The 287,435-nt window shown below is 53.9% G+C and overlaps 1 protein-coding gene and 2 long non-coding RNA genes across 7 annotated transcripts; 2 read left to right on the top strand and 1 right to left on the bottom strand.

Moving 5' to 3' along the window:
* The first annotated feature begins 70,776 nt into the window (after nucleotides 1-70,776).
* Nucleotides 70,777-74,053, top strand: LOC123609862. Its single transcript, XR_006718009.1, has 2 exons — nucleotides 70,777-71,176; nucleotides 73,818-74,053. It is a non-coding gene; the product is annotated as an uncharacterized LOC123609862 (long non-coding RNA).
* A 15,369-nt stretch (nucleotides 74,054-89,422) lies between these two features.
* On the bottom strand, nucleotides 89,423-263,082 carry SMOC2 (SPARC related modular calcium binding 2). 5 transcript variants are annotated; one of them, XM_045500327.1, is made up of 13 exons: nucleotides 262,827-263,082; nucleotides 215,728-215,899; nucleotides 204,115-204,221; nucleotides 201,846-201,945; nucleotides 187,180-187,227; nucleotides 184,176-184,226; nucleotides 182,915-182,989; nucleotides 142,643-142,829; nucleotides 133,432-133,514; nucleotides 103,646-103,742; nucleotides 99,945-100,192; nucleotides 93,854-93,891; nucleotides 89,423-90,931 (listed from the first exon to the last, which is right to left on the bottom strand). In XM_045500327.1, the coding sequence occupies exons 1-13, from the start codon at nucleotides 262,908-262,910 to the stop codon at nucleotides 90,914-90,916; spliced, it is 1,308 nt and encodes a 435-aa protein (XP_045356283.1). In that variant the 5' UTR covers nucleotides 262,911-263,082; the 3' UTR covers nucleotides 89,423-90,913. The 5 variants fall into 5 exon arrangements, with proteins under 5 accessions (XP_045356283.1, XP_045356280.1, XP_045356282.1 ...); XM_045500324.1 differs by having other exon boundaries at nucleotides 99,918-100,192; nucleotides 184,176-184,259; nucleotides 262,827-263,078; XM_045500326.1 differs by having other exon boundaries at nucleotides 99,918-100,192; nucleotides 262,827-263,061.
* Nucleotides 167,410-170,822, top strand: LOC123609311. The gene is made up of 2 exons (XR_006717737.1): nucleotides 167,410-170,288; nucleotides 170,525-170,822. It is a non-coding gene; the product is annotated as an uncharacterized LOC123609311 (long non-coding RNA).
* Nucleotides 263,083-287,435: the final 24,353 nt, after the last annotated feature.

Here is a 287,435-nt window from a genome sequence, read left to right as displayed (position 1 = left end):
CATTTCTGCCTGGTTGGCTGCCCCTGTCCTTTACATTTCAGATCAAATGTCACCTGTATGGAGAGAATGTCTTTGTGGCACCCCAGTGTCCCCACTGTCCCCTACTGCCCATGTCTTATACCTATTTTCCTCCTGAGGGACCTGGGCTGGGCTCTGTGTAAGTAATATTCTCGTGCGTGGTTTCTAGCACGCCCAGCACTGAGTCGAATGGGAATTCTATCCAGCCTGTGTTATTCCCACAGTATATTTTCCATAAACTTGGCCTGAGCTTTAAACCTCTGCGGGACATTATAATAATTATTTTCATGTTCTTGCCTACAGGACCCCGACAAAGCCCAGACATGCGTTTGGAAACCTGGCGTCCAGGGGATCCTGCATGATGGGATACCACACACGCTCCAGCTTGTGGTATCAGACCTGATGTGGGAAGCAGAGTCAGGCCATGGTCGGGGGGGGGGGGGGGTTCATCCAGGTGGGGGTGTGGGGCCAGGCAGGAGGACAGAGTCAGGCCGTGGGGTGGGGGGGGGGTATTCATGCAGGTGAGCTGCAGGGCCAGGCGGGAGGACAGTCAGGCCCTGGGGGTGGTTCATCCAGATGGGGTGCAGGGCCAGGTGGGAGGACAGAGTCAGGCCGTGGGGGGGGTTCATCCAGGTGGGGGTGCGGGGTCAGGCAGGAGGACAGAGTCAGGTCGTGGGGGTTGTTCATGCAGGTGAGCTGCAGGGCCAGGCAGGAGGACAGAGTCAGGCCCTGGGGGTGGTTCATCCAGATGGGGTGCGGGGCCAGGCGGGAGGACAGAGTCAGGCCGTGGGGGGGTTCATCCAGGTGGGGGTGCGGGGTCAAGCAGGAGGACAGAGTCAGGCCGTGGGGGTTGTTCATGCAGGTGAGCTGCAGGGCCAGGCAGGAGGACAGTCAGGCTGTGGGGGGGTGGTCATCCAGGTGGGGGTGTGGGGCCAGGCAGGAGGACAGAGTCAGGCCCTGGGGGTGGTTCATGCAGGTAGGGGTGTGGGGCCAGGCGGGAGGACAGAGTCAGGCCCTGGGGGTGGTTCATGCAGGTGAGCTGCCAGGCCAGGTGGGAGGACAGACTCAGGCAGGTGCAGGGAGGCCTCCCTGAATGTCAGCACCTGGAGCAGGTTGGCACCGGACCCAGAATCGGCACACAAAGCAGGCGTGAGGAAAGACGGGCAGGACGGTGCACCCCTTGACGCTTCATCCCAGGCCAGGTCTCTATGTTCCCGTCTGAGCCAGTTGCCGGGGCGGGGGGTCTCATTACTTCTCTTTGTTTGTGCTCTGACAGAAATACTTCATGGGGGGAAATCACGTTTTCCTTCCTCTCAGCTGAATCATACTTGCCAAACACCCAGCTTCTCGGGGCCTTTCAAGCAGTCACGGAGGGTCCGTGGCCTTCAGGATGGGCCGGAGTGGCTGCCACGGGATCCTGAGTGACCATCACAGTACTGACTTCAGAAATCACCCCAGGCCGTTATGGGCCAGTATAATCATTACCCACCCAGAAAAAGTCTTCCAGAAACCCAACTTGAGTTCAGAAATATTTCAATTAACATTGTTTATGGATCATTTTTATATTCTCCAAGATGAAGAAATAGTAATTAAAATTTTTTTAATATTTATTTATTTTTGAGAGAGGGAGAGACAGAGCACGAGCAGGAGAGGGGCAGAGAGGGAGACATGGAATCCGAAGCAGGCTCCAGGCTCTGAGCCCACAGCACAGAGCCCAACGCGGGGCTCGAACTCACGAGCCGTGAGGTCATGACCCAAGTCGAAGTCAAACGCTCAACCGACTGAGCCACCCAGGTGCCCCAAGAAACAGCAATCTTGAATATAGGACAAGATTTGTGTTGATGTCGATTTCGATTTTGGCATCGTTCTATCGGATGCCTTAGTCTTCATGACTCGCCCTGTCGTTCCCCACGCACAGAGCAGGTGGGTCAGATTTGTGTTTGCAGACATCACATAATTTTAAATGCGGCCAGATGCCCCGTCACCCCCTGGAGAGATGGGATGCTGTGGTGCACGCCCTTTCAGCAGGCATTCAGCTCCCAGTCCGAGGTACAACAGAGGCCGCCCACTGACACTTTCACGATCACTACGGTTTGCTCAGCCCACGTTCTGACAGCCAGTCTGCAAACTGAAGATCATACTGTGCCCATATTTACGAAATAAAGCGCTAAGTTCCTTAAAACGACACCAGAATATGCTTGTGTTGGCCAAGTGCGAGAATGAAAGAGGGTGAGCGTTCTACTTCTGGAATGGCAGCATAAGTGGCTCCATGAGAAGCAGCCATAACTGGTGAAAATTATTTTAAAAACAACTATTTAAAGTCTCTGGAAATGTCCCCCAAAGCCCACAGCAAATGCAAAAACACTTACTTAAGGAGCCTGCAAGATCCCAGTAGAAACAGTGAGATTCCACGGGACTTCAGCCACGTCTGGCTCCCGTCTGTCAGTGTGTTGGAAATGCCAGGATGGGTGAGTGTGGCCAGGAGATGGGGCCCCTCTTTGCGGCCCCCAGACACAGGCTGCAGACCCCAGGGAGAAGCGGGCTACGTACCTCAACACACAGAAGAAGGGGCCAGAGAAGGAATAGAGGAAGAAGTCAGCTGGAAGCCTTCTAATATTTGATGAAAAATACTAACTTAAACACCTAAGAAGCTTAGAAAGTCCAAGTAGAACAAACGCGGAGATACCTCCACCCGGGCACATGGTGGTGAGACAGCTGAACACCAAAACAAAATCAGAAAGAGAAGGATGACTCACTACGTGCGAGGGACGCCAACTAAGGTGAACTGACTTCTCCCCAGAAACTATGGGGTCCAGAAGCCAGTCAGATGACATATTCAAAGTGCTGACAGAAGGAAAAAACGTCAACTGAAAATCTTATATCCAGCAAATTTATCTGTGAAACCGAAGGGGAAATAAAGACATTCCTTTGTGGATAAACAAAAACCAAGGATTGTTCCTAGCCAACCCACCTAACAAGTGCTTCTAATCTGAATGCAGGTACCTGTGACAGTCATTTAATACACAGACATGCGCACGCGCACACGTGTGCACCAGCAAAGGGAATTATGTAAATATAAAATATAATATAAATGCCTATTTCTTCGTTCTCAGTCTCTTATCCGATTTAAATTTCAATTTTATGAAACAATATATAATAACAGCCTTGTTGCTGCTACAGCATATAGGAATGTGATACATTGACGTGGGCACAAGGAGGTGGCAGAGGATAAATAAACAAATAACAAAGTTAACGCGACCAATCCTGGAAATACATACTTGCTCTGTTCTCTCAAATTCCGTAAGTGGTATGAAATTACACAAAGTAACAATTGTAACAATGTATCATCGGGCTTATAACTTACAAATGTGATATATGTGGCAATAACAGACAAGGGAGAGGAAAAGAAAATAGAGCTAGACACGAATAACATTTTCATTTCTCATTGGCTCTAAGTTAGTAGAGATTTTAAGTGGGTTCTGAGAAGTTAAAATGTATGTCGTCGACTCCAGAGCCCCCGCTAAGAACATAGTCAAGAAAATGCAGTGAAAAACCGTTAAAGGCCTTAAAATGTTACAAGAGAAAAGTTTCACCTAATGCGAGCAAAAGTAGTAAAGGAATTGAATAACAACCACAGAAAACCAGGGAGGGAAAACAGAGGGAAAATGGCAGAGATACATCCAAGTCGATCAATAATAACATTAAGCGTGATTGCACCGAACAACCCAATCCAAAGCAAGGATTGTGGGCCTGGATACGGAGAACAAGATCTGACTATACGCTGTCTGCAGGAGGCACACTTTGATTTCAAAGACACAAAAAGGTTGAATTACAAGAACATAAAAAAGATAGGTCATTCAAAAGCGACCTTAACAGAGGAGGGTGGCTTACTAACAGTGGAGAAAACGACTTCAAAGCCAACAAACAAAAAGTTGCTGGCGGTAAGAAGGACCCGTTGTAAGGGTACAAGTCTGTTCCACCAGCAGGTTGCGACGACAGTGGACATCCACACCCGCCGACCCGCTCAGGATGTCCATGCTGACCTCCACCGCTGGGAAACGCTGTAGCTGACACAGCACGGGGACTTTGCAAGAGTGACTTACTTAGGGATCTGAGGACAGAGGACTCCGTGTTATCTAGGTGAGTCCAACGCAGTCACGAGGGTCTTCAGAAGTAAGAGGCAGGACATTCAGAGGCAGGGAGAGAGGGATTGGAGGCAGCATGGCATTTGTCAAGGCACGGATAGAGCTAGAGCGTCCTCTGATGAGTGGAATGAGTCAGTCGAGAAAGACACGTGTCACAGGGTTTCACTTGTATGTGGGATTTAAGGCACAAAACAGATGGACACACGGCAAGTGGGGGGAAGGGGGAGACAAACCATAAGAGACTCTTAATGGCAGAGAACAAAGCGAGGGCTGACGGAGGGAGGCGGGTGACGAGTTGAACAGGTGACGGGCCTTGAGGAGGGCACTGGCAAGGAACACGGGTGTCGCACGTAAGCGATGAATCGTGAATTCTACTCCTGAAACCAATACTACACTACGTTAACTAACTCGGATTTAAGGAAAAACTTGAAACAAAAAAAAATTAAAAAAACAAGAAAAAGTCAGGTGTGAAAGTAATATGTAGACGAATATTTTCTAAAATAAAGAACCCACATCTACCACGTTAATTTTAAGGGTCTGAATGAGTTTTGCAGTCGAGCAGTAAACAAGAAAAGGAAGGGGGCACGTGTCTGTGGGTGCCATGAGGCAAGGGGCAAAGTGGCTTCTGGAAACCGGAAAATTCTACAAAACTGATTGTCTTCCACAGTCGGCAGAAAACGCGGCCTTGCCTCCGACTTCACTTTAGGGCTTTTGATCTCAGTAACTGTAAGATAGTAAATTTTTGTTGTTTTAAAACACTGCGGTAATTTGTTACAGCAACACCTGAGAACGAGTACAGATCCTGAAACCAGAAGTGAGGAACCACTGTAAGAAATACTGGAAAAAGGTGAAGCTGGGAAGTGGAATTGGAAATTTTAACGGAATATCATAGTAAAAGCCTGGATTGCCTGGAGTAGGCTGTTTGTAGAAGGGTGAAGTGAGAGGTCCTGCTGGTGAGGGAGCGGAAGTGAGAAGGGAGGTGGGAGAAGCCGTGTTGTCCTACGGTCATTAGCGCACCATGGTGGAGATATGACAGTTACACCGTGTCTCACGAGGAAATGAGGAGCATATTTGGGAACCTGGAAGAAAGGAAGACCTTGTAGCATGGGGCAGAAATCTGACCGAACTGTGTCCCGCGGTCCCACGGGAGGTGGGCTTGCGGGTGACAGACTTGGGTATTTGCCTGAGGATATTTCCAAGAAAGTTGCGAAAGTTGGGTACATCCTGGTTTTCTCTTTCTGCTTATAGGACAATGGGAAGGGGGGCGGGGACACAGATTTCTGTCGTGCAGAAAAGAGTCAGGAGGACTCAACAGGCACAGCTGGAAAGCCTCAATGCTTCACTTTCAGTATGGACAGAACCACAGGACAGAACGTGAAGGAGTGAAGACAAACCCCGAGTCACAGCATGAACCAACTAGATCTGACTGATGTCTGCACGACGCCGGACCCACCCACAGCACACGCACGTGGTTCCAAGTGCACGTGGGACACTCTCCATGGCAGACCATCCACTGGCCCAGACAACAGGTGTGATGTTGGGATTAACAAGACATATTGGTTTGGTCTTTGTCCCCAGTTTCTGGCACAGAGCTTCTGAAGTCCTTGTAATTTCCTGAGTGAGGAGAGGGACCCGGGCATATTTTCCTAGATGATATTTGAGTTTTATCCCCGGCTCTTGAATAGCCCCTAAGCAAAAATGGTGAAAGCAGCTTTATAAAAGCCCCTTTCAATCACATCTGAGTTTATGTTAACAAGGTGACTTTTGGAAAAACCCTTAAAGATAGAGCTGGTGACCAGGGGAGCAATCACGTGATTACAGGGATGAAACTTTCGGTCCCACCTCCTGACATCTGGAGAAGGAAAAGGGGCTGGATGCTGAGCTGATCACCAACGACCAATGATTTCATCAATCAAGCCTGTGTGATGGGCCATCCATAAAAATCCCAACACAAGGGGCTTCTGAGAACTCACAAGTCCGGGAGCACACGGAGGGGCAGGGAGGTGGCATGCCCAGCATGAAAGGTCCATCCATGCCCTCACCACACACCTTGCTCTGTGTACCTCCTGTTCTGGCTACTTACCTATATTTTTAGTCAAATCCTTTCTACTCACCTGGTAAATGCAAGTAAGTAATTCCCTGAGTTCTGTGAGCTGTTCTAGAAAATTGTCACACCCAAAGAGGGCTTGTGGACCCTCAGTTTATAGGCAGTGAATCAGACCTGGAAGTTTAGGTGTCTTAAATCAGGTCAGGTTAGGGACAGAGCCCCTAACCAGTGAGGTCTGTCAACCTCAGGCAGCTATTGTCAGAACTGACTTAAATGGTAGGACAGCCAGTTGGTGTCCCCCCAGAATTGGGGAATTGCTTAGTGTAAGAAAACCTAATCTTGTGTCTGAAGCATTGGTATGAGTAGAGAGAAACAAAATTTTCCTTTTAACAAGACCTTGATAAGTTTAAAAGGAATTGAAACCATACAAAGTATGGTCTCCAACAAAAATGGAATTATACTATAAATTAAACACAAAAGAAAATTGGGAAATTCACAAATATGTGGAAATTAAATAACACACTCCTAACCAAGCCATGGATAAAATAAAAAAATCACAAAGGAAAGCTCAAAATATATCAAAATAACTGAAAATGAAGATACAACAATAATAAAACTTATCAGACTCCACACAGGCAGCACAGAAAGGGAAATTTTTAGTCTCTATTAGAAAAGAAGGGAGATCTCAAGTCAGAAACCTAGTTTTCCCCCATAAGACACTGAACAAAGTAGAGCAAACTAAACTGGAAATATGCAGAAAAGGAAAATAAAGAAAATCACAAAGGGGCGCCTGGGTGGCTCAGTCGGTTAAGTGTCCGAGTTCGGGTCAGGTCATGATATCATGGCTCGTGGGTTCAAGCCCCATGTTGGGCTCTGTGCTGACAGCTCAGAGCCTGGAGCCTGCTTCAGATTCTGTGTCTCCCCCTCTCTCTGCCCCTCCCTTGCTCATGCCACCTCTCTCTCTCTCAAAAACAAACGTTTTTTTTTTTTTAATTTTTAAGAAAAGAAAATCATAAAAATTAGGATGGAAATAAATTGAATAGAGATAGAAAAACAATAGAGAAAAATCAACGAAACCAAGTTTGTTCTTTGAAGAAATAGAGGAAATAGATAAACCTGTACCTAGACTGACCAAGAAAACAATGACTTAAATGGCTAAAATCATGAACAAAAGAGGAAACTGATCCAGGGAGCCCGTAAGAATAAAAAGAGTAACAAGACAGTATCTCTGAACATGTGACACAAATGATACAATTTAGATGAAATGCCAAACACCTACAAAGATACAAACTACAGAAACTTACCCAAGAAGAAATAGAAAATCGGCACAATCCTATAACAAGCAGAGAGACTAAATCAGTAACAATGATTTTAAAAATTACCCACAAGAAAAGCTCAGGTCCAAATGGCTTTGCTTTTGAATTCTATCAAACATTTAAGCAAGAATTTGGGGCACCTGAGTGGCTCGGCTGATTGAACATCTGGCTCTTGATCTCAGCTCAGGTCATGATCTCATGGTTCGTGGGTTTGAGCCCCATGTCAGGCTCTGTGCTGAGAGCCTGGAGCCTGCTTGGGATTCTCTCTCTCTCTCCCTCCTTCACTTGCATGCTCTCTCTCTCTCTCAACATAAATAAACATTAAAAAAACACAAAAAAACACTTTCAACAGGAATTAATACCAATTCTTCACAAACTTTTTCAAAAAATTAAAGAGGAGAAACACTTCTCAACTTAAAACCAACATTATCCTGATACCAAAGCCAGACAAAGACATCACAGCAAAAGAAGACCGTGAAGACTTATGAATATAGATGCCAACACGGTGGCTGGACAACACATCAGGAAATGTATATAAAGAATTACATACATATACATATACAATTGTATACATATACCCATATCAACAGCGTAGGATTCGTTCCAGGCATGCAAACTTAGTCCAAGATCCGAAAAACAATTAATGCACTACATTATGCCAATAGAATAAGAAACAAAACCCACATGATCATTTCAATAGATGCAGAAAAAGGGTTTGATAAAATCCAATACTCTCATAACTAAAAAAAAAAAAGAAAAAGGAAAAGAAAAACAGACTGAAAAGTCTGGGGATAGACACACCGTGGCCTCACAAGGGACACCGGGGCTAAGAGCACATGTGATTGTGAAAGTCTGGTGCTTCCCCCCAAGACCAGGGATGAGACACAGATGCCTGTGCCCACCCTGTGCCAGCACAGTCCGGGGCACCGTGCAGGTGTTACTATCCGTGGCTGTGCAGGCGTCGGGGAGCAGAGGACAGAGACAGTAGCTAAACACTGCGGGGCCTCTTTCTGGTGATAGAATGCTCCAGAACTGATGGTGGTGGTGATGGGTACGCAACTCTGAGAATGTTCCGGAAACTGTTACATCGTCCGCTTTAAATGGGCGAACTGCGTGTGTGAATTCTATCTCAGGAAGGCTGTAAAAGGTCCCTTTGACCCTCCTGTTGGATGCTCACTGGCTGAGGTTAGCTCACCTACTAACTGTTCCCGCACACGGATGCAGTCAGGGCACTGGGGGGAGCAGAGGGGGCGGGACCGGTAACCGACTCTCGATGTGGCACGTTTCTCTCCTTTCCTCGCCGCTTTGGCCGGACGACTGAGGTCTCGTCCCACGTAGGTTACTGCGCCGGTGCTGTCCTGGTGCGGTGTCTTGCCCGTGGTGGCTGATCAATAATGCTTGTCAGACGGAGGGGAGGGCTGAAGCAGGACGGAGCATACAATGTCCCCGTCTCCCACCCTGCCGATCCTGGCCTCGATCTCATACCGCACCATGCGGTCGCCCCCCCTGCTTTCCGTCTCTACTCACCTGCGCTGATCCACCTTGCCTGTGATTTCTTCCGTGTCCGCCATCGAGGGGTCTCTGCACCCGAGCACCTCTGTCATCAGGGCGTTCATTCCGCGGGCCACCGGGTGGACGCTGACCCAGGTAAAGCAGCTGTGGTCAGGCAGGAAGTGCGCTGACGGATGGATCAGAAACGCCTAGGCGAGTGTCTTAGTCCCCTGGCGGTCCTGAGACAGAGACCTTGCTGCAGCCGGCAGAAAGCGTGTTGAGACATCCGGGATGAAGTGGTGTAGACTCTGGCAGTGGCACCACACTCCACTTGGAAACACCAGCGTCCCCGTGGACTCGTGTACGTCCCCGTGGGCTCATATACTCCAGCAGCAAAGCAGACCCCACGTCTGGAAGAAGCTGCCTGTGAACGTTCTGAAAGCGCGGATCGGCTCCTGTGCCCACTCTTTCCTGCACGGCGGGGCCCTGCCACCGAGCAGACTGGACGCAGACGAGTGTCACGGCCCGGCCTCTTGGTATTCATTTTTTTTTTTAATTTTTTTTTAACACTCGTTTATTTTTGAGACAGAGAGAGACAGAGAATGAATGGGGGAGGGGCAGGGAGAGAGGGAGACACAGAATCTGAAACAGGCTCCAGGCTCCAAGCTGTCAGCACAGAGTCCTACTCGGGGCTTGAACCCTCGGAACCGTGAGATCATGACCTGAGCCGAAGTTGGACGCTTAACCGACTGAGCCACCCAGGCACCCCTCCTGGTATTCATATCTTAACCAGAAACAGAAACCACTAAAAATCTTGCAAAAAGAGTCTCAGTATTTCTAATTTTCCACATTTTTCAGGCCTAAGAAGTTTAGAGATTTGGATCAGATCCAATATTTGGAATGCTTGCCTGGGCCAAATACTTTTTGATGTTCATCCAAAATTTAATATGAAAAGGACGTACAAGCTAGTATTATGATATCTGAGGTCAAATATCAATGTTTTGAAAGCATAGATATTCATATAAATCGTGTCTTTAGTAATGCTCTATATTTGATTTATAATAATACGGTTCACCCTTGCACAATGTGAGAGTTAGGGGAGCTGACACTCTGCATGGTCAAAAATCTGAGTTTAACGTTTGACTCCCCCAGAACCTAAGTCCTGACGGTTTACTGCCGACCAGAGGCCTACGTGGTAACGTAAACCATTAACATACGTCATGTGTTACAGATATTACACCTGCACTCCTGCAGAAAAGTAATTTCAGGAGAAGAAAATGGTAGTAAGAAGGTCGTTGGGACTGGAAATCACCCTTACAGCATTTCCTGTGTTTATTGAAAACATCCACACGTAAATGGACCTGTACAGTTCAGACCCGCATTGTTTGAGGGCCAGGTGTATCCCCTCTAATTTAGATATGGTTAATCTACCTACTTGTGTTTGTTTTTTTTTTTTTTTTTACATTTGTTTATTTTTGATAGAGAGAGACAGAGCACAAGCGGGGAAGGGGCAGAGAGAGAGGGAGACACAGAATCCGAAGCACAGAGCCCGGCGCGGGGCTCGAACCCACGAACCGTGAGATCATGACCTGAGCCGAAGTCGGATGCTTAACAGACTAAGCCGTGCAGGTACCCCCAAGTTTATTTAAATTTAAAGAGAGAGAGAGAGACAGAGCATGAGTGGGGAAGGGGCAGAGAGAGAGAGAGAAGGAGACACAGAATCTGAAGCAAGCTGCAGGCTCCGAGCTGTCTGCACAGAGCCCGACGCAGGGCTCAAAACCACAAACTGCGAGATCATGACCTGAGCTGAAGTCAGACACTCACCGACTGAGCCACCCAGGCGCCCCTCTATCTACTTGTTAAGAACTATTTTGGAGTGTCACATCATATGTATTTTGTTTTCACATTTGTTCTAACAGTAGACCTGGATTTAAAAGTAATGGCTGTAAATTATGATCTGTGTTTAGAATAATGCAACTTTAAGAACCAATTAGAAGAACAGATAGTATGAAATCTTTCTTCACTGTTTTCTCTACACGTGAATACTGAATTTCAGTTTTGCCTTCTTCCCAGGGGTGTGGAGCAAAGCACTTTCCAGAATAAAACACAGGGATTTCCTGCCATCTGCTCATGAGGGATCATCAGCTCTATTCTCTTTGAGGGTCTTCAGGGCTCAGCGAGGTGAAGGATACAGGTGCTTCCTGCACCCCCGTGTGCCGGTGAGCGCTCTACCCAGATTCCCAGGAAGTGATACGGAGCTCGGTCTCTGTGTCCAACTCCCAGGAGCCGCTGACGATGCCGAGGCCTTCACGGCACTTCAAATAGCCAAGATTCTAGATAAAAGGGTGTTTCCTGCCTTGGGCTTGGTCTTAATTCTGCAAAAGGACATCCCCTGAGGTTGTCAGCCTGAGTCTTGCCGTCTTCATGGAAAGGGGTTTTAGGGCTTTGTCTCATGGAAAAACACACCCACACGCAGCAAAGCTTGCTCAGATCACAGACCTGCTTCCCACTGCTGGCCAGGCACCTGGAGCTTTCCAGATTATCTAGTCTTTCAGGAGCTTGTGCTCCTAGAAAACTCAAAATTACTGCCACAAAGAGTGGTTTCTAAGGTGATTCTCTTCAAGCCGACATGACTGTGTTTCGCGATTCACTCCCCAGAGGTGGGGAAGGAGAGCTCCGTGTTGGCAGGTTGACAGTGGCCGAGAAGGACACACAGAAGCATCAGAACAACAGAGAGCCAAGAGCAGCCTCTTGGCTCGTGACGCGCAGTCTCAGTGTTATAGGTTTCCGGTGTTCTCATGGTCCCGTCTACCTTCGCCGTCTAAGCTGACAACGTTTCTAGCACATCTCTAGTTTTGAGTGCTGTTAAACCACTACTCAGGTTCTATAGACGCTCCTATTTGTCTGACCAAACTGAGCTGCCCACGTATCACATATCACCACACCCAACACACTGTCGGATTCCACATCATCGACAGACACCCTGAACTGCGGAATTTGTTTCCTGCATGAAGTCAGCTGGTGATATCGGGAGCGTGATCGAAATTCTTTTCAGAATAGGATAAACGTATAAATACACTCACAAAGTCAGAGGTCGGTAGCTTTCAGGATAAAATGCTTTTTTCTACCCACAGTTTAAAGATTTCGTCCCTTTCGGAAACCCAATGGCTGCTATAGTCTTTTAGGACATAATCTGTTTTTGCCCATAGAATATCCTTCCTTTCCTTATTTTACATTAAGAGTATGATGAGAAGGCAGCACACACACATTCTCCCGGCTTTTGCCACGTAAATAAAAATGGTTATAATTATAAAAATGTGGTCAAACCAGTGCAAAGAGTGACATGGAAGCCGGTGTTACTGATGGAGCCTCTGGTTCCACCCCAGAATCCCACCCAATGAAGAACCTTTAACCCGCACAGCCCGTGCAGTGGGAGACATCAACGTTAACCTTAATGCAGCCGGGTGTCAAAAGGTCCTGGTCCCCAAGTACAGGAAGGGTGACGAAGAGGAGAAATTTTCCAAACTGAACACCCACTCTGTCACCGGGGAATCCACCCGAGCCAGCCGTCATCTGAAGCACCTCACGGGTAGGAGGTAAAGTATCTGAAGAAAGAGAAAAGAGCTTCTGAATGCAAGAAAGACTGATGGAATCTTCCCCGAGACCTGTCCCACCAGCTCCGGCTCCAGCATTTCTGGGAGTCTGCGTGCGTGAAGCAGGTGGCCGCTGTGAGCACGAGGGATGTGTGCGTGGAGAAGGGGTCAAGGAGGCGCGGCCCACTCTGGTGACCTCGCTCTGCTGAGGGTAAGGGAAGGAAAGAACAGCTAGTCATTGTGTCCATGAGCCCTGACACGGGGTGGCCCGGCGTGAGCTTTGTTCTCCTGGTTTGGGTGGTCAATCTGATGCTCGCTCGAAATTCTAGGACCTGAAACGGCCCCGGCAGCTGCTAATGACTCGGTGGCCGTGACAAGAGCCTTGGGGAATGAGGGGCTTCCAGTCGCAAGACCCACGTCCTCCGTGTCCCAGGAGCAGCGTTACCACGTTAGAAGATGCCGGAGTGGCTGGGGCTGCCTGTGTCCCGCGGTCAGCTGGCCAGAGGCTGGCTTGATGCGAGAATTCTCCGAGGGCCTTCCAGGCTGTGCCTCGGCCTCTGCCTGGGGCAGGGAGTTTGTGGAATTGGACCAAATCTGGAATTTCAAAGCTTCGGTGTCCCACACATGCACACAGGTAATTTCTAAGAGTCCCTAAAGTCCTACCATCTGTCATCTTTTTAAAACTTTATTTCACTGTCGGGGTTCCCGGGTGGCTCAGTCGGTTAAGCATCTGACTTCGGATCAGATCATGATCTCGAGGTCCATGAGTTCGAGCCCTGCATCAGGCTCTGGCTGACAGCTCAGAGCCTGGAGTCTCCTTCGGATTTTGTGTCTCCCTCTCTCTGTCCCTCCCCCGCTCGCACTCTGTCTCTCTCTCTCTCTCTATCAAAAACAAATATTTAAAACAATTAAAATTTATTTCACTGTCTTTCTAGATTGTGCACAATTCAACCGCTGCCTTTGTCCTTTTAAAAAGCGTTTAGGGCCCTCTTTTCCTTTGCCTCCTGAAAGGGCGTCTTCTCTTCCTGTTTGTGTGTGGTCACTTATGCTGTTTTGACAGTCTCTACTTTGTGTTTTGTGCTTTATCCAGGCTGCACATGACACGTTCTCCCACAACCCAGCAGCGGGTGGGTTTTCCTGGGAGAACAAGACAAGAGCTCCAGCTGCCCCATTAGAAAGACCCACTCTGCAATGAGCCAAACCCAGCTTCTCCTCAGCCAAGCCCACTGTCCACAGACGGAGAAAACCTGAGCCACGCGTCCTATTTGAACTGCGGTAAGAGTCCAGAAGGAGCGTGTCTGGACTTGGAAACAGCCTTTTCTGGTCCACTACTCAGCACACTTCAAATCCTGTGGTGGCTGCCGTGTCCCTGAGGCCTCAGGGACAAGCTCACTTACCCTAAGGTCCCCCCTGACGGTCTGTTTGAACTGGTTTGAACCGGACTCTTACTCTTTGTGTCTGTCCAGATAGGAAACGTACCTTAAAAAAGGGACCGATGAGTTTCGTGTGTTAGGAATTAACAAGAGCTTCCTGGCCACTGCTTCTCAAGGGGCTCCTCAGGCCTCTGAACCCCGGTGAGGCTGTGGATGGCTCGGCCCAGGGTCTGCGGGTTGGTCAGAAGGCAGCCGTGGGCATCTCCTGCGAGCAGTGTTTGTATCTGGAGAGGTTTATATTTAAGGGGCTATTCCGTAAATAAAAGCATTTCGAAGGGCAAAGACAGAACGTGGTTGGTGCATTCAATCTGTCCTGCGGAGAAGTTGCGAGTAGGGTTTTGTCGTGCCCGAGCGGCCAGCGGCTACTTTTGCTCGGAAATCGCGCGGCAAAACTCGAGGCCGGCGTCCCTCGAACGCAGACCAGTGAACCTGCTCAGGTCGGGGGTCCTGGGTCTGGTCCAGTCTTTTGCAGGTAGACGAAGTCAGGCGAACCCCATCTCGTCAGGCACCTGACAAGGAAGAACGAGGCCACAACCTCACCTCGGCGGAGACGGCAGGGAGGGAGCGCCTCAGCCGGTTTCCTCCGCGTGGGTTTGGTTTCCTCTGTTCTCTTGCACGTTAAGCTCCGACTCCTCCCAAACTTGTTTTCTCGAATGGACTGACTTTCTGTGTGTACAATAACAGCTTCCCAGCATGCTGGACGAGAGGGGCTTCTGGGGAGGCGTTACTGCCTCAACCAGGTGAGCCCAGCCCGTCGTGTCTCCTGACACGTCCGTCGGGCGTGAATGGTCTGTGCTGGGAGCCCACGCACCTCCACCTGCGCGACCCGGCTCGCACAGGACACGCGGTCTGTGTGCTTCCGAGGCCCCCGTGCTTGGCAGTCGCCGCTGTTTTGTTTGGACTGTTTCACATCTAAGAAGCCGTTCCAGACTTGGGGGGCCCCGCCCCCAGCAACGGTGGGAAAAGAAGGATCCGAGTCTGATTTCCATCTTGGAAGCCACAGAATCTTCAGTAGATTCAAATCCAAAAGGAAAAAAAAAAACGAAACAGAGCCTTTCTCCTTCAGACCGGTACATCGCGTATCCAGGTTTAGGAAAAGGTGTGGAAATCCTGTGTGAAAATGTTGTGTGTGAACGTATTTTGTTTGCTCGAGGACTCCTTCCCGGGGTAGTTTCTTCAAACTAAGCATCAGGTAACATCAAATAATTTTTAGGGTGTAAACACAGAAGGCATGAAAAGCGTTCGGGAGCGAAATAGACATCTTGGTGGAGGTGAAGAGCCGTGAAACCGCACAGACACCCAGGAGGACACGGCAGCCTGAGTCACGTCCGCACCACAAGCTCAGAGACGTCTCTCTCCAGCCCTGACCCGACCTTGGGCGCCCGTGGCTGCTGGGTACGCGATGTGCCCTCAAAACTCACAACCCAAGCATCGGCCTGTCTCTAGGGCCAAACGTGTGAACACATTCAGGGCAGAGCCGGCTGACACGGATGCATGCGCAGCTGGTCATCAGGATCAGGGAGCCTTGGCCTGCTCTTTTCAGGACCTGTCTGAGATGGAGCCCAAAGCCGGGGGCCCGGGGGCTGTGACGGAGCCGCCCCGGGAGTCCCAGCACCACTGGCCTGGTCTTTCGGTGAACGAGCTGCTTAACCGTGGACGCGCTTGAATTCCCTGCAGGCCCACCCCAGGGGGAGATGGTCCCGTGTCCCTTTCGTCCCCGAGGAACCAGGACACTTCCCTCCAGCGGAGAGATATTTCCACATAAAATCGCTGGCAGAGGCCGCTGGCCTGGCATTACTACCTCTCGTTACCGCTGCCCGTTCCCGGACGCGGCTTCTGCCCCAAGCTGACATGGCGAGGCCTCACGGGGCAGGCGAGAACTCAATCCGACCACTTAAAGGTTTTGACCTTTAAGTGTCCGAGGAAAATGCACAAAAGGTTGACAAAAACCGCAAGTCACTTTTTTCCTGCCGGGCTGCCCATGGCCTAAAGGGATTTCCATGTCACCAGTGACGGGCCCTACAGACTCAACAGTTGCAGAGGGCAGGAAAGGAGGACAGATTTTCGCCTCCTCTCATTGCTAATCACTCCCCTAAAATGTGCCTCTCCGGCTGCCACATTTCTTCTGAATTCTGATGATCGAGAGCAAAGACCTCTGTCTTGAAAACGTTTTCTCAGCTAACGCATCACACGAAATCGCGCACAAACTTTGAACCACCTTAAAAGGAGGTCCAAGTAAGAAATGTGCCCCCTTCCTATTCCTGTAACAGGGAACCTTGCCAAAGCAACGCTCTTTGCATTCAGTCTGCTCTGTGTGTTTAGTTGAAGCACCGCGCTTTGCACGGCTTGTTACGTGTAGCGTCTCCCACGTGTGTCTGGCGTGTAAGTCGTCCTCTAGTCAAGTCACACCCACCCGGGTCGGGGCCATTGTCCTCCGAGACTGAGAAGTGTCCCCCACTGTTAGCTCCGGCCGGGCAGAACCTCCCCAGAGGCCTCTCCACCGCCGTGCAGACTCCCGACCCCCTCGTGCATCCCCGCCCGCACCGCCGGCCCGGTGGACTTCACCGTCCCTACACAGGCCACCACACCTGCCGTGACTCCATCGTGCAGTGAGCCAGTCGGCAAAGCGTGGTCTTGAAATCGCTGTTAACACTGTCTCCCCTCATCTATGGGCCTAACTTCCTCTAGGAGCATTTATGTTTTAATAGAGGACATTCATCTTTCTTTTTCTGATTATGAAATAAATACATAGCCAAATTTGAACAGTGAAGAGAAGTACGAAAATTTAAATTACGTTTCACCTCAGTCCCTGAGGCGCCCCTGTTCGCACACCTGCGTGTGTCATACATACAGTGGGATCGTATGCGCATGCCTTGTGAGCAGACCACAGACCACCGTCCCCTTCCTCTGTCGGTTCAAGGTAATATTGGAAAGAGCTCCCGGACAGGGCCCCGGGTGGGTCAGCCGGTCCTCGCCCCATCACCCGCCTCCGTCCAGTGACAGGGAGGCTGGGGTCAGGAAGAGGAACCTGCCAGAAGTGAAGCCTGGGCCCGTCCCTCCCACGGCAAGCCCGGGAGGTGGCAGGGCGAGTGGGTAAGGAAGGACAGGAAAGGAGCCCATAGGGACCTCCGGGACAAGGAAGCAGCTGACCGCCCTCCTCCGTCAGGCTGGAGAATGCCATCAGGTCAACTCGGGGCATCTGCCGGCCAGAAAGGCCAGGATGCAGTTTTGATGGACTGTCCTCCGTCCCAGAAGTTTCCCCAGGGCCCTGGTTCTAAGGGCAGCTCAGCGAAGACGCTTTCTGGCCTCCAGTCTGGGACTTGAAGGGCTGTGGGAGCAGGGCTGGGACCGGAGGGCGGCTGAGTGTGCAGCGGGGCCGGGAGCATCTGCCAGAACGACTGAGACCCCGGAACCGTGTCCGTACTAATCCTGGCGGTCAGTGTTCTCGTGTGTCCCGCTGCCCCCCGAGGAAAGCCTTGGGGCCCAACAGAGCAGCCTTAGAACATAAAGAAACCGCATGGGGGGCGCCTGGGTGGCGCAGTCGGTTAAGCGTCCGACTTCAGCCAGGTCACGATCTCGCGGTCCGGGAGTTCGAGCCCCGCGTCAGGCTCTGGGCTGATGGCTCAGAGCCTGGAGCCTGTTTCCGATTCTGTGTCTCCCTCTCTCTCTGCCCCTACCCCGTTCATGCTCTGTCTCTCTCTGTCCCAAAAATAAATAAACATTGAAAAAAAAATTAAAAAAAAAAAAAGGAAACCGCATGATCCCTAAACATCTGGATGCAATATGAGTAAAGAATAGATAGAGTTTAATTATAGGTATTTTTATAGACACAGGTCCAGGGAGTCTATGTAATTTGATTTTCCACTTTTTAAATTAATATAACGCTTTCTTGTATACTTGAAGTGTTAAGAATATAAAATACACAGTAATCTATCATGTAAATGCACTGCCATTTAGTTAGCCAGTCCCCAGGTGGTTGTTACAAAAGGCGACCATAAACCTTTTGGCCGCTCTTAGATTTGTGGGCCAAAAAATATTCACATTTTAAAGTTCCTTGAGACATAGAACCTTCCAGAAAGATACATAAATTTATATTTCTACCAGTGATGTATAACATTGCCCATGTTACCATATCCTTGTAAATTCCTGGAATACTGGAATATATACATACTTGTGTATTGTGTATGAATATAAATTTAGATAGATGATAGATAGATAGATAGATAGATAGATAGATAGATAGATGATAGATAGATGGTGGATAGTTACTCTTGCTTTCTTCCGACTAGTGCAAGCATGGTATATCTTTTCCTTGCGTTACTTCTATCTTATCTGAGTCTTCATATTCAGAGAGTTACCCATGGGCAGTACATATTGGGTTTTTCCTTTTTATCCAACCTTATCATCTCTGTCCTTTTACTGGGGGTGCCGAGACCACTAATTTATATTTAATGTGATTACTGGTATGGTCAGGTCTGAGTCAATTATTTTGCCATTTATTTTTTATTTGTTCTATCGGATCTTTGCTCTCACTTCTGTCTCTTTATACCTTCTTCTGGAATGTTTCTAACATTCATTTCCATCTCCTTTTTTGACACATTAAGTACAGCCTTTTGTTTTTGTGAGTTTAATGGTTGTTTTAGGATCTACATGTACATCTTGAACTTCCCACCGTCTACCTTAGGTGATGGCCGCTTCAGGCGTGGTGTGAGGACTTCACGGTAGCAAAGGTAAGCTTCCATTTTTCTTCCCCTTTATTTTATTTTATTGCTACCATACGGTTTATTTCCACACATATTTAAAACCCCACAATGCAACTGCACTTTTGTTTCATGACCCGATCGTCTGTTTACATAATAAGGGAAACCTGACTCTTCCCCAATGTGGTCGCCAAGTCCGCTGTGCCTCCTTCTTTTGCTCGTTCACGTTTTCTACTGCCTGAAGGATGAACTTCCATGTTTCTCGTACTGCAGGCCAAGCTCTTCCCCTGGCTAATTCTTGGCTTTTTGTAGGTATAAAAAGTCAATATTTCGCCCCCATTTTGTAAAGACATTTTGCTTGATGCAGACTTCGGGCTGGCGATAACTTCCTCAGCACCTTAAAATAGCTGCTTCCTGTGTTCCAGCTGCTTTGCTTCATCTTTAAACACTGAGACAGAATTCATCATTTTGAAGTGAGCGACTCAGTGTTTTCAGTGTCTTCATAGCGCTGTAGAGACATCGCCACTATCTAGTTCCAGCATCCTTTCATCGCCTTCCAAAAGAAGCCTGTTCGCGGTCCCTCCCCATTCACCTGGTCCTCCTCCCGGACAAACACTCATCTACTCTCTCAGTCTATAGATTCCCCCATTCTGGACTGTTCATATAAATGGAATCATACAATATGTAGCATTTTGTGACTCCCTCTTTTACTTGGCATAACTTTTCCAAAGTGTTCCCACGTTGTAGTGTGTAACTTCACTTTGCTACTTTTCATGGTTGAAAAAGTACATATGCCATGTACGGATATAGCATGTGTGCTTGTCCATTCATCAGGTGATGGATGTTTTGTCTACTACGACTAACACTGCCGTGCACATTCCTACACACGTTTCTGTGGAACATACTTCTTCTATGTTCTTGGGAATGTACCTAGTAGTGGGATTGCTGAGTCATATGGTAGCTCTGTCTGATTTTTGAAGACTTGGGAGTTTAAACAGAGACCCCCCCCCCCACTTTACATTTCCATCCGCAGTGTAGGAATTCCAACTTCTCCACATCCTCTCCAAAACTTTAATTTCCTTTCTTTTCGTAATCATAACCATCCCAGTGGGCAAAGTAGCATCTCATGGTAGTTTTGATTTGCATTCCCCTTTATATTGAATCTTTTTTCATGAATGTTTGTTTTCATTGGCCCCTTTATTTTTATTGTTGAGTTGGAAGAATATATATATTATATATGTATATATATATATATTATATATACATATATATTGTATATATGTATATATACATATATATGTATATATAATATATATATGCCCCAAATGCATATATATGCAAGTATGCAAATATATGCCCCAAATGCAATTGTCTCCTTAATTTCACATTGTTCTTGATGCTAGTATGTACAAATACATATTTATCTTGCATCTTAACCTTGCTGACCTCATGTATTAGGTGCACGTATAATGTGTGTGTAGCATTTACCACATACGAGTTTACGTCATCTACAAATACAGATAGTTTTACTTTCTGTCTTCCAATCTGGATGCCTTTTTTTTTTTCTTGCCTAATTGTCCTGGCTACAATCTCTAGTACATATTGAATTGAAGTGGGAATTATCTTTGATTGTTTTTGATCTTAGAGGGAAAACACACAGTTTTCCATTATCAAGGGTGATGTAAGCTATGGGTTTGTGTAGATGCCCTTTATCAGGTTGAGAAAATTTCTTTCTACTCAGTTTGCTGAGTGTTTTTATCATGAAAAGGTATAACATTTCATTAAGTACTTTTCTGCATGTGTTGAGATAATTATGTGACTTTATTCCTTCATTCTATTAATATGGCATATTATATTAATTTATTTTCATATTTTAAGCCAACCTTGAATTCCTGGGATAAATCCCACTTAGTCATGGCGTTTAACTCTTTTTGAGTAATGCTGGGTTTGGTTTTCTAGTATTTTGTTGAGGGTTTCATAAGCACAAGTTACTGGCCAATAGATTTCTTTTCTTGTGGTATCTTTGTCTCATTTGGGATTTGGGTAATGCTGATCTCATAGAATGAGACCTCTTCTATTTTTTGGTAGTTTATAAAAGATTTTGATGTTTGTTTTTCTAAATAATTTTGTAGATCTCACTGCTAGAGCCATTTAATCCTGGCTTTTCTTTGGGGGAAGTTGTGGGGTTTTCTAACTATTAAATCAATCTCTTTGCTTGTTATAGATCTACTCAAATTTTCTATTTCTTCTTGAGTGACTGTTGATAATTTGTGTTTGCTCTCGTCTTTATTATTTCCTTCTTGTTGCATGCTTTGAGCTTAGTTTGCTCTTTTTCTAGTGTTTTAAAGTGAAATTTTAGATTACTTACTTGGGATCTTTCTTTTTTTAGTGGAAATTGTTTAGCTTCTTGGATATGTAGGTTAGTGCTTTTAATCAAATTTGGGAGATTTTCAGCTATTACTTTTTTCAAATACTGTTTCTGATGAGAAATCTGTTGCAACCCTTACCTTCATTCTTCTGTATGTATTCATTGGCTGCTCTTATGACTTTCTCTTTTTTTCACTGATGTTGAGAAATTGGATTATGATGTGCATTTGTGGAGTTTTCTTCACTTTTTTGTGTGTTTGGGATTTATTTTGAGCTTCTTGGATCTGTGGTGTATAGTTTTTATTGCAATGGGAAAATTTTCAAACATTATTTACTTAAATATTTTTCTGTCCCAATGCATCTTCTCTTTTAGTGACTTCAGTTACACTTATGGTCCTGCACCTGAAGTTGTCCTGCAGTTTACTTATGCTCTTCCCATTTTTATGTTTATTTTTTTTTTCTCTCTCTATTGTTTCTTTTGGGTAGTTTCTATTTCTAAATCTTCAAGTTCAACTTCAAGTTCACTTCAAGTCTCTTTTTATTTCAATGCCTAATCTGACATTAATTTGGTCTAGTGCCTTTTTCACTTCAGATGTTGTGTTTACCAATTCTTAAAGTTTCAGTCCATTTATGGCTTAAAAAACCCTCCTTGATGAGATAAAAAGCATCTATAAAAATCCTACACTCTAACATTATTTTTTTTTCTTTTTTTTTTTTTCAACTTTTTTTTTTTTAATTTATTTTTGGGACAGAGAGAGACAGAGCATGAACGGGGGAGGGGCAGAGAGAGAGGGAGACACAGAATCGGAAACAGGCTCCAGGCTCTGAGCCATCAGCCCAGAGCCCGACGTGGGGCTCGAACTCACGGACCGCGAGATCGTGACCTGGCTGAAGTCGGACGCTTAACCGACTGCGCCACCCAGGCGCCCCTCTAACATTATTTATTATTGTTGTTCAGAAATAATTTATATACAGCAAAATGGGTTCTTTGGTGTATCATTCTGTGTTTTGGCAAATGGCAAACGCTCCCTGTGGTATTACCATCACCGCAATCAAGAATTTAACAGTTCCAGCACCCCCTCCAGCACCAAGTTATTCTTATCCAGTAAACGTAATCATACAAATGTGTTATTTATAAATAATAAATGTGAAGACTTATATAACATTGAAGATTTATAAATGTAACGTGCCATAGTAACTGATTAAAGGAGTAAGATATATATGAGTGTGTGTATCTTAACAAATTTCAACATTCATACATAATTTAAAAAATCTCAGCAAACACAAAGTTGAAATATAGGAAAACAATCTTAATCTGAGGTAGAGAATCATCAGAAACCTACAGCTGTCATTACATATCTTTTGTAATTAATACACCATCCCTTGTAATTATGAAACGTTGAGGTTTCCCCTTAAGATCAGGAAGACAATGATATCCTTTCTTGTCATTTTTATTCAACATTATTCTGGAAACTTTCTATTGAAATAAGGCAGCGGAAAAAAGCACAAAGATAAGAAGAAGAAAAAATTTGTTTATTTGAAGTAGCTGTTTTTGTAGAAAAAAAAAATCAACAAAACAGCTACAAGAATAAAATATCCACCAAGTAGCAAGATAAAATTTTGTTTTTGTATATTACCAGTGAAACTATTGAAACATGAAATAAATTAATTCCATATACAATAGCATAAAATATGAATAAATAAGTATAAGGTTTATAAAACTATGCTAATTCTTTATGTGGAGAATTTAAAAATATTAGTGAAGGAAAGGAGAAGAGAACTAAATACATGGTCAGTTATGCCACGACCACAGATTTTAAGACTCAATTTTGGTAAGATCTCAAGTGACTACATATTGATCCATAGACTTAACGCAGCTTCAGTCAAATCCTACTGGAGTCTTTTACAGAAATTATCGACCTGATTCTCAGATTTATTTAGAAATTCAAAGGAGATAAAATAGGCAAGGCAAACTTCAAAAGGAAAAAGTTGAGGGACCACACCATGTGACCTCGGGACCTGCCACACAGCTGCTACATCTGAGACAATGACCACTGCAGTAGGTCACAGGAGAAAAGAACCTTTTCAACGATTGTGTTCCACCATCTGGATAAACATGGAAAAAATTTAATTGCAACTTCTTTCTAGAACCCTACAAACATGAATTCAAGATGTCATAAAAGCTAAAACCAAGAAGTTTCTGGAAGAAAACATTGAAATACCGTTTCATCATTCAAACTGGGAAGGTTTGTTAGAGTAAACACAAAAAGCAGTACACATAAAAGGAAAAGCTGACAGATTGGTCTCCATCAAAACAAAGAAATAAACACTTCTGTGCATTAAATGATACATTTAAGAAAATGAGAAGGCAAGCCACACACTGGGAGAAATGATTCACAAGGCATATAGCTGACAAAGGTCTTGTATTTAGCACATATAATAAGCTTCCGCAAATAAATAACAAAAAGAAAAAAACTCTATCATAATGGGCTATAGCCTTGGACGCTTCATGAAATAAGATCTAAAAATTGCTGATAAATTGCCGGGAAAACCGGCAGAAATCTTACTCTTATGTTTGGACCCAAGTGAAATAAAGATAGCCGTCCATAGAAGAACTTACATAAAGTATTTTTTATAGTAGCCCGAACCGGCAACAACACAAACTTCAGAGGAATGCGGGAGCAGTTGTGTTACGTTGACACAATGCAACATGACTCAGCAATAATAAGAACGAACTGCTGGGGCGCCTGGGTGGCGCAGTCGGTTAAACGTCCGACTTCAGCCAGGTCACGATCTCGCGGTCCGTGAGTTCGAGCCCCGCGTCGGGCTCTGGGCTGATGGCTCAGAGCCTGGAGCCTGTTTCCGATTCTGTGTCTCCCTCTCTCTCTGCCCCCCCCCCCCCCCCCGTTCATGCTCTGTCTCTCTCTGTCCCAAAAATAAATAAACGTTGAAAAAAAAATTAAAAAAAAAAAAAAAAAAAAAAGAACGAACTGCTTCATCAACAACCTGTCTGAACCTCTCAAACGATGGAGTAGAAGAAAGCGAACACGAAAGAATCCTTGCCGGCCGCTTCCATGTGAATGCACTCGACGAGCAAGAAAATCTAGTCTACAGCGAGGGAAGACAGAGGGGTGACCAGGGAGGATGAGGGTTGACTTAAACCTGGGAACAGGGATTTTCGGGGGGCACCGGCAGGTTCTAGATCTTCCCTGGGGTGATGGTTACACAGGCATATTGGTTTCTCAAGTCGTCACAACCTTTGTGCCTCATTGTACACACACGTTATCTCCAAATGTGAACTGGGGAAAGACACCTAAGATTGGCAGGACATTCTTGCTTACATTGCAGAAGCAGTGTCTTCAACGACCTGAGGGAAGATGTAATAGAAGAACACTAGGCGAAGAAATATGTCCTATTAGAAAAGGGAGAAACGTGTCCAAGATTTTTCAGGGTAATTTGGGAAACTTATTTTGTAGGAAAAAATAATACTGCAGTGATTCATGGCTTCATTTTTAGAAATTCAGACATTACCACCATGTTGAAACATTACAAGAAGAATGACGTTTCTGTAGAGACAAAAAGCCCATTTCATGCAGGAACAGCCTGGGGTTTGGCTTTTGACTGTCTTGTTGAAATGAAGTGCGTGTCACATTTTACGAGCAAACCCTTAAGTGTAACGTTTTCCGTCACTATGTCATGTAATATTATTACCCTATATAATCATAGCAGCCACTTTATACACTCCACAATGGGGTTTATGGTGTCTGCCGTCTGATATCTGAGCCTTCCTAGTTTCTGAGTCTTTTCTACCTAAAACAAGAGTCCCACCAACTGCATGGGATAATTTAATCTTGCTGTGCATTTATTGTTAAATCGTGCCCACACTGCACAGCATTTTGTTATGACTTCTTTCCATCCAGCTCTATGCTGGCTCAGCCCCTCCAGATTCTGGCGCCCAACGTTAAGCCTTGGCCCAAAGGATGGGGTTTGACTTGCTGTTTTGTCCCCTCTCTGTTTTTATCTTATTTTTCCTTCCCTTCCCCCACGTTCATCTGTTGTGTCTCTTCAATTCCGCATACGAGCAGAACAGCCTGTAGAGACAGGTAGGTAAGAGAGGTTTGGGTTTTGGTTTTGGTTTTTGTCTTCCCATTTCCTAGTGATGGGCCTCGGTCCTTCAGTGGATACGTTCAGTCCTCAGCCCCAACCGTGACCTGACCTATCACCCGCATCCTCCCGTTTGGGTTGTCTTTGATACTAACCCCTGACTTAACTGGGCCTCGGCTGTTTCCTTCCGGAGGGTGGACAGGGGTCCTGTCATTTCCTCACTTTACTCCCACACGTGGATTACGACCAACTGAAACTTCCACCTCTGGTTTCTCCCAGGTGTGATTTCCCCAGCTTTCTCGTAAGCCCGGAAAACCGAATCCCAGAGTCTGAGGCATACCTGCATGGCACCCACGTCACCCAAGTCCCCACAGGTGGCCAGAGGAGACGGTAGGAGAGGGCGGAGCAGGGAGAGGGGGCTGGTCTCCCAGCCACTGTCCCAACTATTCTCAGGCTCACGTGCGCACCGTGAGCCCAGAAAGACGAGGATTTGGGAAAGACAAATGCGACTACCTCCTCCATTTCACTGTCTGCCCGTGTGTGAGTCTTGCGTTTGACTTTTAAGTATCACTCGAACTTTCTTGGAAGACAAGAGAAGAAGGAAACAAGAATGGCTGCTCTGCAAACCTTCACAACAGAAGATCCTGAAGAATTCTTCAAACTCGTGAGGTGCCGTGTGGCTAGCTGCGGTTTCGTTTGTTTGCATATTAGACCCCACCCGGCGGCATCACTCTGCGATCATTGACACAATACTTATTTTCCCAGTAAAGGAAGATTTATTAAGATATCTATGTGTTCCTAGGTCGCTTCGAAGGTCCAGCTATTAACAAAGAAGCTTTCAAGAAAACAATAAGACAAGGAAAAATTAGGGTTACCTAAAGGTACATTTTGGCTAATAAGTGGGCCTCATTTAACCAAGGTCATTATTAGTATGTGATGCAGGAGATCTATCTCTTCATTTTATGCATTAGCAACTAACATGTAATGAAACTCTGTAGTGCGGCCACGCCGTTTGAGGCTCTGTGGGGTCACAGTTGTGTGGCTCCTTGCAGTCTGTCCCCAGAGCCATATAGTGTTATTATGCAAGACCTACCTGCGTTTCTATGGAGGACAAAGCCCCGGCTGCATCGCCATTGCTGTGGAGCAGAGTCCTTGCCCCTGCTCCAGAGTTTCTGGAAGATTCTGCCATGAAAATTAGAACTGCTTGCACATTCTTTCAAGTCTTGTATGGTGGATATTAAATAACGTGAATGCATGCTTTTATTCACATGTGTGTATGCTGCTGTCTCCAAAAGCTCACCCCTCAATTTCCCTTCAGAGCATTTCCCACCTGCCACAGTGCCCCCCACATCACTGCAATAAACCTCCCGAGGCCCCCAGACGCCGCCATTGTTTCCACCGAATCGGTCAGGGCTCTGCCCTCATCTCGCGCGACAGTTCTGCAGGATTTGACGCAGCTGATTCAGTCCCTTTGTTTCCGGCCTCCCCGGTTCTCTCCCTCCCCCTCAGTCTCCGTCATCCCTTCTTCCTGACGTGCCCTGTGTGTCTTAGCACCTGACAATGGGGCAGTTCGGGTTCGGCCTGGACACTGCTCTCCCTGCCCTTCGTCTGCACACATCCACCCCGCCTGGGCTTTGGAGCCCGCAGGGGGCCGCTGTCTTCCGGCTTGTCTGTGGGGATGGTACCCACCCCCCCCGCCGGTCCCCAGTCTTCCCTGCACCAATACACGATGCCACCGTCCTCCCCATAACACCAGCCAAAACAGAGTTTAGTTGTTCGTTCCCCTGTCTTCTCGATCACCACGTGCCTCCTAATCTCTTCTCTGGGTTCTGTTGGCTCACCTTCCAAACGACACACCATGCTTGACCCTTTCTCACGCCTCTGCTGTCCCGCCAAGCCACCCTCGTCTCTGCACTGGCCCTACTGGGACACCACCTGGCGTCCCTGCTGCTGTGACCTCCCGCAGGCAGCTCCTGGACAGCAGCCTCGTGGTGTCAGGAAAGCATAAACCAGCTGACTCTTTCTCTCGTTTACTTTTTAATTTATCTTTAGTCTATTTATTTAAATCCAGCTTCGTTAACATGCATGCAATACTGGGTTCAGGAGTGGCTCCCAGTGATTCACCTCTTACACACGACACCCAGTGCGCATCCCAGCAAGTGTCCTCCTTAATGCCCAACCCCCATCCAGCCCATCCCCACCCACCTCCACTCCAGCCACCTTCAGTCTGCTCTCTGTATTTAAGTAAGAGTCTCTTACGTTTTGTGCCCTCTCTGTATTTATCTTATTTTTCCTTCCCTTCCCTTGTGTTCATCTGTTGCGTTTCTTCACTTCCACATATGAATGCAATCATATGGTATGTTTTGCTCTGACTTGTTTCACTTAGCATAATACACTCTTAATGGGGAAAAGCTGAGGGCTTTCCCCCTGAGACCAGGAACACGACAGGGATGTCCACTCTCACCACCGTTGTTCAACATAGTGTTGGGGTCCTAGCCTCAGCAATCAGACAACAAAAAGAAATAAAAGGCATACAGATTGGCAAAGAAGAAGGCAAACTTTCACTCTTCACAGACGACATCATACTCTCGTGGAAAACCCGAAAGACCCCACCCCAAAACTGCTAGAACTGGTACGTAAATTCAGCAAAGTCGCAGGATGCAGAATCAAGGTACAGAAACGTGTTGCGTTTCTATACACCAATAATGAAGCAGCAGAAAGAGGAATCATGGAATCAATCCCATTTGCAATTGCCCCAAACCGTAAGATACCTGGGAAGAAACGTAACCAAAGAGGTAAAAGATCTATACGCTGAAACCACAGAAAGAAGTTGAGGAAGGCACAAAGAAATGGAAAACGTTCCACGCTCGTAGATTGGAAGAACACATATTGTGAAAAGGTCGATACCACCCAAAGCAATCTACATATCCAACGCAATCCCTATCAGAATAACACCAGCATTCTTCACAGAGCTAGAACAAACAATCTTAAAATGCGCACGGAGCCAGAAAAGACCCCAAAGAACCCAAACAATCTTGAAAATGAAAACCGAAGCTGGAGGCGTCACAATTCCCGACTTCCAGCTGTATTACCGAGCTGTAATCATCAAGACAGTATGGTGGTGGCAGAAAAACAGACACATAGATCAATGGAACAGAATCGAGAACCCAGAAATGGGCCCACAAATATATGGCCAACCGATCTTAGACAAAACAGGAAATATATGCAATGTGAAAAAAGACAGTCTCTTCAGCAAACGGTGTTGGGAAAACTGGACGGTGACATGCAGAAAAATGAACTGGATGGTTTACTTTTTTTTAAGTTTATTTTGAGAGAGAGACAGAGATCTAGTGGGGGAGGGGCAGAGAGAGGGAGACACAGAATCGGAAGCAGGCTCCAGGCTCTGAGCTGTCAGCACAGAGCCCGACGCGGGGCTCGAACCCACGGACCGTGAGATGGTGACCTGAGCCAAAGTCGGACACTCAACCATTCTGTTAAACACAATGAAACTAAGCAGAGCAGAAGGAGGACCAGGCTTCCAGCACAAAGGGGATAGGACATCACTGTCCCCTTCACCATAGTCGTGTCGGTGCTTGGACTGCCCCTTAAAACGGCCGGTGGCCTCGTGTGTCAGAGCCCAACACCGGCCTAGAGATGTCTGTAGTACAGAGTTCAGCTGCAGATCAGGACCCGTCCGGGTCCCCCAACCTCCCCCTGGGATCAGCCCAGCAGGCAGCTGATGTGCAGACAAGGGAATTTTGCAAGAAGACCAGGGAGTGAATCCAGCATCCTTCACCTCAGCCCGACTGCTAAAAATGAGAAGAGCAGGAGGTTCCCGAAGGAAAGCCAGGAACAATGGCCGCGTCTGGGGGCCGGGGTGGGGCCGACTGCCTAGAAGTCTCCACGGGAGCTGCCACGAGCTAGCCCAGACCTTCTTCCGCATTGTCCAGTATGGTGGCCACTTGTCACATATGGCTATTTAACTGCAGGAAACTTCAATGCAAGAGAAGATTCAGGCCCTGCATCGCACCAGACATTTCGCTCAATATGTCTCGTGGAGAACATCTCCATCACCCCAGAACGGCCTGTGGACAGGCCACAGAATCAGAAGCAACGCTTTTCCAGGATGCGTGGCTAACCTCTGGCCAAGGCGGGCAGACTCGGGACTGACTGTTGGGATTTCTGGGGGGGCCACTCGGGGTTTCCTGCTTCTCCCAACAGGAGTCTCTTTGAGAACCCCCAGTCCCTCTCTGGTTGAGCCCACACACAGCAGACAAGCACCTGCTAAATGCTCGCTGTGGGGACGGCCACAGAGAGCCAAATGTGGCTGATTCCCAAGAGCTACAACCTCAGGTTTGTGTTACAAAACAGGAAACTTATTTTCTTTTAAATCTGAGTTTGATTTCCAGATGAGTCACAATACCTCCTGTGGCAGATTTCGCCTCCTCACGTCCAAGTAAAAACTGGCTAGTCGTCGAAGCGTGAGTCATTTCCATTGGAACTTCGCTGATTCAGAGGCTGGCTCCTGTTTTCTTCCCAGGGTGGCGTCTAAGTGCCAAAGGGGCTTGCGCATCTCCTGTGTGTCTTCGGCGGAGGAGATGTCTGGTCTGCTGCTCTCCTGGACAACCGTTGGGGCTGCTCAGAGGACGTCACGCCGTCTGGCCTGTGGTCATCAACCTCCACTTCGGCCAAAGCTGCAGAATGTCCGTGGCGGCCCTGCCGGCCCGGACGTCGGGTCCCCTAGGTCACAGGATGCCGTGGCTGTCCAGAGATCATCTCTCTCTCCCCCACAGCCCACCCCTTTCTGAGGGCTCTGGATCCCTGCAGCAGAATTCAACTGCTTGAGTCCAACACGCAAGGTTCTTGCAAATGAAAATTGTTCCCACACCACCTGCATGAGCCTGTGTCAGGGCCAACACATCACGTCCTGCCTCCACCTGATGCTTCCCGAGACCCAGCAGGCCAGGGACCAGCTGGGAGGACAGGCGTGGGTGGGTGGCGGGCCCGGGAAGGGGAGGGGGTCGGTGTGGGGCCATGACAGGCCCCATCCCGTGAGCCCGATGCCGTCTTTTTTGCTGACCTCCCTGGAAGCATATCCATAAGATAGTTCTATTCTTACAATCACATAGAATGCTTCTGGCCTATGGAAGAACCTGTGAGTTTTGTAACTCTCTTCCCCAGGAGGGGCTCTGATGGCCTCTATCCCTTCCTGGAAATTCTAACAGCTGGGTGATCTTCTCTGCTTTGCTTTGGGTACTTCCCCAATTTAGACAGAATAAATATTTCAAATGGGATTCGAGACACAAGGTAATTATGGTTTGAAGAGATTTAACAAAGAAAATTATTATGAACACCTCCATATGGGTTTCGAGTTCATACATAACATTATTTTACATTCTACGTATTCTCTATGATTTTACCCATAGTTCTCTCGACTGAGAATCAGATAAGTATTGGGTGTGAGGACAAAAAAATAAAGATTCATATATATCTGTAACTACAAAGATAAAAATATGATTTATTTCATAAAAAAACTCATCAAAATCACAATGTCTATCAAGATATATCAGGCTAGTTCTTTTGCCATATACTCTTACAGGGTTTGGAAGAGTAGGATGCTAACATATAAAAAAAATCGATCATTTGATTTAACGTGGACTCAGTCGACTTCTCAGAATTTTAAAACTTGACTAGCGCAAGTAAGATGTGTGAAATGTACCTACCCAGAGTTAGAGAACCAAGCACAGAGTCACCCGTGCTGGTCCCGCACTCCCCCGTGTCCCGGGAGTGGCAGTGGGAGGGGGGAGTTGTACATGTATTGGTTCTGGGCTATGGGGAAAGGGGACAACAAGTGACGGCAGTGACCTTTAATAACTAACTGGCATAAATCTCACAGTTTCCAAAAGTAACATGACAATGCATAAACATGTCAAAACCAGGCTTTTCGTGTTTATTTTCAGCGGAGGGATGCGAAACACTGGGCAGGGACCACATCATCCTTTCTCCTCCATAGAAGAGAGAAGCCAAGCCACACTGAAGATCAGACTCAACAGTAATGCTCGCCTTTCTCAAAATAAAATCCTTAATTTTTCCTATTAAGTGGTAATCTCTCAGCCCTTATTCAGATGCTCTCATGACTAAGAATTAAAAAGGAAAAAACATAATGATAAAAACACTTAAAATACCATTAAAATAGCATAACGCTCTCACTCTCCATAGCTATGAACAAATATTTTTCAGGCTGATGTAATTAGGACATTCATGAATTGCATTCTGGTGACAAAAATAGTTTTCTTTCTGTTCTCAGTCCATATTTAGCAGATCACAAATTACCTGTTCTTTCTTCTTCAGGTGAGAGTAGACGTTGGTTATAACTTGCTTCATTTCTTTTGGATTCACGTGTGTTAGAAGTCAAACTATGTTGGCAAGGATGCGGGGAAACGGGAACCCTCTTTCACTGTTGGTGGGAATGCCCGCTGGTGCAGCCGCTCTGGAAAACGGTGTGGAGGCTCCTCAAAAAACTAAAAAGAAAACTACCCTACGACCCAGCTATTGCACTACTAGATATTTATCCAAGGGATACAAAAATGCTGATTTGTGGGGGCACATGCACCCCAATGTTTATAGCAGCGCTATCGACAATAGCCTAAGTGTGGAGAGAGCCCAAATGCCCATTGACTGACAAATGGATAAAGAAGAAGAGGTTTGTATACACGCGATGGATTATTACTCAGCGATCGAAAAGAAGGAAATCCTGCCATCTGCGACAACATGGATGAAACTAGAGGGTATTAGGCTGAGTGAAATAAGTCCATCAGAGAAAGACAAGTATCATATGATTTCACTCATATGTGGGATTTGAGAAACACAACAGATGCACACAGGGGAAGGGAAGGAAAAATAAGATGTAAACAGAGAGGGAGGCAAACCATAAGAGACTCTCAAATACACAGAACAGACTGAGGGTTGATGAGGGTAGAGGGGCTAAATGGGTGACAAGCATGAAGGAGGGCACTTTTCAGGATGACACCGGGTGTCCTATGTAGGAGATAAATCACTGGGTTCTACTCTTGAAGCCAAGACCACACTGTATGTTAAACTTGAATTAAAAAACAGAGTCAAACCACGCCTTAAATATGTATATATATATATATACACACACACACATATATATACACATATATATAATAAAAATAAATACAATTAGTAAAATAAGATAAAATAAAATAAAATAAAATAAATAAAATAAAATAAAATAAGGCGTGCCTGAGCAGCTCAGCTGGTTAAGCGACTGACTCTTGATCTCAGCTCAGGTCTTGATCTCAGCGTCCTGGTTCAAGCCCCGAGTTGGGCGTGAAGCCAACTCACCGTTCTCAGATGCGAGCCGGGGTCGCGAGTGGACCTGCCCCAGACAGGCCCGCAGCCGCACCTGCAGCTCAGCGCAGCGACTCTCATGGCAGCTGCTATAAATACAGACACAATTAAACTCCATTTTACCCACGCGTCAACAACAGGAGGTTCACATCCAATTTCGCTTTGAATTCCTCTGCTCATTTTATCTTTATAGGGCTTTTCTCTATTGTGAACGGTTTGAGGAATTTGGAAACCGGAATTTCAAAGGCATAAAGGAGACGCGCTAACAAAGTGCCTCCGATGAAGAGGGATGTGCGTTTCCTGCAGTCAGTGGCTCTCTTCTGCTCATGCAGGGGATTTGTACAGATTCACCTGCGGGACGGTGCTTCTAAATCACTTGGAATTTTACCACCGCTACTTGTGGTTCCTAAGACACGAGGTTGTTTGTAGGTCGGACACCCTGTGCGACAGGAGATTGGGGTGGGGACCACTCAGACCCTGCTCGTGACATACAGATTCCAGGTCACCACCCATCAGGTATGAATTTCATCCCCGGATGCTAACAGAATTCAGTTGAGAAAGGCCATTTTCATCAAGGAAGCTGGAGGAAGAAAGAGTTGATGTTCTAATGCCTTTAACATAAGCTTCCAAGGTCCGCCGGCTTTCGGGAGCACAGGAGGCAATTTCTTCAGCCGCCCCTGCTGACACTGAATCACTCACCTTACAGTGTTTCCATCTGTTGGTCACCGCAGATGATGAGCCAGAGGGGATAAAAAAAGAAGCAGCCGGCTCGTTTATTTGCCTCAAAATCAAACCAAATATTTGTTTGAGGTTCCAAATATTTAGATAACTTGCCCGCTAATTTTTATTTTACTTCATGTTTTGCACATCCTTTCCCAGAGCCACAGTGCCCTCGCTCCACTTTGTTGGTTTAAATGTCTTCTGCAAAGGGAAACTCACAGATGGACTTTTTAAAATGAGGACACTGTTGGTCATTTGTGCCGAGTGAAAACACTTTATTTTTCTCACCTTTTCAAATATTTTCCTTAAGCCTCGTTTTTAGCATTATAAGTGGGATGTGTGTATCCTTTTTTTTTTTTTTTTTCTTAGTTTATCCCGTTGTGGCTCACTGAATTTTTGAATCTGTAAGACGTTGTCTTGCACCATATTTGGGGAGGTTTTACGAGGCCATGGTTTGGCTTCCAGCGTATGTAAATAATCCATTAATTCAAATAATTATTCTCTGAGCATCAGACCCTCTCCCCTCATCCAGGCACACCAGGGATGCGTGTGTTACATTTTGGATACGGTCCCATACGGTCCTGTGGCTCTGCCATTGTTTCTATTGCTTTCCTCTCTGTGATGCACGTTGGATAATCGTTACTGATGTGACTTCAAATTCACCGACTTTCCATCATCTGTATTCCACTCGAAAGCCCATCCAGAAAACTGTCCTATTTTATCCACTTAATTTTCAGTTCCAAAGTTTCTGTTTGATTCTTTTTTTCATAATTTCATACTGAGAACTTCACTTTCTATTCATTTCAAGAGAAACTACCCTGATCTCAAGAGCATAGTTGTGGTAAGCAGTTGTCTTAAAGTCCTAGATAATTTCAACATGTGGGTCATCTTGGGATCAGGCTCTGTTGATTGTCTTTTCCCGTGAGTATTGGTTACCATTTTCTGGTTCTTTCCATGTCAAATAATTTTGGGTTGCATTCTCGACAATTTTTCATATTATATTATAAAATTCTGGGTCCTGTTGAAATCCTCTGGAAAATGTTAAATTTTGTGGGTTTTGTTTTAACAGGCAGTTGGACCTGTTAGGCCAAGACTGTGTCACTTTTTTGGGCAGAGTTCTGGTTTCACTGTCTGACCACCTAGCTGTGCTGCGTGGAAATGTCCCCCACACTGGCCTCTCCAGGGTTTGTCCAGGAGGTGGACCGAGGTCTATGTCACCGTCCGGTGCTCAAAGTTCAGCGCTTTCCTGCGGTGTTAGAGTCTTTCCTGCACACGCGCGGTTCAGAGGCAAATCTAGGATTCGTGTCGGTTGAGACGTGGACTTGGGATGTTCTCCAGTCAAGCTGGGTCCTCTGACATTGCTGTCAGCTCTGAAGGCCTTGGGGTGTTCCCTTGGGAGGAGGGGGCCTGTGCATGACCACTTGGTGCAGCAGAGACAAGAGAGGGAATAATAAGTAGAGGGGTTTTCCCCCCATCTTCGACCGCTGGCCCTCTTACTCAATTCATCACCTCTGGCCAGAAAGACAAGAGTCTCATGGGGATTTGGGTTCTCGCTTTGTCACTGTTAGAGGGAGCCTGGGGCTTGAGCTGCCACAAGAACAGGGCCAGGAGAGAAAACAGCCACCACACAGAAGAAAAGGGAAAACAGGAAAATAAATGAAGATTTCCTCCTAGACTCTCAGCCTCCCGGTCTCTGGAGGACCCCGCTTCTGGTCCTCAGACAGGCAGACGGTAAAAATCTCAAGAGTTTGCTCTCAGTGTCTGCGTGTGGGCTCCCTACTAGGCGGCCTTCATGTCTGTCAAAGCTGAGACGTAAAAAAAGAAGCGACCAGTACGGCTCCTTAAATTGTGACCTCCCTCCACAATTTGACTGCTGTCATGAACTCTCAGAGTCTCCGGGTGGTTGCTTTTTGGATTTGTTAAAAAAACCAAAATTCAGCTGAGTAAAATTTGTACCTCTTGCTGTCTTTATTCGACAACTCATGAATTAGGCGGCACCTCATCTAGCAAGCAGACAGGAGCCCTGAAGAACAAAACACAACGAGCACTTTCACAGGCGGAAGGAGACAGGAATGGGACATTTGTGGCAAAGGGCGGATTGAATCAGGCCAAGTCACCCTCCTACGGGGACAGAAGGGGTCTGTCAGGCACATGACCTCACTGGTGCTGACAAGGCAATGCCAGGGTCTGAAACTGCAGTTAGGTTGAGTGTTAGTTAAGTCTTGGTTCGCTGACGTGGGACTTAACACAAGCCACTCCAACTGGGGCCTGTTGTTCCTTTTTTAACAGTTTTAATTAGTGGGGCTTTTTGTTGGTGTTTTGTTTTGTTGATAACTGGTAGGAGAAGCAGGCTGCAGTGTGCTTGCTCCCTGGGCAACACCAGAAGTACTTTTTTCTCACAGTCTAAACTTCTCATACTGTATCTATATATTGATTATGAACTACAGTTAGACTGTGGGAAGATGAAACAAAGAGAAAGAAAGAAAGAAAGAAAGAAAGAAAGAAAGAAAGAAAGAAGAAAGGAAGGAAGGAAAGAAGAAAGAAATGAAAGAAAGGAAGAAAGAAAGAAAGAAAAGAAAGAAGGAAGGAAGGAAGGAAGAAAAGAAGAAAGAAATGAAAGAAAGGAAGAAAGAAAGAAGAAAGAAAGAAAGAAAGAAAGAAAGAAAGAAAAGAAGAAAGAAAAGAAGGAAGGAATAAAGAAAGAAAGAAAGAAGGAAGAAAAGAAGAAAGAAATGAAAGAAAGGAAGAAAGAAAGAAAGAAAGAAAGAAAGAAAGAAAGAAAAGAAGGAAGGAAGAAAGGAAGGAAGAAAGGAAGGAAGGAAGGAAGGAAGGAAGAAAGAAAGAAATGGGTTTTTTACATCACCAGAAGAAAAGAAAGAAAGAAAGAAAGAAAGAAAAGAAAGAGAGGAAGAAAGAAAGAAAAAAAGGAAGAAAGGAAAAGAAAGAAAGAAAAAAAGAAAGAAAGAAAGAAAGAAGAGAGAAGAGAAGGAAGGAAGGAAAGAAGGAAGAAAGAAAGGAAGGAAGGAAGGAAAGAAGGAAGAAAGGAAGGAAGGAAGGAAGAAAAGAAGGAAGAAAGAAGGAAGAAAGAAAGAAAGAAGAAAGAAAGAGAAGGAGGGAAGGAGGGAGGAAGGGGAGAGAAGGAGGAAGGGAAGAAAAGCTTGTGGCATTTTGGGGAGAAAAGAAGACGTGACAGGGTGTTCTCTCTCCTGCATGTGGTATAAAAAGGCACAGAGTACCTTCACTCCGGATTAGGAAGTAAAACCAAGCAAAATTTGAGTTTCTTCCTTTCCCGTAAGACGGAGATCAAAAGAAGGGCCGCCCGTGCCTATGAGCTCGGTTCCGTGGCGTGTGGTCCGCACGTGTGGCCCCGTACGGCAAGCCTGCACCCCGGCAGAGGAGACCCGGGGACCCGGGGCACAGCATCCCCCAGAACCTCCGTTTGCTCCTCCGTGGGAGGAGCTGATAACCTCGAGCCTCCCGCGTGGCTGTGAGAATCCGTGAGACACCCTGGACCGCCACACGGGGTATAACGAGGTGCTTTCGTAACACGTACGAATAGACGGCATACGTTACCATACGTGTGCAACCGTGTCACCAAGGACACAATACCGCTTTGTTAAAGAACCCTCTGCCTGGGCGGGGCCACCGAGTCGGCCCAGGGTGGCCCTGAACAGAGTTTCCCCTTGTGACAACTCCACACTGACCTGAGGTCAATACCACAAAGGGCTGCGGAGCTTGTCACCTGAGCCACCAGCAGGGGTCCTCGGCACGTGTGCCTTGTCTCTCTCCTCGGCCAAGGAAGTTTGCTGTCTCTTATTTCCGTGTATGTTGGAAAGGAAGTTACCCGGGGGGTGCTTACAGAGTAGCGGGTTTCTTAAGTGACCAGTCAGACTTTGCCTCCCTCTGTTTCCCCTCTCCAAGTGCAGGCCGCCCACCCAGGGACAGGGTAGATTTAATTTTCACCACTATCCCTCTCCTGAGGCGCTTACTGAACGTAACAGGGTCGTGTTTCGCTCGGTCCGCCACGTCTGTTCCACACGGCCACGTCCGCATGACAGAAATGACATCGGTCCTTTCTGTGAAAGGAAATTAAAACTGTTTGTAGAACAAATTGTCAGGTTTCCTTATAATTGCCTCCGTAACAAGGTGAACTGGAGTACGGCGAAAAAGTTAAGAGTTTATTTGGCAAAAATCGATTCGCATGGGGCAGCACCAAACCAGAAGGGGAGAGTGGGGTTCCACGGACAGGAGCAGGGGACACTGTGACAGAGAATGGCAGAAAACCAAGCAGGAAGTTAGGGATCGGCTGCGGCTCGAAGTCCAGCTGGCTGTTTGCGATGCAGTGTCCTTATGTGTCCGTCTGCTCACGTGGGTCGCCAGGGCGTCAGAGCCACCTCAGGCCAATGTCCTCCTTGTTTGATTATTTGAAGCCATCACTCTTTTTATTTGCCTGCCTTCTGCTTTTACAAGGCCACGGTCTTGGTCTGTACGAGGGACGATGGCCGTGCCGTGAATGCTCTTTATATGGATGTCGCTCAGAAACTCACAGGGAAGAGTCACCTGTGGGCCCACAGCATTGACTGTTTGGCAGATAACCTTTTACCCAATAAAATGTGCCATCAGCAATGACTCTACGATTATGAAGTAAAACAGACGATTTTGGAATCTATCACTTAGATTAATTACCATCTTTATGAGAGGCAATGTCTCCGTGTGGTTCACTTAACTTATCACCACAGACCCCAGGTGGGTATACCTTTCCTGGTTTTGATTTTATGTGATGAGTTCTGTTTTTACAAAAGATGTGCTTAAAAAAAAAAAAACTCCTGGCACTGATATTTACTAGCTCATTCACGTTCTTTGCATAATAGAACAGAATATCTGCCCTGCATAAACTTCGTCTCTGAGGGGGAAAAGTGCTGTTTTGTTTCCCTTGATCTTTTGCAGGTAAGTTTAAAATATTCTCAATCTCAGAAGATGAAGAGTGTGAAATAAACCCAGGTGAAACACGTTCAATTCTGTAACCAGAATGCACGTTCAATCCTTCCTTTCTTTTTTTTTTTTTTTTTTTTTTTTTTTAATTTTTTTTTTTTTCAACGTTTATTTATTTTTGGGACAGAGAGAGACAGAGCATGAACGGGGGAGGGGCAGAGAGAGAGGGAGACACAGAATCAGAAACAGGCTCCAGGCTCTGAGCCATCAGCACAGAGCCCGACGCGGGGCTCGAACTCACGGACCGCGAGATCGTGACCTGGCTGAAGTCGGACGCTTAACCGACTGCGCCACCCAGGCGCCCCCTCAATCCTTCCTTTCAATGGGCTGTTCCGATTTGTTGTTAAATAATTGTTTATATTATTTTACTGATTACCATTCTGTGAGTCCTCTTGAGATTGGTATGAATCTTAAATAAGGAAGTAAATAAATATCCATTCCATTTAATTAATAGTGTTCTAAGCAGCCCATGTAAAGAGTATGAAACTTGAATTTGACCCCGAGTTATAGCTAATAATGTCTATACTGTTATGAAGCGGCCACTCAAAAATCTGAGAGGAAAAGCATATCATTGGATTCAGAGCAGAATAAGAGGCCAGAGGAAAGGGGCGCCTGGGTGGCTCAGTCGCTTAAGCAGCCAACTCTTGATTTTGGCTCAGGTCGTGATCTCACAGTTCGTGAGTTTGAGCCCCACGTTGGGCTCTGTGCTCACAGCGTGAACTTGCTTGGGATTCTCTGTCTCCCTGTCTCTCTGCCCCTCCCTGCTTCGCTCTCTCTCGCTCTGAAAATGAATAAATCAACTGAAAAAAAAAAAAAAAAAGGAAGAAGAAGAAGCTGGAGGTAACTATCAAGGGCCTCAAAACTGACAGAAGATGAGAAAATGGCAATGCTCTTGAGATCATATAAAAATATGTTTAACGTCTATTAAAATTACACTAGCATGTGAACATTTCTCAAAAGTAAAACTATTATATTTTATAACAGAGGAGAAGCATTAACTAGCTGAGCATTCAAAAACATAAAATTATAGAGGCGCCTGGGTGGCTCGGTTGGTTAAATGTCCGACTCGTGACCTCAGCTCAGGTCTTGATCTCTGGGTCATGAGTTCAAGCCCCTGCACTGGGCTCCATGCTGGGCATGAAGCCTGCTTAAAAATTCTAATTCTAATTTGATTTACTAACATGGGGGTGTATTTACTGCTCAGAAAGCTTCCCAGTCCAAAGGTTGTCTTGGGAACAGAGAGCGGACTCACGGCGGTGAGTGCCTCCAGGCGGCTGGCAGGAGGGCCTCGAGAGTGGAGGACACGGGAGCTGGCGTTTTCTGGAGACCTGCCACGTGCCGATCACGTGGACATACATTTCTACAGTTAATGTTCAAACCCAGTCTCTGAGGCAAAACGAAACATCGAGACATTCAGTAGCAAGCCCTATTTCTTGTTAGTTCATAAAGGGACCAAGGACCAAGATTCACAACCAAGATCCCAAATTCAAATTCACTGACTTGAACGCATGCATAATACTTTCATTGTCCTGTGGCAAAGTAAAGCAAAGAAATGCTGAATTTACTCAGTGTAAAAAAATTATCGTTGCTGCCTAGAACCTACCTTTTCTCCTTCTTGGGTTATTTTTCCCCTTCAAATGAAATAATGATGATAGTAGAGTACATTTCTTTATCATGTTTAATCAGGAAATAAACAAGAAAATGAAATGGGCACGATGTGTTGGCCTCCACACGGGTCAACGGATTCCGAGTCCATGAAATGTCATCTCTAAGAAATCACTTCGTCTACCACTCCCTGTACTCGTGATATAAGCCATTTCTCAGATCTATCTCAGGAGACAATATGCTTTTTTAGTTACCAGAATGCGAATGTCATAATTATTATTTCCACTGTGTTCCATGAGTTAAAAAAGACCATACATACCTACTTTTATACGATGAGTCAGAGATTTTAAAAAATGCCACCCCAAACCTACACTCTTGGAATATGAAATAATCCTCAAAAGCCTCCAGAGAAAGAGCTCAGAAACATGGCATTGGCTTAAAACCACAATCATATTTTGCAGAAAAATATTTTTAGCTACAAAAATAATTACCACTTTCTTCTACTTTCTTGGTAGGACTATAAAAACGTCAGGCAACCAGTGAAATTCCTAGTCGGGAGATCAGGATATTAAATCCATTTTTTACCATTTTTAACAAGATAACAGATTCGTTGGAAAACAGATCTTTTTCCCTAAAAGGCAATTTTGATAAGTTTTTGAATCAGAACAGTCTTCGCTTGGTAATCTTGACCTTTCCCCAGATTCCTTTAAAGTGTAAGGAAATCGTGGTGTTTTTTGGCAGTGAGGGAGCCCCTTCTGTTCCGTCAGTGGCAGGAGCAGTGGCGGCCTGGCCCCGCGTCGCAGGTGCGGTGGCCTGGGGCAGCTGGCACCACGATTCCCGGGGAGCCCTGCAGTGGCCATGGATCTGTCTGCCACCCCAGCAGAACACCTAGTAAGGGCACAGAGAAAAATCTGGGGAGTCTCCGGTGAGAGAGAATTCTAGAATGATTTACACGAGTCCTTTTTCACTTCAGAACGGAGTCCAGGCCCGTCACCTGCCGGTCCGCACGGCCCGGAAGTTGCCCCGGAGGGGGTCAGAGGGTCGGGGGCCCTGAGGGACGCAGGGAGGAGTCTGGGGGATTCTGCTCCACTCGGGGGTTTGCTTCTGGTGGTTGTTGCTTGTCAAAAATGGACTCTCCCACCTCTCGCAAAGCCTCTGAGGTTTCCAAGGATGCACTCATGCATCGTTTGGGTTTAAAAATGGAAAAATGAATTTAAATGTTCGTTTTTTTCCAAAACTTACTCACGTCCATTAAGCCACATCAATTTTGCTTTTGGTCTGTGGAATGTAGGTTGAACTGGAAAATCTGTGTGGTTAAGGCACATATGATGTTATTGGGATCACAAACAAACGGCCCATCAGGAACGCCTCGGGGCCGTAAATGTTCGACAGGCTCGGCCCGGAGGTTCCCTCTCCGGTCCTCACCGCCTTCCGTTCAGAGCCCAGCCTCACCCACATGTTACGATTTCCTCCCCCCACCCCCAAGTTTGCCCGTGTGGGTCACGCAGCTAGACAGACGCCTTCTGTCTCGGGGGCATCGCTCCATCGGTTTCCTGCACACGGTGTCCCCGGCCTGCGCACAACCGCGAGCCCCGCATCCGATGGCAGCGCGGCCAGCGTGGCTGCGTCCGGGGGCCACGGGCCTGGGCACACACCCTGGTAGAGGGGAGGCCGCCAGGGCCCGCTGTGTGTGGACATGCTCTGCGAGGGGAGAGGGAGGCTGGCACTGGGGCCGAAGGGAGGGGAAGCAGGTGGGGGGGGGGGAGGAGGAGGAAGAGCCCGCGGAGCCTGGAAGATGCCGGATGCTTGGCTTCTGGAAGCCACTACCTCCCCACACCTCGAAAACCTGCACATCCCAGTCACAACCCTCGCGAGGCCTGGCAGGGGGGTTTATTACTGGATGCAGAGCAGGGGAGGGGCCGAGCTCTGCGTGGAGACCGGCCTGACCCGGGGGGACTGGACAGAGGAGACAGAGATGGGGAAGGAGACCGGTGGGGGGTGCTCCGGGCCATCTCTGTGAAACTGGTTGTTGGCGCTAAATTCCCTCCCGTTCTTGGGGCGCCTGGGTGGCGCAGTCGGTTAAGCGTCCGACTTCGGCCAGGTCACGATCTCGCGGTCCGTGAGTTCGAGCCCCGCGTCCGGCTCTGGGCTGATGGCTCAGAGCCTGGAGCCTGTTTCCGATTCTGTGTCTCCCTCTCTCTCTGCCCCTCCCCCGTTCATGCTCTGTCTCTCTCTGTCCCAAAAATAAATAAACGTTGAAAAAAAAATTTTTTTAAATTCCCTCCCATTCTGGATGGCTGGGGAGGGGTTTGGGGATGCTGGTGACCCCGTGACGGGCAGGAGGGGACCTGCAGTCCTGGTGTGTGTCCACACAAGCCGGGCCGCGAAGAGCTCTGCCTGGCTCTCGCTGCTTGCGGTGGGACCGGCCCTCGAGGGGAGGCCCTCAGGCCACACCTCACCTTGCCCTTGGGCTCTGACGCACTGGTGGTGGGAGGGCTGGGCGCGGCAAGAGCCTGGGCGCGTCCTGGGGAGTCGTGTCCCCAGAAGGCTGGAGGGCTAGCCCCCAGGGACTGTGAACGGGATCTTATCTGGAAATAGAGTCTTTGCAGTTGTGGGCCAGGTAAGATGGGGTCATATGGACCCTAACCCAACATGACCCGTGTCCGTCTAGGGAGAGGAGATTGGGACCCGGGCACCGGGCACCGGGCAGGACCGAGGCCTAGCTGCTGACTGCAGCCCCCAGGGGCAGGAGGAAGCCTCCCTAGGGGCTTGGACGGAAGGGGACATGACCCGAGACAGGTTGACTCCCGACTGCTGGCCTCCCGAACGTAAGAGAACAGATTTTGGTTGTTCCGGACCACCAGGCTGGGGGTCTTTGCTTCCTCAGCCCCAGGACCCCCAACAGATGTAAACACCACACAGATCGGAAAGGGGTGTGGAGTGATTCTCCACCCGAGCCCGGCTTGGGGCTTGAACCCACAAACCATGAGATCATGACCTGAGCTGAAATCAAGTCGGATGCCTAATCGACTGAGCCACCGCGGCATCCCTCACTTTTTGTTTTAAATGTGCATTACAAAATGAGGTGTTTTATTTTCTCACTCGCTTGAATAGAATGTTCTGAGAGCATCCAGATGGTAAAAAGAAATTCTTCTTATAAAACCACTGTGCGTATCATGTCAGGGAATATTCAACCGAGGGATTCTTTTGAGCAGACACCCAGACATGTTTAGGGGACGGGTAGCGTGACTTTCTTTCACCCATGGGCTAACACTTCGGTAGGGCCGACCTCCTGTCCCCCGCCACACCCTCTGCCCGGCGGAGAGAGAGTTTCTTAACGGACACCCTGCGGCCTCAAGGGCACACATGAACCTGATTATTAGGGAACTGTTTCCCCGGCAGTGGTGAGATAAAGTCTACACAAGTGTTTTCCATTATTTAGCATTGATTTTAAGTTGTAAAATGTAGATTTCTCTCTTCAGCTTGTACACTTGGTTGACGATCACGGGGATGTGATGTGGGCAGCTTGTCCGGTCTCCCGTTCTGACGGTCGTCGGCCGGCAGAGCGTTCACTTACCTCCTCCTTAAACGTGTAAAAGAGTCGCCGTGAAATCTGCCTCGTGCGACGCAACAAACGGGAAAAACGGATGCCGCCAGTTTGCGACCTTCCTTAAGCACCTCAAACCCTCCAACGTAAGAGAGGAGTCCGGGTGTCCACAGCACAGACGCGGAGGGGACCCGAGCCGGTCGTTCAGGTGGGGCGGAGACCGCCGGGGGGATTTGTTTTGGAGAGAGAGCGAGCGAGCAAGGCGGGGAGGACAGAGAGAGGGAGAGAGGGGACCCAAATCGGCTGTCTGCCGAGACGCACGCGAGGAGAGCCCGGCTGGAGCCGGGGTGCACGCCTTCCCCTCCCCGGCACCAAGTGCCGGCACCCGGGCCCCACGTCTTCTCCGGGCGCCTTTAATGTCTTCGGGGAACAGAGATCTGTTAGCTAGCTCTTCATGCTTTTATATGCACGTGGCCTTTCGGGATAATCTCAAATTTCCCTGCGGATTTGGCCGCTCCCAGAGCCACGTCAGCGCGTCCTCGGTGGTGTAGTTCGGCCCTTCCGAGTCTGGCCGGCGCTGTGACCCGAGGCCCCGCAGGGCCCCAGGAGGCGCCCGCTCCCACCGAGCTCCGGCCCCCAGTCTGCTGTGTGTGTTTTAGCCTCCCCGACATTTCTGCCTTCTCGGCACATCCTTCTGACAGTTTTCCAAGCGACGCAGTCAACGCACATTGTCCTAGAAGCCGTGTTCATAAAGGGGCGTCGGGGGACAGCAGGCACGGGGCAGAATTCAAAATTAGCTCCTAATCTTTCAGGCAGAGTCTGAAAACATAAGGTACCTGAGAACCTGCAGGGTCTGCTGAGTGGCGGGCCGTCCAGGCTGCCCGGAGACCATGATGAAGGAGGGACAGAGCCGTGAGCTTCTCTGGCCTCCCGGTCCTGCCACACGTGGTCGGTGCCACCGAGGACCGTCCCCAGGCTGTGACCATGACGACACGGGCTCCTGGGGGAGACCTGTACCTCCCAGGTGCCGACAGACACGTGCGGCCCAGGAGGCCCCCCACCAGCCAGCAGCAGACTTGGCGGTGACCACAGGTGACCGTAAGTTTTAAGTGACATTCATAATTACAGCGTTCGGGAGCAGACAGAGCTGAGGTATAAATAACTGTGTTCAGGGGAGAGCGGTCAGCTCGTGCTGTGGTTCGGCCCATCTGTCTTCCTGGACGTGCGGCCACCGTCACCCTGCTCTCTTCCCACAGCTCCTTCCAGAGCCTCCCGGAAGAACGTAATGCCCGCTTTACTGGAGACACAGAGAGGCAGAGACAGAGAGACACAGAGGGAGGGACAGAGACAGTGGGACAGAGAAAGAGAGGTGGACAGAGAGACAGAGACGGAGAGACACAGAGAGGGATGGAGACAGAAGGACAGAGAGAGACAGAGATAGAGACAGAAAGACAGAGACAGAGAGCAAGACAGATAGATGGATGGAGAGAGACAGAGAGACAGAAAAAGAGAGACATGGAGACACAGAGAGGGACAGATAGAGAGACAGAGGGAGAGACAGAGAGTCAGAGAGAGAGACAGAGGGAGAAACGGAGAGTCAGAGAGAGAGACAGAGACAGAGGGACAGAGAAAGAGATAGATGGACAGAGAGACAGAGATAATAGAGATAGAGAAACAGAGACAGAGAGGGAGACTGATAGATGGATGGAGAGAGACAGAGAGACAGAAAGAGAGACACATGGAGACACAGAGGGACAGATAGACAAAGAGAGAGAGAGACAGAGGGAGAGACAGAGAGTCAGAGAGAGAGAGACAGAGACAGAGGGACAGAGAAAGAGATAGATGGACAGAGAGAGACAGAGAGACACAGAGAGGGACAGAGACAGAGGGACAGAGAGAGACAGAGATAATAGAGACAGAGAGAGAGGGAGACTGATGGATGGAGAGAGACAGAAAGACAGAAAAAGAGAGACGTGGAAACACAGAGAGAGACGGAGAGACAGAGACAGAAAGACAGAAACACCCAGAGACACAGAGAGGCACAGAGAGACACAGAGAGGCACAGAGAGGCACAGAGAGGCACAGAGAGACACAGAGAGGCACAGAGAGACACAGAGAGGCACAGAGAGGCACAGAGAGACACAGAGAGACACAGAGAGGCACAGAGAGACACAGAGAGGCACAGAGAGGCACAGAGAGACACAGAGAGGCACAGAGAGGCACAGAGAGACACAGAGAGGCACAGAGAGGCACAGAGAGACACAGAGAGGCACAGAGAGACACAGAGAGGCACAGAGAGGCACAGAGAGACACAGAGAGGCACAGAGAGGCACAGAGAGACACAGAGAGGCACAGAGAGGCACAGAGAGACACAGAGAGGCACAGAGAGACACAGAGAGGCACAGAGAGGCACAGAGAGACACAGAGAGGCACAGAGAGACACAGAGAGACACAGAGAGGCACAGAGAGGCACAGAGAGACACAGAGAGGCACAGAGAGGCACAGAGAGACACAGAGAGGCACAGAGAGACACAGAGAGGCACAGAGAGGCACAGAGAGACACAGAGAGGCACAGAGAGGCACAGAGAGACACAGAGAGGCACAGAGAGGCACAGAGAGACACAGAGAGGCACAGGAGGCACAGAGAGGCACAGAGAGGCACAGAGAGACACAGAGAGGCACAGAGAGACACAGAGAGACACAGAGAGGCACAGAGAGACACAGAGAGACACAGAGAGGCACAGAGAGGCACAGAGAGACACAGAGAGGCACAGAGAGACACAGAGAGGCACAGAGAGGCACAGAGAGACACAGAGAGGCACAGAGAGACACAGAGAGGCACAGAGAGACACAGAGAGGCACAGAGAGGCACAGAGAGGCACAGAGAGACACAGAGAGGCACAGAGAGGCACAGAGAGGCACAGAGAGGCACAGAGAGGCACAGAGAGGCACAGAGAGACACAGAGAGGCACAGAGAGACACAGAGAGGCACAGAGAGGCACAGAGAGACACAGAGAGGCACAGAGAGACACAGAGAGGCACAGAGAGGCACAGAGAGGCACAGAGAGACACAGAGAGGCACAGAGAGACACAGAGAGACACAGAGAGGCACAGAGAGACACAGAGAGGCACAGAGAGGCACAGAGAGACACAGAGAGGCACAGAGAGGCACAGAGAGGCACACTCAGAGAGGGGCAGAAGGAGGAAGTCACAGGGACGGGCTCAACCGCCGCCTCGTGGACGCACGTCGGCCACCACGGGGTTCAAGCCTGTGTAGAGTGGCCACGTTTCTTGTGGAATCCCGCTGACTGTTCTGGAACGTGGCTGCTCCCCTGTCTCCGCCGGGCAGGCGAACGTGGTCCCCGTCCCCTCCCACTTCATCCCTCCCTGTGAAAGGACCACCTCGTGCGCCCTTCCTCACGCAGCACCTTCCCTGCCCGCGCTGTGGCCGTCACCTCCGCAGCAGCCTGCCCCCAGGCGTCCGCGGACCCTCCTCCCCCCGTGCTCCAAACCACACCGCCAGACCCCAGGGTCAATCCCTGTTGCAGCGTGGCCGTGGGCTCCCGAGCCCGACCCGCGGCCCAGCGTGACAGGTCTGTGTTAAATGAGGAAATACAACCTCTGGGTGTATTTAGCGCTATCTCTGTCACTATTTACCGCTATCCTGGGAAAAGTCAGCCTTGTTTGAGAGGATCCTGGAGTGGAAAGACTGTTCTCGTCCCAGGCCTTCGTCTCTCTGTGTCTCTCTGTTAGGAGCCAGCCCTCCCGACCGCCCCAAGGTCACCCCGAGCGCCACTTGGGGTCAGGGTCTTGCTTGGTGAGGAAGGAGGGGCCGGGCACGGAGTCTCCTGCTTGTGTTTCTTTCTCCGCTGAGCCCAGAAAGCCCGACTGGGGACAGCGATGCTGTCCAGGAGGCAGACACGGTCCCAGCGCACCGCGAAGGGAGACGAGGCGGGAATCGGGCGCCTCGTTCACCACGCACGCGGCCCCTCGGCGGCCCCCCAGCCTCCCGCCAGGACCCCAGGTGCGCGGCCCAACGACAGTCACCGGCCACAGCCGCCTTTATTGACTCTAAACAAAAGGAGAAATAGTAAGGGGGAGGAGAACACGGCAACCCACATGGATGCGTTTGCTTTTTCCATTTCAATCATATCGGGTTGAGAAAGGCCAATTACGGAAAAGAGCAGGGAAATGAGCTTTTCTTGTAACTGTTCCCACGATTCGCTGAATCGCTTCCACCCCACACGCAGGAACCGGCGCTCCCCACGGAGGCACAGAAGCTGCTGGAACCCGGGTGGTCTGGGCCCTGGCCCCGTGGCCCCCAGCATTCTGGGGGTGGCTGCATGTGTGGCTGGCCAGGACAATTTGGGGTTTATGGAGTGCGGTTTAATCCACAAAAGAAAATTCCTTTAATCAGGCAACAGGAATGCTGTGCTCTGTGCACCCAGGACCCGCTCCGGCGAGCCTGGCTTGTCTGTGGGGGGCTGGGGACCCCTCCCCGAGCCCCGGCCGCAGACACGGGTCCGCCGCGGCCGCCATCCCTCCGTGCGCCCGCTGCGCTGCCCGGAGGAGCCGCACCTGTGCGGGGTCCCCCGCCCCCACGCAGCCCGTCACGGGCCACTCCGGGCCGTGCCTCCCTCCCTCCGCGGGCGCACGGATGCAAACGGGGGTGCGCTGTCGTCCTCGCCTGGCTGGGGGCGTCGTGGGGAGGCGGGAGAGTGGGTGTCCGAACCGCATTCGCGGTTCCATCCTCACAGGGAAGCGTGACGGTCAAGGCCTGACCCGCAGGAAGCGCCTCGTGTGTGCGCACCCGACGCGGGTTCCTCTCTCTGCTCCCAGGAGCTTTACCGAGGTTGCCGCTGCCGAGTTTGCAATACTCAGGGTGGCTGGAAGGGGGTGGCCTGGCGGTCGGCGTTGCCGTGTCGCGGGCACAGGGCACCTGCTTTGCTTTTGTCCCCGGCGAGACTGCCCTGGTGTGTCCTGAGAGGACCCGACCTGGTGGCCTCGGGACGGAGGGCTGCCCGGGAGAGAGTGAGAGGGAACCCCTGGTGTCACGAGGTGGGGAACACACAGTCCCGGAATTCTTCACGTTGTTCCTAGGATGAAAATCGCGTCCGCAAAACTCTCTGATGGCTGGAATGCAGGCATTGACCCACTTTTCGGGAAGAGCGGGCCACGATATCGTAAAACGGATGACAATGACAAAACAATGGAGACAAGGGAAAGCGACGTCAGACTTCGAAATCGCCTGGTGAGCTGGGGCGCCGCCTGGGTAGGTACAGGGGAGGAGGTGGGCGAGGTCCGGTCCCTTGGGCTGCCGTGCACCTTTAAAGAGATACTCGCACCTCCCAATGCGAGGGTGCGGAGGTGTTTGAACAGCTGACCGCCCGCCGCGCCCCGCACGGGACAGACTCCTCGTGCTCAAAGCTGCTTCCGTGTTGTTTACCCTCAAAGACGGGGTTGGGAGAAGATACTGGAAATACGCACGAGTTTGGTTAAGAGGCAGAAACACCCCGACCTCTCAGACCCTTTTCTTTCCTCCCTCTGTCTTGGTGATTAACTTTATCTCTGGGGCCGCCGGGACAGAGGAGGGCAGGACGCAGGCTGGGCTCGCGCCCACCTCAGTGCTCACGCAGCCGCCGCAGGGCACGCACGTTCCCTCCCGGGGACTGTTGTGTCCGCGCTCCGGACCAGCTCACTGGCTAGAGCACTGCGGGTCACGGCAGGTGACTAGTACAGGGGGCACGATGGTCCTTCCGACTCCTGCTTCCCGAGGCCCCAAGGCGCTCCCGGCCTTGGTCAATCCGTGTGGGGTGTCCCCGACCAAGAGCGTGTAAACGTGGGCTGCTTGCTGTGGCCCTTGTTCCTTCACTGCCTGAGGTCCTGTTGACAGGATGGAGGCTGGGCACAGGGGACGCGTTGTTTTCAGCCTGTGTGTCTGTCCCGGACCTTTGAGGGCCTGTCACACACCGAGCGGTCTGTGAGGGGGGTTGACTGGGGCAGGTTCTCAAAGGTGTGCGGGGCTGCGTGGTGGGGCCGTGTCCCCGAGGGAGACACAGCCTGGAGCCACGTCGTGGGGTGAGGCGGTACGGGACCCTCCGACCTCAGAGCGTCCTCGCTGAGCCAGGCCAAGGTCAGAGAGCAAGGGTGGTCCTGGGTGGGAGCCGCTGGGGCCAGCGGGGAGAGAGCCGGAGCCTGGACGGGAGACAGAGCCCCTGGGACACCTCCTGAGCCCACCGGGCCCTGTGCTGTCCTTACTTTTCAATTTCAGCCAGAGATGAGGGGCGGGAAGTTCTGTTAGCACTTGGTGAGTGCTGTCCTTCGAGGCTTGCGGCTTCCCCCGTCTTTGCCCAACTAAAGCGGGAAAATGCTTTAGCTTTGGGCGTGTTACAGACCTGGGCTATAGCATTCGTACAGGTCACGGCCCTGGAGAATTCTTAAATATTGTTACTTCGTGTTGGTGCTAATCTAAAGCAAATTATTTTTACCAGGTATAAACCCAAGACTTTTTTCTACCGTGAAAGTTTGCCGTTAGAAATATTATCATGGGACTGAAATCCTGTGATAATCTGTCTTGCTCTGACTGACTCGGTTCGCTCAGCACGGTTCCCTCCAGTTCCATCCACGTTGTTGCAGACGGCAGGATTTCATCCTGTTTTGTGGCTGAGTAACATCCCGTCGTATACACGCCACATCTTCTTTGTCCGTCTGTCAGTCAGTGGACCTTTGGGCTCTTTCCATACTTTGGCCATTGTCGATAGTGCTGCTATAAACATGGGGGTGCATGTGTCCCTTGGAAACAGCACACCCGTACCCCGTGGATAAATGCCTAGTAGTGCCATTGCTGGGTCGGAGGGTAGCTCTATTTTTAGTTTCTTGAGGAACCTCCATACTGTTCTCCAGAGCGGCTGCACCAGCTTGCATTCCCACCAACAGTGCACGAGGGTTCCCGTTTCTCCGCATCCTCGCCAGCATCTAGTCTCCTGATTTGTTCATTTTAGCCACTCTGACCGGCGTGAGGTGGCATCTCCCTGTGGTTTGACCTGTATTTATTTCCCTGGCGAGGAGCGACGTCCAGCATCCTTCCATGTGTCGCTTGGCCATCTGGACGTCTCGTCTGTTTCCTGACTTTTGAAAGTGCTGTCTGTTGTATTGTCACAACCCCGTCCTCCTCGTCGCTACTCGGTACCCCGCTGTTTCGGGACGGCGGGGTCAGGGGTGACGGCTGCCCACCGAGGGCCACCCAGCCACCGCCACGTGTGCTCGCTTCTTCCCCTGTGTGGCGTGCACCCCTCGGCGAGTGGATGTGTCACTCCACGTGTGTGACCGCCTCCCCAGGTGTGCCTCCAGGATCTTCCTCGGTGCAGGTCTGTATCTATGTCCCAATGTCCCCTTCCTACGAGGACCCACCTCTGCGAAGACCCCTCCTCCCACAAGGTCGCATTCTGAGGGTCTGGGGCTGAGGGCTCCCACTCCCCCAGGTGAAGGGGGCGGGGCACAGCAGCAGGTTGTGCTTTCCCGACGAAGACGCTGAGCTTCAGAGCGTCCAGGTAATTGCCACAGTTGACGCAGCGGACAAACTCGGAGATCACGCCGGGGTCGTCATCGGGACAGGACGTACTGCCTCTGGAGGCCGCGGGCTGCGCGGGTTTTCCTGTGCGCAAACACGGCCAGGCTCCGCACCCAGTTACCTGGGTGCCCGCGCTCCCCTCTCGCCCCCACCCGTGGGAGGTCAGGGCCACGGTCGCCCACCGAGGCTGGTGGAAGGTATTCCACGCTCCAAGCCAGAAGGGAATCTCCGAGCACAGGTGTCTGCGGTGCAGGGAGGGCCTTTGTGGCCGCTGCGAGGAGACCCTGCAGCGGTGCCGACAAGAGGCGCCGTGTCCCCTGGGGCCACAGCCCAGGGCTGGAGCCACCTGTGCCCGCCCTCCTGAGGGTGCCCGGATGCCCACGAGCCGCAGACACCCACAGCGTCGGGAACCCGGGGGGGGAGGAGGTTCCTGGCGGGGAACCCGGGGGGGGAGGAGGCTGGGGAAGCCCCCACCCGCACCCCCAGGTGCCCGGCTGCCGGGCTGCTGCCAACAAGGGGGGTGAGGAGGAGAAAGAGGAGAGCAGACGCCAGGATCGCTGTTTTCCTGTCTTCAGGAGCCGGTCACACAGCAAAGAGCCAGCCGGCAAGGTGCCTCGCTGAAACCCTACTGTCCCCCCAGGAGGCACAGGTCACAAACCCGGGGTCGGACCCCCCCCACACAGTGGCTGGGTCACATTTTGCTTTTCGCTGACATTGAACCGGCACAGGAGGATCAAGGGAGTCTGAATTTCGGACGCGGAAGCTGGAGGAGCCTCCCTCGCTGGGGAAGCCCTCGGGGCCGCGAGGCCAGCTGTGCGGACGAGGCGTGTGCACCTGCGGGCGTCGGGGCCCCAGCAGCTCAGGGACGCGGTCACAGCTGCTTTCCAGGAGCGCCCAGCGCCCTGGCGTCACGGGACACACGTTCTCCTCTCCCTCCTGAAGTTAACGGGCGGCTGCCCCCCTCTTCGATGGGTCCCCACGGAACGGACGGACCAGGTGAGCCAGTCGCTCTGAGACGGCCAGCATGTGGTCACGCGTTAAATCGTCCGTCGGCCTGGAACAAGGCATGTGGCTCCCCGTCACGGGACCGCAGACACGGGCGGGCAGGGGTGAGGCGTTCTGGCCCCAAACAGGCAGGCCTGCTGATCTGTACGACGCCCGGCGCCGTGATCACGGCACGCGGCTCACTGCCATTCTCCTCCTCGGAAGAGAAACGTGATGACCCCATTTGATCTGCTGACCAACCCCAGCCGTGACTTTTCCCCGGGGGTGAAACAGCTTCCCTCACCCTGTGTGTGGGGGCCGGGGGGGGGGTGCAGAGGCTCCGTGTCTCCACCGATCGGAGCCGGACTCGATCAGAACAGACCCCAGGCGATTGCAGGCATGTGGGCTTTCCCGTGGTGGTTACAGACAGACCTTCCCATCCCTGCTCTGGCTGCTGCTTTGGGCCGCCGGCCGAGGGGCTTCCTCACGGCCCCCGGCATCCGCAGGGGCCGTCGCCCCTGGGACCCGGCTCGGGTGTGGTGCTGCCCGCCCACCTCGGGACGTCCTGCCGGGCTCCTTTCTCCCCTGACCTGAGCCCCCGAGGGCAGGCTGCACAGAGGTCTGGTGTCTGGAAGGAATAATCAAAAACGGTTGGATATTTTCTTTTCTGAAGGTTCTCAAGGACGTTTCCTTCTCGGAGAACCACCGTATCTCCCACACCACGCCTGTCGGCAGTTTCACGGTTTGCGAAACAGACGTTGGGGGGTGTGTCCCTCCAGGAAGGCTCTGGGCTGGGGGTCACCATTACCATCGGCGTGAGTCAGGATGCTCTAAATCCTGTCCAGCGTGCTCTCTCCCAGGGACCGGGGGGCCATGAACCATGTGGTTAAAACGACAGAAATTTGTTCTCGCACGGGTCTGGAGGCCAGGAGCCTGAGACCGTGGTGTCTGAAACCCAGTGTATCCCCTCCTTGCCTTTCCAGCTCCCGGAGGCTCCGGCGATCGGTTCCGTTCCTGGGCTCGTGAAGCGTCCCGTCACCTCTGCTCGGTCCGCACACAGCTTCTCCCTCTGTGCCAGTCCACGTCCAGACTTCCCGCTTGTAGGGACCACAGTGCTGTTGGACGAGGCCCACCCCAACAGCCTCACATTAACTAGAGCTCATCTGCAAAGACCCTATTTCCAAATAGGCCCCGGGTGGGAGGCCTTTCAGAAGACACGGTCCCACGCACAGCGATGCCTTGACCGTCTTGCCTTGGGTGACGATTTCTGGCAAGCAGGCTTACGTCTTTCCCATGGTGTCCCATCCCTGCTTCCTCAGAGGCTCCACAAATCACAACAAAGCAAAGAGAAACGCCCCAGAAGGAAGTCCATATTTTTCTATAACTTTTTACCTTAATAAACTAAAGAATCACACAAAGCAGCTAAAATGTCCATTTTAGCAACAATTCCTAGGAGGTGTCATTGTGAGCCCAGACTTTTGCATAAGAACCTAACATTTGTCAAGTGTGACCCCATGAAATGCAAGGGTTCAAGGGAGTCTCCATCAATCAGGTAAAGGTAGGTGAAACTTCGCCACGGCATTCTTTGTACTTTTATGAAAGAATAAATTATTCCCAGGGAGTCAGGGTGGCTCAGTCGGTTAAGCGTCCGACTTCGGCTCAGGTCATGATCTCGCGGTCTGTGAGTTCAAGGCCCGCGTCGGGCTCTGTGCTGACAGCTCAGAGCCTGAAGCCTGCTTCCGATTCTGTGTCTCCCTCTTTCTCTCTCTCTCTCTCTCTGCCCCTCCCCTGCTTGCACTCTGTTTCTCTCTCTCTCAAAAATAAATAAACGTTGGGACGCCTGGGTGGCGCAGTCGGTTAAGCGTCCGACTTCAGCCAGGTCACAATCTCACCGTCGGTGAGTTCGAGCCCCGCGTCGGGCTCTGGGCTGATGGCTCAGAGCCTGGAGCCTGTTTCCGATTCTGTGTCTCCCTCTCTCTCTGCCCCTCCCCCGTTCATGCTCTGTCTCTCTCTGTTCCAAAAATAAATAAACGTTGAAAAAAAAAATTTTTTTTAAATAAATAAATAAATAAACGTTAAAAAATTTTTAAAAGAATAAATGATTCCCAGTTGAACCAGGGGAAAGGGCCCCCTGCACGGCTTCGGAGGCCCTTGGGCCCTGGGCGCTCGCACAGGGTGCTCGTTCTGGGAGCCGTCGGGAGCCAGAACTGTGCCGACGGTTCCCCGTCTGCTGTGTCTGTTAGAAAGTAACCGGCGTTTGTTTTGAAATACGCTTCCTGCCGTTTTGTTCTCTATAAATACGATTCCTATTTGCCATAGAGAATTAGGAAAACGTAGGCAGATATACGGAAGAAATTTCAGTCACTTATATTTTTGCCACCCAGAGAGAACCGCTGTTACCATTGGGATGCAGTCTTTCAGGCTGTTTGTGCATGTGTTTATGCAACTGAGATTATCCTGCATCCACGCTTTCAGACTCTGGTTTGCTCCAGGCAGTCTCACACCGTGCGCCGTGTAGACCCTCCGGGGGCTGTCCCGTGCCGAAGCGGCCTCCCCCCTCGCGGCTCTCACACCGCCATCCGTAGCCCTGACTACGCCCCGACTGCCCGCCAGCCGCCGTCTGGCTACCTGCACGTGGACAGCGTGTTTCCCCAGCAAGCGCTGACCCCCCTCCCAACCCCCCTCTCCCAGGCCGCCAGGATTGCTCTGGAGGCACGGAGTGCCGTTCGGGGCGTGGAACTTACACTGCACCCCCCGCCCCCAAGCTGCGTAAGCGGGGTCACAGAGGAGCCCCCCCGGCCTCCATGTCCCAATGCTGAGTCGGGATGACGGTGTCCCCTGGGCTGTCCTGAGGACGCACTGAGTCAGTCTGCCGATGGCTCTCGGGACGGGGCCTGGTATACGGCAAGTGCCACCTAAGCGGCACCATCACCTACCCCTCACAGCAAAAGACTGATGGTCCACGACGAGATTTCTGGCAGCCCCACGGCCACACGGAGCTCAGCAGCAGAACCCCTCCGACCTCTCCACCCCCACTCGTCCTGGAACGGCCACCACGCGCTCAGCAGGCAGAGCGAATGCGTCCCCTGCTCCTCCCCTGGGCTGAGCACGTCCCCAAGCAGCCTCCCAGCAGCTTCGTCCACACGCGGTGACTGGTGAGCTCCAGCTGCAGGAACCTGAATTCGGTGGGGGCCCCTTGCTCTCCTGCCCCTGTTCCCCCCGCTTCCCCACCACCCCCTCCACAGGGGCTGGGCACCTGCTGTCCCCTCTGCTGGTGCAGCTTCCCCGATCTGCACACGGCTCGTGTCTTCCTAGAATTCGGGTGTCAGCCCGAAAGTCACCTCCTCACAGAGGCCCTTCCTGACCCCCCTGACATATCCGCCCCCCAGACCCCTTGTCCTCGGCCCCACTGTCCCCTTATTTCCCGTTACAGCACTGACATTCCCGACGCTGATTCACTGGCGAGTCTGGTCCATCGTTTCCTCTGTGATGTCAACTCTTCGAGCTCGGAGATTTCCGGGGCTCCAGCGCCGAGAGGAGGGCTTGGTCCCCGGTGGGTGGGAGACGCTTGTCTGGGCGCGGGGGGGAGGGGGGATGGTTGCGGATTAGTAAACAGGAAGAGCAGGAGCAAGTCTGGAAGCTGGGGTTTCTAGCCGCCGCCACGTACCCACTGTCCCCACGTGCTCTGAAGGCCACACCCGCCGCTGTCCTGCTCTCGGCAGCTCAGGCCACTCCGTCCGTGTATTTGAACTTGTGTGCGCTAGTCCGAAAACTCAAGTGCTGTTATTAGGGAAGAACTTTTATAATCAGAACGGACTCCTTCAATCTTGGTTTTGAGAAGCGGTTCATGCTGTTTGAAAATTTACGTGATTACAAGCGTGGGCTTTATTCCATAGGCATTAAAACTCTTCGCAGACCCTCTGCTTCGGTGAGAAGCCAGAACGGCCCTGAAAGCCCGCGGCCTGGTGTCGCTCAGGGAATCTGGGCCCAGAAAGCGCGGATCTGCACAGTCTGGGAAGGAAGTGCTATCCACGCCCACAGGCGTCCAGGTGATGTGTCGTCACGAGTTCCCCCAGGGACGGACGCCCCTCAGCCTTCCCGCCCATTGAAACCCTTAATGACAGAAGAGTGCCAGCTCCTGTCCCCTCACCTCTGCGGGCATGACACATCCCTCCCATTAGCGTGAATAATGAACGGTTCGGGGGTCTGGAGAGAAATGGATCGATGCTTGCAAAGGTCCGTGGCCGCAACACGTCTGTGGGCACCAGGTCAGGTGCTCGTTGGGTCGGCTGGTGAGCCTCCGACAGGCGGCCTGTTCAGACCCGTGACTGGTGCGGGGAGGAGACGTGGGGTCAGGACGATGGCCCTTACCCGTCATCCCGCGACACAGAAACACTCACACTCCGCTCCCTTCGGGCTGGTCATACGTCGCCGTAAAAAGCGCTGTGGATACAAGTACACAGCCCCGTTATTTAAAACTATGAACTGATAAATCTCAGTCATTTTGAATTTCAGACTTGTTATTAGGACTTTGTAAGAGGAAAGTAGTCTTCTGAAATTTTGGGTCCCAGACTTGGGGTCAGATGGCAGGGTCCCTTTCTTCAAGAGAAACGTGGCCCTGATGCTATTCTACCAAAATATATTTGTCATTTGAATATTTCTGCTTTGGCCATTATTATTTAGAAGCATCTGCAAACACCTCTAAATCAACAGCGTTGTGGGGCGCCTGGGTGGCTCTGTCGGTTAAGCGTCCGACTTCGGCTCAGGTCACGATCTCACGGTCCGTGAGTTCGAGCCCCGTGTCGGGCTCTGTGCTGATGGCTCATAGCCTGGAGCCCATTTCAGATTCTGTGTCTCCCTCTCTCTCTGCCCCTCCCCCGTTCATGTTCTGTCTCTCTCTGTCTCCAAGATAAATAAACGTTAAATCAACAGCGTTGTAAAAAGAAACCTCACAGTGAAAAACTACAGTCCTCGGTGTGACGAGTAGGACTCCACGTGGCCCCACAGCTTTCCACGTGTCCGCTCCCTCCGAGCGGAGCCGCCGGGAGACACATGCCTTTGCAGCCTGCCTTCCTCACCAAATTTACTTCGGAAAAGGGATGTTATGGCGAAGATGTCGGAAAAGCGTTGGGGCTGATGATTTTTACGGTTGTGTTTCATTCCGAGATTTGATCGCTTTGCAGTTGGTTTGTTGGGTATTCAGTACCAAGGGTTTATCATTTTCCAGCCACAAATGTCCACTCTGCCCTTTGTCAGGAAGCAGCTGGGGGGGGGGGGGCAGCCACACTGGCGCTCAGTCTCTGCAGCAAGGAGGGCTCAGCGGGACGGACGCCCGTGGTGGCAGGTGCCCCACGGACACACCGGGAGGACGGCGATGGAGTGTCCAGGCGCCCAGAATAATCCTCCAGGGGTGAAATACACGTTTCCCGTCAGAGAAGCAACAGATAGGCGTGTAGTGCTTCAGATGGCCTTTGAGGTGGAAAGGCGTACTTTCCGTTAATTAAAGTGAAAGGCATACTTTTTAATGAAATGAGCTGAGAAATGCAAGTCGCGGGGACACGAGGATTGAGAAGGCGGCCGCGGTCCCCGCGCACCGGGCTCTCCCACTGCTGGGATGCACGGTCGGCCAGAAGCTTCTCTCCCTGCCGCACGTTAGCTGCAGAAGAGGTGGGACACACGCACAGCTCCTGGGACCTGCATGTTCCGTTGTGCACAAGGAGCACAAAGTTCTCGTTGTGAGAGCGCGGGGTCTGAGAAGGAGGGACCCGAGCTCGGCGCGGGCAGCCAGCAGCAGCAGCGAAGCTGAGAATCAGCACCTCTGAGGGTAATGCTGATTTATTTCCTGAATGCCAAAGGATCCCGTGGACGTGGGTCAAAGCTTGTATTCAGATCTGACCTCTGGGGCGTCTGGAATATTCAGAAGGACACTGCTGTTTTGTGCTAGCCCTCTTTTCCAAGTTTATTTTTATTCAAAATTTAAAATTATTAAAAACAATCTAATTGCTAGATTTAATGTCTCATCTGAGCAAGTTTACTCAATTTCAGAGCAACCTTTTCCAGCTTTCCCCAACGGTTTAGCCTTAAAGCACATTTGGCGCCTCTGGAGAGACATGAATTTTTCCTAGACAAGGTTTTTATGGTTTCATTTTGTAACATTTAACTACATGTTTGATGAAGAAACCACAAAACCCCATGAACCTATATGCAATAATGTCGGATGAAATCCGCTGATTTTGTTCAAGGTTCAGAATTGCCATATGACTTCAGTCAAAACCACGCAAATTAAGACAAAAGCGAAACTGGAGGCCAAATGAACGGTTTGGAGACCACACCAGCCAGTGTGTGGGGGTCGTCCCGCCGTGTCCCGCAGCCGGGGACTGACACGCCACTGTCGCCGATGCCCCTTCTGGAGAGGCGAGCATCCCTGGCTGCCGTGGGGCCCACCGCAGGGTCCCAGGCTGCATTTGGAGATTACGGAAAATTATCTTTAATAAATATTCCGAGAAGTAGGAAAACGCAGCAGCGGAATTTCCAGATGCAGCCAGGGCGCCCGCCGCACCGAAGCTGTTCTCCAGGAGGCTCGGCCCCACGCTCGGCTGGCCCAGCTCCCGCGGGCGGGAGGGCAGACGACAGGAGACACGAGCCCCCGGCCTCGTTCCCAAGATATTTGCGTGTGTGCTTTCCAAATGCAACAGTTTCATTGAAACTCTCACCTCCGATTATTAAAACCGAGTCTGCCCTTTGCTGTGTGCAAATGGAACTTGGACCACAGTCTGGTCTGCAAACATTTCAGCCAGAAAGATTTTCTGTGCACATAGCCTTCCAACACCCAGCTCGGGGCTGTTATGAAAACCGTGATCATCGGGACACACAAGAGCCCGTAAACACCTGGAAATGGCCGCACACCTTTTAGGTCTGTTATCCCAGAGTGAGACAGTGGATTTGGACTCAGATCACCCGGGTCAGTACGCGAGTAGAAGTCTACACTCGGCAATACTCAGGACAGAAGCAGGGATGTGGCCCAATCACGGGAGGAGAAGCTGAGCTAATCTTTTGTTTAGATTACGAATTTCCACCCTCCGTTCGGCTTCTCTTTCAGGCTCCCCACCCCCCTGCGCCCCTGAGCCCCCGGGAAGAGTCCCAGAGATCCCGCGCTCCGGCAGGACCTAAGCTCGAGCTTTCCCCGGTGAGTGTGGGCCTGTCAGCTCCACACTCTCTCCCTGAGCACAGAAGCGAGTCCTTGGCGCCCAGGAAGTCCCGTTCTCAGGGCTCTCTGGAGAACCTCCTGCGGGTCCTTCCATCCCATTCCATCCCATGTCTTCAGGAAGTCCATCCGCGAGTGAGGGAGGGGGAGAAAGCAGGAGCTTTTCCTTGACACTGAGTAGCAAAGAAGTCACACGGTGTGCCGTTCTCCTTGGCAGGTGGGAGAGTAGACCATCGCTTCAGCTTTCGGGGGAGCTGGGGGCCCCGTGAACTTGCATCACATGCTGGCCCGGCTTCCAGCGCACAATCAGGACGTCGCTGTCAAAGTAACCGCAAAATGTAACTCGTGTGTGCACGGCAGCGACCAGAAGGCAGCCTGCAAAGCTAGTCTGCTTTGGGGGGATGAGGAGGCCGGAGCTCAGGGAGCCCCAGAAAGGCACACACAAAGAAAAGCCCCTCACGGAGACCCAGCCCGATGGCCGTGAGTGGCACTCTGCAGGGTAAAGGTGTCACGGTGGGTGCGCACGGACACGTGCCGTGTGACGGGTCAGCCTCCCGCGAGGAGGCTGCTGATGGGCCGGCCTGGTGACAGGACCTGAGAAAGCAGGGCGTTTCCGCGTGACTTCACGGGCACCACCCAGAACGCCCTTCTCCTCCCATCACCCACGTCTGCTCCGGGTTCTGGACCCTCCGTCACGTATTTTCAGACATCCCCTCGAGCATCTGTGTGTCATTTGACAACACTGACAAGTCCTTCTGGAATAACGACTCCCGTCGTTTATGTTTGTTAATACGCTTAACTATTCCGGCACTCTTCTGGGTTCTGCCAGCTGTTTAACTGATTAAATTTGGAATATTAGATTTTAAATTTTATTTATCGACAGCCGAATGTTCACAGCAGCCTACGGAGAAGGCTCGGTTTCTGCTGAAGCTGCTGCAGTTTGCCAGCCCACGTTCCCCGGCCAAACATTCTCCTTTGCCTCACTATCACCCAGACCATTCCAGCATTGGTCCCTGAGTCAAAGCGGTGACAAACAAAAAGGAAATTTCCAGAAGAGTGCATAGCATAACGTCTTTTTATTTAAATTACTTCCTTATTTTGCTAAAATTATCATGCCACCATAAGGATTTTAAATGATACAGGGACATATCCTCCCCCAAATTCATCACCAAGAGCTAAGCAGAGAACACACATTAGTGTCCAACGTGACTTCATCCAAACCAGAAATCTGTCCTGGAAACGGGCAGGGCCTACGAAATGGCTCATGTCCCTTGGACGTGTTCTGCAGTGATTTAAGGGCGGGCTTAGAAGAAACGACATTTCACACAGGAAGGGACAATGTCTGAATGTCTTCTCGTACCCGTCCGCTTTACTTCACCTTAAGTCGTTTTCGAGGGACCAGATGGGGGACCAGACAGGACCGCGTCCAGTGAGGAAGCAGACATCAGCCCCCTGGAGGGGGGAGGCCTTAGGGCTCAGCCGCCCTGTCAGAGGTGTAGGCCCGTTTCCACCGCAGCGGCTAAGCAGATTTTGCTTCTGAACTCTTCCCCCTGAGGGTGTGAAGGGGTTAAAGTCTATACCCTGGCTCCGGGAAGGCAGGGTGGAGGGGTTCTCTGCACCCGGGGAAGGACAGAGCGAGCAGGCACACTCCGTGGCACATCTCAGCCCTCCGCCTCCTGCGCTGGGGAGATGATTCGTGCCCGTGCGAGGCCACTGGGAGCTCAGCCGCGTCGTGACTAAGGATCACCGACTCCTCCAAAGGAAGCGAACAGACACCCTCGTGAGGGCGAGCACCCACACGTAAACGGCGTCACCAGCTCAGGTCTGCGCTCGGGGTGTCGCTGCAATGACAAATACAGAACTCCCGTTATATTTATGAAGTTCCACGTGCACACGCAACGAAGCAGATGTAAAAGTTACGCAGATCTAATAAAAGGCCTCGACGAAACACTGCTTGGCGGCTCAGAAAAGTAAAGCAGCAGCTTCTAATAGAAACGCTGTTTTCATAATAATCTGTCAGAAAATTCTCGCCTGCAGCAAACAGCAGAACACAGGAATGTAAGTTCAAAAAGCCTCATAAATCACTTTAGACATGCTCGCTTGGGCCGTGTCTGCGGAGAGTTATTCCAGATTTGGGCTCGAAGGTCCAGGAGGGGGGGTCAGATGAGGCGAGGAGATGGCAGGGCCCCCTCGGAGGGGGACGCCCGGAGAGCGGTCCGGCCAGATCCCGCCAGGGGTGGGTGGGCGGTCCCGGCGCTCAGGGCCACGGCGGGTTGCGTGCTTCCTAACAAGCCAGCTCGGTGCCACGACGAGGACAGCGTGGGTCCCCGGCCTGCCCGCCGCCCACGGAGGCGTGAGGTTCCAAGCACACGAACACCGAGAACCTTCTCAACCGTCCCGCCTGGACGTCTTCACCCTGCACGAACCGGGCAGAATGAAAGGGTGACACGAGTCATTCAAGGGGCCTGGAAGCACATTCTGGAAGGCCTAGGACCAGTTTGTTCAATTTCTCTTTGCCAGGCGTGCCACTCTGCGTCCCCAAGTAGCGTCCTGCTGGGTCACAGGGGGTGAGGTCTCCACTGGCCTTGGCCGCTGGCGGCCAAAGCAACTGAGAATTCGCAAAACAGCAAGACGCCGCATCAGCTCTCAGCTCGCCGCTTGCCGCTGGAGTTCATCTCTGCTGAGGCCCCAGGACACGGGAGGCGAACAGACACCGTCCACCCCGTAATGGAAGGCACACAGAACGTGTCAAGAGGCCCACGGCACCGCAGAGCTGCCAGAGTCCGGGCTGTTCGTCACGGAGGAGAGTCTTCCCAGAACAGTAATCTAAAAATGTCACCAGCTCCCGCGCCGTTCCCGGCACCGGGCTCTGCACGTGCCTCTGCGTGTGACACGGCAGCTCGCGCTTCTCAGGCGTGACAAGGCAGGGGTGTGATCCCACCGGAACGTGAGGCACGCAGAGCAGAGCCAGATGGCTATGCTTGCCATCGTAGGGGACGCCCTTCCTCGTCACAGAGCCAGGCAGCCGACACGCGTGAGCACACCCACGGAGGCCGACGGAGCCCCCCGTCGCGTGAGCCACGTTCTCCTCGGCAGACGTCGCCACGTCGTGGTGGGTGTCCAGCTTTCCGTCGGGATACACGACTCCCGCGGCAGGTTCCGCGGGGCTCTTCCCTGCCGACCGAACCCTGGGGCACTTGGCCATTTTTAAAGGCAATGCTGCCTTTAAAGAAAGTTTTTTAATGTTTTTTTTATTTTTGAGGGAGAGAGAGACAGAGTGTGAGTGGGGGAGGGGCAGAGAGAGAGGGAGACACAGAATCCGAAGCAGCTCCAGGCCCCGAGCTGCCAGCACAGAGCCCGACGCGGGGCTCGAACCCACAAACCGTGAGATCATGACCTGAGCCAAAGTCGTCCGCCCACCCGACTGAGCCACCCAGGTGCCCCAATGCTGCTTTTCTTTTAAATTGCTGCATGGAACAGGGGTTCCCACATGCTCTCGTTTCTGTTACAGGCATCTTCAAACGATCGCTCAACTTCCCACCTGATTTTCTTCTCTCCGTAGCACAAGTTTTCTCACGTGTATCCTGTTGACTTCAATGGAAATTCCTTTTTTTCTTTTCTTTTTTTTTTTTTTTACTTTTTCCTTTGTCCCCCATGTTGGCTGGGTAGTACTGTTATTTGTTTCATGTGCCCTTGCCTACTTCCTGGGAGTTCTCACTCTCCGTTGCTTCCTTGCCTGAAGTCTGTGACAGCCTCTGGTTCTCTTTCAGTTGAGCCCTAGAACCTGAACCCATTCCCTCCGATCTTGATTCTCAGGAAGAAGAAGTAAACAAATCTCACACCACACCCGAGCCTGCCTCTTCAAGCGAGATAAACAACATTCACACCAAAGTGTACTTTCGCAGCAAACGGCAATTGTAGCAGGAGATCTGAAGAAGGCCTGGAAAAGCCCTCGCTCCCATCTCAACCCTGGGCCGCACAGCGTCCCGTGTCCAGTCCTGAGGGATGGGGGGTGACGGAACGAGGTTGCCCCTGCCCTGCAAACACCTGAGCGACTCCCTGCTGTCCACACCGCACATTACAAACGAGTGTGGACAGAAAGCCAGCATCGATCATAAACCACCAGCCGCCCGACAGCCCGCTCCAAACTTCAGCCTGGGCTGGCGACTTCAGATGGACAAGAAGCTCTATTTACATGTTAGAGCAGAGGCCAAAGCCTGAAAAGTAGGCACCAACCAGTACCCATGCTAATTTTCTACCTCCCCTCTTCATCAAAACCCCTTGGTCCTAACGTAATAAGGAGAGTTTTATTTTTTTAATTTTCTCTCTTTAGAAGAAGTCTCATGTAGGATTCTCTCAATGGTTAGCTATGGTTCCTGCTGACCGATGCTTACTTTGGGTAGGTGACGAATAGTTTAATCAATGCAAAATATATTTCAGAAAGAAAAAGTCGTTCAAAAACCCAATAAAAGATCACAAAGCCAGGTAGAGTCAGGGTCACGCCCGCTTAGGTTATCAGTGCCACCCCCTTCCAGGTCTCAGATATGTGTGTGTGCACACACACACCTACAGATGTCGGTGGTCTCTCTGGGTAGATTTCGATATTCTTGTAAGTAGAGCAGTAAACGTTCACTATTTCTTAGTAGCTCACAACTTGGAGAGTTTCTGATACTTTTGCAAGTCAGTGAAGCTCGTTCATTCAGCATTGACTTAACAACAGTTAGCCATACCTGGTGCTCCCAGTGAGTGTCTTTAGCAGTTCTGGTAAAGAAGTTTGATCATTCTCCAGGCACCTGGGGGGCTCAGTCGGTTAAGCATCCAACTTCAGCTCAGGTCATGATCTCACCACTTATGAGTTCGAGCCCTGCATCGGGCTCTGTGCTGATGGCTCGGAGCCTGCAGCCTGCTTCGGATTCTGTGTGTGTGTCTCTCTCTCTGCCCTCCCCTGCTCACACTCTGTCTCTTTCTCTCAAAAAATAAAAAACATTAAAAAATTTTAAAAAAAGGAAGTACGATCATTCTCAATAAGAAATACCTTGACTTTCGAAGGCACCCTCTCCGCCTTCACTCCCCAGACTCCTCCTGTAGAAGCAAGTAAGGCCGTCATCAGCAGCAGCCAAGATTTAACACAAGAGTAAGTGACTCGACATGGATTTTAGTGAAGGCTCAGGAGCTGCTGTCTGTTTGCACATGAAGAGAACATCCCGCGATCCAAGCAATCAATCCACCAGGCTGTTAAAAAAATATGACAGCTTTACTGCTTCTCAAAATAGGTTTTAAAAGGTGACACAAGTCACACATGGTGGACCAGACCTTGCCCTGCTGTACACGAGAAGGCTGGGTGAAAACACCACCGGCAACCTGCACTGTTTTCATTGGGTCAACAGCAGCACAATTATCGTCAGGGACAGAACCAGTCAGGGAACAGTCAACACTCAGGTTCCAACAAATCGTGCAAGGATCAGACCTGGGCATTCGTGTGTCTTCTTGGGCCACGGGTTCATCTTCTTCACTGAACCAACGATAAGCCCCTTGATGAGTCACTGTAAACAAGTAATTACATCGAGTAACAGAATTAATCGGCAGTGTAAACCAGCTACGTTATCGAGGTTTATTAATTCCTACAAATATTCCTTCGGAAATCTCTTTTATGCTTGGAAACTTATTTATGGAATTGTATCTTTAAAACAGAGAATCTACAACACACAGTGTTTACCAGTAAGTGAAACATACTATTTTCAGGAAGACCAACTATGCTCAATTCCCCATAATCTGATGGTGCAAATCAGCTACGCATCCTCTAAGGAAACTCGCCAAGATCAAGAAATGAATTTAGAACAGGAGCTGAGACTTCGGGCAAATGGGTCTGCTGAGCTCCAAAATTATGCCTTTGGAATTTGAAGGAAAAGGATTCCTTTTTGGTTGCCAGAGAAACGGTGAAAAAAAGAAAGATAATTTTCATGTCCCAAAATAAAACGAAACGTGTTTTGACTGGGAATTTAGGAGCCTATTGATTCACAGAGCATAGAAAACCTATGGAAAGATGCCTGTTAACATAAAATAGAGAAGGAATGTATAAAACCATGGAGCAGAGCTGGGAAAATTTACACTTCAGGTTCCATTAAGATCAATCAGGTCTCATCGGCAACCTGAATGATTCCCTCTGCCTTTTTGAGGGAATAGTATGTTTCCAGATCACCTCCGGACCAAACACGCCCCTGCTTCCGATGGACTGAGCCCCGTCTGCTCCGAGTGTGAGGACAGAAGCCACAGGAAGTCTCCGGTAGGACTTGTCTTGTCCAGCCGGGAAAATCTCAGATGCAGAGCAGATCGTCCCCTAGCTACCCGCGACCCTCTGCTTGCTGGTCAAGGGGAAAGCTGTCCCTAGCGGCACTGACTCTCTTCCTTCTTCGAGAAGCTGCCTGGACTACGTTTCCTTGTGCAAGTCGCTGTGTTGAGTGGCTTCCCAACCCTGAAGCCTGTGCCTTTTCTAGCCAGGTCGCACCTGGTACCCCAGCATCTCAGGCCGTTGTGGTTGACACTCCTCTCGATGCCACCTGCCTCTTCCTCGTCCTGTGCTCACGTCTGGGGTACCCGGCGCCTCGCTTCCTTCTCGTGGCTGCTGCAGTCTGACCTTCCTGTGCCGCGACGTTCAGTGGCCTTTCGCTGAAAACAGACTGCCTGGGCTGCGCCCCCTTTAGTCCGACATCCGTCCTGGGGAATGTGCCCGTGGCGAGAGTGGACAGATATGCACATGTAGAGACACTTACACCATGTGGAAACAAATCACCCCGTCCTCCTTCTCACCACACGTATCGATAAAATACACCCACAGCGGAAGAAAATGTGTCGTTTGAGCCAAAACATGAAGCAGACATTTTCATTCAGTCACACGAGTTGAAGTACGAGTTATAACTGAAGGTGTGTATTCAAAACACACCAAGTGTGAGCGCAGGGTTAAACCAAACTGATCTTCCCGGCCCAAGCCTGTGGCGGGTTAGGCACCATCAGGGGCCACACGGGCTCTGGAAGGACCCGTCCAGGCCAGGCGTGCACCACACACGCCTGAGGACCACACACCGGTGCTCACGATGCTCACCTGACCCGACCCTGGACACAAGTTTGGATGCGGGTCCACCTTTTGCCGCACAGCAGAACCCTATCACGGTGTTCGCTGATTTAAAGGAAAAGACTTGTTCCTTTGAAACAGAGCTTCAAAGCATCTTAATATTGGAGAATTGAAATGGCAGATATTAGGCCCTTCGTAGGTGGGTCACGTGCTCACACGACCCTGACGAGAAAAGATGCCTCCGGAACATTCCAGAATAATGACCACAGGACAGGGCAGGACCCCGTGCGCCTCTAGGAAGTTTGTAGGTTGGTTGGACCACTGATTTTGTTGTTGCTGTGGCTGTTGTTTGGGGAAGCCGAGCAGGAAGTGGAGAACGTTAATTAAGCACCGACTGCATGCATAATTTCAGGCAAAGGCCCCAACAACGCTATGGAGCAGGGGTTTGTATCCCCATTTTAGCAAGGGCGCTGAGCAGTGGGAGAGAAGCAGTGGACGTAGCGACCACAGGTGGGCCGGACTTGGGGTCGGGGGAGGTGAGCCCTCCGTCATCCCACTCTGCCCCTGCCTCACCTTGCCGCCTGCTGACTGCTGACCGGGCTCGTGGACGAGAAGGATTTTGGAATACGGTAGGAAGTGCCGAGGGAAAGCAGGGAGTTGGAATCCTCAGAACGTGCGAACAGTAGGTCTGTTTTCCATCGATTGTAGCACATTGATGAGCCAGACGTGCGGTGCAGCCACGCCAGGACGTTTCAACACTGAGAATGGTTCCCGGAGCGCCTGGGGGCTCAGTCAGTTGAGCGTCCGACTTCAGCTCAAGGCGTGATCTCGCGGTTCGTGAGCTCGAGCCCCACGTCGGGCTCTGTGCTGATGGCTCGGAGCCTCGGGCCTGCTTCAATTCTGTGTCTCCTCTCTCTCTGCCCCTGCCCCACTGGTGCTCTCTCTCTCTCTCTGTCTCTCTCTCTCGCTCTCAAAAATAAACATTAAAAAAATTTTGATGTGAATTTTTAAAATACCGAATTTTTTTTAATAGCAACGAAAAAGGATAAGCAGCACCCTGCCCCCTCTGCGTGCGTCCCGGCCATCTCCCGCACCAGCTCCTGGTGTCGTCTTTGGGACCGGACGCTGCCACTCTGACTCCGTGCCTCCCCGAGCTCCCCCGGGGGAGCCGGCCGCCAGGCCAGGGCGAGGCCCAGCCCGCGCTGCTCTCCAGGCCTTCGGGCTCCAGCATGCGGTTCCCATTTGGAGCCGAGAAGCAGCCGTGTTCTCGTGCTAGCTCCAGATGAAAGCTGTCTCCTGAAAGCCAAGGGCTCCAGCGCGAGGTGGCGTCCTCAGGGCCTCCGGCAGCCAAGAGCCACACAGAAGGTGCATTCATCCGAGCTCGGACAGGATGTCCAAGGAGGCCATCTGCTCCCAGCAGCTTGTGCCGCCTGGACCGCGCTGTCACCCAGGGCCTCCGGAGTCAGACAAATAAACACTGAGCGAAAGTCAAGTGCTTTCAAATTCTTGGGAAGTCGTCAAGCCCTCATCAGGTCTAACATGCCCCAGGCTGCCTCCGTGGAAACCCTGGACCAGCGCTCTCCTGGCGGGCACACCCCAACCGCCGTGGAAAATCACACCTAGCGGGTATAGGAATGACCCTACACCCTCCAACGTTAAGGGGTGGCCGGGACTTAGAATGAACTGGCCATCAACTCAATATTTTGCGCCTTTGCTGCTCTTATGAGCCAACTACCTTTGGGGAACGGAAGAGAAGTGTAGGCTTCTTCAAGACATTTGCTTTGTTTTGTTCGTATCAGCCCGTCTGCTGAGCAAGCACGGGGTCAACCGTGATCCGATCCGGCCGCTCTGGTCCCTCTTCTGGAGGGGGAGGGAGACCCTGAGGCGCTAGAGAAATGCCCCGAGAGCCCCGCCAGCGAGCACACTGGGGGGCTTGCCGAGACCCCGTGACCCGCGCCCATGCGGCACGAGATGGCTCAGTCACCACCCAGGCTGGCGGCCCCTCCTCGTCGTGAGCTCGTCTCCAAGGTCCTAGAACCGTCTTCCTTTCTGAAACCTCGCCGACCACACTCTGGAGAGACCCCACGCCAACGTTCACCTGAGAGAGAAGAAAGCGTCTCACACGCGATCTTTGCACAGGCACGCGAGTCTGTAATTACGGCATTTGGGGCACAGAGTACATGCGGGAGGCATAGTCGTATTTTTCAGAGTGACGCCAGATCAGTAGTGTGTCTTGTTGGAGGTAAAGCCGTTAGTGGCGGAAATGAGGCGGACGACTTTCTCCATACTTTCTCTTCCTCCGCAGAATTTTCTGTGGATGGAATTCAGGCAGCTACACAGCGTCAGTGAAAACATGTACGGAAGAACAATGCAGTTCAACGAATAATGCTTGCAGCCCAGGGAGTAAACTCATTTTATGAATAATAAAGAGTTTGGCAAAAAAAGTAATCAAGTGTTTATTCAACTTCGTATTAGTAAGTGGAATCGCCGTGGTAGCTCTTGATACGCGGGTAATGAAGTCCATTTTAAATTCTATCCCAAATGCTGCCAATATCACCACTGGTAATTGGTCTTTTTAGTTCCCTTTTACTCTGCAACATTAAACTCCGTGTCTTTCCCCTTTCCCCATATGCGTGTGCACGCGTGTGTACGGCCTGTGAGGGATGCCGTCAGGTGGAGGAGAGGGCCTGGGACAGGGACCGCAGGACCGCAGAGGGAATCGGAAACACCAGAGCCCCTCGCTCCGGAGGTAAGAATTCAGCCAGCTGATGCCGCTGAGCGGAGCCAGGCGCACACGGAACCCGGAAATGCCATCTGGAGGGAAAGAAGACATTCCCCTGGCCATCAGTTCAGAGCCCTGGTCTCCAGGATGACACCTGCCACAGGCCCCTCGCAGGACAATGGGGGTCTCCCGGGAAGGTTCTTGTCGACAGGTAAGTTCCTAACAAGACGCGCAAATCCAACGTGCTGACGTAGAGCACATTTCAGCCCCGATTCTCATTAACTGTGTCCACGTTTGACACGGACGAGCACCCAGAAGGATGGGATCTCCGGGACTTGTGCCCCTGATCGTTTGAAGGGTCAGCATAGAAGAAATTTAGGAAGTCTGCTAACTGCATCTAACTAGCACTATTTCATTCATACCCAATCCATCAATAACTTCCCCTTCTGTTCATTATTTCAAAGTTTCTAGACGTCTGCTCGCTAATTCTATGAATTTACGTGGGGCACAGAAGGTCTCAAGAAATGAAGAAAAAGCAAAATAAAGAAGGAAATGCTTGCATACATTAAAGGCCTTTTGAGACCTGTGAGCTAACGACTAATAAATGAGTTAATAAGTGTTATTGTCTATTCAATCACTTATGTTTTGAAGTAATTTGAAAATACATATCTTTAAAATAAAATTAGGGGCGCCTGGGTGGCTCAGTCGGTTAAGCATCCGACTTTGACTCGGGTCATGATCTCGCGGTCCATGAGTTCGAGCCCCGCATCAGGCTCTGTGCTGACAGCTCAGAGCCTGGAGCCTGTTTCTGATTCTGTGTCTCCCTCTCTCTCTGACCCTCCCCCGTTCATGCTGTCTCTCCCTGTCTCAAAAATAAATAAACGTTAAAAAAAAATTAAAAAAAAATTAAATTAAATTAAATTAAAAAATAAAATATCTTCGGGCGCCTGGGTGGCTCAGTCGGTTAAGCATCTGACTCCAGCTCAAGTCACGATCCCACAGTTTGTGAGTTCGAGCCTCATGTCCGGCTCTGTGCTGACAGCTCAGAGCCCAGAGCCTGCTTCGGATTCTGTGTCTCCCTCTCTCTCTGCCCGTCCCCTGCTAGAGTTCTGTTTCTCTCTCTCTCTCAAAAATAAACATTTAAAAATACGTAATATTAATTATTATTTAATGGTGCAGATAGTTGACATTTTTTCCTTCTCTCCTGCCTTCATGAAAGAGTTTAAAAGAACATTTCTAAACCCAGAGGAGAAAAAGAGTCCATGTTACTTTCAAATCACTATCTACCTTTTTTTTCTTCCGGTTGCAAAGGTGTGTTCATTCTTCTAAAAATTAAAAAAAAAAAAAAATCCCCTTTTCTGCCCTCAAATCGACTTCTGGGTTCCAGAAATTGTTTTTATTAAAAAAAACCGAAGCAAACCCCAACCCTGCATTACCCGGGGTGAAGTGATAAATGCAACCCGTGGAAGGAAGGTCATGTGCCGTGTGCCCCACGGGCAGACGGGGAGGTTACAGGGGGTCTAGGCCCCGGGCTGTGACTTTCAGAGAACCCGCCGGACACACATCCGTTATGCAGTCATTTTAAAGCGTGAACAAATATACTCCAGGACACGGCCTCAGTCACCATGGACCTCACTCCCCCACCAGCCAGGCCCCTCCTCTGAGCCGGGGGTCCAGCGAGGCCTGGGGGCGGGGCCTGGGGGCGGGGCCTGGGGGCGGGGCCTGGGGGCGGGGCCTGGGGGCGGGGCGGGGCCTGGGGGCGGGGCCTGCCCTCCTGCCTGCTGTGCTTTGCTGGGCTTGGCGGTTCCCCTGTGTCGTGTCCGTCCGCATCTGTCCACCTCGGTCGCTGGAAATAGCTTGCAGCCCGTTTTCCTGGCCGCGTTGTTCCCCCAGCTTCACCTTGAGCTTCTGCTGCTCTTAAATCTGTGTTCTATTTGCGCCCTTTTGTGACTTGTTCATCCCTATCCCGGTATTCTGTCTTGTAAGCGGGGGAGCAGTTTTGTACGGGGTGGCCACCGACTGCGGAAAAACACATCCCTGCCTTTGACAGGAGGAAGCCCCATCAACAGGCCCTCGATCTCGTGAGCGGCGCTGGCTTGTCGGGAACGGTGAAGAAGCTGCCATGTTGTTTTCTGGCCACGGGCACCTCTGTTCGCTGCTTCTGAGAGCCTTCAGGTGACTTTTCTTTTTTTCTTTAAAAAAAACCATTTTTTTGAATGTTTATTGATTTTTGAGACAGAGAGAGAGACAGAGCACGAGTGGGGGAAGGGCAGAGAGACACACACAGCATCCGAAGCAGGCCCCAGGCCCCGAGCTGTCAGCACAGAGCCCGACGCGGGGCCCAAACTCACAAACCGCGATATCGTGACCTGAGCCGAAGTCAGACACCCAACCGACTGAGCCACCCAGGCGCCCCTCAGGTGACTTTTCTAACCGGAGATGCGGAAAGTCGCGTAAAAGCAGTGACCATGCACCAGCCACGTTTTCATGGCCTGAGTTAGGTCACGTCGGCTCAGGGACACGCGGGAGGAGCTCCCCAAACACGGCTTTATTTGCACGGCCTGAACGCAGCTGAGGAAGAATTCACTATTTTTCTGCCTAAATGTCATCACCAAGCTTTAAATAGGTTGGATTCAGTGAGTCCTTGAACACATTTGGTTAATCAGTGATTCCCTGCCCCTTGGTCTTTAAATGCAAGTGGGTTTTAAAGGAAATTATGACTCATATGTTTCTAATTCTCTTATTCTTGCTGAAACTTATCTAACGTTGCTTTGTAATAGTTATCTGATGTCTGAAAGTTTTTGAACTTTTAACTGTTTTCCCAAAGTCAGGACCTTATGTTCAGAAAAACAATTAGCTCAAAACCCTACATTTTTCAACTCTGAACTCATGAGGTTTGCAATGACTTTTATACGTGAGCAAATGTTATTCTCTACAAATAGCTGAGGATTAAATCATCGAATTCCCGTTTTCCATGTGGCACCGTAGGTGGGGAACAAGGAGACCGGCCTTCAGCTTTGCATGGAGGCTGTGCATCCGCGTGAGCAGCGCCCCCTCTGGCTGGGGACGGTGACGGGCAAGGTCCAGGCGCTGGGACGGGGGTCGGGGGCCTGCCCTCTACAGGATTCGGTCCCCACAGATGTCCACGTGTGTTTGAGGAGAGGCACTGTTTCTCCCAAAGTGAGAGGCGGGGGTAGAGACAAGGGAGGGGGCTCCCCTCTCTGTCTTCACTGGGAGGGGTCCTCTGTCCTCCCTGGGGGGTGCTCCTCTCTCTGTCCTCCCTGGGGGGGGCTCCTCTCTCTGTCCTCACTAGGAGGGGTCCTCTGTCCTCCCTGGGGGGTGCTCCTCTCTCTGTCCTCACTGGGGGGGCTCCTCTCTCTGTCCTCACTGGGGGGGGGCTCCTCTCTCTGTCCTCACTGGGAGGGGGCTCCTCTCTCTGTCCTCACTAGGAGGGTTCCTCTGTCCTCACTGGGGGAGATCCTCTGTCCTCACCACGGGGGGCGCCTCTCTCTGTCCTCACTGTGGGGGGCGCCTCTCTCTGTCCTCACTGGGAGGGGGCTCCTCTCTCTGTCCTCACTGGGGGGGGGGGCTCCTCTCTCTGTCCTCACTGGGAGGGGGCTTCTCTCTCTGTCCTCACTTGGGCGGCTCCCCTCTGTGTCCTCGCTGGGAGGGGTCCTCTGTCCTCACTGGGGGGGGCTCCTCTCTCTGTCCTCGCTGGGAGGGGTCCTCTGTCCTCACTGGGGGAGATCCTCTGTCCTCACTGCGGGGGGGCGCCTCTCTCTGTCCTCACTGGGGGGGGGCTCCTCTGTCCTCCCTGGGGGGGCTCCTCTCTCTGTCCTCACTGGGAGGGGTCCTCTGTCCTCACTGGGGGGGGCTCCTCTCTCTGTCCTCACTGGGGGAGATCCTCTGTCCTCACTGTGGGGGGGCGCCTCTCTCTGTCCTCACTGGGGGGGGTCCTCTGTCCTCCCTGGGGGGGCTCCTCTCTCTGTCCTCACTGGGAGGGGTCCTCTGTCCTCACTGGGGGGGGGGCTCCTCTCTCTGTCCTCACTGGGGGAGATCCTCTGTCCTCACTGTGGGGGGCGCCTCTCTCTGTCCTCACTCGGGGGGGGGGGGGCTCCTCTCTCTGTCCTCACTTGGGCGGGCTCCCCTCTGTGTCCTCGCTGGGAGGGGTCCTCTGTCCTCACTGGGGGAGATCCTCTGTCCTCACCGCGGGGGGGCACCTCTCTCTGTCCTCACTGGGGGAGATCCTCTGTCCTCACTGTGGGGGGGCGCCTCTCTCTGTCCTCACTGGGGGGGGTCCTCTGTCCTCCCTGGGGGGGCTCCTCTCTCTGTCCTCACTGGGAGGGGTCCTCTGTCCTCACTGGGGGGGTCTCCTCTCTCTGTCCTCACTGGGAGAGATCCTCTGTCCTCACCGCGGGGGGGCTCCTCTCTCTGTCCTCACTGGGAGGGGTCCTCTGTCCTCACTGGGGGGCTCCTCTCTCTGTCCTCACTGGGAAGGGTCCTCTGTCCTCCCTGGGGGGGCTCCTCTCTCTGTCCTCCCTGGGGGGGACAGGTCACCCTTCTCCTCCCAAGTGCAAGGGAGAGAAACGCACAGAAATTGAAAGTACTTGAAAGGCTTCCTTCTCAGTCACCCTGAAATTAGAACTCCCTCAGGTTAACTGGGCTCAGAAGCAGAAATTAATGTAATAAATCACTTGGATGAAGGTGCCTCACACAGACAAAAGTGCTTTTTCTCTTCCTCTTTATCTCTTTCGCAAAAAGGAGATTCTTACTCCAAATAAAGAACCTGGTGAGTTTATGTCTCTGATCCCCACAGGCAGGGAGGGGCGGTCCCATTAGAGGTCCGTGTTGCCCTCCACTGCAAACTGTGTCCTTGTTGAGACACACATCGGAGCCGCCGGGGAGCTCCAGAAGCATCTGCGGACACGGGGCACCCAGGGGACCCCAGGCTGCTGTCCCCACATTAACCTGGACGCCCCGAGGCAGAGGATGTTAAGAAAGAAGACGGGGGGTTGAGTCCCGGAGGCCCCAACTTTCAACTCCAAGACCTTGGACAGAGAGATCAACCTCACAAGCCGTGTGTGTCCCCATTTGAAAACCGCAAATAATACTTAGCCTGCTTCCCCGTTGAATTTGGTAACAGTGTCTGGAAAAGGAAGTAATGGACCCCAGCGCTCTGCACGTGCCAAGCCATGGGTTGTTTTTGTCGTCTGCACGTGGCCTTCCCGCCTCTTCCCTGCCCTCGCCCACCTGTCCGCCAGGCGTCCCGCCGGCCTGGAGGTGGGAGTTTGTCTCAGGTCGCCTGGGGTCCCCTCGTGCCCCGATCAGAGCTGTCCGTGAAGCAGACGGCACGGTGTCTGTGCTCGACAGACGCTCCTCCGGTGATCTCTGCACGGTCACTGTGCTGGCTCTTGCCCTGAAAGAATGTGGAACGGCCGCGGGGTGGCCCCTGAGTCGGCGCAGCTGTGGCCCGAGACCCTGCGGGCGAGAGGTCCCCTGCCCGCCGCCGTGGCCGAGCCAGCTGCCACTCGCCCTGCCGGGTCCACAGAGCGGGCACTTCCCCGGAGGCTTCCCTCGACTCCGCGACGGAGGACAGCTGGGTGCCCCTCCCCTAGCAGGACACGGGACGCACTCCGCACTTCACTGGGAAGCTGCGACCACACAGGACCCGGGTCAGGGAGGTCGACCAGAAGTTTCCAGCCAGACGGCATCCCGCCCAGCCACGGTCTCTGAGAAGTAACCCAAACTTCAATAAAACAGTGGAATTTGGTTGAACTTCCAAGTGACCATTAAAATTCTTCTAACATGACCAGCACAGGGAGGCCGGGTCTCACTTGGCACGGGAGGGACCAGGGCAGAGGCAGCAGGGAGGTTTCTCCTCATGCAACACGACACCTGTTGTGGGCTGGATCGAGTCGCCGGTGTTCATAAAGTATTTGGGAGGGTTTGCTTCCCTTCTCCCAAGGCCCCACCCCAGACACAGCTTCGGGACACCATTCCCTGATTTTATTTTTTTATTATTTTTTAATATGAAATGTATTGTCATATTGGTTTGCACACGACACCCAGTGCTCATCCCAACAAGTGCCCTTCTCCCTGCCCATCACCCACCCTCCCCCCCATCAACCCTCAGTTTATTCTGTTTTTAAGAGTCTCTCGTGGTTTGCCTCCCTGCCTCTCAACCTTTTTTTTTTTCTTTCCCTTCCCCATGGTCTTCTGTTAAGTGACTCAGGATCCACATAAGAGTGAAACCATATGGTATCTGTCTTTCTCTGTATGACTTATTCCGCTTAGCGTCACACTCTCCAGTTCCATCCACGTGGCTACAAAAGGCCAGATTTCATTCTTTCTCATTGCCACGTAGTACTCCATTGTGTATATAAACCACAATTTCTTTATCCGTTCATCAGTTGATGGTCATTTAGGCTCTTTCCATAATTCAGCTATTGTTGAAAGTGTTGCTACAAACATTGGGGTACAAGTGCCCCTCTGCATCAGCACTCCTGTATCCCTTGGGTAAATTCCTAGCAGTGCTATTGCTGGGCCATAGGGTAGATCTATTTTTAATTTTTTGAGGAGCCTCCACACTGTTTTCCAGGAGAAGAAGAGAAATAAGAAAGATCAGAGCAGAAATAAACAATATGGAATCTAGAAACACGGTAGAGCAGAACAATGAAACCAAGAGTTGGTTTTTTGAAAAAATAAACACAGTTGATAAACCTCTAGCCAGGCTTCTCAAAAAGAAAAGGGAGATGACCCAAATAGATAAAATCGTGAATGAACATGGCATTATTACAACCAATCCCCCAGAAATACAAGCAATTGTCAGGGAATGCTATGAAAAATCATATGCCAACAAACTGGACAACCTGGAAGAAATGGACAAATTCCTAAGCACCCACACACTTCCAAAACTCTAACAGGAAGAAATAGAAAACTTGACCAGACCCATAACCAGTGAAGAAATTGAATCAGTTATCAAAAATCTCCCAACACGTAAGAGTCCAGGACCAGATGGCTTCCCAGGGGAATTCTACCAGACATTTAAAGCAGAGACAATACCTATCCTTCTCAACTGTTCCAAAAAATAGAAAGGGAAGGAAACGTTCCAGACTCATTCTATGAAGCCGGCATTACTTTGATTCCCAAACCAGAGACCCAGCAAAAAAAAGAGAACTACAGGCCAACATCCCTGATGAATATGGATGCAAAAATTCTCAACAAGATACGAGCAAATCGAACTTAACAGCATATAAAAAGAATTATTCACCATGATCAAGTGGGGTTCATTCCTGGACTGCAGGGCAGGTGCACTATTCATTCCCTGCTTTTAAAGAACCTCTGCAGAGGCACCGAGTGAATGATGGGAAGGTCGGAGCGAGTGGGTGAGGGGCCTCTGTGTCACTGGCCCTCGTGAGCGCTCGCTAAGCTGTCCTGTGCTGGGGGCGCGACGGCACACTGGGCGGTAGGTCTGTCCGTGTTTTGGAACCACACGATGGTCCCAACTAAAACAATCATCTGGAACATGCTGGCCGTGGGTCTGCGTGTTTCCCCCCGTGAAGCTCCCATGGCGGTCCCGGGACGCATTCGGGACAGACGGGGCACATCAGGGTCATGAGCCTTATCTTCCTGAGCTTCTGTGTTCTGCTGGAAGGACACGGTTGGGGCACCATTCCTCCCGTGTGGACACCGTGCCCACAGCGGCCGTGTGTGATTCTGCGACCTGTTAAACTGCTGTTGCCCTCAGAGCAATTCCTCTGGGGCGCTGGGGGGCTCAGTCGTTAACCAGCCAGCTTCAGCTCACGTCATGATCTCATGGCTCCTGAGTTCGAGCCCCACATCGGGCTCGGTGCTGACAGCATGGAGGCTGCTTGGGATTCTCTCTCTCTCCTCTCTCTGCTCCTCCCCTGCTTGCACTCTCTCTCTCCTCTCTCAAAATAAAATAAACGAAAAAAAAAGGGGGGAATTTCTTTTAGCAGCCTTAAACGGAGTCTGGAGGAAAAACCCACCGCCGCCCGCCCAGTTCAGACCCGTTTCCTTCAGGAGCACGTTCCCTTCCTATTTTGCTCCTTTACGTCTTTGCTTCATGGTTGCCGAGACGCCCCACCCCCGACCCCAGTGTGGACTACGAGCTCATCAGAGCCAGAGAAGGCAGTGGAGTGAAAATGCTGGAAGCAATCAGCCCGGAGTGGTCCAGACACTCACCCCTGGGCTCTGAGTGTCCTGTGCATCGGCCGACAGGCACCGACCCCACATTTCAGTGGAGAAGGCCGCGGGCACTCTCCAGCTCCGAGGGCCACACCTGATTATTCAGAGCCATCTCGGGTCTGACAGGTCAGCAGATGGCCGGCTTGAGTGGCACAACCAGGACCGGGTGCCCGGAGCCCCCAGGACACGGGGAGCCCATCTCAAGACCACATCCATGCGGTGTTGGGGGACACAGCCACGTGCCAGCCCCTTCCGGCAGCCCCTGCCAGGGCTCCCGTGCCACAGCCTCCAGGACGACTCCCGTATCAGAGGCCCAAAACATTGTGTAAGTGTCAAAGCCTGAAAGTGGTCTTCTTCAGACCCCCGGGCGTATGGGTTTCGAGAATGGATCTGCAGGCTGTGGGCAGTGCCACTCGGGCATGCCACGAGGCATTTCTGGGGCTCGGTTCCCTCATGGGATCCACACAAATTCGTTGTCTTCTGCAGCTCTGTGATCCCCGTGGTCCAATCACGAGCATTGATAACCAGCATGGTGGGTGTGTTTAACCGGGAGAAGCTGAATGAGTTAAATATAGAAAACAAGACAATTCCAGTCTTTCTGCTTCTTTATGGAGCCTTTACGTATGATGTCAGTGATGTTGATGGGACGTTTATTTTTTAGATAAAGTTGCATCTGCATCAGTAGACTGTGATAAGTGGATGGTCCTCCGTAAGGTGGATGGGCCTCATCCAATCAGGTGAAGGCTGTAGGAGACAAGCCTGAGCTGCCTGGAGGAGGAGGGAAGTGTGCCAGCCTCTCAGCATCCCCCGGGTCTGCACCTGTATGATGTGCACACACCCCCTCTGGGTTCTGTGTCCCCGGGTGTCCCTCTGACTAACACAACGAGCAGGAACCGGGTGAAAGCCTTCCCTAAAGGGACGATTGCTGGGGCTCTCGCCCCGGAGGTGGCCTTGCCATCATGCTGACTGCCGTCCGCAGGTCTGGGAGGTGCTGGTGTCCGAGCCCATTCGGCTCAGCTGCCCGGGGACAGAGGCATGCCCGTAACTAGACAGCCCCCGCTCTGTTCATCTCTGCCACCTGCTCTGAGCGTCCTGATGTGTCCTGATGCCACAGCAGAGGCCCTAAGTGATGCTGCTGGAGGGATCAACGCAGGCGGCACATCCCGGCCGCCCTCATCCCACGCCCTCATCCGAAGGAGGAATGAGGACACAGGTGCACGTGGTCGGCCCGAGGAGCGGCCCCAGTGACCCAGTGACAACATGGGGAACGTAGCACAGGCAAGGGAAGGAGGCCTCGGAGAATCCTGTGAAACGCTTCTCAGAATCAGCCCACTTTGTGTTGAGGAAACTGGGTGTGTGTTCACCCCACCCCCGTCCTTCATGGCTTTGGGGTCACCCCGGCCCCCAAGCCCTGCCTCTAGTCGGGGACCCTCCCCTGGCAGAGCGCAGAGGACCACACTTGCCGTGTGGAGCTGTGTGTGTCTGCGGGAACCAGACCAGCTTGGCAGCCTCAGCGGGGGGCCGGGGGGTCCCGGGCCCCTGGCATCCTTCCGCGGCCACTGCCCCACGGCTCCGTGAGAGCCCATCCCCACCGCTGTGTCGACAGAGACTCCCTTCTTTGAAACACAGAATAACGTCACATGAAAACATAGGAGCCCCAGGCAGCGGCACAGGGACGGGACCAGAGGTTTGGGGCCAGACATGGACTTTCCCTGCCGTGTACGTGAAGGTCAAGTGGTGGGAGACCCTGGCCAGTGGGCAGCCGTTCTGCACCCTTGAAGGGGTGTGAGACCCAGAAGCACCAGCCGACAGCGTCCGGGGAGGACACCCATCCCCCTCCTACACACACACGGACCCTCCGGGTTGTCCTGTCCCCACAGTTCTCAACACACGCTTGCGATGGACACGTAATCATGACACAGTGTGCTCAGGCACGCACATCGCAAGCCTGGCTTAAAGATGTGGCCGACCCGGGACATTCCACATGGGCGATGCCAGCACAACAGAAGAATGACAAGATTGTAATAAACCCTTCCCATCGCTGACTCCTTTCATCTTCGTAAAAGAAGCTAATTGTAACCTTGACTCTGGCCGTCTGATGGAGTCCCACGGCCCGAGTGTGCAGCGTCCTAGAAGGAAGCCGGTGGAAATCTGCAAGTTTTGGCTTAGCTCCGCTTACCGTCAGCCTGGCCGGTGCTGCCCGATGCTTTTACGGTCCTGTGCGGTCCCTCCCGCTGCAATGTTGTGACAAGAATCTCAAGGCGGTAGGGAGGCCGCTGTTATTTCACCTCTCGGTCTTCAGCAGGACGTGAGGCTTCAGGAGAGCATTTAAACATAAAAACAGACCCAGGAAAAATCCGCATGAACGCTCATGTGATAATTCAGGCCGTATGCCTCACGTTGTACACGCATGATTGATGTTAACCGAAAACAAAGTCACACTGAAAACAATTACAGCTGTCAATGAACACTCGCTCCACATTTGCATGTTTTAGAGAATTCCAGGGCCGAGAAATATGGAACCCATTGTCTTTTAACCATGTTCTCTTGTGGTCCGTAACACTGGGCAGCCTTTGGTACAACCGTCCAGAGTATCGCGCTTTGGAGTGCCTTGTGCGGTCAGCCGCGCTCACTGGTTGTGTCTAGTTAGAGATCGGACTGAAACCCACCAGAATGAGGCTGAGGGAGCCTTCTTAGAGCAATAAGAATGGGAGAGGCTGAGCCTGATCGCTGTGTCCAGAGGGAGCGCAGGAACACAGTTAGACATCCACAATGACGTGGCCTCCTGACGGCCTTCCCGTTTTATCAGGGACAGATGGAGCCACGGAATTCAGCCGGGCAGTGCTGGACGTCGCCGTGCTAAATGCGGGGCTAAGCCCACTAAGCTGAGAGCTTCTCCAATGGTGGAGCTCGAGCTGTGCTTGGAGGCTGAGTGGCCGTGGGGCCCGGGCACCGAGGACACCAGAGAGGGCGTGCACAGGGGCCTCGTGGCTCGTGGATGCACTGCGGGGAGAGGCGCTCCTGTGTCCTCGCGTACTGGGAGGACGTTCTCCCTGGGAAACACGTTACCAGTCTCTGCTTCTCCATCCAAACTTCTCCCACATGGTGGGGCCTCGTGGGTGTAAACACTTGAGGGAGACAGAAACAGGCCGACCGGTAGTATTCCTCAAGTTCAGGACGAGAGTGAAGACGGAGAAGTACCAGGAGTTCGGCAGGAAGCACGTGTCGTGTTATTACAAAATGTGAACGACTGACCCGTTCAAACGTGGTCCAGAGACCGGAACCACCGGCAGGGACCCATCGGGTTCCAGCGCCCTGACAAGGAGCCGGACGGATGAGGCGATGCTGAGTTAGCGACCCATGCAGCGAAGATCCTTTCTTTCAGAATAGTTTCCTATGGAAACACTAGCTTAACTGTTCCTACTGTCATCATAAGACATGTGCTTGAGCGGAACAGAATCAGATGAGTCACCCGGGCCGTCATGCTCCCGGAGCGCAGAGAGCGCGGGCAGGGGGCACAGCCGGGGGACCTTCGCCAGCCTGCTTGGGCTGCGGCTGGACCACCTGCGAGGCGCGGGGTCCCCCGAGACGCAGCGGTGCACGTCCTCAGCGGGTGGCAGGGTGAGGTGAAGCGCCCGGAGACGGGGAGCATCCCGCAGGGATGTGCAGGGACAGCTCCTGCGAACTGCAGAGAGGAGGCAGTGCGGCCCGGGCACCCCGGGGCCCCTGGGCAGGAAGGTCCTCAGAGAAGTCAGGCGTGAGGATGTGTTCACACACGACCCCTGCATTTGCGGGAAGTCAAACACCAGAGGGCGGGATGGGGGACCGAACAGCTAAAAGGTGACAACTCTCGAAAGAGAAATAGAATTGGTGAGAATCCGTTGCCTCTTTTCCCAGTCACTTCCCCTACCTCTCTGTGTTTCCCCAGACTTCTCCCCTGCTCCCCTCCCCCTGCCGGCTGCCTCCTCCCCATCTTTGCGCCTTTTCCTTCCCTGCCTGATTTCTTGGGAAGCTGAGATTTTCACGGATGCAGGCCGGGCGCCACCGCCCGGGGTCTGTCCCTCTCCGTGCAGGGCCAGGAGCTGTGAGCCCGGGGGCCCGGGAAGCTGGCACGTTTCCTCCGCACGGCCTTGCAGCTAGCGTGGCCTCGGGCCCCCGGCGGGGTGCTGGGGAGCCAGTTACCCCTGCCCTGCGCACAGCTAGGAGAGGGTCCCCAGAGACGGGCTCTTCCCTGATGGCAAGGCTTTCCCCCGACGCAGCTGGTGCCACATACACGTCACGGACTTTTCCGCCGGACAGACTGGATCGGAATTCAAGTTCTGCCCCTCGGCCGAGCGTGTGAGCCATGGAAACACACACGGATGTGCTTGGCGATCTCGTGCTTGTGACACACGTCCGTGTAAGCGTTTCAGTGAGTGATCTGAGAGTATCTGAAGAACGGTCAGGGCCGGCGGGCGTCAACATTCACAGCTGTTTTTCGTTTCGTAGTTACGAGGTGCCGTTTATCTTTCCAAGCGCTGTCTGTATCATGTCCCATCGAGGCCCCCCGGGGGGTGGGGGGACACTGATCTGGGCGCAGTTTACAGACGCAGAAAGTTCAGACTCTTAGAGCAAACGGGCTCCAGAAAGGGACGGGGCTTCTCGGGAGCTGAAGGTGCCTGTGGGGTTGGTGTCGGCAGAGACAACGTGATTCGGGGAAAACCATTTACACGGATCACGTCTTGCTCACGGAGGCTCTGAGCCTCGGTGCTGAGAGTTTCCAGCGGAGCAAGGCCGTCACGGGCGGGGGGGGGGGGACTTCAGCTGCCAGAAGGGTTCAGTCAAGTCCGCCAATGGCACCTCTGTGACACAAGTGACTTATGCAGAAACTTCGGCTTTTAAGAAATACTTATTTGTATGTTTTAGCTACTACACATCCAAAAATCTCAGCAGCCCCCCCACACACACACAATTGAACACTTGCCATTTCCTTCACCATCAATGTGTTTGCTAAATAAATAAGTAAACAAATAAGATGTACTCTGTCAGCCAAACCTTCAAAGGATCTATTGTTAGAGGAAATAAAATTTTTAAAAATGTTATGGAATTAAGTTTTGTTTAAAGTCTTAATATTTAAATTTACAAAGAGAACTTCATGTCTGTTGTGGTTCAGATTTTCTCATTCTGCTGAAACCTGCTGTTAATTTGGAAATGTATATTGGTTTCTCCTTTAAATTTTCATTAAATGTTACCTAGCCCACATGTGCATCGCATGGGAACTAGGAGCTGGGCTTTAATATAAATGGCATGTCCATACACAGGCAAGTTAGAGTCAGACGCACAAGTGGAGGGGAGGGAAGTTTCCAGGAATGCCTGCGGGGCTCCCTCCACACATTCAACCCCGCGTTGTCCGTGCTCGAGCCTCTTTACTTGTCTGTCCCCTCTCCAGCATTCCCGCCTGTCCCTACTGTCCATCGGTACCACCAAGCGCGTCACCTCCTCCGTCAGCTGTCGTCACTTGTCTACAGTGTTTACCCAAGGTCTCACCCGACCCTCCCAAGTTTACTTCTAACTCCTCACTTCCTAATGAGCTTACTCCAAATGGTCCATATGGAGAAGTTATGGACCGAACTGTGTCCCCTCAAAATCCATACGTGGAAGCCCTAAGTGCTTAACGCAAGTGACAGAGGACGCCAGGCGCAGAGGAGAAAGGAAACTGAGAGTCACCAGTGTCAGTGGAGGGAAGGGACCTTGCATGCACAGAGGGCATCATCCACTAAAGGAAAAGGAAGAGGCACGTCCTCTCCGCTGATGTGGAGAGACTCCCCTCTCCTGAACCACGGGAACGGAGGGGATGGACCGGGTCCCACATATTTGTGTGACGGGGATAGGGGGGACTCTGCCTGCGGTCCTGAGGTGACAGGGTGAGAAGCTGAAGGGGTGCAGGGTGGAGGTGGGGAGCCAGGGGAGGAGCAGGGACAGTGAGGGAGTGGCGGGGGATGTGGAGAAAGATGTGGCATCATCTTGGAGTGAATGGGAGACAGAGTCGAGACAGAGCAGCCCAGGATTTTCTTAAATTTCTTTTTTTTTTTTTTTCAACGTTTATTTATTTTTGGGACAGAGAGAGACAGAGCATGAACGGGGGAGGGGCAGAGAGAGAGGGAGACACAGAATCGGAAACAGGCTCCAGGCTCTGAGCCATCAGCCCAGAGCCCGACGCGGGGCTCGAACTCACGGACCGCGAGATTGTGACCTGAGCAGCCCAGGATTTTCAAACGGTGACAGGAGTCGGCATAATTTTGTATTTTCCCTGCAGCAATGCTCCACTGCGTGGGCGTGAAAGCAGAGGTCCTGTCACTAGGTTGACTCAGTGCTGGAGTTTTCCCCACGAAGGTCCCAGAGAATGCGGTCAAAGAGTTGAGGACTTTTGCAAAAGGGCAATTCTAAGGACAAGCCATGGACGGTCACCCGTGCAGGGCGGGAAGTTAAGGTAGCAAGTGGCTGATGACTGGAATGGATCTGGGGTGGGGGGTAGGTTCCGGGGACTGAAGGGGCATTTCCAGGAAATGTGGGCATGTAAATGCATGCATGTAGGCGCGGCGGGAGCGCTGTCCGGATGGCGTCTCCACGGTGTCTCGGGGGGGACGGGTACCGTGGGGGAGGGAGGGCTCACTGCAGAAACAACCAGGGATCTGGCGTTGGGTGGAGACACAAACTGTGAGCCAGGCGCTAAATAGTCAAGGGAAGTGCGCGGGAGCCCAGGAGGACACGGGCACCATGCTGTGGGAGACAGCGTGGGACCAGCCAGGAGACCCTCAGGAGTGTCCCTGCAAGGAGGAAGGCCTGGGGTGCCGGAGGCTGCACGAAGCCGGGAAAACCTTGACCTTCCCGCTGGGACCTGGTTATCGGCAATCCCATGAGACAGACGTTAATGTTCTCATGTTCCAGGGGGGCCCTGAAGGCCGGACTAAAGATTCTGCCCAGGGTCACGGACTAATAGAGCATCCGGCAGGGTCACACTTGCCCTCCCCAAATCACCGTCGCCCTGCAGGAAAGACCGCACACATCTTCCACTACCTTCTCTCTGAAAACGGCGTCGACGGTTCATTAGCACTCCGTGAACGTGAACGGAGCCCTGGGCTGCGCACGTGCTGTGCTAGGTACTAGGAGAGCACCGGTGTCCTCAGTCCCGCCTCGGGAATGTTGGCGGGGAGCCCTTGGATTGGCGCTGGAAGAGGTGTCCAGAGGTCGTATGATTGGTGCCCACCTCCCGGTCAGCCCCTGTGAGTCTGTCTCAGAAGAGAAAACCTGCTTTAATTGATTGAATGCGTGCAGTTTATAATCAAATAAGAATACTTTGGGCTCGCTGCCAGAGCATATCAATCTATGGGGCTTTTCAGCACCCTAAAGGTAGCCATCTGGTACGGTTAAACGCTCCTCCTTTCCAAGTTTTATTTACATGAATGGTTTTGCTTTTAACACTCAATGTGCATTTCATCAGCAAGATGGGACACAGCCCTGTGCCCCATTCTCCGAAGAAGCAGGCTCTGCAAAACATAGGCGTGTTTAGCATTTAATCGCAAGATAAGTTCTCCTCCGGTTTTTTCAAGCGTTTGAAAGACCGAAGAGCGTGAAACATAGCGTGCCCGCTGCAAATTCATCAGATGACGTTTCTGTGTCACAGTAAACGTACAAAAAATAGGAAGATCAGAAGAAAAAGTTTCTGATAACTAAGAGACATGCCCGAAGAGAGTGGAAATAAACTTGAGAGGGAAATACGTGGATTGAATCACGGAGGAGGTACCGATTTGATGCGAAATACAGACAATTCTTCGGGAAAGCGAAGTGTTTCTGAATTGGTGAGCAAACCGTGAGCGAATTTCATGACACGAGTGGTGTTTGCTGCAAATACGATCTACGGTGTTGGATGTATGTCCTTTAGACACACACTTGGTATGTGGATTCTCAGACTTCAAGGAAGAAATCACGGACGGGTGGATTCATGCCATAACTTACACGTAAGGAATTCTCAGCGGCCCCCACGGATGTCCAGTGAATGACAGTGAGCCCCACCAACACGTTGCAAGCACTCGGGAAAACAAACACAGAAACAGCAAGTTCTGGAAATGCGAAAAGGGTGAGATTGTTCAAATTTGGCCAAAGAATAATTATAGCGACCGACACTGTGGAGAGCGACGTGAGGCCAGAATGGTATTACCGGACGGGAGTCTGCGACAGTGTGACAGCGCGGTGTGGGCTGACCCACGCGTGGGGCTGTGACTGCAGCGGGAAGCCCCCGTCCCCCTCGCGCTGGACTTCGACATCAGCTGGTCACTTCCTGGCCAGCGTTTTCAATCCTCTGTTTTTATTTTCCTTTCTCAGGAACACGTCTTGAGACTTGTAATTAATGACAGGCTATCATTTATTTCTTTTTTTAAAAGTCGACTTATTTATTTTGAGAGACAGGGAGAGAGAGAGAGCACATGCACACACGTGAGTGCGGGGGGTGGGGGCGGTGCAGAAAGCGAGGGAGAGAGAGAATCCCAAGCAGGCTCCGTGCTGTCAGCGCAGAGCCAGATGTGGGGCTTGAACCCTGGAACCCTGGGATCGTGACCTGAGCCAAAGTCAAAAGACGGACACTCAGCCAACTGAGCCACCCGGGTGTTCCAAGGATGCAACTCATTTCTAAATATTTCATTCAATAGACATTTTTTCCAGGCAAATATAGTTGGAAAACTCTAGAGAGCCAGGGATGCAGTCGAGGACGTGATCTCACATTTATTCCCTACAGCGTTCATGGAGCAAAGGGACCGTCTTTGTCCACCCAGACAGCAGCTTTTGAGCGCCTGTCCGTGTGACTTCCCCGTGCCTCGGGGAAGGGGATGTCTGAGTGACAGGCTCTGCCTCGAGGACCTGGCAGAAGGGAAGTTCAGGAAGGGCTCCCTCACCAGGCTGCGGAGTTTCTGGTATGTGAGCGGGGGCCCCAGAAGGAACCGCCTTCCAGTGCCAGTCTGAATGTCAGAACCGGAACGTTCTGCGTCTACTTCGTTCCTCTTTCCCAGCTGGAGAAGGAGCTTCCCGCGAGGCGCAGAGGGCGCGGAGTCCGGCGTCAGAGCGTCCGGAAGCTGCCGGCTGCGGAGACCGCTTAGGTCAAGGTCAGAGGGAAGTCAGTCCGCTGTTGAGATGCCACCCCGGCTCACACCGGCCCGGCCCCAGGGATAGCGGGACTAACAGGTCAGAAAGGCCGTTTCCTTTTAAATTCTCGTTCGAGTGTAACGGACACGCAGTGGCACATTAGTTCCAGGCGTACAATACAGGGGCTCCCGAATTCCGTACATTCCTCAGCATTCGTCGCCGTACGTGTCCCCCGCGTCCCTGAGCTATTTCTTTCGACATCAGAAATAAATGGACTGCCAGACCCAATCCCAACTCCATCTTAAAACACATTGAAATTATTTATTTTATCTCGCTTTTAGAAATATGTGTCTTTTATCGTAACAGGAGCCAGTTAATAAAATTACCAACCAAATTAGAAAGACCATTTTCGTTGATGAAAAAGTAACAGACTCGCCCTGTTTTAAGCCATAAAACTCAGTCCTTCTGTTCTAATGCTCAGAGAACCATGAATATGAACCTTGAAACTAAAGCATTCGGAGTCTCACCCCGAGGCACACTTACAAGATCTCAGAAGCAATAAAAAGGCATGTCTCTTAACTACCGTAGCCACAGTTCATTGAAAAGGCCATGTAAGCACAGGTTGGTAGGGAATATAAAAAATTCCAATTTTTTCAGCAAAGAAACAACACATCGACTCAGCATAATTTCAGCTGGAAGGTAAGGAAACAAAATATTTGTTCTGAAGGTAAAAAAATTAATAACAAGATGTGTAAAACCCCGCTGCTGGGAAACACCCACGAGTGGAATTAAGTTGTCCACCTGACCAGTACTTAACCTCCAGGCTTCCAGAGAAAGTGGGCACAAAAGAAGGTATTTGCGTCACATTACGTATATAAGCTGGGACGAAAATCGTCGCGAGTGTTCCAGGAACTGTCGGGGGGCGGCTGTGGCAAACACCTGCCAGCCGCCTGCCAGGAACGCCTTCCCCTCGGCCTTGCCGGCCCAGCTCCCGTTTTGTCCCTGGCGGCAAACGTGGTGATAAAATCCGAAGCCAGGGACGCAAGGGAGGGACACCGGGGGCAAGAAGCCCGCTGGATGGGCTCCGGGAAGCGGAGCAAACGTGCCACGCTCAGCGGCCACAGGCCTGCTGCCGGCGCCCTCCGCCCTCCGCCGTGTCGGCTGGCACACAGGGAGATGCTGGGGGCCTCCAGGAAAGCCTCGCTCCCAGACCCCAAGGGGTCTGGCTGCGTCGGCCAGGCCTGCCTGCGGCCTGCCTGCTCGTACGGCAGGAAAACGGCCCTTACGTCACCGCGACCTGGCTTCCTAGCCTCTGTTTCTTACCAGTGAAGTCAATTCCCAACGAGAAGATTCCCACGTTTCCACCTCTAGGGAGTTTCCTTCTGTAGGAACCACCTGCCATCTGTACCCTGGTGTGTGCTGTTGGGCTTTGGATCTGGGTGACCTCTCGCTGGGAGCCGTGCCTTTCCCCGCCCCGCGACTCGTTCCGACCCTGCAATGGGCTCCGGCAGCAGACACGGGCCGACGGGTCACAAACTAAGGCTGGAACGGGTTCACGCTGCCAGGCCCGCTCCGTCTCACACACAGCCTTGCGAGGACACGCCCCTGACGTGGTCCCCACGCCGAGGGGACGGGGCAGACCTGCAACCCAGTGTGAGAGGCCCAGAGGCAGGTCGGGCCCGGCCCAGACTAGACTGCCCTGCCCCAGCCAGCACAAGAGTATGAAAAAGGACGCACAAGGGCTGTTTTAAGCCACGGCGTTCCGGGGCTGCTTGGTCCCAGCATTTTAGTAAAAGATGGCGAACGTCACTTTTTAAGTGAGGAAATACCAACAATGGCTAAGTAGCTAGTCAAAAATGCTTTTGATAATTTTGGTCTACGTAGTGTTTCAGAAGAAAACCACCATCGCCACCATCACCACAAGACCCTGACCTTAGAGCCACGTACATTCTCACCTTCGGGGGGAGCTCCGCGGTTTGCACGAGGTCTCCGTCCGCTTGGCGGATCGTGATTCTATCAGTCGTTTCACTGATTCAAAAAAAGCTTTCACCTCGATAGCTGAGAAAAAGTTCCAGGTGGGACACTCATGGGCATGATTTCCGAGTTGGTCAGCACACTTCTGAAAAGTCTCAAACTCGGGAGTTTTTGACAAGGATGCGGGAGACCGTTTTCAAACACGAGCAGGGTTGGGGAGGGAGGCAGCTGTCACTAAAAACAGCTGCCCGAGGTATGTAAAGGAAGGAGAGCTCTGTCTTAGATTTGGAGTCTCCGTGCCTGGCGATGAGAACCATCCGCTTCAGGCCACGCACACCGGCTCACTCCCTTCCGGCCCCACCTCGACTCTCCTCTTGCCGCTGGCCTTTATTCGAGCCTTTCCGGCTCCCGGCTCCCGGGATGGCCTCAGCCCCTCCTCCCTGCTCCAGAAGCCCGCCCAGGCCCCACCCCCATCTACCCCAGCTTCCGGATGGCTGGCTGTGCTTCTCCTAGCTCCATTTCTGCACAATTGACTTGCCACTATTAGTTTTCATTCTTTTCTGAGTAGAGAAAAAAGCGTGCAAGACGGGATCTACCAGAAGGGAGGAGAGGACTGTGGGAGAAGCATGACTGCGTCAGAAGCCCCTGCAACGGTCCCCGTGAAATCCGAGGGCCTGGCCTGGGACGCAACAGGGGACTGCAGAGGAAAGGAGAGTTGTGGGACTTGACCAATCGCTTCGATCAACGTCAGCTCCTTCCTTGTTCCTCCCGTGGTCTGCCCTGGCCGCGCGGCATGCGGGCTCCTCAGCGCTCAGTCAGCACTGAGTGCGAGTGACTGCCTCACACGACAGGGTCAAACCCCACATCCTTTGTGCCAGGCCCTGCACACTTCACACAAGCCACACCCGGAGGCACGCACGGCCACCGGCCCCGGCTTACGGAGGAGACCGAAGCACAGAAAGTTGGAGCCACGCGTCCCGAGTCACACAGCCAGAGGGGCAGGGCCGGGGTCGCTCACTCGGGCCAAGAACCGTTGCCTCTGCCTCTTGACCGCAGGCAGCTCTGGGACTAAGCAGTGCTAAAGGGCTGTGCTTTGCTGGTAAGAAGACACCACAAGCAGAGTTTTGAAAGCATGTTTTATTTGAATCTACGAAAAATGATTAAATCCAAAGTTCAGAAATATAAAAGATTATCCAATAAATTTAGGATCCTAACTGTTTCTTAAACAACGTGACAGACACCGAAGCTGGTTTTGTGGCTCCAAAGTCTCGGTTTTTACTTTCATACAGTTTAAATAAGTAACAAGCCTCATAAAATATCTTCATGCACATGCATAGAGATCGTCTTACACGACGTGCGTTGGGGGGACTTGGGGCCACGAAGATTATTTTTCCAACCGAAAGCTGGAGCCAAAACAGGATCACAACCCGGCTCCCACAGCTGTCGGCCCGTCCTCCAAACGGCTCGGTCGAGCCAGCGGACGCGTGCGGTGTCGGGGCCCAGCTCTGGGTGCCCGCGGTCGCACCGCAGGCCGGCCCCGCTGCTCACAGCGTGGGCCTTCAGCTCCTGACCTGCTCTCACAAGGGCCACTCGGGTGGATCCCCTATGGGCACGTCCTTGTGCCCTTGAGGCCACAGAGAAGGACGAGGCGGGAGCAGGGGACCGGCCGAGACCAGCATCCCGGCTACGGCGGACGCCGGCTGAGCCGTCTCTATGGGGGGTGCTCCCGAGTCGTTCAGGTGACCGGTCACCTCCCAGGACGCCCAGAGCCGGCCGGGGCACGGTGGGCAGCGGCCACGTGCCAGGACAGAAGCGGGGCACTCAGCGCTGGCCGGGGCGCGGGACTAAACCCGCTTCTCTGGACGCCGGGCCTCTCCCGGCCGCCTCGGGACGGCAGGGGCGATCCCTAGTATTTTACCGCGTGGTTACTCTGAGCCCAAGGCAACGCGCAAACCGAAGCTCGAGAAGGAAAAGCAGCCCCCAAAGCCAGGCTGGAAGCAGCCTTTCCTACGGGCACTGCCCAGACTCAGTGCATCGCCGCGGTGCCCGCTTGGCCCATCGGGAGGACGCCACCTCTGGAGGGCACAACAAAACAAACCAACACAAAGTCCCAAGAAGCAAATAAACCCATGCGCTCGTTAAGGGCATGATAAGGACGGCAGAGGACTGCAAACTTCTGCGGAAGCTGCCGACGCAGATTCGAAGACGCCGCAGGCACAGCGGACCTCAGAGGACGCCAGCGTGGCCTGTGGGGGGCGGCTGCCCAGGGCGGGGAGGGGTGGGGGAGGACAGGGGGTCGGGGCCGCGGCTAAGGGCTCTACTACGTCAGCACGTGCAGGATAAAGAAATTGAGCCTAAAGCCACTCAAAATACATCTGGACCAAGTGCAGATTTCCAAGGCCAAAAGAGGGCACATACATTGTATGTGATTAGTTTTCTGAAGCCAGCCCTTCCACTTCACAGATTAAAGCCGTCTGTTTAAATATCTCATTTCTACAAAGTGAATTTACATTTAAAGTACAAAGTGCAAATACTATGTGTTTTTGGTTTTTTTTAATTGCGTTTTGGTGAGGGAGTCTCCCACGTGTCCAGGAACCGCCTTGGATGTGTGAGCCGCTACCCTTGCTTTCTTGGCTGAAAAAAAAAGACAGAAATGGAGACATTGTTAGGAAGTTTCCATCCCTCGTCTGTGAGGAGTAAAGCCTGCCTCCTAGGGCTGGCGTTAATCTACCTGTCGGCAACAGGGGAAAAGCAGTATTTTTTTTTTTTTTTAGGGGTTAGGCTCAGTTTATTTATTTACTTTTAGTTTAGTTTAGTTTAGTCTTCTTCCTAGAACTAATCGTTATTTATTAATAATAGGTTTTAGTATTCTGTTTATTTATTTACTTTTAGTTTAGTTTAGTTTTCTTCCTAGCACTGATCGTTATTTATTAATAACAGGTTTTGGTATTCTGTTTTATTGTATTGCACTGCGTTGTATTTTTATTTTTTTTTATTTATTTATTTTTTCAACGTTTATTTATTTTTGGGACAGAGAGAGACAGAGCATGAACGGGGGAAGGGCAGAGAGAGGGAGACACAGAATCGGAAACAGGCTCCAGGCTCTGAGCCATCAGCCCAGAGCCCGACGCGGGGCTCGAACTCACGGACCGCGAGATCGTGACCTGGCTGAAGTCGGACGCTTAACCGACTGCGTCACCCAGGCGCCCCTGCATTGTATTTTTAAATGCATGCAACAGAAACCATGCAAAGTGGTTCCATCACTTTGGGCATAAGGATTAACACAGACACGATGCCAACGTTAACTTCCGACCCTCCTCTCCCTTTCGGTGATCAGGACTATCAGGAGAAACATACTGGCTGAGAAAAATTAGCATTTGCTTTAAGTATTTTAAGTAGATTCAATATATTCAATGTTCTGCAGCCTCCCGTCATTTGATTTATTATACAAGATAACTATTTTTAGTTTTTTATTTAACGTTTATTTACTTTTTGAGAAAGAGAGAGAGCGCGCACGCGCGAGTGGCAGAGGGGGCAGAGAGAGGGAGGAGACACAGACTCGGAAGCAGGCTCCAGGCTCCGAGCTGTCAGCCCAGAGCCCGACGCGGGGCTCGAACTCACGAACCGTGAGATCATGACCCGAGCCGAAGTCGGACACTTAACCTACTGAGCCACCTGGGCGCCCCAATACTTTTAAGAATCTAATTCATGCTTCAAATTTGATAAAGGCATCACTGATTTTTGAAATTTCCTTTTCATCCTTTCCATGTACTAACTTACCTCTCGAGAAGAAATGCAACTTGAAAAGTCCGTCTCCTAAACTACTGCCATTCTGCACCCCGACTGCCAGTTAAAAGCCATTTGGAACGAAAAGGAGAAGCGAGATACAGTCTTCGAGATTTGTTTTCCCAAGTGCATCAATTCCTACCAGTGTAAATCGATCCATGCTCCTGTTTGGTTATCTAAAATAATCCACGTAAACACTGAGGAGGCTTCCTGGCTGCCTCTCCTCCCCTGATAAACATACTAGTAGGTGGTCAGAACAAAGAAGAGTGTCTCTCCCGCGTCTGAGCTAATGGGAAGTTTTGTTTTAATTAGTTGTGGGTGAAGATAAACCATCAGTATTTTCACAGTTACGGAAACGCGTCACAACTGTCAGAGCAGACGAGGCTGGCCCATGTCCACATCGGCGTGGGGGCACTGCTCTGATCGTGTCTGAATCCTGCCGGGAAATGCAGAAGAGACCAGGAAAGACGCCTCGCTCTTGGATAACTACGGGCCCCTGAATCCTCCTAGCTACCCTTTGTTTAACGCTTCTTGTCTGCGGTTACTCGGACGGTGAAAGATCTTGGCGCTCAGAAATATTTTATTCCTCAAAGAAAGATCTACAGCCCTCCGTTATTTCATCACGTGCAAGCCACAGCTGGTTTATGCAAGGGACTTAATCCCAGAATCACGGTTTACAGTAACAGCCCTTGTAACCAGGGCATGGAAGTCAGTATAGCCATCCCGACACCATAGAAACGGCAGGAGCGGCTGTTCCGGCTTCTTTTTCTGGGAAATAGCTGAAGAGGGAGGCTCGCGTCTTGAACCGAGTTCACCGCGCGCGTGGCCATCGTCACCGCTGGGTAATGACAACACCCCGCGGGCGTTTCGGCTGGGGTGACTGCTTTCAGACCAGCCCGGCTCTAAAGCGGAGGTGACTTGTGGTAGGATTTAAAAAGTTAAAGCCGTAAACATTCGCTAAACAAAGGAAACCGTATCACACATCTTTCCTAACAAAATGGTTTTCAATTACAACTAAGGTGTGCCTTCGACGGCTCCGCTTAAAACCCACACCAGATGCAGGACATGACTTGAGAAATGTCCACTGACGTCCAACTGGTGATTTTACGAATGGGCCAGCGGTCCTAAGGAGGGAGGCTTTTTGTCGTGGCTTTGAGGGAGGGAGAAACGTACCCACTCACGTTTGCCCTCTGGGAAATATTCTAGACTTCGATGGGTGTGGGATGCTGGGGAGAGTCCACACAATTACCTACTTTACCCGCACGTGTGAAGATAACAGGGTTCAGAGACACAGAAACATGTGTCTAAACACACACTGGGGGAGGCTGAAAATCCCTTTTGGAGCAGAAGAGTTGTCTCGTGAAGATCCCCAGATGAAAAGAGAGTGTTCACCTGAATGCCCAGAGGGTCTCCTGTCCCTGTGATCTCCTTAACAAATTGTTAAGACAGAAGTTGCAAATCCCAGACAATTATTTTTTTAAAAAATTCCCACAAAACAATAGGACTCCATTTTTTTCTAAAAATAACAAAATGAAATTTCAAAGAGTAAAAAAAAAAAAAAAATTAGGACAAATCTTTAAGTTGATGATTGAACGAGTTGATGATTCTGATGGAATTTTGCAAGGTTCTTTTGGCCACACTGGGGTATGTATATGAAACGTGGCTTCTCCTGTTTTGGGAAGGTACTTTACTTTCCAAATCTCCAGAACCCCGCGTTTTCATTGCCTGTAATTAAACAAGTTATCAACGCTAAAATAGAACAATACTTACCTGTCTATTAGAAGTGCTTTCAGCATTAACTCTGGGGGCTAACAAGGAAAGAAAAAAAAAAAAAAGACACTATTAAAAACCAAATACTCTTCATTCAGTGAAAATTTCAATATCACTTTTCAGGAAGGGAACAAAATCACTTTAGGACAGTGTCGTCAACTGACACACTTTTCACGTGAGAAAATACGTCTAGAGGGAGACAGCACAGATTATAAGCAGTGGCTTCGAAAAGTGACGACGTACAATTTTCTAACAATAAACGCTCCAGTCCACCTGGAGAAGAAGGTTTCATTTTACCAAAACTTCCAAAGCAACATCTACTAACCCGAGACCTTTCTGACCCGTGTTTCTTAAACTCTCCCCGGGGAAAGGAGGCCCCAGGCAGGGTGCAACACGGTTCCCTGACACGTTTTGGTTTTATATTCAACTCATAAGAAACTAGCATATTTGGCTCAAAACAATTTTTCCAAATCCTCGAGGGAAATGGAAGGTGGAGGGAGACACATATAAGACGCACAGTGTTTGTCCTGTGGCCTCGCCACATGGCCCATGGTGGGAGAGCAGGCGGGAGGCTCAGACCTGGCCCCCAAGGTCACGTCCCCAATCCTGCGGGCACTCTTGGGTCCAGTTCCCGGGCACCTGCCTTCCTCCCCTGCTTCCAAGATGGCCCTCCACCTTCCTGGATTCCCTCCTCCCTCCCTCCCCTGCCCCTGGACAGCACAGCGCTGTCCCCAGCAACAGGGAGCACGGCAGCCCTACCTCACTAAACCCAGGGGACTACACAGAGAGGGGACTGGTGCCCAGGTGCCCAACAGGCACAGCGTTCAGGAACCACTGGCAACCAGTTTACGTCACTGGTGACAAGTGATGCGGAGGGCTCCAGGTGACCCGGCGGACGGCGGTTTGTGGTCAGGCAGTACGCCTAGAAGGGACGCGGCTAGCATGGCAATTTGGTGGAAAGAGCTAATTTGGTCAAAAATGAATATTTCTTCATTGCTGAGTGTGCAACAGCCATTTTGGAGACTTGCGAGGGAATGAGGCAACGTTTTGTGAATGTTTTTCCTGAAACCTTCAGGAAGATTTCCTTTCTTGTTTTTATCGTTTATCGACAGTTTCAGTTATTTTTTTTTTCTGTTTTCTTTTGGTAATAGTGACAATCTAGATCACAGCTTCTGCTAATACGTTTCAGTTGAAATAATTCAAAGGTAAACTGTTGTGTAATTTCCTAAACTAAGTGTGATCAGGAAGGAGATGTGTCACGACCCCATCCTGTAGTGAAACGTCACAGCTGGCACGCGTGTGCGTGCGCACACATACAGACATTCCGGGGGAATGTACGGGTCTCATTACGTCTGAAGAAAAAAGCCAGGTTATCTGTTTTTTATTTAATTTCTGATATTTGTTAGGATAAGATATGCATTGTTCAGTTGTGAGCAGAGATGAAGGAAACAAAAGATAGAGGTAACAGTTGGCCTATTCAGAACGTCCAAACTAACCCTCTCCCGAATATGCAGGTTTTTCTGGCTTTTCAAAACCTACTTCAAATCACACGTGGCAAGAAGAAGGAGCTGATAATAAAGCTGAAAATGAAAATCACAGTAGGAAAAAAGAGAAATTCTTCAAGGAAGATAAGGGTTGTAGAATCAAATATGAATCTAAATCCCCAATGCTCACTTTTGACCAAACGGCCACTTTGACCACATTTTAGCTTATTTCGAGGGGATTCATCAGCCCTCTTCTTGGTGGCTAACACGGCCCTCAACTCAGGACATCGGCTCACCTGCAGCCACCTGAGGAACGGAACACTCCAGCTTCTACGGTGACAGGGCTTTCTATTAAGGATGAGGGTGTCAATTAGCCCCACCCCTGATCACCCCAGGGCAGGTCCTGACAGCTAGCCCCCCACCCTGTCACCCCAGGGTAGGTCCTAACAACTAGCTCCCCACCCTGTCACCCCAGGGCAGGTCCTGACAGCTAGCCCCCCCACCCTGTCACCCCAGGGCACGTTCTGACAGCTAGCTCCCCACCCTGTCACCCCAGGGCACGTCCTGACAGCTAGCCCCCCACCCTGTCACCCCAGGGTACGTCCTGACAACTAGCCCCCCCACCCGGTCACCCCAGGGCAGGTCCTGGACAACCTGGGGCAGTCCTGACACCCCAGAGCCCCCTGCAATCACTCAAACCAGTCCGTCCTGAGCCTGCTGACCTGCCTCACGTGCCCCTCCCCATGGAAACCTCAGGGAAGTTGTCCCCCGTTCCCTCTGCCCCGACTGACCGTGGTCCCCATGTGGCCCTGCATGTCGTGCTGTGCCCCTTCTCTGGGGACCGCGTGTCACAGACTGTCTTCCCCATGGCAGCGGTCTCCTGCCCTGTTGGCCCTAATACACCTCAAATCCTCTACCAATACACTATGTTTTGAAACCACAGGATATTTAATCGATTAAGGCACTCAAACCCAACTCCAAAGGCCAGCACCAGTGTTCACAGGGAGGTGGGATTTTGAGACAATTGCTGGTCATCACCAACCAGGCGTGTGACCCCGGAGCGCCAGCTTCCTCAGCTCCCTGACCCCTCCAGGTGAGGGTCTCTGGGGGGGAGGACGACGGCGGTCCCTCCTCGGAGCAAAGCAAGGGCCAGCGTTTGCAGGAAGACCACCTTCCCATCCTGTCTCTTCCACAGACGGCAGCCTTGGCTGAACCACTCGGTGGAATCCTCTAGAAGCCGCGGTTTCTCACGGGTTTGCCCAGACGAGGCTACCGTTCCTGCCAGGCCGCCCTCCTCTGGCCGAGTCAGGCTGAGACTGCCGGACGCTCAGATGCCCCAGAGCCCTGAGGCACGACGGCAGCTCTCCAGGGCTCCATCCCGACACCCCGAGGGCTGCGCTCAACATCACTCCCACCGAGACGCCCGCCGAGCTCCTCAGCCAGAGCCCGGTGCCGTGTCCCCGGTCCACCGGCCACGCTTTGCACGCGCCGCCATTCCTGTGGCTCCCCTGGCTGGGTGCTTTCGCTCCTTTCCTGTCAACCGGAACTTCCGAGGCTCAGCTTCTCTGTCCGCCCCTTAGTTGACGGCAGACGCTCGGCCATTTGCTGAGTGAACGAACGCGCGAACGAAGGGCGTCACCCCCAGAGAAAGCGGCTCCAGAAGGCGACGGGGACAACCTCACCGTGAGGTCGCGGCCCCCTGGCTGGCTGCAGGTGATGCTTTCGCCTTCCCGGAGCCGGAGCTCACGCCGCTTCGGAAGCCGGGCAAAGAGCGCAGAGACGCGGGGCCCGGCGGGGACCACCTGGAGCCAGACCGCGCCGGGTCGCGGCTGGACACGAAGCGCGCACGCCCCAGGCGCAGCGCCTCCGCAGACGGCCGGTCACGCCGTGCACTGAGCCGCGCGGGTCGGGGAGCGCGCGGGCTTCTCCACAGGAAGGCAGAGTTGTGCGGTCGGGAGGGTCACCGCCTGACCGGAGGAGACCCCGCTCCGTCTCAGAGTCTGGGCGCTCTCACCGCGCTCATCCCCCCTTCACGGGGGTGCCCGGAATCTGTGGCCCGCACGGCGCGCCTTGACAGACCCTCAGCTCCAGATCCGGGGCACGTATCAGGCCACCAGACAGATGTCAAGGGGAGGGCTCCCTGCGAACAGTGGGCCGGTCTGTGTGATCCGGACACGGGCGACGCAGAAGATCCTAGAAAGAGCAGGCTGCACACGCGGCTGACCCCGCACTTAGGTCACTCGTGGTAGCCACAGGACCTGGACACGAGTTCCAAAGGGAGGCGGCACCACGCCCATCCGGCCACGGCACACAGGTCACGGGGTGGGTGCCCTGGTCTCTCCCTGCGGGAGCACCACGGAGCGGAGGCCGACGGCGCCCTGGTGCCACAGCCGCGGGGTCGGGTGGCCCCTGCTGCCCACTGGCTCCCCTGAGGACCCCCGAAGGCCTCCGAGTGGCCCCGGCTCTGGCATTTCTGGCTAGAACCGCACAAGGTCCCTAGTTTCCGGGGGCCCTCGGGGAACCGAAGTCGAAGACAAGGTGAGAGACGTGGCAAGGGCGGCTGTCCCGGTCCAGGAAGTCACAAGCAGCGGCGGAGAAGCACCAGAAAGGACCCCGAGGCCGCAAACAAAGGAGCGGGGGTGGGGGCTGTGCTGGTGCAAAGGCCTGGAGGCGGCAGTTTTGGTTTTCACACCAGTGCCGTCCGGAGGTTGCGGGCCGGCCTGCGGTGGGCCAGGGGGCCCGACAGAAAGCGCAGCCCGGGCAGGGGCAGCCGTGAGGGTCTAACACTCGGTGCTGGGGCCGCTGCGCAGGGAGGACGGGGTGGAAGCCGGTGCCGGCTGCGGAGCCCCGGGAAGGCCCCCGACTCCGGCGGCGGTGACGGTGACAGTCGGGACGCTGTGGCCCGCACGCCACCAGCCGGCACAGCCGGGAGAAGAACAGCGCCTGAGCTGGTTGTGACGGGTCATGAGTCCTGTGGGCTCTCGTGCAGCTGGCTCGGGGTCACTGCTGGCCTGGCATGGGTCGCGACCGGGGTGGCGGGGTCACTGTCCCGCTCGCGTGGAGGCTGCACTCCTCCCACTGTGCCCTCAGGCACACGGGACACAAAAGCACGGACCCGGCCTGGAGCCTGGTAGCTGAGTAGTGTTGGGGGACCCTCGTGACAAGGGCTAAGGACACAGGGACAATAAGACAGAAGGGAACCGCTGCTTCTGGAAACCCGCACGTGGCCAGCTGCTCGGGGCTCCGTGTTCCACAGCCGGGCTGCAGACACAGGATGGCCGAGCCCGGCACGATGAACCCACGCTCGTCTACTCCCTGCCTTGACTTCTTTCTTTCCTTTTTTTGTTAAACTTTTAGATTTTTTTTAATGTTTATTTTTGGTAGAGAGACAGAGAGAGAGCAAGCATGAGTGGGGGAGGGGCAGAGAGAGAGGGAGACACAGAATCGAAGCAGGCCCCAGGCTCCGAGCCATCAGCACAGAGCCCGACGCGGGGCTCGAACCCACGGACTGTGAGATCATGACCCGAGCCGAAGTCGGACGCTCAACCGACTGAGCCTCCCAGGCGCCCCTTTCTTCCTTGTTTCCACATAAATCCAAGTTAATATAGAGTGGAATAATGGTTTCAGGGGCAGAACCCAGTGGTTCATCGCTTACGCACGACACCCAGTGCGCATCCCAGCAAGCGCCCTCCTTCATGCCCGTCACCCATCTAGCCCATCCCCCCACCCACCTCCCCTCCAGCAACCCTCAGTCTGCTCTCTGCTTTTAAGAGTCTCTTACGGTTTGCCTCCCTCTCTGTTTTTATCTTATCTTCCTTCCTTTCCCTTATGTTCGTCTGTTGCGTTTTTTTTAATTCCACACAGGACTGAAATCATATGCTATCTGTCTTTCTTTGACTGACTTACTTCACTCAGCATGATATTCTCTAGCTCCATCCAACTTGGTTTCCTGCTCAGAGGTGTTACTGAAATTGGTGACCCTCCCCGGCACCCACACTGTACAAACGAGGCCATCAAGTCCCACTCGCCCGTGCAGCCAGCAGGCAGGAGGTCCATGCATCCTGTCCGCCGAGGGTGCTGGGATCTACCCACCGCGGGGAACCCTCTTTCTCCACAACAGCTGGTTGGTCAGGCCAGCCTCTGATGAAAACATACACTCGACTGGCAAAACAGCTAAAATAACGTGTCCAGCCATCACAATACTGGGTCTGCATAACAGGAACTACCGAACTGCTTACAAGCCGGCCTGAACGTCCGGTGGGGGTCGAGATGCGGTCCCCGGATTTGCACCTCAAACACAGGACGACAGGACACGTTTGGAAAGCCGGCCACCGCGGTCGGAACAATAAAACACTTGGCTTCACACAACACCCAGCTCCTCCCCTTCCAACCGGCTTCCCTCAGACGCTTGTGGACGATTTGCTGTCATTTCTACGGACAAATGAGCTACACGTAAGAGGCACACGGTGTTTTTCTTTCACCCTCAGACCAAAGGACAATCTACCCTCGTAAGCAGTCGCGGGAGCGGGCGTCGGGACCCGATGCGTTGCAAAGCACAGAACAACGAGAAAGGCTCTTACTGGGGCGCTTCTTGGCACTGGCTTTACCTTCTTCTTTCGTCACCCCCAGGCAGCCCATCAGCTCCGGCACCGAGATGGACTTGTCATTATTCACGTCGCAGTATTCGACAAACTTCTTCACGCATTTTTTGGGTTTTGATTTTTTCCGAAGGAACCTCTTGAAGGGCTTGATCTCCTTTTTGCCAATGTCCCCACTGGAGTTCTTATCAAGTAGTTTGAAATACCAGTGGACCACTCTCTCCTCTAGCGTGTGGCTGGGGTCGGGTTCAGAAAGCCTGCAAGAACACACAAGGGCGTCAGGATCCGCGGCCACACCGCCGTCGCCGCCCTGCCCCTGCCCGTCTACGGAAGGCACGCCGTGCGCACCAGCCCCCCCAGAGGGGCGCCCTGCCCGTCACTCCCACGGTGCCGGCGCCTAAGCCAGCAAAGATTCACCGTTCCATATAACGAGGTTTAAAAACAATTTAGAGAAAGGGATTTAAAAAATATTTCAAGTTGGTTTCAAAACGGCAAACGACACAATGAATTTATGCGTGTGAATTACACAGTTGGTGTCGGCCAAGCGCTTGAAGACAGAAGCCCCGGGTCCCAGGTTCGGTGCTCCGTGCGGTTGGCGGGTCGGCTCGCACATCCATGGCCCTACAGACACTGGGACCCCGAGGCTCCCGACTCCTTTAAATGTGACGCACAGGCATACATAGCACTTTATACCACAGGGACGCTGCCGGATGCAAATAAAAATACATCTTGAAGTGGTAACCAGACATTTACCCTTGGATTTAAAGAAAAGCTTGGTATTTTAAGATCTAGGAGACGAGATACTCAGGAGGGAGGCCAGCACTCTAAGGAAGTCACCACGGGAAGATTCTCCCTCAGAAAAAGCTCTTCGAAAAAAGAAATAAGGGGCGCCTGGGTGGCGCAGTCGGTTAAGCGTCCGACTTCAGCCAGGTCACGATCTCGCGGTCCGGGAGTTCGAGCCCCGCGTCGGGCTCTGGGCTGATGGCTCAGAGCCTGGAGCCTGTTTCCGATTCTGTGTCTCCCTCTCTCTCTGCCCCTCCCCCGTTCATGCTCTGTCTCTCTGTCTCTCTCTCTCTCAAAAATAAATATTTGATGGGGCGCCTGGGTGGCGCAGTCGGTTAAGCGTCCGACTTCAGCCAGGTCACGATCTCGCGGTCCATGAGTTCGAGCCCCGCGTCCGGCTCTGGGTTGATGGCTCAGAGCCTGGAGCCTGCTTCCGATTCTGTGTCTCCCTCTCTCTCTGCCTCTCCCCCGTTCATGCTTTGTCTCTCTCTGTCCCAAAAATAAATAAAAAACGTTGAAAAAAAAATTTAAAAAAAAAGAAAAAAGAAATAAATTACTGCTAATTCCCAGGGGGACGCAGGGCTTGCCATGAGACGTCCAGGCAGCGCTGGGAGGTCCCCTGGCACCTGCGGTTAGTTGTGGGGAGCACACGGCGTCAGGACGCTCCCAGGGGGGCGCGGGGAGCACCCCCGGAACCCCGACCCCCTGCGCGGCACCAGACCACCCGCGTCCAGAGTTTCACAAGTCACCGTGAGCAGTGTCAGTGTGAAAAGTGCCACCGAATCGTACACTTGAGATGGTAAATCTTACGTATTGGGGTTTTTCTGCAACAGACGCACAGTGTTTTGAAAACGTGAAACCAAACATCTTAATTCAAACTATGAAAATCTACTCGATGGCTCTGAAATGCGACTCCAAGCCATAAAGCCGTCGGAACTGGGCCCCGCTTTCCGTTCCTCTCCCGCCTCCCACCCGCCACGGCCTGGTGCAGCCACTGGAAATCCCAGGTTCTGGCTCGACCCACTGTGATATGTGAGCTCCGTGAGCCCCACGGGGTTCCCCCTCCGTCCCCGTGAGCCCTGTGGGGTCCCCCCTCCATCACCATGAGCCCCGCAGGTCCCCTCTCTGTCCCTGTGGGCCCCGCAGGGTCCCCCCTCCATCACCATGAGCCCCGCAGGGTCCCCTCTCTGTCCCCGTGAGCCCCTCAGGGTCCCCTCTCCGTCACCATGAGCCCCGCAGGTCCCCTCTCTGGCCCCGTGGGCCCAGCAGGGTCCCCACTCTGTCACCATGAGCCCCACAGGGTCCCCTCTCCGTCCCCATGGGCCCCGCAGGGTCCCCCCTCCGTCACCATGAGCCCCGCAGGGTCCCCTCTCTGTCCCCATGGGCCCCGCAGGGTCCCCTCTCCGTCACCATGAGCCCTGCAGGGTCCCCTCTCCGTCACCATGAGCCCTGCAGGGTCCCCTCTCCGTCACCATGAGCCCTGCAGGGTCCCCTCTCCGTCACCATGAGCCCCACAGGTCCCCTCTCTGTCCCCTTGGGCCCCGCAGGGTCCCCCCTCCATCACCATGAGCCCCGCAGGGTCCCCTCTCTGTCCCCGTGAGCCCCTCAGGGTCCCCTCTCCGTCACCATGAGCCCCGCAGGTCCCCTCTCTGGCCCCGTGGGCCCAGCAGGGTCCCCACTCTGTCACCATGAGCCCCACAGGGTCCCCTCTCCGTCCCCATGGGCCCCGCAGGGTCCCCCCTCTGTCACCATGAGCCCCGCAGGGTCCCCTCTCTGTCCCCATGGGCCCTGCAGGGTCCCCCCTTCGTCACCATGAGCCCCACAGGGTCCCCTCTCTGTCCCCATGGGCCCCGCAGGGTCCCCCCTCCGTCACCATGAGCCCCGCAGGGTCCCCTCTCTGTCCCCATGGGCCCCGCAGGGTCCCCTCTCCGTCACCATGAGCCCTGCAGGGTCCCCTCTCCGTCACCATGAGCCCTGCAGGGTCCCCTCTCCGTCACCATGAGCCCCACAGGGTCCCCTCTCTGTCCCCGTGAGTCCCGCAGGGTCCCCTCTCCGTCACCGTGAGCCCCACAGGTCCCCTCTCTGTCCCCTTGGGCCCCGCAGGGTCCCCCCTCCATCACCATGAGCCCCGCAGGGTCCCCTCTCTGTCCCCGTGAGCCCCTCAGGGTCCCCTCTCCGTCACCATGAGCCCCGCAGGTCCCCTCTCTGGCCCCGTGGGCCCAGCAGGGTCCCCACTCTGTCACCATGAGCCCCACAGGGTCCCCTCTCCGTCCCCATGGGCCCCGCAGGGTCCCCCCTCTGTCACCATGAGCCCCGCAGGGTCCCCTCTCTGTCCCCATGGGCCCTGCAGGGTCCCCCCTTCGTCACCATGAGCCCCACAGGGTCCCCTCTCTGTCCCCATGGGCCCCGCAGGGTCCCCCCTCCGTCACCATGAGCCCCGCAGGGTCCCCTCTCTGTCCCCATGGGCCCCGCAGGGTCCCCTCTCCGTCACCATGAGCCCTGCAGGGTCCCCTCTCCGTCACCATGAGCCCTGCAGGGTCCCCTCTCCGTCACCATGAGCCCCACAGGGTCCCCTCTCTGTCCCCGTGAGTCCCGCAGGGTCCCCTCTCCGTCACCGTGAGCCCCACAGGTCCCCTCTCTGTCCCCTTGGGCCCCGCAGGGTCCCCCCTCCATCACCATGAGCCCCGCAGGGTCCCCTCTCTGTCCCCATGGGCCCCGCAGGGTCCCCCCTTCGTCACCATGAGCCCCACAGGGTCCCCTGTCTGTCCCCGTGGGCCCCACAGGGTCCCCACTCCGTCACCATGAGCCCCGCAGGGTCCTCCTATGCTGACCATGCCTCCGATGCCTCACGGCTGCACCAGCTTCTAGCCGGCGATCACCAAGGCTCCTCGGACCCTCACTGACCCTCCTCGGACCCTGCCACGTACCTGCCGGAGGAGGGGTCGGACACGGCGTGCACCATGTCCGTGGACAGCGCGTCCAGAATGCTCGTCAGAAACTCATTCTTTTTGGCACCCGGACAACCTAAAAAAAGAAAGTCAGCATCTTTTTTTTTTGCTCGTATTTCACAGAACCCACAGAATAGAAGAGATCTTTCCCTGTGATGAAAAGAAATGTTTATGTCTTGGAAATCAGTATGTCGGGGTACCTTAGTATCAGTGAGCTCATGTGAACACATGGCAACACATATATTCACGTGGGGTCCTGATTTTCGTGAATGATGGCATCTGACACTTACCAAGTCGCCACACGGGACTCAGAGATCGCAGGCACTGATATCCACAGTGGCAGCCCCGGGCGGCACCCCTACCGGCCAACACTACGTACGAATTCCTGGTGCCTGCGGGCATCGGGAAACGCGCGAGGTCCCTGCTGGAGACGGATGTGGCCGGACGCCTGTCCCGGTGGGCCTGGGGGACCCCACAGGCGCAGAGTGGCTGGCTTACGGGCAGCTCGGCTTCCCTCAATCTATTACCCCGCAAGACACCGCCTAGCGGCAGCCCCCTTCTCCACCCTCAGGCCACTTGCAGCTCCCCGGTCCCCGCACCTGCCAAACTCCGACCCATCCTGTTCCGGGACAAGGACAAGAGCCGGGCCAGGTGCGTCCTTTCCGGGCTCTGGAGAGGTCAGAAGACTCGGCCTGGGTCGGACGGTGGTTCAGTGAGACGGCCGGTGAGTCATTCAAAGACCAACATGTTATGCGGTTAAACACACTCTGGTTTTCCTTTTGACACTTGAGTTGTGGTTATTATTATGCAAGTATGTGTTGACTGCCTACAGCAGGCATCCATTCAGGCCTGTCTGTGCTTCGTTAAGTACACGTATCGGAGAAAAGATGTGAGTCCTCACCGGGGGGAGGGGAGGTTAACAGTGAAAAAAAGCGGTGTTATTCCCCTTTGACAGAACCAAAAAACTAGATCCCACTCCATAGGGAAAACACACACCATTGAGAGAATGTTCCTTCTCAAGAAAACATCATGATCTGCTTAGCTCTTCCCTCTGGGGGCTGCCGGTGAGTCGCACGTGGTTTGGAAACCCAGGGAGCCTCCCACAGCCCCCGCACTCCGGCTGGGAGGACAGGGGCCTCGATGGGGGCGGTTAGGAAGGGAGAGAGACAGAGCATGACTGGGGGAGGAAGAGAGAGAGAGGAAGACACAGAATCCGAAGCGGGCTCCAGGCCCTGAGCTGTCAGCACAGAGCCCGACGCGGGGCTCGAACCCATGAACCGCGAGATCATGACCTGAGCCGAGGTCGGACGCTCAACCGACCCAGCCACCCAGGCGCCCCTTTGGAAACTTCATTTTAAATAAAGAAAATAAGAAATGCATTCGTCTCACAAAGACAAAGCCACCAGATCTGCAAGACTGTCCTCAGGCACACTGGGTCCCACGCCGTGCACACGCGCTCTGGGTGAGGTTAGCTGGACCTCACACAAACACACACACACACACACACACACACACACACACACACGGTCCGCCTGCAGATAGGAGGTCCTGCTCACGCTGCTGCCCTTCCTCCACAGACACTGTTGAGCCCCCGTGAAGGCGCTGGGCCTGGTGGCCGCAATCACCTACACGGAGTGAGCGTCCCGAGTCCCCGCCTGAGCCGACAGGACCCCAGACTCTGGGAGCACGCGGCCACCACTCCGAGGGTAACAGCTAATGAGACAGGAATGGGGGCGCCACTCCCCATCAGTGGGGAAGTGGGTTTCACCGCGACGAGGGCTCGGGAGCACGGTCCCACGATCCCCGCGAGTCGGGGCACGGGCAGGACCACAGGTCACCTAGACTGAGGGGTGGAGGTGAGGAGGCCCCAGAGAAAGCAGCCGGCCTGGGTTTGTGGTATCTGCGCGGCGTCTATCGCGGTGTTCGGGGGCTGCTTCTGAGAGGACTCCCCCCGGGAGCAGAGCGGAGACCCCCCCCCCCGTCCTAGTCACCCTGGGATGAGGGTTGCCACTGGGTGATGGGGGCTGCTGCTCAAAGCCAGTTCTGAGACAAAGCAAATGAAAATGCAAAATGAGAAGAAATCAGAAAAAATTCAGAACCCACTGAGCAGATTTTCCTTGCGTGGAAGTGACAGAGGCACAAGAATGGAAATGTCACCATGAAGGGGACCAGATCTTGGAAATACACGAAAGCAGCAACAGGCCTGACACAGAAGCAAGGCGCCCCCAGACCTCGGGGGCTTCTGCTGGGAAGACGGGTGGTCTCTCCGGGGACAGGGCGCCGTGACCCGGACAGACACGCACACTCCTCGGGGACAGAGCCACTGGTCGGAAGCAGACAGGCCGGGGTGGCAGTGAGGGCCGAGACCTTCTCGGGGCCTGCAGACTGCTTGCGGGGCCAGGGCGGCGGGGAGCCCTGGGGGGCCACGTGCTGACAGGACGGCCACTCCTGGCCGGGCCCTTGCTCCTTGGCTCGCCTCCTGCTCACCCTGCACGGTGGCCCCTGGGGCGGCTAGACGGCTGCCCTAGATCTTGTGTTGTTTAAACCACAGCCTGCAGGCTCCGCGACGTGACAGAAAGTCACACGGGGACAGCTGTCCGCACGAGTGAGCTCTCCCGCGGAGCGCAGGGGCGGCCCCGCAGGGAGCAGGCAGGGCGAGCGTCCTGCTGTCCACAGGCACACAGCTAACAGCCACTTAGAGAAACATCGCAGGGAGAGGAAACCAGACTGCCCTTTTCAAAGCTGGAAGAGAATGCAGCAATTTGTTTATGAATCTGTGGCCAAACAAAGCCTACAGCTTAGCCTGACGATGCTGTTGATCCTGTGTCCATCTGCGGAATCCAAGTAAAATCCTCGGGGCTCAGTGCGATTTCCGTGAAGACACTTGAGCACTAATCCTGGTTTGGGGCCACGGGGCCGTGCCCCGGTCTCCAGTGCAGCCACGGACGGGCCCAGCCAGCCGCCCCGTCTGCCGCATGCACTGGGGGTCTCGGAGCCTGGTTTACATGGGGACACTTGAAAAACCATTTCATTTGCTGACTCTTAAGGTGAACACATTCTTCGCTTTCTATGAAATGTCCTTCTTTTAAAAAATGGGAGCTTTTCGTATAGATAGTGCTGCTATAAACATGGGGGTGTGTGTGTCCCTTCGAAACAGCACACCTGTATCCCTTGGATACGTGCCTAGTTGTGCCATGGCTGGCTCGTAGGGTAGCTCTATTTTTAGTTTTTTGAGGAACCTCCACACTGTTTTCCAGAGCGGCTGCACCCGTGTGCATTCCCACCAACAGTGCACGAGGGTTCCCGTTTCTCCACATCCTCGTCAGCACCTGCTGTTTCCTGAGTTGTTCATGTTAGCCATTCTGACAAGCACCCCCGTGTTTATAGCAGCACTATCGACAATAGCCAAAGTATGGAAAGAGCCCAAAGGTCCATGGATGGATGAACGGATAAAGAAAATGTGTGTGTATGTATATATATATATATATACACACATATATACATATATACATATATACATACACACACACACACACACAATGGAGTATTACTCGACAATCAAAATAATGAAATCTTGCCATTTGCAACTCCGTGGATGGAACTGGAGGGTATTCTGCTAAGTGAAATTAGTCAGAGAAAGACAAAAATCATTTGACTTCACTCATATCAGGACTTTAAGACACAGAACAGATGAACACAAGGGACGGGAAGCAAAAATAATATAAACACAGGGAGGGGGACAAAACAGAAGAGACTCCTAAAAACGGAGAACAAACTGAGGGTTGCTGGAGGGGTTGTGGGAGGGGGGATGGGCTACATGGGAGAGGGGCACTAAGGAATCTATCCTGGAATCATTGTTGCACTAGATGCTAACTAATTTGGATGTAAATTAAAAAAAATAAAATTTAAATAAATAAATAAACACATAAATAAAAATAAATAAAAAATAGCTTTTCGTATAGAAATTAGAATTTCTTCTTTTCCCTTTTTCTTTCAAATACAAACATGCATCTTCAGGATGCTGCCTCAGTCACATGCAAAAACCGCCCTGTGCATTAAGTAGCATTCACGTCCGTCCTGCCACCTGGCTCGCTCGGGACTGCCACCAAAAGGAAGCAGGATGATGGAGGTTTCCTCGGACATCATCAAGAGAAAGCATCATATGATGACATCCATATTTTTGGACCCGTGTCAGCCAACACTGACACCCGGGTGTGGGCTGGGCACTGACCAACAGGTGACTGCATGGGCTTCTGGGCCAGGGAAGTGGAAGGGGCCAGGCTTACTGACAGGTCCTGCGTTTTTAAGTGGCCTTGCGGGGTGGGAAGTGTCAGGGGTACCGACACGAATCGGCTTTCGAGCATCTAACAGTGACTGGCAGGAAGTTTTGGCTGCCTGCTTTTATGTTTATTATTTCACATGTGTAGGAAACTGATGTAGGCGGCCATTTATAAAAACAAGAAACAGGGGCGCCTGGGTGGCTCAGTCGGTTGAGGGTCCGACTTCGGCTCAGGTCATGTTCTTGCAGTGGGTACGTTCAAGCCCCGCGTCGGGCTCTGTGCTGACAGCTCGGAGCCTGGAGCCTGTTTCAGATTCTGTGTCTCCCTCTCTCTCTGCCCCTTCTCTGCTCATGCTCTGTCTCTCTCTGTCTCAAAAATAAATAAAAACATTAAAATAAATAAAAAATAAAATAAATAAAAAATAAAAACAAGAAATAAAGTTGCTTTGATATCGTTTAAAACACAGACTCTGGCAAAGCAAAGAAGGAAACGTTGCACACGCTGATGGTCGTACAGAGCAGAGACGCTCGGAAAACTGTGGCCCTGGGCTGCTGTGAGGGAAGGAGGGCAGCAGGACAGGGGAGGACCCCCCCAAGGCTTGCAGGGTCCCGGGGGCCACTGGAAGAAGCTTGGACTTTACCTGCGGGGAAACCAGCCTTCGGGGGGTTTATAGGATGACACAATCCGACTTATGGTCTTCAAGTGTCCCAGGTGCACTGTGGTGGCCCAGGGCGCCGGGCTTTGCCTGTGGTCCAGGGAGGAGCTCAGGGGGCATCAGGGAGGACGTGGTACTCTGGGGGGCCCGGCCTGGGTTAAATGGGCCTCAGTCTACACAGCAAGTATGCAGAGAACGTCCTTTGCAGGACATGGGCTTAGGTTCAGTCCTGAAAGCGCATCTGTCCTACAGAGGGACTCAAGGCTCTGTCCTGCGGCCACAGCAGGAAGTGAGGGTACAACCCGGCCCTGGGTCTGAGCACTGTGCCGAGACAAGGCGTGAGGCACAAGTCCCCTGCCACCGAGAAGCACCTCCTCATTAAGACTTTGGCGAGGCCCAGGCCTACTCACCATTGTTCAGTCCACACTGGAGGCCACGAGCAAGGGCCTACCCACAAACACAGCCTTTGGGGGAGAGCACGAAGCTTTCCAATCTTTTAAATTTTTTTAATTTATAATTTTTTTTACACTTACTTATTTTTTGAGAGACAGAGAGAGACAGAGAACAAGTTGGAGAGGGGCAGAGAGAGCGGGAGACACGGAATCAAAAGCAGGCTCCGGGCTCTGAGCTGTCAGCACAGAGCCCAACGTGGGGCTTGAGCTCACGAATTGCAAGATCATGACTTAAGCTGAAGTCGGATGACCAACCGACTGAGCCACCCAGGCACCCCAAGTTTATTTAAATTTAAAGAGAGAGAGAGAGAGAGAGACAGAGTGTGAGTAGGGGAGGAGCAGAGAGAGAGGGAGACACAGAATCCAAAACAGGCTCCAGGCTCCGGGCTGTCAGCACGAACCCGACGCGGGGCTTGAACTCACAAACCATGAGATTGTGACCTGAGCCGAAGTCAGATGCTTAACGGACTGGCCACCCAGGCACCCACGAAGCTTTCCAATCTTAAGATGAAAACAAAATCTCGACTCTTACGTACTGACTCTAGTTTTCCTATCTTCTCTGTACTTACTTTATATATTTATTTTCATATTTCCGTATTTCCAACATTTTCTCATTATTCTAAACAAAGAGTTTCACAGGCTGGCAACTGTGCTCTGATTAGTTACCATGACGTGTGCTGGAAATCGGCACTGGGCCAGCGCCGGTGGGACTCGAGGATCAGAGTCTCTGAGCCCAAGCAGGGCAGAGGCAGAGAGAGAAGGAGACAGCAGATCCTAAGTAGGCTCCCGGCTCTGAGCTGTCAGCACAGAGCCCGACACGGGGCTCGAATCCACGAACCGTGAGATCGTGACCCGAGCCGAAGTCAGAGGCTTAGCCCACTGAGCCCCGCAGCGCCCCTAGAGAAAACTTTCTTAAACCACTAGCTCATTTACTTCTACTTCCAATAGTTTGCTCCTCGTTATTGCCTCTTTCATAGCCTGTGTGAGGCTGTGAAGAAAGCACCCAAGCCTTAAGCACGAGACAGACTGCCCGTATGTGTAAAAACTGTGGGCCTGTGCAAGTCCATCCTTGACTGTCACAAAAACTAAGCTTCCAATCTATGAAGTGCTTGTAAATCGCATTTTATGGCACCAATGACCCTGATGTGATTGCAAAGAGCCATCACTAAACTCCTCACCGGAAAAGAGCGGGGAAGTGTTTCCTGGCACCGTAAGGTTGGGTGACGACAACTTCTGCCACCTTCCTCATCGCTAGCCGCACGTGGCAGCCGTGTGGAGCGGGTGCCGTGAGGGGCGCCGGCGCAGGCAGGAGGGGGGCCGCCGCGGGGCAGGCTCGTGGCAGGTGCAACCACCCGACTCGGCCCTTCTCGCGGCTTCCTGGCGCGGGACGCAGTCCTGTCAGATCGCAGCGGCAGGGTCAGGGGCTTCCTGCCTCGGAAACGAGCAGCACAGATGTGCCCAGGTGGCAGCCTTCGCCCTCTGTCCCGAGCCCTTCTGACATGTTGTGAGCGCGTAATCCCTGCATCCCGCTCCGCTTGAAACACCCACGCTGCTCTCCCGACCTTGAGCTACTGTCTGGAACGGCCTGGAGTTTGGAAGCCTCTCCAAAACACAGCCACTGAATCTGTGCTTGGCCAAGAACAGCTAACCCGGACAGCAGGACACACGGCCGGCGGAGGTCCCCCCCGTCCCGTTGTGCCCGTCGTGCACACAGACACAAATGTCCGCTTCGTGCCTTGAAGGATCGGGCACGGGCGCCGCGCTTCGTGCACGTTACGTCTCCCAGCGAGACACTCTACGTCGCTGAATACTCGTCCTGCCCTTTACGTTCTGCATCACCTGGACCACGGACCACAGAGGGAGCCTTGTAAAACTGCAGAGGTCTCTGACCAGCCCCGTGGCACCTGAGGGACGTGGCTCTCACCACTGACATCGAGGGGGCTCAGCGAGCTGTCGCTCAGGGCCGGAGGGGCAGCCCCCACTCTCCGGGGGCCAGGCTGTCTGCTCTGCGGCCGCAGGCATTCACCCTGCACTTGGTGGCAACGGGCCTTCACCGCAAGTCACTGAAGCAGGGCCCGTGCTGCCAGGGGACGTCCGAGACGCGGGAAGCCACGGCTCCCCGCAGTCAAATATCGCAGAGCCCGTTCCGTAAAACCACAATAAAGTCATGCTGAAATCATGCTCGTAAACCGACTAAAAGCCACACGCATTCTTTAAAGAGGCGAGGGAAACCAGAAGTGAGGCCGACCGCGTGCCTGGAACTCAAGCAGAGGCTCCAGACGGCCCAGCCCCGGCCGGCCCGGCTCTGACACGCTGTGCAGGACGCTCTCCAAAGCACCCGGGGCGCCCACACCCCTGCCCGGCGCTGCCCCAGAAGCCGAGCCCTCGGGGAAGCGGCCCCAGCGGCCAGAGCGTCGACGCTGGGTCAGCAGCTGCCCTCTCTTCCGGAACGGGGTATCCCCCGACAGACAGCCGAGGGGTGGGCAAGGGTGGGAGCGTGCCGAGACCCCTGCCCGCCCCTAGGTCCCCGACACCCTCGGGAGAACGTCCTCGTAGCCGCGGCCGTCGGCGAGCCGACATCATCACAGCGCACTCGGGCCGCGGGTCTCCACTCCGTGCGCGGAGCCCGGGGCTGAGCCGACTTACCGACACGGCATCAGCCCGTCCCACGAGAACCGCGGCCACCTACCCCCTGTGCCAATGAGCACGGTGTACCACACTGCTGGGCGGGGGCAGCGCCGGGCTCCTGAGTCCCGGGCCCGACCTCAGAGCCCACGGCTGTGACCACGGAAAAGGCGCCCCCACGGGGCCGACACGACGGGGCCTCTGCTCTGGGGACGGGCTCCACGCCTCGGCCGTTGCCGCTTCCCCGCACCGTCCCTGCCCTCCCTGCGCCTCCCGCACGGAGCCCGGCTTCCCGCTCACCTCCACGGCAAGTGCCGTGCACCGTGTCCCGTGTTGTGACAGCCTCGGCACTTTCTCCCGTCCGGCTGATTCTGGAATTCCTGTTGAATGGATCCCATCCGGTTGTTCACTTTCATTAACGGAGGTCGAGTCCATGCAGACGAGGACCACGTGTCTACGTTCTCGCAGCCCAGTCTCCACCTCAGAGCGGCTGTGCGCTGGCCGCTCAGCCGGGGACCTCCTTCTCTGGCTTCACTTTCCTGCCATTTCTGAGATGTAGGCTTTGTCCCCAGGAACGAAGACATGGGGGGACCAAACCCTCTGGCGCATGTCTAACGTGGTTTCTGAAGTTTTCAAATGTCAACAGATTCCGTACACGTTCTCTCCTCCACGTCCACGTGACGGACAGAACACAGCAAGGGCCCCAAAGTCCATTTCCCATGTCACCTTCTCCCTCTTATTCCCCCAGGAGAGCCGACACACAAGGAAAAACTATCCAAAGGAGACAAATGGCATCACTGTGATTTATGTTCTCTGAAGAGCCCCGACGGGATCAGCCTGGTTGCTCACGAGAATGCTCAGAAGACCGTGCGAACGCCTCACGGTTCGGAGCGGCCTCCGTTCCAAGGGGAAGATGACACTCAACGCTTGGCCCCCCCAGGATTCACCTGGAGCCACCTTTTCTCACTTTGAACAAAGACAAGATGACCTCTCCTCAGGCGACAGAGGTCAGCGACTTGCAGCTCTGGGGTCAAGGTGTTAAGTCAAAGGACTAGGGTCAAGGTCAAGTGAGTTCTGCAGGGGCCACGAGACCTGCCTTCAGCTCTCTCATTTTCAAAAACACCCTTGCAAGGGCACGAACGGAGAAGGACACTCATGCTGAGTGAAACTTGGAAACAGCACGAAAGTGCGGGTGGGTTGTAACAGGCTACATAGGAGACTTTGAAAAACCAAGACTCAAAATCATCATGGGGTCCGGACACTGAGCCAACCCCAAGCGAGGTGGGAGGCTCGCGGTGCCTCTGTGCAGGTACGGGCTGGACGGCACCGGATACAGCCAGGGATCACGGACTCTAAACGCTGAGCTAAAGACCCACGGCTACCCAATCTTATCCACCAGCTGGCATGGAAAAGCCTTCAGTCTGGCAGGGCACAGAGGAAGGGGACAAGACACGAGATGTCACTTCTATACTTGGCTTTTGGTTTTGTACTTAAGTTTTTTTTTTTTTCTTTTTAGAAAGAGAGTGAGAGTGTGTGCACGAGCTGGGGAGGGACAGAGAGAGAGGGAGAGAATCCCATGCAGGCTCCACACCGTCAGCACAGAGCCCGATGCGGGGCTCCGTCCCATGACTCCGGGATCGTGACCTGAGCCAAAACCGAGAGTCAGACGCTCAATCGACTGAGCCACCCAGGCGCCCCTGGTTTGGGACTTTTAAAAACAGTATTTCACAAATAAATTGACAAGGAGAGAAAAGTTACTGATGTCTGGCACTTACACTGTGAAAAATCTGTTCTGGTTTGTATGGCTAAAAGTTTGCAGAAACTGACCTAATTAAGGAGCTACTGGCTGTCGGAATGAACTATTAATACGGGATACTACTTCTCGTATGCCTGAGTTAAGTCATTAACTATTAACCAACTCACCCAACCATTAATCAGCTAGGTGGCACAAAGTCTCCTGTCATTTCAAGAACTCATACGAAGGTGTTTGAAGATTCTGGAGCGTCTGTTTTAGTTCATATTTAGGAAACGTCAAGTCTGGAGATGCTAAGAGGGGCACGGTGTTCGTGAATGATTTTTATGATTCACATTGATCTCCTAAGACTGTGTTTGTGAGCCAAGGTCTATTTTGGTAGCTGGAGAGAGGCTCTGTCCTTCTCCTGGTCTGCCGTCCCACCGACCCTGCCAGCAGTTATGAGCCTGGCTCGCGAGGCTGTGGCTCCAGCATAGGGTTTCTGGTAAATGGCAGAATCTTTGAAGAAAAGATTACACACACGCTTCTCCCTTGGAGCCACAATCAACGACTGTAACTGGAAATCCTATCTTCCTTAGAAAACAGCCTAACAGTACGACGGGATAGGAAAACAAAAACAAAGAAACCACATCACTTTCTGTCTTCCTTGAATATAAGCTCTTCCCAAACACACGCCTTAGGTGTATTAATTGTGAACCCGTAATTTATATTTGTGCCTGGCTGCTCCCGGAGCTCACCCCCACCCCTGAGCAGGGTCCATTCTCTGCCTACTCAGTCCTGCCTCTTTTCAGTAAAGTAGCTCAGAGGCGCCTGGGTGGCTCAGTAGGTTAAGCATCCAACTCCTGATCTTGGCTCAGGTCAAGATCTCATGAGAGATCTCCTGGGATCCAGCCCCGCGTCAGGCTCTGTGCTGACAGCGCGGAGCCTCCTTAGGATTCTCTCTCCCTCTTTCTCCACCTCTCTCTCAAAATAAATAAATGAACTTTAAAAGAAAGTAGCTCAAAGCTCACCTTCTTCAGGAACACTTACTGCCTAGTTCAGCAAGCATGAACTGCCTTCTCCTCTGTATTCCCAATGCCTGTAGCAGCCATATGCCCACTGGGACCGCACCCACCGGGACCATGCCCACCGAGACCACGCCCGCCGGGACCACGCCCACTGGGAACCAGACCCTTCGTGCAGCTCATCCCCGGGGCTTCACGAGTGGGTTTTGCTGTGACAGCTTTGTGTTGAGTTTAGGAAATCAAGCCATGTGTGTTTGGATTCTTTCTACTGTACAACCTGTGACAAGGCGGGGCTCTTGAAGGAAACACCTGAGCTGGAGACGAGAAAGACGCTCCCCCAACAAGTCGTTTATCCAGATGCCTGATCCGGAGGTCCTGCCTGAGCAGTGAGGTTTCAGGGCAGACCAACCACAGGCGTGGCCTGGTCTCACATGCTTCCCAAAAGTTGACCACACCAAGTCACCTGCCACTTTCAAGCGAATGACTGAGCTTTGACGAGCCGCGTGGGTTAGCGTCATGACCACTGGAAACACCTACACTTCAGCAGGGCTTTAAAAACGGCCATATGGACGAGGTGAGCCCAGCATCCTCCTATGGAAAGAGCCTAAATGTCCCTCAACCAATGAATGGATAAAAAAAATTGTGGCTTATATGCACAATGGAATACTACTTAGCAATGAGAAAGAATGAAATATGGCCTTTTGTAGCCACGTGGATGGAACCGGAGAGTGTTATGTTAAGTGAAATAAGCCATACAGAGAAAGACAGATACCATATGTTTTCACTCTTACGTGGATCCTGAGAAACTTAACAGAAGACCATGGGGGAGGGGAAGGGGAAAAAAAAGTTAGAGAGGGAGGGAGCCAAACCATAAGAGACTCTTAAAAACTGAGAATAAACTGAGGGTTGATGGGGGGGTGGGAGAGAGGGGAGGGTGGGTGATGGGAATTGAGGAAGGCACCTCTTAGGAGGAGCACTGGGTGTTGTATGGAAACCAATTTGACAATAAATTTCATATTAAAAAAAAAAAACAACTATATGGAACCATGGAATGATGACAGGCATTAAACGTGGCACGTTAAATACACGGGAACGGCTCCTCCCTGCACCCACCAGCCTGTCCAGCTGCCCACCGAGCAGAGCGTCTGTTTAATAAAAGGTCTGAGCAATCATTTCCACCTCCTGAAGACTCTCGGGGTCCCCAGGGCTGCCGCACAGACAGTGACATGCCCTGCAGGGTCCCTCTTGCGGAAACTCGGTCTGAATGACTTGTGTATCGTAAACTCAGATGGAGCGGAATTTCCCAGATGACAAATAGCAATTTAGTTAACGCCTGGGAAACGCGCACTCAGGGAGCCCGTTGACACCCGTGACGACCCCGGGCCCAGAACCCAGAGCCTTCTGGCGAGCAGAGGCCCTGAGAGCCCTGTGTCAGAAGGGACCTGAGGGCTTCTCCAGGCCCCCCTCCCCCCTTGGCTTTTACACGGGAAAATGAAGAGCAGACAGAGGGAGCATGTCAGAGAACAGGGTGCAGCCCACCTGACATCCGGGGCATGCAGCACCAGGCACGTAGGACGGGGGCACCTGCTCTCAGCAGGTGCAGACACCACCGCCCCCCGAGGCTGAGGGCAGTGCCCTCGTGACCCACACACACCTCGCTGATGGGCCTGCTTCCCACCCGCACCCCAGCCGCCCCGGGTCGGGAAGCTGGCGCTGCCCCTCCGAGCGGTCTCTGCGGGACGAGCGCCCTGGATGAATGCCCTCCCCACCGGGCACTCCGCGTGTGCACGAGGGCGGCTCCAGGGAGCCGCGTGCAGAGCTCGGAAGGCAGTTACGAAGGGCAGGACGAGGCCAGGGTGACCCCGCTGAGGACCCGACCTGTGGCTTAGGGAGCTGACCACGAACCCTCTGGAAACCCTACCAACTTCACAAGCACAGGTGAGGGGGTGAGGACTGACGGACGGGAATGCGGGACAGCATCATTCATTACTGGACCGCACCTCTAGTGTCATGTTTTCAGACGGAGGCCGTTTCTCTAAATCACACACTCTGCTCCTCTCTTAATACTGAAAGCAGCTTCATGTTTATTATCTCCTACAGATTTTCCGGAGACTGGGCCCGTAGGCGGCCACACGGAGAAACAAATCGTTTCATTTTGGAATGAAATGCTTTCACTCGATGTTTCAAGGCGTATTTTTTTCCGGGTTATGTTAATTTAAGGCAGAAATATCGCCTACAATCCAATATTTTTATTTGAGAGGTAGCCACAGATGGCTAACGGTTCTCCCTGGAGGGTAACTGGATTGTATCGCTCTGTTTCCAAGAACTGTTGCAGGCGCTTTGTTTCCTCAGTAGATGGTGACAGAGCTTGAACGGGCCGTGTGCACACTCACCTCACGGCCACGCGGGACGCCCCTCGGGTGGCACTTAATCACAGCCACACGTCCACCACGGTGGCGCCCGCTGGACACCCACGGCTGCCCTCCCCTCGGGCCAGGACCACGGCCCGAGAGCCAGAGCCTCCCGCGAGGCCTCACGGCGACACAGCAACCCATCGGCCTGGGAAATCCTCACCCGACTCCTTGCTTAGACGTGACACCACTGCACAACGAGCAGAATCGCCCGATCCTATGCTTTGCATTAAGAAACACGTTTCCCTCGTCAACATCATGCCCACGACTGTAGTACCACCAAGCACGTTGGGCGAAAGCTGTCTTTCTTATGACTCCAGGGCCATGTCAGTCTGCACCCTTTGCATCTCTCCTCTTGTAAAATGTAATAAAATCAGGAGATGAAGGCTACAGATTTCACAGGACAGCACAGATGAGAAGTGGTTTGGGATTTGTGTGTTTACGTAAGCACGGATTTACTACCGAACGCCCCAGGATGCTAGAGCTTGCCAGACTACACGCACCGCATCGCGGTAAGATTCAAGTGTAAGTGAATGAGAAACAAGTCAACACAGAGACAAAGAATCGTGGTAAAGAAGGATGGCAGAAAGCAGACTTAGGCCGATACAAGAAGGCACATTTGGGCGGATGGAGCCACGCGTTTGAAGGAAGGTCCCCCCGAAAGGAAACACAGCATAAACCAGACCGACCATAGGGAGATATAAGGCCACTCGCGGAGTCTGAAACGAGAGAAATGCTTCCTGTGCCTCACGAAAGGGCCCCGTGGTGACGACGGCCGGATACTCGCCGAAGTCCTGACGAAGAACACGGCTTCCAAGGACTACTTTTACGAGACACGCCCGCTGCGGGCCGCAGCAGGGCCGGAAGCTGAGAAGCTCTTCTTACGGCAGGCAGGAAAATCAGGTGGTCTGCACAGACAATCACCTCACTGCTCACCCGAAGTCCCCGCGCGAGAAGATCAAAATCGTGTGGATTTCTTCCGTGCACGTTTTCTGTTTTCTCAGGGTCTGAGAAACTGAGCTCCTCCAGATGCTGGGGGCCTGGATTCCACCTCCTCTCCGAAGTTGGTTAAATGAGGAACTGTTTGCTTTGAGAATCACATCAGTTAGGAGTCTGGCCATAACACACGCTGGCTAGAAGAACGTTCTTTACCTACAGAAGTCGCAAGTCAAGATTCTCCTCACAAAGCAGTCTGGGGCCACTCAAGACCACGGACCTCGGTGATCAAGGTCCCGAGTTTCCGGAGCCATATGCCCAGCCTGCAAGAGGCTGGGAGCTGGCATAGCCACTCCTGTGAGTCCCAGTACAGGTGCTGATTCTGGGGACCCCCTCAGACAGGTAGGTCGTGAAACACGTTCAGGTAACACGATGAGTGTGGTTGTCATCTAAGTTTGCTGACTATACACAAGCAAGTGGTAATGCTTGCTGTCAGAATGACTAACCTACAGCCCTTCTTTGTGGGCGGTAATTAGAGAGTAGGGACCATTGCCTTTTATGGCCCCGAACGGTGCAGACTGCCGTAGAATGCCGTAGCCAGCAAAGACGGAACCCAAGTGGCCACAGGCACGTTTGTGGAAATGTTATGGCCAAGTCCTATTAACTGTGTCTATTCTCATTCTTTAATAGAATGTACATAAAAATGCAGCTGTGTCCCAGACGTCCCTGAACCACGTCGGGTAATCCGAGCCGTGCCTGCAGAAACCTCTCACACATGGCCAATTATTTCTAAAGAGGGGAAAAGCAGCGGCTACGTAAGAGCTCAGAGGTTCTGAGTCCTTCGCTGGAGCCCGAGCCGCAGCGGCCTCACACCCGGGGCACACACGGCAAGCCCAGCACCAGCCCCTGAGCACGGCCGGTTGCCGACGTGGCCGGGCCGCGGCGGGGCCGTGCGGGCTGTGCCAGGCGGACGACGCTGGCCTCCCCGATGCTGGAGGGGAGTCTTCCCTCTGGAACTTGGACTTCTTCTCCTAACCAGCGTCAGGGACGCAGCTCTTTAATGCAACACATACACACACCTCGTCTCTGGTAGGCCGGTCGGAGCGATTTCTCCAATTACCAAAGTCAAAGCCTCGATTTTTAGCGTTCTCAGCGAGGCAGCTCTTAACAACGCCTGCAGGACATGAAAGCCAGATCATGTCTTCACTCCAGCGCCCAAGAAGGTGTGTGACAAGCTGTTAAAAGTGTAAACAAAGAATTCACTTCCTCCTGCAAGGGCTCCTTGCCTTCCGTGCTGACAAAACCCAGGGCTCGTGTGTCTGCACTCTCTGGGCCCACAAGCTGGCTCCTCTGACAGAATGACGAGGAGCCCCGGGCACCCTGCCCTTCGGAAACGCTAGGGGAGCTTGGCGGGTGGGCCACACCCATCTGCCTCAGGGCCGGGGACCACGGGGGACCCAGATCTCAGCCCACCTTTGCTGTGTCCACCCTCTCACACTCACAAAGGAAAAGGAAGCTTTCCGGGAGGTGGTACACGAAACCAGGTGGCAAACTTACGGCCAGCCAATCGCTTCCTGTGTTTGAGCCTGCGCTCCGCATCGTCATTCAGCAAAGAAGAAAGAACGTGAAAATTATAGCCACAGAAGCCAATGCCATCATGAAAGGAAACTAAGAGCCTGATAACACGGACAAAAGCCGGACTTTCAGTCCAAGAGGCACCCCACACTGGCTGTGGGACCTCGTGCAGGCCACGCGACCGCTCTGGACCTTAAGGTCCTCACCTCAGAGCAGTGCCCGGACGGGCTGCTGTCCAGGCCAGCGTCCTCTCTAGCACCCTGTAATCTCCGTTGGCTGGAAACCTGAACAGGCAGAAGGGAAGCTGGGTCTCTGGGCCCATCACTTGCCACGACCAGCCTTCCAAGAACGTGTGCGTCACGAGCCAGAGCTAGGGCGGGATCCCAGCTCACTTGGGGATGCTTAGCATCCTCAGTGGCTGCGAGGCCCGGGTATCTCGCTACCTCTAGAAGCAAACCCTACGCAAGGGTCCCGGGGAAGAGAGGTGGGAGAACACGCAGAGACACCTGTGTTAACTTTGGTAAGCGGAGCCTCATTCCAACGGGGCACAGATGGTGTTGGCCGTGGTGGCGGTGACCGTAGTCGGGGGGGCGATGGTGGCGTGTGTGTGTTCCACGGCACGGAGCGATAATTACATTACCATTTATTTTGGTTCCTTTAGTCATAAACCACAGAAGGCGTTCAACAGGACCCACCTTACAACCAGTGTCATGTTATAAAGAATTCTGTTCTAGTAAAATCCCCGTGAGCGTGCGTGCCTGTGTGTGCACGCACGCACACGTGGATCCCTGACTGGCTGCCGCACGAGCCCGGAGAGGCAGCTCGCTGCACCACCGTGGTGAGGCCTGAACTATACCGACTCGGGACGTTTCAGGTCAACATACGCATCCGCAGCGCAAAGCGACCTGTCCTCATGGACGGCTCTAAAGACTGGCCGAGCGGACACACGCAAAGCTTCTGCACTCACACCTTCCGCGTCCCCAGTCGATGCTCACCAGCACGAACGCCAGCGTGGTTCTTGGTGCTATCGTGCTTTTTAGTCTTGGGCACCTCTGACTCACCATCCACAGCCCTGTCAGTGATGTCTTTTAATAAAAAATTCATTGTACAAAACCCGTCCAGGAGACCGTCCAAATTCCTTAATGGGACCGGATTTGAATCCTGCCAAACCTGAGGCTTGTTTTCTCCTTTTAGAGTATCACATGGCAACCTCAGTTTGCTTCACAAGTCCAGCTTCTCTGGCTTCACATATTTAAGGAATTTCTATAGGAATGCCTCAGACGGCACCACCAGCAGATAATGAAAGGGATCACTGGGTCTACATTCCTTTATGTAAAACTTGAGCTAAGTCACTGACCAGATACAGGAGCTATGAAAATTAAACCCTTGTCTGTCGAGAGGGCTCCTGAAAAGATCACTCTTCCCCGTGTTCATGAGGCCGGCTGTCGGGACGGTCATTCATTCTTGCACTCACCCTGAGCGGTTCCTGCTTTCTGGAACTGTCCTGTGCTCAGAGGTGAGGGAAGCACTCTCACGAGTCCTGGCATAACAGCCCTCCCTGACTTCTCTCTCTCTCTTTTTAAATTTACTTATTTTGACAGAGAGCGGGAAAGAGAGCACACATGAGCAGGGGAGGGGCAGACAGAGAGAGAGAGAGAGAGAGAGAGAGAGAGAGAATCCCAAGCAGGCTCCATGCTGTCAGTGAAGAGCCCAACAAGGAGCTCGATCCCACGAACTGTGAGATCAGACCTGAGCCGAAATCAAGAGTCAGACACTTAACTGAGCCACCCAGGTGCCTCTCAGCTGCTCCTTTGTGAAGGAAACCGTGTAGACGTGTTGACATCAGAAACAATGCCATAAAGTAGAAAGGACTTTGAATTAATGGTGGGAAAAGAAGGGCTGTGCGACTCTTTGTCGGCTCCCTTGACACAAGGCAATCGCTTCACTTCTGTTGAGTTTAGATGTGAAATGGTCAATCGGAAATCATGCAGAAGTAGACTCTAGGACTGGTGCATTCTGGGAAGATAGTATGTGCCACAAGAGTTGGTTCATCTCACAACAAAGAGTGATGTCAACAAATGACATGTTGTGACAGGAAGCAAAAGGGAGGGTCACGAGGAATTGAGACGTGCATAGGTGTCCATTTGTCTTTCTGACGCCTGCTGGATTCCCTCCTTTGCTTCAAAAATAATTGCTTCATTACAGAAATCACAAAGACATGACTCCTATTCCTTTGCATTTGAATAAACAAATTCACCCCATATAAACAAAAAGTGGTGTGTACGGTGTTAAATAAACTATTGACTTCGACTGGACTTTTCAGAGCATATTAAATGATGCTACCAAAAGTGCTATTTCATAGCAGATGATGCATGTTTCTCAGGAGATTAAAAAAAAAAAAAATCAGACATTTAGAACTTCTTGAATTTAAGGACTCTACATCAACCGGTCAGATCCCAAGAAGTCGGGCTCTGAACACACAGATGCCTCAGATTCCCCTCTGGAAACAGGACATTACGCACTTCCAACAAGGTACCTAATTTAATACGCAAAAGCACAGAGAAAAGATGGAATGAGAGCACAAAGCTCTAAAGTAGTCTGCAGGAAATCACTCGCGAAAAATCTATCCCAGGCACGTCCGAAAGTTACCTGAAAACCAAGGAACGGCCCGTTTATCCTTTTCTGTCAGAGGCAGAAACCACTGACTTTTCTGAAAAACTGTTCTTGATCTGACAAGTCAGGAGAGAGCGAAGAATAAAATTAAATCATCCTGTCAGGCAGAATATTCTAGAAGTTTCCATGGCCTGCTGTTCTTCATTATAAAGCAGGTTCTGAACGTTTCCTCCCCTCGTTGGCCATCTGGGAGCGTCCCAGCAGCCTGACAAGGAGCTTATGAATCTGGGCGCTGCGCTCTCGCTTTGTCCACTGAAATTCCTAAAGAATTAAGTTATCGGGAAGAACCGAAGTCCATTTCTGTCAGCTCGCTGTGCTGTTTCCATGAGTCGGGCCTGCGTGCTCGAAGTAAAGCCCAGTGTTCTGGCCAATGTCCAGCTGTGATCATTGGATTTCTCCTGTGTGCACTCCCTTGGGAATTTCGGGGGGGAGCAGTGACGTTTCACCGCGACTCCCCAGCACCACGCGGTGGCCGGGGAGTCCTCACTCCAGCAGCGCCACCGGGGGCGTGGGAGAAATGCTCCTGACACTGGCACAAACCCTGGAGAAGAGCTTTTCTAAAACGCTTATTGGCTTTTGAGAGAGGGCACGCGTGAGCGGGGGGCGGGACAGAGAGAGAGGGAGAGGGTCCGAATCGGGCTCTCCGCGCAGAACCCGGTTCGGGGCTCGGACTCACGAACCGTGAGATTATGACCTGAGCCGAAGCTGGACGCTTAACCGATGGAGTCACGCAGGCGCCCCTGGAGAAGAGCTTTTAATGATACCGTGACATTTTCAGACATAAAGGTGGGATTTTATCCTGCGTCAACCTCCACTTCCTTAGCTTTTCTTTTTATCGCGTTGCTCTCTTGTTTAAGAGCATCCTTGCCGGGGTCATAAACTGCAACCTTCACTCCCCCCCCCCCCCCCCCCCCCCCCCCACCGAGGACAAAAGCGGGTCTTAAATGCCTGGGCGTCCCCCAGCCTTCGGCACCGGGCCATCGGCACGAGAGCCACGCACAGATATTGGCTCACGAACTGGCCAAGAAAGGACTTCTCAGGGGTAACGAGAGGGCACAACAGTTTCAGCGTTCTGACCCATTCTGGGTTCAGAAACAAGAGGCCCAGGAGGGGAAGTGAGACAGACGAGAAAGACTCAGGAAAGGGCTGGGAGCAAGGGCGGGAGGTCCCAGCAGCCCTCGGCCCCGGGCCTGCCTGCAGCCCCTCGGGACACGAGGCTGGCAGGTGCAGAGGTCGGGGCGTCTCGGAGGGGGCGCAGGGGCCGGTGCCGGGGGCTGGCATTTACCACAGAAGGCCTAGGGACACAGAACACGCAGGACTGCAATAGAGAGCCCTCCCTCTGCGGCAGATGCCAAATTCCACAAGGGAAGAACATGAGTCCAGACGCTGGCCGGGAGGCGCACGGACCCCTCGGACCCTTCGCTCCGGGGCGCCACGCCTGTGCCGTTTACCGCAGCAAATTGTTTAAATGAGTCTGCATTACAGCAGCACTTCCATCGGACTCTGGCAGGACGTCACCAAACCTGGCTCAGCTCTGAGGGAAGCCGAAGTTAAGGAAAGCGCGTTGCAGGCCAGTTAAAAGCAAATTTGTTATTTTCGAGCATACACCATACTTGGAAGGTGTTCCGAGCGGTTATTTTGGACAAAACTGCTTATCACGGAATAACAGTTGTTTAATGACGACTTTAACTTACTGAACGGTGCTTGAGAACAGTCTGTCCTCTTGAGTTCTCTAAACTGTCTCTGAAGCATCGCTTTACCCCCCCAGTCGGTCTGGCACGTGCTTCTCCACCGTCAGTGCGGCTCTAACCCCCACTCCCTCTCTCCCCCGCAGAACCGTGACTTCCAAAGCAACGGAGGCCAAGCCAAGGAGGAGCTAGCACACTAACGCCACGGACAACACTCCCCACTGTCCCGGAGTCTGTTTAATCGGCCCTTTCGATGAAAACCGAGACTTCGCGAATGACTCCGGGTGCCTGACGCCCGAGCTGCCCGTGTTGGCCTGAGCCGTGCCCTGAGAGCTCCCGCGGCCTCAGGCGAGGTGCTCACCAACACCGGGTTCTCCGCTGTTTCCGCCAATGCCTGGATATTGACGAAGATACTTACCGTGCTGTTACACCGGGAAACAAGAGACCGGCTTGGAAGCTGTGAATTTTAGAAATCAAAAACTTCAAAAAAAAAAAAAAAAAAGGAGGCGACCTTTTTAACCACGGGTCACTGTGATTCCAGTTCAGGAACCCTGTTTACCAGCATCGGGGGGGGGGGGGTCACGTGACGCTTCGGGGTTCCTACCGCCTTCTCGGCCACGCACGACCCTCGTGTGCCCACGGTGACAGCCCCACGTCCGGGGTGCAGAGCGCGGACTGTCCCCAGTCCCCTCCGCTGCCCGGTGCGCGTGCCCCGGCCCCAGCCTGCGTTCCCGCGTCCACGTCCCACTGGCTCGTCCACTGCTACCACTCGCGGCCCGGCTCCGGCTCCTCGTGACCGGAGGCCAGACGAACCGACGTGTTCTCACACATCACACCCGGCTAACCCAAAAACTGTGGGGCCTCGTATTCAAAACGCACGAGGAAGCTCACGATGGTGCCGGCAGATGGTTACCCGGGCCGCCCCCAGGAAGCCGGCCCTGCTGCTGATAAAACCCCTGCCCAGATACTTACCTCTGAGGCAGACAGGGTAGTGAAACCTGTCCGCTCTCTTGGACAAGAAATAGACGGGGGCTTAACGGTACCCAGATCTCAGATCATCGTATCTCTGCTGGACCGCATTCACCGGGCAGCCAGGACGGGGTGGCTGCATCACTTGTAGACTTTGAGACACAGGCGCCTTCTTTTCTGGAGCCAACGACCGAATCCTGGGGTACAGGGTTCTCGGGAAGGTGAGGTGTTGGCTTCGATGGGCCTCACCTCCGTGACACGCATGCGGCTTTGAATCCGTCTGGAAGCAGGGGACCCTACAACCAGTGGCAACACAGGGCAGGCCTGTGCTTTCCTAGACCCCACAGCTGCAGGTGCCGACGAGGGAGGGGGCCACCTGGGGACCTGGCCAGGGAAGAGCTGAGATCAGCTGGTGACAGGTGACAGGATCCGAGGCTGAAGATGGGGACGTGTCCAAGTAGCTGTGAGGCTCCGGGCAAGAGTGAACATCGCTTCTAACCAATTAGTCACAAATATCCATCTGAGAGGATACGAAAGAAATGGGCTCTCCACTTTCCTGCATTTTTAGTAGCTCTTTTTAAAAATGTTTTATTTATTTTTGAGAGAGAGGGTGAGCTGGGGAGGGGCAGAGAGAGAGGGAGACACAGAATCCGAAGCAGGCTCCGGGCTCCGAGCTGCCAGCACAGAGCCCGACGCGGGGCTCAAACTCACGAACCGTGAGATCATGACTTGAGTGGAAGTCAGACGCTTAACCGACCAAGCCACCCAGGCACGCCTGCATTTTTAAACTACATTTTCATCCAAATATTATCGCAAACTAGATTTCTCAACTCTCTTTTAGGCACAAGAAGCTCCTCTTTATATTCGGTGACTCAGGCAAGGAACCGCCTTAACACTCTCAGTTGGTTCAGTACCGAAGCATTAACACGCGGAAACAGCGTCCGACTTTCTTGTAAGTAACTGAAAGTTTCCAGTCGACCTTTAGGATTCCTTCCTCTGCGTGTTAAGACCAAAAAACAACAAAACAAAACAAAACAAAACAAAAAAACCTTTGCTTCTTTAACTTGGCCTTAATTTGTTCTTACTTTACTGTGAATGAGTAATTCCCACAATTTTCCAGCAAACCTCCTCCAGTTTATCTTCATTCTCTTAAAAATGGAGAAAAATATCAACTGAACTAAATACATATTCTAATAAAAATCTCACCAGGAACGAGGCGCCTGGTGGCTCAGTTGGGGGAGAGTCTGACTTTGGTTCACGATCTCGCGGCTCGTGAGTTCGGGCCCCGCGTCGGGCTCTGTGCTGACGGCTCAGACCCTGGAGCCTGCTTCGGATTCTGTGTCTCCCTCTCTCTCTGCCCCTCACCCACTCGCATTCTGTCTCTGTCTCTCTCAAAAATAAATAAACATTAAAAAAATAAAAAATACAAAATAAAAAATGTCACCAGGAACCCCGCCAAGTGCAGCACAGTTACGACTTTTCAGTCCTGGTTCTGTGTATGTCTTCTGCACCTCCAGGACCCCACCAGCTTGTCTCCTGGGAAACGGGGTGCAGGCACCCCACTTTCTCAAGTTTGCCACACACCGCCTCGCCTTTAGGAAAGGCCTACCTTAGAAGCCGTGTTCACTGACCAAAGGCGGTCTGAAGACGGTGGGATGAAAACAAGGCAAAAAGTCCCCATAGCCCCGCGTCGGTCCGCAGCGAGCCGGCACACGGGCGGCGGGCACCGTGCACCCCCTTCCCCGGAACCATATCAGCATCGCCACCTCCAGCCCCCAGAGCCCAGGACCGTGTCTGGGCACATCGGGGCATCGTCTCCGTGTATGTTGTGCGTCTGTTAGCAAGATGTGTCCCGAGGTCCCAGAAAGGTAGGTTTTGGGCTCTGGGAACGCTCAAGAACTCTTCTGTATAAATTTACAGTAATGGCCTCTTCACTTTACCCATTTTGACTTACGGAAGGTTTCACCAGAACGCTCTGCTCTCACGGAGCACCGGTCCTGCGCTGGATATAAGTCCCACTTACCGTGCGTTCCTTGTGTCCTACGGGGCTCCCAGGGCCTTGCGTTGAGTCCCTGAAACCCCTCCCCGAGGAGGAGCTGGCGTCTCAGGATGTCCCCGCAGATGCCGTGTCTTGACTATCAGACGTTCTCAACCAGGGGACCCCAATGCCCTTGGCCCCCCTTGTCCTGGGATTGCTGTCTCCCCAAGTCTTTAGGACGGGAAATACATGTGTGATTTTAACTGGGTTTTTACTCCGCATCTTTCCCCAGTAAACCTGGACTTAATGGCCCATCTCTCTGTCACGCATCCTACAAGATGCAATTTGCGTCTAAAGGCTCGGTAATCTTACTCACTCGCAAGTTTACGTCGGTATTTAAACCGTCAAGATCATTAGTCAAAACGTAAAATAAAGTAGCTCAGGTCTTTCTCCCAAGCACTGCTACTCAGTCTCCTGTCACATCCAGAAACCCAGACCCAAACTCCGACCCTGAGTTCACAAGCACCAACGGTTACCGTGAAGCCATCAGAGAGCTCGGCACCGGACGCACTGTGTCCTCGAAATCCTCTCCCCACTCAGCGCACCTGCTCTCACCTCCACCCCCTCTACCCTGGCCCCCGTTAGCAAGCAGCTGGCAGGAAGCCTCTCGGCACCGCGGCTGACTGGGGACGGTGCTGGGAAGACTGAGCCGCCGAGGGCACAGAGCACACGTGTCGCGGCCCCGAGCTGGCCGCGTCTGCAGGGACACAGGGCCGCCCATCTCAAATGAACGCTTTGTTCTGAGCCCAGCTGCGGTTTAGCAGACTCGTGGCTATGAATTGGGTATGTGATCTGACACGAAAGTCAGAGATGTTGACGTTTCCAATGGGTGAGATATTGACATCTGGTATTCTCTTCGAAAGGGCCTTGAAGGCCACACACAGAGCCCCCTTTGGAAGAAAGGTAAATTCTGGAGTTTTCCAGGTGCTGCATTTAGGGTCCAGTTACCCTTTTGTTCAGTGGGAGTTCACAGTGCCGGGTTCACGTCGGACCCAATGGTTCCGTGCTCGCCACGGAAGGTCACCGACGCTACCGTCTTACGACCTACCCCTGTGCTGTGCCCAGTGACTTACCGCTTTTGCAACTGTTTCCACCCTCTTAATCCTGTCGTCTGCTTCGCCCATCCCCCCACCCACGTCCGCTCTGGCCACCACCAGATTGTTCTCTGTGCTCAAGAGGCTGGGTGTTTGTTTGTCTCTTCTTTTCTTTGTTTCACATCTTAAATTCCACATATGAGTGAAATCATATGGTAATCGTCATTCTCTGTCTGACTTACTTCACTTAATATCATAAATATATAAAGAACTTCTATGAATCAACACCAGAAAAACAAATAATCTGATTAAAAACAGGCAAAGAACCTGAACAGACATTTTTCCAAAGAAGGCAAACGGCCGACAGACGCATGAAAAGAATCTCGAGTGCTGGTGAGGACGAGGAGAAAAGGGACCCGCATGCACTGTTGGTGGGAACGCAGACTGGGGCAGCCCTGTGGGAAACAGTACAGAGGCTCCTCAGAGAGGTACAAACAGAGCCACCGTGCGACCCGGCAGCCACACCAGTAGGTGTTTACCCAAAGAAAATGAAAACACTGAAACGCTAATTTGAAAAGATGTGCCCTTAGGTTTATTACCACATTATTTACAACAGGCAAGATGTGGAAGCAGCCCACGTGTCCGTCCAGACAGGAGCGGAGAGGATGTGGTGTGTGTGCACGCACACACACACGGACACACACATGCACACACATATACACACGTAGGCACTCAGACACATGTACACACACATACACATATACATACACACACATACACACATACACATATACACTCACACATATATGTACACACACACACACGTATACACCCAGAGACACATACACATACACACACACACACACACACACACACATATACATACACACACATATATACTCACACACATATATACATACACACACATACACACATACACATATACACTCACACATATATGTACACACACACATACACACACGTATACACCCAGAGACACGTACACATACACACACACACACATATACATACACACACATATACACTCACACACATATATACATACACACGCATATACACTCACACATATATATATATACATAAACATACACACATATACACTCAGACACACGTACACATACATACACACATATACACACATATATACACACACGGACACACACATATATATACATACACATATACACTCACACATACATATACATACATGCACATACACACACGTATACACTCAGACACACATACACATACATACATATACACAATATAGACACACATACACACATATACACACACACATATACACTCACACATATATATATACATACACACACATACACACATGTATACACTCAGACACACGTACACACGTACACATACATACACACACATACATACATATACACTCACACATATACATACACATACACACATATACACTCAGACACACGTACACATACATACACACATATACACACATATATACACACACGGACACATACATACACATATACACTCACACATATATATACATACACACACATACACACATGTATATACTCACACGGACACACACATACACACACATATACACACGTATATACTCAGACACATGTACACATACACACACACAGATACACACACATATACACTCACACATATATATATACATACACACACATACACACATGTATACACTCAGACACACGTACACATATACACACATATATACATATATACATGCATACACATAACTACACAAAAATACACACATACACATGCATACACATATACACAGAGATACACACATATACACAGACACAAATATACACATACATATATGCACACACATACATGTATGAACATACACACTGTACATATGTACACATATACATACACATAATCACACATATATGCACACACATACACAAATACACATATACAAATATATACAAACATACACACATGCACAAACCTATACACACATGAACACACATAATTACACACACATACATATATACATACGCACACATATGCAAACATATACACACAAACATACACATGTGAGCACACATACACGTGCACACACATGTATACACAAATGCACATGCATACACACACACACATATACTTGCTATTCTCAGCACAAAGTAAGGATCATTTTCTCTTACCTTAGAAAATCATAATTAACTTTGCAAAAAATTAGAGCACTGTGAGCATAGTACTTGAGAGATGCAGGGGTGCTTTCAGGGTTCCTAGCTGGGTCAAAGTTCCCAGTGCACCTGCAGCCACCAGGGACTCGAAGGGCTTTTTGTCTCCGTAGACTCGAAAAGACTGTGTGTTGTGGTTCTACCCCCTTCTCGGGTCTCTGGGGACAGGGGCCCCCGGCTGCTGGCGGCTGCGGCATCTTGTCCCGGCAGTAAGCGTGTGCGCCACGTCGGCGGGGGCGGGGGGGGGGGGGGGGGGGGAGGGGGCGCAGACCCACCGTGGGGTGGGTCTGTCAGTCTCGTCACGATGCCACAGGCTCTGCCCAGAACGGAGGAGGAGGAGGAGACAGGCCTTCCTCCCCTCAGCCGGCGGCAAGCCCTCGGGGGGTCTGGCAGGAGCAGCGAGCTCCATCCACCAGGCCATCCTCCCCCCACGTCAGGAGCCCAGGCGTCTAGGACTCGCACTGCACACCTCACAGTCTGCAAACCGCGTGCTACATCGAAGTCCACAATGTCACTCGGCCCGGAACAGCCAAGGGGCTTAGAGGAGGAGAAACGCAGACTCGTGTCCTTAATTTACAAACTCTGTGCCACGTATGAGCGCCTCCTCTGTGCTGGGCGCTGTGCCAGCCGGCGGGGCCCCGGGAGGCTCAGTCCCCGCCCCCCGGAAGACATGAGGGCGTGTGCCATCTGCACACAGCCCACGTGAACACATGGGGTGGCCGTGTCCCGCAGACAGGTGTCCGGGACAGGCTCCCTAAGGAGCCGCATAGACGGCACAGAGCTGCCCCCGGGGAAAGGCTTCGTGCCAGCAGCCCCGGGAACAGAGAGCTCTGCAGGGGACACGGCGGGTGGAGGTCACCGGGTGGATGCGTAAAGAGATGTGACAGCCAGATGCCAGGACAGGAGGAAGTCAGACCAATTCGTAGATGGAAAAGGGCAGTTTAATGCCTTTGTTTAAAATTGCTGCCACCCTCGGTGTTTACCCCTCTCAGGATGCTCTGACATGTCCTGTAAGGAAACTCATGGAATAAAAGAGCCCCAGTAATGACCCAGTCCTCAACAGGGGACCCGTTAGCGGGATCTTGACCTCCCTCCACGCGGTAAAGCACCAGCCTCCAAAGATGAAATCATCACTGAGCGGCAGCTCGTGAGAGCTGGGCACGTGCTCACCGCCCCACGAACCGTGGGCATAATTACCTGAGAGTCAACAAACCCTCTAAAAACGTGGACCGTGAGTGAGAAAATTACAGCGTGTCTTAGAAAATAAAGGGCCCTTACTGGCCGGGGCTTAGAAAGCCAGTTAAAATGAAAACTGTACCTTTTAAGAAGAAAATGCATCAGCCTCAGTGTGGCTTAAAGCGCCTGCCCACGGGCCTGCCACTGCGCTGTTCTGGAAACGTTTCTCCTCTCGACAAGAATAGCCTCTAACCTGGAGTCATTTCAAGACCTACTTGTTTTTCCCTAATAAGGAAAACTGTCTCCAAAAAATCAAAATGATTAAGTGGTCATGAGCGGTACTAAGCAGAATGTTACACGGTTTGCATACAGTGGCCTGTGTGTCTGGAGGCTGGTTTTTCTTTAAGGTATGAGCGAGGAGGGGGATCTCTGGGTGACAGCCCGATAACCCAGCCGAGGGGACAGGCCGTCCAGCTGCGAGGACGCCTCCTCGCAACGTGTTCCCTGACACTCCCGAAGGTGCCGTGACGGCCGCACCAGCCAGTGAGACATCTGCGTGCTTCTCAACTGGACCCTCAGCTGCTTGCACGAGACAAACAACCACTCCCGTCTTGAATCACGAACCCGGTCGAAACCACACACGCTCTAGTTAGAGGTAGTGCAGTTCCATATTATCGAATAAGGAAAAGGTAAGCGTCTTGGACCCTCAGAGCCAAAGTCAAACAATCTGCTTGACGTTTATGAGACAGCATTGAGACCAGCTGAACACAGCGAGGGCTCTCCGTGCACCGAGAGCCTGCTAGGTTCACTGTTTCCTGTGAGGAACAGTCTTGTCCACCACGGAGGGCAAAAGATTGCGCCCGACGACGGAGGGAGAGAAGGCCCTCCGGTCTGAGAACATGAGGGCGCGTGCGATTGGGCAATTCACTGAGCTCCTCGTAAGGGTAAGACATCATGTATGCACAAGGTGCTTAACTGGCAATCTGCGTGGGTGTTTGCGGCTGCACCTCTATGCCCTCCCTCCCTCCCTCCCCCTCCCAAGACGCGGGAGCCTGATCCCAGAGACACAAAGCAGGCAGACCACTCCCAGAGACAGACGCCGTGTGATAAAAACCATGTCTCCCACAGGCTACTTGGACCTGTGTCAAAAGACAGCGGTGGGAGCTGGGGGACAGCCCCCCACGCGGACGTCTCAGGAGAAGCGAGGGCGACGGGCAGAGCTGTTCTCACGGAGGAAGCTGCTCCTCTCCTTCCTCTGTCTTAGGAACTTTGGTTCCCAGTGCTGGCTGGGTAACAGACGCGTCTCGGTGATGCGCCAGTCTTTTCTCTCTTTATTCATAAACAGGAAAACATCTTTGCGGGTCAGAGTTTAAAGCCCTCTTCCCTGATACTAGGACAAACAACACAAGAACCGCATCTTCTAAGCGGAATTTTTACGGACTTTGTGTAAGGCCAAGATCAAACGTGCTCTGAGCTAAAGGACATTAGAGAAGGGTTTTCACGGTCTCTGAGGCATTGGTGAAACACAATCTGGAGATACTTAGAAGAAGAAAAGAAGACCCCAATGAAATAAAACAGAACTGGCTTTGAAGCACCACACGATGTCAGAGCTTCGTCTCTGAACTCCTTGATCTCATGACATGCGCCCGGCCGCCGAGACCCCGCCGGCCGGCACGCGGCCCTCTCCCCTAATCCCCCGCAAACTCCGGGGGAGACGCGGCCCCCACGAAAGGCTTCAGGTGTACCTGTCGAAGGAATCATTTTTGCTGTATCACCAACACTTACGTGCTCTTTGCTGAAAGACACCGCCTTTTCATGAATGTATTTTCAATAATTATAACGTTTAACTCACCACCTCTGTTTAATTCGAAACGGTTCTTTGCGACTAAACATACTTGATACAGAGATCGAGCTCATGTTTTACTAAAACCTAAACTTCAGCTCCTTGAACAGTTGATTCCATTCTAAAGGAATGTCAGAACATGACATTTGACTTACTACTTTCTTTTAGGTAAAACAAAGGATCCTTTTGGTTTAGAAGTTCTGATTTTAGAGACGCCGTTCGCTTCTCGGAAAGGCCGGGTCTCAGGCTCGGCACTTCCGGCCTTGCCGGCCACAGGTGCTGACCTGGGCAGGTGCCCGTGTGAGCCCCGCCCCGCAGGTGCCCACTTGGGACAGAGCAGGAGAGATTCCTTCTCATCCTGAAGTTTCGAGAAAACTCAAGTGCTGGGGGAGGCGTGCCCACCACGCCTCTGTAGCACTTACCTTGCAGTGGACGGTCCTTGTACAAGTCCCTTGTTCGGGTCGGGTGAGCCCGGGCTGTGTTGTCACATTTTGGCTGCTCGTACCTGTGAGGGAACGGAAGGGGAAGCGGGTTCAGACTCAGAAGGCGGTGCTCTCCTCTGTTTCCCAGGCAGTTGTGCGACGGCCCCCGTCCTTGGGCCGCAGCGCATCTGTGGTGTCCACTTCTCAGGACTGAGGACTTTCCGTGACCTCTGTGACAACTGACTGAAGTTTAGTTTTCACAGACGGGAGGAAGGAGCACATTGCACAAGACTCCACCTCTCCGTCCAGTTTCTGGGACAAATCTTACACAGCGGCTGCCGAACACCAACCCCATCTCTTCCGGGATTTGTTACGGTTCAGAGGGGGAGGGGCCGGGGGCAGGTGGGGGCAGTGGCTGTGGTCCCAGGAGAGAATGCAAACTCTCGAAAGAACCTCCGAATTTTTTATTTATATCTGAGAGGCCAACTAAATCTTAATCCAATTTATGAAGCTACTACAGGTTGTCCCTGTGTTAAGGAAGGAAGGAAAAAGGAAGGAAAGAAGAGAAGGAAAGGGAAGGAAGGAAGGAAGGAAGGAAGGAAGGAAGGAAGGAAGGAGAGACGGAGGGAGGAAGGAGGGAGGCAGGGAGGGAGGAAGGAAGGGAAGGAGGAAGGAAGGGAGGGAGGGAGGGAGGGAGGGAGGGAGGGAGGAAGGAGAGACAGAGGGAGGAAGGAGAGACGGAGGGAGGAAGGAGGGAGGCAGGGAGGGAGGAAGGAAGGGAAGGAGGAAGGAAGGAAGGGAGGCAGGGAGGGAGGGAGGAAGGGAAGGAGGGGAGGGAGAAAGGAAGGAAGGGAAAGAGGGAGGGAAGTAAGGGAGGGAGGGAGGGAGGGAGGAAGGAAGGGAGGGAGGGGGGAGGGAGGGAGGAAGGAAGGAAGGAAGGGAGGGAGAAAGGAAGGAAGGGAAGGAGGGAGGGAAGTAAGGGAGGGAGGGAGGAAGGGAGGAAGGGAGGGAGGGGGGAGGGAGGGAGGAAGGAAGGAAGGAAGGGAGGGAGAAAGGAAGGAAGGGAAGGAGGGAGGGAAGTAAGGGAGGGAGGGAGGAAGGAAGGAAGGGAGGGAGGGGGGAGGGAGGGAGGAAGGAAGGAAGGAAGGGAGGGAGAAAGGAAGGAAGGGAAGGAGGGAGGGAAGTAAGGGAGGGAGGGAGGAAGGAAGGAAGGGAGGGAGGGGGGAGGGAGGGAGGGAGGAAGGGAAGGAGGGAGGAGAGTAAGGGAGGGAGGAAGGAAGGGAGGGAGGAAGGAAGGAAGGAAGGAAGGAAGGAAGGAAGGGAGGAAGGGAGGGAGGGAGGGAGGAAGAAAGGGAGGGAGGGAGGGAGGAAGGAAGGGAGGGAGGGGGGAGGGAGGGAGGAAGGAAGGAAGGAAGGAAGGGAGGGAGAAAGGGAGGAAGGGAAGGAGGGAGGGAAGTAAGGGAGGGAGGGAGGGAGGGAGGGAGGGGGGGAGGGAGGGAGGAAGGAAGGAAGGAAGGGAGGGAGAAAGGAAGGAAGGGAAGGAGGGAGGGAAGTAAGGGAGGGAGGGAGGGAGGGAGGAAGGAAGGAAGGGAGGGAGGGGGGGAGGGAGGGAGGAAGGAAGGAAGGAAGGGAGGGAGAAAGGAAGGAAGGGAAGGAGGGAGGGAAGTAAGGGAGGGAGGGAGGGAGGGAGGAAGGAAGGAAGGGAGGGAGGGGGGGAGGGAGGGAGGAAGGAAGGAAGGGAGGGAGAAAGGAAGGAAGGGAAGGAGGGAGGGAGAAAGGAAGGAAGGGAAAGAGGGAGGGAAGTAAGGGAGGGAGGGAGGGAGGGAGGAAGGAAGGGAGGGAGGGGGGAGGGAGGGAGGAAGGAAGGAAGGAAGGGAGGGAGAAAGGAAGGAAGGGAAGGAGGGAGGGAAGTAAGGGAGGGAGGGAGGAAGGAAGGAAGGGAGGGAGGGGGGAGGGAGGGAGGGAGGAAGGGAAGGAGGGAGGAGAGTAAGGGAGGGAGGAAGGAAGGGAGGGAGGGGGGAGGGAGGAAGGAAGGAAGGAAGGAAGGAAGGGAGGAAGGGAGGGAGGGAGGGAGGGAGGAAGAAAGGGAGGGAGGGAGGGAGGAAGGAAGGGAGGGAGGGGGGAGGGAGGGAGGAAGGAAGGAAGGAAGGGAGGGAGAAAGGGAGGAAGGGAAGGAGGGAGGGAAGTAAGGGAGGGAGGGAGGGAGGAAGGAAGGAAGGGAGGGAGGGGGGGGAGGGAGGGAGGAAGGAAGGAAGGAAGGGAGGGAGAAAGGAAGGAAGGGAAGGAGGGAGGGAAGTAAGGGAGGGAGGGAGGGAGGGAGGAAGGAAGGAAGGGAGGGAGGGGGGGGAGGGAGGGAGGAAGGAAGGAAGGAAGGGAGGGAGAAAGGAAGGAAGGGAAGGAGGGAGGGAAGTAAGGGAGGGAGGGAGGGAGGGAGGAAGGAAGGAAGGGAGGGAGGGGGGGGAGGGAGGGAGGAAGGAAGGAAGGGAGGGAGAAAGGAAGGAAGGGAAGGAGGGGAGGGAGAAAGGAAGGAAGGGAAAGAGGGAGGGAAGTAAGGGAGGGAGGGAGGGAGGGAGGAAGGAAGGGAGGGAGGGGGGAGGGAGGGAGGAAGGAAGGAAGGAAGGGAGGGAGAAAGGAAGGAAGGGAAGGAGGGAGGGAAGTAAGGGAGGGAGGGAGGAAGGAAGGAAGGGAGGGAGGGGGGAGGGAGGGAGGAAGGAAGGAAGGAAGGGAGGGAGAAAGGAAGGAAGGGAAGGAGGGAGGGAAGTAAGGGAGGGAGGGAGGAAGGAAGGAAGGGAGGGAGGGGGGAGGGAGGGAGGAAGGAAGGAAGGAAGGGAGGGAGAAAGGAAGGAAGGGAAGGAGGGAGGGAAGTAAGGGAGGGAGGAAGGAAGGAAGGAAGGGAGGGAGGGGGGAGGGAGGGAGGGAGGAAGGGAAGGAGGGAGGAGAGTAAGGGAGGGAGGAAGGAAGGGAGGGAGGGGGGAGGGAGGAAGGAAGGAAGGAAGGAAGGAAGGAAGGGAGGAAGGGAGGGAGGGAGGGAGGGAGGAAGAAAGGGAGGGAGGGAGGGAGGAAGGAAGGGAGGGAGGGGGGAGGGAGGGAGGAAGGAAGGGAGGGAGAAAGGGAGGAAGGGAAGGAGGGAGGGAAGTAAGGGAGGGAGGGAGGGAGGGAGGAAGGAAGGAAGGGAGGGAGGGGGGGGAGGGAGGGAGGAAGGAAGGAAGGAAGGGAGGGAGAAAGGAAGGAAGGGAAGGAGGGAGGGAAGTAAGGGAGGGAGGGAGGGAGGGAGGAAGGAAGGAAGGGAGGGGGGGGGAGGGAGGGAGGAAGGAAGGAAGGAAGGGAGGGAGAAAGGAAGGAAGGGAAGGAGGGAGGGAAGTAAGGGAGGGAGGGAGGGAGGGAGGAAGGAAGGAAGGGAGGGAGGGGGGGGAGGGAGGGAGGAAGGAAGGAAGGGAGGGAGAAAGGAAGGAAGGGAAGGAGGGAGGGAAGTAAGGGAGGGAGGGAGGAAGGGAGGGAGGGGGGAGGGAGGAAGGAAGGAAGGAAGGAAGGAAGGAAGGAAGGGAGGAAGGGAGGGAGGGAGGGAGGGAGGAAGAAAGGGAGGGAGGGAGGGAGGAAGGAAGGGAGGGAGGGGGGAGGGAGGGAGGAAGGAAGGAAGGAAGGGAGGGAGAAAGGGAGGAAGGGAAGGAGGGAGGGAAGTAAGGGAGGGAGGGAGGGAGGGAGGAAGGAAGGAAGGGAGGGAGGGGGGGGGAGGGAGGGAGGAAGGAAGGAAGGAAGGGAGGGAGAAAGGAAGGAAGGGAAGGAGGGAGGGAAGTAAGGGAGGGAGGGAGGGAGGGAGGAAGGAAGGAAGGGAGGGAGGGGGGGGAGGGAGGGAGGAAGGAAGGAAGGAAGGGAGGGAGAAAGGAAGGAAGGGAAGGAGGGAGGGAAGTAAGGGAGGGAGGGAGGGAGGGAGGAAGGAAGGAAGGGAGGGAGGGGGGAGGGAGGGAGGAAGGAAGGAAGGAAGGGAGGGAGAAAGGAAGGAAGGGAAGGAGGGAGGGAAGTAAGGGAGGGAGGGAGGGAGGAAGGAAGGGAGGGAGGGGGGAGGGAGGGAGGGAGGAAGGGAAGGAGGGAGGAGAGTAAGGGAGGGAGGAAGGAAGGGAGGGAGGGGGGAGGGAGGGAGGGAGGAAGGGAAGGAGGGAGGAGAGTAAGGGAGGGAGGAAGGAAGGGAGGGAGGGGGGAGGGAGGGAGGGAGGAAGGGAAGGAGGGAGGAGAGTAAGGGAGGAAGGAAGGAAGGGAGGGAGGGGGGAGGGAGGGAGGGAGGGAAGGAGAAAGAAAACACTACGCCCGGCCCCCATCAAGTGGACAGAAAAGCGCGGAGAACGGACAGGTGGGTGGGGGCCGCGTGGAGCAGACGCCGTGGCTGCCGCTGCCGCCCCCCTCAGGAGAGCAGGTGCAGCGGGGGCTCTAGCACTGACGGGCCCCCGGGCACCTCTGCTGAGGGCTCTGATGCCAGGCCGGCAGCCGGCACTGGCCCCCCGAGGGCCTCCCGACGGCTCCTCCGGAACGTGTGTGGGAGCCCCGGCAGCGGAGACCCAGGCCGCAGGGAGGACGGCCCCCGTGCAGCGGGGCCGCTACCTGCGGGACCTGCCTCCCTGAGCACCCACGCGGTCAGCCGGGTCCGGAAAGGGTCTTGGACGGTGTGAGGCGGGGGAGGGGACGTAGGTGGAATGTTCCGGACTGAACCCTGCTGACTTTCAGGGAAGTGATCGAGGCTCCACCGTCCATTCTGCCGTGGTCTCCTTCCTCGCTCCGGGAGGCAGGGGCGGGGCACCACGTTTCCTTCTTACAGGTCACTCACTTCCGGTTCCTCTTTCTCTTCGCTGTTTTGTTTCCCCGCCACAGGGAACCAAAGAAACTCAAGCGTCTCCCGGTGCCCAGTCCGGGGCGGGGGGACGACCCGCTGCGGCCGGAAGCGAGCGCCAGGGGGAACCGAGCCCCCACCTCCCACCCGAAAAGTCTCTTTGATGCCACAGAAGTCAACACCCGCTCACACAAACGAAACAGACTTTTCAAAACGCTGATTTTGAACCTGAAGCGTCCCCACGCACTCAGGCGCACAGCTAAGCTGTCACGTTCACACTCGCCTGGAACGCAGTGGGGTTCGGCGTCGGCGGCAGCGGGCCCGCAGTCACGAGACTGTGAGCACAGGCGAGGGGACCCGCCTCAAGCAGGGTGGCCCCCACACTGGAACCGCAGCGGGCACAGGGGAGCCAAAATGCACCCAGAGAGAGCGAGCGAAAGAAGCCAGCGGTCGGAGGGACTGCTGCTAAGCTCCCGTTCTCACGGGTGACGTTTGCAGGACTCGCGGTCTCTATCGCAGGCCCCGGTCCGCGTCCGCGGGCTGGAACAGGTTGGAGCCGGTGCCCGTGTGAGAACTGACACCATCACAGCTGACGGCCGTGGGAGGAGCCGAGCAAGTGCCCCCGCTGCTGACGGGACAGGTGGGAGCTGGGGACGGAACTCCCGGTGGACAGTCGAGTGCCCGGCCACTGAGGGCACGTCCTGTTTGCAGGAGTATCGGGGGGTGCCCCTCGGGGACAGCCGCGGGCCGCTCTGTGGGGTCAGAAGCTAACCCATGACGTGGACTCTGCGTGGCAGTCCCCCGCTCCGAGCCTTTCTTTGAAGCGGCCTGGAAGTCAGCCACGCTCGTCCTTCCGGCTGAGAGCTCTTCGGAATCCTACACGTGTGGATTCAAAAATGTACGTTTACATGACAGCATTCTGCCTCTTTGAAGAGGATGGTGACACACCGTAACTCGCGGAAATGGCGATCTCAAGGAACAGAATTAATGCCTTTGAGGTCTCCAGTAAAAACAAATCTCACATTCAGTGTTTACGCCCCTCACGTTCTTTTCAATAGCGTTTAGCTCACTTGTGCGAAGTAAAAATGAGCATCTCTCGACTGTCTGTTTGCCCGTCAGATACCAGGCTGTCCGCTGGGGAGAAGGGTGATTTCGCGTGCACTTGGCCAGTGACAGAGTCGGGCTCTGGGGTTGGGAATGGGGGGGCTGCCCTACTGCGAGGTAAGGACAGCCTGAAGTCTGGGGCCCTTGGGTGGCTCAGCCAGGCAAGCGTCCAACGTTGGCTCAGGTCACGATCCTACGCTTTGTGAGTTCGAGCCCCACGTCAGGTTCTGTGCTGACAGCCCAGAGCCCGGAGCCTGCTTCGGGTTCTGTGTCTCCCTCTCTCTGCCCCTCCCATGCTTGCACTCTGTCTCCCCCAAATAAATAAATATTTAAAAAAAAAAAGAAGAAGAAGAAAAGAACAACCTGAAGTCTAATGGCAGATGGGTGAACGCTTCATCGGCCATCAGGAAAGTGAAAGAGAGATGGCTGTGCTCTGGGAGCTAACGTAGAAGCTGGCCACCAGCCCGATCCACGCTTAGTCGGATAATCGGATGGCCCACTCAGCTCTCCCCACTACGAAGCAGGGGCCGGCTGGAACCCGCCCCTCTCCTCCGAGATCCCACTGGACCACGCAGGGCGCCTGGGCCCGGCCCACAGGGAATCACCACTCTACAGCCAAGATGCCAGTTCTGACACCAAAAGGCAGGAGAACCAAGAGGCACGTCGGCGCGTGGCCCAACCCGTTTCTGCCCCGGTGATCATCCGAACCAGAAATTCTGTGCTGGACGGAAGCCGCTCTCCACGCTGGCAGGCAAACAGCCTGCTGTCCCGGCCCCAACATCGGGAGTTTTCATTACCTTGCCTGGTGAGACGAGGAAAAGGGAGCTACCTGGCTTATAACGACGGCGCATTTTATTTCTATGCCTTCTCTCTGTCTTGGAGCTTTAAATTACTCTTCCCGTCGGCAGATGTAGAGGATAACTGAGGGGAAAAAACGTGCACCATCTACACAAATATACAGCGAAACTACAAAGTATCTCCCTGGAACTGCTTGTTTCAGAAAATCGGAAGAAAACAGCATCGATGCGACAGAAAGAGGACTTTCTGCAGGCTTCCTGCCCAGTCACAGTACAGCCAGTAGTAGATGTGGGTGAGGCTGGCCTGCAGCTTATCAGATATCCCTTAAGGTGGGTGTTTTGATTTCCCAACATCCATGCCTCTCTAGAGATCAGTCTAAACCAGGTGCATTTCTCACGCCAGTCATGGGCTTGCCCGTGGTCGTGCGATCCAGTTCTGGCCAACAATCCATGAATTAAATTTGCTAGGTAACGTTTAGGGAAGGTTGTTTGGACTCCCGGTAAAGAGATGGGCTGTGTATCCTCTGAGCACTGTGGTGTCTGGATGAGATGCCCGGATGCCTGCAGCCATCTTATGACCACGAGAAGAGTCCACTCAAGGGTAAAGACAACACAGCGCGGATGTCAAAGTAAAGACCTGGGAGATCCTGTGTCATCAGTGACATCACCAAATCATAGCGTCAACTGAAATGCAGCTTTTCTTCATCTCTGTGATTCTCACCTGAGGTAAACGTAGCCCCTCACTGCTTATGTCCACGGACGGAGGATAGACAGATGGACAGATGCACGGATGTACGGGCGGGTGGAGGGATGAGACAGAAATGCAGGCATCCAAAGGGTCTTCCTCACTGAGTTTAATTTAATGCTGTTTCTTGAAAGTCAAAGTTCTAAGAGGGAGGTACTCCCTTCTGTAGGCAAATTCTGAGAAAATGAGAACTTGATGTTCTTTTCCCTGAAGTTTTTGAAGCCACGATAAAGTCTGGGCAGAAAGAAATCAGGACAGACGGGAGGGAAGAGGGGTTCCTATATTGCTTGTCCGATTATGATAAAAATGCATACAGGTCCCCTAGGGACGACACCATAAACCCTGGTCCGGTCGTCTCAGAGCCAATACAAGCAGTTCTGGTTTTGACAGCATAAGGATTTCCGTTGGCCAGTGTGAACAAAGCCTCTCCCGGCGAACCTGGCCCCCGATTCTGGAGGTGTGGCCGAGGGGCCATCAGGGCAGCAGCACAAGCCCTGGCCTGGGGAGCAAAGGCCCCAACCTAAATGCACAGTGAACAAGCCTGAGTTCTAAAGGCAGAAATACTGCTTCCTGAGAAAGGTTTTTAGGAAACAGTCCCTACACACACGGGCACGGGAACCAAGACAAAGCACTCACGTCAACACCCTAAACAGATTTACGTTCTTCTCAAGCCGTGCAGGGCACACTTGTGTGGACGCTCTCCTGCGGCAGCCGTTGTAGTCGCCGAACCCCACTCGCCGGCCTGCAGGCCTGGGCGGGGGTCTGCTCTGGGCGGGCACAGGAGGCGTGTGGCCAGAACGGGTGACTCGCTGGCCACCAAGAACCGGCTTGAATGCTACTGTGTTCTTCCAATTTGACCCCTGCTCGTCCCGGACGGGGACCAGGTGTGGGCGCACTGCACGTCGACCAGACGTTTGCGAGCTGGTCACCTGTCCTTCGGCCGCCTTCCTCCCCTAACTGTGTCATGGTCACCCTTGAAAGACTGGGGGAAATCATTCCAGAAGCATCAAGACGCTCATGCCTAGGTGCTAGATACGAAACCAGCGGCCGAATTGGATGACTTGAAATATTTTTGTACACTGGTGAATTATCTTATCAGTCTACGAAAATTCAAACTCAATTCACGTAACAAAGGACTGCAAACACATCTTCACTCGTGTCTATCCCAATTCCACGAGCAGTTCGTGCGCTTCGGGCGCGATGACGAAACCGCCTGGCTCAAACTCACACACGATACGAGGGAATAGATGCGTCTGCACCTCAGACCCTTGAACAGCTCTTGCTGAGCTCGCCTTTAGCACACTGTCTTGATTTTATGCTAAAGAAAGCCATTTGGAAAAAACACACAGAAAAAAGAAAGCCACTTGGGGCAATCGGTTCTTTCGGCTTAGAAAACGCGGGGCTCCCCGTGCCACAGGCAGAGCAGGGGAAGCCGCTGTGGACACCTGCTGGTGTCCTGCTGGACACCGAGCCCGCCTCCCCAACGGCAGCCGGCCATAATTGGGGCCCGGAAGCCTCAGGCGTCACCGCTCCCCGCTGCGCGCTGGCAGCTCCCGGGGGCCGTCGGAGGGGCAGTGTGCTCCAGGTGCCGACGGCCGGAGCCATTCGTGTCCGCGGCAGCCCCACGGCGCTGTCCGGGCAGCAAAGCGAGGTCTGGGGCCGGGCACCCGTGACGGCGGCACCCACAGCAGGCGCGCCTTCCCTGGCCTCCCGCCCGCGCCTCCCGGCCCGCGGGCGCAGCGCTACCTGGTGGACGTGCCGGGGATGGGGCGTCCGGTGTCCACGAGGACGCACCAGCAGTAGCCGGTGGACGGGTGGCACTGCACCGGCTTGTAGAGCCCGCCGTGGGCGCACTCCGGAATCACCACGTTGTCGTTCTTGGGCTGCCTGGCCTCTTCCAGGGCCGACTGCTGCTCCTGGTCGCAGGAGGACACTGGGGACAGAGGACAGAGGCGTGAGCGCAGTGGGTCCCTCGCGGGGCCCGCGGGTGCGACCGGAAGGCTGCAGGAAGCCGGGGAGGAAGGGACAGAGGCTGGCCAGTCGGAGGGGGGCCGAGTCAGCAGGGCTCGGGGAGGCACGGTGGGCCCAGGTGACCGGCAGCCACCTGTTAAAGGAGGGGCGGCTCTGGGTGCACGGCAATCCGGACGGCAGCATCGGCCTGTGGTCCCCCACCCAGGTTTCAGTCCAGGTTGTAAAAACTGAGGCCGTTTGTCAGTATTTGCAAACTTTCTTTTCTTTTCTTTTCTTTTTTTTTTTTTTTGCAAATCAGTGCTGGACCTATAATTATCAATTAGTTTCTACTTCTTTCAATTTTGTCCCCAACTTTGCAAAGGACGTCAAAGTACACCAGCCCAGCTTTTGTCCGAGCACTGAGGGACCCAGTCTCGGCAGACGACGGGCCTGGGGCCACACGGCTGCGACAGCCACAGGGCGTGTCCACAGCACACGATGGCACCGGTGACTGTGGAAAATGCTTGCTGTTAACGGTGACAGAGGCACAATCTCGCGGCATCTAGCACTCATGTAACAAGCAGCTGCTCGTAGGGTTTTCCAAGGGCTAGACCTGCCCTAATTCGTTTCATGGGCTTTCTCAGGCAGCCATTTGGCAGATGAGAAAACAGGCACGGAGAAGCCACTTGGGGACGGCCACGCGGCTAGGAAGGGGCGGACCCAGAGCTCAGATCCAGACCCGTCAAACTCAGAAGCACAAGGTCTGACCGGTTTGTCAGCCTGCACCCCTCCGACCTCCGGGCAGACGCGGTTCTCGCGCTCCCTGTGTGACACTGACTTCAATATGCCTCCTGGGGGCACCAGGGGGGCTCGGTAGGTAAAGCGTTCGACTCTGGATTTCGGCTCATGATCCCACAGTTTGTGAGTTTGAGCCCCACATTGGGCTCTGGGCTGCCAGTATGGAGCCTGCTTGGGATACCCTCTCTCTCCCTCTCTCTCTCTGCCCCTCCCCTGCTCATGCACACACACTCTCTCTCTCTCTCTCTCAAAATAATTCAATATTTATAAATAAATAAATAAGCCATCTGGAAAAACAGTATGGAGGTTCCTCAAAAAAGTTAAAAACAGAACTACCCTACAATCCAGCAACCACACTACTAGGTATTTACGCAAAGAATACCAAAACACGAGTTCAAAGGGGTACATGCCCTTGGATGTTTATAGCAGTGTTATCGACAATCGTCGAATGATGGAAAGAGCCCAAGGTGTCGATCGATGGATGAACGGATAAGGAATATGTGGTACATATGCACAATGGAATACTACTCGGCCATAAAAAAGAATGGAATCTTTCCGTTCCGTTTGTAACAACGTGGATGGGGTTAGAATGTATTATGCTCCGTAAAATACGTCAGTCAGAGAAAGACAAATATCAGATGATTTCCCTCACATGTAGAATTTAAGACACAAAGAGAACGACCACGGGGTGAGAGAGAGACAGGAGAACCAAGAACCAGACTCTCAACTACGGAGAACATACTGACGGCCACCAGAGGGAGGTGGGCAGCAGGCGCGACCCGGGTGCTGAGTCACTATATCGTACACCAGGGGTTAACTACCCCGAACTTAAATGAAGATGTGGAGGACGAACAGCTCTGCAAGCAAGCCGACTGCACGGGGCTATCCGCACTCCAGCACCCCCACAAGGTGAGTGCGGTCTGCTCCATAATCCTCAGAGGGTAAGGAACTCGAGCCCAACACTTTATCCTTCGCTGTAAAGTCACACACGGTTTGAAATACAATCTAGAAATAGTCAGCATATTCCGAACACTCCTGTTCTGGATAATTCCGGCCTAAACACAAAAGGGCAAAAATTAACACCGGCAAATTAAATCTCCCTCCTCCCCCATTTTAAAGAATTCCAAATGTGTGTGGCCTCTGACCACTCAGCCGAGGCTCCTCGAGCGGACACGCGGAGACCCGGCCACTCACCCCCTGACCCCAGGAGGCTCGAGGTCAAGGCCGATCACAGAAGTGTCGGAGGTGGGACCGGTCAGGCTCTCACTCACGGAATCACCGCAGAGAACAGAGCCCCGTGTCCCCGGTCACATACGTGGCTAACGGTGGGGCGGCTCCGGGCCCCCCAGGGCTGTGGGCCCTCTCCCCCTGAGCTGCCCTGAGGGACCCCAGGCCCACAGCCCCGGGAGCACACCTGTCCTCCGCCTGAGCTTCTCTGTGGAATCGAGTAATGGCATTCTTTTGCCTTCGCATTTCTCCAAAGGAAGGAAACGGAGAGAACAATGCCTTGAGTGGGTATAAAATCTTTATAGCACTTTCCTGCTTATGAAGCGATTTTCCATAAACCACATTTTAGTCTGTTTGGAACCAGCTGACTGCAGTTCACAGGGACTTTGCGACTGTCGACGTAACGTCGAGCAGGTGGGACCGCCGAGAAGCTGAGAAAGAACACGCCGTGGGGGACCAGCACCCAACTCAGGGGGCCCCACGAGGATGAAAGAGGTCAGATGCACGAGCAGAGCACGAGGACCGTGCTTCCCAAGTGTCAGCTGGGATGGCCTGGCACCTAACAGGCCCTCGAGGACCTGCTTTTTATTTTTTTTAACGTTTATTTATTTTTGACTGAGAGACAGAGCATGAATGGGGGAGGGTCAGAGAGAGGGAGACACAGAATCGGAAAACAGGCTCCAGGCTCTAGGCGGTCAGCACAGAGCCCGACACGGGGCTCGAACTCCGGGACCGCGAGATCGTGACCTGAGCCGCAGTCGGCCGCTTAACCGACTGAGCCACCCAGGTGCCCCTAGGACCCGCTCTTTAGATGATAAGCGGTTCTGGTATCGACAGTGAGAGAAGGACCCAGGTTGCAGCTCCTCTGGCCATTCCAATTACAACACGAGGACCCTCATGTGTGGAATTTCGTGACTTGTCCCTTACCGACTGTATTGCCAAATGCTAGGAGACTTGTTAAAAACCATACGAATTTCCGTGCACCCCCTCGAAAAAAACATTAACATGTTGCGTTTCAGACCCTCCTCTGTGTTCCCACTGGAAAGTGCTTTCCCTGCCGTGGCCTCCTGGGCCGGACGCAGACTCCTGAAACCGGATGAGCACGACTGCGGCTTCATCAATCAGCGTCTCTGTCCAGGTGGACATTTTGTAGGATAATCAGAGAGGCCATAAATCATTCCAATGTCACAGTCATGAGCAAGAGGGAGAAGGAAAACCTTGGTCTCTGGGTGCACAGCACACTTCCTGTCCCCAACAGCCAGTGCTCTGGTCCACGGTACAGAAACCCTGGGACCCAGAAGGTCCTACCGGCAAGCGCTCTGGGCCAAGTACAGAAACGGCCCGATCCGCCCCGAGTCCAGGGTGCAGACTCCTCCCCCGGGCACAGCCACGCCTACTTGGGTGCCGTGTCCCTGGCACGTGAACACAGAGGAGGCCAGTAGAAGGTCTCCACGGGACTGGCCAGACCACAGGAACCCACTCCGGGACCCTGGGGAACACTTGGCTGTGCAACTCCCACTCTTCGAGGCCTCCAAGTATTTCCAATAAATCCCCTGTGGCTCCAGTTACCCAGAATCAGAGTTTTTTGGCTGTAAATTAAGTCCTTTAAGCAACAATGTTCTGATCCTAAAATAGCCCAACATTAGGATCGGGCATTTGGTTTTCGTTTCAACAATAACACTCCAACGATCGGAGTACCCGACACACCTGGCTGAAGATCCCGTCAGGCACTGTTCCAGGTGCCGGCGAGGCGACCCACGCGATGCGGGTGATTTCTAAAGACGTAATTCATGTCTAATCCACACCAATAACTCACGGCCACTGCATCTCTTAGAACGCCACCACGCAGTTCTTTTAAAATTTCAATCTGTTCCCTGTAAGTTCTGTCCTCTTCTGCATACGCCAGAGTTCGCTCAGCAAATACACAGCTCCGTAAATACAATCCATCCATGCTCACACGGTCATCATAAGGAAGCTTTCGCTCCAACCACAACTTGGAAACTGGCAAGAAGAAAAGGGCAGTGATTGGCACTTGTGGCCCGTGAGTCACTTGAGACCATGAGAAGCCACTAGGGAAGGTGGAGCAGAGCCTCACCTTCTCAGAGGAAACCCTCAGAGCAGTTAGCCCGTGACTACAAGGACTCACACACTTGGGAGGAGAGCGGATTCCCAGCACGCACCCCTGGAAAACACACTGCTCACTGTGAGCGTCCACTTGGTTCCTTTTCAGAAGTTTTATTAGCGAACAGAATTTATGGTGTGATTATTTGGGCACAAGACACTTCTCAAGCTCCATCCAAGGACATTCTGTATCTATAGAAATGGTTCTGGGAAATTCTCGAAATGTCCCTTTGGAGTATTTTATTTCATATTTGCAGGTTCATCACAAGCAAAGTAAGATTAAGTCAACAATCTCTTACAATTTGCCAAGAACGTTGTAAAATATAGAAGATATTATAGCTGAGTCAGAAGAAATTTCGTGTTTGTTGCATAAACATCCTGGTCAGTTAGAAATGTTAAATTAAGCAATTTTATTTGGTAAATCTGGCTCCATGTGGGGAATTCAAACTTGTTGGAGAAATGCAGTTCTGTGTTCCATTGCTAAGGGCCATGATGAAGGAAGAAGGCCTTTGGACAAACCGATGACAACCCCTGGGAACAGAGGCTAAACAGAAACTCGCTTTCTGCTTTGGAAAGTGGCTCTCCCTCCCTAAGGCAGCACCAGCCCCAGGGGACCTGACCTCGGCTCACGCTGGGGCCACAGGGAGATGACACAGACACCCTTTGTTCATAAAGGGCATGAAGCACTTATAAGTGGAGATAAACACGGAACAAAGCCTATTTTACCACAAATCCAGAAACTTTCAAACACTGAGACACAGAAGCAGGGCTTTAAAAGGGCCCCACAGAAATAGGTTTCAAGGAAGGTCCGGAAACACGTGGAGGGAGGCCCATAAAGCATTAGGAAAGGAGGTGCCCAGGGAGGGGCGCCCGGGTGGCACAGTGGGTTAAGCATCCAACGTCGGCTCGACTTCGGCTCAGGTCATGACCTCATGGTTCATGAGTTGGAGCCCTGGGTCGGGCTCTGTGCCGACGATCCTGTCAGCACAGAGCCTGCTTGGAATTCTCTCTCTCTCTCTGCCTCTCCACTGCTCTCTCTCTCTTCCTCTAAAAATAAATGAAGTTAAGAAAGAGAGAGAGAGAGAGAGAGAGAGAGAGAAAGAAAGAAAGAAAGGGAATAGGAAACTCCCAGTGCAGCTGTGGGGGCGATGGGACAGGATGGGATGGCTGTTCTGAGCCAGGATGATGTCATTAGGGAAAAGGTCAGGTTCAGGAGTAGGAGTCAGGCCCCCAGCTTTCCTCAGCCCCTCCACCTCTTGTCTGACCAACTTTAGCAAAAATCTAATCCTCATTTCAGCCCATCCTGCCTCCCAGGAGGACTATGTGGCCGAATGGCACAACACCGACAAAGCGACAGGTTCTACACAAACTTGGGAGTATTATTAACGTTGAGCACAAGGTTTACAGAACCCACCGGGCACAGAGACACAAAGATAAGAGGTCCCACAAAGAACTAGACTCGCAGCCCCAAAGAAACTTTAGATACTTCCAATACCATCCACGTAGAGTTTTTCAATCACATATTCAAGCATCAGAATGGGGAAATCCTAGATTTTTCTGTAACCAGTAGTTTCATTAACGCCCACGTTCACCTTACATTAGCCTACTAATTACCTAACCCTCCAAGTAGTGATACGTAAAGAAGCCTCAGGTGACTGATAGGAATTTCTGCCACGCCTCCATCCAGCACTTTCTGTGTCTGGCCACGGAGACGCCTCTCGACCCTCCAGCCTGGCGTATACAACCCGTCATGCCGGCAAAGCTCAACATCCTCCACAAACAAGCAGCCTTCCGTTCAGTTTGTCGAGTCCGTTCTCATCCAGGCCACTGGCTCTCGGTACTCTAGATGGCTCTCCTCTTGCCATGGCTTCGTGGCACACCATGCTGATACCGTGAGCCACTTGACCCAACATAACTGTGGTGACTGCACCGCTCTCTCTTCCACAATCCGTTCCATCTATGCTTGTGCGGTTCCACGCAGGTGCATTTGTGCCCGACTCCACGCGCTTGCCAATGTGTGTGGCTTAATGTGTGGCCTCCTGGGCCACGCACCCCGTGCCGAGCAGATTCCTCAGAAGTGATCAGCACTTTGGAGGTAATCTGCCTCAGTACTTTTTCATGAAAATATTAAAGTAGAAACATGAGTGCAACGCCAACTTGTCTCTGTATATTTTCATTTCTACAGTCGTATAACCACTCTGTGCTTTTAGAAAACTACCTCTGCAAATTTGGTTGGATTAAAAAAAATTAGTTAGCTTTTAAAATTATTTTATCTCCCAAACCATCAATAGATTTCAGTGACTTGTAACGTGTCTGAAAATGTGTTCAAGTAATCTGATGACCAGAGGGAAGTCAGATTATAACAAATGGCTGCAGGACATTTTTGAACTTAAAGAAAAAAAAGCACTTAATTAATGATCTCATCAGGTACGCCCCACTTGATTTTAGTATGATGATGCCCCAAATGCATTTAAAGAAATTACATCCATTCCAAAAAACAGACAGACAAGAGACCTTTGGGTTCGGCCATACTTCATGGGTACGCAGGCTGCAGCAGTAAGTTTTGGCTAGCTCACCTTCCAAGAGTTTCACGTTAATATTTAGGGTTTCGCTGCTTACTTTTCGACAGGCACAGAATCCTGGGAAGCTTTCTAAAAAGCAAAATAATTGGGGCGCCTGGGTGGCGCAGTCGGTTAAGCGTCCGACTTCAGCCAGGTCACGATCTCGCGGTCCGGGAGTTCGAGCCCCGCGTCGGGCTCTGGGCTGATGGCTCAGAGCCTGGAGCCTGTTTCCGATTCTGTGTCTCCCTCTCTCTCTGCCCCTCCCCCGTTCATGCTCTGTCTCTCTCTGTCCCAAAAATAAATAAACGTTGAAAAAAAAAAAAAAGAAAAAAAAAAGTAAAAAGCAAAATAATTGAAGCTGTTGCCCATTGCGTGCCCACCACCACAGATGCAGAATTGTAACACCAGCAGGTCAACAGGCGGTTCCAGTCCTCCTCTTGATTCTGAGTTTCCTCTGTTCCGCCCTTAGCTGTCAGCACAGTTTGCAAGGACGCCACTCCAGGTCCCAAATTCTCCACAACAGGGTTTCCGTTGTTTGTGTCGTGGGGGCGAGTGATGCCCAGATGGTAGGTGGTTGGATGGTTATGGTTGTTCTTTGTAAAGGACCCTGTGTCCCTTTATCCACATGATAATCTGCTCTTGGAACATTCTGTTTTCCCAGACACACCTCATATTAAAGAATCACATACATTTGCTATTCAACAGCAGCCAACGCCGTAAGGGTTCTTCAGAAACGATTTACAGGTATTGAAAGTGTGCCCATACATTACCCTAATGGCTCTTGCTTATTGTATTTGCATTAATTCGTATCCGGTGTATACTGACAGATTCTATTTTCCATTTACTCTCATTTAGTTCTATAAAGGAAGAGACAATGAGGAAAATTTAATTTTCAAAGTCAGCATCGTTACTTAAATCTCTGGCAATCCTCCTCAAAATATGGCAGGTTGCATGATGTGAAGTAGAGAAGACTGAATAAGATATGAAGAAACACAGAGTCAAGACTGCTTCGTCCGACCTGGCCCATGGCTTTAGGGAAGTCATGTAAATGATGGAATCGCTTGCCACGTGGTATCACACCAGTCTAACTGCCTCCTGAGATGGTCAGAGGAGCTAATGGAATAATATATGAGTGTATGTAGAAAGAAGGATAAGGCGTCTTTCAAAATTGAGGGACTATTTAAAATATTAGAGGGGCGCCTGGGTGGCTCAGTCGGTTGAGCGTCCGACTTCAGCTCAGGTCAAGATCTCGCGGTCTGTGAGTTCGAGCCCCGCGTCGGGCTCTGGGCTGACAGCTCGGAGCCTGGAGCCTGCTGTGGATTCTGTGTCTCCTCTCTTTCCCTCCCCTACTCATGCTCTATCTCTCTCTCTCTGTCAAAAATAAATAAACATTAAAAAAAATTTTTTAAGAAAATACTAGAAATAATACTCAGTAACTCCTTTAGATGCTTTAGTAACATTATACCCTAAATGCAAATGTTTTCAGTTACAATAAAACTATCCATTTTTATGCAAAGAAAACTTAGGTGTTATTTTTAAGGTGAATTACTTCATTCACTAAATGGCAAAACGCCCAGAAAACTAGTATTAGAAGAAAACTTTCTCTATCTGATAAAAACTATATATATTTTATTTTCTTAATTTTTTAAAGTTTTCTTATTGATTTTGAGAGACAGAGAGAGTGAGCAGGGGAGGAGCAGAGAGAGAGGGAGCAAGAGAATGCCAAGCAGGCTCTGCCCTGTCAGCGCAGAGCCTGATGCAGGGCTTGAACTCATGAACCGGGAGATCATGGCCTGAGCTGAAACCAAAAGTTGGACACTTAACCAACTGAGCCACCGGAAAAGCATATATTTTAAAAACGCACAGCTAACATCAGATTTAATGATAAAAGACTTAATGCATTCACTCTAAGATTGGAAATTGTGTCAACACTCCTACTTGTCATTATACTGGGTGTCCTGGGCAACGTATTAAAGATAGGAAATAGAAACACAGAAAGATTGGGGGGGGGGGGGGAATGTAGTAGAACTTTCTCTAATCACACATGACAGAATTATGTACGCAAAAAGAATCTAAAACATCTACAAAGAAAAAACTGCTAGAATTAATAAGTGAATATAGCAAACCCTCAAGATACAATGTCAATATGCAAAAATCACCTGTCTATGTAGTAGCAAGGAATAACTAGAAAAGACCATTTTTTAATTTTTTTTTTCAACGTTTATTTATTTTTGGGACAGAGAGAGACAGAGCATGAACGGGGGAGGGGCAGAGAGAGAGGGAGACACAGAATTGGAAACAGGCTCCAGGCTCTGAGCCATCAGCCCAGAGCCCGACGCGGGGCTCGAACTCACAGACCGCGAGATCGTGACCTGGCTGAAGTCGGACGCTTAACCGACTGCGCCACCCAGGCGCCCCTAGAAAAGACCATTTTTAAAAGGCATTTCCAATAACATCAAAAACATGAAATAAGTTTATGAAAAGATGTGCAAGACATTGAAAAAGCACTGTTGAGGGAAATGAAAGGAAACCAATACAAGTGGAGAGAGATGTACCATGTTCATGGACCAGAAGACTCAGTGATGTTATAATGTTCATTCTTCCCAGACTGTCTGTGGTTTCAACATAATTTCCAACAAATCCCTAAGATGCTCTCTTGTGGAAATTGGCATTTTCATTCTAAAATGTATTTGGAAAATCAAAAGACCGGAAATATCCAAAGCACTCTTTTGAAAGAACAAAGTTGGAGGACTAACATTGCTGCATTTTAAAGGTCATTATAAAGCTGCCTCTCCAGACAGTATGTGACTGGAGTCAAGATAGCTAAATCGATAATGGGAAAAAATAAAGACTTCGTAAATAGACCCCAGAATACATGTTCAATTGATATTTAACAAGGCACCAAAGCAATTCAAAGAGGGAAAGTCTTTTCAACAAATGATTCTAGAACGACAGGCTATCTACGCTCCAATAAAAAAAAAAAAAAAAAAAAAAAAAAAAAAAAAAACACAAAGTCTAAAGTACACCATACACAACAATTTATTTGAAAAGACTTCGAAATCTCAACATAAAAGCTAAACACTATAAAGCATCTAAAGAAAATACGTGAGCCTGTGTTTGTGACACTGGGTTAGACACTTTTTAGGTCCGATATAGAAAGCCTTAAGTACAGAAGAAATATGTAGTAAATTAGACTCTACTAAAACTGAAAACATATACTCACCAAAACACACCAAGAAAAAAGTAAAAGGCCAGGCCACAGACTGTGAGAAAATGTCCCTAAGGCATACATCCGACAAAGATTCAGGCTATATAAAGGACGCCTACAGATTAATAAAGAAAGATGAAGAATTAAATTGGGCAAATATTTGAATAGATACTTCAAAGATACGTGACTGAACAATAAACACTTGAAAAATGGTCTAGGACTATGTGTCACTAGACTGGCTCAAAGTAAAAATCCAAAGCCAAGGGCTGGGACTCTCACACAAATGCAAATGATAGGAACACTTTAGAAATCTACTCTTGGGTAAATACCCAAGAGTAATGGATAAAACATCCATAAAATAACGTATAAGAACATATATGGCACCTTATTTGTAAGAACCCCAACCTGGAAGCAATTAAAATATCCATTAAGTGGAAAAAAAAAAAAAATAAAATAAATAAATAAATAAATAACAAATAAATAAATAAAAAATAAAATATCCATTAAGTGGAAAGTGCACAAACTGTGGAGTATGCATACAATATGCAATTATGCATACAAAGTATAGAGAATAAATGGGTAATATAGATAATCAATAAGGGTGAATCTCAAAACTATTATAATGAGCAAAACAGAAACAAGGGGGCATACAGTGCATTATTCCATTTATATGAAATTCTGGCCCAGGTAAGAGTAACACAGAACCACGGGATAATGGAAATCAGAACAGTAGTTGCCTCTAAGAAGGCGCTGACCCAGAAGGGCCTGAGGGAGCTCGCCCGGTGATGGAGACCTTCTCTGTCTTGAAGGATGTGACTTCCATGGGCATTCCTGCTTGCCAGAGCTAAGCTCATCTCACTGAGCACCACGGTCTGTGTATCTCACCGTATAAAAATATCCTCAATAAACAAACTGATACCTAAATGAATCTTCAAAAGTTTTCAAAATAAGAATAAAATAGGGGGCTCCTGGGTGGCTCAGTCGGTTGGGCGTCCGACTTCAGCTCAGGTCATGATCTCACAGTTCGTGGGTTCGAGTCCCACATCGGGCTCTGTGCTGACAGCTCGGAGCCTGGAGGCTGCTTCGGATTCTGTGTCTTCCTCTCTCTCTGCCCCTCCCCTGCTCACGCTGTCTCTCTCTGTCTCTCAAAAATAAATAAATGTAGGGGCGCCTGGGTGGCTCAAGTCGGTTGAGCATCCGACTTCGGCTCAGGTCATGATCTCACGGTCTGTGGGTTTGAACCCTGCGTCGGGCTCTGTGCTGACAGCTCAGAGCCTGGAGCCTGCTTCGGATTCTGTGTCTACCTCTCTCTTTGCCCCTCCCCTGCTCATGCTCTCTCTCTCTCTCTCTCTCTCTGTCAAGAATAAACAAACATTAAAAAAATTTTTTTAAATAAATAAATGAATGTAAAAAGAATTGTTTTAAATAAAAAAAAGAATAAAATAGGAACTCTAAGAGACGAGAAAATATTGGTCACAGTTTTATTGGCAACACATTGTTTTTTTAGTGTGTCTTATGAAGGGTGGTACCTCAATTCAATGATGTGCAAACCACGTGTGAAAGCCCACAGTCAGTCCCCAGCAAGTGGCACTTAACGAAAGCTTCGTCTCCTCCTCCTTTTTTCCAAGAGGCCTTGGTGTGCACGCTGTCTACGAAACAAAGAACTCTGACCATGAAATGCGGCATAAAGAACAGGACAGAAGCACCTACAGGCCGAGTGACTCTACATGTGCAGCGGTAGCTTTGTCCATAATAGCTCTTGGGCCTCCAAGGACTGACTTAACCGGCTGAAGAAAGTGTCCCTTAAAAGCTGTGCGTAAGACCCGCAGAAAGTCTGTTTGGCCCCGTGTCCAAAGGGTCCTGATTAATCTGTAAGAGCCTCCAAGTTATAAGCGGTTTTCCCGTCTGATCGGATGTATCACATGAACAACCCCTGCGTCCACCCCTCCTCTTTGCTTCCTGCTACCGTCCTCACTGTCCTGCTTCAGGGTCCTCTGCTGGCCTGAAATCTCACTACTATTGGCTGGCCCGACTCCCAAGATCTCGTGGGCCTGCCACACGGCTCTGACGTGCGTGGACTAGAGTCTGTTTACTCCTGATGGCCTCTGCCAAGTCCCAGTTACCACTGCAACCGCAGCCCGGAAGGCTAGAAATGCCTGTCTCCTCGGCCGATTCCCACCCTCGTCCCCGACTGTGCCTCACATCCTCCAGGGCCTCCCACTTAGGAGAATTACACACTAACTTCGGGACTCAACAGATGACCTTGCTGGCCCGTCCTTGCTCCCTCCCCGTCGCCAGAGTTTCTGCAGCACTTCCACACGGGCAGGGCGTCACGTTGGGTCCAAACACGTGAGCTCCCTGGCTCAGAGGACGTCTGCAGGCATCAGCCAAGCTGGGGCTGGACAGGTGCACGGAACCGCTTCCCTCACCCCTACTCTTGCTCCGAGAAGAACATTCTCCTTTTCTCACTCGCACAAGGAGGAGGAGACACGTGGGGCAGAGCCCAGCCAAGATCAGCAGGTGCGTGAGAAACAAACACTGATCGCTGATTCCCACGAACATTCTGGGGTTATTTCTTGCGAAGCAGTAGCTCTCTGACACGACAGTCATTCCAGCGTAAGCTTCCAAAACCAGTATCTTCTACTTTTTTTTTGCCTCTCCTTACAGTATTTTCCAAAGTCACTCCCCAAATACTCCTAATTAAGATACCAAATATCTTACCTCTCCAAGCATTTGGTCACATTCCCTCATTAGCTTATGACTCCTGCTTTTAATGTGCATACAATTAACCACAGGTTCACCGAACAGACCTGTGCTCAGCAAACATGGTGTGTGGGGCACTGGGCCACACACAAGGATGCATGTGGCTGTAGAGGGAGGGTCCCCAACAAAAGGTGGACATGCCGGGCAGCAGGGGCCAGACTGAGGGACCCCTGAGCCAGGTTCAGGGGTTCCCACAGCACGGGAAGCCTTGTAAGATTTTCAAGACTGCTACGATCGTATCTGTACTTTAGGAACCCTAGAGGCAGGCTTCTAGAGGACCGACTTGAGGCTATCTTACATTATCTTACCTACTAGGGTACCCAGGCCTTAAAATATGAGACGCATAGGAGATTAAGTGACAGACACTGCAAGCATGAGGAAGCCCGGATAAAAGTACATAGATAATTCAGCGCAAATGCAAGCAACGACTAAGTGCCCAATTAGAGGTATAGACTGCCGTCCTTTGGGAGGCCAAAGATCTCCCAATTTACCTCCTGAAGCACTCAGCCGTAGGTGCACACCGACCCGGTCCACGCACTGAATCAACAGTGAGCCTAGAACCTTTGTTCTGTTGTTTTAAAGGGCATGTAAGCCACGGGGGCTCACAAAATGCAAGCTACTTTCCGTCATACTGGCTACACCACCACTGTGTGTGATCACCTGCCATCTAACCTGTGGACATCCAGAGTTTCACTGCTACCTGAAGGGAGCTCAGTAAAGTAGCTCAAGGGTTAAAAAGGACACCTCACACACACAAGTATTTCAGAGATAAAATAGTGAGCAGTTTGCTGGGGCACCTGGGTGGCTCAGTCGGTTGAGCGTCCGACTTCGGCTCAGGTCGTGATCTCACAATTTGTGAGTTGGAGCCCCGCGCCGGGCTCTGTGCCGACAGCTCAGAGCCTGGAGACTGCTTCGGATTCTGTGTCTCCTTCTCTCTCTGCCCCTCCCCCACTTGTGCTCTGTCTCTATCAAAAATAAATAAAATATTTAAAAATTAAAAAAAAAACAATAAGTTTGTTCGGTAGAATCCCACTTATAAAACCATATGAATTTTGCAGATGAGCAGAGACTGGAGATTGACTATAGGTTTTTCACGTATTCATTTACTTGGTTGCATGTTAATTCTGTGAAGGGGGATTACCGTCATCGTTTTACAAATTCAGTGACGGAATCAGAGAAGGTAAATTATTTTCCCAATCTGGGTAATGAGCGACAGAGACAGCCGGGAACCAAAGTGCTGGGCGGGGGTGAGCACTTCTGACAAGTTGCCAGATAATGCCAAAGCAGGCATATATTTTCATCTGTCGCACATGTCAACAGAGAGGTTTCCATGTGTTCTTAGCATCGATTCCCTGATTTGTACTCATATTGTCTTCATCAGTCATGGAATGCCTGTGGCTTTCTTTTTAATTACACAACAGATGATCAAAGAAGGCAAAAAAGAAAAAAAAAAAAAAACGAGAAATGCACCCTTACAGTTTGATTTTCTAGAAATGGTGGATCGGGCAGAGGGCAACCTTGAAACTCATAATATAAAGGGAATACAATTACCCGCGTGTCCACGTTCAGGAAGCCACCAATCGGGGTTCTCAGTGCTAAGGCTTTGCCCACAAGCAGCACGTATGTGTCACCGGCCACGCAACTTGATTCCAAAGGAAGGTTTTTAAGGTTAACTTTTTAATCCAGAGTCATTGCCTTAATATTTACAGGCATCACAGGCACGGAGCTCGGCTTCCGCATATTGTCCTGCGATCCCGGTAAGCACAGAACGAGAGGCGTGTATTCCCACCGTGAGTTTTTCCAGTGAAGAAACGGAGACTCCGGAAAGGCCTACGGCTTACTCGAGACGGCAAAGCTAGGGAAAGCGGAATGGGAACCCACACCCACGCAGTGGCGCAAAACCCACACTCCAGCCACGGTGCCCCCGCCCCTCGCCGCCCTCTCGAGAGACACACAATATGGGAAACCACAGCCAAACTCGAGTCTCGAAAAAACAGATCTGGATGCGATTCATGGATCCAGTTTCTTTGCAAAGAAAATAGTGACCACGGGTGTCCATTCTGATGATTTTTTCCCATAGTTATTTCCCATAGCAACAGACCCAGACTTGAGTAACTGGAGACCTAGAAGTCGTTCCCGTTCTGAAACATGAGCAAAGCCCCCGGGAGAGGAGGAGAACACAGCCAAGACAAGGAAAAGCCACCTCAGCGGGATCTTGGGGCCCCGTGATGCTGAATGATCCCCAATCACACCCCTTCCCATCTGTGCCCCAGTGTTTCCGGAGGGTTCATCCACGTGAAAGTCAACCTCACCCAAGCTTTCTATCAGTCACAATTACACCAACATCACTCCACAGTGACCCCTTACCCACTTCTCTGCTTTTCTTCCACCCTGAGCCTAACTCTCTGAGATGCTCCCCAGATCCTGTCCCTGTTCTCCAGCACCGCCCCCCCCCCCCCGGGGTTTCTGCACCAGGAGCCCCCACAGGGCCACAATGTCCCTCCCACATTCATGGGACGGAACTCCACAGCCATCACCAAGCAGCCCTGCCCAGCACCCACCCTCCCAGCCACTGCTAACGAACCCCTTGAAGCCTTCCTCAATGGTGAGTACGGCACCCCTTGCCCGCTGTCTCCTGAACAATGTCCGTTATGCAGAATACGACACTGATTTTCTTAAAAGGGAGGCAATAAAAGTAATCAGATTTTATATTTGGGTTCCTTATACACAGAATTAGAATATTTTCCGTTTTCCAGAAAAGTTCCCCATCAAGACGGGTGGTTTTATCTAACACAGCTGATTACAAACAAAACTGATCCCACCATCTTATTTTTTTTTTTTTTAATTTTTTTTTTTTCAATGTTTATTTATTTTTGGGACAGAGAGAGACAGAGCATGAACGGGGGAGGGGCAGAGAGAGAGGGAGACACAGAATCGGAAACAGGCTCCAGGCTCTGAGCCATCAGCCCAGAGCCTGATGCGGGGCTCGAACTCACGGACCGCGAGATCGTGACCTGGCTGAAGTCGGACGCTTAACCGACTGCGCCACCCAGGCGCCCCCCACCATCTTATTTAAAACACATTGGGTCCACTCAAGCCAATGTCCAGAGTTGGCCAACTTTCTTCAAACTAGTTTTCTTTGCATTTCGGTAAGGGAAAGAAGAGATGAGAAAAGGAAAAGCCAGAAGCAGCATTTTGACACAAACGACAGATGTTTGAGAACCACATCCCTGTGCCACACGATGCAACCTGGTGTACCAGACGTGTCCCGTGTGGGAACAGTGCAAACCCTCTCACTGTGCGTTCTTGAGCTGACTTTTCAGTCTGTCCCTCAATTGCAAAACGAGAACAACAGCCCGTACCTCATCATTGTGACAGAGAGATAAAACCTGATATACACAAATCCTGTCACACAGAGTGCCCTATGCTCACCTATCCCTTTCTCTAACGGGTGCAGAAGAAAGCACGTGAGGCCACAGAATTAGGTCAGCAGAACTGCATTTTACTGCAGGTCGACGAGACTGCTACTTAATGGTTTTTCACCCTTAGAACCCGGGAGAAATGGTATTCCAACGCCTGAAAATCATGCCCCAAAACACCACTATCTACAGCCAGTTCACTGTAACAGGTGTTTTTGCCGAGACTAACATATAAAATGATGTTAGAAGCAGCTCTTTTAGGAACAGCGATATGGTGTCACCAGAAATAACTCAATCCTAGTAGAATTCTTCTTTCTTCGAAAACACCACGTGGAGCCTTTTTTGTTCTTGGGGAAACTGTCACCTGAAGGCAACCCCGTGGCTGTTTGTCTGGAGCCTGGCTGATCGGGGAGGGTGTGGGCTGTGCCTGCAAGGAGATTATTCAGAGACGAACAATCTACATACAATTAGAGCAGACAGGACCCGAGAACCGTTTCGGTCTTCTGAGGGGTTCTACAGGATTTAAAGAAAATAAAGTCACATTTCTACAGCCCTTTTCATCATAGAAGCACCTCCCATTCATGTATTTTATTCAATTCTAATTGCTGAGGACTGCAGAGGGGTCAACAAACACCGGGCACTATCCTAACCACTTCGGGGGAGCTCATGAATAGTCACGGATACTCACAGACGGTGATGGATACTCATAGATACTCATAGATCGTTATGGATACTCATAGATGGTCATGGAAACTCATAGATGGTCATGAATACTCACAGATACGGACACTCGCGGATACTCACAGATACTCACAGATACTCAGCTTAGAAGCTGCTCTCATTCCATTGTACAGGTGAGGACATAAGACACAGAGTGACTCCACCCCTTGCCCCGGCTCCCTCAGCTCTGCACAGGCACAGCAGGCACACAGACCAGGCCGTCCCACCCAGAGCGCTGCCACCAGAAGCACCCGGTAGTTTCCATCCGTCGTAAGCACCCGGACGGCGAGCGCCGTATCACCCACGGGTTCCTCGGGTGGGCACGGGTGCAGGGAAGCTTAGCGGCCTCCCGGGACTGCGCAACAATGATGGTTTCAGAAGCAGGACACAAGCCAGGTTGCTAAATCCCTAGTCAATGCTGCTTCCACTTTCTCAGGAGCCTCAGACTCCTCTCCTGAGGAGCTTCCACTCCTCTCGGGAGCCAGTGGGGCCCACTGTGGTCTCCCAGCCCCGGGCTCAGCTCAGGGGACAGGCAGTGATACACGAAGCACCTCTGTACCGTCCCGTCCACGGCCTCGTCCAGCCCTCCGTCTGGGGCCCTGTCTGCGGGGACGTGCCTGACCCTAGCCTAGACCTGAGTGCCAGTCGTGCCGTGACAATGTAGCCGATGGCTTCCGGGTCACTGAGGGTCCTGCCAGGGCCAGATGCGGGACAGCGACGCCTTCCGCTCACCAGAAAGTGCTGGCAGCCAGCCTCAGGGCGGCCGGGACACATTTACAACGTGTTCCCTTAGACTGGCCCCCCTGAGAAATTCTGACATTCTCCAAAGATTTCTAATCCCTGGACCCAAAACAGCCATCATGACCGAAAACAGAACCAGTATCTGTAACCAGGGCAAGAGAGGAAAAACCAAACGTCTTGGAGGGAGTGCCAGCAGGCTCTGAGGGGACGGACGCTGAAGTGTTCAGACAGAAGAGGACATCGTACCTGAACTCGGGCCCCAAGATATTATTGTTTTGAACACGGACGGATTTCAATGGGTAAATGGCCGTTTCAGGACAAGTATCTCCAAGGATACGGTGGCTTGACTCCCCCGTCCAGGGCTGTTTTTCTAGGAAAACCTTCAGGAAGGGCCCTTCACGCTCCGCACACAAAGCGTATCCCCATACTTGCTTTCGGAGAAGAAATCTAAAGGCCCTGCCTGTGGATGTTTGGGGCTGAGGAACCAAGTGGTCTCCCTGGGGATGTAGGCTGTGTGTGTGCGCGGGTCCCAGGCTCACGAGGCCTGGCCACAAAACCCCTTCTTTCACTCTGTCCCACATTCTCAGGGGATCCCCCCAAGACTCCCCACCAGCAAGGGATTCCCATCGTCTGAATTCCCACTGAGCTACTGCACTTTTTCTCAACCATCGCGATGGCCGTGCAGGCTTTTCTGCCTGCTCGTGCTATGTCTACACCGTGTCCCTACTCCAGAGCAGCGGTTCTCAAAGTGGGGCCCCAGGACCGCCAGGACAGCCAAGGAGGTCAGGACCGCTTCCATAAAATATTACCATGTCCTCTGCCTTCTGATTCTCACGAGTGACGTGTGATGATGATGCCAGGCGGAATGTGCCCCGTGGATTGAACACTTTTCAGCTTGAATACTGCCCGTAAATGTTCACAGATAGAACCCATCCTAAGAAGAGCTGTTCGGGTCCTCAATAAGCTTTAAGAGTAAAAAAGATTCTTACACCAAAAAGCTTGGGAACTGCTGAATTAGACCACACACTTCGGTTATTTGAGCAGGGCCTCGGGCCGGGCGTGCGTTTCTGGCATCTCCCGATAACGGCGGATGCGTGCGATGTGCAGTCGGCCCTGTTCCGCCCGCCCGTCTGGGTCCTCACCGCGGCTGTGTGCGAGCCACCACCATCGCCCCACTGGACCGTCTGACAGCTTCAGCCTCACGTACACGCAGGCCAAGCCACCGCGCCCGCGGCTCCCGCACCTGCTGTGGGCAGGGGTGAATGTGGGGGCTGTGCGGGGCGCGGGTGCTCCGCCCGCAGGGGTGGATGAGCAGCTGTACGGGGCGCGGAGAGCTGAAGTCAGTAAAGTCCAAGTGGTCAGTGCGGCCCCGAGACAGGCCCACGACGTGGCCAAGGGGGCAGGGACCCAGGACGGCAGCGGTCCCGACGGGAGAGGCCGCTTACGGGGGCGGGGCTGCATCGGCGAGCCGTGTCCCCAAACCGGCACCAGGCAGGGGGGCGGCCCGGCACCCGGAAGGCTTCCCTCGGCCGGGGGATGGCCCGCGTCCAGCCGAGTTTATGTTTCAGTGTTTACAGCCGTTTCGAACGGTTCTGCTGTGTTTTACTTTCCTCCCCCCGCTTGGCTCTGCCTCCTTCACAGACACTCAGCCTCTGACGGGCTTCTCCATCCTCCTCCCGCATCCCACCCTCCTGTCGCCGTCAGGGGCGTCCCCGCGCAGAGGCGCCTCTGCCGCTGGCCAAGGGACGCTCTGAGTGTGTGCGCCCCGCCGGGCGTGAACGGGCGTGCAGGCCTTAGAACCGGGGAGGGAAAGACTTTCCTGAAGGCGCATCGGACACACATCTGCGGCTCGTTTCGCGACCTGACGCCCGCTGTAATTTTCACAGAACCACTGTTTGAAGGCGTGGGGCCGTGGACCACCCCCTCCCGCCCTGGTGACAACCGAGCGTGGCCGGGCTGGCCCCTGGGGGACCGCGGCTGGGCCCGCGACCCGGCCACCTCCGCTCACCTCCCCCGGAGGCCCCGTCCCCCGAGGCCGGACGACGGCGCGCTGGCCGCCCTCCCTGCCGAGGGGAGAGAACCCAAAAACACGTTTTGGCAGAAGTGTTCAAACAGAACCAAGTCTAAATATTTAACATTTTGCAGATCACAGCGCGCACAGGAAACGGCGGGTCTGGCACGGAGTCACCTAATAAGGCAGCGTCTGCTCTAGTTCATGAACAGGGCGGCGGCCGGCCTGCCGGCCGCCTCTGCACACGCATCACACTCGGGGCGCCTGCTGTGATCTGCCACGCGGAGCCCTCCCGGCATCTCCGGCGACAGACCACGGAGCGTGGCTTCTTGGAGGCCGGGGAGGCGAGGACCCCGGGTACGGCAGTCAGAGGCCGAACCTGCCCCTGGTCACCCGGCACCGAGCCATCGGGCCACCACACGGGCTACTTCCCTGAATGGGCTGCACGGTCCGAGACCCTCAGGAGCAAACGTGAGCTCTGGACGCTCAGCTGGAACTTTCCAGAAAACAGGCCTCCTCTTCCTCCACCTGTGCCCGGGGCTGCACCTCGGTGGCTTGCTCCCTCCTGGGCGTTTCCTCTTTAGTCTTGCAGTTTGAGGGGATCTGGGCGCCCAGGACGCATGTCACCTCCTCACGACGCAGTCCTGCGGGCTCCCGTCTCGTGCCCCTCCCTGCGCCCAGACCGTCCTGCCGAGACGCAGGCCTGCAGGTCCCTTACTCATCCCACCATGAGCCAGGTGACCCCCCAGCACTGCCGCCCCGGCCCGGGCCGGCCCTCACCTGCACCGTGTGCGGGAGGCCGGGTCACCCCAAACTAGGTTTTCCAGCTGCACAAAGAGCCTGCCTGTGAGAAGGGCCACGGCGACCCCCATGACGCCTGTTTCCTTGCGGGCACCCCTTCCTCGCCTTGGAGGATGAGGGAACCATTGCCCCACAGTCAGCCCGTGCAGCGGGTTCGAGGCCCACAGCCACCCTCCCCCTGCCTGCAGCGACGGCCCCCGGCACGGCCAGTGAGACGCCCCATCCCTCTGGCCCGTGACTGGGTCAGGGCCGGGCAACTGGTCCCACACAGTCTGCTGAACACGGCATCTGGGACTTTTATTTTTTAAAACTCCACCGGCCTGTGCGGAGCCGCCAGTGCCCACAGGTGGAGGAGGGCTAACCTGGTAACGGAGCTGCTAACGGACGGGCGGGGGGCAAGGTCGCGACGACGTGGGGTGGGCCCTGAAGCCCCCCGAGCTGCAAACCGGGACCACGGCCAACGGTCAGACGTTCCAGTTGTGCCACGGGCACTGGCTGCTGAAGCCGTGGGGACGAGAGCCACACTCCTTGCTGTCTCCCCAGCCCGGCCAGGCCATCTGTGGTCCCAGGGCCAGCGGCCCGGGCGTCCCCTGGGAGCCCGTCAGACACGCAGGTCCCCCCCGCTCGGTGAACCGGAACCCGAGCTCCGACGTGACTCTGGGTGCCGTTCACGTACGGCCTCGCTCAGGCAGCTTGCCCAGATCCCCGGAACCCCCGAGCGACAGCCACAGGCCGACATGCTGAGTGAAGTGACAAACGTCCACAGGCTGGGCTGACGGGCATCCGGGGCTTGGAAGACACACGTCTCCGTCAGCCAGAGGATCCAGGATCCCCAGGAAGCCTATCCCGAGGACATAATCACAAAAGTGCAGAAAATTAAGACATTTGTTCCTTAAAGAATTGTTAATAGGGGCAAAATGCTAACATTCCTACAAGAATCTGCTCTCAAGAAATTGATTCCGTAAACTATGCCCCACTACACGTGGTACAATAAAAAGAATACCGTAGAAAGCATTTCACAGATATTACTGTAGAAAACAATCATCCGGAGAACTTTATTTTTTTAATATTTATTTATTTGGTGGGGGGGGGGGGGACACAAGCAGGGGAAGGACAGAGACAGAGGGAGAGAGAGAATCCCACGCAGGCTCTGTGCTGTCAGCGCAGAGCCCAACGTGGGGCTCAAACTCACGAGCTGTGAGATCACGACCTGAGCCGAAACCAAGAATCAGATGCTTAACCGACTGAGCCCCCCGGGCGCCCCTCATCTGGACAACTGCACAAGGCTTCAAATCCCGGGGCCCACCAGATGCAGATCCGGTGACACAGCAGACCAGCCCAGGGACCTGCATTTTTCCAGTCACCTGGGACGGGCTGTGGGCCGTGCCGTAAGAAATACCGCGGCAGGACGGTGTTTGGAGACACTGAAAACGCTCCCTGCCGTCTGCGAAGCACAGAAGGAGGTCATATGTGCAAGGCACATGCACATTCGGATGCTGTCCCCTCCACTTACCTCCGGACTGTGAGTCCACTAGTTACTTTGTTTTATTTTCCTTGTTTGCGAATATTTCCTACAATAAACATTTGAAAGCTTTGGACCGGGGCGCCCGGGTGGCTCAGTAGGTTGAGCGTCCCACTTCGGCTCAGGTCGTGATCTCGTGGTTCGTGAGTTTGAGCCCCGCGTCAGGCTCTGTGCTGACAGCTGGGAGCCTGGAGCCTGCCTGCCTCCGATTCTGGGTTTCCTTCTCTCCCTCCCCTCCCCCGCTCATGCTCTGTCTCTCTGTCTCTCTCAGAAATAGACGAACATTAAAAAAAATTTTTTTAAAGAATAAAATGTTTCCGGCTTTTAGTGTAAACCCAGGCCCGCGTGCTCCCGGGCAGAGCTCCCTTGCAGGTGGATGAAGGGCAGCCGTGTGGGTCTAACAAAAAACATGAGGGTTCTGCTTCCTGCCCCTGAATACCCGCACCCCCTCCCCGGGCACCTCAGTGGCAGATGAATGTCCCTCGAGCAAGATGCTCCTGGGGAAGACGAAGCCATGAAGAGGAAAGGAAGAAGAAAGATTTCCCAAAAACTCCCTGCCGAAAATAAGTAAATAAAGCAGAAATAAATGCAAGGAAGCATTGGGGCGCTTGGGTGGCTCAGTCGGTTAAGCGGCCAACTTCAGCTCAGGTCATGATCTCGTGGTCTGTGAGTTCGAGCCCCGCGTCGGGCTCTGTGCTGACAGCTCAGAGCCTGGAGCCTGTTTCAGATTCTGTGTCTCCCTCTCTCTGACCCTCCCCCGTTCATGCTCTCTGTCTCTCTCTGTCTCAAAAATTAATAAACGTTAAAAAAAATTTTTTTTAAATGCAAGGAAGCATTAGAAATGTTCCTACCAGAAATAGCAGTGTTAAATTTTCCAACTATGACAGTGTTTAAAACAGTAACTAAAATTATGTTATCTTCAATTGTCTCCTCTCCTCAAATTTTCCTTCCAAATTCCTTCTCAAGTCACGTGGACCCTTTCTCCCAGGTTTGCAGATGCCCTCCCTACCCCCTCCCCCCATCCTGACGGGGACGAGGCCCCCCGTAGGACCTGCCCCCCCTCGCCCCTCGGACCTCCTCCTTCAGGCTACCCGCTCTCCCTGCAAAGGAGCAGAAGTGGAGCCCCAGCCCACGGAGGACGCTGGAGGGACGGCTGTGAGTCGTGGGGAGCGGGTAGTGCCCTGGGACCCACTCGGACTCCTAGGTCAAGTTCCTCGGGTTGCTCAGAAGCAAACGTGGCCAGGAGGGCACATCTCCGCGGCACCTTCCTGTTCAACACGCATGCGCGTTCTCACCTCTGCTCCCCACTAACCCCATTCTCAGCCAGCTACTCGGCCCGTCACCGGGTTCAAAACGTTTTTAAGTCTCAGCACTGTTCCGGAGCCCAGGAGTAGATGCCCACACATACACCTGAGGGACGTGTGAAAGAGAAGCTGAGACACACAAAGGAATAAGGACAGTTTTTCCAACAAGAGTTCTGGAACAGCTGGACATCCACGTGCAAAAAACAAATCTAGACACAGACCTTCACCGTTCACGAAATAACTCAAAACACATCACAGACCCGAATGTAAACTGTAAAAATGTAACATCTCTGGAGAGAGTGCAGAGAAAGTCTAGGGGCCCTTGGGTTTGGTGCAGACTCTTTGGACAAGACACCAGAGGTGTGAGCCAGGGAGGAGACGGCCGATGACTCCGGGTTGTATCAACACCGACATCGTGTGCTCCGTGAGCAACACTGTCCCCAGAAGGACAGGACGCAGAGAAAGTGCCTGCGAAACACATATCCCATAAAAGACTGTGTCTAAAACAAGCAAAGAAAACAACTTGATGAAAAAATGGGCGGAAGACCTGAACAGACACCCCACGGGAGGAGTCACCCAGTGGAATGAGCACGTGGAAAGAATTTATTCAAAGCAATTACTGACCTGCTCCCACCGTCTATGCAGCCTCACCGTAACCAGCGGTGACTGCGAAAGGCAAAGCAACGGCTTTAGACACAATATTTCAGGAATCATGAGAACACATCATGATTGAAAAGTGCTGAAAATTTAGAAAAAATCTTGAGCTAATAAAAACCCTCTTCCCAGGGCGCCTGGGTGGCTCAGTCGGTTGAACGTCCGACTTTGGCTCAGGTCATGATCTCGCGGTCCCTGAGTTCAAGCCCTGTGTCGGGCTCTGTGATGACAGCTCAGAGCCCGGAGCCTGCTTCGGATCCTGTGTCTCTCTGTCTCTCTGCCCCTCCCCTGCTCACACACTGTCTCTCTCTCAAAAATAAAGATTTAAAAAAAAAATTTTAACTGTCTTCCCAACCAAACGTTTTAGAGATTTTTTCTTTTCTTTTTTTTTTTTTTAAAAGTTTTAAAAACTGACTTCTAAAATGAAGAAAATATCCCCCTTTCTCTTGTGGCAAAGTCACACAAAACATGAAAACAAACTTATTTCCAAGTTTCCAGACAAGAGAGAAAACATGCCAGCTAGCCAGGACGAGTCTTGGACCTTCCTTCCCGAGTCAAGTTCACACAGTTGCGAGCAGCACGAATGCGGGCTGGAGAGTGCTCCCTCTATGCTCTTCATCCAGTCCTCCCAGTGAAGGAACACTCTGACCCCTCCTGCTTGCGGGAGTCCCCCCAGGCCTTCTCCCACTGTCTCCCCCACACGCGTCCAGCAGGTATGCCTTCCAGAGGACCACGTGTGTCACACCACGCCCCGCACGGTCCCACGCGTGCTGGCCGTGCCCAGTACCGTCGGTAAAGGCAGGCAACCCTTTAGCCTGAAACTGAAATTAAATCCGTAATTATTAAGTTATTAAATCCGCAAATGTACAAAGTAAAAAGGCCAATCATCTAGTACAAGGATTGGCGATAAAACCTCAGACGGTGACTTTGTTCACAGTGGGTGTCACCGAGAAGTACACAGGAATTCTGTACACCATCAACAACCGCACATGTCAAAGGCAGGCTTGGGGACACAAGAAGCATCGGGGAAAAGTCCCCACGGGCAGAAGCGGCAAAAACATTTTGGTAGCTTAATAAAACAGGTGAATTTTTTCTTAGTTTACGTGAACCGTACCTGGCTCATTTTCACAAACGTGGGGGACGGGGGAATTACCAACCGAAAATAGCTATTGTATACAAGATACCTGCGGTAGCAAAAGCAATAGCTAAATTTGTGTGAAAGTTTCAATTGCCTTCATCCAAAATTTGATTCGCTGCAATCAAGGTCATCGTGGGTCAAAATGAAACTTGTATCAAAGGTGCATGAGAAATTACCAGAATGGCTTTCCTTACTGCCTACAAAACCATTCCTGTTGGAAAGGAACTTTTTAATAGGCAACTTAAGACTCGAGGGTGACCACAGAAAGAGTAGAGGAGGAAGGTGTCTGGTCGAAGACGCCCACCGACAGGGAGACCTTCCCACGGTGAATGTCACCTCCAGGTGAAGCCTTTTTACCAACAGGTTTTGCTTTTAGTGCAATACCCCCAAATTCAAGCCACATTAAAATAATTCTGTTCTGTATGTTACGGCCTGAATTGTGCCCCCCCAATTCATACGTGAGAGCCCCGACTGCTCCCCAGTGTAACTGCTTTTAGAGACAGGGTTTTGAATATAATCACCTTTTAAGGAGTTGGGCTGAGGTTGGAGGTCAGGAGGGTGGCCCTGCTCTGACCTGACCGGCGTCCTGACCGGAAGAGGAGGGGACGCCGGAGAGGTGCACCTGCGGGGGAGGAGGCAGGAGCGGACTCGGGGAGAGGGCGGCATCCGCAAGCCCAGGAGAGCCTCCCATGGGGCCCACTGCTGCACCCGTGTCCTGGCCTCCCAGCCGCCAGGACCGTGAGGGATAAGTTCCCGTTGTTCGAGCCGCCTGGTCCGTGGCGTTTTGTGAGGACAGGCCTAGCAGGCGAGCACCCCGTGTCAACACTTGATTGCTGAAGAGAGTCCGAGGAAACGTTCTCTGTTCAGGTGAGCTAAACAAAGGCTGAGCGCCGGGAATATTCACCCAAGGGCAGATTGACAGGGAAAACGTGGAATGCCAGGTTAGATGTGAATTTACGGTACGTCCATACCACGCAAAATTTGTATTTTTTTCTCTTATCCCATTTCCTCTTAATCCTCCCCCATCCAGAGTTCCTATTGATGTAACTTTTAACTGGATACACTTGCTTTAAAAAAGAAGCTCAAGGTGAAGAGAGGAAATTATCCAGCAGAATTAACCTCAAGGTTCAGATTGATCTCACGGAAGAGGAAGGTGTGAAGGGCGGGCATGTCGGGGGTCAGCGTGAGACCTGCTGTTGGGGGCGACTGTGTGCACCCCCCCCCACGGAGGATGTACCTCGCTCTCCTCTGACTGTGCACCCCCCCCCCCCACGGAGGGTGAACCTCACTCTCCTCCCTGGAAGGGGCTCCAGCCTTACAGTTCCTCACATGTAAGACCAAAGCACAACCAATAGAACGAAAATAGACAAAGTGGATTTCATCGAACATAAAAGCCCTGGTGATTCCGAGGGCACCATCAGGAACGTGAGCAGACGAGTCACGGAACGGGATAAAATATCTGCCAGCCACGTATCTGATAAGGAACTTGCCTCTAGAATACCCAAAGAAGTCTAAGAACTCAATGATAAAATGGCAAGTAAGCGGCATCACAACGTCCACAGGATTGAACACACGTTTCTCCCAACAAGACGCACAAGTGACCACGTGAGAGTGTGCGCGATCGGTCATTAAACCGCAACAGTGCAAGGCCCCACGCGCATAGGGTGGCTGCAGTTTTTTTAAAAGATGGAAAGTAACGAGCGTTGGAAAGGATGAGAGGAGAAATTAGACACCCGATGCTGGTGAGGACCCAATGCAGCACTTTGGCGGTTCTCAAAGACGCTAAACAGAGTCACCATACGGCCTGGCGATTCTGCCATCAGGTAGACACTCAGGAAAGAGAAAAGGACGTGTACACAACATCTCTACACAAATGTTCACAGAACCATGGAAACGAGACAACGTCCGTCAGCTGAGGAACGGACACATAAAACGTGGAGCAGGATTCCGGCACCAATGGGGATGAAACGCCAACATCCGCCAGAGCGTGGCCGGTCCTCGTGACCATGGCGCTGAGTGAGAGAAGCCAGTCACAAAAGAGCAAACACAGGAGGCTCCACCCGTGTGAAGGGCCCGGAATGAGGAAGTCCACAGGGACAGAGGTAGACTGGCGGTCATCTGGGGCTGGGGGTGGCCGTGGGGAACTGCCAATGGATACGGGGCTTGGGGTTTCGTTGGAAGGATGAAAATGTTCTAGAATTAGAAGCATTGTGATGCTGCACAACACAGGGACGACGCTGAAAACTTCTGAGTTGTACCCTTCACGCGTGGGAGTTTTACCAGACCTCACACAGCTGCTTAAAGAAAGCTCGTGGCGTGGAGCGTGGAGGCGTGTGGATGAACGAGGAGGCAGCAGGAGGGCGGCGGGAGGCCACGGACGGGCCTCGGGCCATATGAGGTGACAGGGGCACCACGTGAGAGGCCTGAACAGAGGAAGGGCTCGTGTTTTTAAAGGTCAGCATTGAGGGGGCGCCTGGGTGGCGCAGTCGGTTAAGCGTCCGACTTCAGCCAGGTCACGATCTCGCGGTCCGTGAGTTCGAGCCCCGCGTCAGGCTCTGGGCTGATGGCTCGGAGCCTGGAGCCTGTTTCCGATTCTGTGTCTCCCTCTCTCTCTGCCCCTCCCCCGTTCATGCTCTGTCTCTCTCTGTCCCAAAAATAAATAAACGTTGAAAAAAAAAAAATTTTTAAAGGTCAGCATTGAGAAAGCTGCATGTGGACAAGACTCCAGCCGACAGGTGCGCGAGGATGCACAGAGACCCGGGGTCCGCCACGGTGACCCAGGTGCCATGAGCACGCGATTCAGGGAGAGGGGCAGCCACCAACGTGGCACACACAGTTCAAGTGCAGGACGCTCAGGCTGGCCTGCAGAACTGAACACAAGGGGTCGGGGAAACTGCGTCAAGGACGACTCGTGTTGTTCGACCTTACCCCGAGATTCAGATGCCTTTGTGAAATTTAGTGTTTTGTTTTGCATAAACGTGTAAGAAATAAAAGTCAAATGTCCAGAACCTTGTTGATAATAGTTAACATGTTTGTTGTGGTACTTAAATTTTAATGTTAAAAATGTCACCAGATATTAAAGAGCAAACTTCTCTTGGGTCGCCTGGGTGGCTCGGTCGGTTGAGCGTCCAACTTCGGCTCAGGTCATGATCTCGCGGTCCGTGAGTTCGAGCCCTGCGTCGGGCTCTGTGCTGACAGCTCAGAGCCTGGAGCCTGTTTCGGATTCTGTCTCTCCCTCTCTCTGACCCTCCCCCATTCATGCTTTGTCTCTCTCTGTCTCAAAAATAAATAAACGTTGAAAAAAAAATTTTTTTAAGATTTAAAAAAAATAAGTGTGGGAAACAAATAGTTAAAAGTTCCTCCTTGAAAAAAAATCTTATTATTGAAACCAAAGTATCAATTTCTGGCATCCCAATCCAAATGGAAGTGTAGAAGCATCCAAAATTCTCTAAAACTCACTGTTGAGGTTAGTGTTTTAAAAGATGGTAACGGGGCGCGTGGGTGGCTCAGTCGGTTAAGCGTCCGACTTCGGCTCAGGTCATGATCTCGTGGTTCATGAGTTCGAGCCCCATTTTGGACTCTGTGCTGACAGCTCAGAGCCTTCAGCCTGCGTCGGATTCTGTGTCTCCCTCTCTCTCTGCCCCTCCCCTGCTTGCTCACTGTCTCTCTCTCTCTCTCCCTCAAAAATAAACATTTTAAAAGAGAGCAAACTTATCTTGATGAGCACTGAGTGGGTATGGAATTGCTGAATCGCTATACTGCGCACCTGAAACTAACACAACGCTGTATGTTGATTATACGGTCATTAAAATTAAACACTTAATGAAAAATGCTCAAGCCCTCAAAAGAAAAATCACCCGAGAAGCTGCTCAGAACGCAGCTTTGGAAACCTCACACCCGAGACTCCAGTATTCCACTCCGGGAAGGACAAACGAGACACAAGTGTGCTAAGGATTCTAGGTCGGATGACACAGGACACACACAGGCACTGCCCCAGGAGGACAGAGGACCGATGAAGAAGGGGGGTGAGCAGCACGCTGGCCTCACCGAGGGGTACGCCCTGGGCTGGGGAGACGGGGCACGAGTGCACAGAAATTTTTAGCGGAAGTGAACGATTACGCACGTATATGATACGAATACAGCCTCGCACATATCCCCACATAGCCATGTGTACATCCATACGTCTGTGTGTATGACCACGTGAACGCTGAGAAACGATCAGCACCACCTAATCCATGACCAGGACCTACTCCATGTGGTGAGGTTATAATCATATTTCCTTTTCTCCCAAAGACTACATCCGGGCTCCGCGAACACCTGCCACGGCAAAGCTCGGTGGAGAGTCGCGGCGGGCCGCGAGACTACAGGCCCAACTCCTTCTCGGGCAGGGGGCCCTGGGACTAAGGTCCCTGCGGTAGGACCCCAGGGAAGGTGGCGGCCGCGGCCCAGGCTGGGGCTTCAGCAGGGAGCGCTAGCCGCCTCCGTATGCTCCTCCTCTCCCGAAACCGCCCTCATGGAAACGAGGCCTAGAGGACAAAAGGTACCAGGGTCCCAGCGAGGCCGCCCGGAAAACCAGTGCTCACCGGGGCTGGTCACCGGAGCGAAAGGCAGACTTCGGACGAGCAGGGGCGTTACTGCCAACACCCCTCCTGGTAAATCCAGGGGTGTCACTGGCGGCACAGGGCCAAGGAAACGGAAGCGTCAGGCCGGTCGCCTGGATCTGCCGTTTCGGTGAACTCTGGGACTTCCCTCACGTGTACAAAGGGAAAACAAGAGCCTCTCGTAGGCCTCAAGTGAGGACGGCCTGGAAATAATTCCTCTGCTCAGAGCTAAGGCTGTTGTCCGGGGCGAGTCAGGCAGGTCCCAAATGACACACACTTTACGTCTTCAGTTACTGGAGTACCTCGAGAAGATACTCATATGACCTTGAAGCCTTACTGGTTGGCCCACAGAACCTTAACAGGACTTAAACATTCTGTGTTTTGATGCAAATAGTTATTTAACATAGAACTTGAACGACATCTTTTTAAATGACTTCCTGGTCTGCTTTTCCATCCAAGATACAATTGCCTGATGTATTCTGGCGTTAGCCACCAGTGGGATTTTCTGGCAAAAAACACGGGGAAATACTTCCAGACCGGGATTTATCTGGGACACAAATGTAGGACGCAGACATATTAAAGAAAAAAGATAACCGATATAAAGAGGAGCAAAGGTAAGGAAAAAGGTTGCATCCGTGGAAAGCACAAAAGTGCTTCTCAGAGAAACCTAAATACTTAACACATTGGCTCGTATACAGATGCTCGTTCACATACATACGCGCACGTCGCGTCATTCTTGGGGAGGGACCCAAATGCTTTCGCGAATGGACTGAGGTTTTCTAACCTTGCCACAAGTCACTGGCCAGGGCCAGAAGTCACGCATCAATCCAGCGTTTGTGGGGGTATTTCCTCAGCGTTACGGACTCTGGCCCGTTTGGAGGGAAGCTGTGCCAGTGGGAACAGTCTGGGCTGGCAAGACCCTATACCGCTCCCCCAACACTACTGGCCACAGCGAGTGAGCGAGAGCCGCGGGCAGCACAAGACGCCCTGCTCTCCCTGGGGGTGAAGGCAGGAAGTCTAACCTCCGTCAACCGTGGGTCATCTCCAAGACCGTTGCTCATGAGCCGAATCGATTCTGATTTAGTCTTTAATGTAACTGACGGGAAGACCACGGAAACGACCACAGCGGGGTCTGTCCTGTCAGGTTTCTATTCCTAAGTGTGAAAAGCAAGGAGAGACACCTCATTCAAAGTCAGGCTGCAAACCACATGGGCATTCGCTGCAACCAGCAATCCTTTCCTGGGGCACCCGTCACTTGTCACTGGTCCCATCCTTACGGTTTCCAGCACCTGAACTCTCAATGTGGGTCTCTAGAACTCCACACGGAACGAACACGCACGCACACGCTCGGGATGCTCGAGGACCGTCCTCTTGTTATTTGCAAAGTCTAAGACTGACCTTCGACCCCAACAATTGACACGAAGCCCGTCCTGCTGAGTGGAGGACACGGACGGCCCCAACGGGCCGCGGGGCTTTCACACCCGTGGCCTCACTCGTGCCAGGGAGTCACAGCGCCGCCACTTTGAAGGTGACACACAGGAAGGAAGATGAGCCGGTGAGGGTCCCGCAGAGCGAACCCCAAACCGGCCCCAGTGACACAGAGGCCGCGGAGGTCCTCAGCAGCAGCTGAGATCCTGCTGGAAGAAAGGCCGCGGCTAACTCTCGGCCCCTCGGGGAAGGGACGGTCACACCCGAAACTGCCCCGTCGGCCGTGTCCCCACACACACCGCGTGGGCGCACGGCGTCCCAAAGCACCTTCACGGCACACGGTGCCTCTCTCTCTGGTCACCTCCCCTGGTCCAGTGCATCCCTTCCCATGGAAACGGTGGGGGGGGGGGGGGCATGACTTTGCTTTTGGGTTCCGGAGTGGGGAGGCTGCCACTTGCCCTGTCCTCAAGCCTGTGGCCTGACCCACACTTAGGCCAGTGCTCCTTCCCATCACGTCACTTCTGCGGCCAGACCCTCCCCGGGGTCCAGGCCCAGAGAGGCGCGAAATGCCAGCACCCGTTCAGAGCCCACAGCAGAGGCACAGCGGCCCGGGCCTCCTGGTCCACCGTCCAGAGAATCGGGCCAGACACGTCTCACGGTGCGCCCGCCGGCCGTGGAACAGGCCACACCCGTCTGATCCGCAAAGCAGTGGCAGGAAATCCGGAGCTGAAAATCTTGGCTGAATCTAAGACTCTGCCACTTAGAGATTTTGAAAACATACCTCCCGGTGAGTTAAGAATTAGACTATATTATCCACTGAAATACACAGCACTCTGCCTGACGCGTCACAAGCTTTCTACAAATCGTAGCTACGGTCCTATTCAATATGAGACCTCATCAATTCAACGGCGAATTAGATGCACGTCTTCACATGCCGAGGGCCCCAAGTCTGGACGTCCACCCGGCTGGCGTGTGTTTGCAACCGGCTGGGACGTAATGTGCTTGCTTCCGTTACCTGTGTTCTGTGCTTACACTGAAATGCTGCATCCCGATTATTCAACCCCACCTTGGACACAGAAATCGAAGAACTGAACGTGACTGAAATGAAAACTCCCCTTTACGATGAGGAAAACTGAATAAATCCAGGTACGCACACTCTTGCGTAGATTAATATTTTTTAAATAATACAATCTCACAGTCCACGTTTAAAAGAAGTTATTGGATTTGGTTTAACGCGTCAATCTCTTCAAATGACTGCAACTTTATCACTTAAGAATCTCCTTGGTATCTTGATGTTTGAAAACTGGAATAAAAAGTAAAACTAATACTTTAAAGCTTAGGGACGAAGAAAGAAAAAATAACGGGTATTACTTTTCCCCGGGAGGGAATGCAATTTACCATGATTTAAAGCAGAATCAAAAGATAATTATCTTTTGGCACTAATTTTAATATGTGCAATAAAACAAAAATTATCAGCTCTGAAGAAAGCAGAAGAATGTTTCCACTGCGGGGGTCCCATAAAACCAAGGCGCATCCTGGCATCGGGGACGTCTCCTGGATATAAAACAGAGCTGTCTGGGAGAGTTCGGGGAGGAAGGAACATTTTTCTCCCAAGCGGGAGGGGATGTCAGAGACGACAAAACAGGCCTCGTGTGCCCTCAGCTCACACACACAACTGGAAAATCCCGACCGTGGAAAGGTCGGTGGGACCCGAGGCCTCCAGGGTGGGCCGCGTGGCCCCAGTGGGGCTCTCCCCTGGGGTCTCCGAAGGGCCAGCACTGCGGCCCGACCTTGGCTGTCGGAAGGGCCACAGGCAGAGAGAACGACACAGAGCACCGGCAGCTTGGGATGGGAGACGACCCTCCGGCTGGGCCACTGGGGGAGGCTGCCCGCTGCCCCCAGGGCTGCTGCCCGGGCCACACAGACAGGCCCGGCGGGGACGGCACCCTGGGTCAGCTTGTGGCCTCAACACGGAGAAAGGTATTGAGCCCTCGCCTTGCCCCAGAGCAGGGCAGCGGGCGTGCCCCTGATGCCGGACCCACACCCTCCGGCAGAGGCCCCGAGCGTGACCCACCAGGGCCCGAGCCCCACTCGGCCCCACTGGGTGTGGCATGTCACACTGGGGACACGTCATCGGGGTCCACGGGGGAAAAGGACTTGACCAAAACACGAAGCCCGAGGAGGCGGTGGCCGGGTTCCCTGGTCTTCCCCGACCCAGAGGGCAGACGGGTCACCTGCCCGGCCGTGCAGAGCTCGCCCGCCACCCCCCACGCCCAGGCCCCCACCTGGCACCTGGGCTCCCCCATCCTGCTGGGACGAGCCGACCGAACTTCCGGGGGGAACCCGCTTCCCTCAAGGTCGGCTGATTTAAATGTGCATCTATCTACAAGGCACCTCCTCAGAAACACGCGGGCGTGCGGAGCGGCCGCCACCGGGGCGACAGCGCTACCCGGGCTCCTGCAGACCGCGGGGGACACGGGCCGTCCAGGACTCTGCCCCGCCAGAAGCGACCCCGGCCGGACGGGCTCACCTGCGTTCTCTGCAGACGCTGCCCGGCCCCGGGGGCTGGGGGGCTGGGGGGTGCAGCCGCGTGGGGGCGCTGGGAGTCGTGCGCGGTGCGAGGCAAACCCGGGCCCGGCCCCAGGCGTCGTCAGGCCCCCAGTGAAGCCCGAGAAGCCGGCCCTGCACCTTCCGGAAGCGGAGAGCTGGGGCCTGAGGGTCTGGGGAGCCTCGTCAGGACCCACTGCGCCCAGAGAAGCCCCTACGACCCCTTTCACACGAGGAGTCCACGGGCCCCCGGCCCCCACGTGCGGCCTCACGCACGCTCACGGCCCCGGCCCACGGCTGGGCTGTGAGGGCCAGCGCTGTCCTCGTCGTATTCCGCACGCGCGGGGGCTGACACGTCGGGGCCGCCAGGGGACCCCAGACGGGTCTGGAGACGCTGCGTTCGCCCCGGGGCTGAACAAGGTTTTATCTCTACCCTCGACGAGACCTCACTCCGAGCAGGGAGAGACACGCCAAGAAACACGTACCTCTGAAGACAGAGGCGCATCCTGGAGAGGAGGAGCGGGTACGGAGAGCGAGCGGTCAGGGGCTGGCGGACGCAGGGGTCTCTGCACACGAGGAACGGGGTCTGGGGGACGACCCATCACGCGAAGCAGACGCACAGGCAAGACGTAGCAGGGCTGCTCTGGGCCATCTGGGGACAAGGGGTCAGGGACAAGAGTCTCCTGGAGGACATGGGAGGAGCAAGGGGACAGAGCTGCAAGACGGTGTATGGTCCGTGCGGGTGTATGTGCCCACGGCTTTGTGTGTGACGTTTGCGTGTCCGCAGGAGCCTCGGCGACTTGCCAGCGATATGAGAATCCCCCACGGGCACCTACGGGGGCAGACGGGTATCTTCACTCCGTGAGAAGCCCGGCGTGAGGAGCATGACTGGGGTCGGTCAGGTGCCATGTCAGTGCCCGCCGTCGAGAGCCTGGGATGTGTCATCTGAGCCTGTGACATGGATGCAGGACACGCCCGGCCCCACCGGCCTGTTGCAAGGACCAAGTGGACGTGAGGGACTTCGCAGGCAGCCGCGTGCAGGGACCAGGCTCCCCTGCCACTGTCATTACCGCTCACGGGGGGGAAGAAGCCTCGGGAGGCGGTCAGCAGATAATTGCTCGCTGTCCCCAAACTTCCCGCTCATCACGCTTCCCAGCAGAGCCCTCTCGTGGGCACGGTGACTCCACTTGTGTGTCAAAAGCGGATCGTTCTGGGGCGCCTGGATGGTGCAGTCAGTTGAGTGTCTGAGTCTTGATTTCAGCTCAGGTCATGGTTCTAGGATCGAACCCCACGTCGTTTTCTGTGCTGACAGCTGGAGCCTGCTTGGGATCCTCTCTCTCCCTCTCTCTCTGCCCCTCCCCTACTCACTCACTCACTCTCTCTCTCTCTCTCTCTCTCTCAAAATAAATAAACATTAAACAAAAAAAGGAGGTCACTCAGATGTCATGGAGCCTAATATGACATCGAGCAGACAATCATGGTTACTGATTGTTAACTTAACCGGTCGTTTCCTGAGCTAATAAAGAGATAAAGAGAAACCTCTGATGGCAGGCCATTTCTTCACAGCACGAAATTTTTACTTACTTTGGTAAAAATACTTCCAGAAAAAGACCTGAGGGAAACACGTGAAATTAACATCGACGTGAAAGTCAGAAACAGTCTCTGCAAGTTCAGAGGTGGGGCAGAGTCACCCCCACCCCAGACCACATCTGTGTTTGGGGGACGCCCTGCACGTGCACACGCTATTACGGGAGCCAGAGTACGAGGCTGCTAGCGGTGTCTAGGCCGTGTCACCTCGGCTGCCGTGCCACGATGCCATTTCGGGAATGAGTAGGTCCGTGCATCTGCTCATAAACCGAGAAAGTACCAAACTGCGGTCAAAAGTTATGAGGAGCCCAGCCTGTGCCCCACCAGGTACAGGAGTCATAAGGTGTCAGTTATGGGGGCCGCGAGGAGGGCTGGCGCAGCGAGGGCGACCCTCGGCCCGGGCACAGGACACGCGAGCGTCCCGGAGCGGGTGAGTGGGGGGTGGCGGTAGCACCCAGGGCGGGCAGCACCGCGTGTTCCCAGAGGAACGCGGACTGAGGGGGACCCGGAGCAGAGGCGCGGTGAGGACCAAGACTGACCAACACCACCACACACCCTCGCGACCCGGTCCAGGGTCAGTATCCACCGGGGCCACCCCAACCCTGTGGGGCTCACCCTCTCAACGAGGCTCGCGGATTGCTAGAACATTCCGAGTGAGGACGGTTTTGTCCATGCAACTTGGCTTCTTACCGAACAGAACATCTGACAAACATTCACGTACACCTGTGCTGCCCTTGAGTGAACGACTTGGTCCCTCCTGACGTCCGTTTCTTCCACTGTTCACTTAAATGGGGTGAGTGAGGTGGCCTCCGTGGCTTGGTTTTTAGTTTTAAGATTCCATGATCCCAGTAACTCTTATCCATTATGGGGCACCCAGGTGGCTCGGTCAGTTAAGCGTCTGACTCTTGATTTCGGCTCAGGTCGCGATCTCACGGTTCACGGATCCGAGCCCCAGGTCGGGCTCTGTGCTGACAGCGTGGAGCCTGCTTGGGATTCTCTCTCTCCTTCTCTCTCTGCCCCTCCCCTGCTTGCTCCCTCTCTCAAAATCAGTAAGTAAACTGAAAAAGAAACTCCTATCTAATACGCAAAGCATTTCCGAAAACGTGGCTTCTTTGTGAAACTTACCCATTAAGTTGAAGAAATCACAGAAATGGCACTAAGTCACCCCCCTGAGCTGCGGTGATGAACAGGTTTCTTCATTTCCCTGAGATTCAGTATTTCGTTTTCCCTTTTCCCTTAGTTTATAAAATGAGGGGGCTGGGCTACACGACACTTAGGGCCCCTTCCAGCCATAAAACTGAATGGTCCTCCTCATCTAAATCTATCGGCTTTCCCCTCTGTTCCCTGAACGCCTTCTCTGTTCTAACTAGTGGCCCACAGCTCAAAGAATACTGACTTCCTGTTTTGTAAAATGAAAGCATTCTTAGAGAAATTTCGTGTTCAGAAACCACCTCCTATTTCTTTTACATTCTATAAACTAATTTTGTATGATTCAAAGACAGTAAGTTACAAAACCTCTTATCTGGTAAAATTTGGTGATCAACTTTGATATCTTACTAGATAGAAATAAAACAGGAAGCAAAATGATTCGAGAAAGCAGTTGACAATCAATTTTATATTGAGAGGGAAACTGAGTAATGCTTTTTTATTTTTATTTTTTTTACATTTATATATTTTTGAGAGACAGAGACAGAGCATGAGCAGGGGAGGGGCAGAGAGAGAGGGAGACACAGAATCTGAAACAGGCTCCAGGCTCTGAGCTGTCAGCACAGAGCCCAACACGGGGCTTGAACTCACTAGCTGTGAGATCGTGACCTGACCCAAAGTCGGACGCTCAACCGACGGAGCCACCCAGGCGCCCCGAGTAATGCTTTCTTAACTAAAATACAGTTTTAGATTCTACTCACTAACGTGTAATGACTCACATAACAAGAGTGATGCTCCTCCTGCTGGATGAACCACCAGGAGACCGTGTCATTTATATTTATATTGCATTTCAATTAACAAAACTTCAGCCGTCAAACGGTACCTAAATTAATTGTTTTCTGGTTATTTACCTATTTGGTTTTTTTGTTGTTGTTGTTTGCTTCCTGTAGTTTGTTTTAGGAAAATAAGTAATGATACCGTCAGAATACCAATGAACATACGAGGGCAAAACTCTTTACAGATTTAATAAATACTCATGGAGTACCCAGCACATGTACATTTTCAGACTAGGGTGCTGTATTTTCCTTTGCAGGAATGGTCCCTTCTAATGACTCCTACCACTGAATGCCCCAAAGTGTACTGACCACAGCACAGGGAACACACTCATTAGCACGGCAATCGTATTCTACGTACCCAACAGCACGAGTAATATTATGTTACCTCAGCACAAACTCATGAAAAAAAAAAAAAAAAATAGAGGGAATTGTAGCTACTAAAGAAACATCCGAGCAAAAGAGAAATCTGTGCCCAGTCTGGCCTCTTACAGGAAAAGACACAAGAGTTAAAGACAAACAGCTAATTTTCTAAAAATCTGGGAATAATACACAAATCACCACTTGTGCTTTGTTAGCTAAATGTGCCTACTTCTATCGGAGAAGGTCATTAGTAAAAGTATCTGCTAAAAATAAAAGCTAGGGGCGCCTGGGTGGCTCAGTCGGTGAAGCGTCTGACTTCGGCTCAGGTCATGATCTCGCGGTTCACGGGTTCACGCCCTGCGTCGGACTCTGTGCTGACAGCTGGGAGCCTGGAGCTGCTTCGGATTCTGTGTCTCCGTCTCTCTCTGCCCCTCCCCTGCTCACACTCTCTCTCTCTCTCTCTCTCTCAAGAATAAATAAATAAATAAAACAAACATCAAAAAAATTTAAAAAATAAAAGCTAAATGCAAGTGAAGCTCATCTTACATTCGAGATCTCAACAGCAGCGGGTGTCTGCAAACCCCACGGCCGTCTGCCGTTTCCTTGTTACACGTAATTAAATACTATTTTTAATACTGCGAAATACCGATTTGATCTGACTTTCTTCAGACCCTCAGAAAGAACATGCATCCAGACAACTGACATGAAACAAACAGAACCTAGTAATTTCATGCCCCACGTCCATAAATCAACTGAACGTCGTCTTTTTGTGTCCTGCCCATTTAGGCTGATTTAAATCAAATTATAGCATGGGGTAACTTATGTAAACTGGCATTTCCTGAAACATCATTTTCAGTCCCACAAAACGGTGGAAGCCTGCATGGTTACTGTTGGTTAATTACAATCGACGGGTCACTTAAGGCCTGAAAATCTGGTAACAGCCCGTGAGGAGCGAGACACAAAAATGCGCTTCTCCCATGAGCTTATGTACTTACTGTCAAACCCTGAAACCTCTGACGATTCAGACTGCTTCTATAGAAAAATGCACATGTCCGGGGACATCGTTCAGAATAATTTGATACGTGTTCCCCAGGGAAAGCGTGGGCACAGCCACACCGCCCTTGCATGGGAAGCTTCCAAGATCCGGCAGTCAACCCGAAACATGCCATGTTTGGTCCAGTTCCCACGCACTCATCGTGCGCTTCCGAAGAAAATCTAATGAGCTGACTTCTGGAAATACAGTGACAAGATTGAACAAGACTAACTCCCCGTTTCGGAAGTTCCTAAGAGAAGTACGCATCTTTATACACAAGGTAAAACGTTTCCCAATCATTTCTGAGGCAATAATTTTCAAATTTGATAAACATGTTTTAGATTTCCCTGCCATTTGTGCACACGTATCTGATGGTCAAACCTTTGGATTCTTCCCTTTCTCACCTCAGCCCCAGGGAAGCCGCAGCCAGGAGGGATGAGGGCCCCGTCCCGGGCAGTAACACGTGGGGCTGGGGACAGCGATGGGAACATCAGGGACAGAAGCCACACAAGAACACCTCAGACCGACTCCACCCCTAACCCTCCTCTGGAGCCTTCACGGCTCATCCCGCTTGTTGCCTCTCGGGCTGTAAATCGGTGACCGTTCCTGTCACAGAGAGCGTGTCTTGGGGCCTCCAGGTGGTGGGAACGTACCAAGACTCAGGGCCTCCCCTCGAGAGTCCTTCCAGAAGGGGTGTGTAAGGACGCAGGTCGCGGGAGAGATTCAAAGTCCTCTTAGTATCCTGAACTTAAAGAAATCTGAGGGGTTTGTTTTGGTTTTTTCGTAAATGGACATTAAAACGCACTTGGAGAAAAACACTTCCAAGCACAGGCCACAGAGCTGTGATCTCAGGCTGCCTTTGTGAACGTTTACGATTTTTTCACTGGAGGCTGATCCCAGAATATTCGCGTTATTACTGAGTCTGTGGACCCTCGGCAGATGAATACTTTAAACCCAGAAGGACACTTTCTTTCAGTAAGTATTTTTCTTTTAAAAAAAGCAACATCTGAAAAGGCCCGAGGAAGCACACACGCAACCAACTAAGCACGAACGAAGATTACAGACAGAATCCGATTTCACGAAACCTGTAAACGCCACGAACCAGACGCCAGGCAACCCACCTCCTCCCCACAAATGTCAGAACGGTCGGCTTTAACACGTCAAAGTCGGTCAAACACTCCTTTGTAGCAAATGCAATCCACACAGCTTTCGGGATTTGGAACTAAATTAGCCAAGGGTTTGGTCATCTCTGAAATTTGGTCAAAAACAAATACTTGTTATCAATTATTGCTATATTTATACCAGAAGCTATAGTTTGTTTGGCATATGCAGAGAAACCGTTTAAAGAACTTAGGAAATTTAATAAAACCACCAAAATCTGAACTACATTTTGGCGGTCAGGTCACAAGAATTATTTGCATGACTCACTGGAAACTGAGGGAAAAGATGAACTTTTCTACACACTGAACTTCCAGAAAGAGAAACCACTTCCTACGCCTATTAAATCCCTCCTCACAAAGCAACGTCGGGCCCCTTTTTTACCTGAGTTCTTATTGGTTTTGTTCTGCCGACTTTTCACTTGCTCAGTCCAAAGCGTGGGGTAACGGGACGCAATATCTAATAAAACAAAACAAAATGATGATGATTTTTAATCATCGTGAAAACACAGTCTCTCAATCAAAGACCTCAGTAGGGAGCCTAAAAGCTGCAAAGTCAGTGGGCTAAATAAATGCATATTCCACACTTTTAAAGATACTGTTAAACTGATTACATATTTGAGACAAAAGGAAAGAATAATATAGGTTTCTAACATGTTAGTATATGTTTTTTTTTCTTTCTTCTTCCAAAAGCAGAAGTAAAATTTCTATGGATCCAGAGTGGCCCCGCTTGAGAGGAGTGGGGTTCAGGGAAAAGCCCCGATGTACGGAAACATGTCCTCGCACCCTAAAGATTCACAGTAACACACGAGGTTTCGCTCAGGAAAGATTCATCACAGACTGCGCTATGCAAAATGCAACTGTGCGTAAAACACTTCAGGAACACTCTGTTTTCAGCAGTACTGTGTCACAAGCCACTGAGTATTTGCCGTGCGGGTCAGTCACACCGCGGGCCCGAGAACACACGGGAGAGGCTGCCTCGGTCCCGGCCGCCCTTGGCCACGATCAGCCTGGAACCTCAGACGAGTTCTCGTCTGCGAAATGGCATCTGAGGACTCGGTGGGCTAATGACACCGTGTAGCCCGTGCCGTGAAGACATCGTTACCGCTGTCGCTGTTACCTGCGCACCCTCACTCCTTTGGCCTGACAATTTGTGACGCTTTGGCAAGTCCCTCAGACGATCTGTTAAAGGCTAAAAAGGGGAAAACCCGTCTTCGTCGTGACTACAAAATTCAAAACGCCTTAGAGACATCCTCACGCGCGTTCCCGTGCCGCATCGTGGCCAGCACGAGATGCGAAAGACACGAAGTCCGAGCAGGGAACAAGGCACGTGCTATCGTATGCTTCTGAAATATACATCTTATATTATCCAAATTATAAAATTTCAACTCCTCGATTTTGATTTGGGGGGGAAAAAAAAGAGACTTTTGCATCGTGCTGTATGTATGCCATGGCCACATCCACAAGCCGTGCCCCGAAGCCACCGGGAAAGACAGCGGGTGTCATAAAGTTGGAAGTGGCCAAATCCAGTCCGCTCTGAGAGGACTCCCGGCAGGTAACCTGCCTGCACATCCCAGGCCCATCCGTGGCTGCCCCAGCGCGTCTGCGGTCCTCCCCCATAGGACCCTGTTTTAGGCCGGGCTCACCTTCTTCGTCTCCTTGAGGCTGAGTCTCCAGCGCTGGGGCCGAGGCATCATCTGAATTCAGAACGGAAAAGATTTGCAAGGAGACTACAATTATGAGAGTAAGTTCAGTAAGTGTGTATACGGGATGGAAGCTGAGGGCTCGCATGCACCCCACACACCAGCCAAACCACCACCCCCTCCCCCCCCGCCCCGGGGCGCACAGGGACGCGGGGCCCGGCAGGAGCCCGACCGAGACGGCACAGGGCGCCTGGGCGAGCAGCCACCTGACGGCTGGTGCAGGCTGCAAACCGGGCCCCGGGGGGAAGTGCTGGGATTCCCGTCCCTCGGAGCCAGAGTGGCTCAGGGCCCGTGAGGGAGAGACAAATGACCAAAGCAAGGGGCCACGGAAGTGGGAATGGAGGCTCACGTCAACAAAATCGGTGGGTTGGGGTGACAGGAGACAGAAGAGAGATGGGGGGTGGACCGGGGTGGCTGGGGGAGCCCAATATCCCTGCTCTGCCCCCCCACCCCGTTTTGCCAGGGCAGGTATCTAAGGATCAGGCCCTGACTTGCTGCCCTGTGCACCCCTGCACTACCAGCCCCTCTGTCACCCCTGCGGGAGCTGGGGAGCAAGAGTCAACATCACAGAGCAGGACACGGGTGTGGGTGACGGAGCTGCTCTAACGCCATCTCTCTAGAGGCTGAGGCTGCGGTGGATAATCTTTAATTAGCAGAAAGACTGTGGTTCCCTGGAACGGCGTCAGGTTCTAGAGAGTTCCGAGCCATGGCGGGATGGCATGGAGAATGAGCTACGGGAAGTCTGCCCCCGGTAAGCGGGGCCCCCCGTCAGGGACACAATCACAAGGCAATTTGTGGGGCTGCTTCTCGCTCGAGCTTGCTCATGTGAGCTCGTTATATAATAATTTGAGGATTAAAATACAATAAACAGTGCGGGAGATAAGGGCCAGCCACGAGGCTTATCTGTGATTCATGACTTTCCCAGATGTCTGGGGAATAAAAATGAAGTTTCTCATAAGTTCTTTTTGGGGGCAAACCCAAAGGCTTTTTCACAAAACTTCAACACTGAACAATCTTTTGAAATAAGGCTCGCTCTCTGTCAGAACGCTGACAAAATGTAATGTCGCCTGTTCGAGAAACTCAAGTTCTGACACTGGAAGAGCAACTGTGAACCGTTGAAGATCGTGTAATCCCTTCCAGAAACTACGATGAAACGGGGAGCATAGCTACAGCAACCACACACGTTATGAGTGCTGTACATTTTCACCGAGGCCTGGACGCATCACCTCTGTGGGGCCACCGGCCCATTCCCCAAATCACTGGCAGCCTGAAAACTCAGACTGGCCCACTCACGGCGACCCAGTGACTACCGTAGGCCTTCCCTCACCCCCCACCAACGCCAGGGGCCCCTCCTGTCAGCGTGACCCTGCTCACATCACTGGCCATGCTCTGGTCCCTTGTAGGCTTCTGTCCCAACATAACAAACACGTGGGCACCTACTAAACTCGGCCTTGAGAAAATGAAACAAAACCATGGGCAGCTGTGTGCTTTTTCTTTTTCCCACTAGAGTTTGTAACGTCTCGTTTTTATCCATAAGCCAGTTCCGTTGCCTAATCTCAGGTATTTTCTCTTGTCGCGTGCACGTCCAGAGATCAAGAGGCTTCAGGAGAAGGAATGTATTCCTGCCCTACATGAACTTCTGTGCCCACGTACCAATTCCCTAGGGGTTTTTGTTTCACTTTTGCAGGGGATTCAACGTGCGTTGCAAGGAACGGGTTTAGGAAACACCTTCTGAAATAGCGCTTCCTTTCCTTTCCTCCTCCCCTGAGCACCGGATTGATTTTCGCAATCATAAATACTGCCCCTTCCTGTTCTCTAAAAAAAACTGGTACGCCCACCTCAGGATCTTACAGCCTCAAATCCAAGCCATTCATCTAACATTCTAGGCGACTTTATCCCCTGTTCCAAACGTAAACTCTCGCTCCAGCCAGTGTTCTATGCCTGCCCATCACGTCTCTCCCCTGTTTCCCTCAACCACGAGGTTTTTCTGTCCTACGTTATGCCTGTCCCCTCTCCCACCCCCTCTGTGGCCACCAGCACCTCCCCTTTCATGAGACCACTCGTGTGCCAATCGGTGCCTGTCCCAAGTGTGCACCCGAGGTGCGCCCAGCTCTCCCATCCCGCCAGGGCAGCCACGGTGCCCACCGTAGTCTCAGGACACACTGAAGGCAACGTACTTGACCGAAACTCAGCTCTCTCCGGCTTTATGCCCCTTTCTTTATCACCGGTTCCTATACTATAACCTACATCAGAAAAAAAGAGTTGCCTCCAATGTTGGTGCTAAAACCTTTTCTTTTTTTTCAATTTTGTCTTGAAAATGACTTCTGACTTCAAAGGTCGATGTAACATAAAGAGAAAAAAAAAAGTGTCACTGGGTCTAAAGGATGATGGCTGTGGGAAGGGCGAAGGTGGGGCTCCTGCAAGGTCAAGGTCATGGTGGGCGCACTGTAGTTTGCGCAAGACGAACCCGGCTGCTACGGAAATGGCTCGCTGCTCTACCTGGCTCTTGTCACTAGCGGTCCCAGGGGAGGTGACTGTCACAATGGGGAGAAGCATTCCTCTTTCTCATGAGGAAGAGTTGAGACCTCTTTCTCGGTGGCCCTCAGCATTACACTCCCGAATTACACGGGGAACCCAAACACCACGCATGAGCCTCTCCCCAGGCAGAGACTGTGGCACCGAGCAGCATGGACAGGTGGCCCCAACACAAGCCACGTCGGAAGGGTCCTCCCGGGGGCATATGTGGGTTACGTGCCCCGCACCTACAGGACCCTGGAGGTCCAAAGGCAGGAATAACACAGTGCATTGAGTGAATATGTAATGAACCGTGTCAGCTCTCGTATCGTTTAGTCCGTATTTAAATTTTAACCCGAGGAGCTATTTTAGGGCATAGACTGAATTAGCTTTAATACACTATCATCATGAAAATTTATTTTAAGATAGTTACCTGTTTTTCCTGTGCCTTCCCGTTGGGGTAACTTTTCATTTATGGAACCTAAGGGGGGAAAGAAGGAAGAAATTATCGTTGGCTCCCAAGTGCCCATCCACAGTTGTTACACAATGCTTCCTTCCACTTCCAATGGTTCACCGTGCTTGTCACTTTCTCATTAGGCTGCACAAGCCACCTAGTACCCAGAGGTGACCACGTCATCTGCCGTCACAAGCCCTAAGCTAGTAAACCAAAGATTAGTTCCTACTTCTGTTGCTAACTAGTCGGCCACGTACCTGAGACCCGCACTCTTGAAGATACAACACGTCAGTCTCTTCACTTGAAAAACGTCATCATCCCCTTCACATACATCACCACGTTGGGGCAGCAGAATGAATTAGAATTAAAAAGGAAACATTTTTAAAGTAATAAAAGTTATGCAACCGAAGATACTTGAAACCCTGGTTTCGGCTGGATTTCGTTCCATAGGAAAGAAAGTTGAGGAGCCATCTGAGATCGTAGAAGAATGCAGGAAAATTCAGAGCTGACCGAGTAATTCGCGGAGTGTTTGTGATGTCTCTGATACACCGAGAGATCCGTGAGATAGATGGGCAGCCCTGTGCTCTCTTCCTGGCAGCTTGAAACAGCACAAGCACTGACTTCCTCCCGCACCATTACAGTGCCCTCCCCCAAAGGAATAAAACAAAAAACCGTGCTCAGGACGAATTTGGAGTCTACCTGCTGACGGGGTGAGGACAGTCCGTGCAGGACTCACCGAGGACTGCCAGAGTCACATGCTGGGCTCTGTACCTAGTGTGGACATCACAGACACAGACGCGAGACCCATCGCTTGTCTTACAATCTTGAATGTGACATTGACGTACAAACCGTCACTTATACTAAAGATGTAAACTGTATGGTATTTTGAGACTATTTATCCTGTCTCTTGGGCCATAACGGTAACATAGTAGGAGACGTCCAAGCAGGTCATCGTAGGAAAGGATCTCACGGGACAGGCGTTAACACAACCTCACAGATACCGTTGGTTCCCTGGAAGCCAGACGGAAGTCAGCGGGTTTACCGCAAGGGACAAGGGGCGGTCACGATAAGCACTTCTCGAGCACCGCCAACCTCGGGGAAGCCCACTGGGTCTGCCGCAAGTGCGCCCCGTCGGCCCCCAGCTCTGGAGGAGACACGCTTCTTCCTCCAGCCCTGATTCTGTGAAACAACTGAGTCATGTGCATTTGGAAGCTGTGCTCTCCAGGCGACAGGAAGGACCTCGTTCTCCGTAGGACGTCAGAACTGCTTACGGACGACCACGCCGGGTTACCGCCCTCCCGCCATTTGGGGAAAAGGTACATGGTTTCCAGGCTTCAAAACACAGGATTCTGCTTTTGGCAAGACTCCCCGGGACATAAAAGGGGCCCACGGCGTGGCCTCATCCTCAAGCCTTTGGGGCCTGCCTTTCTTAGATTTCTCAAGGAGCTTAACTGTCTTTCCTCCTCAGCTTACTGTTATCATGTGTTTCTGCAATGAGTCAAAAAACGTTTTCTACTTTTGCCTGAAAATGGTAGTATTCCAGTAATATTTCCGAATATTTAGGCGTTAACATTTTGAGCTACATGTAAATATCCTCTGTAATAATCCGACGCCCCGCACGAGAGGGCTTCTCCACAGCATTGAGGACAGTATTTTGTAACGCAACCATCGAGGACCATAAGCTGTGGATTCACAGTCGGCTGAGAGGCCTCGGGAAAGGTCTCCCTCCGCCCACGGGCCTGCTTTCTCCCAGACCAACCTCTGCCAAGCTTGCTCACCAGCCCCTGCACCAGTCCACACAAAGATAATTCCATCCTGTTCTCAGTATGTAAGAAATGATTTTAAAGCACAGTCCAGTGTCGCTGCTAGCCTGCTCCATGGTTCAAGGATGCTGCAACAGAATCTGAAGAGGTTCCAATCACCACACCTTCCGAATGCCTCTGGACAAAAATCTCCCCAAGCTTCACCTCCTTCCCTGACATCCCGTCCCCAAGGGTGTGGAAAACGGCCAAGCACCGCTCTCCACGCAGCAACACCGCTATGCTGAGTCCAATCCATGAAGCCAGAACCAGAAAGCAGCTCTTATCTGTCATTACAGCTCTCCAGAGATAAGGACTTGCTGGAGAATCCCCGAGGGCGTGGGACCGACGAAACTCTAGGACGTGGGCGCAGAAAGGGGTTTTGAAAAGGGGGGCTCGGAGAGAGCAAACAGCTTCCTAAACCACGAGCTGCTCGGCTGAACCTTCGAGGCCTGATCACTGCTCACGGTCACAAAGACTGCCCTCACATTCACGTTCCAGAGGACACAGTTGAATCGCCTCCGTTTGTGCGACCTCATCCCCTTTCAACGCTATTTTGCTTTTTCTCTTACTGTTCAGTTTTGTTGGGAGGTCACTGGCATACGGCACCATATCGATCCAAGGCACACATCACAAGGACGGGGCTTACCTGCACTGTGGATTGAACAGCAAGGTAAGTTTGACATCGTCGTTTCCTACAGATACAAATCATTTGATGCTATTTGAAAAGAGGTGGCTCTCTCTCTCTTCTCCCTGTGCCCCCCCCAAATAAATACACTTAAAAAGATATTTTAAAAGAGGTGGCTTTTTCCGCAATCAGGGTACGCGTCACTGGTGGAGGAAACCACAAAAACGATGCAGGGAGCACGATATCTATGGCGTAAGGGGAACAATGTGAGGCCCGTCATTCTGGGCTCCCGGTTCCAATGCAGCTGCCCTCGGGAGCACCGACCCGTTGCCAGAGCGGCCCTGATGGAGGGTGCCGTGTTCTGCTGAGAGCGGGTGCCCTCAGCAAACTCCTTCCCCAGCGCCAACCGCTCCTTAGAAACAGCGAAGGAGGCGGGGTCTGGGTGCACGGCTCCGGCGGAAGGGAGAGGTTCCCGAGGTCAGCCCGCGGCGGGCCAGCTCGTGTCCAGCAGGCAGGGCGCGGGGCTCCTTCAGGGCCCAGGTGAACAAGCCACGCTGATTTATCCCTCTCTGGAAACTGCACATCCAGGGACAGATTTACAACATCAGAAACAGAGAGCGAGAGAGAATGGGAAAAAGAAAGAGAGAAAAGGAGCAGAGGAAGGGCAGACTCCGCTCCTCCTGTACTTTCCGGACACGCATCTCGGCTTGGACACCCGCTCACCCATCTCCGCCGTGAGTCTGAAATCCAGCCGATGCCGAGCTCTCTCGAAGCAGAGGCCCAGAGGCCCTGCGCCCAGAGACGGGCCCCTGCGTCCCACCAGCCCCTCCTCCGTCCAGCAAAAACCAGCGGGCTTTGCTCAGGGGCGGCCCGGCTGCTTCTGCCCTCCCGCCCCGAACGGACACCACGCGGGGCAGGGAGGAGGCGGAACCTGGGCCAGAGAACAACCCCGCCACCTGCTCAGGCGGCTTCCCCGTCCCGACCTCGGCTCCCTCATCCGCAACATGGGCAGCATCGGGCCCCCCCCCCCCGCCCCCTCCCGGTTGAGCGAAGACGGGACACCAACAGGCGACAGGCACACGGGAACGCTCGCTCTGTCGCCTGCCTGGTGCCTGGTGCTCACGCCACTGGGGCCTCTGTCTTCACACAGGAGGCTTTCATCTGCGGAGGGTGACACGGCCCTTGCGCCCCAGAGGGCCCCGCGGCCTCCACTCAGAGCAGGTGGTCAGGCCGGGCACGCTCTCGTGTGTTGCTAGACAAGCAACAGGAGAGACGCAGCCCTGAAAGGTTCCGTCTACTTTGGGGAGACGAGGGCTAACTGGAAATTACTGGAATAAAGTACACGGCAGTCGTGTGCACGGCTAACCAACACAGTTCCTGCCGCGTGCTGTTCGTTGCTCTAAGTACGCGACACGCGAGGTCACTTAACGCTGACAAGAGCCCTATACAGTAGGTCTCGTCGTGATGCCATTATACAGATGAGGAGACGGAGATCTGGGCGGGTGTCTCACGGGCCCGAGTCACGTAGCAGCATCCATGTGTGCGCCGTGAGCCCTGGGGGGGCTGAGTGGAGGCAGGAAGGGGTGAACAGGCCCTGGCGGAGGAGGCAGTGGGGGGTGGGGGGGTGAGAGGCGGGCTGGCGGTGAGTGGGGACACGGCGTGTCCAAGGGGACGCCTGGGTCCTCGAGTGCACCCCGCAGGCTCCTGGTCCCCATCACTCTGTGCACGACCCCCAGGCAGGGACTCTCCTGTCACCTCGGCCTCCACAGAGCCTCGTGGAAGAGCCTGGGTCAAGAGGCAGCCTGCACGGGACCTGTGAGGGCAGACGAAACCCTGCCGGCTCCAGACCTCCTGCCCTCAGACCCGCTGACCTGGCGCTGAACGGGCCGGGGGTGGAGAGCGGGGGCAGGGAGGCCGTGCGTCAGATGCAGGGGGTGCCGAGGCCCAGGACGGAAACCCACACCGGCATCAGAGCTCAGAAACCCGCCAGCCCCCCATCGCGCTTCCGTCAAAGGTCCGCCCTACAGAGGGCGCCAGGCGTAGACACGTGGCCGAGCCAAGGTGCAGGGGCGGGGGGGGGGGGGACCTGCCTGACCCCAACTGTTAGTAAACCCGTAGAGCAGGGCCCTGCCCGCGTTCCCTCCTCGGGTCGCTGGGACAGCCGACCCCATTAACGCCAGCGTCAGGGCTGAGACACTGGACGGTCCAGAGACAACATGACCTTCGCGATCGTTCCATGAGTTTGCAGAGCACTGGCAGGCAGCCCCCGGGCCCGCGTGCTGCCCTCCCAGGCAGGACCCCGTGCCGATCAGTGTGTTCCTGGCTCCCGCCCCACGGGACCTGCTTCGGGGAGCGTGGCTGCTGGTCCTCACGGTAGTGGCTGATCCGGTTTAAAACCAGCCCCACTATGACGCTGCCTGGGTGTTGGCAGGTGGTGCAGGAGACACTTAGGCGATCCCTCGTCTTTCCTGGATGTAAGACTAGATGTCATATACCCACTGCACACAGAAGGAAACAGCGGGAAGGATCGCCTGACACGAGACGGCGATGGTTTTCCATACCCGACTTCAACGACCACAGACTTTTGGTACGTGCCTGAGGAACCAGGCTTTAGGGTAATCGCAGAGAGAAACGCAGAGCTTTCTGCATTTTTTTTTTTTTTTGCTTTCTGCATTTTTAACCCCTGCCTCAGTTTACCCTTCCTATGGACTTCCAGGTCCCATGGGTGACCGGGAGTACAATGTTCACAATCAGGGCTCCCTTCCAACAGGCGAAGGTGACTCGCTCCCCCCGGATCTTCCCGGGTTTCCTTGCAGGTGATACCGCACCGCCTGGAGTACGACGCGGCCCTGAACCCCACCGGCCCCCGAGAGGGCGGCGAGCGCTAACCTAACGCAGGTTTTCATGAGGCTGGGCCCCTGGGGAGGCTAGCAAGGGAGCCCCTCTGTCTGCAGCAGCCACCCCCGGGCCCAGGACAGAGACGCCTGCGGGCCTCGGTCCCAGTGGACAGCGGGGGGGGGGGGGGGGCTGTGCAGGAGCCGTGACGAGAGTGAGCCCTGTCCCCTCCAGGCTGATGGAGCCACGAGTCTTTTCTGAGTGCCTCAGATGCGGAAAGGGCCTGGTCCGCTACACTCCTCGTCCCCACAACCTTGGGCAAGGACAGGTCGAGTGGCCCCTGACCAGCCCCCACCCCCACCAGCCATCCTTTAAGGTTGGGCTATGCCCAGCAGGTGGGGGTGGCCCTGGGGACAGTGCTGGGCAGACAGAAAGCAGAAATGAGCTGCATTTGGGGCCCTGAGCCCTGTCCCCCGGCACAACGCGAACCCCTGCGCCCTGTCCCCCGGCACAACACAAACCCGATGGTCCAGGAGAGCAGCATCGGTCACCCTGGGCTACAAAGGCCCCTCTGGGCCACAGCCATGCCAGTCGGTGGTCACTGGTGGCCAGAGGGCCAGGTGACAGCTCCGAGCCTCCCCGGGACTCGCAGGGCGGCTCCCCTCATCACCCGTAACCCTGCCCCAGGGAGGTCCTGGGGCCTCCTGCCCAGACTTGGGCCCCACCGTTACCTTTGCCTGAGGCCCAGGCCGATCCCAGCAGCCACAGCCGAACGCTCGTCACCAGATGCTATCGTTCCCGCCTCAGACACCCCGGGGTCCGGTCACATGCTCTTTCCGTCTCAGGTGGCACAGAGCTGGTGACAGAGACAGGACCCCAGCAGGACGTTCAGGCCGCTTGGAGGAGACGCCGAGGCAGATACCGTGTCCCTCGCCCAGAGACAGCGAGAGGCGGCTGGCCGGGCGAGTGTCACCGCCAGGAGCATGTCACCTGGAAGCTCCTCGGAAACCAGACACCCCAGCCTCTCTCCTCCGGGCCGCTCCGCAGACAGAAACTTGAGGACCGCGCTCTGCACAGGGAGGCCCGGCCCGTGCCTTCTGCAGGCCTGGTTATTTATTATGTGCCACCATCCTCGTCACGTCCACGTGTCTGTGTCCAGTCCCAGCCGGGCCACGGCCACCTCCCGTTGCTCTTTTGTGTTTCTGTGGCCAAGAAACGAAGCCAATCGACCCGTCTCCTCTGAGCGAGCCTGCGGCCAGGCCCACGCTCGCCCCGCGGGACGGAGTGCAGGTGGCGCTGGGGTTGCCTTCCTGGACCTCGTCTCCTGTGCGGTGAGGCCGGTCCGGACTCCCGCGTGCAGGAGTGTCAGAGACCAGCAATGCTCTGAATGTGCCGTCTGCCAGGCTGAGCGCCGACGGTCCCACAGCTGAGAGCTTCCTTCTCTGCGACGGCAGAGGAGGGGTACGTAAGTCTTTCTTCACACAGCCCGAGAGAATCTTTCTGGATTTATCTTCCGTTGGCGTGCATGTAATGCCTGTGATGTCTGTTTCCTATGCTTCCGTGTATGCTTTGGAGCCTCAATTTCACGCACATCAGCGGGTACGTCGCTGGCACAGAGCCCAGCGGCATCGTGGACGGCTTCCCGGCACGGGAGCTCGGCCGCCGCACACACAGGTGCCATAAAAATAAGTTCTCTTGTTCAAAAAATTCAAAAGAAAACACACATCCTTGTTTGTTTTTGCATAGAATGTCTCCGGAAGGACACAGCCACTGGGGGTGGGACGCAGACCTCGGGACCATCACTCTGACAGGATCTCTTGATTTCTTTTACAGTTTTAGGAAATATTAGAAAAGACGACAGAAGAGCCATTGAGGCACAGGTGTGGAAAAGGACATCCTAAAGAGCTAAAGTCGTGAAAGCCTCAATTACAAACTAGCCACCGTATCAAATGTACAATCAACTACAATAATCGAGCAGACGGTAACACAAAAATAAAAACGCGATGGGGCACCCTGGGGGCCTCAGTCGGTTGAGCGTCCATCCGACTCTTGATTTTGGCTCAGGTCACGATCTCACGGTTTGTGAGTTCCCGCCCCACCTCGGGCTCCGTGCTGACAGTGCAGAGCCTGCTTGGGACCGTCTCTCCCTCTCTCTGTGTCCCTCCCCCACTGTGTTCTTCCTCTCTCTTTCTCTCTCAAAATAAGTAAATAAACATGTTTTAAAAAATAAATTAAAAATGCAAGTATCGGATACCTGAAAGCACTCTTTTTTCCCAAAAGGAAAATTAACAGCAAAAGCATGAAGTATTTTTCCAAGAAGGAAAAGTAACCACAATAAAATACCATCAGCACATAGTTGAATAATTCAATACCAAGTCCAAGTTAACAAGGAATGGGTGAGCAGACCCAAGGCAGGGCCCTGAGAGGCCCCCAGTGGGGACGGGCAGCAGCCAGCCAGGCCCCCGCGGCCACCGGGACTCCGCACGAGGGGCCGGGCCGCGGCCGCTGCTGCCCAGAGCCCACCGACCCACAGGTCCTCAGACTGAGTCTCAGGCAGGCTGCGGAGTCCTGTTGGGTGTAAAAACCACACCACGTGATCCTCTCCTTGAATAGCTGACTTCGTTTTTTAAAGAGAATTTCAGCATCAATCCACCACCTCCAGAAAGTTTATCAGAACGTTTACGTACCTTGTGTCGGCTGAATCCCACGGCTACTTACACCTCACCAGGGATGTAAACCAAATTTCCTCAACGCTTCAAAACTGGTCACAGGGGTCCCTGACGATTTATATTTTTCTCTGAAACAAATCTTGGTGAGTGGCGTCTACACAGCAGCCCGGCAGCCCAGGGGGGCCGGCTGGTTTTCGCGCCACGGCAGGGCGCGCTCCCTCCGGTGTACCTTCCCCTCCGTTAAAGCCGTCTGTGCATTCGGTCCCTTGCCAGTGTGCACCGGAACATTCTGTTTTGCTACCATTTTGGGGGAAGAGGATTGTTAAGCCTTAAAAAAGGCCATTTTGAGGGGGGCAAGGGGGCTCCTTCTCATCGGTGACCTTTCCAATTCACACAAAGCAGCTTTGAACTTGCATTTCCGTACTTTTCACAAAGAAACGCTCCAGAGACGTTAGCGGCCAGCTGCAGCTGTTAATTTCAATATTTGGAAACTCGGTTGTGCTGGATATTTCCTTCAAATTCCTCAGCCGCGCAGGGTCCTTAACTTAGTGCCAGGGAAATTTCATTAGTGAAAAACGAACAATTAGCTTCTGTGAACATAGTGCAAATTTTCAGAAATGATTAGCACAGTCACAGAAATGTGAATTTCCTCCACTCCAGGCACAGGCCAGAACGGCAGGCGTTGTGGACAAACGGGGGGACTGCAGACCCGCCTACCATGTATCACGTAGACACACTGAGGGTCTCCACGGAACCCCACGTCCTCTGGCATTCGCGCCTGGGCCTTCGCAAACCCAAACGTGTAAGCTACCCAGGTAAGTAATGGGAATGTGTGAGTGCCGTCGGCCCCAGGAAAGGACCATGAACTTACTCCTTCCCGTCCGGGGCAAAGCAAAGCCTCCGATAACTGACACGGAGGGAGAGATGACACTTGTCACCAAACTTGGCAGGAAATAATCAGGGCCGGAGAGGTGGCTTGCTGTCCCGCGCCACAAGAAGGCGCTGGAACACGGGGTGTGGCGACGTCAGGTTGAACAGGATCTCCGTCCTGCTCTCGAGCACCCTCCCCATAACCCACCCTGGTGCAAGACGGGGTGGGGCGGGCGGATCCCAGGAGGGCCTCAGTCACGGTCGCGGGACGTCTCCCCTCCGCGCCCCTGTGTCCCCAACTCTGCGGCTGACTTCAAACACATACCTCAAGCTGAGCTACATACGAAGATTCTGGGGGTACTGAAATATGAGGAAATCGTGCACACAGGTTCAGCTTACAGGGTCTCAAACCGCTTTGTACTCTTGCCGGGAATAAGCTCTTGGCCACGGGGCACAGTTACGGAAGGGACGTGAGATTAAAAACCCTGAAGCTATTTCCAAATGATAGCGAATAGGCGAGCTACAAAAATCCTCCCCTGGAGAAAAGTCCTTTGTCTCTGACTCCTACCCGGCCCCCAGCAACGTTACTCTTCAAATCGTTAGAAGGAGGAGGAGAACACATCCTTACAGAATAAATACAAACCAGCGGTGTTCAGATGGAGACATGTTGGCCTGGCCGCTCACCAGCACAGACGACGGGGGCCACGCTCGGCGCGTTCCCTGTCATTTCCTTCACCCCCGGAGCGTCCCCGTGCAGGGAAAGACCCTGCGCAGAAAGCCGTCCGCAGACCCAGCGGTCTCGATCAACAGGCCAAGGCGAGCTATAAATCCCCAAGCCATGAGTAAGGAACACCCGCCTTCCGGCAAGCAAGGCCTGGAGTGCGCCTGGATGCAGCTCAAAGAGCCGCTTTTCGGTCCTCAATGCTTCTCAAGGCCATATGCTGCCTGCCACGGACATTCACGCTCTCCGCACAAAGGGAGAGACCTCCCACCATCCTCCAGGCCTGCCTCAGGCGCAAGATCCGCGAAGAGGAAAGCAAGAAGCAGGAACCATCTAGAATAAACGGTGGGAACAAGACCGTTCCGCTCCCTTTTTATGCCAGACCTTCCCAGAACGATCTCTCCCTCACCTGTCCACTCCTGCCGTGTGCCTGCAGCTCCTGGCCCGAGACCACGTGTCTGCAGAGGCCTCAACGCCACACGCGCCTTACCTGGCAAATCCTCAACAACAGATAAATTAATCAGCGATAACGACGAGCAGATTCCTCGGGAGAAAGGTACGGCTGAACGCGCCCCGTGAGCCCTAGGCTACGGTCACACACACTACGATTTACTAAAGCGGAATCTTAGTACTGCGTTAGGGGTTCGCCGGGTTCAATAATCCAGTCATCAGGAAGGGGTGCCAACGGGGCAGAAGGGCCGGGGCCACCGCATCCCCTGAAGCCTCTGCCCCTCACAGCCTGAGCGCCGCTCACCCGGCGGCCGTGGCTGGAAACACCAAGCAGACCACCCACTAGCTGTGACGATCTGAGTGGCGTCCTCACCCCAAGGGACCATCCTTGACCAGAGCTGGTTATAGACGGCAGGTCTGCAGAAGTAACACCGAGGTGTTAATGTGGTTGGGGGGCCGCAAGTAGCCTCCTGCCCTCCGAGAACCTGCGACAGAACCTCCACGTGGCCGTGGACTTCAAACAGGGACTTACACACATTCTCAGCAAGGCGTTCAAGGCCCATGGACTCACATTATTGCACGTGGCCGAAAATGTGGGCTATGGAGGCAGAAAGACGTAGATTTAAGTCCTAGCTCTGTCCCTTAAAGCACGGAGGCCTTGGGCACAGTCCTCACCTGTAAAATAGAAGGTAAGCCCACCTCCCACCCAGGCTGCTGTGACGCCCAACACACGGCGGGGCCCCACGAGCGGCGGCCACCAGGCCTGCCACCCCCCACTGTTCCAGAACATCGCGGAGGGCAGACGCTGAGGCCGTTCGTCCCCAAATCCTCATCCACACCTGTCCCGGCCTCCCTTCCCGCCTCGGTGCGGCCGTCCTCACAGGGCTCCTGAGGCATCTAAACCCCCGCCCTTTCCCCCCGGGAAGATCCTCCGGGAGATGTGTGACCTCACGAGGAATTTAACGCACTTGTAACTTTCCACACCTTTTTAAATCCGTGAAATCCTGCACTCGTGCCTGAAAGAACACGAACGCACCGGCAGAGCGCGATGGACTGTTGTCAAAGAGGCAGAGAAACAGCTTCCGGGGCAGGAGAGAGAGTCCCCACGTCCAACCCCCTTTCCAGTCAACACCCCTCTCTGCACCTGCAGTCGCCGTCCTGGCGGTGTGATCACCCCTTCCTCGTCTGCCTCTGCGGCTTCCCACCCGAAGGGGCTTCTCGAAGTGCCAGGGGTGAGTTTTGTCTGGTGTTGCATTTTAAATGGACCCGTGTGTCCTGTGTTTCGGTGCGTCCGCTGGGGACCACGCCGGAGCCCCATGTCGGCACGAACCGAGCGAACCACGACAGGAACCACGGACATCCAGCCACTGCCCGGTTTTGGTGGTTACAGCAAATGCTGCTGCGGACGTCCTGGTGCCAGTCTCTGTCCTGCCGCAGACGTGAGTGCTTTTCTCCGTAGCCGCTCTGCGTCCTGCTGCCCGCACGGGAAGGGCGCGTGGGTTCTGCACCGGTGGCTCCGGCAGCCGTGGGAGGTTCTGTGGTTCCACGGCCTCGCCGGCACGTCACGGATCGCTTTTTCTTTGCGGCTAACGGGGTGGTGTGTGGGGACCCGACTGTAACGTTCACGTGCGTTTCCCTGCTGCGTGAGTCTCGACCCCGTCTCCCGTTTGTTTGCTGGCCATTAGCTTCCCTCCTTTATAACGTGCTGCCTGCTTAAGGCTTTGGACCACTTTTGGCTAGAGTCGTCTCATTTTTCTTATCCATTAACAGGAGCCTGGGTATTCTGTACTAATGGCTTAAAAATACATGTTAATGGAATATGTTTCTTTCAAAGGTCCTCCTGGGAGAAGGGAGGAGGAGGAGGATCGGGGGCAGGGGCTCTCGTGTGCCGCTGAAACCTCGCCAACACGCGGATGTCTGCCTCCCTCCGCTGCGGCCTGCCTCCGTGGTTGCGCGTGTTCACGACAAACACACACACGTGCACATTCTAAGTGACAGTCACTCTTTATGGCTACGTTTTAAATGTCTTCTCCCAGTGTTTACATTTTTATAGCATGAACTTACAGGATAAGCCTGGTGTGAACTCCAGGGCGAAAGGTAACTGTTGAACACTGAGGCTAACCCAGTTTTAGTAAACCGGGCGGGAGCCACGGCCACTGTTCACAGCCGTGGCTAAGGGACCCTAGCCATGAGGCACACCAGCTGCGAGACCAGTGGAGAGAGGGGGATACACGCGGAGAGGGAGTCCCTGGCTGTGTGCAGATGAAAGCTCGGCCCTCCGTGGTGCGTATCAGTGTCACGGCCCCGTGCAGAGCGCCGCCCTATCGCCCTGCCGTGCTGCACGGCCTGGGAGGCTCTGTCAGCATCTGGGAAGAAGTTAAGCCACGCTGTGCAAGAGTCTGTCATAAACTGTCCACGTGTGTGTGTGTGTGTGAGAGAGAGACTGAGCGTGACCGGGCATTGCGCGTGCGGGCGTCGCCTCCCACATCCGGAAGCTCCCTGGTCTGACTTTCTCAACAATCCCCACGACCTGCGGAGCTTCTTAGCACAACACCTGCTCTCCACGTTCACGTTTGTGCAGGATAAGAGCACGGCTACGGCGGGGGGCTGACGGGCCTTCTCCGCAGCTGCCTGGAAGTTACTCAACGCACCAGCGGCGGCAGCAGGCGAGAGGCCACTGGCCTCACTGGCCACTGGCCAGGCCCCCTGAGGTCACAGCCCCAACCCCGGGGAAGTGGGAAGGGACGCTCACCTGCAGAGAGAGGGTCTGAGAGGACAGCCGGCCCCGTCCTCGCCCCAACTCTGCCCTGAAACACGGGGCTTTTCCTGCGGTTCCCACACAACACACACCGGACTTCTGAGCAGACTGTTGTCCATCATCCATCCGTGGACCAGAAAACCCACACGGGCACTGAGAAAACGGAGCACCTCCATAGAGTCAAATTATAATTACCGATGCCTGCTTGGAAAAATACGTCAGCGCCCAGCACAGTGGTTTGATTCCCAAAACAAAGGACTGTTTGGAGAATGTAAGAAATTCAGCCGATTCTGTACATAAAGACCTTCCCAATAAAGATCTTTCAGACGCAGCTTAATTTTTCAAACGGTACCACTAAAATCACAGAGAACGGGCATCCCCTGGCTTTCTCCTTTGTACGATAAGGCTCAGTGCAAGCCGGTGCCACACGCCGGAGGTGAAGTAAGTCTGTGAAAGTACGTCCCAGAGCGAGGGACACACGCGGAGGCCGACCGTGTGTGTTCATCCCCCCCTTACTCCACGAGTCCGCACAAGAATTATTAGGTGCAAATGTTAGCTCGCTAAAAATATTTGTCGGCAACTTTTAGCTCTTGGATAACAAAATAGTTATTTGAAATAAATATATTTTAATTTCGCGTTATGCACACCCCGTGGCTTTTAAGCGATGACCAGTCACTGGAAATATTAGGTTTTGCGTCGCTGTTAATTACAGACGTCATCAGGCTGCAGCGGTTATGAGTTCTGGCCTGTGCCTTGGCTGCTGGTGTAAGCGTCTGAATCATGAGCAGAATTCCTAATTAGAAGATGCCTGACCTTTATTTTTTTATTTATTTTTTTTTCAACGTTTCTTTATTTTTGGGACAGAGAGAGACAGAGCATGAACGGGGGAGGGGCAGAGAGAGAGGGAGACACAGAATCGGAAACAGGCTCCAGGCTCTGAGCCATCAGCCCAGAGCCTGACGCGGGGCTCGAACTCACAGACCGCTGAAGATGCCTGACCTTTAAATAAAAAAATGAGTCTAGAAGTAAATCCTGAATGCAAACGTTCCAATATTTCACATGAAAAATCAGGACTAGGCTCTGTCCTTTATTATCACCGTGGCCATGTTCTGCTACAGTCTAATCTAGGGACCGTGATGCAAAGGTCACGGGGCCCCTTCACAGATGCGCCGATAGGTCCTCTCGGCCAATTAATCACAACTCAAGGGGCGACTGGGTGCCTCAGACTTATGGTCTCACAGTTCGAGCCCCGCGTCGGGCTCTGTGCTGACAGCTCGGAGCCTGGAGCCCGCTTCGGATTCTGTGTCTCCCTCTCTCTCTGTCCCTCCCCTGCTTGCACGCTGTCTCTCTCAAAAATAAATAAACATTAAAAAAAATTCTTTTTAAATCACAACTCAAGCTGAAAAACATTCTCAAATAAAAATGACGTGAATCATTTATATCATTTTCGGTAAAATATTAGTGGAAAACGGACCATTCCGTAAGTTACTCTCCTGCCGGTAAGATTACCTTCGGTGCGTTAGCTCTCTTATGAGTAATAAAGCAACACAAATAAACCATCTGGGGATGGACCTGTGAAGAATGGTCCTCCTTCTCTTTGCAAACGTATACACATAAAACCAGAACTTTCCTTTTTCTTTTTTGCCAAAGAAAACACGTGGGGATTTGCACTGCTGACTACAGCCCTTGTGGTCGTTCCTAAAAGACTGAGAACCCTGAGTCGAAGAACCTACCAACCTTCAGACCAGGGCTTCGGCTGGGAAAGCCTCTTGAAACCGTTTTCATCCAGTTTTAGGCTCTGTCGGCGACACGAGCCCAGCGCCCGCTAGCCCTCACCACCACCTACACTGCATTTCTTCCGAACCGCGAGCACACAGGCGTGGAGGGTCAGGACGCGGCGCGCGAGGGCACCTACCGGGGCACCGGGGCGTCTTGTGGGCCACGGCCGTGCCACTGACGGGCCTCCCGTTGGGCGTGACGCACCAGCAGTATCCCGTGTAGCTGTGACACTGCACCTGTGGGACGGCGGGACGGGGTCAGCTCGCTGCCGTGCTCGGGGCGGCCCCACTAGGAGGCCACGTGCCTCTTACGTGGCTGCATCTGGACACAGCGACAGACGGGCGGCCCCGGGACCCAGGGGTTTGTACGCGCGCGACCCAGGCGCTTCTGCCGCGCACGCCGGCTCGCCGCCTCTGAGACGGGCCCCAGCAGTCCCGAGACAGGCTCGGTGTCTCCCCACTGCGCCCAGACCGCGATGAGGGAGGGACGGCGTCCATCCCGCCCCCGAGGGCTCCCCAGCATCCTGCCCACCTCCTGGCCCCAGGGTCTCCCCAGCACCCCACCTGCCCCCCGGGTCTCCCCAGCATCCCGCCCACCTCCCCTGCACCCCCAGGTCTCCCCAGCATCCCTGCCCCCCACCCGGGAATCCACAGCATCCCACCTGCCCCCCTGGGTCTCCCCAGCATCCTGCCCACCTCCTGGCCCCAGGGTCTCCCCAGCACCCCACCTGCCCCCCGGGTCTCCCCAGCATCCTGCCCACCTCCCCTGCACCCCCAGGTCTCCCCAGCATCCCTGCCCCCCACCCGGGAATCCACAGCATCCCACCTGCCCCCCTGGGTCTCCCCAGCATCCTGCCCACCTCCTAGCCCCGGGGTCTCCCCAGCACCCCACCTGCCCCCCTGGGTCTCCCCAGCATCCTGCCCACCTCCTAGCCCCGAGGTCTCCCCAGCACCCCACCTGCTCCCTGGGTCTCCCCAGCATCCTGCCCACCTCCCCTGCACCCCCGGGTCTCCCCAGCATCCCTGCCCCCCACCCGGGTATCCACAGCATCCCACCTGCCCCCCTGGGCTCCCCAGCATCCTGCCCACCTCCTAGCCCCGAGGTCTCCCCAGCACCCCACCTGCTCCCCGGGCCTCCCCAGCATCCTGCCCACCTCCCCTGCACCTCCAGGTCTCCCCAGCATCCCTCCCACCTCCCCTGCACCCCCAGGTCTCCCCAGCATCCCTGCCCCCCACCCGGGTATCCACAGCATCCCCCTGCCCCCCTGGGTCTCCCCAGCATCCTGCCCACCTCCAAGCCCCGGAGTCTCCCCACCACCCCACCTGCTCCCCGGGTCTCCCCAGCATCCCTGCCCCTCATCCGGGTCTCCCCAGCATCCCACCTGCCTCCCTGGGTCTCCCCAGCCTCCCGCCCACCTCTCCTGCATCCCCAAGTCTCCCCAGCATCCCTGCCCCCCACCCGGGTATCCACAGCATCCCCCTGCCCCCCTGGGTCTCCCCAGCATCCTGCCCACCTCCAAGCCCCGGAGTCTCCCCACCACCCCACCTGCTCCCCGGGTCTCCCCAGCATCCCTGCCCCCCACCCGGGTCTCCCCAGCATCCCACCTGCCTCCCTGGGTCTCCCCAGCCTCCCGCCCACCTCTCCTGCACCCCCAGGTCTCCCCAGCATCCCTGCCCCTCACCCGGGTCTCCACAGCATCCCTCCCAGCCCCGGCTCCTCCCCCCCCACCCCCACTCCTCCACCCACACAGACACGCGCCAGAAAGGGCATCCCCTGCTGTCGGTGCCTCTGCCCACTTCTCCCCCGCTCCAGCCCCCTGCCAGGCCCCCGGAGGCCCAGTGATGTAAAAGCACAGCGTTCATGTCACTATCGGACAGCAGACTGTTTGTTTCTCTGCGAAGGGCTGTGTTCGTTAGCACCACACCTCAGGGATTTTTGCCTTAATGGGGAACAGTGGTGTTGACAGCAAAGACTCGGCCACACGTAAGACAGAGAAGCGGGTTATTTTCCTGACTGACTCTGACCAACAAGGTGGGAGGAAAGTCACAAACCGCCCCGCGCCAGGGTCACCGGCGGCCTGCGCCTTCCCGCACCTGCCCCAGGCGTGGTAAACTAGGACTGCTTCCCACGGAAGGCCCGGGGTCAGCGGGGCCCCGCTCGCCTCCCATCAGGGCTGGGCCAGGCCAGCGCCCGGGGACAGCGGCCGGCGGCACGGCCCCGACGTGGACACTTGCGCCGGGACGGGCGTGAGTGAGCGAGCTCCCCAGGACCACCGCCAGCGGTGACAGTCAGCCCCGCCGGGAACTCCCTTCCCAGCTGTGCACGGGGGGCCCCCAGGGACACCCCCTCCCCCCCCACAGCTGGGAGCAGACGCTGCGGGGACCGGACGGGGCCAAGGGCCTCACCTGGCTGTAGGTGCCGTCATTGTTGCATTCCGGAATAAACACCTGCTGTAGCTCCTTCCGGGCCTGCTCCTGGGTGTACTTCCTCTCGGCCACACACCTGGACACGTCTGCGGGGAGAGCACAAAACACGCACCAGTTCCACAACCGGGACCCACGAGCGCGTGAGCCACCGGGCCACGGGGGGGCGCGGGGCCGCAGCGCCCCCGGCGGGAAGGTGACGGGAGCAGGTTTGCTCTGCACTCGATGAGCGAGGGAGCTGAGGCTCAGAGAAGCCGCTCTGCCCGTCCTGCTAAAAGGCAGGTGCTGCCTCCCGGGAAACGAAGAATCTCCGGCCGCAGCCGGCTGCAGGCGGGCTCTCTGCGGGTCCAGGCCGCACGTGGGGGCCCTCGGACACCGCGCCGGCCCGGGACACCCGCCCCACCTGAAGACCGCCTCGGCGGGACCTGCACAACGGCCCTGGCGTGGGTCACACCGTCCCGGGGTCTCAAAGCGATACTAAGGTCCTGCCCCCTCCAGCTCCAGGAGGAAAATCCGACAGCACGTCAGATGGAAAGCCAAACACCCTCAGCCCGCCCTCCGCTCTGTCCCAGACTTTCAGGTGCTGGCGTTAGCGATACTGCGGCAGAACCTGATAAAAAGCACCCAGTTCCCACTGCTCCTCAGGAAGCCGTCTCCTGCGACCCGGTAAGTCGGTGAGAAGGGAAGCAGCTAAGAACACCGAGTGCGTCTCGTCTCCATCCGGACACGGACACCCTCAAACCAATCACGGGCACGCGGGTGCGCACGAGGGACGTGGCGGCTCGTGAGCGAGGCCGCCGTCCCCTCCGCCACCCCCCCAGCCCGCACCGGCCTGCGTGAGACACGGGGGCCCGGCGGGCAGCGCCTCCCGCTGCGGGCCCCAGGCCTCCCGGGATGGGCTCCGGGGCGCGAGCCCCTTGGACACCGCAGCACGGCGTGCGTGGCCAAGCACCCACGTGCGTCGCCCACGGGCCTCTCGCCCCCCGACACGCCACCACAAGTTCACGCTCCCTTCCTTGGGCCGCCGTGCGACGTAGCTCATCTGAGTTTTAGAGGTTGAAAAGACAGGCTTTCCCCGTGTTTCTAAAGTGTTTCCAGATTTTTTTTTTTAATTTTTTTTTAACGTTTATTTATTTTTGAGACAGAGAGAGACAGAGCATGAACAGGGAAGGGGCAGAGAGAGAGGGAGACACAGAGTCCGAAGCAGGCTCCGGGCTCCGAGCTGTTCAGCACAGAGCCCGACGCGGGGCTCGAACTCACAGACCGCGAGATCGTGACCTGAGCCAAAGTCGGACGCTTAACCGACTGAGCCACCCAGGCGCCCCAAGTGTTTCCAGATTTAAATAACAGGCTGTCTCGATCTGAAGGGGCCTCTGGACTCCGAGAGCCGCTCCTTCAAACGTGTGCCCTGGCCAACGTCTTTGGATGGCGACTTCTCATGGTCTGGTAGCAAATCCTGCTGGCCCTGACTGCGTGCCCTCTGGGCACCCGCTGCGGGGCTCGGGGCCGCAGTCACGGCCCCAGCGGCATCGGCTTGCTGAATACAGACTCTGTTGCTGAACATCCCCGTCCCCGGCTTCTGCGGACCCCGGGCCGCCGGCCGCGCCGTGTGTCACGGGCATGCGCGCTGCAGAAGACGCTCTTCCCTCCAGGCCGGTGCTCGTGTGTTGATCTCTGCCTTGGCCTGGCCAGCCGGCACTCGGCAACATGTGGTTTTAATGCAGCCTGTGTTTTAGCTGAGGACAAATCACCGCTTTGCTGGACTTGTGTCCTCGTGTTTTTAGCACAACCTGTGGTTTGACCGTCTAAAAGGAAAAGTGACAGGAGTTCCAGCTTGCACGGTCTCCACCAGGGTCCCGACGGAATCGCAAATCATTTCTAATACTTGACCTATCGTGGAACGTGCCAAAAGAGCATACGTTTTCCAAACAACGTGTGGGCCTCTTTCCTGGCCTGGGTGCACTTCCTTCAAAGACTCTGCGCTTAGCGCTGATCGGACGTCCTCGGAAAGGCAGCGCTCACGTCTGACGGAGACTAAATTCCAAGTTTTCGTCTGGCACATGGCAGGCTGTGTAGTCACAGGAAAGAGGACTCTGAGGCCCGGAACGGCCGAGTCGGCATCAGATGTCCCCCGAAGTTAAGTCCGTGACCACCTACTGAACGAACGTGCCGTCCGTCTCCCACCGCCGGCCTGGTGTCCCTTTCCTAGATCTTCTGAATGATGGTCTTCACGACTGAGCAGGGTCTGGACGGCACCCACCAGATCAATGCTCCTGAAATAAGCAAAATGCCAGGGATTTCGCTCAAAACTAGTCACGCCTCCCTTGTGCTCGCTTCAGCGTGTTACTTCCCTCATCGTGGTCGGAACATTTCACACGAGACCCACCTCCTCAGCAAGCGCTTCTGGGTTCCACGCGCCACAGAGCACTACAGGTGATCCCGCATCTCTGACGCTCTCCGCCGCGGCCGTAAGGTCACTTTAAACCCCTACCTTGTTAACGTGTACACACTCGGGATAAATCGAACGCCCCCCTTTGCAGAAATCCAAGCGTTCAGCCCAGCAAGATGCGCGGCGAGGCTGGATGTTTTTCTGGCCGGTGACTCGGTCTGGAATGGCTACCGAGTGGTTTTGCCTTTCAGCCCGACACCATGTACTCTCTGAGGTCCAGACGCCCTCACGGCTGTGTGCCCATGCCCGGCACAGGCCCGGCCCGGGTGAGGGTGGCCTCAGGGCAGGGGAGCCGGATGAGCAAAGGCCACCAGACAAAGGAGGCACACTCTCCTTGGGCGGTGGCCTCAGAAATGATGGCCCTATGAGAGACTTTTATTTTTGCTGGCATCCGGTGACGGCAGACGCGGGATTTCAAAGGTTGTAATATTTTATCCACCCGTAATTTCAAAGGCCAGACTCCGAGGAAAATGGAGAACTCGGCACCACCACACTCTTCACATAAATAGAACATTCTCTGCCTCCTTAACGTCGCTGGGTGTGCGGTGACGCAGGAGCAGAAGAGCGAGCAAGGCGCCCCGTCCACCGAGCCACTGCCCGTCGGTGAGGGCAGGGGTGCCGTACGTCCTCCGGCACCACTCCGTGACCGCAGCGCCCTGGAGCGGGAGGGGGAAGGAACAGAGTTTCCCTTTTACGTAAGTGTTATCGTTTCAAATGCAGAAAGACAGAAACAAATTATAATAGGAAAACCTCGAGTACATGCTTGGGGTTGCCAAGCCATACAGGAAAAAACCTACATGGCTGCAAGCTGTTGCAAGAAGGTATCGAAGTATTCGGAGTCTGTGCAACATTTGTACAGGAGACGACCGGTCACAACCATCTGCCGGGTAACCGATAAGCGCGAGCATCAGGGCATCAAAAAAGACCACGGCGCAACCGTCACCACGTCCCCTTTACGGAGTCTGAGTGCCACTCTCCCAGGCCTGGCCCGGTGCTGCGCTGTCGCTCCCGGCCCTGCTGGTGAGCCAGCGCTGCGGGAACACGCGGGTGGGTGGAGCACAGGGAGGACCGTTCTTCACGCAACATTCCAAAGAGTCTTGTGCTTCTGATCGCGGCTGGAACGTGCGAGCAATGATGCTGCTTCCCGTCGTGTCTACTTTAGTCCACAAGGAAGGACGTTTCTAACCTCAGACCTGTTAGAACGCCATAAAAGAGTGAAGGTGAACGTGACTGGCGTGGGGTTTCTGCAAGAGAGACGCACAGATGTGACGAAAAAGTCCTAGGACACCGCTTTCTGCAACGGCTACTTCAGGTGGCCTGCCTGTGGGAAGGACGTGCAGCTTTGACACGGCGCGTAGCACGAACAAGGACCCCGCCCGAAGACTGGATGCGGGAGAGAGTCACGTGTACACACACGTGCACGCACAGAGGCACCTGCACATGCACACACAGACAACTCCCTTGCTGTCAAGTTCCTTTTAGAACAATGCACGATTGATCTCTCCTCTTGTCTGGTGGCCCAGAAGTTTTTACTCACCATCTGTGCACACAGATGCACACACACACACACACATCTGTACACATACACATGCTTACACGGGTACACGTACATATATGCAGATACACAGGTGCACGTGCACACACAGATACACACACAATACACACCCACACGCACACGCAGGTATGCAGACACACAATACACACCCACATGCACACGCACAGATATGCACACACACAACACACCCACATGCACACGCACACACAGATATGCACACACACAACACACCCACATACCATCTGTGCACACAGATGCACACATGCACACACATATGTACACATACACGTGCATACACGGGTACACGTACATATGTGCACAGATACACAGGTGCACATGCACACACAGATACACACACAATACACACCCACATGCACACACACACACAGATATGCACACACACCCACATGCACACACAGATATACACACAACACACCCACATGCACACGCACACAGATATGCACACACACGACACACCCACATACCATCTGTGCACACAGATGCACACATGCACACACATATGTACACATACACGTGCATACACGGGTACACGTACATATATGCACAGATACACAGGTGCACATGCACACACAGATACACACACAATACACACCCACATGCACACGCACACACAGATATGCACACACACCCACATGCACACACAGATATGCACACACAATACACACTCACATGCACATGCACACACCCAATACACACCCACACGCAGGTATGCAGACACACAATACACACCCACATGCACACGCACACACAGATATGCACACACAGTATACACCCACATGCACACGCACACACACAATACACACCCACATGCACACACACACACAGATATGCACACACACCCACATGCACACACAGATATACACACAATACACACCCACATGCACACACAGATATGCACACACAATACACACCCACATGCACATGCACACACCCAATACACACCCACACGCAGGTATGCAGACACACAATACACACCCACATGCACACACACAGATATGCAAACACACACAATACATACCCACATGCATACGCACACACAGATATACACACACAGTATACACCCACATGCACACGCACACACACAATACACACCCACATGCACACACAGATATGCACACACACAATACACACCCACACACAGATATGCACACACACGACACACCCACATACCATCTGTGCACACAGATGCACACACATATGTACACATACACATGCATACATGGGTACAACGTACATATATGCACAAATACACAAGTGCACATGCACACACAGATACACACACAATACACACCCACACGCACACGCAGGTATGCAGACACACAATACACACCCACATGCACACACACACACAGATATGCACACACACAATACACACCCACATGCATACGCACACACAGATATACACATACAATATACACCCACATGCACACGCACACACACAATACACACCCACATGCACACACAGATATAAACACACTATACACACCCACATGCACACGCACACACAGATATGCAAACACACAATACACACCCACACGCACACACACACACAGATATGCACACACAATACATACCCACATGCACACGCACACACAGATATGGAAACACACACAATACACACCCACATGCATACACACACACAGATATACACACACAATATACACCCACATGCACACGCACACACACAATACACACCCACATGCACACACAAAATACACACCCACATGCACACACAAAATACACACCCACATGCACACGCACACACAGATATGCACACACACAATACACACCCACATGCACATGCACACAGACATGCACATATACACATATATGCACACACAATACACACAGCTACCTATACATGCACACAAGCACACAAGCATATGTACAGATACACATATATATGCACACATGTGCATGCACACATACACACATACACACAGATACACACAACACACACAAAGATATACATGTACATGTGCACACTAGACACACATGCACACACATACATGCACACAGTCGTGCACACACACACATTCCACACATCCTGCATAGATTTCTTTTACAGAAATCTCTGTTTTGTTGAAGAAAATAATAGCAGGCTAAGAGCTGACTTACCGTAGCCGAACCACACTCTGGAACCGGACGCTTGCCGTGGGTTCACAAAGCCTCCTGGTGAAGCTACAGGAAACACCCAGACGGCACTGGCCTCCCAAAGGCGACGCCCCTGAAGTGAAAGGAGCCTGTTTCTTTACACTCCGCGTGTACATCAAGGCTTGTTAGGGGCCTTCTCATGATTAGGAAAATGGTTGAACACAAAGAATTCTTGGTGTTCACCTGGTCCCACCACCGTGTTTTAGAGACGAGAAGGCCCCAGCCAGCTGGTGAGAGAAACCGAGGCTGAGTCTGCAGTTCTCACACCTGAGCGGGCTTCAGAGCGCTGGGAAGTGTGCAGGGCAGGCGCTGGGACCTCCCAGCACCGCCCCACCCCTCGGGGGCCCCGATGTCCGCGTTCCGAGCGCCCACGTGGACAAACAGGCAGAGAGGAGAGGCCAGCGACTGTGGAGGAGTCTCGGGCTGCGGGGCGGTTGCATCACATTTTTAGCAAAACTAACGGAAAGGTAGAGGGCGTTCAGAGACGCCAACACCAAGCCCAGCGGGGGTGAGCGACGCCTCCAGGCTCCGCAGAAATCCTCGGGGACGACACACCCCGCTCACGCTGCCCTGCAGGTCGCTGCTTCCCGCTGGGTTTCCGGGACACAGGTGCCCAGCGCTTGGGCTGCCCTCCTGGGGGTCTGGCCGCTCAGAGCCCAGTGTCAGCGAGGAGTCCCTCCGTGGGCAGCCCATGGACCGCACATCCACAGAGGGAGGCGCTGGGGCCGCCAGGGTCTGTCCCCATCGAGGCCGCGGGCTCTGCTGAGTGTTCCCCATCGTGGGAGGGTCCCTGGTGCAGCTCGCCAGCTACGAGGTAACACTCCCCAAGGCGCCACCCCAAGTGGCTTTTCCCACCGCCACCAACAGGCCCAGAGGGACCACGGGTCTCCGCAGGGCTGCGGGGAAGGTTCCGAGCAGGCAGCCATGGCGGGAGGCCTCTGCGGATGGGCCAGCAGGTTTCCCCAGACAGCACTATGACCCGGGATTTGTCCCGGCAGGGACTGACCACGGACGGAGGCCCCACAAGCACGTGTTCTGGCTTCTACTTATAGTCGCCGCTTGCCCAAGAAAACCCTGTGGGTGTGTGTCCCTCGGGGTTCATGCAACACGATCGTCATGAAGAATAACAACCACTCATCCGTCCGTCCCCGATGTGGGCACGCACTTCTGCCTCCACACGGACGTTGCCAAGGCCCCGCACATCCGGCCCGCTTGCCATGTGCTCACCGTGGCGCGGGGAGACCGTGGCCTCGCTCAGCCAGCCACGACGAGGACCACGAGACACTGGCAGCAACCAGGAACGGGGAGAGATCGGGAGCATTTTGTAAGCACGTTCCTTTTCTTAGAAACTCCTGGGGCCCGGAATCCCCGAGACGGCTGTTTCTGTCATGTTTCCGCTATGACTTTGCTTCCGGAAATCCCAAAGTCGCTCCAACGCCTCCTGACGTTGGACCGTTCCTCCTCCTTGTTTTCTGGCTTTTTCATTGGATGCCAGAAATGTTGTCGAAAAGCAAGACAGCTCCAGTGGACTCAGATCAAAGGGAAAATATTAATGTGTTTGCTAAGCTCTGAAAACCCAAACTCCACAAAATTTCTAAGAAAGTATGAGAAAAATCCATCGGTGCCAACCACTACATTTCCATTCAAGGGCAACACTTAGATCATGACATCAAATGCATAAAATATTTTAATCCAGCTTAATGAAACGTGGACTAAAACATTTTAATTGCTTTCAAACCAGTACATTCCAAACAGGCCAGTGGGACTGCCACCCACCCAACGTCCTCAGAATATGCGGTTGCCCATCTGCCAGACTGGCACTATTTCGACCCCAGGGACAATGTGAGAAAAACCCAGACGGCTGTTTGTAGCACGTGAAGCGGTGCAAGGGGACCTTCGGTCTCGTGCCCCCTCCTTCCCGTCCGGAGACGCGAGCTTCTGACCCAGCTGTGCTGTCGAATCTGCTGTACTCGTGCCCTGAGAGGGACGTAGGCGGTACCGTGACTTCCCCAGGCCGGCAGGATTCCTGTCTCTGGCCCCCATCCGCACCGGGGCTCCCTTTTACCTCTTCCCACTCCCCGTGAACCGTGTCCTCCCTGTTGGAGCCCTGGGCAGGGGAACGGCGTTGGTAAGCGAAGGCACAGTTCGCCAGTCTAAACGAAGGAGCCCATCCCCTGGACGGGGGCCGATCGCCACCGTGAGCCGGGATCCAGGCGGAAGGCTGCTTCCGCAGGGACGGTCCCGTCGCAGCCTGGAAGCCCCTTTCCAGGGCAGCCCCCAGCGCGCGGCACAGGCTCCTGTCCCCTACAAGATGAGGGCTGTTCCCAAATCACGCATCACGCATATCAGGGGTGCGTGACGCCCGGTTATTTTAAACAAACGTGTGACTAATAATGTCGCTGTCAATAACCTTCATATTCGCTACCCTTGCCAGCTGAAGCACCAAATAAACTTGACTTTGAAATCTGTGGGCATCCGTAGATTTTTTTTATTTTTTATTTTAACCCCTTGGATTTCAGTGGAACCAGCTTTTGTGAAGTGAGTTTTATGTCTGCTCACTCCCCTTAGCACATTTTCTGTGTCACAGATTTGTGGTCTGAAATTGGTTGAGGGAAGTGAATGAGAATCCCAGCCAAGGGAATTTCCCAGAAAACTTAGGCTGGATCCAAATACAAAGAGGGGAACGATGACATTATCAAAAGGGACACACGCGTCCAAAAGCAGCCCGGCACGGACGCCACGGTGGGCAGAGCGGAGCCCCGAGTCAAGGGCTCTGGAGAGCGACCTCGGGAGGTGTGGACTCGCAGGCCTTTGTGTCAGGTTTCCACCCAGGGAGGACAGGGGCCCGGGCCCTGGTCTAACTAACCCCCCCCAGGTGCCCGCAGGTGATCACAAAGGCAGAGACTAACCCCGGCAGCTCCCCCGTGGCCTTCCGGCAGAACAGCTGATCGGGGTCATCTACAGGAACGTGGCACGAGAAAGCAGCATTGACTCAAACTTTACCACCGCCCCCACAGCATGCTTCCACGGGCGAGGCCAGCGCAGGCGACTGCTTCTAGAAGCTTCCCTGAAGACCAAGTCGCCTGATATTTGAATCTATTCTTAAATCGCCTCTCCTTTCTCAGCACAGATAACTGACGTGTAAAACTATAATCGAGGCGTCCAAATTCTCCTCCGTTAGACGAGTTCAGAACGAGAGTACAGAAATTAGACACAGAACAGAGAGGCACAGAACTCCTCACGCAGGTGCTTTTCCTTGAGGCCACTTTTCCGTGAGACGTGGTCATGCCGTTTCTGGCCAGGCCCACTGCAAATCACTCTTTTAAGTTCCAGCACAGTAAACATGCAGTGTTATATCTCAGGCACACAATGGAGTGATTCTGCAGTTACACGTACCCTCGGTGCTCATCGCGACCCACGTCCTCTTTACCCGCTTCCTGCTTCCCCCCCTCCCCCACCACCTCCCCTCCGGTGACTCAGCTGTGTTCTCTGTAGTTCAGAGTCCGTTTCGGGCTCGTCTCTCTTTTTCCTTTGTTCATTTGTTTTCTTTCTTGCATTCCACCTATGAGTCAAATCCTATGGCGTTTGTCCCTCTCTGCCTGGCTTATTTCGCTCAGTATGATACACTCTGGCTGCACCCATGTCGCTGCAAATGGCAAGGTTTCGTTCTTTTTGATGGCTGAGTAATATTCCACTGTATACATGCCGCATTAGCTTCATCCATTCACTTATCAACGGACTGGGCTGCTTCCATAATCCGGCTGTTGTAGATAATGTCGCTAGAAACATTAAGGTGCACGGATGCCTTCAAACCGGTGTCCTTGTACTCTCTGGGTAAATACCTAATAGTGCGACTGCTGGATCTTAGGGTAGTTCCGGAACCCTTGAGGAACCTCCATACTGTTTTCCAGGGTGGCTCTACCAGTTTGCATTCCCGCCAGCAGGGCACGAGGGTTCCCCTTTCTCGACACCCCAATATCTACTGTTTCCTGAGTTGTTAACGTTAGCCATTCTGACAGGTGTGAGGTGGTACCTCAGTGTGGCTTTGAGTTGCATTTCCCCGATCATGAGCGACGGCGAGCATCTTTTCATGTGTCGGTTGGCCATCCGGATGTCTTCGTTGGAGAAGTGTCCGTTCGTGCCTTCTGCCCATTTTTTAATTGGATTATTTGTTCTTAGGGTATTGAGTTGCATAAGTTCTTTACAGATTTTGGATGCTGACCCTTTATCGGATATGTCGTTTGCCAATATCTTCTCCCATTCCGTAGGCTGCCTTTTAGTTTTGCTGATTGTTTCCCTTGCCATGCAGAAGACTTTTATTTTGATAAAGTGCCAATAGTTTATTTTTGCTTTCGTTTCCCTTGCCTCCAGAGACATATCTAGAAAAATGAAAATCATCTGAATCCCCGCACAGCTGTCCAGACACCGTCTTTCCTAGTAAAAAGCGTATGAGGGGCACCTGGGTGGCTCAGTCGGTTGGGCGTCCAACTTCAGCTCAGGTCATGATCTCACAGTTTGTGGGTTCGAGCCCCGTGTCGGGCTCTGTGCTGACAGCTCGGAGCCCGGAGCCCGCTTTGCATTCTGTGTCTCCCTCTCTCTCTGCCCCTCCCCTGCTTGTGCCCTCTTTCTGAATGCAACTCTGTTGGGGCTCAAAGCATCAGCATACTATGCGGAGTCACACCCTTCGTTAACATAGGAAGTATTTCAGTGTTTTGCTCGGAGCGTGCTAGTTAAATCTAAATCTGCTTCCTAAATCAGGATAATCGAAAATTTCACGTGTAAAATCAACACAAAAGAAATCGCCATCGACCCCACAGGTGCTGTGTGACGTCCCACTGGCTGGAAGGGGGGACAAGACAGGGCCGATGGAAGCAGGATTAACTTTGGTGAGAATAAAACACTCAGAAAGTGTTCTGTGAAACGCCGATATGCGTGTGTCGAGATGGCACCAACCAGCCTAAGAAAAGAGCACGAGGGGCACCTGGGTGGCGCAGTCGGTTAAGCGTCCGACTTCAGCCAGGTCACGATCTTGCAGTCCGTGAGTTCGAGCCCCGCGTCAGGCTCTGGGCTGATGGCTCAGAGCCTGGAGCCTGTTTCCGATTCTGTGTCTCCCTCTCTCTCTGCCCCTCCCCCGTTCATGCTCTGTCTCTCTCTGTCCCAAAAATAAATAAACGTTGAAAAAAAAATTTAAAAAAAAAAAATAAAAAAAATAAAAAAAAAAAAAAGAAAAGAGCACGAAACAAGGTAAGAGGTGCCTCTGCCCTTGAGTCCCCGAAATTTCCCTCCTTCCTGACACAAACCTGGAATCCCTGAGTTTTTACGCATAAAAACGTAGCAAAGATGAGAACAAACTACTCGGCCTTACGCTTAGCGGTTGATCGGCCGGCCTCTGAGCGAACGATCAGACACGGCTCACCTCTGCAGTTGCCCCGGTAAGCGATCTCCAGCTGAGGGTCCTTGCACTTGGCACGCTGGAACTCGCAGCGGGACAGGAAGGTCCGGCCGTCAGACGCGCACAGTGGCTTCTGTGAGGAACCCGCACACACCAGCTGGCAGTCCTTGTCCTTGTCTTGATCCACTCGCAAAAACTTGGGGGAGAAAAGAAAAAGAAGCCAGACAAATGTAAAGAGGCGTTTCTGCAGAGCAGCGGGAGACGGACGTTGGCCTGAGGCCACCGCCGATCGCAACCGACGGCGGTCAGAGACATCGCGGGGGCCCGAGGACTCTGAGCCTCGGGCCAGCAGGGAGGTCGACGGCCCGCGGTCTCCAAGCCAGCGTCTGCGGCTGGATCCCGGAGCTCCGGACTCAATGGTGCATAACACGGTCCATCCCGCAGTGGGATGTGTGGGAAACCCGCTTCACCTCCATCGTCCACGCGACCAGGATCTTAATCTTAAATTCACGTGCGCCACGTCTCATGGTCACCCTGGAAGTTAGGACCGTAAGGAAGGCACCGGAGGAGCCAGGAGGTGGTGACGCCTCACCACCTCCCGGTCCCAGCGACCCCCTCCCGCGTCCTTGCTCAGATTATGGTTTTCTGAATAAATGCCCGGGCCCTGGAGGGGGGCTGCTCGCTCCCGGGACACGGGGCACGCCCAGCAGTCAGGGGTCTGCCCGCCCGGGGCCACAGGGGCTGCAAGCCTGGGACCACGCGAAGGAGCCAGTGCGGAGGGCCCGGCGGCCCCCCGGCGCCCGCGCTTGCAGGGGTTCCCCATCCCGCGTCGGCTCCTGCTCACATCCCGACGCGGCATCACGGAGCCCACGGTGCCCTCCAGTGGTCCGGCTGCCCCCACGCCGGCCCTGCGCGGACGGTCCCACTGCAGGCGGCCCACCTCACGCCTGTCCGGCGTGGGACGGCTTTGTACCACGGCATAAACGGCACCTCCGGGCGCCCGTGGCCACTGGCGCATCCCCCGCCCCACGTGGGGTTTTCTCTGGTTTGTGAGCACGAGCCCCGCGCTGAAGGTCGTCACCGCCTCCCGTGGGCACCGCGTCCGCATGAGCAGGGGCACGTGGTGTGGTCTGTCCCGGAAACACCTGCGGAGCCAGAGAGCGCCGTGCTCAGGGCCTGTCCCCTTCAGAGTCGGCAATGGGGGACACGCGGGAATGGGTCCAGAAGCCCAGGGAGCCTCACCAGGAAGAGAAAAGCAGGCGGAAAGGTGTCGCCGCTTTCCCGGGGGCGTGCAAATCGTGCTCCTGCGCTCAAACCCGGGCGAAGCGAGCGCGGAAGAACGTCTGACTGAATTCTGGCCACAGAGTTTCCGGGCCCGGTCGTTCCGCTTTGCCCAAAATGTGTTTTAACTTTGCGGCCCCGGACGTGCGCCGCCCCCGGGGGCCACCCAGCTCCTGGGAGGTGCCGACGCGTCGGCCTGCTGTCCCGGAGGGAGAACGGCCCCCCGGAAATGCCACCCCCAGCTTCTCGGGGCTCCGTCCCTGCCTCGTCCTTCCGCAAAGACAGACCTCCTCTCACACCACACAGCTGGGCCCTGACGGTGTCATGTGGGAGAGACAGACAGACAGACAGAGACACAGACACAGAGAGACAGAGAGACAGAGACAACACAGAGAGACAGAGACAGAGAGACAGAGTCAAGACAGAGACACAGAGAGACAGAGACAAGACAGAAACACAGAGATAGACACAGAGACAGAGACACAGAGAGACAGAGACAAGACAGAGAGACATAGACACAGAGACAGAGACACAGAGAGACAGAGACAAGACAGAGAGACATAGACACAGAGACAGAGACACAGAGAGACAGAGACAACACAGAGAGACAGAGACACAGAGACAAGACAGAGACAGAGACAAGACAGAAACAAGACAGAGAGTCAGAGACAGACACAGAGACAAAGAGAGACACAGAGATAGAGATAAGACAGAGAGACAGAGACAAGACAGAGACACAGAGAGACAGAGACAAGACAGAGAGACATAGACACAGAGACAAGACAGAGAGACAGAGATAGACACAGAGACAGAGAAAGAGACAGAGAGACAGAGACAACACAGAGACAGAGACAGAGAGACAGAGTCAAGACAGAGACACAGAGAGACAGAGACAAGACAGAGAGACATAGACACAGAGACAGAGACACAGAGAGACAGAGACAACACAGAGAGACAGAGACAGAGACAGAGACAAGACAGAGACACAGAGATAGACACAGAGACAGAGACACAGAGAGACAGAGACAAGACAGAGAGACAGAGATAGACACAGAGACAGAGACACAGAGACAAGACAGAGAGACATAGACACAGAGACAGAGACACAGAGAGACAGAGACAAGACAGAGAGACATAGACACAGAGACAGAGACACAGAGAGACAGAGACAAGACAGAGAGACAGAGATAGACACAGAGACAGAGAAAGAGACAGAGAGACAGAGACAACACAGAGAGACAGAGACAGAGAGACAGAGTCAAGACAGAGACACAGAGAGACAGAGACAAGACAGAGAGACAGAGATAGACACAGAGACAGAGAAAGAGACAGAGAGACAGAGACAACACAGAGAGACAGAGACAGAGAGACAGAGTCAAGACAGAGACAGAGACAGAGACAAGACAGAAACACAGAGATAGACACAGAGACAGAGACACAGAGAGACAGAGACAAGACAGAGAGACAGAGATAGACACAGAGACAGAGACACAGAGAGACAGAGACAACACAGAGAGACAGAGACACAGAGACAGAGACACAGAGAGACAGAGACAAGACAGAGAGACATAGACACAGAGACAGAGACACAGAGAGACAGAGACAACACAGAGAGACAGAGACACAGAGACAGAGACACAGAGAGACAGAGACAACACAGAGAGACAGAGACACAGAGACAGAGACACAGAGAGACAGAGACAAGACAGAGAGACATAGACACAGAGACAGAGACACAGAGAGACAGAGACAACACAGAGAGACAGAGACAGAGAGACAGAGTCAAGACAGAGACACAGAGAGACAGAGACAAGACAGAGACACAGAGATAGACACAGAGACAGAGACACAGAGAGACAGAGACAAGACAGAGAGACATAGACACAGAGACAGAGACACAGAGAGACAGAGACAACACAGAGAGACAGAGATAGACACAGAGACAGAGACACAGAGAGACAGAGACAACACAGAGAGACAGAGACACAGAGACAAGACAGAGACAGAGTCAGAGACAGACACAGAGACAAGACAGAGACAGAAACAAGACAGAAACAAGACAGAGAGTCAGAGACAGACACAGAGACAAAGAGAGACACAGAGATAGAGATAAGACAAAGGTACAGAGGCAGAGACACAGAGATAAGACAGAGACAGAGACAAGACAGAGAGTCAGAAAGAGACACAGAGACAAGACAGAGAGACAAGACAGACAGAGACAGAGAGAGACACAGACAGATAAGACACAGAAAGAGTCAGAGAGAGACACAGAGACAAGACAGAGAGAGTCAGAGAGAGACACAGAGAGACAAGACAGAGATACAAAGAAACAGAGACAGAGAAAAGACAGAGAGACAGAGATAGACACAGAGACAGAGACACAGAGAGACAGAGACAAGACAGAGAGACATAGACACAGAGACAGAGACACAGAGAGACAGAGACAACACAGAGAGACAGAGATAGACACAGAGACAGAGACACAGAGAGACAGAGACAAGACAGAGAGACATAGACACAGAGACAGAGACACAGAGAGACAGAGACAAGACAGAGAGACATAGACACAGAGACAGAGACACAGAGAGACAGAGACAAGACAGAGAGACAGAGATAGACACAGAGACAGAGACACAGAGAGACAGAGACAACACAGAGAGACAGAGACACAGAGACAAGACAGAGACAGAGTCAGAGACAGACACAAAGACAAGACAGAGACAGAAACAAGACAGAAACAAGACAGAGAGTCAGAGACAGACACAGAGACAAAGAGAGACACAGAGATAGAGATAAGACAAAGATACAGAGGCAGAGGGGCGCCTGGGTGGCGCAGTCGGTTAAGCGTCCGACTTCAGCCAGGTCACGATCTCGCGGTCCGTGAGTTCAAGCCCCGCGTCGGGCTCTGGGCTGATGGCTCAGAGCCTGGAGCCTATTTCCGATTCTGTGTCTCCCTCTCTCTCTGCCCCTCCCCCGTTCATGCTCTGTCTCTCTCTGTCCCAAAAATAAATAAAAACGTGGAAAAAAAAATTTTAAAAGATACAGAGGCAGAGACACAAAGATAAGACAGAGAGACAAGACAGAGAGTCAGAAAGAGACACAGAGACAAGACAGAGAGACAAGACAGACAGACAGAGACAGAGAGAGACACAGACAGATAAGACACAGAAAGAGTCAGAGAGAGACACAGAGACAAGATAGAGAGAGTCAGAGAGAGACACAGAGAGACAAGACAGAGATACAAAGAAACAGAGACAGAGAAAAGACAGAGAGACAGAGACAAGACAGAGAGAGAATCAGAGAGAGACATAGACAAAGACAAGACAGAGACAGAGACAAGACAGAGAGAGAATCAGAGAGAGACATAGACAAAGACAAGACAGAGACAGAGACAAGACAGAGAGACAAGACAGAGAGAGACACACAGAGAGACAGAGAGAGAGAGAGAGGCAGACACAAGACAGAAAGAGAGACAGAGACGATATAGGAAACAAGGAGCACAGGTGAGCCTGTGAGATCTCAGGACCAGCCCCGCCCCCAGGCACAATAAAAAAAAAAAAAGCCTAGTATTCGGGCATTTGGCATTTGACCATAATTCTTGATAATTTAATGGTGCAGAACTAACAATGGAGCCATTCTTTGTCAGAAATGAGAGAACACACACTTCACGCACGTGTCTCCCCCTTCCCATTTTTAACAGCAATTATGTTCCAAGGAGACAGTGCATTTACCAGGGCTGTGTTCTTCAACGAGGCCACTTAAGGGGAAATAGAACAGTCCTAGTTTAAAGAATTCACTGTTCACTTTTTTAAGTTCATCTATTTATTTAGAGAAAGAGAGAGAGAGCGGGGCGGAGCAGGGAGAGAGGGAGAGAGAATCCCCACCAAGCAGGCTCCGCGATGTCAGTGCAGAGCCCAACAGGAGGCTAGGTCTGAGGACCAGGAACCACGAGATCACGCCCTGAGCCAACATCGAGAGTCGGGTGCTCAACCCACTGAGCCACCCAGGCACCCCAAGAACTCACTCTACTAAAAGAACTTGGTTGAGGGTCTTCAAACTAGTTCAGATAAAAGGTAATCTGCCAAGTTTAGAAAGGAATCAATAGGACCTTGAGCGACACTATTTTAAGGAAAACCTCAGAGTTGCAGGGGTCCCCATGTCATTTATCTTTACAAAGCAGTGCCGTGTGCCTGACGGCAAGGACAGCGGCAGGGGGTGCCCACGCTGTGTCTGTCCAGACACCGAGGGAGAGATCCTGCATGGACGCCAGACAGGTCAGATGCAAATGGGTCAAAACACGGTCTATGTTTTGATTAAAGCAAGGGTATAAGCCGGAGGGAAATTTAGAACAAGATCCAACCATTAAAGGAATGGGTTAAAGCATCCCTTAAGTCTGCATATGGATGGATCCTCCCACAGTGAGATTGATTCAAGACTTCTTTCTACTGTTTATGCTACGGCATAACATCAAGAAATACGTAGGTCTCCAGCTGTAAGATTCGCAAAAGCATCAACTTTCTAACCCGGAGGCCACTAGGCAGTGAGTTTAGCTCCTAAGTGTGTTTGCTTCCTCTGCAGACGAGGTTGACCCTGGGGATCGGGCGGGACAGGAGCACGGTCAGGGGGTGGGGATGCCTGCACACCGCTGGCTGGCGCGTCAGAGGAAGTAATTCTGAGAGCAACTGAAGGACAGGTGTGAGAGGTCACGAACGCAAGCCCGTTCTAAGGAGCAACGTCTCCGTTTTCAGCCCTGAGCCTTCCCTGCTGTTAGCAAATGAGAGAATGGAAACCCACGATGCCGACGTGGAGATCTCGCAAAGTCTACGACTTGCGCTCAAGGGGGAAGGGAAGCACAGCCCACTGTAGGCGTTTCTCCCGGAGACACTGCCGTTGCGTTCACTCACCTGTTCATTCATTCATTCATTCGTTCCCTCGAAGTAATATAAGCCAATTCAGATGCAGCTTTAAGTGAACTTACCTAATAATTATTCAGTCACTGCTGCCTAGCTCCTCTCATCTCCAGGAAGATGGGGCTCAATGGAGGGCCTGCCCCTGTAGAATTTACAATTTAGAGGGCAGCAAACCTGGGACCACAGTCACCGTGTCATCTGGGACCACACATGATCACTAGGTCCTCTGGGACCACCCGTAATCACCACACCATCCAGGGCCACCCGCGATCACCAGGTCAAAAGAAAGTAGCAGGTTTCTGAAGGAAGAGTCAGGAAGAAAATGAAGGGTCAGTCCTTCTCTCAGGGTCAATGCAGAGGGGTGCTGTGACAGGAGGACCCAAGATGGGGTGACAGATGTGGGATGGGGTGATACAGAGGCTGAGGCCACGTGTGTGAGCAGCAAACCCCAGGAAAACTCTCCACCCTGTGTGGGACCACCACAGACCTCTCAGGACTTGAAAGCAGCCAGGGGAAACGCAGTCCCCACAGCCTCGCTGAGATGCTGGGGCACGCAGGTTCTAGATGCTTCTTGTGGTTGGGAGTGACGTGGAAACACACTGTGATGGAATCAGGAGGCCTAGAAACCGTTATCTTTCTTGTTTTTTACCACGCTGCCTTCACTGTTTGAGTGAACATAGATTTGGGGGGGGGGGGGCGGGGAGAGACAGAATACGAGAGGGGTAGGGGCAGAGGGGGAAGGGAGGAAGGGAGGGAGGGAGGGAGGGAGGGAAGGAGGGAGAGAGATCGAGACAGAGAATCCCAAGCAGGCTCCAGGCTCACTGCAGAACCCAACCCAAGGCTTGATCGCACGACCCTGGGATCATGACCTGAGCCAAAATCAACAGTCAGACACTCAACGGACTGAGCCGCCCAGGCGCCCTGACAGAAGACTTTCTCTGTGTTTTTAGAGACTCTGTGCTGACTTTGGTCCCCAGACCTGTTGTTTCCTGGAGCTCTTCCAGCCCCTTCATGGACCCCACCTGCCGTACGGTGAGACTTAGGCTCCAGCCCCCGACTCAGGGCGGCCACGTGTTGTGCTGAACTGTTTGCTCTGCAAATCTCTTCCCTTTCCCCAAACACCTCCGTTTTCTTTGTTTTCCTTGCCTGCTTCCACATCAATAGCAACTGCAATATTCATGTATTTTTGCTTCTTTTTAGCACTTCTCGGAGGTAAGTCAAGAAGTCTCTTGGGTTATTCGTTGTTCCAGATTTATGTTTGTGTGAGATTCCATGAGAACATGGTTATTATAAAATTCTTCTTAAAAAAATACCGTGCAGACGGTGTAACCTTAATGCGAGACTTTGGGAGCAACAAAAAAATCACCTTAGTCGACATCTGTCATTATTTCCAAGTACCAGATTTGACTTGTCTGCCCACGGCAGATTTGGATTCTACAAATACCCCATAAAGATTCCATGCAGCCGAACTCCCAGTCTTAGACATCACACCCTCTCACCAAACGGTCTCACCATATCTGGATCACTTCAAAGTGTTTACAGAAGGTCCACTGGACCTTGGGCTCAATCTTCATTAGTTTAAGCTACAACCAAGTCCCAGTTCTTTGTCCAGAATCCCAGGAAGCATCGAGGACCGTGCCAAATGAATACGCAACGATTTACGTGTTTTTCTTGGGCTCCCGCCTTGTGAAACAGGCCAAGGCTGGGACATAGGAAACCCTCACAGTGGACATCCGATCAACGGCTCAGAGCCCCTGGGACGGGGTAAAGACGATGTACGTTCGTCTGTGCGGCCTTGGCAACCCAGCCACACAGTTGGTCTACAGTTGGTGCTCAATAAATGCTTGTATTGATATACCTCTGGGAAACCCATTACGGAATTACTAGGACACACTGCAGAGGAAGGAGAAGGTATTCGAGCAAACTGACGTAAGGGCGCAGGGATGATGGAGAGCCAAGGCCACAGAGAGACACTCGAACTTCAGGAGGGGAGACTCACACTGGGCACTGTCTGCTGTGACTGCATCAGAACGAGCAAGCCTGGGTTCCACCCTGACACCTTCACGGTCTCTCTGCCACCCTCTGAGGCACACTCCTTATCTCGTGGGCACTTCCTACGTCTCCGGACTGAGGCACAGAGAAGCCCAGACATCAGATCTGCCCTGTAGTGGCACCAAAACAAGTATTCTACCTGGAGATCAATTCCCACTGAGAGGTTAAAATAGTTTAAGTGAGAAGTGTGTAAACATAAAAGGGCAGCACTATCAACAACAGTCAAACTACAGAGAGAGCCCAAGTGTCCATCGATGGATGAATGGATAAAGAAGATGTGGTGTGTGTATATATATGTATACACACACACACACACACACACACACACACACTCACACACACGATGGAATACTACCCAGCGATGAAAAAGAATGAAATCTAGCCATTTGCAACTACGTGGATGGAACTAGAGGGTATTGTGCTAAGTGAAATAAGCCAGCCAGAGAAAGACAAGTATCCTATGATTCCACTCCTATGTGGAATTCAGAAAACACAACAGATGAACATAGGGGGAGGGAAGGAAAAATAAACTAAGATAAAAACAGAGAGGGAGGCAAACCACAAGAGACTCTTAACTATGGAGAACAAACTGAGGGTTGACGGAGGGGAGGTGGGTGAGGGGCAGGGGAAAGTGGGTGGTGGGAGGGGGGCACTTGTTGGGATGAGCACTGGGTGTTGTATGTGAGTGATGAATCACTGAATTTCACCCCTGAAGCCAACACCACGGTACATGTTAACTAACATGAAATAAAATAAGTAAAAAATAAAATACAATAAAATAAAAACAAATACATACATACATAAAATATGTGTTCCAGGAGCTCAAAAAAAGAAAAACATATCAACCTGGGAATCAGACGGGGCCCATGTCAGAGCTGGTGTCCTGACCTTGGCCGTCTGCACGCCGGGGTCCCCGCAGTTCGGCGGCACCGCGGTCAGCTGGGCAGCTGGCCGACCGAGCGGATGCCTGGCCTCCGTCCCAGCAGCGAGCCCCTGCTTTGCAGGCCCGGGGCGGCGCTGGGAATCGCCCGTGTGCGGGGCCCCGACCCTGCTTCTCGGCGGTGCTCCCCGGCCAGGCGGTGGGAAGCCGGTGGGCGGGTGTTCACGGTGCTGCCGCGCAACCCTGACGGCCCAGCCTCGGTGTTTGGAGACGGGCTCCAGACGATCCGGAGCCCCCAGGAGCCCCAGCGTTTTGGGAGGCAGCTAACCGGGGCCACGGGCCGCGGCTGTGGTGCTTTGGGCCCCCGCTTCCCTAGGGCTATCGAATCCACTCCGTTGATAAAACGACATTTTCCGAGGCGTTTGGCCAGTTCCTTTCTCCAGGCTCCTGCTCATTTCAAAGCATTTAGAGCAAATTACACTAAAGTGCATGTTAGAGGACACCAAGTAGCCTGCAAGGCAGGGGGAGTGCATCCCAAAGCTGAGACACCAGATCGCTCGTTCCCCAGCCAGACCTCCGCGGGGACCACGCGCTCCGCAGCGAACCCGCTCCCGCTGCAGACGCGGCCAGAGGGGGACGGGGGACAGGAAGAGCGGGACACAACCTGCCCACGCGGCCCCAGGAAGCCCACCCGGGCAGGCGTGCGGGACGGGACGAGCCAGGAAGCCTCGCACACGCTTCCCGCGTTTGCGTTCAAGCACAGAGGGTGAGTACCCCGCCTTAGGGGCAGGGACCCCCGATCTCCGGATGAAGACCAAGCAGGGTCCGGTTCCCGAACGCCAGCGTCCCGAGACCCACGCGGTGTCCGAAACACCGCCTACGCTCCCTGCTGCAGCGAGCCCTCCATTTGCCCCGCGCTCACCGTCTCACCCGTTCTGGGACGAGACGTGCGCCCCACACGGACTCGGCCAGCAGGGACGCTCAGCTGCTAACAAGGTCACGGGTCTGGTTCCCGCGGGGCTCTCCGGACAGCCCGCGCACAAAGCAGGTTCTAACAAGGACGTGCCACGTGAGTGAGCCGGACATCGAGCGCTCCCGTGGCGTCGCAAGCTCCCGTGACGGCCCCCTCGGGTCCCGGGCGGCAAGAATCCTGCTCCACCCGCCACGGAGGCAGGCGTGTGCTCCCGGGGCACAAGCGGGGAGCACTTCGTGGAGGAAAAGAGCGGACAAGGACACCTTCATCTCTCCCGTGCTCGTCTCCACCAACACGACTCCCACACCCCCAGGTGAAAGAAACAGGTGCAAAAAAGCCAGAGCCCTTCCCTGTGACACAAAGAGCCAAATGCCCTTTGCTCGCATGCCCAAGGGGCAAGTGCAAAGGCGTCCCCTTCAGAAGGAACACTGCCAGGGCCTGGAGGTCAGGGGGAAAGCCCTCGGGAGCACCGATGAAGAGACCAAGGCTCTCAGAGGACACCACGCTCAGATCTTCACGTGACCGATGAAGAGACACAGGGTCCCAGGGGAGGTCACACCATGAGCACACACAGTAGGGTCCTTGACCCGCAGGCTCTGGGGCTGGGTCGTCTCTCTCCAGGTGTTGGCCCCGGGGCTACGATATCCACCCCACACACGGACCAGTTTTCTGGAAGAAACCTCAGAAGGCAGCATGGAGGAGGGGCTGGAGGGTCGGTGACAGAGTGGCCCTTCCGTCCGCCTCCCTCCTGGGCTTTCATCCTCTGGCTTGACGGGCGCTTGCTCATGTCGGGCATCATCAGAAGAGGGAGACGGCTTTTCCCCTCTCACCTTGGTTTACACATTAGAACAGATTCCTCACATTTTTTAACAGTCTTGGTTTATGTTACGAGATAGCCAAGGCCTGGGATCCTTCCACGGGAATTCTCTTCGCAGTCGTTTGAAATGCAGCATCTGAAACCTGCAAAGCAGTTATGCCACCATCGAAAACTATCATCATCGCTGAAATGCACCAGTACAATCTCTGAGATAGGTGGGAACGGTTCTGGAAGCCCCACACTCGCCAGCTGCGGCTGCTTCTGGAGTCCGTCACCCGACACCTCGGCCCGGGGCGTCGGCATCCCGCTCCCGGAGGGGCGAACGCGGGAGAATCGGCCCCCTGTCCCCGTCTGCGGGCTTCCTACATCCCACAGGCAAACCGTGTTTCAGCAGATCTGGAAAGCTGGAGGCACAAACCTGCAATTCGCCCAGAACCTTTGGATCACGCAGCCCGCGGCCCTCTGGAGCGGCACAGCCCAGTACAGAGACCGTGAGCCACGGGCAGCCATTTATATGGAGATGAACCAAAATTAGACGGGATGCGAAACCCAGGGGCTCCCTTGCACAGCTGCTTTGAGTCCCCCAGAGCACCTGTGTGTGGAGCTGAAGGCAGGGGACAGAGCGTTTCCATCGCTGAGGACAGCTTCCCCACAGTGCCATCCAGAAGCGAGGGGTAAAGCAGAATTCGTCCCTCCCCTTGGTCCCTAAAGCCCAATTTTTAGAACAGTCGCAAAAACACAAATAAAAATCAGTTCGTGGCTCTACTGGTAATGACGCAAATCCAGAATGCCGAGAAAAGAATCTTCTTTTGGAAAAAATTATGTTGAAATTAACACCTTTAATTACAGAGCAGAGAGAAATGCCTTAATTACAAGGGAAGGGGAAGGGAGGGGGAGGGGAGGGGGAGGAGTAGGGAAGAGGAAAGGGAAGGGGGAGGGACTGCAGGGGACCACAGTCCTTTCTGCAGGACGCGAGGGCATTTCAGGGCTGAGGCTCGAGCTCAGGAGCAGCGAGCGAGGTGAGGGGCGGCTGGGGGCCTGCCGGGATGAGAGGAAACTCTGCCCCGGGGGGCTGGGGGCCTCACATGGCCTGGGTGAGCGTGGGGACACTCAGGACACACACCCAGAAGTCCCCGTGGTCACTGCCGACCAGTCACCTTCCCCACGAGGCACTCTAAGCAATATGCACATGGTCCACTTTTTACAGAGAAATTAAATGTCCCGAAGAGACACAAAGAAAACCTCGGGTTTCTCCAAGGAGGAAAATGTCAGAACTCTGGAAGCCAGCCCCACGATGTTGACTGGAATCAGCCGCTGTGGCCCTGGGTTAACATCAGACAGTGCCAGACAGGCAAGGTCATGAATCAAACCCACCACCATGGGTCTCCCAGACCCCACAGCCTCCAGCGGGGGAGCTCCCGGATGTGGAGTCCCAAGGTGGGGGTCGGGGTGCTCCCCGGATGTGCAGAGTCCCAAGGGCGGGGGTGGGGGTGCTCCCCGGATGTGCAGAGTCCCGAGGGTGGGGGAGGGGTGGGGGTGCTCCCTGGATGTGCAGAGTCCTGAGGGTAGGGGGGTGGGAGTGCTCCCCAGGTGTGCAGAGCCCCGAGGGTGGGGGGTGGAGGTGCTCCCCAGACATGCAGAGTCCCGAGGGTGGGGGAGGGGTGGGGGTGCTCCCCAGACGTGCAGAGTCCTGAAGGTAGGGGGTGGGAGTGCTCCCCAAAAGTGCAGAGTCCTGATGGTGGGGGGTGGGGGTGCTCCCCGGACACGCAGAGTCCCAAGGGTGGGGGGGGGGTGGAGATGTTCCCCGGACGTGCAGAGTCCCGAGGGCGGGGGTGGGGGTGCTCCCAGACATGCACAGTCCCGAGAGCGGGGGAGGGGTGGGGGTGTCCCCGGTGTACAGAGCCCCTAATTCCGTGGCTCACTTAGAGACCGAAATTCCTGCCGGGAGGCAAGTCCACATCCACACGGCTCTACACATCCTTGGACACACCTGGCTGATTAGGGGCCAGGAACCAATGCCCCGAATTGGCAAGGCCAAGGGACTTCCGGCTCCCAGACAGGCCCCGGGGGGGCGGGGCCGATCAGCGGCTGTACCCTTGGTGGCCTGGCTCGGGGACTGGACTGCTCCGGCCTGCGGCTGCACCGGCTTTGGGAGAAAGCAGGACAGAACAGCAGCATAAGGAGACAGACACCCTCAGATTACGTCTGCTCCGCGTCCTGGGGCTCCCGGCCCCAGAAAATCAGTTCCACCCTAAGTCAGAGGCACTGCTAAGTTCCAACATCCTCATCAAGTTTCTCCCGTCTTCTTGGCCGTGACGACGTGTCCAGGAAATATTTCTAGTGTGGGTTCATTTATTCAAAAAGATTTTGACAGGTTCCTTCTCCGTAGTAAAGCATTTCACTGAAAGTCCAGAGAAACGCTAGGTGTTAAATTCGGAAAAGTAGGGGAGGGAGGAAGAGAGAGTAGACTCGTGTCCCTGAAGGTCCCCTAACGAGGGTGGAACCAGGATTGCCACGGTGCCCGCCCCACGGGTCCGCCTCCTGGCCCCAGACGCTGCATTCTGCCATCACACCGAAAATACAGCCCCTGGGAACGTCTCAGGGGGAACGCCACCCTGCACAGCATCTGGTAGGACTATTTAACAGACTTGCCAAGATTTGGACCAGCATGCCTGGAGTCATGTCAGACTGAGCAGACAGTGAGGTTTATGATGGAAACAGAGACACAACTTTAACTTAGGACTGCTCCGATAGAATTAGAATGCATCCACACCCGTAACACGCCACAGTTACTGGTCCACGGTTGTTGACGCACAGAACCCACAGACGTGGCCGCTGCACGGGGTCCGGCTGCATTTTCGGAAGGGTGATTCCGTGAGGAGCTCTTGTCACACGACCCCGGTCGGCAAACCCAGTGAGGACAACAGCAGCAACAAAGGCACTTCAAGACTAGAACACGGGTCCAATGAGACGGGTGTTCTTAGCTGTCATCTCACTGGGGAAGAAAACCAGGATTTACATACTTTCATCCCCGCGTCAGCAACTTGCTTGTCTAACACTGATTTTAAGTAACCGAGGGGTAATATACCTAGAACTTCGATATCAAGATCTCAAACTCACGTAATTTTAAGTTATGATCCTATTATAGGGCCAAATCTTTTCACAGCAGTGTCCATTCTGAAGGTATCTTTATACACGGTCATTTTCTGAAGTTTTCCTTTGGTTCTGGAAACCTGTCACCCGGAGTTGTAGACCATTCATAAAACACTAACTGTCACCACTGTGCAAAGCTATGCAGTATCTGACACAAAGTAACGCGAATTGGGTTTTTAACAAATCGCTGCCAGTAAGGATCAGTGTTTCAGCGCGTGTCCCTCCCCGAGATCACTTCCGAGCATCTAAATACTCCATTCGCGTCGTCTTTGTTCCAACTTGTGACGTCTCCTTGGAACTACCTTCCCAACAACGTACGAACGGCCCAGGACAATGTCCCGGGTGCATTTTCCCCTGGATGGTCCTGCTGGACCATAGCAAGGCCCGGCGGCACACGGGGACACGAGAGACGCCCCTCGCGGTGTAGTCGGCGGCCTGGACACGCTGCTCCGCGGGGGAGCCCCTCGCCCTGCCGTCTGCACATGGTGTCTCAGTGTCGCTGAGCCGTGGCCGCTGTCCTCCCAGAACCAACAGAGAAGCCTGTTTAGCTAAACCGACCTCGCTCCATAATCATTTTCAGTTAATCTCGTGGGGCAGTGGATGGATGCCAGCGTGGCCCCTCCAGTGCTGGATGGCCACTGATTTCAACCCTGAGGACGGACCTGGCCGGCGTCCGACTAATCAGATCTGATCAGCCGGGAGCGGTGAAGGGGGTGTGAGTGCAGACACCGGCTGGGCCCGGGCGGCCCTGCCTTCCGGCCTCTGGAGAGTTCTGGATCTACACGTAAGGGGAGCTGGAAGGGACGCCAGCGTGGGAAGAGATGAGAGTCCGTGAACCCAGCGGACTCCACACCTGTGCGTGTTCTGACTGAAGGGGGACAGCGTCCGGGCCCCGAGCGTTCTCGCGGGAAGGGCAAGCTGAAACCCGCATCCCTAATGACGGGGGGCATCTCCGCTTGAGATGGAAGGGGCCTTATTTTTGCCTCCACGAGGAATGTTCCCTTCAAACACAACCTGCGGTGTTTCATGCGCGAGTAAAAGAAAACGTTATTGTGTTTAAGTAAATTCATCCGTAACTCCAGAGGCCAATTCAACACCAGAAGGAACTAAAATACAAAGAGATTAGTTAATCAAAGGAATTTCATACACTAGGACCCTCGCTTCTCGAGTGAGGACGGCGGTTCACTGAAGAAGGGCTGGGGGATATGTGCCTGGTGCTCCGGCCGTCACGGAAGGTGCTGCTGATTACTTAGCGGCATCCAGATTTGCTCCAGGAAGGACACAAGCCACCGGGCGCGGAGCGCTCTCCCGGGTTTATAATCTTCCGCGGTGAGTTCCCACCTGGCTTCAGTATTTCTAATACGGCCAACAGGACAGTTGCTCTTGGAAAATAGCAAAGTAAAACCACAATTCCGTAAACTCAAACGGCTTTTCTGCATCCGTGTCTGAGAAGACTGAAACGTCCCTGCAGCTCACGTGTGCGTGTATTGTAACGCGAGCATCCAATCAATGCCTTGCTTTAAGTTTTCATTGAACGCTTTATGAGAAGTCATGACATTTTTGATCTTCGAACACGCACGAGCTCGGCCTGACTCAGTGGGAGTCACGCAGGAGGATTTCAGGGCTCCCTGACCCCAAACGCCGGTGCCGAAAGACACGTCCTTCTTGCCCTTGACTCTCATGCCGGTCTCCGTGTGCTTGGGAAACTACCTTAGCATCCGTTAATCCATTACTTCACATACACAAGTTATGCTGTGATTTTAATAAACTAAAGTCCATTTTCCGTTCAGCGTTGTTGATCTCTGGCTTCTTCATTAATCTAGTTCATCCGGCGTCATGTGGACCCAGATCAAGAACACCGCGCAGCTCAAATACACGATAGGGAAGGCCTGATATGAGAAATAGTTGCGGTGACCTGGCCTGACCCGCTTTGGAGTCTACAAGATGATCCAGAAATATTTCCCGTCTCAGGCGTGACCCACCCAGAGTTACGCGGGGTCACCCTTCACGAGGAAAGAATGTTCCCTGCCCTGTTCGAGTGATACATGAACACACTCAGGCAGGTGCAGGAGGCTCCCCTCCATGTCCCACCCCAGCGTGAGAGGGGAATGCAAACCCCAGAGCCCCTCGGCCCTGGCTGCTGTGCGTGTGTGGCCGAGGCAAAGGGCACTGAGCAGGGGGACATGCCCTGTGAGAAGCGAGTGCCCACCCCGGGCTGCCTCCCTGACAAGCCAGCAGCTCGGCACCCGTGTGTACCCACCTGCCCTCACTACACCTGACTTGCCCCTGGGATGGGTCTATCCCGACTCCAGGCGGACATCATCATTTATAAAACTGGGGCATCAAGCGATTTCTCAGGTCTCACAAGGTTTCAAAATCCGAGACCTCTTTTGGCCGACCGCTTGTCCCCGAGTCCTGCCGTGCCCTGGCCCAGACACTGCTACGTCAGAAGTCTACTGGGGGGGGGGAGGGGTTGATGTGCTAGGAAGTACACCGTGTGCCGGCCGCCCCCCCACGGGCTGGTGTCACGACCCCCCCCTCCCGGGAAAGGCAGCTCCACGGAGGCACAGGTCCTCTTGGACTTCTACTCTGCCACGAGAAGTCACGACGTGGACTGGCCGGCAGAGAGCTGGAACCTGGGCTGTTTTTCTTGTCAGCCACAACAGAATCTGAGCAAACCAAACAGGGAGCCAGGCTTTCACGGGTGGGCCCAAGCACTGTCACCGATTCACCGGTGACTCGCCACGGGTTTGGACGTGTGGTCGTGGCTCTGGGGCAGGAGGCCACAGGGGCGACTCCAAGACTGATACTCTTTCAGACCAAGGCCGCTCCAGCCCAGACCTCCAGCCTCCGCGGCCCTGCTCGCCACCTGGGCTCCCTGTCTTTGCAAGTGACAAGTGACACGCAGGAACAGAGGAGGGGACGCGAGGGTCGCAGGCAAAGGGTGAAGCGTGGCTTTCAGAGCCGACTAGCTGCCGACTTTATTTTCCTGATGTGTCGTTAGATTTTTCAGCCACTTTGGTCACGCAAGCCATTCCCTTACTTGCGTCCCTCTGGTGAACACCGGGCTGGCCCCAGGGCCCCGCCGAGACAAGGGAACACACAGCGGGACTCGGGGAAGACGGAGATTTCACGGCCCAGCACGATCCACTGAGGAGGGGAGCACCGTCCTAAGTCTTGCCTTCATTCCGAGACGTTCCGTGGCTCGGCACTACTCAGAACATCACAGAATTCATCTCTTACGTGCGGTGCCTCTGGATTTGACCAAGAGTCAGAGGAACCTGTAGGAAAACTCCTGAATGGTATTATTGACACACAGAACCTACTAACGTTCTCCGCCTCTTGATTCCCTTTACTCTGTGGAGCAGAGACGCCTCATAAATGTAGCTTATAAATACATTTTGATATAAATGATCAACTACGCACGACGGTCTTCCAGTTCTCGCTAATATAAATCAAGCACAGGATCTTTACCTGCTGGTCAACGGTGGCATCATCCTCCGTAAACCCGAGCGGTTCAAAACCAGACGTCGTTGGGCACTGGAGCCCCAGCTCTCTCTCCGAGCTCAGACAGAGGGCGAGCCGACCCCCCACGGCTACTCTCTGTCCCGCAGACGGCTCGTGGTGCTCGAAGGACAGCCGGACTGTCGCCCCAGACGAACCCCGTTCTCGTCAGCCTGTGGCCACACCACACACACGGACACTGGACTCCAGGGTATCATCTCCATCCCGTTCTAGAAACACCTACTTTCAGGCCACTCTCCTGTCTGCCTCATGAAGCTACCTATCCACGCTGACCTTCCGTACGGGCAGAAGTCACACAGCTTTGACGACTCTACTAACCCTCTGCCTCACCCCCCCCCCCCATGCCATGGCAGAGCAGCCCAACCACAGTCACCCTGTCTTTATCCGAATTCTTTCGACGGTCACGGTACGAAGCACACAGGATGTAGAGATACTCCAGACCGTTCTCTGCTCATTCCGTGTCTTTATGCCTTTTCTCCCCACTGGACGGAAGGTCTCCAAGTCCAGGAGAGGTGGCTTAAGACTCGACGCATCCCTCCTAACGTCCAGCAACAGGCACACGGCAGGTCTAAGGCACACAGGTGACACGGCCCCACTTTGCCTCACTGGAGGCCAGGGAGAGCGTGGCTGCCGCACATCCACAGAATGAAGAATAACAAATGTCCCTCGTGCTGGGGGAGAAATGAGAGCGGTGGGGTCGGGGGAGATGTCTTTCTCGCGGAGAAGCTGGGCCAAGAGGCATGGGACAAGCCTGCGGAGCACGGGCTGCGGGAGGGGGTGAGGTGGCCGTGCTACTTCTGCTCAGAGGCCTTTTATCTCATCTCAAAACAGCACGTGTATTCGGGGAAGGCACTTTCTTTCCTCCCTTCCCTTTTCTTCTCCTTCTCCTTTTTCTTTTTTTCAATATATGAAATTTATTGTCAAATTGGTTTCCATACAACACCCAGTGCTCATCCCCAAAGATGCCCTCCTCAATACCCATCACCTACCCTCCCCTCCCTCCCACCCCCCATCAACCCTCAGTTTGTTCTCAGTTTTTAAGAGTCTCTTATGCTTTGGCTCTCTCCCACTCTAACCTCTTTTTTTTTTTTTTTTTCCTCCCCCTCCCCCATGGGTTTCTGTTAAGTTTCTCAGGATCCACATAAGAGTGAAAACATATGGTACCTGTGTTTCTCTGTATGGCTTATTTCACTTAGCATCACACTCTCCAAATGATCCCATTCACAATTGCACCAAGAAGCATAAAATACCTAGGAATAAATCTAACCAAAGATGTAAAAGACCTGTATGCTGAAAACTATAGAAAGCTTATGAAGGTAATTGAAGAAGATATAAAGAAATGGAAAGACATTCCCTGCTCATGGATTGGAAGAATAAATATTGTCAAAATGTCAATACTACCCAAAGCGATCTACACATTCAATACAATCCCAATCAAAATTGCACCAGCATTCTTCTCAAAACTAGAACAAGCCATCCTAAAATTCGTATGGAACCACAAAAGGCCCCGAATAGCCAAAGGAATTTTGAAGAAGAAGACCAAAGCAGGAGGCATCACAATCCCAGACTTTAGCCTCTACTACAAAGCTGTCATCATCAAGACAGCATGGTGTTGGCACAAAAACAGACACATAGACCAATGGAATAGAATAGAAACCCCAGAACTAGACCCACAAACGTATGGCCAACTCATCTTTGACAAAGCAGGAAAGAACATCCGATGGAAAAAAGACAGCCTCTTTAACAAATGGTGCTGGGAGAACTGGACAGCAACATGCAGAAGGTTGAAACTAGACCACTTTCTCACACCATTCACAAAAATAAACTCAAAATGGATAAAGGACCTGAATGTGAGACAGGAAACCATCAAAACCCGAGAGGAGGAAGCAGGAAAAGACCTCTCTGACCTCAGCCGTAGCAATCTCTTACTCGACACATCCCCAAAGGCAAGGGAATTAAAAGCAAAAATGAATTACTGGGTCCTTCTCCTTTTTTAGAGAAAGAAAATGCACACACGAGCGGGGCAGAGGGACAGAGAAAGAGAGGGAATCCCAAGCAGGCGCCGTGCGGAGCACAGAGCCAGACATGAGGCTCAATCCCTAGGATCATGACCTGAGCTGATATCAAGAGTCAGACCCTCAAACGACGGAGCCACCCGGGTGCCCCCCGGGAAGAGCGCTTTGAGGACATCACGTCTAGAACATTCCCCACCCTCCCTTGCGCGCACACACGCACTCTCTTCCGCCAGGCCGCCATCCCCGCAGCAGACAGCAGGGCACGCGGCGAAGAGCTATAACCTCTGTTCACCACGTGTGCTTTGCTCCCTCACCTCTTTGCTGACCAGGCCCGGAGACGTCCGCAAAAGAACGAGAAAGTGCTCAGTTATGTGTCCAAAACTTCCAACTGTACTTGTCAACTCTCTTGGTGGAGGAAACAAGTTATAAAAACACTTACAAATGAGAAAGAAATGATTGGAAGCCCATCTAAATATGCAGCACATGACAAAGCACCCACGACGGGCCCAAACTACACATCTGCACGTGCAGATCAAACAGGTGCACAGCGGTGATCGGGGTCCGAGGTACGAGGCCAGGACTGAGCGGGCGTGTGGTCAGTGGCCTCACGTACGGATCTGGATGTCGATCTGTGCAATTCCCAGTCTGGTCCTTGAGTGGCCTGGGGTGTCCACAGGAAAGACTGCCCTGACGGGGTCTGAGCCCCTCTGCTCCGAAGTGACCCCGGGATTGGAAAAGTGCGTGGAAACGAACTGCGGGGGCCGAGCTTCTAAAGCTCACTGACCTAAGACCCAGAAATAACTAGATTCGGTTCAACCTTGGTTAAAGGTGTGAAGTCCTTTTGGGGCGCCTGGGGGGCTCAGTCGGTTAAGCGTCCGACCTCCCCTCAGGTCATGATCTCGTGGTGCGTGAGTTCGAGCCCCGCGTCGGGCTCTGTGCGGACAGCTCAGAGCCTGGAGCCTGCTTCAGATTCTGTGTCTCCCTCTCTCTCTGCCCCTCCCCTGCTCATGCTCTGTCTCTGTCTCAAAACGAAATAAAACATTAAAAAAAAATTTTTTTTTAAGGTGTGAAGTCCTCAGCGGCACGGCACACAGAAGTCTACAATAAACATAGATTCTCAGATCAAAAACCAAGGAAAGCAGATTTGCTGATTCTGAGCTTTAAGCGGTGACTTGTTCCAAGTAGAGCCAACGGTGCCAAATGCTTCACAGACACGGAAACCGTGACTAATTCTGTAATGTGTATTAGAAGCCTTCAAAACGTTGATCACAGCAATTCCATACCGCAATATATGTGAAGAAAAAATCAGAAAGGCACACGTTCATGCAAGTTTTGCTCGCTGCAGTATTCTTTCGAATAGCCAAATAAACCCGAAAGACTTAAATACCCAACAAGAGAGGCCCGGATAAACAAACGGCTCTACGTGCATGCATCAAAAATATGGTAATCCATTACAATCACACAAAGGCATAGAAAATAGTTTCAAACGAGAATATTTAAACTGCAAGTGAAGAATGGATCCCAATTTTTTTTATTATGAAGTTCTTTTTTTAATTTTTTTTTTCAACGTTTATTTATTTTTGGGACAGAGAGAGACAGAGCATGAACGGGGGAGGGGCAGAGAGAGAGGGAGACACAGAATCGGAAGCAGGCTCCAGGCTCTGAGCCATCAGCCCAGAGCCCGACGCGGGGCTCGAACTCACGGACCGCGAGATCGTGACCTGGCTGAAGTCAGACGCTCAACCGACTGCACCACCCAGGCGCCCCTAATGGATCCCAATTTTATACGCACCCCACGCTCACACGCACACTAGACAAGACCGCAACACGCCAGCCCTGCAAAGTTCTACCCGTGTTTAGTCTCTGGGTAACGATAACACAGGAGATCGACGTGCTCTCTTTTCCAAATACCCGCAGTGGATCTGGGCTCCCTCTCTTTTAAAACACCATTCTTTATACACTTTATTTTTAACTCATAAAACACCTCGAACCTATGGCAAATAGGTAAGGATGTGCCTGCCCATCACCCAGTGGACGTGTGTCGATAGCAAAGTAGGAAAAAAGTGTGAGTTACTAAAAGCAACAGCAAAGAACAAACACCCCAAACGCTCGGTGAAACAGGGCAGGCTCACGTCGTGCGCCCCTCGAATACGTTTCGAGTCACCATCTCAGCTAACGCGTCATTAACCACGCACGGTAAAACGTGCCAAAGACACACTGGTGTCAGCCCTGTCACCACCAGATCCGGATGGACCCCCCAAATCTGACACACAGCCGACTCTTCCGTGTTTTTGCAGCTGCCCTCTACAGCTTGGATGGCCGAGAACAAATGCAAGCATGTGGGATAAAGCCCCCTTCTCTCCCGTTACGCAGGCGAGCTCCTCGCGCCCATGAACTCCCTGCCGCTCCACTGAGGGGTCAAGGGACACGGAACGTGCGAGAAGCCTGGCATCCAGCATCACACCACAGACACTGGCCATCACACCCGAGACCCCCAAAGCCTGGTCCCAAACACCTCCTCCTCCTGCCCTCCTGCCTGTCCTACTGGGTCTAGGGCACCCACCCCCCCGCCAGCTGGGATGCTGGGCCCCCACATCCCCAAGCTAACCTTGGCCTCCCGTCCGTCACCCCCAGGACGCACCCCGCCTTCCCAGGCAGGACCTCAACGCCTCGCCTCCCAAGGCTTCCACGCGTTTTTATGGAACCGAGTTCCACGTGCACATCTGACTCGCTCCCCCCGTGCACCAGGGAGCGGAGCGGGATGTGGGATGTGGTATTCATCGGGTATTGCCGCGTGCACGTGCACAGCCACGAATGTCTCACAAACAAGTACACGGGCGAGCTCAATCGGCTTCCACGGGGAAGAGGAAGAAGGCACTAAAATGTGATGTTTGCACAGGACGCCAGCTGCCCTCCGCGTGCGACGTCTCCAGAACCAGAGAGGCCACGGGGGTTCTTCGCGCGAGGAGACCAAGGACGTGAGAAGCTGTCTAGTCCGACGTCCCCCGGGGCAAAGCCACATGGGGACCTCAGCCTTTCCGACCCCAACGTCTCCGGTCTCCACGGGCCTCTGAAACGGGACGTGATCCGACCTAAGTCCGCATCGTGAGCGGGCGCTCCGTACAACGCGGTCTGATCTGAAACTACGGCCGAATCTGGCTCACGTTCCTCCTTTTCTCTGTTTACCAGCGTGTCTGAACCTTGAGTCCTGGGACAAGATGCCGGCTTTCCGTGCAGTTAGCAGCGCGGTACCATCTGCGAGGGGAACGAAGAAGGAGTAGCACGTCCCAGCCGTGAGGCCGCAGCGTGTGAACCGCTCCGCGCGCGGCCACGTCCCGGCGGTGGCAGGTGTCCAGGGCCCGGAAGGCTGAGGAGATGCTCACGGCTAAGTCGGTCCTCTGCTCCAGGCTTTCTAAGTTGAACGACAGCAGTCACGACAGCCGCCACCTTCTGAGCCGCCATCCTGAACTCACTGCTGTGCTGCACCGCGTAGGTCAGCGACAGGCCCGGGACTCGTCCAGTGCGCAGCCCGTGCAGCTGTGAACAGCGGTCTTGGCCGCGGAGCCGTCAAAGAGGAGGTTGGATGCGTATCCAGAGTTCGGCTACGTGGACAAGCTTGGAAATCATCGGATGGCAGGTGCTGTTTGAAGACTTGGACGTTGTGGCCTAAACAAGAGACAGGGTAGGGTGTGCAGAGGGCACAGGGGCCAGGACCAAGCGCCAGACAAAGAGCAGAGAGGGCTCAGCGCAGGACGGGGGCCCGGGCGTGAGGGTGAACAGGACCCGTCGGCGCTGGGACAAACACCGGGAGGGGGCAGTGGCCACCGGGCCCCGGGGAAACCTCAGAAGGAGGAAGCCGTGGGCTTGCTGAAGTCGCCCCAGAGCCTCAGCCTCGCGCACGACTGGGGTCCAGCGGGGCGGTGAGCTGCACCCTCCCTTTGTGACACTCGGGAGGCAGCCGTCCCCCCGCGACCCACGCGTGAAGGAGGGGCTGGGGCCGCCTTCCTGACACTGGGAGGTGCTGATGTGTGGGAGGAAGGGGCCGACCAGCCAGCGCGCCACCGGCGCACGAGAGGACGTGCCCGTGACCCAGCACCCGGCCCCACACGGTTTGTGTGCTGGTCGCAGGGCGCAGAGAGACTCCCTTACACACGCGCTCACACCCACACCCGGACACACGCTCACGCACACCTGGAGAAAAGGCGGCAGTGAGGGCGCGCGGACCCGCGGATGGGCACAAACACGGGCGGCGGCTGCAGCAGGGGAGGCCCCCGCAGCAGGGGAGGCCCCCGGGCGCCAACCAGCGGCCGCTCCTGACGCCACGCGTCCCCCCCCCCCCCCCCCCCCGCTGTCACCAGGGGCCCGGTCCACCTGCCCGCGGCCGCCCTCCCAGGGGGGCCGCGGCGGCCTGGGTCCCTGCACCCTCCCCCGTCAGGGCCGGGGTGGCACCCGAGCATCAGTCACCCCGGGGCGTGGGGACCAGACCGGAGACCTCACACGCCAAACTCGCGTCCGCGAGAGGACGGGGGAGTCGCGGTCCCAGGGGGCAACAGCCGGCACAGACTCTGCCCGTGCCCGAAGTCAGCAGCTCGCCCTTGGTGACCCGCGAAGCAGAGAGAGGACAGCGTGGGGGCCCGCAGCAGGGGCGGAGGGGGCCGGGACCAGACGGCTCTGCGGGCACACGCGTTCCCGCCCGGTCCTTTCCAGTAAGAGGGGGGGATTCCCCCGTCTGCCCTCCGGCGTTAGCTTAAAACGTGAAACACACGCAAAAAATGATTTTGTTCCCGAGAAACCAGCCTCTCTCTGCAGCGTGGCCCCATTCACGCCTTGGAGGGGAAGGGCCTGCGTTTCCAGCCTTTCGCATGGCGGATCACGTCTAAGATCTCATTCGGCAGAAGCCTTATCATACCGTCACCGGCAGATCAAGGCGCCACAGGCAACAGCAGTCTGCTGTCACGACAAAGCGGAAAGTTTCACGAAGTCCGTGTGAGCGGCGATTGCCTGCAGCAGCCACGCCCGGAGGCCACGGCAGCCCCTGCCACCCCGGCCACCACTCACGTCGGTGCCTTTGCGCTCCCGGAGGGAGCCCTTTAACAAACTATTTGCACAGAAACGTCAGCGCTTCCATAAAACCGAACGGAGACAACAAGGTGCACATATAAGGATCTCTTAGAACCTCACATTTGCTACTTCTTGCCCTTTTTTATGTTTTGGTAAAAATTATTCTGGAAGTGCCCCAGACGGCCGTGGAGAGAATCCAGACTTCTTGCTAATCTTCAGCGTCTTGGGATTTGCGGCCTTAGATGCATTCAGTATGACTTCATTGAAAAATAAAATGTCAGAGAGACACTTTGTGGGATCCTGGAATAGAAACATTTCTCAAAACTTTGGTGATACTCGTTCAACACCGAACAAAGCAGCGTCACGGGGGCCAAGTTTAGAAACTGGGTTTTTAAATTTTTCTTTTTTTTTTTTTTTTTTTTCAACGTTTATTTATTTTTGGGACAGAGAGAGACAGAGCATGAACGGGGGAGGGGCAGAGAGAGAGGGAGACACAGAATCGGAAGCAGGCTCCAGGCTCCGAGCCATCAGCCCAGAGCCTGACGCGGGGCTCGAACTCCCGGACCGCGAGATCGTGACCTGGCTGAAGTCGGACGCTTAACCGACTGCGCCACCCAGGCGCCCCGAAACTGGGTTTTTAAAACAACAAACCACCCGTGTGGCAAAGTGGCTTCGCGGGCGGGTCTTCTCCACGAAAAGGAAAAGGTGTCGTACAAAGGGAAGGGCGAGAGCCTTGTTTCTGTCAAGTCGCGAGGGTTCCCAGAAGACCCCACGTGAAGGGTGTCCCGGCTCCAGCCCACAGGCCCCGATTCGGGGCACTCAGCGTGGGCGCAGGCCCGCGTCGCCTCCACACGGCGGGTGGCTGGGTGGCCGGTGGGTACCAGCCCCCGCTCGCTCTGTGAGCAGCTCTTATCGCAAGCCTAGCACACGCTCACTCGGGCCAGCTTTGAAGAAACGGACATCCCCAAGTCGTGTGTGTATCTTCTGCGAGCACGTCGAGCTTAGAGAACGTTACTGTCTAGCATAGCCCTCCAGCCCCGAGACCAGGAAAGAGACACAGGCACGATTTCCTTGAACGGCCTGGAAATTTCCATTCAACTTTCTCGAAGGGATGAGAAAGCCTTTCCAGTGAGACTGCAGATCAGGAATCTTGGCAGCGTGCACGATGTGGGAGACGCTCTCTGTCTTCCTAAATGTCATCTCGAGAACCAGCTACGCTGGGAGGGAGGCTGATGCCCTGCTGATTTTTACCACAAAGGCCTGTGATGTGGGTTTTGGTGCAGGGCCTGAATTTGCACGGTGCTTGGAGCGGCTAACATTTATTGATTTCAGGATACCACGCACAAACAGAAAGATTTAGAAAATCGCTTCCGAATCCAAACCCTGACCCTGTGAATTCTAAAGCCCTCCTGCCCTCAACCAGCCAAACCTTCACATTTGTGTAAACCGGTGGGCCCGCATCTGTTTACAAAACACACTCGGTCACCCCCAGCAAGGCCCACCCACTGTGGGCCCTGCTCCACTTTCCTCACTGGGGAACGCATTGCTCGCTTAGAAATTTCCAGAAGGTTTCCAACGGCACTACTGAAACCACTTCCCCCTGATGTTGCTACAAAAGCCAGACACGACACCCTTGAAGATCCTTAGCTCGGGGTCAAGATTCCTTTAATAGTCAGTGGGGCCGGGGGGGGGGGGGGGGGGGCACAGACCTGCCCTACACAGATGTCCAGAATGGGAGCTGACAGGACCTAGCTGTCACGGCTGGTTACACCACAGCTCGTTTTCTCTGAGACCACGGGAAAGCAGGATTATCAGTAAGACTAACGCGGCACTTCAGAAACGTTTGCCGCGTGCGCAGAAGGGAGAGCTGCGCTAAAGAACTCCAGAGTCAACACCGACGCTCGGAGTCGCTGAGGGGCGGCGGGCCATCCGTGTGCCGGGGAGACGCCGGGGGCGGGTCTAGGTCTCCACGGAGCGTCTCCACGAGCTGAGAGCAGGGCCTTGAGGGTCACTAACCCCAGCAGCCCACACGCACTTGCGACCACGGGCGTCTCAAAGCACAGCAGGGCTGCAGACAGGCGGACCTCACACACTCCTCACCTGCTCTAACCACGGTGGGACAGGACGGCCCGGAGGCTTCCATTCGTCGGCCTGGGCACAAACCTGGGTCAGGGTCCCGGCCGTCGCCTCCGGCCTCCGATTTTGTTCAGTGTCGGCACTGAGCAAACAAGCATGTGCTAGCTGAGCCACGGAACAGAAGCGTGCACGGAGAGCTCCCTGGAGGTGCTCTGAAGCATCTATCTGTCCAAATGCATTTGTTATTTAAGCAGAAAACACAACTGCTGCCTTCTCAGAATACACAGGAGCCTGCAAGTTTTCCTATAGTTCCATCACACGTACAGTAAATCTTCTCATGTAACAGGTATTACACAGGATTTAAGAAAAGTCTGAAAAACAGTCGCCCACGGCAGGGCCGTCGAAAGGAAAATATCTTTCATCGACAAGAAAGTGTCTGGATAAACTCAGTAAGACACTGAAAGTGAAATACAATTTTCACAGCTCCGTGGACGTGCAGCCCACATATTATAAAGTTCACGTGCGCAAGAAACAATCTGCATTTCAGCCAGACTATGCGGGTTCGGGGGCTGACGAGTTCAGGCTGCACGGCCAGGAGCCGCACGACCCCGGAGACACGGCCCGAGCGCTCAGAGACCCACCCGTCACTCCAGAGCCTCCAGCGGCCACTGAGACAAACCCCAGCCGGAGCCCCCTTCCTCAGAGGGTTGGGGGGCAGCCCCGGGCCCAGGCCTGGCTCAGCTCCCGTCCCCCCACACCTCCCCGGCACCTGTGGGGAGGCCGGGCCAGGAGCAGGACCTCGTGTCCGGCCTCCCTCCCCACCCCTCCAGCCTCCTTCCCACGCCGTCCTGCCTCACGGGGACATAAACACACTGCAGGTGTCCCCTGCCTCCAGCCCGGGCCTGGAGAATTCGTCCTCTGGGACAGATGCGTGTGCACACATGCTATGAAAAGTATGCTTTCTTCCGAAGACTTCTGGAAGCTGCCTCCAGCGGACGTTCCTTCCTCGCCTACGGACCCAGACTGCAGCCAGCGGACCCTTGGCCACGGCCACCCTCCCGACCCGGCGCTGCCCCGCCCGCTGGAGGGCACTCGGAAGTTCTGGGCTGAGCAAAGGGCTGGGAGCCGCTCTCTCACCGCCGACAAGAGTGAAGGCTGGCCTTCTATCTGCAACCCAGAATCCAAACTATAGAAACTAAATCTGAGGGGCACCTGGGTGGCTCAGTCGGTTGAGCGCCCGACTTCGGCTCAGGTCACAATCTTATGGTCCGTGAGGTCGAGCCCCGCATGGGGCTCTGTGCTGACAGCTCGGAGCCTGGAGCCTGCTTCCGATTCTGTGTCTCCCTCTCTCTCTCTGCCCCTCCCCTGCTCACCCTCTGTCTGTGTCTCTCTCAAAAAATGAAAAAATGTTAAAAATTTTTTCTTAATAAAGAAATAAATAATAAAAATAAAAAACCGAAGTCCAGAAAACTATAGAAAATGACAGCTGCAGGATTGACGACCGTTTTTTGCTGAGTCGAGACCATAGAAACCAACACGGAAATTCATTTTTCATTAAAAAAATACCCCAGAAGGAATGTGTTGAAGATCTGGCAAGACGTAGCGGTTAAGTAAAGCAGGCGGGCTGGGCTCTCCCCGCGCTGGACGGCACCCAGCTCTGATAAACACGGTCTGGCCCGGGGGGATCTATCCCAGGAATAAGCAGCCCCCACCCCAGGCAGGGCTTTGCTGTGGTCCCTGGGGCCTCGCCTGGGTCGCTGGGCCCCCTCTGTGACCGCCGTGGGGGGCACACGCGTTCAGGGCCGCAGACGGTCGGAACCTGGGCAGGCTCACGGGCACTTGCGTGGACACTACCTGATTCGAATTCCCTTCCCTGGTGGCTCACACTTTCTACTCCTCTGCTCACTGGCTTTCTTAACACAATACTGTCCCAGAGTTTCCTGTTTCTGCGACGGCAGAGTAGAGCTGACTAGTACAATCCTGAGGGAAACCTGGGAACTCTGAAAATACTACTGCTTATGAGTTCAATAACAAGTACGTTGAAAGTCTGCGGCACGTGACACCTCCAAGTCTGCCCATCCGCGGTTTGTGGGAACGTCATCATCAACGGGACGTAACGCGGACCTCTGAACCCCGGGTGCGCGGGTGTGGGAAGAAAACAATGGCAAAAAGGACTGAACACGCGTGGGACTGGTGGCGACTGGGACAATCCTCGTGGGGGGACTTGTCTAGCGCTTCCCCAGGGAACAGAACACGTCCAGAAACAGCTCTGGACAAGCCGCCCCTCCAACTGGATGAACGGGTTGCCAGTAGGTCATCCTGGAAGGAGTCGCCGTGAGGCCACCGGCCACAGCTATCGCCCTCGTGGACCCAGGACCGTGATGTGGACCCCAACCCCAGCTCCGTCCGTTCCGGCCGGCCTCCCTCCACAGAAACCCCTTCCCTGCAGGTACACCTGCCCCTCTGACCTTGGCAACGCCCCGGGGCCCCGCCGGCCCACACCGACGTCCCCTGTGGTCATCTGAGAATGACCATTAGGACAGCTGTAATTTTCCAGGTCGGTGGGCAAGGTAGCATCTTATGATTTCCTGTTTTTCCAGTTTGGGTCAGTAGGGTGTCTTAGAGACAGAGCACCTGAGAGCTGGATGGGTGAGGGAGGGGCGGTAATGCCCCTGGTGATGCAGTGACACAGAGCAAGCCCACGAGAGCCACCCCCACTGTCTGGCAGGGCCGGACCCCAACAGCGCCCCCAGATAAACGTAGGACCTCCAAAGTGTCTCACAGATCACGACCAACATGGCCAAAAGTCATTTGAATCTTCAGAACTGTGGGGAGAAAAGTTTCTCCCACTACCTGGTCACCCACTTGGCCCTCTTCCCAGGAACGCCCCCACCATTCAGTCTCACCAGATCACATAGCACTTAGGGTGGCGGGCAGGGGGCGGGCAGGGGGCAGGCATACAGCATACACTGGGAGCCCCTGAGGTCAGGTCATTTCCAAGGCTGATGCGCCCCATCTCTGGAGCCTCCTGTCTCCCTACGACCTCTAAGCTCCCCTTCCACTCCCCCTCCCTAAACATCTCTGCAGAGGTATGGCAAAGCATGAGATGAGAGCCTCATGTGTGTCCAACACCAAGGGTTCGGGGTTCTGCAAGCAGAGAGCTCTGAGGAGCCCGAAATCCTCAGGGCAGAGGCCGCCCAGAAGGGGCGCGGGGAGAAGGAGGATGCACCCCAGCGCAGGAGGGACCACCTGATCCACGGACGCCGGCGGTTCTAACACAGGCACACTGACGACTCCATTGCAAGTGTCAAATTTTCCCCAATCTGTCAAAGACTGGCGCGAACTTCAGAATATGGGAACAGCCTTCATTATACTTGACGGAACGAGAACCAAAGTTACCCACAAAGCGGGCTCAAGCAATGGACCTGCTGACCCAGAATCCTCGAAAGCTAAGGGGGAAGGGATGGTCGGGCGGGGGAAGGGCACAGCCCAGGCCTCTTGGTTAGTCTAGACAAGAAGCACCATCAAGGGTTCCTGTGAAATGAGCAACCACGCTCACACCCCTGCAAAGCTGACACACCATCTCCTCGCCAAGGGACTCCATTTATCCGCATCGAAGCCCCGACCTGGAATGTCGCATGTTAGATGGTAGTGTCCTGAAAAAACTTAGGACAGCACGAGCCCCACGGAGAGTCAAGGGCACTGGGGACGCCCAGCGTGCGCCTCACTGCCCGCTGGGTGCCAGATGCCAGGTTCGGTCACCAGAACCGCATGTCCGCACAGATCCTACCTTGTTAGCTATGCTAGGAGAGAAGACCAGGTAACATCCCGAAGGCTTTAAACACTGCAAGTCAACCCCAGCTTCTCAGTAAATATTAAAAGAAAAACCAACACGAGGGTCAAATGAAAAGCCACTAGAAGAGTAAACCTTACTCAGTATGCTGTAAGAGAAGGGGTGAACCTCTAAAAGGTTACCCTGCACATTACCGTTCTAGGTAGTCTCTAAAAAACACCCCAAAAGGTTGCCAAGTGATTCCTTTTAAGTTCATAGTGCGCCCAGCACCAAGGGGATGAGCTTAGACTTTCCCTCTCCAACCAAATAACCACGTAAGCACGGACATCCTACAGACAGACGTAAGTCAGGGCTCCCAGGGTCTGCGGCCAAGGCCAAGGGTCAACCACAGAGCTTCCTGTGTTCTCCAGGCGCCAGATTGTTCCTCCCCCTCACGTAACAAGCATTTAAAGAGAAGAAAAGCCCCAGGGGCCTTCATATCGTTTTGCACCCGTAACGTCAAAAATGGATTCTATTGTCTATTAACACATTTCCACCAAAATAAGTCCTTCACAATAATGGATGTGATTACACTGTGGAGGTTTGAGTGCTGAAATCATTTTTGGTAAAAATCAGCCTTAGATTTCACCTTAAACATCAAGGGAGCGAAGAGGGTGAGCAGACCCCCGACCCCTTCTAACTCCCAGGCTGGTGAGAGGACTCACTCTCTCTCTCTCGCCTCCCCAACGCCTTGACGCTACCGAATAAAGAGATTAAACACTCTCATCGCAAAAGACTTTTTCAAAACCAGGTGGGAAAGTCTTGAAGACGATGCAAATCAAGCAGACGTGTCCGGAGGCACCGTGTGGGTCGGCGGGGTTATCTCTCAAAATGTCTGTTATGTGGTTATGTCGTTTCTAGAACGTCTTCTACTCTCCTAGGAAGGACACCCTGTCCTGTCTCCGTAAAGAGCTGCTCACGGGGCCGGGCTTGGGGTACGTTCTTCTTTGGAGGCGGCCTCTGGCCACTTAAACATGTGCTTAATGGTCGTGGGGGCGTGACCACTTAAGTCGGAGGCAACACAGGGCCCCCGAGAAAACCTGGTTGGCACATCAGTCTGGCAACGCGACCTCCACCCACCTACACTCCATGCGCATCACGTCCGAAGGTGCCTCCCGAGGGGACCTGCAGAGCTCACACTGGCAGCCCGAGACACAGGCACCGCGAAGCCTTCGGAGGCCAACACCTCCACTTGGGGGACTCACGTGACTCACACACAAGACCATGGGGCGCGGAGAGAAAGGTCTGGCCCGCAGCCCCACGGAGACCCGGGACGGTCCCCCCCACGACAGCCTGGGCCCCCAGACGGCAACAGCGCCCCCCCCCGACGACGCAGCCACTGACGCTTAATCCATCCGGACCCCCAGTTCCTCCCCACAAAGTGCAGTGTCAGCAGCCCCCTCGGGGCACCGCTTGCGGGGAGGGGGCGTCGGCGTCCCAGTAAGTGGTGTTTCTAGCGCAGGGGTCCCAGCAAGGGGGCACTCTGCAATTCCTTTTAAATTAGTCCGCTGGTGGGGCGCCTGGGTGGCTCAGTCAGTTAAGTGGCCGACTTTGGCTCAGGTCATGATCTCGCGGTCCGGTCCGCGAGTTCGAGCCCCGCGTCGGGCTCTGTGCTGACAGCTCAGAGCCTGGAGCCCGTTTCAGATTCTGTGTCTCCCTCTCTCTCTGCCCCTCCCCTGTTCATGCTCTGTGTCTCTCTGTCTCAAAAATAAATAAACGTTAAAAAAAAATTTTTTTTTTAATTAAAAAAAAAATAAATTAGTCCACTGGTTTCCAAGGTGTACTTAATAAATTCGCTTTTAATCATTACAAAGTGAGGGTAATAAGCATATGCCCGGCTTTTGTGCGGCTCCTCGCGGAGCTGGCCCCAGACCAACCTGAGGGTCCGGAAGGCTTCCCGGAGGAAGAACCGGCCGTTTCTGGCAAGTGAGGGAGGCAGAGCAAGCAAACACCCCCACACAGGGCGCCCGGCAGGTGTGCAGGTGGGGCTCGGCACAGCAAGGGCGTAGCAGGCCACGCTGCAAATAGTGGACACGTGCAGGGTCGCGGCCGAGCCCAAGACGCCTGGTCTCCCTTCAAAGAGCTGGACACTAAGCCACCGCGGCGGAGGAAGCGTGTGTTGACAGGGACAGCGATCACAGGCACGGTGACGGAGGGGGAGTCCTCCCATCCCGCAGCACCAAAGACTGAGACTCCGCGGCCGGCCCCGCCCCCCCACCTGGTGACCAGACCGAGTCCTCCTGCCCACTGACCACAGGGGCCCAGCGAGGGGCCCTCCTACAGGATTTCGTCGCCAGGGGTCCCTCCAGAACAAGTCCGGGAGGCCCGTGTGGCGCTAAATCCCACGCCAGGGTCTGTCTCGAGACGGGCCCCGGTGTCCATTTCTCCGGCGGGTGAACAGGGTGGGCCACGTGTCGTACCCCGAGGGCCAGCAGGGGAGGACGGCACACGTGAGGGGACGCGGCCGTGAGAGCACTGAGACCAAGCAGTGCGGGAGCAGGATGTCACTATCAGACCAGTTAGGAAGTTCCCGAACCGCAGGCAAGAGAGAGAGAACAGGAGCTGCCGGAGAGACCAGCACTCTCCCTCTGCTGGGCCCGCTGCCCCCGTCACCTGGGCAGACCGATCTCCAGTGCGCTCGTCCCGGGAGACAGGCCGGGGGTCCCCGGCCCCCAGACGACAGCCGGAGCAGCGCGTGGCCAGCGCCCGGCGGGTCTGCGACCCCGGCAGTGCTCACAGAGGAGGCTGGCTACGCAGGGTCCGGGAGCCCCTGTCACACCCACACAGGTAACATTAGAATCTGTGCCGCGCATTTACACGTGACGTCTCCCGGTCACTTGACAACCACGAGCCACCCACGGGTCGGTACGGGCCGTCAGTGAGTCCTGCACAGGGGCCCCCTGTGACTGTGCCCGTCAGTCCCCTGGCCCTCCCCCAATGAGGAGACACTCCCGGGTGAGAAGGGCAGGGGCCACACCGGGACCCGCGCGCTGCCCTGAGCTTTGCTCTGATCTATACTTTGTTTCTGTTTTGTGTTTTAATTTTTGTAACGTTTATTTATTGTTGAGAGAGAAAGAGAGAGCATGAGAAGGGAAGGGCCAGAGAGAGGAGGAGTCACCGAATCCCAAGGAGGCTCCAGGCTCCGAGCCGTCAGCACAGAGCCCGACGCGGGGCTCGAACCCACAAAGCGAGAGACCATGACTGGGGCCGACGTCGGGGGCTCAACTGACTGAGCCAGCCAGGCGCCCGTCCCAGTGTAGACTCTGTAAAGGGTGGAATGCGTCACACACGTTTCTGTTCCGTGTTTACACGTGTCCCCCACCTGGGCCCTCGCGTGAGAGTCCAGACCCGCAGGTCTGTCCAAGTTACAGGACAGAGCAGGATGGGTCCAGCCGCCCGCAACGGGCCTCCGGGAGACTGAGGACGCCAGGCGGGGCCTGGCTCATTCCACACTGCGTACCGTCCGCCACTATGAAAAGGCTGAGCGTGACCAGAAAACGGCCACCTCGCACTCATGCGTGTGCACCTGTTCCCGGTCAGACCCTTCAACCTCCCGCCGCCTGACTCCCACCTAAGCTCACGTGGCTGGGGCAGAAGGAGGAAGGCTGAGCTCACAGACTTCCCTCCCACATGGGCCACTCACCTCCCTCCCAGTCCGCTCGACTCCCCGCTGCTCCCTCCCTCTGCTCTCTGGTGACACTTCGTAGTCCCTGGTCCTGTGCTGCGCACCAAGACGCTCCTGCTAACAGTACCTGTCCCCAGAGCCCCCGGCACCCTGCTGAACCCGTAAGTAAAGGGCACTGCGACCCTGCGGAGGAGACGCTTTGTCTCCACCATCGCCAAAACACGAAGCCCACACCCAAAAGTCACTGTCACCACCCAGCAGCAGCAAGAAACGTGTCCAGGAGCGGCCCTACTAGGGGGCCTCGGGGGTCCCGATCCACAGAAAGAGCGCGGGCGTGGGAGGGACGCTCCACGCAGCTTGGCTTTGTTGTGCATCCAAACCGGGCCACGGGATGCAGGTTAACACCAGGGAAGGACCGTCCCTTGGGAATGCCCACCACCCAGAGTCCCATCCCCTTCACGCCCCACGCATGCTGGGGCCCTCCACCCCTCTCCCCACCCGAGCACCACTGCACCTCCCACAACCCGCCCACACCCCGCCTTCCTCCATGCCCCGCCCATCCCACCTCCCCGGGCCCCACCCACCCCCACCCACCCCGCCTCCCACACCCCGCCCATGTCCTGCCCACCCTGCCTCCCTCCATGCCCCACCCACCCCCCCAGCTTCCACACGCCCCGCCCATCCCCCATGCCCCACCCACCCCAACCATCCCGCCTCCCCCACACCCCGCCCATATCCCGCCCACCCTGCCTCCCTCCACGCCCCCCCCCACACCCCGTCCACCCCACCTCCGCCCACCTCCCACCTCCTCAAGCCCCACCTCCCTCCACCCACCTGCCTCCCTCCAGCCCTATGCATACCCCCACCCCTGCCCAGGGCTCACTGGGCCCACAGACCTAGCCATCTCCCTGCTCACAAGCTGTGACCATTCACAAGTGTGTCATTCAAGAGTGACGTGTGTGACAAGCTTTCAAATGGCCCCTGGCTTAGCAGCACTCACAAACCAGCCCTCACATCGTGACACCGCCACGGGAGGCCCAGGCCCACCTGCCCGCATGAACGTCTGTCCCCCGGTCCTCCGCTGGTATCCGCACACTCAGTGGCCGGCCAGAGGGCACGGCCACCCTTCACAATTGGAAAGCCACGTGCGGCCCCTACAGGCACTTGGCGGGGACCCGAGCTCATTACCCATGTGCCCCTGCGCCACCCTGCACCGCCCCGGCACCCCTGCGTGCCCTCCAGGCACCACACTCGGAATGTGTACTGGGGAATCTAGAGCAATTGCTTCCCCGGGGTCCTCCCTCCACTTGGGTGACATCAGGATGGCCTTAGGGTTTTTTCACTCTTCCTTCACCGTGGGGTTCCTGTCTCCACAGCTTAACTACCAACCCAACGGCTGAGCCGGGACATCTGACACCAGGGATGTTGAGTCAGGCCCCAGGAGCAATGACGAAATCTGCGTCCTTCTGTCCACACTGTCTTACCCGATCGTTAGGTAACCTCCATAAAGTGAAGCAGCCTCAAATATGCTTCAGAAAGTGAATTTTAAGGAGGGAAGGAGAGAGAGCATGAACGTTTCCAAGTTGAGGCGATGAGAGAGAAGCCAGCCTCTCCGACGGGGAACCCAGTGCAGCCTCCTGGTACACCTGGGCTTGCAGGGCTGAGCCGGCCCTGCTGCCCCCCTCCTCCTGCCCCCCTCCTCCTGCCCCCCCCCCCCCCCCGCCTCCTGCCCCCCTCCTCCTGCCCCCCTCCTGCTCTCATTTCCGCTTCTGCACAGAGACAGCAACTGTTGGGATGAAAGGCAGCACCGGGAAATCGTTACTGTTACAACGTTGGCCTATTTTCCAGAAAACTCCTACACGAGAATCAGACCAAAGAGGACGCCCCCCCCCCCCCCCCCACACACACACACAATGGCCGGTCCAGGCTCCGGCAGCGGAGAGCTCCCGCCCTAACCCTAACCGAGAGACAGCTGAGGAGCCGGCACCAGGGACCCCCGCCCCAGCACCACAGCTGCACCCCTGCTGACACCCCTGAAGGCTCCCGGAGCTGCCCAGCCTGCCCTCTCGGGGAGCTTCCTGCTCTTCCCGACCCTCCCCAACCCCTGCAGCCTGGGGCAGGGGTGGGGGGCTCATGAGACCCTCTCCCGTGTCCAGGAGCCTGTCTTGGTAGTTTCCGCCCCCACCCCTGCCGCCCTCCCGCAGCATTTCTGAAAGCAATGACCCCCTCCCGTGGCCCCTGCCCCCCGCCACGCCTCCAGCCGGACACGGGTTGCGTGGCGCACAGCTGTCTCGTCTGCGGGACGACGGAGCGCCCCGCGGCTGGACGGTGACCTGGGAGCAGCACCAGGAGCCCGGAGGAGGCTGCACGTCTGTCACGCGCCCCCCGGCCCTCAAGCACGTCCGACGCCGGAACCGCTGTGTCGCAACTTTATTTACACACTGCGCGGGCCCGTCCCCCGGGGCATCCTCTGCTCCAAGGGACGCGCGCCGAGAGGCCCCCCGCCACATGCACGGGGCGCTGGGCTGCATGCACGTGGGTCACGGCACCTCGGGCACAGCTGGGGGCCGCTCCCCCAACTGCCCTGCCGCGCTCGCCCCTGGGAGCACCGGAGCTGGACCTCACAGCCACAGACGCATGCAGGGCTATCCTGAGCTCTCAAAGAAACTGGGAAGCCCAGAAAGTAAAGGAGAGAGAGTTCACTTAAAAAGTTGCGATGTTTTAAAACAAAACCCGGTTAGGATTTGGCGGAGTCAAGTTCTGGGTTAGTTCATGTGTTCTCAGACATTTCAGCTCACGTTGCCGGACGACCTAGGGGCCTCTCCATCCTCCCTGTGAGGCCTCCCTGCTGATGCAAAGAGGCAGCTAGGCCCGAGGCCGGGACGGGGTGGGGGGGGGGGGGCGCTGCAAGGGTGAGGCTGGCGGGCAGTGACCCCACGCACGCTGCAGACGTCAAGAGACCCAAGGGCAGAGACAGAGAGAGAAATGCATAAGAGACACAGAGAGACAGCTATAAAGAAAGAGACCGAGGGAGGGAGAGAGAGAGAGAGAGAGATGAACCCCTAACTCTGCTTTGCCAGTTATTTTTGTCACGTTTTGCTAAATTTGGGGTTTAGGTAAGAAGAACAAGGATGGGGGGAAAGGGCTGAGGTGCCAAGCCGCCGGGGAAGGAAGGGTGCTCAGGGAGCACTGACCCGGGGCTGGACCCGAGCTCTGGGAGGCTGCTGGCCCGCCTCCTGTCCGATCGCACCCGGGAAGCATCGGCCCGGATGGGCCCGCCCCCAGGGAGGCACTGCCCAGATTCTGCAGGACACAGGCTGCCCCACCTGAGCGTCCAGGGCCTGCTCGAGCCCGGGGCGTGGGTGCACAGCCCTATGAGGGACGCAGACCAGAGGCCAGGGCCCCTCGCGGCCCAGGCCGCACTCCAGGACTCCCAGAGCCCGGGGACAGACCCCCCGTCCCAGCAGCAACCCGCAGGGCTACCCTGCACCACACAGGGACCCTGACAGCCTCCAGGAAGCTGGGAATAAACACCGGGCGCTGTGGAGGTCTGGAAAACCCCAGAACAGTGGGCATGGCCTCCTGACGGCCTCCAGAGCCCAGTCTGCGGGCCACCCAGCAACGGCAGAAGGCGCAGAGAGAAGAGGTCTGGACACGAAGGAAGGGGAGGGACAGAGAAATGAATGAGAATGGGGCCAACAAGGACTTTTCTAAATGTCCTTCCGATTTGGGGCCACAAAGAAACGTAAATGGCCCCCAAGCCCGTGCAGGTGAGCGGTCCACAGGAGCGTGTGCAAAGAGCCCGTGGAGCTGGGGAAGGGGCACGATCGTTTTCCGGGGAAGATCCATCATAGAGTAGTCTGTTTGAGAGCTTCTGTCCCTGGAGCACGAGGACAGCAAATAACAATTTAGGACAAAGTAAGCGAAGCCACTGCTTCCGATAACAATCGGACGCGCTGAGTGAGCCCATCTCGCAGCGTCCCCGGGGGCAGCGGGGGCCGCCCCCGACTGGCTGCTTAGAGCCACCGTTCTACCCCAGTAACACGGCGCGCCTGTCCCACAGCTGAGCAACAGCCCGAATTCAACAGGCTGATCCCAGACTTCCAAACACAGCTTCCAGAAACATCAGCTAAAAGTGTCCGTTTCTCCCTTCCCTGATTTAGCATCTCCTCAGGTTGAGTCAAATCTTTAAAACTGGGGAGTTGAATGTGGGGCCTGCACTCACACTAAGTGGCAGCGGCCCATGGAGTCTTCTCGATGTCAAGGTGGCGGGGGGCTCGGCTCGCGGTCAAACCCCAAAGCCCACCCAGGAGCCCCTCCTGGAGCCGCAGCCCGGCTGCTCTCGGGCTCCCCCCTGTGGCCGATGCCGGAACGTTAGCACCTGAGCATAAAACCCAGCGGAGCGACCACACCTGTGCTCTCTGAGCCGGGTGTCAAGGTGGCCCCGGTGGCCAGAGTGCCTAGGAAGGGCTCCGGGACGCCACCTGGATTACAGCTCTGAATGCAAAGAATGATCCGTCTGCGACCACTCCCTCCAAAAGATCAATCTTCGAAGAATGAAGACCTGATTATCAGGAACACACATCTGCAGATTCGGCAAAGCTACACCTTAGCAAACGTGTGTGTTCAGGTCAGAGCTGTTACTCACTTTCCTTATCCTGAGGCGCTTAGAAAAATCTAAAATATACACGCCCACGAAATATATATAGCGTCTTGGCAGGGCCAGTATGAGGACACACGAGATAACATCGCAGGAGCACAGGAAGCTGGCTGTCTATTCGAAGAGAGAAAGAGAGTGTGAAAACAAGTTATTATATCACACGGAACTCCCAGTCCCACGAACCAGATACGATCATCCTGACGCTTAGAAGACCACGTCCACGTCTCCGGGAGATATCCTGTGTACAAGGAGCCAGAAGCAGAACAATTAGGAGTATCTGTAGCTGGCTGAATGACCTTATTCACAAACTGTCAGTTATCGGGGTTTTTTGGAGCAAGGTTCACAGGAACGTGTACTTGGGCGTCTGATGTAGGGCTTCGCTGATTTCTGAGGCACTGATTCTCAGGGCGGGGGGTAGGAGGGGACAGACATACCCAGAGCTCCTGGGGCTTCTTCCTTGGCACAGCGAACCCACGCGGCAAATGGACATGTGCCCGTGTCTCATCTCCCGGGACCGAATCCTAGCCTGTCCCTCGGGTGCATGGAGGCCAACCCTCTTACCGGAAGACAAAGGAGCGAGTGCTCAACAAATCTGCATAAGCCAGAGGGGACAGTCCCCATCTGAGATGACGGGATCAGGATGCAAATCTAGTTGTAACGGGAAAAAACACAGAAAAGACCACTTATCAACAACGACAGGGAGAGTCACCACACGGAGAACCCAGCTGCACCCCACTACTGCCTCAGACAAGGTCGTGCTTGGCGGCTTAGTGACCAACTGCTTTTGAGATCTTGCATCTAGACTGAGGGCCATATTCCTAAAAGGATATGGGTCAGCCAGAGCCCAGAATGGAGCCCGTCCAAAAAGGAAGCCGGGAGCCTCAGGCCCGCGGATCCCCGTAGAAGGGCCGACAGCAGATTCGGGGCAGTGCTCAGCCAGCGCCCCGGGCACGTGGACAAGTTCCTTTGTCTTCAGAGCTCTCTAAGCCCTGGAGAGACAGCCCAGGCCTGAGAAGCAAGGGGTTTGGCCTCCAGAAGACCCAGTGATCTTCTCTAACCACCTCCACGAATGGCCCATGCAAACTGATGACGTAAATTCTTGTGGATTTGGATACAGATGAATTTTAATTTTTTTAATGTTTTTATCTATTTTTGAGACAGAGGGAGACAGAGCACGGGCAGGGGAGGGGCAGAGAGAGAGAGAGGGAGACACAGAATCTGAAGCAGGCTCCAGGCTCCGAGCCGTCAGCACCAGAGCCCAACGCGGGGCTCGAACCCACGGACCGCAAGATCGCAACCTGAGCTAAAGTCGGACGCCCAACCGACTGAGCCACCCAGGCGCCCCCAGACGAATTGTTAAAGACTGCATGATTCTCAGCCCATGTTAAAACCAAAGCCCTTCCAGAGGGAATCGTGCTGATGACAAATCGTATTCCGTAGTGGACGCCATCGGAGCAGGACACAAGACGTTTCTATTCTCTCTTTTCAACGTGTAAAACTTTGCATGTGTCTGTTTCCCAAAGATGAGGGACTCTGGGCCGTGACGCCCCGGCACTCGGCCAGTTCCACGGGAGATGGGGGCCTCCCCGTCCCCTCCCCCTTCCTCCCACGCCTGGCCCGTGGGCAGGGCTGAGGCGGGGGGAGCCGAGCCCCGTGCAGAGCCCACACTGGACCGCGGGCCCGCGGGCCCGTTTCGGCTCCGTTTCCAGTGAAGACGCTACAGCTTAATAACGCACCTAACGTGCCTGATCTCTGGGGAAGAAAGTATGATGGGAAAGCACAACGTCATTTTTCACTGCGCCGAAGGGGACTGCACATCACGAAAGCGCGTCAGGGACACCTGTGCCCCACACAGGTGACACACCATCAGCATCACCGACCCCCAACCCGCCAGGAACCCCCAGGCTCCCATGCGCGAGGCGGCCTCAAGCCTGCCCGCCACAGACTGGCGGGACACTCGCTTCTCTCTCCCAAAGATCTATTTTTTCCATTAATTTTACATATATTTAAAATCTCGGTCACACACTCCCCAGCCCCATGTGGAATGAATCAGTACACAGCTGAGAACAAACAATGCACTAAATTCTGCTCTAAAACCTTCCTTCGAATCTGGAGCATTGTCTTCAAAATTACCAGCGTTTGTGGAATTTATTATCTTGTAATTTCCCTTTCGTAGTTCAGCGTGATTGGCTCTCCTCCACAGGGCGACTGCATGTTATGAAGCCTTTATGTCACTTTGATTTGGAATGCAAGGAAGGGTCCCTGCGGCCGGGGAGCCGTGAGGGTGGCTCTGTGACAGTTGCGTTCACCCGTAATATTTCTCAGGGCTCTAGGAATCCTTAGGGCAGGGTCGCAGAGGGAAGCTGCCCCGTGCAGAGTCAACCAGAAACAGACCAGCTGCGTGGAGAAAGGGCGTCTAGTCCTTCGATGGGCGAAGAAGGGGAGGAAAATGAGAAAGCCCCCGCGCTGGGGTCAGGTTCTGGGCCACGGCGGGGGGGGGGGGGGGGGGGCCGCCAGACCCCAGCGCCCGGAGCTCCCAGGCGGCTGGAAAGTCTTGGGGAAGGGCGCCTGCCAAACCCCAGAGGCAAAGCGGGTCCTTCACGAACACCAGGTTCCCTCAGAAATTAAGATAGTCTGTCGGCCCGCTCAGCGACGCACCATCCGTCCTGCCTCGGAGCACGTGCGAACACTTCTCGGCCACCTCCCGCCCAGACACAAAAGTGTGGCGCCCTGGCAAAGAGGCAGATCTGCTCGCTGGTCAGAGGACCCTCGCCTTGGGGGCAGATGGGACGGCCAGAAAGTCTCCCCGAAGCTCCAGGTGCCCTGTGCCCTCCCCTGCCGCCCTGAGCGAGGTGGGGACCCCGCCGTGAGGGCTCCCCAACGCAGTCCTCACGGGACAGGGCCCGAGACGGCCTCCCTCACGGCGAGGCCTCAGCGTGGCCTCCCGAGTGCCAACCCTTGCCCACGGCACAGAATGTCCTCTGCCTGGCCCGGGACACGTCCATCATCCTGTCTGCCCGTTGTGGGCTGGGCTGGGCACCGTTTCATCACCAAGCCGACGAACTCGCTCTCTAAGAAGTGACCAGAATCCAACAAGTTTGCGAACATCCAGAATGCAGCGGGGCTGACGGCCCAGGCCGCACCGAAGTGTTCTCAAGCGGTGATCAAACACACCGCACGTTATTGTGTTGACCTCAAACTCTTCATGCTTTCTGAAACTTCATTATTATCGGGAGAGACCGTGCCAGCAACCTCAACCCTTAAGCGCTGGCTTACCACCCCCCCCCCAAAGGCGTGGGGCTTGCTAATGGACGGGTCGTAACATGATGCAGGGGGACAGGATGGCAGCCGGGCCCCCCCCTCAGCAAGCTGACCACCGGGGCAGAGCCGGGAGGAGGGGACGCACCAGCGCTGGCAAGGAGGGACTGTGGGGGACAGCGATCAGAAGGTTCTCCTGGATTTCAGGGCCGGCTACCGCAGCCACGGCCGCACGGATGGTGGGTGTCCTGGTGACAGACGCCGAGAGGGCCCGCCGTGATTCGGGCAGAAGGAGGACAAGAAAGACCACCAGGGAAAAGCGAGTAGATGAGGGAAGGTTCCTCCCGGAGGAAGGAAGCACTCACCGTAGGGACACTTCACCTCCTCTGCGCCAGCCCCATCCGTCACCTGCCACAGTATGTCATACGCGGCAAAGTTTGGGCAGAATCGTGGGTTTAGTCGTCACTCTAAGACTGCCCCCCTGTCAAAAGTTCTCGTTAAATTTAGCCAGATAGTCCACAAGTTTCCATTTATTATTTCTTTTTTTTTTTAATTCTGACGATATAAACGCGTTAACGTTTTACTTGGCTCCAAGTTTTTGCGTTTTATTAGGAATCTTTGCTCTTTGATTTTCAGCCTGGGACTGTGAAACCACATAAAAATGTCTGTTAGTAATACTTTGAGAATAATTTCTTCTCAGCCATGTGAACTTAGGATTTTATTCTCTGAATTCTTTCCTCTTGCGGGCTTTGGTTAAATCCTTAACGTATCGAGCGTTATTCAGACCCCAAGCACGTACAGATGTTAATAGCGGGATCCTACCCCGTTACCAACCCCATCAAGCGGGGACACAGAGAGGGGACGATTCTAATTTTCTAATTCTAAGTCGTAATTTTTCTTCCCTAATGCCAAATCCCACTGGAGATTCATCATTCTCAGCCTTTGTCTGGTATGTGGAGAAAAGTGCAATTGTCTTTCAGAAATAGAGGTGTTACCTCGCTCTGTCCCACTGTTCTGCCCATCTTAATAACAGCCTCTGTCCTAACATCCTAGGGGGTCGGGAAGGCTTCTTTTGATATAGAATTGCCTGGAAATCTGTTCTGAGTCATCGTTACATCGATGCCCATTACCACCCGATCCTCGTAGGGCCTGAGGCTGCTTATGTGTTTATTTATGGTCTTGATGTTGGGGCTTCTAGGTTGGAGACTGTCGCTTGTGGTGACTTCTCTCCTCCCTCGCCGCCTCCGTGGCCGCTCTGCTGATGAATGAAACCCGGCCTTCCCGGAGCACCGTGCACTCAGAGCATGTGCAGTGGGAGAAAACACGCAGAATCACTGCCTGTTGGGCACGTCTCATGCTGGGACGATGCACATCCCACACACACACCCCCGCCGCCGTGGCTCAGAAACGCTGCTGTCAGACCCTCTCGGGGACGTGCTAATGACGAAACTTTTTAAAACTTATATATGAGCGAACACTGTCACTCCTTTCCCCCCCCCTTCTCTTTCAAAGCAAAGAAATACACATGGGGCACAAAACAGCCATCTCGACCCTGTCCTTCCACGTCCCCCAGACCAATGAGTCCGGAGCACGTCCCCTCCCCAGGGGGAAGGTGGGAGGGAAAAGAGTGCGGAGTTATAAAGTCCCTGAAGGTGTCACCGAAATTAGGGCAGGGAATGCCCGTCCCCCAAGGGAAGGAAAGTAATTCCGGGTTGAATCTGGAAACAGCTAGATCAGCTTAGTGGCAGGGGCAGCTTCCCTGACTCTCCAGCGTGGGCGCAGCAGAACCTTTGTGGGCAGGTTGTTGAGTGTACACAGGAGGAGCACCCACAAGATGCCCTTGACGGGGTGTGTGGTGCACAGAGGCGCCCAGTGCCACCACCAGTGCCTCCGGACAGGGCCCAGGAGACGGCACCCGCTGGCAACAAGACGTGGCAAGACGCCTGCCCCCTAAGCGTGGGCACTTGGTCTGCTCTACAGCGAGCCCGCTGGCCCAGCTCGAATTCCGTGGGAAGGGGGTCGCCTAACGCGCCTCCTCGCCGCCCCGAAGGAAACCTGCAGGGACGGGCTGGCCGTCCGTCGGTCCAAACCCACACGACGACACTTGTGACAAAGTGAAAGAAAGAAAGGGATCGCACGTGCCCACGCTGTGCCACAGTCTCAGCCCTTCACAGAAATAGCTCGAGACAAGTCAACCATTCCCACGAGAAAGGGACACCGTCTGGCCTTAGAATGCACCCACCTTTTAAAGGAAGGCAGACAAGTGGCCCCAATTAGGGCAGATTAATCACTTAACACCACCTGCTGATCGGCAATAATACTGGAAAGTCTCACTGAGGACCAGGAGATCATAAAAGCCATCAGAAAGGGCTTTATGGTGCCATTTCTAAAGAACAACTTTGAAGGAAAACAAAAAAAAAAAGATAATGGTCAAGCAAAGCAGAATCCCTTAGCCTTGGACACAGAGCAGTGGAGGTGATCGAACCCAGGGACACTCTGACCCCACGGCGCCCAGACACAGACCAGGCGGTGTCGGGAGGAAGGCAGGCAAGTGCACAGTCCTGGGAAGCCAAGCGCGACGGGCGTCTGACCCACAGAGGTGGGGGAGTATCCCTGTCTCTAGGTGAGAAGAGAAGGTGGGAGAGACGGTACATTGTCCAGCCCTGCCCAATTTACCTCCACTAAACGCAGGTAGCTGCCAGGAGCAAAGTGGTGCGTCCTGAGCACCCTGTGACGGGCGGGGAAACCACGAAAGGCCAGTGCCCTCACACCCGAAGGACACAGCACCACGGCCGCTAGTTAAGGTCTGTCAAACCACCTCCTGTGGACCAAAGGCATGGGCGCCATCCAAAGCAAGGTGAATGGGAGAAGAGATCCCCCGCACAGGAAAAGCCTTATCTTTAATCCTCACGGCAAGCTAATCAGACAGCACTTTGTCCACACGACACCACCGATAAGCAACCTGGGGATTAAGAAACCTCAGTAACGTGTCTAGGGTCATCACCCATCCAGAAGACGCCACTCCCGGGCTCCAGGACTGTCTCTCGGATTTAGTTAGTGAAGATCAGATGTAAATCTTGCAGAGGAACCAAAAGCTCCCCGAATACTAGGCAGTGGTGTGAAAAGAGACGGTCCCTACACCAGATCCAGGGCTCCCAACACTTCCCCGTGACCCTTCAGCCAACCTCTTGAATTCTCAGATGGTGGGGCGGGACGGGGAGGAATATGCCAAAATATTTGAGGGCTTTAAAATCTTCTCCCGCCAGGGCACTGTGTTTGCACACGTAGCTTTCAGGCAGAAGGTCTCCTGGGAGGAGAGTGCAGGAGAGGGCCATCGCCCGCCCTGGGGTCCCCAGGCAGCTCCTCCTGCCGCCAGAAACCCCGAAGTAAATGTCACACAGAAGGGCGGCAGGGAGAGAAGAGAACTCACAGGGATGTCAACGGTTCCAACAGCTAACCGCCCTCTTCTGCTCTTCCTGGGAGGTACCAAGGGACCACGGTGCCCCCCGGGGAGCGGGCACACGGGACTCCACCCTTTCCACTCTCAGAAAATCGTGGCAAGGGTAGGTAAGCCACGGCCAAAGCTCTAGAAGGAAATGCCAGTGTCTTCTTTTGAGAACCGGTCTGTTTTTCTGTGGCCTTCAGGGAGCTACTGGGGGGGGGGGGGCAGTGAGGAGTCTGCTGTGAGGAGCTTGTGCCCTAAGCGTGTTCGGGCCACGGAGGTAGACGCGGGGATACGCACAGGAAACAGTGTCCGATGGCCTCTCCTGGAGATAAACGTTCTGCAGGAAGGCTGAGCCTGCGAAAACCTCCTTACAGCTTCCAGGGAGCAGTTTCTAATCTACAAGTCATTTGCAAGACACAAGGCAGGGACCCAAGGACGGTTCCAGAAGAATTTGAGGTATGAACAGTGAACTCACTAACGTCTTTTCCCCCTCACACTACTCGGAGGGGGGGAAAAAAGGCTCATAGGACTGCTTCAAATTTTTGCTGAAAAGCAGAACCGGAGCACAGCTCTTTTCAAACCTCCGGTATTTTCGATACAATAAACGCCTTGAGGACAAGTCCCGCCACTTAAAAGGCATCTCTCCACCAGAGGTGTTCTCTCCACCTTCGTGTTTTCTCAAGCACTTGTTCAAAAACACATTTAAGTGGAATGTTTTCGTTTCTGCAGATTGCATTAATTACGGGTTTGCAAACACTGCGGAGCCCACGAGGTCCGCCCGAGCTGGGGGCTGCAGACACCCGGCCTGGGCCGGCGGCCGGTGGCTTGGCTCGGGCCCCGCACATAGCTCCGGGCTCGGCCCCGCGCGCCGCCGGCCAAGACTGCTGCAGAGAAGTCTCGGCTAAGAAAGAAAAACACACGGCGGTCAACCGCGGTGACCCACGCGCTCGGGAGCGCGCCTGCCTGCGCGCAGCACCCGGACCCGGAGAGGGCCCGGAAGGAGGGCCCGCGGGACGCGACTTGTGCCCGCGGAGACGGGCGAAAATAGGGTTTCTTTTCAATGTCACGTGCCTCCTCCTAGTCTCCCTCAGGGAGGGTCTCTGCGGCCCGGCGGGCGAAGCACGGGGGGCTCAGGAGTTGGGCCCAGGACAGCAGCTCGCCCCCCCCCCACCCCACTCCCCGCAGGGGAGCCCCGGTGATGGAGGGGCGCGAGGCCGAGCGCGCTCCGGGGCCGGCGGGCCGGCGGGTGCGCGACCCGCCAAATGCCGGTGGGGGGGTGGGGGGGGGGGTGGAGCGGCCCTCGGGGCAATCCGGGGTCCGCGCGGGGCCCTGCCCACCCGCCAGCCGGAAGCGCGGGACCCCGAGGGCACCCCCACGCGGCGGGAAGAGCCCAGAAGCCCCACGCCGCCGCCCGGGCACCGGCACCGGCCCGGGCCCCACCTGCTCGCACCCCGCCGGCGGGAGGCGGCGCCACGCTCCCGGGGGTCACCTGCTTCCCGCGCCCCGGGCGCTCGCGCGGGAAGGGGAGGCGGGGGGCCGCGTCCCCGCGGGACGACTCACCGTGAGCGCCGAGAACTTCTGCGCGGGCGCGGGCGGGAGCAGCCCGGCGAGCAGGGGCAGCCAGCAGAGCTGCGGGAGCAGCATGGTGACGCGCGCGGCACGCGGTCCTGTCCCCGCGCTGCGGGCGCCCGACTCCACCCGCCGCCCTCCGCACCCGGCGGCCCTCCGCGTCCCGTGCGGCTCCGCCGGCGGCTGTCAAATAACTCCCGAACTTCCCGGATCCTCCTCCCGCTCGCTCGCTCCGTCCCTCCCTCCCTCCCTCCCTCCTCCAGCCCCACCCCCGCGCCGCCGCCGCCGCGCCCCGCTCGGCTCCGCTCGGCTGCGCGCTCGGGCCGGGGGCCGCCCCGGGCGCGGGTCTGCGGGAGCGGGAGGTGGAGACGGGCCCCCGGGGCTGCGCCGCCAGTCAGTGCCGCGAGCGTGCCGGCTTCCCTGCGCGCGCACATGCGTGCACGCACATGCACACACGTGCACACACATGCACACGCGTGCACACATGCGCGCGCGCGTACACACGTGCGCATACATGCATACGCGCGTACACACGTGCACATACGCGCACACACATGCATAGGCGCGCACACACGTGCACACGCGCGCGCGCGCGCCCTAGGAGAGTGCCCGGCACAACCGCAAGACGCGCTGTGCCTCCTCCCCTCCCCGTGTGTCCGGGAGCAGCGACCCGCTCCACTCACTACAGGCCCCGCGATACCCACCCCTTGACGAGCCCAGGCCAGTCCCCCGCCCCCGCGGTTGTCCTAGACCTGTGGATTCTGATGCTACCGCATCCAGTCCTGAAGGTCGCCTCTCAAATCTGCTGATGGATTAGCTGGCTCTCCAGCAAGAGGCACCATCAACACCACAGGGTCCAGAAAATTCACGGAGGGCGGTGCGCCTTTGGCATTTTTAGCAGATTAATGCACTTGGGGGCGAATTTCGGAGTCGAACTTGGGGGGCTGACAGCGAGGCAAGTGTGGCAGGAATGCGGCTGCTTGGAAAGCGGCTCTGTGAAGGCGGCTCAGGTGTTTACGCAGCGAGCACAGGGGTGGCACAAGTTGCAGGGTCCGCAGCGAGGACCGGTTGGAAACGCAGCGAACTGTGCACACCCAGACTCTGCATAGTATCCATTGCAGACGACATTGCTGAAATAGTTTAGCCTTGGCTTACAACTTTACAGGAGGAAAAAAAAAAAAAGCAAGCTAATTCTGGCGCGCACAGAAAACCAGAGTGAGGATTTTCAAGAACAATGCCTCAATTGACTTGTCAGGGGCACGGGGAAAAAGAACAAAACAGAAAATCCAAATCTGATTTTTAATCGGATGTTTAATCTGAAGCTTTGGCCAGAAGAGGGGCTGTCTCAGCAAATTCTGCGATGGGTTACTGAGACAAAAGCTTGGTATTCCAAGCACAGGGTCCCACACTGCGGGGGGAGAAGGCGTCTCATTTCTGTCCGGGGAGTGATGGACACAAGGCCGGGGAAGATGGGGAAGAAATGGGTCTTCCTGAAATCCACTAGGAAGTCCCTTTCAGATTCCAGAGCCCTGAGAATCTGCTGAGTACTGAGATGCATTCCTCCTGGCCAGAGGGCTCAGAGGAAATTATAATAAAACTCTTGGGGCCTGAGAAACAGGTGAGCAAAGCAGCTGCAAATGATTACGTAAATAAGGAATGCAATTAGGAAACATTAATGGAAATTAAGGCAGAAATAAAGAAGGAAACACTGCATAGACCACTAACTGTGAGATCATCCAGAGAACATTTGCATTCGGATCTGACATAAATCCTTTGAAAAGCACTTCCTACTAAAAATTCTGTTTTTACTTTCTACTCGATTTCGGGGACCGCGAGCTAATAGCGGGACTGTTTGACGCGTGCACTTTTCTACCGAACTCGGAAGACTGAAAACATGCCCGTGCTGTCACCCTCGCTGCCTACGGGGAGAAACCTGAATTATTCCCATTTTACGGAGGAGAGATAAAGGCAAGGCGGTCAAATGCCCGAGCCCAATCTCACAAGCAACAAAATCGGGACCGGACCTGAGGTGCCCACACCCGTGGTCCTGGGAATTCTCCCTCCCTTCCTTCGGAGGCACCGGGCGCGACGGGGAACAGAAGAAAACGTGACTCTCAAAGCCTTTTACTCAAGAAAGATGTGTCAACATGTCTGTCACACATCACCTGCAGACCCTCTGGGGATCCCAGAAAGACACGTGCAGTGGGTTTGTCTACGTTTCTGACAGGTGAGGCAGGGCTGGGCCCTTCAAAGCCCCCCTAACAACGGGAAGAGAGCACGGGACCCAAAAGGCAAGTGTCACTCTCTTACAGACGCTGGTGATAGAGTCTGGAGACACAGTAAGTCTCCACTTTTCTTTGGTGGCGGGGGCGGGAGGGGGGCAAAAAACAACACACTTATTTAAAGCACTAGGTCATGGTTATGTCTGTCTGTCACTCTCAAATCTCCAGAAAGTTATTACTGGCATGAATACCAGGTAAACATCCCATTAGGAAAGACACGTATACATGTATGTGTTTCACAATTAAGACAGGAAGTAACTCAATATTTTCCAAACAGTTCCTGGAGGACAGAGCAGTCCGCAGAAGTTCCTTTCTCTCGGAAATGTGGGGACTTTTAAAGTAGTAAGTGTTAAGAGGTCATTCTAAAACATGCCTTACGGATCCAGAGTTTAAATCCCTGTCACTTATGGAGGTTACAGTACAGAACAGCAGGAGAGAGTCAGGGCCCAGGACGCCGGCCATGCTCGGATTTCCAACCCACTTAGACCATTAGCAAAACCCCTTATCAGGCGCACCGGCTTTCTTTGTTTATTTCTTTTACTATGCTAACACTGCGACGGCATTTTATTCTTGCTGGAGACACGATAGAATTTAATTATTGTTTCTGGCTAATTTGTGTTTGGCCAAACGCTCTGGTCAGCCCTCTTTTCCACCTCCACGTGCCAAGGTAGGGCGATTGACCAAAGGTCTGCGATCGTGTCTTCCCAAGCTCACCGCAGAGTCTCCGTGCTGACGGTCGGCTGCTCCGGACTGGACAAGCACTGGTCGGGGCGCAGACCCCACGTCGCTGGCCCCCTCTGCTCACTGACTTTACTGACGCTTCTCCCAGCTTCTACTTAATCCTGGCAAGAAGGTCTCCCCGGCTCACTGTTTCCCTCCCTGCGGGAGACTGTGGGTGATGTGCTCTCACCTCAGTTCTGGGCTTTTCGCCCAAGCCTCGACTCCAGAGACCTGTGTGCCAAAAAAGAGTCACAGAGAGACTGAGCTGAGCGGTCAGGCAGATGGACAGCACTGGGGAAGCTGGCCTTTGCCATGACCGTGAGACAAGGTGAGCACAGCCAGGTCGCGCTGGAGAGCGGTCAGGGTCCAACTGCGTGAACCCTTTGCCCAACTCGGAGGTTGTCTCCTTATTTTTACACATGAAAGTAACAGATCATTTGAACTTGTCTTTGTTCTCAATAAAATCATGTAGACAAGTTTGTCCTTCCTTCTCAAGATGCCTTATAACAAGTTTTATGACAACACTTTAAGGGCACATTATGGAAATTCTGAATAAATTGAAACATACTGAGTGTTTTATACATATTATCTAATTAGTTCTTGCAGAAATTCTGCAATGTGATTATTTTCCAGATGGTAATAATAAGGACCTGGGAGACGACAGGCAGGAGCAGAACCCAGCCTCCCCCACACCTCTCTTCCACATCAGCCGACAATGCTGAGCGCATGCACAGGTGAACCATCCACGGCTGGCACTGTTTTTTTTTTTTTTTTTAATGTTTTTACCATTTATTTATTTTTGAGAGAGGGAGAGAGAATGTGAGTTGGGGGGGGCAGAGAGAAAGGGGGACAGAGGATCCAAAGCAGGCTCTGTGCTTACAGCAGAGAGCCGGACGTGGGGCTCGAACTCACAAACCGTGAGATCATGACCTGAGCTGAAGTCGGCCGCTTAACCGACTGAGCCACCCAGGCGCCCCTGGCACGCACTGTTTTGCACATTAAGATCCATTACCTAACAAGTAAAAAAAGCCCTTTATAGTTGTCCTTGATTTATCAGTAATACTTCAACCCAACTAGAGCGCTTTCCAAAGGTAAGATGTAATGTTTCCAAAGAAATACAAGCTTGCTATAAAGCCCAATGCAAAATTGCTACTTTTCCAGTGCGAACATTCCCTGTAAGACAGGAGATGCCTGGGCCACTCCACAAGGATGTGTTTCTGCTGCCAGAGATCCACTCAATCCAACAACTCCTCTCACTTCAGGTCCCAACATGCCATTACCCCACTGCCACCACAGACATAGCACAGGCTTACTGAAATCTGTTTCCATAACATCCAGAAGCTGTTTTTGCCATCTGGGAAACTGCGTTCATTACTATACAAAACTTAACAGAATGTATCAGTTATAGAGCTGAAAACAATGATCACTTGAAAAGCCCGTCACTGCCAAGACCGATGGAGGCATAAGGTGCGCGCGTGGAGAGGCCTCGAGCCAGTCAACGGCTCCTAACTCGGCTCAAAACCGCCTTTGGATTCTCCTTCCTATTAACCACAGCCCAGGGGGCCCTTCCTCCTCTCTTCACGTGAGAACTGCCTTTAGGAGGGGAAAAGGTTTTAAATGGCAACAGGAACACGGCTTGTCAGGAGTACTCTGCCGTTTGTGGCCCACGTGGATGGGAGTTACACCAGCAGAAAGCAGTGTAAAAAGATACCCCAATAAAGAAAGCTTCCGATTGCCTTCAGCAGCCCCCCCTTCCCTGGCCCAGCACACACACCAGCACAACACTCTACCAAACCCTGTGCATCGCCCAGCTCTAAGCATAATATTAAGATGTATCTGCCCAAACTTAGTAGAAGGAAGGAAGTAACAAAGATCGGAGCGGAAATAAATGAACTAGGTACTAAAAAGAACAGAAATGGTCAATGAAGTAAGAGCTGGCACTTTAAAAAGATAAACAAAACGGGCACATCTTTGGCCAGACTCACTGAGAAAACAAAAAGAGCGCTCAAATTAATAGCATCATGAAAGAGGAGATACTATAACCCTGCCACAGAAATACAAAGGACCATAAGAGGTTACTGTGAACAATTATACGCCAACAAATTGGACAACCTCAAAGAAATGGATGAATTGCTAGAAACATACAAACTACCAAGACTGAATCATGATGAAAAAGAAACTCTGAACAGACCAATTACTAGTAAGGAGATTGAATCATTAATCAGAAACCTTCCAACAAACAAAAGTCCAGGACCAGATGGCTTTCCTGGTGATTTCCACCAAATATCTAAAGAGGAATTCGTGCCAATCCTTCACAAACTTTTCCAAAAAATAGAAGAGGAGGGACCTTTTCCAAACTTATTTCACAAGACCAGCATTATCCAGATACCAGATAAGGACACTACAAGAAAAGAAAATTACAGGCCAACATCCCTGATGAACACAGATGCAAAAATCCTCAGAAAAATGCTAGCAAACTGAACTCAACAGTATATTAAAAGGATCACACACCGTGATCAAGTGGGATTTATTCCACGGATGCAAGGATGGTTTAATGCCTGTAAATCAGACAATATGATATACCATAGTAACAAAATAAAGGATAAAATCATATGACCAGCTCAACAGATGCAGAAAAAGCAGTTGACAAAATGTAACATCCATTTGTGATAAAACCTCCCAACGACATGGGTATAGAGGGGAGGTACATAATAAAGGCCATACCTGACATGACCACAGCTAACAGCACACTCAGTGATGGTGAAGAGCTGAAAGCTTGTCCTCTAAGATCGGGAACGAGACAAGGATGCCCACTCTCACCGCTTTAATTTAACATACTATTGGAAGTACTAGACAGAGCAATTAGGCAAGAAACAAAATAAGGGGCATCCAAATTGGAAAGGTAGAAATAAAGTGTCACTATTTGCAGATTACATGGTATTATCTATAGGAAACCCTAAACATTCCATCAAACAAGTGTTTAATAAACTAACTCAGTAAAGTTGCAGGACACAAAATCAATATACAGTAATTTGAAACGCTGGTCAGCATGAAAGTGTACTTGAAATTTTTAGCCAAAAAAAAGTCCTTGAATTTCATTATTTGTTTATTATTTAGTGACCAGGATCATCAGAGGTATTGGCCAGCCTTTTATTTTTAGGATTTCGGTGCCATTTTAAGAATTTGTCAGATTATTTTATGACTCTTTGGCATTTCTTTACATTTGTAATTTATCGGAATTTACATTTGTAACGTATCGGAACACAGAAAAGGCTGTCATTGGAAACATGCCACTATTTTATCAGCCGCCATGAAAGGAAACAACCTTCTGAGAAAGTCATGACCCGGTCTTACAAGTCTGTGCCTCTGGGAGACACCACAATGTGGAGAAAGGGCACATGTTCACGTATACACTCAGTATACTCAGCGGACTCAGAGTCCACTCTCTGCTGTAGGAACAATGGTGATTGCTGACAATGGGCTTGGTTTGTACTTAGGTTTATTATTTTTGTTCAAAGTAAGATAAACACATATCCACTAGAGCAGAAAGAAAGAAAGAAAGAAAGAAAGAAAGAAAGAAAGAAAGAAAGAGAAAGAAAGAAAAAGAAAGAAAAGAAGAATTCAAACAACACCCAGAGTTCTCCAATTAGTGACCGTGGTTGGGATGCATACATTTTCTCCCTCTTTCTACAAAAACACCTCCAAAGCGAGGCTGGCAGAGCTTTTAAAGCCATAAATCTACAAGGAGAAGGAGAGCAGAAGAGGTGGGGAGGTGTAGGAAAATCACGGAAGCTGGAAAGCAGACACACAAGTGGAAAACAACTCAGAGAGGAGAAAGCCCGGCCCCATCACGGAATCGTCAGGCAGCTGAGAAAGGACGGAGGAGCCCAGAGACAGCCCCTGTCCCTGTCCCACCGAGCAGAGGGGGCAGCGAGTGTCGGGCGCCCGGATCGCTGGACGCCTGGGGCTGTCCGGGATGCACGTGCAATGGAGCGCAAGTCTGTGTAACAGATGCTGGAAAAGCTGTTTGTCCCCGGCTCACTCCCTGAGGGATCACAGGCAGGTCTGTGCCCTCCGGTGAGGGGTCTGGAAGAACGTTCTCCAGGGTGGCCTGTGGCACAAAGGGAAGCGTGAAGATACCCACAGTGGTGGAAACAGGGAGCCCACCCTCAGAACCACGGCCGGCGGGCCTCACACACACATTCAGAGCCACAAACCGCTACTAATGTCTCGTCCGCAGAATGAGGGGACAGTCAACGAGAACCGCGGGGCAGTGGCGGGGAGCCTCTCCTCCGAGAGGCCGAGCCCACAGCCAACCGAAGGAGGTGCCCCTGCAGGAGAGAGAGCAGAGCAGGGCCCCAGGCCGTATTCTGACACACGCCTCCGAGCAGTCTACACATCCAACAGGCAGGAACTAGATGCTTGGGGTTTTTTCCAAAGCAACTTCAAATAGGAAAAGGCAATACGTACTCTCTTAGCAGAAATGGAAAATGTAGTACGGTGGTTGAAGAAAGCCAGGCGAAAATGCACCGACTTGGAAAACGGGAGAGAAAACCGGGGGTGATCGGAGACCCGGGCCAAGAGAACACAGCCTCCTCCAGCCCCCGTCACCTGCTCCCCTGGGAACAGGCCTTTGAGAAGGGGAGAGGAAGCAGGTCTGGGGAGACCACCCCCGCCTCCCTGACCCCTCCGGGGCTGGGAGGGGAGTCTAACTGCCCCCCCCAAATCCGTGCAGAAGCCCAGCCTGGTCTTGAGGAACGTGGCCCAAAGAAACAGTGGCCAGAACCACTTGGGACAGGCCCACGGGTCTGGCCCAGACTCCCTGACCGGTTCGTCTGTCCCTCCATCCTGAGGTCCAACCGGTGGGCCAGGTGCTGGGAAGCCTGCTCCCCGTCTGCGGCTGGGAGGGGAGCCGGTGTGACCGCGGTGGAGGGCGAGCTGTGTCTTTCTGAGGGACGGCTCCCAAGGACAGGCCAGCCTCTGGGAAGGAGGCTTCCTGGGACCCCCCCTTCCACCAAGATTTGGAGAAAGACAGGAGCTCCGAGGCCAAGAGCTGAGGGGACACTCCTGTTCCCCCAACCCCTAAACCAAGGCAAAGAATCGGGGACCCCCCCTCCGAGTGCCCATCCTCTCCCACAAGCCCCTTCTGCACACCTAGGGGATTTACTGGTATTGAGACCTTCAAAGAGAACTCACCCCCGAGTCTGGCTTGCTTGCTGATGTATTTATAGACACAAAATCAGGCCCCTGACACTGATGGGGGCAAGCAGGTCGTCACCATTAAACACGCTTTTGCGAAGTAACTGAAGGGGGTCTGCCCCTCCTGCAGCCTCACTGTCACCAGACCCGTGCAGGGGCTCTCGGGGCACAGAGGGGAGGGCGCTGTCCCAGGGCAGCACTGTGATGGGCGTAGAGGGGTGGGGCTGGGGGCTTGGGGGCTCTGAGGACCTCTCCGGGGTAAGCACCCGCAGCAGCAGGGCCCAGGGAGAGCAGCGGCTCTCTGTCCCGGGCTTCTGAGCAAACGGAAGCCAATCCAGACACCCGAGCCAGGGAGCCACGTGCCTGCTCCCCTTTCCCAGTGCGCGGGCTGAACACCCTGTTCCCGGGACACAGAGGCTCCAGGAAGGAAACGCGCTCCAGACCATTAACACGGTGGGTGCCATCCGCTACTCCCTGCCAGGCCCTGCTCTGCAGCTGTAGCACACTCTGCTGGCCTCCCTGCGGGCCGGCCACCGCCTGCGGCCAGCCGCTCAAAGTCCCCTGTCCAGGAGGCACTGCCTGGGGGACTCCAGCTTTGCCCAGGACGCGCAGCTGGCAGCCGCCAGGGCCCCTCGCGACCTCCAGAGGGCAAGGGGGCCCTCGCGCAGCCTGATCTCACGGTGAAAGCTGTCCTTTCCAGGGCGCCCCAGCCGTCCTGAGCCGGTCCGTAGGTCCAGCCGCCCTGGAAGGGAGGGGGCTCCCGGCCACGACCCTGAAACACGGGCATCGCGGGCGATTCTCGTGGAGGCCACCCACCCAGCACAGAGAACGCCCCCAAAGAAACAGCTCCAGGACATTCCCAAACAGGGACAACATTTTTCAAGATTGAAGGGGCCTCCAGTGCTCAGAAAAATGAAGGAAAATAGTCTGAATCCACGCACGTCCTCAGGGGCCACAAATCAAACGCCCACAGGGAAGGAGACACATTTTCACAGCAGCCCGAGTCAGGGATGCCTCAGCCTCGTCAGCAGTGCAGTGCAGGTGGGGACAGGGGAGTCACCCGTGCACACACAGCACACGTGTGCACACGTACAAGTGCACACGCACAAACACACATGTGCACATCCACCGCACACGCGTGTACACATGCAGCACACGAGCACACATTCACAGCACGAGTGCACACACAGTACATGCATGTACACACATGAGTGCACAGGGACACAGAGTACACACATGCACATTCACAGCACACATGCGTGCACACATATGAGTGCACACACACACAAACATGCATGTGAACATGTAGCATACACATGTACACCTGCCTTTCACATGTGCACACATGCACACAAACACATGCACACACGGTACACGCATGCACATTCACAACACATATATGTACACATTCACAGCACACACACGTACACATGAGTACACATGCACACACAAACACGCATGTGCACATTCACAGCACACACGTATGCACAAACCATGCACACGCATGCACACACATAGTACATGTGTGCACATCCATAGCACACATGTGTACACATTCACAGCACGCATGTGCACACTCATTACACGTGTGTGCACACACGAGTGCACGTGCACGCAAACACACGTGTGTGCACAATGCATTGCACACGTGTGCACAAACACATGCACAAATATACACATACGCACGTGCACACAATCACTCACATACCCTCCCAATTCCTTTCAGCTCAATCACCTGAGAAAGCCCCGTGGCCGGCAAGCCAGGCCCCATCCTGGAGCGGTCCCTCTGCGTCGGCCAGGGGCTGCCCCCACCGGGGGCTCCCCTGTCACAGATGCCAAGGAAAGGACACCGAAGAGAGGGATCCGTCTTGCGGGCTGTGAGTTTCAGGGAAGAAAACAGCATTTTAAATAGTTTCCCACAGAATCAGGGACACAGCAGAGACCACCTGCGTAAAAATAGAGATGGACTGAGCCCTCGCCCAGAATGACACTTCCAGTCAGCGGGGCCCCTGCCAGGGAGAGGGGAGGAGAGGAAAACAGGGGTCCCGACACTGGGGGCGGCCGGGCGGGGTTGACTGAGACCGTGTGCCGCGCGTCCAGCCGGGGCCCGGCTCCGGGGCCCTCGGGAAGCCACACCGCGGGTGCTTCCTCCTTCCGTGGCCCGCATTCCCCGCAGGGACGCCCGTCTCTCCCTTCCTACGCCTGCCGCCCGTCGGCACCGCTGGCGTCCTCAAGGGACTGCTCGTTTGTGTGCATACTCCCTCCTGCCTGCACGCGTAGCTCTCCCGGCCCCCCCTCGAGGGCCACAGAGGGAGCACCCCAGAAGTCTGCCCTGTGATGTCGCCATGCAGTGCTGGAGCCACGCCGGGTCCCTGCTTGCCGCGCTCAGCACACAGGCGTCTGGAACTCAAATCCCCGCCCAGCATGAGCAGCTGCAGGGGCGAGAGATGTGCGGCCGAGATAAGGCCCCGAAAAATCTCCCTGGCAGCTGGGCGTGCGTCTAGAATTGACATTGCCCTCCAGGGTTTGGGCCTCTGGCCCTCAGTTTCTCGTCCGCACCCCAACTGCAAGGACGGGCCTTCTTGCCGGTCTTCCCTGTTCTGGCTGCCGGCCCCGCCTCCACCCCACAGTCTCCGCAGAGACAGAGACTCTGTCTCTGGGGAAAGGGTCTCTTGCCCCCCCAGGCCAAAGACCACACTGTCTGTTGTTGAGTTGTCTGGGCACTCATCGAACTCGAGACCTGGCTGGGTTTCCCCAGAATTTGGCTCCCGAACACCTCTGACTAACACGTCTGCTATTCTGGCTCCTTGAGCTGGGCCCGTGAATCCACTGGCACCGAGGGAGCCCCAGCCCTCCGGGGTGCACGTCTCACCCACCCCTGCCGGCTGCCAAGCCAGGCCTCGTGAACCGGCACGACTCTGCCTCCCGGCCTCCTCCCGTGCCCTGAGCCCTGCGGCTCGCGCTGGGTCCCCGTGTCCCCGGTGCCCGGCGCGCACGCTGTCTGCGAGGGGCAACTGAGGCGTGACTGGGGCACTGGGGGGGTCGATGTGTCCGTGGACTGACGCAGAGGACGTGGGGCTTCAGATGACTCTTGGAGGACAGGGGAGTTTAGCTAGGAAAAGTGAACCAGAAGCTCTCCATCTGCAGGAAGACGGCTCCCGGAGGCGCGAGCTGAGCCCTGAGAAGATGCGCGCGGCCCGAACGGACATGCTCGCGCAGAGGTGGCGGTTGATGCAGTCGAGCGTCGGGTCAGAAAACTTCTGGTTTTGTGGCAAGCGGTAGAGAGCGGCTGTACTTGTCAGGGTTCCCCAGAGAACAGGTCGATCCCTCCCTCTGGAGAGGCTGATGGTAGGGGCTGGGCTCCCGCGGGCCCCACACGTCCAAGATCCATAGATGCTGCCGTGGGAGCAACACCGTCTGCGGGAGAGCCCCTTCCTCCTCGGGGAACCTCACGCTCTTCTCTTCAGGCCTTCAGAAGATCAGACAAGGCCCACCACCGTGTGGAAGGTCAGCGGCTCTCTTCAGACTTGACTAACTTCAATCTCATCTAGAGATAGCTTCACGGTGGCATCTAGATGGGGGCTTGACGGAACACCCAGGCGCACGGCTGCTACGGCCAGCCACGTCAGTCAGTGCGTGCTCCTGGGGTGGAAAGGACGTCCCAGCACACGGAGCACAGCAGCGGGGGCTCTTCAGCGGGAGGACTCTGGACCCTGCCTTCCAAGGCACGACAAAGCAGAGAAGATACGGTCGGTGTTGCACAGGACAGCTCGCTTGGAGAACGTTCTGCGCCCTTTGCCTTGTGCTGTTCTGGCGTTCCCTGCTCCTCACGAGCTTGGAGAAGGGAGGACGGACAGTCAAAGGGCTTCAGGAGGGCAGCAGCCCTGCGGGGCCTCTCCTGACGTCCAGTGATGAGCCTGACACGATGAGACAGACAGAGCCTAGACTAGGTCACTGTAACTTTCAGCACCTGCGCTCCGTCACGCCCGCGCCCCTTTGGGACGCGTAGGCAAGTTTGGCCGCGGTGGCAAAAGCTGTTTTCAGCGCGCAAACAGGCAGCGTCGTGGAAGGACACGCCCAGAGCCAAACAGGGCGATGTTAACCAGAGACGTCAGAGCCACGTCCGCTCCCAGCGAGAGGACGGAGCAGGACGGGAGTGGCTCTCGGGACCGGGATGCAGCGTTCCTTCGTCCGAAACCGCTTACGTACACGCTCCTTTCGTCATGCTTCCAGCCGCACGCACCTGCTCGCCACGGAGCACGGCCTCACCCTGAAACGTCCCTGCAGGCGTGGGGCTCCTGTCCCAGTCAGTACCCAGTGTTGTCTGGAGGCCTCGAGTATATACGGGGGCCCTTCACAGCTGGCACGAGGCTGTTTACACGTGAGCGCTACGGGGTCGGCCGTTCCGGAGAGCCCCACATCGTATGACAATCATGGAGCCTCTCAATCACGCGTTTCCATTTACCAACTGAAATTTTGTCTAGTATCTGAACGTTTTTCTTCGGGGACGTTGCGCTGGTGACGATTCATCATGGAGCGTAGTACAATTAAGTTGCCCCCCAGATACCTACAAACCCCATATCTGACAAAGGAAAGGGCTTATAACCAGAATACACAAAGAACTTGCAAAACTCGGCAGTGAAAACAAAATTCCAACTAACAATGGGCAAAATACGTGAGTAGATATTTCAGCAAAGAAGATACGCCGATGCGAATGAGCACATGGGAAGACGTCCCGCAACATCAACCCCCAGGGCCGCCAGCAGGCACCGTCGGAGTGGGTGAGGAGCCCACGGCGGCCAGCAGCAAGGCTGGAGGGAGAAGGCCCTCTCGGCCCAGGCGGGAACAGCGCGGGCAGGTCCCCAGGCCCACGTTTGGCCAGCGCAGCTGTGGCCTGCTCATCTCCCCCCCGCCCCCCCCCCCCCCCCCCCCCGGACTCTCTCCTGAGCATCTTGAATGTTCTCTTCATCGGGTTCGAGTCACCGCCACGTCTGTGGCTCCCACGGGCCAGCACGTGAAAACCACGCTCCCTTCCCCCTTCCCGTGCCCTCTGACCTCTCCTGTCTGGGGTCGCTACTCGTAGCCCGCTCGGCGGACCCAGGTCACCTGCCGTGCCCCACATCGTCCCACACGTCAGTGTCTCAGCCCGCACCAGCGTCCGCGCCGTGCCCTCTGCCAGTTGCCCGTCTTCTGAGTCCCGTCGCCGAGGCCCAGATCCAGGGCCCCCACGTGCCCACGGCCACGGGGAGAGCCTGGGGCAGGACGCCCACGCCAGGCCCCTCTGGGCAGAGCGCACGCTGACTCGCCAGGCCCTCGAGGCCTTGTCCCGACAAAGGTGTTCACAGGGTTGGCACAAGGCCGCGAGGGGGGCCGGGACGCGGAGGAAGGGAGCTCAGGTGCCGGCCCCGGGGGAACGAGCTTCCAATTGCGTGGGAGGCGGGGCCTGGGGCCAGGGGTCACACTTGTGTCACCGGGCCCTCCGAGGAGCCCGCGTGCCCCCTTCTCCCCCCAGCCCTGTGCAATTACGACCCCAAAGGCGAAAGCCCCAGCTGCCCAGACAAGCACCAAGACCCAGTCTTGTCCGTGTCCGTGTTTAGAAAGCCTCAGGTTCAGGTGCAGTCCTGTCCCGCGGACCCACGGTGTGGGCTGGGTGCTGCGGGCTGCGGGAAGGCGACAGGTCCCCAGTCTGCTGGCAGCTTCATTGTAAATTTTGAAATAGAGGACTGTCATTTCCCCAAAAGCCACCGGCTGCTTTTGTTACCACACTGTCCCCTGTTAAGGACACATGTCCCTAAAATCCCTATACTGAAGCCCTGACCCCCAATGTGATGTGATGATGTTAGGAGGTGGGGCTCGGGGGGTGATGAGGTCGTGGGGTGGAGCCCCCTCGGGAGACCCCGGAGAGCCCCTGGGCCCCTTCCGCCACGTGAGGGCAAGGAGAAGACCGTGTCTCTGAACCCAGAAGCACGTTCCACCAGACATGGACTGTGCAGGTGCCTTGGCCTCAGAACCATGGGAAACGCGTGAGAAACGCATGTCTGTTGTTGAAGCCGCCTGATCCGAGGTGTTTCCACGTTAGCGGCCAGGACGGATGGAGACAGCCCCGTTTTCTGCCCGGTAAGAGTCCTGCCTAGTCACACGGGGGGGTGCTGGCCTCTTCCCGTTGCTGGTTCCACCCCTGTGCTGTCCCCAGACCCTGGGGATTTGCTGTTGAGGGACAAACGCAGGGGCTGTTGGCAGCCTGGCCTGCCCTCCTTCTCTTCTCTCCCTAACCGCCCATCTCGTACTCGAGGCAGAGCAAACACCCCAACTACCGGCCAGCGCCTACGTCCGCGTCCACTGCGGCCTCGTCCTCGAGCGCGGCCGTTCGGTGGCTCGGATGCCAGAGGAGCTGCTGGCTTACAGAGCCGAAGGCCACACTTTCAGGAATTTTCCGGGGCTCCTCGTTAAAGGCAAATCAGGGATGCTTCCACTAGCCCTCGGGCCCCAAGGAACCGTCACCTCTAACACGGCCGCAGCAGAGCCCACAGTAACTCAGGGAGGCGACTCTCACCCTGGACGGGGCTCCTGGGAGAGCCAGGCTGTTTGCGCAGCCTCCCCGCCCCGCCGCCCCCGGACTTTGCTGTCAGTCGGGGCCTCCCTTGCCCGCGGCCTGTGCTCTCAGGACACTCAAGTGCGCTTCTTGGCTGTGGACAACAAAAGACTTCAGAAGATGTTTACTCCCTCCTAAAATATTAGCGATCTCCTTGGAATCGGAGCACGGGCCCGCGGGACGAGCGCCTTCAGCCCAGGCTTGGAGCCCGTCCAGGGAAAGTGGAAATAAGGTCTGCACCGCCAGATGTGAATAGCATTTCTGTTTCAGCCCAGCAAAACCGACGCGGTTAGAGGAAGGCCAGAGAAAGCCGCCTCCCTGCCGGCTCAGCCGTGCCGCGAGCACCAGGTGCCTGATTTTACCTTTCATCAACAAATGAAAATTCTTGGCTCGTTTTACACCAATTCTGCCTCTTCTTTGGCCCACCTGGGATGCCTACCTACAGCTTTTGACATGTCTCAGGGGAAGTTTGCTTTGCAAAACTGGTGGGAACTGAGGAGGAGAAACACAGGATTCAGGCCGGTTTGTTGTACGCCCGGAGCTCCCGTGTCTGTCCAAACAGCTGGACGCGGAAGGCTGGAGCCACAGAGCACGGGCCCTCCGCCACGCCGGGCCTGCCGTCCACACCGTAGCAGCCTCTACGTGGGCACCCGGGTTCTACAACGTTCCGACGCCACCCTTTGATGCTGCACCACGTGAAGACACATCCACGGTGCCCCTGGTGGCCTGAGACTCTAAGGGACGCCTCAAGGAATTTTGTTCAGCGTCTTTGGCAACCCCCAGTCTCCCTGTTTTCAGAGTGCCTTTCAAAACTAAACGTTGAATTATCCCTCAGCGTTGGGTAACACCTCTCTTCCTGTAAAGACAGATAAGCTGTGTCTGCCCGTGTGTGAAAGAGAGAGAAAGACGAAATGGGGAAATCCATTTAAATGGCAGAACTGTGTTTTAATACGTCCCATTCACGCCCACACTTCATCGTTATTTTTGCTGAGTTACTCGGCGTGATGACCCTGGAGGGGTCCTTGCTGCTAGGGAGGGCCCCCCACACACCTGGGGACACAGCCCGGCGTGCTTCCCCATGCACCCGAGGTGGCCCTGGGACGCCCGTGTCCCCAAGGCCTCCTGCCGAGCCCGGCGTCTGTCAGAAGCCGAGGAGGCGGCCTCCGGGGAGGCCGCGTGTGGGGAGCCTCAGACGGCCTCTACGGTCCTTTCTCAGAGGCACTGAGGACGCTTCCTGGGAAATCAGGCATCGCTCCAAGCCGGTTTTGAAAGTATCTGATAAATACCTAATGAAGACGTCAGGTGCCCAAGACACGTCAGTGGCTTCATCATGTAGACGCATTTCTGCTTCGCTAGGACCTTGCAGCCCGATTCCGAACCAATGCTTCTGATGTGGGCAGCTCTGGGGCCGGGACTGGTCCAAGTGCAGCCAGGGGGTGGGGGACAGATGCTCAGCCAGCGCGGGGAGGAAGGAAGGGGCGGAGGGGGGAGGCGGGGTGGGCAGCACGTGCAAGGAGCCGCCTGCCAGAGGGCCGTGCCCCCGGCCTCCACCTCTGCACCCGGGATGCACCTCGGCTCCGAGGGTCAGGTTGGAGCAGTGGGCCCGTGGGGAGTCCGCCTCAGGCTCCACACCCTCCTCTCTGCTGCCCCCTTGCAGCCGTGTCCTCCGGGAACAGCCGGGGCCACCAGCGAGAGAACCGGACGACACACGGTCTCTGCCCCCCACGCTGATGGGTGAACCCCAGGAGGGGACAGGGAGTGTGGCCGAGGCGGGAAGCTGCTTCTGGTCACAGCTCTCCAGTGGGCCTGTGGACCCCCCCGCCTCACGCAGACAGAGCGCTGCCCAGGGCTAGGAATTCCCGTCTTTGCCTGGAGCACGAGTCCCCTCCCTGGGCATCACCCTTGGAGCCCTGACCCAGCCCAGGGGTCGCCAGCGGTCCGGGGAGGAGCAAGCCAGGGTCCAGCATGCGATCCTCCGAGCTCCCCAGGGGAACAGCGCGGGGACACATGTTTTCCCTCTTTGGTCGCAGACGCTGCGGCTCTCCGGTGGCCGGGAGCTGCGGGTACCCGCCCCCCTGCGCCGTGCGACAGCTCTAGCACGTGCCAGAGGGCCCAGGGCAAGAGAGAGGGCGCTCTGTGCCCGCTGAGAATGCCACCTGCAGCCGGCCTGCCCCAAGTGCCTACCCAGCGGGACAGTGAACCCTGCACTGTGGTGGGGGGCAGGGACACAAAGACAGCAAAGATAAATCTGAGCGATAAGGTGATGAGGCACAAAGCCCCTGTGGCCACGGGAGAAAGTGCTCTCATGACCGTGTGTCGGCAGCTGCAAAATGTCACAGCAAAAACCCCAACGTGCTGCTTGGGGTGTGGGGGGCGTGAAGAGATCGGGGGGCTGGCCGGTCTGGGGAGGCTTCTGAAGGAGCTGGGTTTCGAGCTGGGTCTTCCAGAAACAGACACGAGCCGGCAGAGCCAGGAGTGGAACGCGGGACGCGCCACGATCAGCATAACCCCGTCTGGCGGGTGCGCGGTACCCCCTCCCCACTCGTGTGTGAGTCCCCCACACCCCACACCACACAGAACACTGGGCTTTACTCGGGGTGCCCACAGACCCTCCTTATAATCCGACACCCAGTGACCCGTAACTCTCTGAAAGCTTTCTGGCTGAAACTATTTAGTCTTGGTTTCTTTTTCCCCCAAAGAGGCGATTTTGTGTGGATGTTTAAGGCAGAACAAAATTGTTTTATTTTTGAGTCATGAGAGAGAATTTTAGAGACGTCTTCTTTGCTCTCCAGCGTGATTTCTGAGCAGGGGGGAGGGGGAGGCTCGGCGTGCCGGGCCCCCAAGCACGGATATTCAAGCGTCCACCCTCTTTAGTTTCCAAGGGGAAGATGCCTCGTGATGGGGAAGGTCCGAGATGAGCTGGACGTCGAAGGGTCTGGTTTGCAAATGCCCCCCCCCCATGGCACCTGTCTCCGGGGCCGTGCCCACGAATGAAGGCGTCCTGGCAACAGGCTGGCGTGACCTGGCACCCCCCACGTCCCCACAAGCAGGGTGGGAGCCAGGTGAGTGTGACACCGTGAAGAGACAGCAGCCCGGACAGAGTCCCGAGCACGTACCTGAGAGACACCTGTACCCCCGGGGACGGCAGAGGAGGCGGGCGGAGGCGGGACCCCCTGGACGAGGACGCCGCGAGCAGAGGGGCCGCTGCGGCTGTTGGACTGCAGGACCCAGGTCCCGGCTCCTCACCCCGGGGCCCGGACGGGAGCGCAGAGCACGGTGGCCACGGCGGCCCCTCCTGACGCCCCTCTGGGGCGCCTTTCGAAAAGGGACATGTCGCATAACAAGGTGCCTGTACTCAGCACCGCTGAAGTGCACTCTTAAAAATGCTTGGGCCGGTGGGTTTTATGTCGTGGTGGTTTTTTGTGTTTTTTGTTTTTTATTTTGCCATAACTAAAAATAAAAAAGGAAAAACGGGGGGAAACCGGGAGAGGAAAGGTGCCCGGGCCCACACAAGGCTCGCCCCGCTGGGCCTCGGGAGCCCCCTCCCCCGGGAACCCGCCTCCCCGCGACAGGCCGCGTTACAGGCGTGTCTGGTGCGACGTCCCTGGGGTGGGGGGCGGGGGTCCTCTTGTAGGCCCAGGCCGTCTTCCCCACGAAGCGGGGCTCCCTGAGGCAGACGCCCGCCTCTCCTCTCCCGCACGGCCCCACCCCTGCGCACACGGGAGGGGCGCCCCGGCACCGAGCGCCGTGCGGGGGAAGCCGGGGCCCGAGAGCTCCGTCATCATCAGCGAGGGGCCGTGAGTTCCACACGGACCCACAGCCTTTACCTGAAGATACGTTCAGCTCTTACTGAGACGTTGGGCAAGTCGCTGCGCTGCCCCAATAATCGGCTCCTTGGTAACGTGACCCTGACGTGGACGTGAAGATGTCCTAGGAACCTGGGCACGGAGATCACGGATTGAGCCTCGGTGCAAACGCCCCGCTCGGCCAGCAGGACCTCCGAACGGTATCTGTCCACAAAGGGGAAACAGCCGCAGCAATTTCCCAGACAGCAAGTGGACACCGTCCGCAAGCTGAGGCGGAGGCCGGAGGCCGCCCCGGCTCTCACGGTGGAGTCCCGGGCAGGTGGATATCGGGGGGCGCCGGGCACCTCTGGACCCGGGGGCAGAGGAAGGCTGGACGGCACGGCGCCCGTCAGAGGCCATCTGGGGCCCGCCCCGGGCCCCGGGCGCGGCTGGGGCATCAGAGGTCCCTGGGCCGGGGTCACGCCGAGGAGGGGGGCTCGATGACACGGCATGCCTCCCACCGCCCCTGCGTCTCCCCCCGTCTGGCTTGCGGAGTCTGGCGGCCGGCACTTCCCTGGACACTGGCCGGCCGGGCAGAGACCCCAAGACCCCGGCGCTGGGTCCCCCGGGAACCAACAGGGACCAAGCACTCGGCGGAGAAGCCAGAGGACTTTCCAGCACCGGCATCTGGGCAGCTACAGACACCTCCAGAGTTGGGGGGGGGGGCAGTGTGTCAGGACACTCCACGTGAGGCTTACGTGCACTCGGGTTAGAAATAAGAGGCCAGACCTTAGAGCGGAGAAAGGAAACAGCCCCCTAGGAAATACGGGACTCAGAAGAGTCACAGCGTCCCTACAGTCAGGGAAAGGAAACGGGGAAATGCTTCGGATATCTGGCGGACAGCAACTTCCCGCCTGGACGCTGTCGCAGACGAGTGTGCGTCCAGTGTGAGGGTACTGAAGTTAGTAGGTGTGTAAGATCCCCAAACACTGACTTTTCGTGTGCGATGTCTCAGGTGACCCTCTACCCAGACTAGGGAGGGGAGGGCGGGGGAGTGTAGGGGAGGGGAGGGGAGCAGGGAGGGGAGGGGAGGGCGGGGGGAATAGAGAAGGGCGGGGGAGGGCAGGGAAGGGCAGGGAGGGAGTGGGGAGGACAGGGTGGGGAAAGGAAGGGAGGGGAAGGGAGGAGAGGGGACAAGGAGAGGAGGTGAAGGCAGGGGAGGGCGGCGATGGGTGAGGGGAGGAGAGGGAACAGGGGGGCAGGGAAGGGAGGGAAGGGCAGGGCAGGGAAGGGAAGGCAAGGAAGCACAAGGGAAGGCCTCCTGGGGGAGAGGGCCCCACCCACAGCATGCCCTCCACCCCTGTCCACCGTACTCCCTGGGGTACCACTGTCCTCCCTCTGCTGTCCTCCCTAGTGAACAATTGTCCTCCCTCTGCTGTCCTCCCTCATGTACCACCGTCCTCCCTCTGCCGTCCTCCCCCAGTTACCACTGTCCCCCCTCTGCTGCCCTCCCCCGGTTACCACTGTCCCCCCTCTGCTGTCCTCCCCTGGTTACCACTGTCCCCCCCTGCTGTCCTCCCCCGGTTACCACTGTCCCCCCCCCACTGCCCTCCCCCGGTTACCACTGTCCCCCCCTGCTGTCCTCCCCCGGTTACCACTGTCCCCCCCCCACTGCCCTCCACCGGTTACCACTGTCCCCCCTCTGCTGTCCTCCCCCGGTTACCACTGTCCCCCCTCTGCTGCCCTCCCCCAGTTACCACTGTCCCCCCTCTGCTGTCCTCCCCTGGTTACCACTGTCCCCCTCTGCTGTCCTCCCCCGGTTACCACTGTCCCCCCCCCCCCGCTGCCCTCCACCGGTTACCACTGTCTTCCCTCTGCTGTCCTCCCCCGGTTACCACTGCCCCCCCTGCTGCCCTCCCCCGGTTACCACTGTCCTCCCTCTGCTGTCCTCCCCCGGTTACCACTGTCCCCCCCTGCTCCCCTCCCTGAGTTACCACCGTCCCCCCTCTGCTGTCCTCCCCCAGTTACCACTGCCCCCCCTGCTGCCCTCCCCCGGTTACCACTGTCCTCCCTCTGCTGTCCTCCCCCGGTTACCACTGTCCCCCTCTGCCGTCCTCCCCCGGTTACCACTGTCCCCCTCTGCTGCCCTCCCTGAGTTACCACCGTCCTCCCTCTGCTGTCCTCCCCTGGTTACCACTGTCCCCCTCTGCTGCCCTCCCCCGGTTACCACTGTCCCCCCTCTGCTGCCCTCCCCTGGGTACCACCTTTTACTACAAAAACTAAAAAAAAAAGTTAGGGGTATCATGTGCATTTCTCCAGTTTCTAAGTTTGGTCCCCGGATACCCCATTTCAGACGAGCCGACTCGGGGCACACGGGCCTTGGGAGGGTACACACTTCAGTGAGAGCAGGCATGGCCTCGGTCCTCAATGCAAGGAACCCACTGTCCCCTGAGGGGGCCGAAGCCGGTGCCGCTCTCTGCCCACGGCCACCCCCTCCCCTGCTCCCGGACCAGGAAGGCGGCCCCGTGACTTGCTGACCCGCAGCCGTCTCCCCCTGTGTGCGTTCTGCGGCCGGGCCTCTCTTCGCGCCCCCATGTGAGGTGGGCAGCAGGTGGGCGCACACGCCCGGACCCCACGCCCCAACTCGTGGCCTCCGGCACCCCCCACGGCTGTGTCGCTGTCGTCGCCGAGCGCGGGCCTCGCCGGCAGCTGTCCTGAGCCCTTCAGGTGTGCCATCTCACCGCCAAGAAAGAAAGTACGGGAAGCGAAGGGCCTGGTTATCATTCCACGGAGGACAGCGTGCTTGCCAGACTCACAGAGGGGTTTGAACCCAGGCCCTCCGGCCCCACGCGTCCCAGGCTGGGCCACCTCAGCGACGCCCTGCCTGGGGTCACCACGACGAGAGCAAGAGCCACGCTGGCCGTCGGAGCCGCTTCCAGTAAGGGAGGACCGGACAGCGTGGAGGGAGGGAGGAGCCCGATGCCGGGAGGAGCACTCCAGCGTGAACCGCCTGAAGCCGGAACCGTCGCCGCGCGCAGAGGGGACACTTCGGTGAGGAGCTAATGGCCCGGCCGCAGAGGCGTGGGCGCCAGGCTGGCTGTCCTCCAGGGCCTGAAGGAGCCCCGCTTTCGCCGAGCGTCCACATGCCTCTCCAGGCTCCATAAACACTCGCTCCCGAGGGGTCTGAGCCCCACGTCCGAGGAAACACGTGGTAGCCGTGTGGCTGGCACGGACACCTGTGGGGCGGGAAGGCAAGGCCACCCCCTTCCCCCGCACGGACGCGGCCTCACTCCCGGGTGATGTGGGGCGGGTTCTGCTAAGCGGTCAGCCACCAACTGGGGTTCTTGGAAGAAAATAAGAGACAATTTCTCTATTGTATGAATCTGAAAATCCACCCCTTAATTCGAGTCTGAGTCACTGTGTGAGCAGACCTACCTCCCCGCGCCGGCCTCGCCTCTGAGGGAGTGAGTGAGGGCGCGTCGCCCTCTGAAGGACCCACGGCAGCTCGGGGAAGGCCTTGGCATCCGGGATCCTGGGCTGCCCCCCTGGGGCCCGTGTGCCCTGGCACGGCCCCCCGTCCCGAGCCCCACGGAGAGCCCGCCGATCACGCATCGTAGCACGTGTGGAAGGACCCAGGGTAAGTTCCATGGATTATCGGAATTATCGGGTCGAGGCTGTCGCCACGCCTCTGTACGGTGACAGACGGGGCTCTAAACGCCGCTAAAGGGAGTGAGCGCGCCTACTTATCCACATACCAACTTTACCCAGCGGTCTAACGGCTTACAGAGGCGAAGGAGTTTAACACATGTCCCCCACTCCCTCTCAGCCGTCACTTAACCGACGTTCGATAATTTCTGTGTTTGGTGCCGCGAATGTAGAGCCTGTCGCGTCCCCCCCTTTAAACCTGAGGGAACGAGCCCATCCGGACGCCCCGCCCTTTCTCCTCTCCCGCCTGCCGGCACCTGGCACTACTCTCGCCCCTCCCGTGTGGTCGCATTGTACCCATTACACCCCTTTCCCTGCCATCGTGACTCTGAATTTTGGAAAATGTAGGTCCTCCGTATTTTGCCATTTTACACAACATGTTCGCTGCTGGGCCGGGCAGCCTGAAGGAAGCAGCGAGGCTGATCACAGGTACACGGGTCCACCGTCGAGGTGAGACAGACATTCCGCATGTTCTCTTACTGCCGCACAGACCACGTTGAACGGTAGCTGGCTTGACACGCATTCACTTATTTGCTCAACAAATATGAATGGTGCGTTTTTGATGAGCCGGAACTGGACGTGCTGGAGGCCACAGCTTCACCACCTTGGGACTTGACTTCGGACGGGGTACACAGACCACACAGAGCAGTCAGGTGGGGGGAAAGCTGGAAAAGGAGTAAGAAAGTGCCACGGGCAAGAGTATTGCTTGTTGAGTAGGCAGCCAAGAAGGTCTCACCTAGAAGGTGGCATCTGAGCCGAGACCCGACGATGACGGCGAAGGAAAGAGCCATTCGGACGCCAGGCGAAGAGCTTTCCAGCCCCTGGGTCCGAAAGGGCAAAGGCGTTGGGGCACCTGGGTGGCTCGGTCGGTTGGGCGTCCGACTTCAGCTCAGGTCATGATCTCACAGTCTGTGAGTTCGAGCCCCGTGTCGGGCTCTGTGCTGACAGCTCGGAGCCTGGAGCCCGCTTCAGATTCTGTGTCTTCCTCTCTCTCTGCCCCTCCCCTGCTCGTGCTCTGTCTCTCTCTGTCTCAAAAATAAATAAAAACATCAAAAAAATTTTTTTTAAATAGCAAAGGTGCTGAGGCAGGAGTCTTCCTGCCGGCTGACAGCGCAAGGTGGCCACTGTGGCTGGAATGGACCCTGCAGAGGGGCAGTGACGGGACAGGTGGTGACCGGTGGCCAGAACACAGCCCACTCAGGCTTCTAGAGGCCACGTTAAGGTTTTTGCGTTTGATTCTTACAGTACTGAGACTCACTGAAGTGCTTTGACCGGGGCGCCGACATCATGCGACTTCTGTTTTTAAAATATCATCCTGTTTTTTGTGTAGATAACAAAGCTGGGTGAATGGAAGACAAGTGGCCTGGGCACGGGGCAAGTGAGGGTAGAAGTAAGAGGAGCCACGGTGTTCCAGAAAAATCGATGGTGACTCCAGCCCATGTGGCGGTGAAGGCATGAAGGTTGGTTGGAGCCCGGATACATTTTAAAGAAAGAGCCAAGTGCACATCCAAACTGATGGAATGTGGAACATAAGACAAAGCAAGGAGTCACGGATGACAGATTTTCGACCTATGGAACTCAAAGAATGGCGCCGTCCATGGATGATGTATCTGTCCGTGGTCGATGGAGCTGCCGATGCATGATGGGACTGTCCACTGATGATGTAGGTTAGCCCGTGGGAGCAGCATTATGTGGGGTGACAGAGATCATGGGTTGGGCCTGTTAGACATGTGAGGAGAGATGTTGAGCCATCAGTTGAATACATGAATTTGTAATTCAGAGCTGAGTGAGGTCTGGGCTAGAACTAGGAATTTGGAAGTTGTCACATCCAGTGGCATTTAAAGCCAAGAGGCTAAATAAGGTCACTATGACGGTTGATGTTATGAATAAACTTGACCGGGTCACAGGAAGCCTAGATACGCTGAGCGTGTCCTTGAGGACGTTTCGGGGTGACAGCAACCTCTAAATCGGTACACTGAGAGACACAGACTGCCCTCCTACTGTGGGTGGGCTGCAGCCAATCGGTTGAAGGGCTGAATAAAACAAAAAGGTGGATACTCCTTCAAGTAAGGGAGACCCCTTCCCCTCCCCACCCCCCCGACCCCCGCCTGACTGCCTTGAGCTGGGACAGCAATATTTTCCCTGCAGACTCAGATGGAAACATCAGCTCTCCTCGGGCTGCAGGCCGTGAGACTTCTCAGCCTCCATCACAGGAGCTGATTCTGTGTACTCTCTGTCGTCTCAGTCTCTGTCTTTCTCCCGGTCTCTACCGTTCTGTGTGTGTGTGTGTGTGTGTGTGTGTGTGTGTGTGTGTGTC

This window comes from Leopardus geoffroyi, chromosome B2 (assembly GCF_018350155.1).
Source record: "Leopardus geoffroyi isolate Oge1 chromosome B2, O.geoffroyi_Oge1_pat1.0, whole genome shotgun sequence".
NCBI lineage: Eukaryota > Metazoa > Chordata > Mammalia > Carnivora > Felidae > Leopardus > Leopardus geoffroyi.
This window is presented reverse-complemented; position numbering and strand designations above follow the sequence as displayed.

Coding starts and splice junctions, on each gene's coding strand:
- SMOC2 (XM_045500324.1), bottom strand. CDS start 262,910: ATGCTGCTCCCGCAGCTCTGCTGGCTGCCCCTGCTCGCCGGGCTGCTC. Junction 204,222..215,727: donor TTACCGGGGCAACTGCAGAG/GTGAGCCGTGTC, acceptor CTCTCCCCGCAG/ACGTGTCCAGGTGTGTGGCC. Junction 184,260..187,179: donor GGAAGGCACAGGAAAAACAG/GTAACTATCTTA, acceptor TCATAATTGTAG/TCTCCTTGCAAATCTTTTCC.